The following is a 288,358-nucleotide window of genomic DNA, read 5'->3' on the forward strand; positions in this document are numbered from 1 at the left end:
TTATTTAGGAAATATTCCTGTATGAGTTTTTGTGATATGCCCACACCCTTAGATCAAGAAAAGACACTCCTGAGCACTATCCCTCCCGCCCAGCTCCAATCGAAGGGAGCTATATCACGACTGAGCACAGTGGACCTGTTGCAAACTGAAATTTCCCATACTGATTAGCTACTTACCTGACTTTGCTCTGCTTTTATTCTGAGGGTCCTGGCCCTGGACCTTTAACAGAAGAAAAAGAAGAGAGATACATTTCTGGGAACTTTGTCTATCTTGTAAAGGAATGAGCAAATATAATAAAACCAAAAGTCTTGCACATATTACACTCCTCTTGACCTCTCATTATACCGGGTAGATGCTATTTCCCTGAAAATGGTGGAGAATGTGGGCACAAACCATCCGATACAACATGGAAAATATAATGCATCAGTTGAGAAAGGGTCAAAGGAAGATGGAGTGGGCCCTTGAAAAATGCATGACCCAGGCTGAAATACATGGCATTGTTTTACCAATGCCATATGGGCCCCAGGAGAAAACATGACCAAGATGTCTGAAGGACAAATTCATTTGGTTTCAAGGAGCACAAGGAAAAGGTTTGACAGCACTGGCCCCAATGGTACCACTTCAGAAGTATGCAATAGGGGAACACCGATGGCATGTTTTCTAAATTTCGAATGTGCTACGAGATCTCGCTCATGGCCAGTTGAAAAGTGTCCCTTTTACCTTTCCCCCTTACTAACTAGCGAAGCCCAGGCCGCATATCAGATTGACAATGCAGATGGGATTGTTACATGTAACGAGAAAAAGAAAGTTATTATGGATCTTATGGGCGCTGATGAAGAGACTTACAGACTTAAGTTCACAAAAGAAAGCGGTCTACCAGGCAATACTTTGAAAAATATGTTTTATAAAATGAAGGGCGCCTCTGACAGGTGGTTTAAACCCCAATATTCAACTAGGGAAGAAATAATGGACAAGGTCTACCTTGAGCAATACCTTGAGGCATTGCCATATCACACTCAACATGGTTGAGACAACATGCAGGTCTCACCATGGAGCAGGCTATTTAGATGGGCACAACCTTTGTTCAAGCCCAATCCTGAGGAATACCATCAGAATGGGAATAGACACCTAAACCCAGTTCCATAACTGGATCTAAGAACGGAAGAAACCTTACAAAGAACCCCCTAAAAGTAGAATCACACGTTCAGACTCCAATGCCAACCAGGGGCACCAGTGTTTTTTAATGTAAGGAATGTGGCCATTTTGCCAGGAATGTGATGTATGTCAAAGTAAAAACCCATTCCAACCTCCTCAAGTTCCTTTACAATTGATGCCTATTATAGGGAAGCCTTTTGAGAGAATAGGCAAGGACATTATTGGACCTCTACCTCGCTCGACTAAAGGATTCCAATACATTTTAGTCTTAGTGGACTAACACGTTACCCTGAAGCTATGCCATTGAAAGCTACTACCACCAAATCCATTTTCCAACATTTGAGAAAGGTGTTCCCCTGCATTGGGGCTCCCTCGTGAAATCTTCGCTGACCAAGGCACTCAAACCTAATGAAGCAGGTTTGTAAACAACTGGATATCAAACACATAAGAACATCCGTATATCATCCACAGACAGACAGTCTTGTAGAACGGTATAATGGTAGTCTCACACTAACCCTTAAAAAGATGCTGTCTGGGGATGGCAAAAAACTGGGATCAACTGCTGCCTTAGCCCTCTTTGTCCTTCATAGTTAGGTACAAAGAAGTATGGGGTTTTCTCCCTTTAAATTGTTCTTTGGCAGGCAACCTCATAGTGTCTTAGAAATGACGAAGGAGGTGTGTGAAAGGATACAGAGGATGAAGCAGATTCCCTACTTGAATATACCACCTAACTTAAGTCTCGTATAGACAAGTTACTGACCCTGGCTCATGAAATCTAGGAAAGAGTCAGCAAAGACAAAATTTTAATTTCATGATAAAGGGAAGTAGTGGAGGGAATATATTGTAGGGGAGATAATCATGGAGGATGCCAGTCCCCAGATATATGGAATTGAGCCAGATAACTATGGTTTATCAATAATGACTTGGAACCTAGCTGGTTTTGTGAGGAAATTGGATGATCCAGACTGGATTGCATACATAAATACTCAAGATATCTGTCTATTTCAGGAAACTTGGGCAGAGGATAGAATTAACATAGACGGCTTCCTTTCTTTTAACATTCCTGCTCAATCATCAGAGAAGGTGACAGGCCGTGCCAAAGGGGGGCTTTTAATCCTTTTAAATAAGAAATTGCAATGCCAATATAAGATTTTAGATATTGATTGTGTTGATTTGATGGGTTTGCAAATTTTGTTCCAACAGAGTTTTAATATTATTTTTATTAATGTCTATGCTCAATCTGTTCCACGAGGATCTGAGTCTCAGATCATAACATTATTATCAGACTTTTTAGATACCTTGCAAACCTTGTCTATTTTGATTATAGCAGGGGATTTGAATTGCACCTTTGAACCATCTGCATTGCTTAGCAGTTTAACGGTTGAGGAGGATGAATCATGGGGGATTCCACAGCTAACTAGTCACCGCCATTGTTCTTATTCATGAGTGGCTTTCCAGCTGGCTTCTTTATGCTTAAAGTATGGCCTCAGGGCCTGTAATGGTCTTATGCCCTTTGATATAAATACTGCGTATACATTTAAACGAGGTAGATCGACAAGTGCCACTGACTATTTTTTTGCGGATGTGAGACTATGGCCCCTGTTGAGGGATATGAGGGTGGATTTCAGATGCGAGAGTGACCATTATCCCTTGATACTCTCCCTTTCAGGGGATGTTTTTAGGAGAACCCATAATACTCAATATACAGTGGTCCCTTCTCCAAACTTGAATAACACTTCTATGAAGGTTGGGTGGCCAAAGGTGTTGTCTAACCCTTACTTGTTATGTGGGATCTATCAAATGTTTAAAGACAACTTGGCAGCCTATGAAGAACAGGATCCTAATGATATCCCTTTTCTCAGTATACATGATACCATGATCTTAAAAATGCAAAGCATTTTCTATAAAAAAGTTGGGGCAAGATTGCGAGGTGGGAATCTGGTAAGCAATGGATGGTTTGACGAAGCATGTTCTAGGGCAAAGTCTGGGTTAAAAAAAAGCTATTACAATTGTGATTCTGGGGGAGTTACAACAAGCTAGATGTGTTTATAAGGAGACTATTTCACGAGCGAAAAAAACCTGGGAAGATTCCATCTGGCAGGAATTGGTGGATGCCTCGAAATTCAATAACAATATGCTGTTCTGGGAATTGTTGTCTAAACGACAAAGAGGGGGCAGGAATACCATAAGGAACCATATTCAACTAGAAAGCTGGGTGGACCACTTTTCTTGCCTTTACGCTATAACTGATATTCCATTGGCCCCCGATATTCATGGTGTGGGACAGGGCCTTTCATCTCCGCTGGATGTGAACCCTGCCATCGACCCTATAGGAGAGGGTCCTTATGACCCTGATGACTATATTCATTTTTCTATGGAATAAACCCTCAATGCAATTAATTCTCTTAAACCTGGTAAAGCTCCAGGACCGGATAAGATTCCAGGTGGCCTTTATAGATCTGAACCAGTTATATGGACCTGGTATATAAATTTACTTTCGAACAAAATTGCTGAAGGGGGCCAAATTCCGACCACTTGAAAGGGGGCTGAAATTGTTCCTGTTTACAAAAAGGGTAACGTAAACCTCCCAACTAATTATAGACTGATTAGTCTTATAGATAATCTACAAAAAATCTTTGCAAAACAACTCTTAGGAAGACTAACGAGTTGGGTCATTGACCATCAGATCCTTTCTCCTCTCCAGGCGGGGTTCTGACCCAGAATTAGTATGGTGGACCAGGTTTTTAGGCTGGCTGTCTTACATTGGAAATATGTAGTTCTCACTAAGCAACCCTTGTATGTTGTTTTCGTTGATTTGCGATCTGCTTTTGACTTGGTCCCAAGAGAGAAGCTATGGGAAGTGCTATATAGATTAGGGACCCCAGTCAGTATAATTCAAATATTAAAGCGATTGCATGAAGACACATACGCGCAAGTGAGATGGGGCAACAAAGGCGAACTGACTGATAAAATCCCCATCCATAGGGGAGTTCGCCAGGGCTGTGTGATGGCCCCTCTCTTGTTTTCCCTTTTTATCAATGAGGTGGTGCAGGACAACCCTATCCTACTTTTTGCTGATGATTCACTCCTCATTTCAAAGACCCCAATGGGCCTACAAATTCTTGTCGATAGATTTAACTTATTTTGTCTGAATTATGGTCTGGAGCTCAATTTTAATAAAACCAAATTGATGGTATTTCACCCTGGATTACGGAAGAAATGTACTATTACATTGGATGGAGATCCCTTGAATAAGATTAGTTCTATTGACTACTTGGGCGTGAGGCTTTCAAATAAACTACACTGGGAAGATCAGATCAGCAAAAGTGTGGGACTCCTACAGCATAGAGCAGTATCTATACTGCGCTTTTACAGGAGCACGACCACAAAAGCTGTATCCCCAGCGATTAAGATCTATGAGGCTAAGGCGCAGGGAGCTGCTGTCTATGGTGCGGAGGTATGGGGACCCTACAATAGTAATAGATTAACTGTGGGTGAGAATAACTTTGCGAGGGCTATGTTTTTGTTCCCTCCTAATACCCTACTGACTCCAATGTTTTTTTACTTGGGTCTAAATCGAATAGCTGATCTAATTACCCTAAGACCTCTATTATATTGGGTAAGGCTCTGGACTGTTCCTGAATTGGATATTTATAAGACCTCACTTCTTGAATTGTTAAGGAGTCCGAATTCGGCTACTATTCCATGGGTTAAGCATGTCTCCAATTGGTTTTGCACTTTGAACTTAGGAGATTTTTGGCAGAATCCCCATAAACTAGAGAAATCCCACATAAAAGTTCTGAAATCTGTATACTGGTCTCATGTAAGAAATTATTATATTTGTCATAAATCCCATGGACGATTAACTAACCTTTTTATTGATTTTAAGTGGTATCCACAGTTTGAACCCTACTTAGACATGATACCAGATTTACTAGGCAAAGGTCTATATGCTAGATTTTGCTTTGGGTCCTTGCCTTCGAAGTCTTTGACTTCAAACCGCCACTTCCGATATATGTCCTGCGTGTGGTGATGCCTCTAAACAGTTGAACATTTTATGTTTTTTTGTCCTGCTTTATTCATCCCGTAGGTCCAAATGGATCTGCAAAATCTGTCGGGAATTGAAGATGAGTAAATGTGCTATAGACTTGAGGATTTTAAAAAGCCACAGGTCTAATGTGCTCATTTATGGCGTTAATAAGTTTTTAGTAGCAGCATGGTATATACGTAATTCTTATGTAACTAATGAGTCTTAAAGAAAGATTGGATGGGGCTTTTAACCTGGGTAATTGGGTTTTAAAACCCACTGTTATTTATTAGTTTTAAACTAGGATTGTACTAGTTTTATATCTTTTTTCTTATGATATTTATATTTGTTTGTGTTGCTTTGATGGCCTGTTGACCGAATAAAGCTTGTGTTGATGATGATGATACTGTAGGGGGCTAGTTGGTGGTCCTATAACCTGCTTCCAGCTCCAAAATGAAAACCGAGAGGCAAGGCACTAAAGAAAATAGGAAGTCTCACCTACAAGTTACAGATCTCACCTAACAAGAGCCAGATCTACTACATAAATCTTTTAAAGAAATGGCTAAGTCCAGCACCTAAAGAAGTACAGCTAGTAGTATCGGCAGAACATACTTTTGGGGAAACCACTGTTAATGATGCTATTTCCAATGAAGAAAGAAACATCCTGTTCAGTGTCCTAAAACCTTTTTCCGACTTCTTGTCTGATTTGCCTGGTAGGACCACCCTTGCTGTCCATTCAATCCGAACCCCAGAGGCTGTGATCATAAAACAACGGCCTTATTGGGTGCCTGAAGTCCGCCAGAAGGCACTCCAAGCAGAAATCGAACATATGCTAAAAATAGGGATCATCATCTCCTCTAACAGCAATTGGTGTTCCCCTATTGTATTGGTACTGAAACCTGATGGAAGTCTGTGTTTCTGCATTGACTATAGGGCAGTCAGCAAGGTCTCCAAACTGGATGGTTATCCTCTACCAAGGGTTGAAGAACTGATTCTAAGGATAGGTAAGTCTCATTACATCACAACCATAGACTTAACAAAAGGCTACTGGCAGGTCTCCTTGAATCCCAGTGACCAAGAAAAAACAGTCTTTACCACCCCTGATGGTCTCTGTCAGTTTACTGTGTTACCTTTCTGCCTGCATGGTGCCGTGTCACCTTCCAGAGGCTCCTGAACACCCTACTACAACAACACCAGATGTCCTCCTCAGCCTGTCGGAATGACATTGTTATCTATAGTAAAACCTGCCAGGAACAATTACAACATCTCCGCCACATGTACTGTTGGGAATGCTTATGAATTTTCAAAAATAGTAAATCACACATTTATGATTTCGCGAATCAGCCCCCCGGTATTTTCAGGTCCACCTGGGTAGCAAATTCCTGGCACAATCAATAGTAACTGCATGGTGCAAGGCTACAATTACCAGCCAGGATCAGTGATTCCAGACCCTGTCATCTTAGCAGCACTACACTGTACAACTCATAATTGTTTCTAAGAGCTCAATTATTTTGGGGTGCATCTTAATGGTTAATTATGTTTAAATCCCTGCAACTTTCTTTGGTATTTTCTGTTTGTCTGATGGCTTTAGCACTGAGTCCTACATTTTTATGCTAGCTCAGAAAAGGACTTTTGATGTGCTTTTAAAGAAATTAAAGAGTAATCAAGAAACCACAAGACACATTTATTGAACAGAAAATATTTTTGAAGAGAGTAACGCAATTTAAGGAATTATAAAACAGATGTATGCTTTGATAGCGTAATGACAGCATGCATAACTGCAGTGTATATGTTCTCATGTGGTGTCCTCGTGCAATGTCTGTGTATCTGTTCTTGTGTCATGTCCAAGGCTTTTGCCCATGTATGTGTGCTCATGGAGTGTCCTTGTGCTCGGTCTGCGTGTGTATGTCCTTGTGTGGTGTCCTTGTGCTCTATCCATGTATGTGTCCTCACATGGTGCCTCATGTTGTGCCCATGTATGTGTTCTCATGTGATATCCACGTCCTCTGTCAGTGTGTGCTCTTTTATGGAGCCCTCATGCTCTGTCCGTGTAAGTGTTCTCATTTGGTGCCCTCATGGTCTGTTTGTGTATGTATTCTCATGCAGTGTCCTTGTGCTCTGTCCATGTATTTGCTCTTGTGTCATGCCTTGTGTTCTGCCATGTATGTGTTCTCGTGTGGTGTTCTCATGCTCTGTCCATGTATGTGTTCTTGTGTGGTGTCCTCATGCTCTGTCCTTGTATGTGTTTTTGTGTGGTGTCCTCATGCTCTGTCCATGTATGTGTTCTCATACGGTGCCCTCATGGTCTGTCTGTGTATGTATTCTCATGCAGTGTCCTTGTGCTCTGTCCATGTATTTGGTCTTGTGTGGTGTCCTCATGCTCTGTTTGTATATGTGTTCTCATGTGGTGTCCTCATGCTGTGTCCTTGTATGTGTTCTCGTGTGGTGTGCTCATGCTCTGTCCTTGTATGTGTTCTCATGTGGTGTGCTTATGCTCTGTCCATGTATGTGTTCTCATGTGGTGTGCTCATGCTCTGTCCATGTATGTGTTCTCATGTGGTGTCCCCATGCTCTGTCCATGTATGTGTTCTTGTGTGGTGTCCTCATGCTCTGTCCATGTATGTGTTCTCATGTGGTGTCCTCATGCTGTGTCCTTGTATGTGTTCTCATGTGGTGTGCTCATGCTCTGTCCATGTATGTGTTCTCATGTGGTGTCCTCATGCTGTGTCCTTGTATGTGTTCTCGTGTGGTGTCCGCATGCTCTGTCCATGTATGTGTTCTCATGTGGTGTCCTCGTGTTCCATCCTGGTGCCACATCCTCAGAGAAGCTCAGGCTTTGGCATTGAACCGCGGCCACTTGGTGATGAGGCTGTAGAAGCTGTTCCCAGGGCAGGTGGTGGAAACCACGTTCCGATGGCCCTTCAGGATGTAGTCTTTCCGGATGTAGCCCTTGGAGACCCCACACTTTATGAGGTCCTGCACGGCTTTCAGGGCGGCTGCGTTCGGGTTTCTCTCTAAAATGAAACAAATGAACAGGTAGGATATGCCAGTCAGGTAAGAGTCCACTGCAGCCATCTCCATGCATCAGAAGATCAAGGAGTTAAACCCTTTGTGGCGTGAAACCATGCCTGCCTGTACCTCTCTCGACATTCACAACAGAGTGACTCGTCCTGCGAGCTGGGGAATCACCAAAGCCTCGGTAGCCTGCGAGCTCTTTTAGAACCACCCTCAGTCTCCCCTGGAGTGGAGGAGCTACTTCCCTGCAGCTGCAGGAACTAAACAGCAGAGTTCATGCCGCAGATGACCAGAAGGAGGCACCCATGCTTGGAAGGACCAGGACTGCCTCCCATCAAGTGTGAAGAAACCAGGACCCACTGGACCCGTACAGCACCGATCCCCGGGGTGCCGGACGCCCTGTACCCGACCGGACAGTGAGAGTCCACCTGGGATTCCCAATGCAGCAGGACCAGGCAGCCGACGAGGGACACCAGCAAGACTGAGACCTACTTTGTGAGTGGCCCAGCTGCCCTGATTGTGCCCCTGCCAGCTGTTTGTTCCCAACAGTGAGGAGTGCCTTTGAGCTGCCCAATCTATCCTGCATCTGAGCCGCACGGTCCAGGCCCTGAAGAACTGGCGGTGCCCCTTTGCTTCAAGACCTCTTGCGACCTAAGACCCCATTTGGGAGCTCTCTGACTTGTGCCCAAATCACCCTGTGCAGCTCGTTTCTAGGTGCCCCCTTCTCTCTAGTGCCCAGCCACAGCCCCACCAGCACTCTGCTCCCAGTGGAATTCAGGGAGTTCCCGATGAACTGCTGCTAGTACTTTCGACCTTGGGCCCCTACATCTCTAAACCCAGGTGGTGAACCCCCAGAGCCACAGTATTTACCTTTATGCATTATTGATTTTCACTCCATAGGATTGCATTGTACGTAAAGGCATACAGGCTTGAAATGTTAACTTACCTGTAATTTTGTTTAAATGGAAATAGTACTTCCTCTCTTTTACGAAGTTCTTGGTTTCAAAAGATGTATACAAAGAAGTGTTATTTTTCTTAATTGATCTCATATTTTTTCTTTAAGTATGTGTGTCATTTGTTGCCTCTGTGAAAACAACAAATGCTTCGCACCGCCCTGTGAGGACCTGCTCGCCCGCACTAGCACAGGGTAGAGCGTTAGTGGTACCTGCTGTAACCTCTGTAAACCAAGCGGGGATCCACGGGGCCTTCTGCACGGAGCACCTCTTTTTACTGCCAGCTTCCTACACTGCCCGCCAAACTTCAAGTACAGTGACATGAACCGTGGTGACGGTGACAGTCATTCCTGCCAAAGTTAAGTGCTGTCCGCCGGACACCTCTAAATTTGGCAGGAGGAGGGCCCTCGGAATGGCAGGAATAAAGTTCTCTGCTACAGCGACAGATTTACCTCTGTCTGCCCAAGCCTAAATCTGGCCCTTAGCAATACAAACACTGCAGTTATGTTTAGTTATCTGGTCCCCCCATTGTGCCTTGTAGCAGCAGCGGGGAGCACTAGAAAGGGCCTCTATGCTTCTGAGTGCAGCTGCCCTGCCATGGGGGTTCTCTTATGTGGGAGGGGGGGTGCATCCAGGGGTTTGCTCAACAGTCCCAGCAGAAAGAGACACATGAACTGCAGCCAACTGACAAGCTTTGCCTCAAGCGTGGTCTACCCCATCGTGTGTATATTTATCAATAAGTTCTCATACTGTTGAGACAAGTGTCAGAGGCAGAACTATATTTGAGTTTTATGTCTCTCACTAAATAAATTAGAGGTGCTCATTCCTACTGTTTACCTCTCTGGCTCAGTGATTCTGATTGGTGGGCCAATGCTGTCTTTTATGGAGGCGTTGGTTACGTGCTCGTTCAAGCAGTGACGTAGCAGACGCTGATTGGCTCTCCATCACTCATTCTACATCTGATCAAAGAAGAGGATTATGCATGTGAAAGAGGCTGGCCTGGCTTATAGTGGGTACCTGCACCTTGTGCCAGGTCCAATTATCCCTTATTAGTAGATTAGTAGTGTTCTAGCAGCTTAGGCTGATAGAGGTAGCTATATCAGAACAGCTTATGCTGAACTAGGAGACATCCAAAGCTCCTACTATACCACTTATATCATATAGCACTATATCATAAAAATCACAATACTCAGAGTTACTAAAAATAAAGGTACTTTATTTTAGTGACAATGTGCCAAAAATATCTCAGAGGATATACTCCCTTGGGAGGTAAGTAAAATACACAAAATATACACACAAACCAAAATTAGGTATGTAAACAGTAAGAAAGTAGTGCAAACACTGAAGAATTCAATAAGATGCAATAGGCCTAGGGGCAACACAAACCATATACTAAGAAAGTGGAATGCGAACCACTTAGGGACCCCTGGCCTAGTGCAGTGTGTAGAGGGTCGCTGGGAGTGTAAGAAAATACTAAGGGTGTCCAAGATACCCCACCCCAAGACCCTGGAAAGTAGGAGTAAAGTGACCCTACTTCCCCAGAAACACACTAAAGTCGTGATAGGAGATTCTGCAAAGACCACAACTGACTGCAAAGCACTGAAGACGGATTCCAGGACCTGAGGACCTGTAAAAGAAGGGGACCGGGGGGGGCAGGAGCCCACTAAACCCCGGATGAAGGTGCAAAATGGCTGCCTCTGGATGGAAGAAGCTGAAGATTCTGCAACAACGGAAGATGCCAGGAACTTCTCCTTTGCACAGAAGATGTCCCACGGAATGCTGGAGGATGCAGAGTTGTTTCCTTGCAGAAAGACCGCACACAAGCCTTGCTAGCTGCAAAGGTCACGATTAAAGAAAATGGGTGCTGCCCGGGCCCAGGAAGGACCAGGAGGTCACCCCTTGGAGGAGGGGACAGAGGGGGCGCTCAGCAACACAGAGAGCCCATGCAGGAGCAGGCAGCACCCGCAGAAGCACCTGAACACGGGTTTAAGAAAACTGAGTACGGCGGTCATCTCAACACTACAAAAGAGGGTCCCAAGAAGCTGGTGGTCAACTCAGTGAGTTGAGCAATGCAGGACAGAGTGCTGGGGACCTGGGCTGTGCTGTGCACAAAGGATTCCTTGAAAAAGTACACAGAAGCCCTAGCAGCTGCAGTTCACAGGATTACTGTCTGGCGAGGGGAGGCAAGGACTTACCTCCACCAAATTTGGACAGATGGACCAGTGGACTGTCGAGTTCACTTGGATCCAGCTCCTGTGTTCCAGGGACCAAACTCGGCACGACGAGAGGGGACCCAGAGGACCGGTGAAGCAGAAGTTTGGTGCCTGCGTTAGCAGGGGGAAGATTCAGTCGACCCACAGGAGATTTCTTCTTGGCTTCCAGTGCAGAGCGAAGGCAGACAGCCCCCAGAGCATGCACCTCCAGGAATCAGTCGAGAAAGCCGGCAGGATTAGGCGCTACAATGTCGCTGGTAGTCTTCTTGCTACTTTGTTGCAGTTTTTCAGGCGTCCTGGAGCAGTCAGAGGTCAAGCCTTGGCAAAAGTCGAAGAGGGAGATGCAGAGGAACTCTGGTGAGCTCTTGCATTCGTTATCTGAAGAGAAGCCCACAGGAGAGACCCTAAATAGCCCTCAGAGGAGGATTGGCAACCTAGTCAGGTAAGCACCTATCAGGAGGGGTCTCTGACGTCACCTGCTGGAACTGGCCACTCATAGGCCTCCATTGTGCCCTCACACCTCTGGATTCAAGATGGTAGAGGTCTGGGACACACTGGAGGAGCTCTGGGCACCACCCCTGGGGTGGTGATGGACAGGGGAGTGGTCACTCCCCTTTCCATTGTCCAGTTTCGAGCCAGAGCAGGGGATGGGGGATCCCTGAACCGGTGTAGACCGGTTATGCAAGGAGGGCACCATCTGTGTCCTTCAAAGCATTTCCAGAGGCCAAGAGAGGCTACTCCTCTAAGGCCCTTAACACCTATTTCCAAAGGGAGAGGGTGTAACACCCTCTCTCAGAGGAAATCCTTTGTTCTGCCTTCGTGCATGAGGGCAGAAGCCTGTCTGTGGGTTGGCAGCAGCGGTAGCTGCAGTGAAAACCCCCAGATAGCTGGTTTGGCAGTACCCGGGGTCCATGCTGGAGCCCCGGGGATGCATGGGGTTGGCACCCCAATACCAGATTTGTCAAGGGGGGACAATTCAATGATCTTAGACATGTTACATGGCCATATTCGGAGTTCCCATTGTGAAGCTACATATAGGCATTACATATATGTAGTGCACGTGTGTAATGGTGTCCCCGCACTCACAAGGTCCGGGGAAATTGCCCTGAACAATGTGGGGGCACCTTGGCTAGTGCCAGGGTGCCCTTACACTTAGTAACTTTGCACCTAACCTTCACCAAGTGAGGGTTAGACATATAGATGACTTATAAGTTACTTAAGTGCAGTGTAAAATGGCTGTGAAATAACGTGGACGTTATTTCACTCAGGCTGCTGTGGCAGTCCTGTGTAAGAATTGTCTGAGCTCCCTATGGGTGGCAAAAGAAATGCTGCAGCCCATAGGGATCTCCTGGAACCCCAATACCCTGGGTACCTAGGTACCATATACTAGGGAATTATAAGGGTGTTCCAGTGTGCCAATTAGAATTGGTGAAAATGGTCACTAGCCTATAGTGACAATTTTAAAGGCATAGAGAGCATAAACACTGAGGTTCTGATTAGCAGAGCCTCAGTGACACAGTTAGGCACCACACGGGTACACACATTCAGGCCACAAACTCTGAGCACTGGGGTCCTGGCTAGCAGGATCCCAGTGAGACAGGCAAAAACAAACTTACATACATGTAAAAATGGGGGTAACATGCCAGGCAAGATGGTACTTTCCTACAGCATGTCTCTACATTTCCCAAGAACACATGGAAATTAAATTGCAACTCAACGACCATATAATCCACCACTCACGGCAAACAGTCCTGTACAATGTCCTTTGTCCACTCCTCATCTTCCTCTTTCTTAAATGCGCTGAGAAAGTTGCGTTGCCTTTTAGCCTTTCTCTTCATCGACCTATATTGTGTGGGATTTATTGTCATTTGGTATAGTCTGTTCTTATCTGAGAAGGAGACCTGAGGGTTGTGCTTAATTTGAGCTGGTGGTTTCCGGTGCTCGGCACCAGCACTTAATTGTCAATACCGGGGCTTGCACAGTCTGCCGCAAGGTGGCGCTGTCTGGTGAATTTAGAGATAACCACAACAGCAGGCAATTATTAAGTCAATATACATTAAAACTGACTATTTCCTGCCTCCCAAGTCATTCTTATATCCCTGGGGCCTGAAATAGTCCGAATTGTCACGCTTGTAGGAGTGTGACCGTCAGTCATTGTGTTGTTGCTATCATTCGCAGCACGGCAGGGCCAATGTGGGGTGTAAGCTGCAGTGGCCTCTTGACAAGAATCCTGAGGGTACAACAGACGCGTTGAGGGTGGGCGGCTGGAGGGTGTTTGGCAGATTTAGGCGAGCCCCAGTGGAGTGGGTGGGACACTTCTTCCCACCACGCCGCATGTGCAGTGAGAGGCATCTCCCCCCTGTTCCATCAGGCTCCTGGCCGTCGTCTATAAACACTCCCCTCTGCTCACATGACAGGGCCTGCATGGTAAGGCTACCCCGCGGGAAGTATTACTGCATATTACATTTAATTAATAAATCTTCCACATAATAATATCACACTAGTGAGCAGGGCAACCCACATAATTTCAAGGGTGAATTCTCAATGGTGTGGTCCACTCTCAAAATAAATACAATAAAAGATAATAAAATATGCAATCCTAATCAGGGCCACAGATATTTCTTTTTGCGTTATTACCCCCAGAACCGACTCATTTGCCTCTATGCATTATTGCCTTTTCTCTCTATAGGGTTGCATTGCACGTAAAGGCACACAGGTCTGAAAATGTAACTTACCAATGAAAATTGATAACAAAAACAGTACTTACTGTCTAGTGAAGCTCTTGGTTCCAAAACATATATTAATGAAAGTGTTTTTTTTTCTAATTTGGTCTCAGAACTATTCTTTGAGTCTGTGTTTAATTTATTGCCTCTGATGTACAACAAACGCTTAGCACTCCCCTCCGATAAGCCTAAGTGCTCGCCCACTACTACAAAATAGAGCATTAGTATTATCTACTTTAACCTCTGTAAACCAACTGCGGGTACACGGGACTCTGCATGGTGTACTTCATTTTAGAGGGTAAAGAGGGGATGGACCCTTTGGGGCAAGGCCACAGGGATAATTTGAAAAAACACTCTCTAACCACATACTGAGGCCCTTAAGTCTATCAATAACTAGCTCCTCCAACCTTTGAGGCAAGAGTGGGGGTACTGGGGTAATCCTCAGGGGCAGATCCAGGAGTAGTGACAGACTCCAGCCTTCCAAGGATACAGGGACACGTGATGCAGTGCACCTGGAAGGGTTTGAAAAATTACAAAAATCCTTCTGTAAGAGTGTGTGCATGTCGAAACATGTACCCTCCACCTGGGAGGGGTAATTTTCTAGGAAAATGGCAAAGATGTCCCCCCAGACTTCGACCCTAACACTGGGTCCCCAGTAAAAGAGGAGGGAGCAAAAGGGGAGGAAAGCAGAGAGGATGAAGAGGGTACGTCTACTGTTGGGCAGGAGGAAGCAGAGCCTGGTGGCTGAGCCCTCTTGTGGGAGGGGACAGCTGGCCAAGCAAACATATCGGACATGTTTGAATCTGAGCAGACCTATCAATCTAGATTATCCGAATGGGTTCTGCCCGCTAAAGTGGCAGACTATGTTGCTAAAAAAATTAAGACAGCCCTTGGACAATGAGGTTAGATAAAGATTAAGGGTGGAGTGTCCAAGTGCCCCCTTAATACCAGGATGTGCACTTTCTTTTCCAAGTTTATGAAGGATCGCTAAAAAGGGGATAGATCATTCATGGAGGACCCGCCTGCACTTGGTACCCTCTCACGAACATGCTGGCTTTAGCAGACAAAGCCAAAACTTTGGGCACTCCTGTGCCTGCCAAAATAGTTTCTGTCTCGGCTCAGCGGCAGTGTGTATGTTGGGCAATGCCAACTGCGCACTGCGATGGAGTGAAACAGGTCACTGCTCATTAAAATGTCAATCTGACCATGTCAGTCGCAGTTATGACACCCAAGGCTTTCTGTTAGGTCACCCTTTTATCAAGGAACAGTGAAAGTCTGTCGCAGCTTTCTGAGTCCTGGACAAAGCTCAAACCAGCAGAAAAAAGATTTTTCAGGTACAGTTCACTCAGTGGCCATAAGAGGCAGGAGTTGCTCCTCTGGCTGTCCTTCAACCAAGGCCCCTTCAAAGGACAGAACAAAACACACACCAGCTAGCACAATGCACACCATGCAGGAACCTTCTTCTCTTCAAAAGGAAACTGAAGAGGCAGGGGGCGTTGGAGGGCTATCAGGGGAGCAGCTACACCCCAGGAGGGCTCTCCAATAAGGATCCTCTATTTTTGCATTCTAGTGCTAGTGGGTGGTTGAGGTGGTTCATGAACAAATGGGAAGAATTAACAAATGACCAATGGGTTCTAGAAACAGTAAAAGGTTTCCTCGTTGAGTTTTATGGAACTGCATTTCATACCTCTTGCCCCAGCCTCTAAAGAATTTTAAATCAAGAGATGGGCCTCATAGACAAAGAGGTGATGAGATGGAGATCAAAGGTGCAACTTAAAAGGTCCCTTTTCACACCTGAGAACTTTCCAAAGCAATATTTTTCTGGTCAGGAAAACGAACACAGGGTTTTGACTGGTGATAAACCTGAAGAAATTCAATGAATGGTTGGCTCACAATTTCTAAATGGAGAGCCTCCATCTTCTGAGAGATATGACCCTTATGGGAGACTGGGTGCTCAGACGCAAACTCAAGGTTGCCTACATGACCGTCCCCATTTTTCCTCCTCACAGGAAATTTCTTCATTTCTAGTGAAGGGGCTAAGTGTACAGTTTTGAGCACTTCTAATCTGGATGTCCTCAGTCCCCAAGTGGTTTACCAAAGCAATACATCCACTACCAGGACACTTGAGGACGAGTGGTGTGGGACTGATTGTATGTCTGGACAATCTGCTGCTGGTGGGTCAATGCCAGCAACAGCTGTCTTCCAACTTGAACATGACTACTGCATTATTCCAGAATCTGCACCCCAGCCGGACAGTGTCATTTCTGTGGTTTCTCATAGATGTGGTAAAGACCAGTCTCAGCCTTCCAGAAAACCAAGGGCTGTCATTGGAAGGGAAAGAGTGTCCCTCAGACGGGTGACAGGAATAATAGTGCCACTGTTGTTGTTTATTCAGTCCACTATCCAGGACCTCAACATTACATGCTATTCAAAGGTTAACGGTCACCTCAGGAGGAGAGTGAATTTATTGGAGCTCAAACAGTTATCTATGAAAGCCAGAATCGAGAGCTAGTGGTGGCTGGACCGTATGAAAGCATGGAACGAAAGAGCCCACTCACCTGACATGATCATAGAACAGGATGAAGTTGAAGAGGCTGGGGAGCTCGATGCGAGGTGTCTCTTCGGGGAGAAATAGACGGAAGAAGAACTGATGTTCCACATAAGCTGCCTGGAGTGGCTGACAGACTTGTTCGCTATCATGTCCCTCATGAAAGACTAAGGTTACTCTCTCACAACGCTGACAGATATCCCGTCGGCTGAAATATAAATCCCATTATGTCCTATAGGATTTATAGTTTGGAGGACGGGATATCCGTTACCATTGTGATGGAGCAACCCATCCGCCAAACTCTAAATCAGGCTGTAAGTGTCTTGCTGCGATCTCCTGAAAATGGACATGTTGCCAATAAGACATATAGAATTTGGCAGAACTAGCAAATAATTTCTGCAACTTCTGCCTGGGAAAGCAGATGTCAAGATCAGTAGAGTATCTTCCAGGTAGAACGAAGTTGTGGTTGGAATTCCAGATTCAATAGACTCCGGCATTTGGAAACTGAAGCGTGAGCCTTCAAGGTTTTTATTTCCTGGTGGGGACCTTGAAGGACAGACCTCTTTAACTTCTAGACAGAACATCCATCTTCCAGAATACTTCAGCTGGTGGATGAAGGACCATGGCGTGACATCAGTAGACAGATTTGTGAGCTCAGAACTAGTCCTTTCACCCATTTGCAATGATTGCCAGGATCACAACTCAGATGACATGACTGGCAGTGGATCTGATTTTAGTGGTTCCCATGTGGCGATTGCAGGCGTGGTTCCTGAGTCTGCTGGAGCTCTCAAGGACACCTCAATAGCACTCCCGGTTACACCAAATATTCTGACCGACTGCAGAGATCAGTTCGATCCACTGGTCCTGGAGTGTCATCTCAAGTTGATGGTGTGGAGGATTCCAGGGGATCTTGGATGAACTAAGGAATTTCAGAGGTTGCTGTAAACTTAATCGAACGAGCCTGGGTTGAGAGCAGTCAAGAGGTGCCACTCAGCCGTGAGAAAATGGTACTTTCGGTGCATGAGAAATACTTGGATCCCTTGGGGCCAGGAATTGTCCACTTTCTGATTTTTTTCTCAGAAAGGGAGGCAGTAGGCTTGGCTTATTGAATGGTAAATACCTTCAGGTCGGCAGTCACTGAAGGATACTATCGAGTGATTGAGGCCCCAGTGGTTTTTCATCCTAGAAAGTGCAAATTGATGGGAAGAATCAGGTTATCCTAACCTCTAGAACCAAGATACTCCCGCCTCTTGGATGTACACATGGTTCTAAATTTGCTATTATCTTGGCAAGACAACACATTTCTATCTAAAAAGAAATTATCAGCAAAACAGGCTGTGCTGTGCTGTTTGGTGGCATGGCGCAGGGTTTCTGATGTTAGGGCGCTAGGAATTTCTGGGCCTATGTTCATGCTGGATGGGATCGCTTTCACTACAGAGAGGACAACCAAGACAAATACTGTATCCATTTTGTATCCATCTTTTGAAGTCAAGTGAAATCTGTGTGTAATTCGGAGTGTGAAAGCTCATGAGCGTGATAGTGGAGGTACCACAGTGGGAGAGAGGCAGCTCCTGATTGACCTTAGTTTAGTTTAGAGTTTCTGTAGAGTGCATGGCTACCCGGAGGCATCCCAGCACTAAGGCAGAACTGTACAGACCAACGAGGGGTTTATGCTCTAAACATCCAGGCTTTAAGCGCTTTACGGAAGGGAAGTTCTTGACTAGTTAGCTGGAGCTCTTGTGAGAGGGAGTTCCAGAGCTTGGCTCCTAAGTAGGACGAGGATCTACTGCCCCACCTAGCTCTCTTCACTGCAGGAAGCCGGACCACGGCTGATGTCGAGGAGACCTGGAAAGCGTATAAAAGGAGGCAATAGATCTTAGTAGGGACAGACCTCTATTGTGTAAGGCTCTATACATCAAGCAGAGGGTTTTAAACTGTATCCACTGTTCCACCGGAAGCCAGTGGAGAAGGGAAATAGAAGATTTAGCAGATTGATGTCTAGGGATGTTAAAGAAGAGCTGCGCAGCGGCATTCTGGACCACCTGCACTCTTTTTACTACATACTTGGGGGAGCCGAGGTAAAGAGCATTGCCATAATCCAGCTGCAAAATAATCAGGACCAAGAGCTTCCTGGCTAAGAATGAAAACTTTCTTTAAAAGTCTTAACAGGCTGAAACAGGTAGCTGCTGTTGGTTTAGATTGATGGTTCATGCTAAGCGGTGAGTCGAGCCAGACTCCTAGGCTTTTTATCTTAACTTTGGGAAGGGGCAGGGCTTTCTGAGACTCCGGAATAGCTGACTGGAGCCCTTGAGGAGGTGGTGCCCTAATAACATTACTTCCCTTTTGTCTTTGTTAAGTCTTAGTTTGCAGGCAGACATCCATCTGGTCACTGCTTGGAGACAAGGGGTCAGAGAGGAGTGATCGGTATTAGATTTAGTAGAGAAAGAGAAAACCCAGTCCTTAATTTGTGCTTGTTGTTTCTGGTGTGGGGCACCAGCACTTATTTTTGAGGGCCGGCGCTTATTCTTCTGCCTGAAGCATTTGCTGCGACCAAAAGACACATATGGGAAAGACGGAGGAAGCGAAAAACGAAAAAGCGTCACAATGGGAGAAATCAGAAAGCTGCAAGAGCGAGTTGAAGGGGCAGGAGGTGGCTGTAAATGGATTCAAGAGGCCAGAGGTGGCTTCAGGATTACGCTGCCTTAGGATTCGTGTTCGCATATTTAATCTCAGCAGTCGCGTGTTTAACAAGAGGGCTTTGGGCACCAGCACATTTTTATTTACAAATTAAACACTGAGAAAACCAATGGAGTATCGTCAGTATAGGAGACCAGCGTCAGGCCAAATGGTTTTATAACATCCGCTAACGGATACAAGTAAAGATTAAACAAAGTGGGGCTCAGGGAAGAGCCCTGAGGGACCCCACAGTTGAGTGAAACACAGTTTGAAAAATGGGAACGATCAAGAGCTTGAAAAGACATATCCTCCAGAAAGAAGGAGAGCCATTTTAACTCTTTGCCAGTAATCCTGTCATCCAACATTCTCTTTTAATCAGTGTAGAATGGTCAACCGTATCGAAGGCCACACTGAGATCAATTAGAATGATGGCTTCCACGCCACCTTGATCGAGGCGCCTCCTAGCCTCTTCCATAACTGTGAGAAGTGCAGTCTCAGTACTATGTTGAGGCCTTAAACCCAATTACGTGGGATGAAAGATATTATAATCCTCAGGAAAGTCTGTAAGATGTCTATTCAGGTGTTATGCAATTAGTTTAGACATCGCGGGCAACAAGGAGATAGAAATGTAATTATTAAGGAGAGCAGCATCACGGTGGGGCTTTTTCAATCGGGCTTAACAATGGGATGCTTCCACTGATGTGGGACGTAGCTCAAGGTAAGGGAAGAGTTGGGAAGATCAGGCTGGGGCTATGACTGCCGACCCCAAGGCCAAGATGGGGGGAGGTGCTGGGTCGAGGGGAGAGCCTGACTTTAGAGACTGAAGGAGGTTAATAACCAAATCTTCTGTGAGGGGGGAAGAATGAGATAGTGTGAAGTTGAGGTGCAGAAAAGCTGAAGGAATCATTTGACCGATGCAGTTTATCCAGAAAAGCAGAATAGATGTCAAGGATTTTCCTTTGAAAAAAGTTAGCAAAATTGTTGCTATGTTCTTGTGAAGCATCTGGAAGGTTGGAGTGCGGGGGGCGGAGGGTGACAATCTCTTTAAAGATGTGAAAGACTTCCTTAGCTTTATTTGAGGAATGTTCAATTTTAGACGCATAATAAGATGACTGAGCTGCTCTGATTTCTTAGTGAAAGTGTCTGATTGATTAGAAGGATATCATAGGTCTTTCTCCAGCACCTCTTGAGGCATTTACAATGCTTTCTTAGAAGGTAAAGGTGGGGAGGAAACCAAGGGGCGCTAATTTTATGTCGACCTTGTGTTATAGTGGCTACCAGTAGTATAGTGTCAAGAGCACCGGTGATCCATCCACTAAACTTCTCAGAGAGGAGAGTGGGGTGGTCCATGAGATTAGGTTTAAGACCTTCTAGAGTGGTAGGATTAGGTTTAAGACCTTCTAGAGTGGTAGGATTAGGTTTAAGACCTTCTAGAGTGGTGACCCAGTCATTAGGATTAAGCTTATGCCAGCAGCATTGTCATAGTTTTATTGTAGGGGGTGTTCTGTGATCCGAAGAGATGGGAAGCTCCCATATGATTAGTGATTGGTCAGACCAGGGCAAAGGGTGAGGGGGCAGGAAGGTGAAGTTGGTAATATTACTGAAGACAAGGTCAATAGTGTGACCCCTGGAGTGGGTCGGACCGCTAATTAGCTGAGCCAATCCTAGAGCACCCAGATCTAATAGAAGACTTTTGGTGACTGAATTGCATACATCGTCAACATGAATATTAAAGTCCCCAAGAAGGATAACATTTGGTTTATTGCAAACTAAGTCTGAGACCAGATCAGGAAGGGATTTAATAAAAAATGTCTGAGGGGCCGGGGGGGGGGCGTTATATCAAAGCCCCAGAAAATGAATATGAGGGGCTAAGTGTGAGGGAGAAACACATGTTTTCGCAGCCAGGGAGAGTTAGAGGATGGAATGTGCATTTTATTGTCTCCTTATATATAATGGCAACTCCGCCACCTGTGCCATTAACTCTGTCCAACCTGATATCAGGTAACCTGGGGAGGCGCGAGGACCACATCAGGAGAGGACTCCTCATGGAGCCATGTTTCAGTTAAGAATACGGCTTCAGGATGTAACTCATTGAGGAGAAAATGCATATCTAATTTGTGTGGGGCAAGAGACCGACAGTTAGTTAGAAGGACGAGACTGGAGGGCCTGTCTTGAGCACATGGGGATGTAACCGATTCAGATTGTAATGATCAGTGACAGTTGGTGCATGACCATATTAAGGGGCCTGTGAGAGACATATGCTGACAAGCTTCCATAATGGGGGTCTGAGGGCATACAGAGAATGAGAAGAGTATACGATACTCTCTGTGTTTTAAGGGACAGAGTTCCTGACCTCGGGCCCGTTCGGGCGCGGATGGGCGCAGACGGGCTTGCTTTAGGCGCGCCTTTGGCCTTATGGAACTGTTCAAGGCCATCTCATCTCCATCCATCTCCAGGTGGGTAAGGTGGATAATGCAGGAAGTAGCTATAGATGTGTCACATTTTGGACACATTCAGGGAGAGGTGCAATGGCTTCCAAAGCGGTTGCAGTAGGCGGGCAACTGGAAGACGTTATGAAGGTTGTGGACTCGTCGCCAGAATCAACCATTAAGACTTCTATTTCAAGGCCATTTCAGTTGTAGTATTTTTAGATGTAAGTAAGATTTGAACATGCATAATCCTTGCATCCAGTCCAGACAGAATTTAATATTCCCTACCTATTGCGAAGGAATTTTTCAACTCTATTAAAGATATGAAGGTGAGGATTATTCCTCAAAAAACCTTAGCAAGAAGAATCTTCTCTCCCATTAATGATGTTATTAGGAGTACATTTTTTTTCCAGATTAGCGGTTGTTGATGTGATTGCACGAGTATTATACTTGATGTATATGGTGTTATTGAGAAGTTCAGGTGATGTGTTGAATAATAAGAGAATTACTCAAAGGACTGGATAATCGGTTCAAATTGCCTTATTAGGTTTGAGAGAAAAAAAGACCAGTAAGAGAAGAAGACATCAGAGTTTCCTCGCAAAAAAAAAGAGGATGTTAAGGAGTGGACAAAGGACAATATAACAGGAGCGATTGCCGAACGTGCAATGAATGGTGGACCATCCGGTTATTATGTTGCAAATTATTTATCCCTGTTTTCTTGGGTTATTTGCTTTTTTTATATTAAAGAAATGACCTTGGAAACAGCTGCTGTTTTAATAAAGGTGAAGAAAGGCATGCAGAATCAAGCAATCAGGGATTTGTAAAGCGCACTACTCACCCGTGAGGGTCTCAAGACGCAGAGGAGAGGGGGAGAGGAGAGGGGGAGAAGGTGGGGGGGCCAGGAGGGGTGCTGCTACTGTCCGAACAGCAGGTCTTGAGAAGTTTCCTGAAGGTAAGGAGGTCTTTGGTCTGGGGCAGGTGGGTGGGAAGGGTGTTCCACGTTTTGGCGGCGAGGTGCGAGAATGATCTACCGCCCGTTGTAGTTCTGCGGACGCGTGGGACGGTTGCGAGGGCGAGGTCGGCAGAGCGGAGATGCCGGGTCAGGGTGTAGAAGGAGAGTCATCTGTTGAGGAATTCTGGTCCGCTGTTGTGCAGTGCTTTGTGAGCGTGGGTGAGGAGTCTGAAGGTGATTCTCTTGTTGACGGGGAGCCAGTGCAGGTTTTTCAGGTGGTCTGTGATGTGGCAGTGGCTGGGGATGTCCAGTATGAGGCGTGCGTAGGCGTTCTGGATGCGTTGCAGCCTCTTCTGGAGTTTGGCTGTAGTTCCCGCGTAGAGGGCGTTGCTGCTTACGAGGGCTTGGGTGACTGTTCTGGTTTCGGTGGGTATCCATTTGTAGATCTTTCGGAGCATGCAGAGGGTGTTGAAGCAGGAGGAGCAGATGGCGTTGACTTACTGGGTCATGGATAGTGAGGAGTCCATGATGAATCCCAGGTTGCGTGTGTGGTCGCTAGGAGTCGGAGCGGTTCCGAGAGTGGCAGGCCACCAGGAATCATCCCATGCGGAGGGGGTGGAGCCGAAGATGAGGACTTCCTTGTTGTCGTGCGTGTCCTTAATAGAACTGAAATTTCAGTTTCTTCTCAACAGCTCTGACAGTTTACGTTGCTGCTGCTGACCCTCATTGGCAGGTGTGGTATTTGCTCCTGTACTAATAGTACAACGGAATGTCATGCGCATGACCCTGAGTCTGTGATAATCTGACAAAGGGCTTGATTTAGATCCTAGCGGAGGGGGTTGCTCTGCCACAAACATGACGGATATCCCGTCTGCCGTATTGCGATCCCATAATATCCTAAGGAATCGTACCTTACTTCTTCAGGCTGTTTTTACAGGAGGTCAATGCTGCCTTGCTCTGAGAGCATTGATTGGCTGCTCATTCAAGCTGTGATGTGGCAGCCGCTGATTGGCTCTCCAGCATTTGTGTGCTGACAGTGCATGTAGCACGGCCTAAGGATGCTTAGTCCAAGCCTATAGCTAGTCTCCACAACATCTATGACTCTGAGGTTCTTTTCAGGAGAAAACGTTCCCGAAAATGCACTTGTATGTGAAAGATGGCAGACATCATTTGGGGATCCTTGTAGTTTAGAGCAGGCTGGTCAGTAGAGGGGATGGGCGGAGTCCAGGGCCACACCTCACACTCAGACACCCTGAGCAGTGGTAGTTACACAGCCAGGACCTGGCCGGAGCCCGCGGAAGAGGAAGGGATGCAGGTAAGCTGTGACATAACCGGCTCCATGAGCGATGAGCTGCTCCGCTCCAGGGCGGTTCTTTGAATTCTGGGACTTGTAGTTCCTCGGCAGAGGCGCAGCTCATCACTCATGGACAAGGGATACTTGTCTGGGCTCCTCTGATCAGAGGGTGGCTGGGTTCTTCTGATGGTGGGAGTGAACTGCCATCTCACCGGGCTCAAGGTGTCTTTACAGAAGTCCTTGGGCTGTACTCACAGGGCTGACAACAGGAGCGCTACAGGGGCGCCCTAGAGAGGTGCCTCTTTCTAGAGAAGAGACGTGTATCTCGATCCTACAGAATATAAAAGAATCTCTGAGGACGAGATTTCTATGAATTGTGTTCTAAGAAAGCCAGTTCCTTTTAAGTCTTGCATTAGCCAAGACCATTTGATTTTACCAAAAGTATAAGGGCCGGTTCTCTCTATCCACTGATCTGTCATTCATATATTTTCCACCTCCTCCAGCCTACAACATAGGCAGAGGGCGACCAACTTCACCCATTGGCTAGCTTCAGTGTGAGTGACGGGTTTCTGCCCTCTCACAAACAGCACATTCACTCACACAGACGTGTCCTTGAGTGTCGGCTCTAACATGGCAATGTCTGCTTTTTGAGACCAAAAAAATAGTTTTAATTTTAGCCAACATTTTGTATTGGCAGCTTCCCCAGCAATACTTTTCTGCAAAAACCACGACAAGACAAAACAAGCACAGGAAAAGCCAAAAATCTGGCAGCCACAGTCAGATTGATTGGCTTTTCCAATGCTTGTTTCAGAAAGGCAGTCGTGTGTTTATCAGTCACATGTCAACTGGATATCAGTGCACGGCCAGTTCTGCTTGACTGCAGATGCAGAGGTCAGTGCAGGATGGCTGTCGGTCAGTGCCGGATGACTGCAGAGGAAGAGATCTGTGTAGGATGACTGTAGGTCAGTGCAGGGTGACGGCAGAGGTCAGTGTGGAGTGACTGCAGAGGCAGAGGTCAGTTCGGGATGGCTGAAGGTCACTGTGGGGTGACTGCATAAGCAGAGGTCAGTGTGGGGTGACTGCAAAGGCAGAGGTCAGTGTGGGGTGACTGCAGAGGCAGAGGTCAGTGTGGGGTGACTGCAGAGGCAGAGGTCAGTGCGTGATAGCAGTAGATCAGAGGGGGTGACCCCAGAGGCAGAGGTCAGTGCGGGATGGCTGAAGGTCGGTGTGGGGTGAGTGCAGAAGCAGAGGTCAGTGTGGGTGAGTGCAAAGGGAGAGGTCAGTGTGGGGTGACTGCAGAGAGAGAGGTAAGTGTAGGATGGCTGTAGTGTGGGGTGACCGCAGAGGCCAGTGCGAGGGTCACTACATAGGCAGAGGTCAGTGTGGGGTGACTGCAGAAGCAGAGGTCAGTGTGGGGTGACTGGAAAGGGAGAGGTCAGTGTAGGATGATTGCAGAGGCAGAGCTCAGTGCAGGGTGACTGCAGATGCAGAGGTCAGTGCGGGATAGCAGTAGGTCAGAGGGGGTGACTGCAGAGGCAGAGGTCAGTGCGGGGGTCACTACAGAGGCAGAGGTCAGTGTGGGGTGACTGCAGAGGCAGAGGTCAGTGCGGGGTGACTACAGAGGCAGAGGTCAGTGTGGGGTGGCTGAAGGTCAGGGTGGGGTGACTGCAGAAGCAGAGGTCAGTGTGGGGTGAGTGCAAAGGGAGAAGTAAGTGTGGGGTGACTGCAGAAGCAGAGGTCAGTTTGGGATGGCTGTAGGTCAGTGCAGTGTGACTGCAGAGGCAGAGGTCAGTGTCGGGTGACTGGAAAGGGAGAGGTCAGTGCGGGATAGCAGTAGGTCAGAAGGGGTGACTGCAGAAGCAGAGGTCAGTGTGGGGTGACTGCAGAGGCCAGTGTAGGATGGCTGTAGGTCAGTGTAGGATGACTGCAGAGGCAGAGGTCAGTGCAGGGTTACTGCAGATGCAGAGGTCAGTGCGGGATAGCAGAAGGTTAGAGGGGGTGTCCATAGAGGCAGAGGTCAGTGCGGGGGTCACTACAGAGGCAGAGGTCAGTTTGGGATGGCTATAGGTCAGTGCAGGATGGCTGAAGGTCAGTGTGGGGTGACTGCAGAAGCAGAGGTCAGTGTGGGGTGAGTGCAAAGGGAGAGGTCAGTGTGGGGTGACTACAGAGGCAGAGGTCAGTGTGGGGTGACTGCAGAGGCAGAGGTCAGTGCGGGAGTCACTACATAGGCAGAGGTCAGTGTGGGGTGACTGCAGAGGCAGAGGTCAGTGTGGGGTGACTGCAGAGGCAGAGGTCAGTGTGGGGTCACTATAAAGGCAGAGGTCAGTATGGGGTGACTGCAGAGGTCAGAGGGGGTGACAGCAGAAGCAGAGGTCAGTGTGGGGTGACTGCAGAGGCAGAGGTCAGTGCGGGGTGACTACAGATGCAGAGGTCAGTGCGGGATAGCAGAAGGTCAGAGGGGGTGTCCATAGAGGCAGAGGTCAGTGCGGGGGTCACTACAGAGTCAGAGGTCAGTTTGGGATGGCTATAGGTCAGTGCAGGATGGCTGAAGGTCAGTGTGGGGTGACTGCAGAAGCAGAGGTCAGTGTGGGGTGAGTGCAAAGGGAGAGGTCAGTGTGGGGTGACTGCAGAGGCAGAGGTCAGTGTGGGGTGACTGCAGAGGCAGAGGTCAGTGCGGGAGTCACTACATAGGCAGAGGTCAGTGTGGGGTGACTGCAGAGGCAGAGGTCAGTGTGGGGTGACTGCAGAGGCAGAGGTCAGTGTGGGGTCCCTATAAAGGCAGAGGTCAGTATGGGGTGACTGCAGAGGTCAGAGGGGGTGACAGCAGAAGCAGAGGTCAGTGTGGGGTGACTGCAGAGGCAGAGGTCAGTGCGGGGTGACTACAGAGGCAGAGGTCAGTGTGGGATGGCTGAAGGTCAGGGTGGGGTGACTGCAGAAGCAGAGGTCAGTGTGGGGTGAGTGCAAAGGGAGAAGTAAGTGTGGGGTGATTGCAGAAGCAGAGGTCAGTGTGGGGTGACTGCAGAGGCAGAGGTCAGTGCGGGGTGACTGCAGAGGCAGAGGTCAGTGCGGGGTGACTACAGAGGCAGAGGTCAGTGTGGGATGGCTGAAGGTCAGTGTGGGGTGACTGCAAAGGGAGAGGTCAGTGTGGGGTGACCGCAGAGGCCAGTGCGAGGGTCACTACAGAGGCAGAGGTCAGTGTGGGGTGACTGCAGAGGCAGAGGGCAGCGGTCAGTGTGGGGTGACTGCAGAAGCAGAGGTCAGTGTGGGGTGACTGGAAAGGGAGAGGTCAGTGTGGGGTGATTGCAGAGGCAGAGGTCAGTGTGGGGTGACTGGAAAGGGAGAGGTCAGTGTGGGGTGACTACAGAGGCAGAGGTCAGTGCGGGGGTCACTACAGAGGCAGAGGTCAGTGTGGGGTGACTGCAGAGGCAGAGGTCAGTGTGGGGTGACTGCAGAGGCTGAGGTCAGTGCGTGATAGCAGTAGATCAGAGGGGGTGACCCCAGAGGCAGAGGTCAGTGTGGGATGGCTGAAGGTCAGTGTGGGGTGACTGCAGAAGCAGAGGTCAGTGTAGGGTGAGTGCAAAGGGAGAGGTCAGTGTGGGGTGACTGCAGAGAGAGAGGTAAGTGTAGGATGGCTGTAGGTCAGTGTAGGATGATTGCAGAGGCGGAGCTCAGTGCAGGGTGACTGCAGATGCAGAGGTCAGTGCGGGATAGCAGTAGGTCAGAGGGGGTGACTGCAGAGGCAGAGGTCAGTGCGGGGGTCACTACAGAGGCAGAGGTCAGTGTGGGATGGCTGAAGGTCAGGGTGGGGTGACTGCAGAAGCAGAGGTCAGTGTGGGGTGAGTGCAAAGGGAGAAGTAAGTGTGGGGTGACTGCAGAAGCAGAGGTCAGTGTGGGGTGACTGCAGAGGCAGAGGTCAGTGCGGGGTGACTACAGAGGCAGAGGTCAGTGTGGGATGGCTGAAGGTCAGGGTGGGGTGACTACAGAGGCAGAGGTCAGTGTGGGGTGACTGCAGAAGCAGAGGTCAGTGTGGTGTGACTGCAGAGGCAGAGGTCAGTGTGGGGTCACTATAGAGGCAGAGGTCAGTGCGGGGGTCACTGCAAAGGCAGAGGTCAGTGTCGGGTGACTGCAGAAGCAGAGGTCAGTGTGGGGTGACTGCAAAGGGAGAGGTCAGTGCGGGATAGCAGTGGGTCAGAGGGGGTGACCGCAGAAGCAGAGGTCAGTGTGGGGTGACTGCAAAGGGAGAGGTCAGTGCGGGATAGCAGTAGGTCAGAAGGGGTGACTGCAGAAGCAGAGGTCAGTGTGGGGTGACTGCAGAGGCAGAGGTCAGTGTAGGATGGCTGTAGGTCAGTGTAGGATGACTGCAGAGGCAGAGGTCAGTGCAGGGTTACTGCAGATGCAGAGGTCAGTGCGGGATAGCAGAAGGTCAGAGGGGGTGTCCATAGAGGCAGAGGTCAGTGCGGGGGTCACTACAGAGGCAGAGGTCAGTTTGGGATGGCTATAGGTCAGTGCAGGATGGCTGAAGATCAGTGTGGGGTGACTGCAGAAGCAGAGGTCAGTGTGGGGTGAGTGCAAAGGGAGAGGTCAGTGTGGGGTGACCTCAGAGGTCAGTGTGGGGTGACTGCAGAGGCAGAGGTCAGTGCGGGAGTCACTACATAGGCAGAGGTCAGTGTGGGGTGACTGCAGAGGCAGAGGTCAGTGTGGGGTGACTGCAGAGGCAGAGGTCAGTGTGGGGTCACTATAGAGGCAGAGGTCAGTGTGGGGTCACTATAAAGGCAGAGGTCAGTATGGGGTGACTGCAGAGGCAGAGGTCAGAGGGGGTGACAGCAAATGCAGAGGTCAGTGTGGGGTGACTGCAAAGGGAGAGGTCAGTGTGGGGTGACCGCAGAGGCCAGTGCGAGGGTCACTACAGAGGCAGAGGTCAGTGTGGGGTGACGGCAGAGGTCAGAGGCAGAGGTCAGTGTGGGGTGACTGCAGAAGCAGAGGTCAGTGTAGAGTGACTGCAAAGGGAGAGGTTAGTGTGGGGTGACTGCAAAGGGAGAGGTCAGTGTGGGGTGACTACAGAGGCAGAGGTCAGTGCGGGGTCACTACAGAGGCAGAGGTCAGTGTGGGGTGACTGCAGAGGCCGAGGTCAGTGTGGGGTCACTATAGAGGCAGAGGTCAGTGTGGGGTGACCGCAGAGGTAGAGGTCAGTGCGGGATAGCAGTAGGTCAGAGGGGGTGACTGCATAAGCAGAGGTCAGTGTGGGGTGACTGCAGAGGCAGAGGTCAGTGTGGGGTCACTATAGAGGCAGAGGTCAGTGTGGGGTGACCGCAGAGGTAAAGGTCAGTGCGGGATAGCAGTAGGTCAGAGGGGGTGACTGCTTAAGCAGAGGTCAGTGTGGGGTGACCCAAAGGGAGAGGTCAGTGTGGGGTGAGTGCAGAGGTCAGTGTGGGGTGACTGCAGAGGCAGAGGTCAGTGTGGAGTGACTGCAGAAGCAGAGGTCAGTGTGGGGTGAGTGCAAAGGGAGAAGTAAGTGTGGGGTGACTGCAGAGGCAGAGGTCAGTGTGGGATGACTGCAGAAGCAGAGGTCAGTGTGGGGTGACTGCAGAAGCAGAGGTCAGTGTGGGGTGACTGCAGAAACAGAGGTCAGTGTGGGGTGATTGCAGAAGCAGAGGTCAGTGTGGGGTGACTGGAAAGGGAGAGGTCAGTGTGGGGTGATTGCAGAGGCAGAGGTCAGTGTGGGGTGACTGGAAAGGGAGAGGTCAGTGTGGGGTGATTGCAGAGGCAGAGGTCAGTGTGGGGTGACTGGAAAGGGAGAGGTTAGTGTGGGGTGACTGCAAAGGGAGAGGTCAGTGTGGGGTGACTACAGAGGCAGAGGTCAGTGCGGGGGTCACTACAGAGGCAGAGGTCAGTGTGGGGTGACTGCAGAGGCAGAGATCAGTGTGGGGTGACTGCAGAAGCAGAGGTCAGGGTGGGGTCACTACAGAGGCAGAGGTCAGTGTGGGGGGACCGCAGAGGTAGAGGTCAGTGCGGGATAGCAGTTGGTCAGAGGGGTTGACTGCATAAGCAGAGGTCAGTGTGGGGTGACTGCGAAGGGAGAGGTCAGTGTGGGGTGACTGCAGAGGTCAGTGTGGAGTGACTGCAGAAGCAGAGGTCAGTGTGGGGTGAGTGCAAAGGGGGAAGTAAGTGTGGGGTGACTGCAGAGGCAGAGGTCAGTGTGGGGTGACTGCAGAGGCAGAGGTTAGTGTGGGGTGACTGCAGAAGCAGAGGTCAGTGTGGGGTGACTGCAGAGGTCAGTGTGGGGTTACTGCAGAGGTCAGTGTGGGGTGACTGCAGAAGCAGAGGTCAGTGTGGGGTGACTGCAAAGGGAGAGGTCAGTGTGGGGTGATTGCAGAAGCAGAGGTCAGTGTGGGGTGACTGGAAAGGGAGAGGTCAGTGTGGGGTGATTGCAGAGGTCAGTGTGGGGTGACTGGAAAGGTAGAGGTCAGTGTGGGGTGATTGCAGAGGCAGAGGTTAGTGTGGGGTGACTGGAAAGGGAGAGGTCAGTGTGGGGTGATTGCAGAGGCAGAGGTCAGTGTGGGGTGATTTCAGAGGCAGAGGTCAGTGTGGGGTGACTGGAAAGGGAGAGGTCAGTGTGGGGTGACTACAGTGGCAGAGGTCAGTGCGGGGGTCACTACAGAGGCAGAGGTCAGTGTGGGGTGACTGCAGAAGCAGAGGTCAGTGTGGGGTCACTATAGAGGCAGAGGTCAGTGTGGGTTGACCGCATAAGCAGAGGTCAGTTGGGGTGACTGCAAAGGCAGAGGTCAGTGTGGGGTGACTGCAGAGGCAGAGGTCAGTGTGGGGTCACTATAGAGGCAGAGGTCAGTGTGGGGTGACCGCAGTGGTAGAGGTCAGTGCGGGATAGCAGTAGGTCAGAGGGGGTGACCGCAGAGGCAGAGGTCAGTGCGGGGTCACTACAGAGGCAGAGGTCAGTGTGGGGTGACTGCAGAGAGAGAGGTAAGTATAGGATGGCTGTAGGTCAGTGTAGGATGATGGCAGAGGTCAGTGCAGGGTGACTGCAGAAGCAGAGGTCAGTGCGGGATAGCAGTAGGTCAGAGGGGGTGACTGCAGAGGCAGAGGTCAGTGCGGGGGTCACGGCAGAGGTAAGTTTGGGATGGCTATAGGTCAGTGCAGTGTGACTGCAGAGGCAGAGGTCAGTGTGGGGTCACTACAGAGGCAGAGGTCAGTGCGGGGTCACTACAGAGGCAGAGGTCAGTGTGGGGTGACTGCAGAGGCAGAGGTCAGTGTGGGGTCACTATAGAGGCAGAGGTCAGTGTGGGGTGACCGCAGAGGTAGAGGTCAGTGCGGGATAGCAGTATGTCAGAGGGGGTGACCGCAGAGGTCAGTGCGGGGTCACTACAGAGGCAGAGGTCAGTTCGGGGTGACTGTAGGTCTTAATAGAATGGGGTGCTCTTGTCTGCAAAGGTGAGGCGTTGTATAATTTGTGTGAGTCAGGGCTCACACAAGCTCCTATTCACTGCTGGTTTGATACACACCTCACACAGGCAGTGGCTGCTTCTATGGGTAGTTTGCTGTGACCCCCTCCTAAACTTTACTTCTTCTCTAGTGAGTGCAAAGGAGCCACTTACTCAAGAAGTTCCCCATCACGCTGATCCCGATGGACTTGTCGTCCATGCCCGCGGTGTGAGACCCAACTTTGTTCCAGCCGCGGCCTTCGTACACATTGCCGTCCTCGCCAACCAGGAAACTGCAAATTAAGAGCCAAATTTACAAAACTTGAGCAAAGAAAAATAGAATATTATTCCTAAGCATTGTTGCTTAGACACCATACAGCATGAGGAAGGGTGGGTGTTTCAGAGTTATATAAAACAAACAGTTTAAAGGGCCCTTGCAGGAGGCTGACTCTCTATATTGTGTAGAAATATGATGTGCACCGCGGAGAGGGTCTGAGCAACCCCACCTTGGAATCAGCCTCGGGCCGTCCTTTAGGGCGGCGGGGCCACACCTCCCCACCTTTTGCCCCTCAAGAAAAGTGTCTGTCAGGTTGAACAAAGGTCAGCCTGACAGACAGTATTCATGTTCAGGTCAGGCAGCCAGGAGCTAGACATGCGTGATTTGCGCACACTCCTGGCTGCCTGGGCTGAACTTTGCTGGGCTGAAGAGGTCACAGCTCCTATGGGCGTGACCTCCTCAGCTAAGCAAGGGTGCCTCGAGGCCCTCCCCCTCAGTGACGAGGGGAAGCGCGCAACCATTGACTCCGACCTGTGCGCTTCAGGTTTAAGCCCTGAAGCGCCCAGGGCGAGTGTCAATCAGTGACACTTCGTCACAGAGTGGGGTGGGGTCAGCAGTCTCACTGACCCCATCCCACTCTGTGACGAAGCTGTGACTGCTGCCTTTCCTCATTGGCTGACCTAAGGTCAGCCAGCGAGGGAAGGCAGCAGTTCCAACCCTCCTGGGACCTTCGAGGCAGAGATGAAGGTAAGTGTGTGTGTTTTTTTAAATGAATGTTTGGTGCGTGTATGTTTGCAATAGTTGATAATGAGTGCTGTGAATGGATGTGTGTGTGTGTGAATGAATGAGTGAGTGAGTAGTGTGAGTGTGCATGTGTGTCCTGCCTCCTCCCTCCTAAATTTACCGGCCGCCACTGCTTGGTATCCAGAGGTAAAAAGCAGACCACCTAGTGTTCTGTGTTTGTGGCAGTGTGAGCGAGCAGTTAGGCTAATCTCGAAGATGTGCTAAGCATTTGTTGTACTCACAACATCAATAAAGGAGACACACTCAAAAGAATACCTCAAGTCCAATTTAAAAAAATAACATGGACCTTTATATAATTTTTAAGACCAAGAACTTTGTTACAAGGTAAGCAGTTTTTAAATGTAAAATACTTTTCAGTTTAAAAAATTGACAGTGCAATTTTCAGAATCTTCAAGGTTATCCTATGGGAGGAAAACAAGAATGCAGTTTCGCAGGTAAGTAAATGACTTACAGGTTTAGTATTCGGGTTTTGAGGTCAACACCAGGCAAGGTTCAAATCAGCCCAAAGAGTGCACTCACAGCATCACAGGGGCGGCCGGGTGCAGAGTGCCAATACAGCGTTGGGCTCCCAGTGTTAATCAATAGAGACGGGTAACCAAAGATGCGCTGTTCCCAGGTGAGTAGAGCGAGATCAGGGAGCTGAGGTAAGTACGAGGGGTGCCACAAGGCAGCACTAATATTACACCCTCAGCGGCACCGGTGCAGCAAGGTGCAGAGTGGCAACACACCACTGGATGGCAAATGTTTTTTAATAGAGGAGATTTGTTTCAGAAACAGGCTGGGAGGCCTGGCAAAGAAAACCCACAGCTGCCCAGGTAAGTAGAGATGCCAGGGGTCATAGAGACACTGATGCTCCAGCTCCCAAAGGCCCAGGGGCTCTCGAAGCCGGGTGTCTTTTGGTGTCAGAAACAGCTTACCAGGCAGGTTGCGGTCAGGGTGAATGGTCGGATTGAGGCTGCAGGCGCTGCTGTGGAGTCCAGCCGGGATCAGCCCATGGTGGGCTCTTGCTCAGAAGCACTGGGGAACCTTCACAGGACCAGTAAGCCACTTGGACTAGGGTCATGGGCGTCAGGTGCAGAGGTGGTTCCAGAGGCAGCTTCGTGGTTGCTCAGGCAGACTTTTTATTTATTTAAAGTTGGTTTCTTTTGGACAGGTCCGCTGTCCACAGGAGCTTTTGATCTTTATCCAAGGCAGGCAGCCCTGCTTTGGAGGTCACTGAGCTGCAGGACAAGTCATCTTTTGGTGCAGGTTCTTCAAGGGCTGCAGACAGGCCAGTAGGGCTGGGGCCAAGCCAGTTGGTGTCTGCAGTCTTCTATGCCGGTGCGGCTACTGGGGTGTCCGGTACTTCTTTGGTCATCCGGGATTTAATTTTCTAGTCAGGGGTGCCACCTAAATACTGTATTTAGGGCGTGTCTGGGGGTTACCTGGTATTAGCCAATGGGTCACCTACTCTAGGGTGGCTACACCCACTATGTGACCACGTCCTTTGGGAGGGGAACACAACCCTGACCATTGCTCATGCACATATGCCCTCACATGTAATGTAGTGCACTCTGTCTTAGGGCTGAAAGGTCTGCTAGAGGGGTGACATCTATATTGCATGCAGTGTTAGGGGACATGGAACTGAGGCCGAGTACCATGTTGTCTTTGCAATTTTGGGGACACCTTGTCATGCAGCCTGGAATGGCAGTCTGCATAGGCTGGTGTGGGGCCTCTCGGGGTGGCACGATTGATGTTGCAGTTCTGGGGGGCTCTTCTCCAGTACCCATGCCCTAAGTACCAGGGGTACCTTTTACTAGGACCTACAAGGGTGACTGAAGTTGCCAATCACAATACAGTTTTGGGTAAAGAGATCTGGCCCTGGGAATCTGTTTAGTAGGGATTCAGGGCACTTACAGTTTTCAAACCACATCATGTTCCAGGCAAAAAGGGGGGAAGGAGCTGACCCTGACAAAAGAGGCACTTTTTCACTATAGGTCGGTCATTCATCGTGCTCTAGCACAGGTCGGTCAGTCATTGTGCTCTAGCATAGGTTGGTCAGTCATCGTACGCTAGCATAGTTGGTTCAATCATCGTGCTCTTGCATAGGTCAGTCAATCATCGTGCTCTAGCATGGGTCATTCAATCATCATGCTCTAACATGGTCGGTCAGTCATCGTGCTGTATCATATGTTGGTCAGTCACTGTGCTCCAGCATAGATCAGTCAATCATTGTGCTATAGCATGGCTGGTTCAATCATTGTGCACTAGCATTGGTTGGTGAGTCATTGTGCTCTAGCATTGGTCGGTCAATCATCGTGCTCTAGCATAGGTCGGTCAATCATTGTGCTCTAGCACAAGTCGGTCAATCATTGTGCTCTAGCATAGGTCGGTCAGTCATTGTGCTCTAGCATAGGTTGGTCAATCATTGTGCTCTAGCATAGGTTGATCAATCATTGTGCTCTAGCATAGGTTGGTCAATCATTGTGCTCTAGCACAGGTCGGTCAATCATTGTGCTCTAGCATAGGTTGATCAATCATCGTTCTCTAGCATAGGTTGGTCAATCATTGTGCTCTAGCATAGATCGGTCAATCATCGTGCTCTAGCATTGGTTGGTCAATCATTGTGCTCTAGCATTGGTTGGTGAGTCATTGAGCTCTAGTATGGCTGGTTCAATCATTGTGCTCTAGCATAGGTTGGTCAATCATTGTGCTCTAGCACAGGTTGGTCAATCATTGTGCTCTAGCATATGTTGGTGAGTCATTGTGCTCTAGCATTGGTTGGTCAATCATTGTGCTCTAGCATAGGTTGGTCAATCATTGTGCTCTAGCATAGGTTGGTCAATCATTGTGCTCTAGCATAGATCGGTCAATCATCGTGCTCTAGCATTGGTTGGTCAATCATTGTGTTCTAGCATAGGTTGGTCAATCATTGTGCTCTAGCATTGGTTGGTCAATCATTGTGATCTAGCATAGGTTGGTCAATCATTGTGCTCTAGCACAGGTTGGTGAGTCATCATGCTCTAGCATGGTTGGTTCAATCATCGTGCTCTAGCATAGGTTGGTCAATCATTGTGCTCTAGCACAGGTTGGTGAGTCATCATGCTCTAGCATGGTTGGTTCAATCATCGTGCTCTAGCATAGGTTGGTGAGTCATTGTGCTCTAGCATAGATCGGTCAATCTTCGTGCTCTAGCATAGGTTGGTGAGTCATTGTGCTCTAGCATAGGTCGGTCAATCATTGTGCTCTAGCATAGGTTGGTGAGTCATCGTGCTCTAGCATAGGTCAGTCAATCATCGTGCTCTAGCATAGATCGGTCAATCTTCGTGCTCTAGCATAGGTTGGTGAGTCATTGTGCTCTAGCATAGATCGGTCAATCTTCGTGCTCTAGCATTGGTTGATCAATCATTGTGCTCTAGCATAGATCGGTCAATCATCATGCTCTAGCACAGGTTGGTGAGTCATTGTGCTTTAGCATTGGTTGGTCAATCATCGTGCTCTAGCAAAGGTTGGTCAATAATCGTGGTCTAGCATAGGTCAGTCAATCATCGTGCTCTAGCACTGGTTGGTCAATCATCGTGCTCTAGCATAGGTCAGTCAATCTTCGTGCTCTAGCATTGGTTGGTCAATCATTGTGCTCTAGCATAGGTTGGTGAGTCATTGTGCTCTAGCACAGGTCGGTCAATCATTGTGCTCTAGCATAGGTTGGTGAGTCATTGTGCTCTAGCACAGGTCAGTCAATCATCGTGCTCTAGCATTGGTTGGTCAATCATTGTGCTCTAGCATAGGTTGGTGAGTCATTGTGCTCTAGCATAGGTTGGTGAGTCATTGTGCTCTAGCACAGGTCGGTCAATCATTGTGCTCTAGCATAGGTTGGTCAATCATCGTGCTCTAGCATAGGTTGGTCAATCATTGTGCGCTAGCACAGGTTGGTCAGTCATTGTGCTCTAGCATAGGTTGGTCAATCATTGTGCTCTAGCATAGGTTGGTCAATCATTGTGCTCTAGCATAGGTTGGTCAATCATTGTGCTCTAGCATAGGTTGGTGAGTCATTGTGCTCTAGCATAGGTTGGTGAGTCATTGTGCTCTAGCATTGGTTGGTGAGTCATTGAGCTCTAGTATGGCTGGTTCAATCATTGTGCTCTAGCACAGGTTGGTCAATAATCGTGCTCTAGCACGGTCAGTCAGTCATTGTACACTAGCATAGGTTGGCCAATCATTGTGATCTAGAATAGGTCAGTCAGTCATCGTGCTCTAGCATTGGTTGGTCAATCATCGTGCTCTAGCATTGGTTGGTCAATCATCGTGCTCTAGCATAGGTTGGTCAATCATCGTGCTCTAGCATAGATCGGTCAATCATCGTGCTCTAGCATTGGTTGGTCAATCATTGTGCTCTAGCATAGGTTGGTGAGTCATTGTGCTCTAGCATAGGTCAGTCAATCATCGTGCTCTAGCATTGGTTGGTCAATCATTGTGCTCTAGCATAGGTTGGTGAGTCATTGTGCTCTAGCATAGGTCGGTCAATCATCGTGCTCTAGCATTGGTTGGTCAATCATTGTGCTCTAGCATAGGTTGGTGAGTCATTGTGCTCTAGCATAGGTTGGTCAATCATCGTGCTCTAGCATTGGTTGGTCAATCATTGTGCTCTAGCATAGGTTGGTCAATCATTGTGCTCTAGCACAGGTTGGTCAATAATCGTGCTCTAGCACGGTCAGTCAGTCATTGTGCACTAGCATAGGTTGGTCAATCATTGTGCTCTAGCATAGGTTGGTCAATCATTGTGCTCTAGCATAGGTCGGTCAATCATCGTGCTCTAGCATTGGTTGGTCAATCATTGTGTTCTAGCATAGGTTGGTCAATCATTGTGCTCTAGCATAGGTTGGTCAATCATTGTGCTCTAGCATAGGTTGGTGAGTCATTGTGCTCTAGCATAGATCGGTCAATCTTCGTGCTCTAGCATTGGTTGATCAATCATTGTGCTCTAGCATTGGTTGGTCAATCATCGTGCTCTAGCATTGGTTGGTGAGTCATTGTGCTCTAGCATAGGTCGGTCAATCATCGTGCTCTAGCATTGGTTGGTGAGTCATTGTGCTCTAGCATAGGTCAGTCAATCATCATGCTCTAGCATTGGTTGGTCAATCATCGTGCTCTAGCATTGGTTGGTCAATCCTCGTGCTCTAGAATTGGTTGGTGAGTCATTGTGCTCTAGCATAGGTCGGTCAATCATCGTGCTCTAGCATTGGTTGGTGAGTCATTGTGCTCTAGCATAGGTCAGTCAATCATCATGCTCTAGCATTGGTTGGTCAATCATCGTGCTCTAGCATTGGTTGGTCAATCATCGTGCTCTAGCATTGGTTGGTGAGTCATTGTGCTCTAGCATAGGTTGGTCAATCATTGTGCTCTAGCATTGGTTGGTGAGTCATTGTGCTCTAGCATAGATCGGTCAATCATCGTGCTCTAGCATAGGTTGGTCAATCATTGTGCTCTAGCATAGGTTGGTCAATCATTGTGCTCTAGCATAGGTTGGTGAGTCATTGTGCTCTAGCATTGGTTGGTCAATCATTGTGCTCTAGCATAGGTTGGTGAGTCATTGTGCTCTAGCATTGGTTGGTCAATCATCGTGCTCTAGCATTGGTTGGTCAATCATTGTGCTCTAGCATAGGTTGGTGAGTCATTGTGCTCTAGCATAGGTCAGTCAATCATCGTGCTCTAGCATTGGTTGGTCAATCATTGTGCTCTAGCATTGGTTGGTCAATCATTGTGCTCTAGCATAGGTTGGTGAGTCATTGTGCTCTAGCATTGGTTGGTCAATCATCGTGCTCTAGCATTGGTTGGTCAATCATTGTGCTCTAGCATAGGTTGGTGAGTCATTGTGCTCTAGCATAGGTTGGTCAATCATCGTGCTCTAGCATTGGTTGGTCAATCATTGTGCTCTAGCATAGGTTGGTGAGTCATTGTGCTCTAGCATAGGTTGGTCAATCATCGTGCTCTAGCATTGGTTGGTCAATCATTGTGCTCTAGCATAGGTTGGTGAGTCATTGTGCTCTAGCATTGGTTGGTGAGTCATCATGCTCTAGCATAGATCGGTCAATCTTCGTGCTCTAGCACTGGTTGGTCAATCATTGTGCTCTAGCATAGGTTGGTCAATCATTGTGCTCTAGCATAGGTTGGTGAGTCATTGTGCTCTAGCATAGGTTGGTCAATCATTGTGCTCTAGCATAGGTTGGTCAATCATTGTGCTCTAGCATAGGTTGGTCAATCATTGTGCTCTAGCATAGGTTGGTCAATCATTGTGCTCTAGCATAGGTTGGTCAATCATTGTGCTCTAGCATAGATCGGTCAATCATCGTGCTCTAGCATAGGTTGGTCAATCATCGTGCTCTAGCATAGGTTGATCAATCATTGTGCTCTAGCATAGGTTGGTCAATCATCGTGCTCTAGCATAGGTTGGTGAGTCATTGTGCTCTAGCATTGGTTGGTCAATCTTTGTGCTCTAGCATAGGTTGGTGAGTCATTGTGCTCTAGCATAGGTTGGTCAATCATCGTGCTCTAGCATTGGTTAGTGAGTCATTGTGCTCTAGCATAGGTTGGTCAATCATTGTGTTCTAGCATAGATCGGTCAATCTTCGTGCTCTAGCATAGGTTGGTCAATCATTGTGCTCTAGCACAGGTCGGTCAATCATTGTGCTCTAGCATAGGTTGGTGAGTCATTGTGCTCTAGCATTGGTTGATCAATCATTGTGCTCTAGCATTGGTTGGTGAGTCATTGAGCTCTAGTATGGCTGGTTCAATCATTGTGCTCTAGCACAGGTTGGTCAATAATCGTGCTCTAGCACGGTCAGTCAGTCATTGTACACTAGCATAGGTTGGTCAATCATTGTGATCTAGGATAGGTCAGACAGTCATCGCGCTCTAGCATAGGTCGGTCAATCATTGTGCTGTAGAATAGGTTAGTCAGTCATTGGACTCTAGGATAGGTCGGTCAGTCATCGTGCTCTAGCATATTGGTTCAATCATCATGCTCTAGCATAGGTCAGTCAGTGATCGTACTCTAGCATAGTTGGTTCAATCATCATGCTCTAGCATAGGTCAGTCAGTGATCGTACTCTAGCATAGTTGGTTCAATCATCATGCTCTAGCATAGGTCAGTCAGTGATCGTACTCTAGCATAGTTGGTTCAATCATCATGCTCTAGCATAGGTCAGTCAGTGATCGTACTCTAGCATAGTTGGTTCAATCATCATGCTCTAGCATAGGTTGGTCAATCATTGTGCTCTAGCATAGGTTGGTCAATCATCGTGCTCTAGCATTGGTTGGTCAATAATCGTGGTCTAGCATAGGTCAGTCAATCATCGTGCTCTAGCATTGGTTGGTCAATCATTGTGCTCTAGCATAGGTTGGTGAGTCATTGTGCTCTAGTATGGCTGGTTCAATCATTGTGCTCTAGCACAGGTTGGTCAATAATCGTGCTCTAGCATAGGTTGGTGAGTCATCATGCTCTAGCATAGATCGGTCAATCTTCGTGCTCTAGCACTGGTTGGTCAATCATTGTGCTGTAGAATAGGTTGGTCAATCATCGTGCTCTAGCACTGGTTGTTCAATCATTGTGCTCTAGCATAGGTTGGTGAGTCATTGTGCTCTAGCATAGATCGGTCAATCTTCGTGCTCTAGCATAGGTTGGTGAGTCATTGTGCTCTAGCATAGGTTGGTGAGTCATTGTGCTCTAGCATAGATCGGTCAATCTTCGTGCTCTAGCATAGGTTGGTGAGTCATTGTGCTCTAGCATAGGTTGGTCAATCATTGTGCTCTAGCATTGGTTGGTGAGTCATTGTGCTCTAGCATAGATCGGTCAATCTTCGTGCTCTAGCATAGGTTGGTGAGTCATTGTGCTCTAGCATAGGTTGGTCAATCATTGTGCTCTAGCATAGGTTGGTGAGTCATTGTGCTCTAGCATAGGTTGGTCAATCATTGTGCTCTAGCATAGGTTGGTCAATCATTGTGCTCTAGCATAGGTTGGTCAATCATCGTGCTCTAGCATAGGTTGGTGAGTCATCATGCTCTAGCATGGTTGGTTCAATCATCGTGGTCTACCATGGTCAGTGAATCATAATACTCTAGCAAAGGTTGGTCAATGATCGTGGTCTAGCATAGGTTGGTCAATCATCGTGCTCTAGCACTGGTTGGTCAATCATTGTGCTCTAGCATAGGTTGGTCAATCATCGTGCTCTAGCATTGGTTGGTCAATCATTGTGCTCTAGCATTGGTTGGTGAGTCATTGTGCTCTAGCACAGGTTGGTCAATCATCGTGCTCTAGCATTGGTTGGTCAATCATTGTGCTCTAGCATTGGTTGGTGAGTCATTGTGCTCTAGCATAGGTTGGTCAATCATCGTGCTCTAGCATAGGTTGGTCAATCATTGTGCTCTAGCATTGGTTGGTCAATCATTGTGCTCTAGCATAGGTTGGTGAGTCATTGTGCTCTAGCATAGATCGGTCAATCATTGTGCTCTAGCATAGGTTGGTGAGTCATTGTGCTCTAGCATTGGTTGATCAATCATCGTGCTCTAGCATAGGTTGGTCAATGATCATGCTCTAGCATAGGTTGGTCAATCATCGTGCTCTAGCATAGGTTGGTCAATCATTGTGCTCTAGCATAGGTTGGTGAGTCATTGTGCTCTAGCATAGATCGGTCAATCTTCGTGCTCTAGCATAGGTTGGTGAGTCATTGTGCTCTAGCATTGGTTGATCAATCATTGTGCTCTAGCATTGGTTGGTGAGTCATTGTGCTCTAGCATAGGTTGGTCAATGATCATGCTCTAGCATAGGTTGGTGAGTCATTGTGCTCTAGCACAGGTCGGTCAATCATTGTGCTCTAGCATAGGTTGGTGAGTCATTGTGCTCTAGCATAGGTCAGTCAATCATTGTGCTCTAGCATAGATCGGTCAATCTTCGTGCTCTAGCACTGGTTGGTCAATCATTGTGCTCTAGCATAGGTTGGTCAATCATTGTGCTCTAGCATAGGTTGGTGAGTCATTGTGCTCTAGCATAGGTCAGTCAATCATTGTGCTCTAGCATTGGTTGGTCAATCATCGTGCTCTATCATAGGTCGGTCAATCATTGTGCTCTAGAATAGGTTGGTCAGTCATTGGGCTCTGGGATAGGTCAGTCAGTCATTGTGCTCTAGCATAGTTGGTTCAGTCATCGTGTTCTAGCATAGGTTGGTGAGTCATCGTGCTCTGGCATAGGTTGGTCAATCATCGTGCCCTAGCCCAGGTCGGTCAGTCATCGTGTTCTAACATAGGTCAGCCAAGTAATCTGTAATTTGTGAAACTTTCATGATGTTATGTATGTTGTCTCCCAGAATATGATTCAGACCTTCCATTCAAAGCACAGAGACTTTGGGTCCCACCCCATGTACCTGGCGTTAACTGTCTTCACGACTAGAAACGGGGTGCTCCATGCATGGTCTTTTCCTTCAGTCAAGGCCGAATATTCGTCATTTGGTTCATAAACGGTGTTAAAATAGCTGGCTAGAACTAAGGTGGGCTTTGTGTGATTACCAAGAGTTATGTTGCCTGGTGTCCAGGGAGGCTAAGATGGGGGAATTAGCAACTTTCTTACCCCCTTGTGGTAACAACCCTGTAGTTTGTGAAACTGCTGTAACTCACTGTCATGCTTGTCCCCTCTGTCCTGGAATAGGACCTGGCAGGTCTGACCCGTGTAGCCGACACCTAACAACATGTCTGAAGCTGGGTTCTAAGCTGCGAGCATTGACTTGTGACTGCTTCCTGTTCCCTCGTCATCTCACCTGAAGATGATGTCACACCATTTCTTGCTGTGGGTGTTCTGAAACGCCTTCATTTGCTCCACGCACTTGGATTTGACGACACAGTGTGGTCTGGCCGTGTGATGAATGATAACATAACGCACCGGGGTCTTCATCGGTTTGAGGCAGGTCACCTTGCGGGCCCCCCACTCTGAGCGACTGATGATCTTGGGGCACCATGTTCAAGAGAGAGAAGAAGAGGTTACATGGAAAGTCTGCTCCACCCTGAGACTCCTTTTGCTCATTTTACATTTTGTTCTACAAAACTGATCATCAGCAGGTGGATTTCAGATGTTTCTAAAAACGACAAAGTATTCACTCCGTGTAGGGTCGCCGGTTAGGAAAACATCTCATCTGAGAAGACTTTGTGAGAAGCTGGCTCAGTATATGGTGTACCTCTATTTGTGAGGCACCCTGTGCTGACTCCAGACAACCCCTAGAAGTAGTTAGAGGCTTCCCATAACCTAAGCTCTTGGAAGTGGTGGCTGTGGAGAGCAGCTAAGGCTTATCAGAGAGGAGCATAAAGCACTTGCAATAGTCAGCAAGTCAGTCACTATGTTATACACCAGAAAGAACACCAAGTGTTAGAAAAATAAGGATTATTTATTCACACACAAGTACTAAACTAACCTTGGCAAGAACATTCAAAAGAATACTTCCATCGAACAGGAAGGTACAGCATAAAATTCAGGAGCCCCTATAGGGGAGCCAAACTATGTACTAAAAAATTGAATGTGAAAACCACACTGGACCCGTATGGAGTTATAAGGTTTGGGGGGCTGGGGAAGTACTAGTCGAGGCTAGAGTTTTGTGGGTTCAGGACCCCTCCCACTGGACCCCGAGGAAACCCACTCTAACCAGGGAGTTGGGAGAGCACCCCTACCCATGGATACCCAGAGAAGAGAAGCCTTGGCAAATTCAGGATTTGTAGTTGCAGATAGAGCTGCAGTGGTGAGGACCAGCATGGTCCAAGGGACTCAATCTTTGCAGGTGAGTTGGGGCCAGCCCTCAGCAGAGAGGAGAGCCAGCAGAAATCACAGGAGCCCCACGAGGACCCACTGGCAGCAGGCACAGAGAGTCGTAGGGAGGCCTCAGCAGCACAGCAAAGTTGGATGCCCATGTCGTCAAGATGGCAGGGAGGACATCATTTTTGGAACTGTGTGATGCTGGAGACTGGAGATTCTTGGAGGTAGAAGGTCTTTCAGCTGAAAAGCCAACAAGCCTTGGCAACAGCAACAGATGCGGTGAACAGAGGTTCTGTCCCAGTAGCTGCAGCGATGACCCACCGTCTTCCCAGTTGACCAGAAGACAAGATGGCCATGGTGAGAGCTGCAGGACTGTTTTGCCGGATCCACAAGCCAGTCATTGTCATCAAGGTGCCTGCGGATGCAGGGGTGTGACTGCTTCACTCCAAGGGAGATTCCTTCTCGATGTCCTTGGTGCAGGCAGAGTTCTTGCAACTCTGGAGGATGAATGGCCACAGAAGTTGCAGAAGTCTTGCAGAACTTGGATACAAAGTTTCAGGAGGAGCCCTCCTACTGGATACAGTCTTGTTTTCGGTTCCAAGCAAAGACCAGCAGCCAAATCCAGTGTCCAGGTTTGCAGAAGAGACTTCGGTCGATGCTCAAGATGCTTAAGGGCCCTTAAGTAACCCAGGAAGGGGGTTGTACTGCTTCTATGATGACCCACCTACGGGGAGTCAGGGATAATACTTAGCAGGACTGACCAGTCAGCGACTCCCAGGGGCCCTTGCTCCTTCTGTTTCCTGTTTCCAAGATGGCAGAAGCAAGTGACCACCTGGAAGAGCTCTGGGCAACCCCCTAGGGGAGGGGCTCGACAGGGGGGTGGACACTCCCCTGTCCTTTATGCGGTTTCATGCCAGAGCAGGAGCTTGGTGCTCAAGGAGGCCATGAAATGTGCCCTTCAAAGGAGTCTGCTGGTGCTCAGAGCACCCCCACTCTAGCCCAGTAACATTTATTTCTAAAGGAAGAGGGGGGGTCATACCTCTCTTCCAAAGGAAATGCATTGTTCTGCTTTCCCCTGCTCGAGATAGGCTCAGCAGCAGGAGGGCAGACCCTGCAAGGCTGGATAGGCAGATATGTGGGATCCTCTAAGGAACCCCCAAAGTGCACGGTATCATGCAACTAGCACTGAAATCGGTGTAGTTGCATGATTGCAACAATTGTTTGAATCTAAACATGCCTATGTTCGGGGAAACCATTATGTAGCTGGACATCTCGTAATGACCAGTGTCCGCTATATACCTTAAAATGGCTTCCCCGCACTTACAAAGCTGAGGAAATGGAGTCCGGGGCTTGTAGGGGTACCTCTGCTCGTGCAGGGGTACCATCACACTCAGAACCATGCATCTTGCCTTTGGGCTGGAGGGCCTACCTTAGTGGTGACTTACAGGTTATAAGTGCAGTGACCAGTGAAGTAAAAGGTACATGCACCTTTTCACGCAGACTGCAATGACAGGCCTGCAGACACAGGTTGCATGGGCTCCCACGGGCAGCATAATCCATGCTGCAGCCCATGGGGAACCCCTGGGGACTAATGCCATGGGCACCTAAGTACCATATACTAGGGACTTACATGGGTGGTACTGGTTAACAGAATCCCAGTGTACTACAGTCAAAACACACTGACACCAGACAAAAGTGGGGGTAACTATGCCAGAAAGGTGCTACGTTCCTACAACTTTGCCATTAAGGGGATGTTTAATTTCGTTTTGGGACTTCAGACAAACAGCTGCTTTGAGTATAGGAAACCAGCCACGCAGACTTCACTCTTTTTTTGCAAAGTAGATGGGTTCTCCCTGAGACATGAATTTTTAAAGACTTTGCAAAATATCTAAACCCAGGAAAGAATTAACTTAATTTTGTCAGTGGAGTCAAAGAGGTGCAGGTGCATTCAACAAGGATCGTTTGTTTGGAGTGTTTAGCACTGAGGGGGTCATTCTGACCAAGGCGGTAAAAGGCCCTTACCGCCGGTCAGAAGTCCGCCATTCTACCGCCGCGGCCGCGGTAAACCGCCACGGTCATTCTGACCCACAACGGCGGAACCGCCAAAATCCCGACATCCAAGGAAGGCCGCCACATCAGCGGGCCGCGGAAAACTGGAGATGACCAAACCTCCACCGTCACGCCAACACAAACACGCCCATGCCATTCTGACCCACGAATCCACGCGGCGGTCTTTCAACCGCGGTATTCCATTGGCGGGACACACCGCCGCGGTCAAAATACACACACAGCTCCAAAACCCAGCCACATTGGACAATTTGAAATACACACACCTGACACACATACAAACAACACTCCCACACATCCAACCAACTATAAAACACACACCCACATCACCCACAAACCCCTACGACCGAAGATCATAGACGAAGGAGAGAGAGACACATCACAGAATAGAGAGCTACATCACACAGGGGCACACTACACCATCACACACACCACATAGAAGCACAAAGCACCACACACCAACACACTCTTCACCATATACACCACCCCACACCTCATCCACACCACCCCATGGCACCCCAAAGGCACCCACGCTTTTCGGACCAAGAACTCCGGGTCATGGTGGAGGAGATCATAAGAGTCGAACCCCAGCTCTTCGGCTCACAGGTGCAGCACACCACTATAGCCAGGAAGGCGGAGCTATGGCAGCGGATCGTGGACAGGGTAAACGTGGTGGGACAGCATCCCAGAAATCGAGAGGACATCCGCAAACGTTGGAACGACTTACGGGGAAAGGTGCGCTCGATGGTCTCGCGACACAACATTGCAGTGCAGAAGACTGGCGGGGGACCCCCACCCACACCACCCGAATTCACAGCATGGGAGCAAGAGGTACTAAACATCCTGCATCCTGATGGCCTCGCTGGAGTACACGGAGGAATGGACTCTGGTAAGTACAATCTCAACTACTTCACCCCCCCCCCAGCATGCCAACCCCCACCACCACCCTCACCCCCAACCCCCCATCACACATCCTCCCTGAGAATGTCTCCCCAGCACAACCCACCCAACACCAACCCCTGCATGCCACCATAAACTATGGACACCCATCACCTAAGCATGACCACTGCACATACCCCCCCCCCCAACACCCCCACAACACCTCCCCCAAGGGAATGACAGCACTGGGGGACAAGGGCACCCATAAATCGCACACAATAGCACACACAGAAACAATAACCATACTCTCTTACCTCATGCAGGACCCGAACGCCAACACACCGGCCAGGAGGGTCCAGAAATGTCCATCCCCCCCCCCGGAAGAGGCACCCAGTGATGACAGCAGCTCTGTCGACCTGGAACCTGACGACCAGCCCGGACCATCGGGGACCTCTGGACAGTCGGTTCCCCACACACAGGCCACAGCAGACCCAACCCCCTCTGGGAACAACAGCACAGCTCCCACCCAGCGGGCCCATGGCTCTGTCTCTAGGACAGGTCAATCAGCGGTGTGTCTGCCACTACAGGGCCCCCAGGCTAACCCACCACCCCAACAACAACAGGGACCTGGGGGCAGTGGTAGTGGGCACACCGTCCAGGGGACAGAGTCCGGGGGAAACAGGGCAACTCGGAGGGCTGCTGTGCGACAGGGGGGGGAGGAGAGGCCCAGGGAACCGACTCTCCAAGAGGCCCTCACCACCATCATGGCAGCCTACCACCGCTCACAAGAGACGATGGCGACGGTACTGGCCAGGTTCCAGGAGATCCAGGCACAGCAGGAGGAACGCTACATGGGGTTCAACAATCATCTCATCAACATCTCTACCGCCATGGGGAGCCTAGTCCAGGCCCTCCACCGGATAGAAGACACGTTGCGGGACCATGTGGCACCACACAGGGCCCCTGTCACTAGCCCGGACCAGGAACAGCCTACCACCTCCGCCGGCGCTAGTGGACAGGAGGCCCCACCACAACGACAGGCCACCAGAACCCCACCTCCTGCTGAAGAACAACCACCCCGCAAGAGGAGCCTGAGATCAAAAAAATCGACAGCATGAGATACCCCCTGAAGTCATCCCACTGTCCCACATTGCCACCCTGTCCAACCTTGAACTGCCCCTGCTCCATCCTTCCACAGGCATATGGACAATGCACCTGTGAGACTGAGAACTGGACTCTGCCATGGCCATTACTCCACCCCCACCCATCACCGTGTTTATATCATGTACCATTATCTAGCACCAAAAATAAATCACTCAATGCACTGAAATCATGCTGGAGTCAGGCTGTATTATTTACAAATGCAAAACACATTACCGATCAATTATGTTCTGTAAACTTTGTGCTGAACACATACCGAGATCAATAAGCATTAGTCCATGGGCTAACCAAGCAGAAGTCACGCAGTGGGTCATACAGCACTGAAAAGGGAAGGGAGAATCAAACATCAGTTTCAAATAACTGGGGGGTCATAGACAAAGTTGAGAAAAACGAGGCAGTCAGGAAAATTAAAATGGCGTGTGTGATTCTTACCTGTGTGCTACTGAAAATACTGTTGGATAACTCTGTCCCTGTTGTCTGGGTCGTCCTCTGAGTCTTCCTCCTCTTCACTCTCCACGGGCTCTACAGCTGCTTCAACACCACCATCTGGACCATCCTCCTGCAGGAAAGGCACCTGACGTCGCAATGCCAGATTGTGAAGCATACAGCAGGCCACGATGATCTGGCACACCTTCTTTGGTGAGTACATCAGGGATCCCCCTGTCATATGCAGACACCTAAACCTGGCCTTCAGAACCCCAAAGGTCCTTTCTATGATCTTCCTAGTTCGCCCATGGGCCTCATTGTACCGTTCCTCAGCCCTGGTCCGGGGATTCCTCACTGGGGTCAATAGCCAAGGCAGGTTGGGGTAACCAGAGTCACCTATTAGCCACACACGTTGTCTCTGTAGCTGTTCCATCACAAAAGGGATGCTGCTATTACGCATCACATACGCGTCATGCACTGACCCAGGGAACTTGGCATTCACATGGGAGATGTACTGGTCAGCCAAACAGACCACCTGGACGTTCATAGAATGGTAACTCTTCCTGTTTCTGTACACCTGCTCATCGTCTTTTGGGGGGACTAAGGCTACATGGGTCCCATCAATGGCACCAATTATGTTGGGAATATGTCCAAGGGCATAAAAATCACCCTTCACAGTGGGCAAATCAACCTCCTCTGGGAATATAATGTAACTCCGCATGTGTTTCGTCAGGGCAGACAACACTCTAGACAAAACCTTAGAAAACATTGGCTGAGACATTCCAGATGACATGGCCACTGTTGTCTGGAATGAGCCACTTGCAAGAAAATGGAGGACTGACAGCACCTGCACCAGAGGGGGAATTCCTGTGGGTTGGCGGATGGGGGACATCAGGGCTGGCTCCAGCTGGGCACACAGTTCATGGATGGTGGCACGGTCAAGTCGGTATCGTAGTATGATGTGGCGTTCTTCCATTGTCGACAGGTCCACCAGCGGTCGGTACACGCGAGGATTCATCCTTCTCCTCGCAAATCCCAGCGGACGGTGCCTAGGAAGGACAACATGGAGCACAGAGTCAAGATAATCACTGGTACGTTCACCACTGCTTGCATGGCACACGGTTATCTAGGTATTGAAAGGCGTGTATGTGTGGCAATGCCAGGCCTAGGCCTGTGTGTCGCAGTAGAGATTATGCCATGTGGGCCCTTGAAATGGCGGCTGCCTGACCTGTGAAGTGGGACAATGGGATGTGAGGTCACTGCGCTGGCAGAGCACACCGTGGCGGTAGGCGGTCGAAGACCGCTATACGGAGCCGCATTGGATAACATTGAAGCCTATGGGTTTCAGGAGCCAAAGACGATGTGCGCCGGCGGTCGCGGTACGCACCGCCGCGGTACGCACCGCCGCGGGCGTGACCGCCATTTTCTATCTGCTTAATCACTCGAGACCTGATCATCCACAGGAGAGGACCTATACTGCAAGTGCTGCTGTGAACTCGGTCTGGAAGTGACAATGGCTGCTGCGACTGGGGAAAGGGCCCCTGCCTTCACGTCTGAAGAGTTGGAGAAGCTCGTGGATGGGGTCCTCCCCCAGTATGCGTTACTCTACGGTCCTCCAGACCAACAGGTGAGTACACCGGGTGCACATGGAATGGGCGATGCCTGTGTGGAGTGGGGTGGATGTAAGTTGGTGGGGTGGGGGGCGAATGAGGAGTGCAACGCACGACAGATGAGAGCATGTGCTATATTGTAAGGTTGGGGAGGGGGGGCCAATCACATCTAACATGCAGTAAGTTGATGATTGTTTCCTTCCCACCCTGTACATGTCACATAGGTCAGCGCCCATCAGAAAGTCGGGATTTGGCATGCCATCGCCAAGGAAGTCCGGGCCCTGGGGGTCCACGTCAGACGGGGCACCCACTGCCGCAAGAGGTGGGAGGACATCCGCCGCGGAACCAGGAAGACCGCCGAGTCACTGCTGGGGATGGCTTCCCAACCTAGGAGGGGTGCCAGTCGTACCCTGACCCCCTGATGTCCCGGATCCTGGCGGTGGCCTACCCTGATTTGGATGGGCGCTTGAGAGTATCACAGCAGACACAAGGGGGTGAGTATCAGCACATTCAGCTATCTTTCTGCGCAGTGGAGGCGTCTAGGTGGGGGAGGAGGGTTGGGGGTGACATTAGGCCAGGGCGCTTTCTGTAGTGTAGTCCTCTCCCTTAGGCATGGCCCTGTGCTCCCGGCCCCCACCTCCGTAGGGTGACAAGTCCAGCTATTGATGGTCCAGCCTCACACATGTGCGCGCTTGTCGTCTCCTGACCTGTTGTCCGAGTCAGAAGTACTGAGTAGTGTGCCCCGAATGCGCGGCTTAGTGCATGCGGCTCCTGTGTCTGTCCTCTCCGCCAACGGTGTTGACATTGCATGCACTCAACCAGGTCTTCTCTTTCTCCCCCCACCCTTCTTCTTCATCTTCTTGTGCATGTGTGCATTAGCATCATCAGGCAGAGGAGATTTGGCATCGGAGCACGAGGGAGCTGCAAGCCACAAGGCCCCGGTGGGCACAGGAACAGACACTGAGGGCCCAAGTGAGCCGGAGGGCGAGGGGAGCACCACGACGGGGACCGCTGGTGAGAGCAGCGACAGCGACACGTCCTCGGATGGGAGCTCCCTAGCGGTGGCGGCAACATCCGGGCCCCCTGCCTCTACAGGTACAGCCGCCACCCAGCGCACCAGCCCCGCCCTCCCAGCAGCCCCTCAGCCTACGCTCCGTGCCCGCTCACCCAGGAAGGCGGGCGTCTCCTTCGCCCCAGGCACCTCAGCCCCTGCCCCTGTTACCCCTGCTGCCCTCAGTGAGGAGGTCATTGATCTCCTCAGGACACTCATTGTTGGGCAGACTACCCTTTTGAATGCCATCCAGGGGGTAGAAAGGGAGGTGCATCGGAGCAATGCCTACCTGGAGGGCATTCATTCGGGTCAGGCTGCCCATCAACGATCGTTCAATGCTCTGGCCTCAGCACTGACGGCAGCCATTGTCCCTGTTTCCAGCCTCCCTCTTCTGACTGCCTCCACCCTGTCTCTGTCTCCTGTTCCTCAGCCTATCCCATCCACACCATCTGACCAGCCTGCACACACCTCAACACCCAAGGGCAGCTCATCCAGACACAAGCACCACAGATCCCACAAACACTCACCCAAGCAACACACAGATGCAGACATCCCAACAGTCACTACCACCCCTGTGTCCCCCTCCTCCTCGTCTCCCTCCTCCCTCCCTGTGACGTCTCCACTCACACCTGCATGCACACCAACATCAGCCAGTGCTTCCATCACCACCACACCCTCCTGTACAGTCCGCACGCGTGCAGTCACCACCCCCACTGCCATTTACACGTCCCCTGTGTCCTCTCCCTCTGTGTCTGTCACCACCCCTTCCAAGACACACAAACGCAGGCAGACACCCACCCAACAGACATCCACCTCACAACAGCCTACAGCACCTGCACCTTCACCCAATGACAGCACACCTGACTCTCCTACAACCACATCCTCTTCCTCCACTTCCATCTCCACTTCTCCTACCTTTTACCTTGGCCCTAAAAAACTTTTCCTGGCTAATCTTGACCTCTTCCCCTCCGATGACCTACCCCCTCCATCTGCAAAGAGTCCCAAGAGCACCACAGCCACCACCAGCCCAACTTCGGGTGTCACTGTTGTGCATGGGTTCTGGAGCCCACCCTTTGCCAGCAGTGACACCTCCATCAGCAGCAAGGACACATCCAGCCCCCCCCCCGGCAAGAGGACCAGGAGACACAAGGGCCGCCGTGCGAAGACTGACACGGCTGCCCCCAAGGAGCAGAGTTCGCCCACTTCACCAGCCACAACGTCTAGGGGAGGCAAGGGCCCGAGAGCCCCATCTAAGGAGCGTAAGGGCAGCAGGGCGGAGACGTCAGCCAGCAGGAGCGCGGAGCAGGTGGGCCCCACATGCCACATCCCAGCTGTAAAGGAGGACACCAAAGGGCCCAGGACTCCGTCACCGAAGGGCCCAGGAACATCACGGCCGGAGGGCGTCTGAGCACGGAGTCCAGGCCAGGTCTGGCTCCCTTGAACCTACTGGATGTGCACCGCTGAACAGGGCCCGCCGTGCAGAAGAGCACCGCTGAACAGGGCCCGCCGTGAAGATGGGCACCGCTGAACAGGGCCCGCCGTGCAGAAGAGCACCGCTGAACAGGGCCCGCCGTGAAGATAGGCACCGCTGAACAGGGCCCGCCGTGCAGAAGAGCACCGCTGAACAGGGCCCGCCGTGAAGATAGGCACCGCTGAACAGGGCCCGCCGTGCAGAAGAGCACCGCTGAACAGGGCCCGCCGTGAAGATAGGCACCGCTGAACAGGGCCCGTCGTGCAGAAGAGCACCGCTGGACAGGGCCCACCGTGCAGAAGAGCACCGCTGAACAAGGCCCGCCGTGCAGAAGAGCACCGCTGAACAGGGCCCGCCGTGCAGAAGAGCACCGCTGAACAGGGCCCGCCGTGCAGAAGAGCACCGCTGAACAGGGCCCGCCGTGCAGAAGAGGACCGCTCCGCTGGGCCCTTCCTGTCAAGCACAGCTCCGCTGGGCCCTTCCTGTCAAGCACCGCTCCGCTGGGCCCCGCCGTCTCCAGCACCGCTCCGCTGGGCCCCGCCGTCTCAAGCACCGCTCCACTGGGCCCCTTCATCTCAAGCACCGCTCCGCTGGGCCCCGCCGGCTCCAGCACCGCTCCGCTGGGCCCCTTCATCTCAAGCACCGCTCCGCTGGGCCCCGCCGGCTCCAGCACCGCTCCGCTGGGCCCCTTCATCTCAAGCACCGCTCCGCTGGGCCCCTTCATCTCAAGCACCGCTCCGCTGGGCCCCGCCGGCTCCAGCACCGCTCCGCTGGGCCCCTTCATCTCAAGCACCGCTCCGCTGGGCCCCTTCATCTCAAGCACCGCTCCGCTGGGCCCCTTCATCTCAAGCACCGCTCCGCTGGGCCCCTTCATCACAAGCACCGCTCCGCTGGGCCCCGCCGGCTCCAGCACCGCTCCGCTGGGCCCCGCCGTCTCAAGCACCGCTCCGCTGGGCCCCTTCATCACAAGCACCGCTCCGCTGGGCCCCGCCGGCTCCAGCACCGCTCCGCTGGGCCCCGCCGTCTCAAACACCGCTCCGCTGGGCCCCGCCTTCTCAAGCACCGCTCCGCTGTGCCCTTCCTGTCAAGCACCGCTCCGCTGGGCCCCTTCATCTCAAGCACTGTTTATGGTTCACTGTGCCCACCATGCCTCCTCCTTGACCAGTGGAGACTGTTATCCACTTGAGAGACTGTGGCTTTGCACTCCCCAGGATGGCAGAGTGGGCAACCCACCCACTGTAGAGACTTGAGAGACTGTGGTTTTGCACTCCCCAGGATGGCAGAGTGGGCAACCCACCCACTGTAGAGACTTGAGAGACTGTGGCTTTGCACTCCCCAGGATGGTACAGTGGGCAAGCCACCCACTGTAGAGACTTGAGAGACTGTGGCTTTGCACTCCCCAGGATGGTACAGTGGGCAACCCACCCACTGTAGAGACTTGAGAGACTGTGGCTTTGCACTCCCCAGGATGGCACAGTGGGCATGGTGGCCCCTTCGTGGATCTTGCGTCGTGGACTCATGTGGCTGTGGTGCCCCCCCCTTCCCTTCCCCCTGAGGTGCCTGTAGTATTTTCATCAGATGCCCCTGCAGTGTTCTCTCCAAAGGACTCAGGTCTCCTGTGTGGGCTTTGCCCTTGTGTCGCTACACTGTAGCCCACGGACTGTTCCATTTGACTTGGATGTAGCGGACTAATTGCCTCGGTTCGCCATGGCAGTGTGTATAGTATTATTTTGTTATGGATATTTTGCATAGTTGCCGATACGTCTCAGAGTCTATTTTTTATATAAAAATTTGGTTCACAATTTAATTATGTCTTTGCATTTTTCAGGGGGGTTTGGGTGGTGTCACTGTGCATTGTTGCTCTGCATTGGTGTGTACATAGTTTGGGAGGGTGGGGGTCGCATATGTGTGTGCCCGTAACCTTTCCTCCTCCCCCCTCCCGTGTGTCGTAGGTGCAGTACTCACCGTTGTCTTCTGCGCCGGAGTTCGTACTCGTGGTAGATGAGCAGGTAGACGAGTGCAGGTAGGATGTTTAATTCGGGTTCCATGCTGTCCTCCGTACTCGTGGAGTGTGTTTTGGTGAGCGTTTTCCCGTCCGTAGTCTGTTTCCGCCGTGTTTTTATCGGCGGGGCTCCCGCCCCGGAAAAGGTGGCGGATTGGTGAGTTGTGATACTGTGGGCGGTACATTGTCTGCCGCCTGCCTGTTGGCGGTGACCGCCGCGCTGTTTGTCTGTACCGCGGTGGCGGTCGGAGTGTTAATGCGGCGGGCTGTGTTGGCGGTTCCCGCCAGGGTCAGAATTCCATTTTTTGGACCGCCGGCCTGTTGGCTGGTTGGCCGCCGCTTTATCACCGACCGCCAGGGTTAGAATCACCCCCTGAGTGAGATGATGCAAACATAAGAAGCTGATGGAGTTGCTATGAAGTGATTTGGGTAAGTCCCCCAGTATGGCGTTAGCCTGCTCCTCAGGGCCCAGGATCCACACTCACTGTTCTGCAGCAGTAAAGGCATCTGACAGTGTAGAGCTGGTGAGGTGGTGGCCAGGTATCTGAAACAGAAATTCAATGATCACCTTCAGAAGTGGAGCAAGAATCCCACAGGTTTAGGAGGAGAGATCACAGAGCACACATTCCACAGGTTTAGACAGGGATTGAAGGATCACCTTTAGTGGTGGAGTATGAATCCTATAGATTCAGGCAGAGATCTAGGGGTCACGTTCAGGGGTGGAGTATTAATCCCACAGGATTAGGTAGAGATCGAGGGGTCACCTTCAGCGGTAGAGTATGAACCCCAGACATTTAGGCAGAGATTGAAGGGTCACCTTCATCAATGGAGTAAGAATCCCAGATGTTTAGGCAGAGATCGAAGGGTCACCTTCAGTGGTGAAGTAGGAATCACACAAGTTCATGCAGGGATCTAAAAGTCACCTTCAGTGGTAGAGTATGAATCCTAAGATTCAGGCAGAGATCGAAGCATCACCTTCAGCGGTGGAGTGTGAATCCCACAGGTTCAGGCAGAGATCGAAGTATCACCTTCAGTGGTGAAGTATGAATCTCACTGGGTAAGGTTGAGATCAAGGGGTCGCCTTCAGTGGTGGAGTATGAATCCCACAGGTTTAGGTAGAGATCAAGGGTCACCTTCAGCAGTGGAGTATGAATCTCACAGGTTTAGGCAGAGATTGAAGGGTCACCTTCAGCAGTTGAGTTTGAATCCTACAGATTCAGCTACAGATCGAGGGGTCACCTTCAGCGGTGGAGTATGAATCCCAACGGTTCAGGCAGGGATCAAGGGGTCACCTTCAGTGGTGCAGTATGAATCCCATAGGTTTAGGCAGAGATTGAAGGGTCACCTTCAGCAGTGGAGTATTGTAGGATGCTGGCTCTCAATATGGTGCACTAAAAAGAGGTACACCGTGCAGAGTCCAGTGGACCCCCAATTGGTTGTCACAGGCAAAAGTAGATAATACTAATGCTCTAATTGTGGTATTGTGGGTGAGCAGTTAGGGTTTTCAGAGGGTAGTGCTAAGCATTTGTTGTACTCACAGAGACAATAAATGAGACACACACTCAAAGAATAAATCAGAGACCAATTTAGAAAAATAAATAACAAGTCTTTTATATGTATTGTGAAACCAATAACTTCGCAAAAGATTAAATACTGTTTTTGTTTTTAAAAGTTACAGGTAAGTAAGTAGTTCAAACCTGCGCGCCTTTACACACAATCCAATCCTATAGAAAAAAAGGCAATTATGCATAGAGGTGAGTACAGTTGGTTTCAGGGGTTCACCTTCTGGGTTTAGGAAGTAGGGTCCCAAGGTCCAAAGTACCACCGGCCGTTCGTTGGAAGCTCCTCAAATTCCAAAAGGGGGGAGGAGGCATGTTGGGTTATAGCTGGGTGCGCTAAGGTGAAGGGGTGCCACCTTGAAACAGGCTGCAAAGGGGGGATTGGGGAAACGTCTGATGGCTCCCAAAAGGGGGCTTAGATTTCAGGGCGTCTTAGAGCAAGGGGGTACAGCCGGTTCTTCAGGATCCGGGCCGGGCGGCTTGGATGCAGGGTAGATAGGGCGGCTGGACTCTGTGCCCAAGGCACTCCTCGCAGTCAGTGGCAAACAGCTGGCAGGTGCAAAATCAGGGCAACTGGGCCACTCACAAAGGGGGTCTCAAAGATGCTGATGTCCCTCGATGGCTGCTTGGTCCTGGTCCAGTGAAAATCCCGACTGGACACTCACTGTTGATGCTTGCTGCAGGGCGTCCGGTACCCCGGGGATTGGTGCTGCACGGCTCCGGTGGATCCTCCTGTCGTCACACTTGGTACCAGCACGGGTACCTTCTCCTGGTAGTCTGTGGCGTTGGTCGAGGCCGGGAGCTTCAAGGCAGTGGACTGGCCTCTGCTGTTTGCTGCCTGTGGCTGCAGGGAAGTAGTTCCTCTACTCTAAGGGAGACTGGTGGTGGTTCTTGAAGTGCTGGTAGGCTACCGGAGGCTTGGACAGTTCTCTAGCTGACGGGATGAGTCACTCTGTCATGATTGTCGAGAGAGGTGCGGGCAGGCAGAGTTTCATGCCACAAAGTCCACAGCTTCTGCTTTTCTCAACAGGTAGTGCCTCCTCTTTGTCCTACTTCTCTTGATCCGTCAAGTCTGAGTTCTTGGGTTCAGGAGTGCCACCTAAATACTCAATTTAGGGGCATTACAGGGAGTGCCAGGTAGCAGCAAACAGGTCTCTTACCTTTAAGGTGACTACACCCTCTATATGACCACTTCTGTTGGAAAGTGAGCATAACTGGCCCTAGAATACTAATTCTGTCCAAAACAAGATGGAGGAATTTGAAGGTTAGTGTCCACATCAGCTGGTCCATCTAAGGGGTGGGACTAGCATGATGTGAACACACCTCCTAATCTTACTAATTTTCCCGCCTGTTTGCCACCATAAAGTGGGGTCAGGATAGGGGGTTGGTCTACTCTGCCATCTGGAGCGACCTGGGTTGCATTACAAAGGCGGTTAGCTCTTTGAAGCTTCCCACCCTGGAATGTCCATCCTGCCTGGAAGAGGTGATAACACCTCCGCCCAGAGCAGGCTTTGTTCCTGGCCTCAAAGAGTACTGGCTCTCACCTCAGGAGGTCAGAAATCCATCTAGGGTGGCTGTATTAGTTAACCATACCAAAAGGGTGCTTTCCTACAGGACCCCCAAACAAAAGAGAATGAAACTAACCTCTCACAAGAGAGTCTTTATCTTCTAAGTGGAAGAACCTGGAAAGGCCACTGGTGTGGTCAGTTCCTGGTCTGTGTTCCCCTGTGAAGTCCATTCCCGGTAGGGAGATGGAGCACCTCAACTGTTTGGGATTTTCACCTTTCATCTGCATGAGCCATCTGAGAGGCCCGTGGTCGGTTTGCACGAGGAAGTGAAAGCCAAACAAGCATGGCCTTAGCTTCTTCAGGGACCAGACCACAGCAAAGGCTTCCCTCCAAATGGCACTCCAATGCTGTTCTCTGGGGAGTAACCTCCTGCTAATGAAACAACAGGTTGGTCATGACCATCATTGCTGATTTGGGACAGGACCACTCCTATCCCATGTTCAGAGGCATCTGACTGCACAATGAACTGCTTTGTCTGTTCTGGCACTTTTAGAATGGGTGCTGAGCTTATTGCTTCTTTTAGGGTGACAAAGGCCTTTTGAAAGCTCACTGTCCAGATGACTTTTATGGGCATCATTTTGGAGGTAAGTTCTGTGAGGGTGCCACAATGGTGCCATAGCCATTCACAAACCTCCGGTAGTACCCAGTCAAGCCAAGGAATGCCTTGAATTGAGTCTGAGTAGTTGAAGCTTCCCAGTCCAGAATGGTCTGGACCGTGGATTTTAGTGATGAACTTGGCCTCCACCTACAAGGTTTTCCAAGTATACAACCGTGCCCTGCCCTATCTGGCACTTGCTTGCTTTGATAGTTAGGCCTGCACTTTTCAGAGCCTCCAGAACCTTCCCCAGGTGTATCAGGTGATCTTGCCAGGGGGAGCTAAAGAAAGCAATGTCATAAAGATATGCTGCACTTAAGTCTTCCAATCCAGTCAGGACTTTGTTCACCAACCTGTGGAAGGTGGCAAGGTCATTCTTTAATCCTAAAGGCATAACAGTAAACTGATAATGTCTATCTGGAGTCGAGAATGCTGATTTCTCTTTTGCTCCAGGGATCCCTATTGTCCACACAGAACCTCATTTCTCTCTTTCCACCCTGGGAATGAGGCTTGAGACTAAGACAACAGGGCTGACCCAGGGGTTCTCAGAGTTCCCAATGACTCCCAATTCCAGCATTTTGTTACTTCAGCTTTGATGCTCTTTTTTTATATGATCAGACTGTCTGTAGATTATATTTTTGACAGGCAAATTCTCCCCAGTGTCCACATCATGTGTACACCAGGTAGTCCGACCAGGGGTCAAAGAGAAGAGCTCAGCATAGTGATGCAAGTCTTGCCTGAGGCCGCCTGCTGTTGGTCAGTGAGAGTATCTGAAAAGATCAATACTTCAAATGAGCCATTTTGGGGGTTGCTGGAGAGGAGATCAGGGAGAGGTTCACTCTCAGGTTCCTGTCCCTCATCAGTGACCATGGTCCTCTCTGCTCTGTCATGATAGGGGTTGAGGCGGTTAACATGGATGATCCTTTTGGGGTGCCTTCAAGAGCCAAGGTCCACCAGATAGGTGGCTTCTCCTTTTCTTTCTAGGATAGGGTAGAGTCCACTCCATTTGTTCTGGAGGGCCCTAGGAGCCACAGGCTCCAACACCACACATTCTGCCATGGTTGGAATTCCACCAGTGCAACCTTTAGGTCATACCAGAGCTTCTGGAGCTCGTGGCCGGCCTCAAGGTTTTTGGATGGTTTTTCCATGCACTCAGCTATTCGAGAGTGACAGCCAAGCACATAGTCCACAATATCTTGTTTAGGTTCTCTGAGATGTCTCTCTCATCATCTCTTGACAAGAGAGAGTGGACCCCTCACAGGATGCTCAAACAGAGGTTCAAAGGGCGAAAACTACTCCCTTCTGTGGCACTTCCTGTAAGCGAAAAGCAGGCATGGAAGTAAGACATCCCATCTCCTGAGTTTTTCAGGGAGTCCACCAATCAGACCTTTCAATGTCTTGTTGAATCTTTCAATATGACCATTGGTCTGTGGGTGGTATGGGGTAGTGAATTTGTAGGTCCCACCACATTCACCCCCACATGTGCTTCAGTTAGCCAGACATGAAGTTGGTCCCTCTGTCTGACACCCCCTCCTTTGAAAAGCCCATTCTGGTAAAAATACCAATGAGGACCCTAGCTACAGCAGGGGCAGTAGTAGTCCTCGGGGGACTTGCCTCAGGATACCTGGTTGCATGATCCACTGCAACCAGTATTAATCCGTTTCCTGATGCTTTTGGGGGGTCTAGGGGACCAACAATGTCAATCCCTACCTCTCAAACTGAACCACAACCGCTAGTAGTAGAATTAAGGCGGGCTTTAGGTGGCCACCTGTCTTGCCACTACCTTGACAGGTGGCTCAGGAGTTACAAAACTCGTTCACCTTCTGGAACATACCTGGCCAGTAGAAGTGGTTGACCAATCTACTCCAAGTTTTTGCCTCGCCACGATGCCCAGCTAGGGGGATGTCATGGGCTAATGTGAGGAAAAACTCTCTAAACTGCTGAGGCACTACTACTGTCCTAATGGCACCAGGTGTGGGGTCTCTGGCCTCAGTGCAAATGAGTCCCTCCTCCCAATAGGTCAATCAACTCCCATTTCCTGATCAGCAGCTTGCTGCTGTACCAGAGGTACAGATATATCCCTTTTCCTGATCAGCAGCTTGCTGTCTTAGGTCCTCTGACCCTGGCAAAGATCTTCCCTAAAGAGTACCCCGGGCCCAACAGCTCTGCTGTGTAAGGCCCAAGTTCCTGGGGCTCAGTTCCATCGGAGCTGACAGGTCTTCTCCCTAAGGAGAGGGGTTGTGGTCTGGTATCTGTTTGGAAACTGGCTTCACAGACTTCTTGCCATTTCTCTTGGTAAGTTGGGCCATTATTCCAGGCTCCAGTTCTACTTTTTCACCCTGGGTTCTGCATTGTACTTGTGTTTTCACACACCCCCATTCAGGTATACCCAGCATAACTGCATAAGTCTTTCTTTCGACCTCAGCCTATGCTGAGGACTCCAGATCATTGCTTAGCAGACATTGTACAGGTATTGCAGGGGATACCACAACCTTCTTTTGGCCATTAACCCCTCCCCATTCTAAGGAAACCATCTCCATGGGATGTACCTTAGCCTGATTATCAGCATTGATGACCGTATATGTCTCACCAGTTAAGGACTGGTCTGAGGACACCAGTGGCCAGTCCCCATGGTGACACTGGCACCTGTGTATCTCAGTGCTTCAACTCTAACCCCATTGATATGTAGCTGTTGTCTGTATCTTTCCAGGTTACTGGGCCAGACAGCCAGGGCAGATACATCTACCCCACCCTCTGAAACTAGAGTTGCATCAGTAGGCTCACTGACATGGTCAAGACCCGCTTTGAATCCCATCTGGAGAGTTACCACTTCATTTACTGCAAGTGCACTAGAGGCATTCTTTTTGTTGGGACAGGTAAGGTCTCCAGTTCATTGTCTATGAGCTTTACAGTCATGACACCAATCCTCTTTGGATTCCAATTTTTACCTTTGTACATACCCTTAGATTGGGAAGTGCCTCAGGCCCACCATCCTGAGCAGGTTTTTGAGGGCCTTTAGAAGACTCTTTGGGGCTCACTTAAGAGCACCTAGCGCCAACCTAACAACACATTAGCGTCATTTTTTTACGCTAATGTGGCATTAGATGGCCAAACACGCCTCGCCATATTTACAAAGTGGTGCAATGCATGCATTGGGCCACTTTGTAACCCTTTGCGCTACATTACGCCTGTGCCAGGCATAATGTGTGCAAAGAGGGTGTTCCCCTTTAGGGGGGCTGAAAAAATGGTGCACGGAAACCTAAGAGATTTCCTTGCACCATTTGTTTCTGCACTTTTAACACCTGCTCTGAGCAGGCATTAAAAAGGGGCAAGCCATTGAATACAATGAGCCCCTATGTACTCTCCAGGAGTAGCAGTAGCGCCAAAATGTTGGTGCTACTCCTGCAGAGTACATCAATAGCATAAAAAAAAATGACGCTATTGCCCCCTACCCTGCATGATGGTGCACCGTATTTTAAATACGGCGCACACATGGTGACAGTAGGGGGGGCGCTAAGGGGTGCAAGGAAAGTGGCGCTGCACTGGATGCAGGGCCACTTTCCTTAAATCAGCCCCTTTATTTTTGTTCTTGTCCTGGTTACCATCTTTCCCGGGGGGTCTTTTTGGCCTCCTTTTTGTGGTCTCTCCCACTGTAGGAGGCTGGTCCTCTATGTAGTGTGCAAAACTAGGCTCACTGTGCAGGGGGTTCAGGCAACCACACATTGGTTTACAGAAGTAAACACTAGGCCACCTAATGCTCTAATTTTTATGGTAGGTTGGTCGAGCAGTTAGGCAAATTTTGGAGAAGTGCAAAGCATTTGTTGTGCACACAGTATCAATAAATGAGACCACACATTCAAAAGAATAACTTGAGACTGATGTCTAAAAATACTTCAGAGGTTTATATAAATGTTAAGACCAAGATCATCAAGATCGGGTGAGTACTTTTTATGTTATGACGTTTTGAAGTTTTATTAAAAATAGTCTATCTGTGCGTACTTACGCACCATAGAAATCAATGGAAAAATAATTTGAAAATTCACAGTAAATCAGGCAATGCAGTGTCTTCTTGTGTAGGTACTTTGAGGTCATCAATGGGTACCTGGGACCAGCTGGAGAAGTTCAGGTGACTCCCAGTTCCGGCGGGAGCAGCTGCAGAAAGTTGTTGGAGCTGGTGCCAGCCCACTGCGGGGGACTACTTGGAAAAGCTCTGCACTGGTGGACTAAGAGGTACGTCCGGTGGATCCCCTTGGAGTGTCAAGGTCACAAGAGGTTGGGGACCCTTTGGGCACAGCTGGTTCTTCCGTGCAGGGCACAGAGTGGCCGGGTGCAGAGCGAATCGGTGAGCCAGGAGCTGTGCGCAAAGGTGCCCTTGGAAGCAAGAGGTAGGGAGCAGGTCAGCAGGGTCACTCTGGTGGGAGGTCCAGTTGGTTCCTGAATTCCCTCGACTCTGGCTTCCTCCTGGTCCTTTTCCAGTCTGAAATGGATGGTTCTTCTGGGTGTCCGACGTGAGGTGAACAGAACTTGGGGCTATTGCACTGTCTGGCCACTGGAGGGCGCAGGGCCACCAAACTTAGCACACTGACAGGGTTTTTCCTCATAGTCTGACGGGTGAAGTTTGATCTGGCTGCATTGTCCGGTTCCTTGGTCAGCAGCTGCTCAGTGAAGTGGTCTTCACTTGGTCTTTGGTTCCTTGGTGTTGCAGAGTGATGCCTTCACTCTGGAGAGATATATTTGGCGATTGTGATGGTGGAGGTCCTCTAGGGGGTTGTAAGTCTGTCCAATGCCCAAGCAACCCCTCAGCAGAGATTGTCGGGGCCTGGGTGCAGCAGGCAGGGTTTGTTGCCTTTTCTTGGTGCAGCAGGACTTCAGTTCTCGAGCCGTGGGTCTTCTTTGTTTCTGGTCTTCCTTTGTCCATGGAATCTGATTGCTTGGTCTAGAGATGCCCACTAAATACTCTATTTAGTGGGTGTTTTAGGGGATACCAGGTTGTGACCAATGGGACCAACTAGGGACCACGTCCTGTGGGCAGAGGTCACTTCCCTACACCTGATTGGCTATTTTCCTTCCATCCAAGATGGAGGAAAATGAAATGGAGAGGTCACCTTGCATGCAACACCTTAGGGGTGGTGCAAGCCGGGGGTGACTACTCCTCCTACCCTGTGTCTGTTTTCCCACTGTTGAGGAGCATTTGCAACTGGGAAAGCCATCTGCTGCTAGCAGCAGGCCTGGGGGCCGAGTTTCAAGGGATTCATGCCCTTTGAAGTTCACCAACAGGGCAGTGCACATTCCTGAGGGAGGGGGGTGTTAGCATCTCCACCCAGGAATGGCTTTGTTCTGAATCCCAGAGAGCAGGATCTCTCACCCCAAGGATTCAGAATCATGTATGGCAGTGGCAGGCTGGTTGTGACCAGCCAGCAACCATGCCAGGGTAGTTAGCTTTTTCAGGGGGCACCTCTAAGGTGACCCCTGGGTACATTTTGTAATACATCCAGTACTGGTACCAGTTTGAATTTATCATTCTGAGTTGTTTGATACCAAACAACCCAGGGTTCAGAGTAGCCATCATGTAGCTGTGAAACCCATACTGACCAGTGTGCAGCACATGTATTAAAATGGCTGCTCTGTTCACTTACTATGTCACAGGTTTGGCAAGGACACAGTAGGGGCATATTGTTCATGCAGTTATGCCCTCACATACCATACAGTGAACCCTGCCTTAGGACTGGAAGGCCTGCCAGAGGGGTGACTTATCTATGGGGCATGGAGTGTATAGTGGACAGGGCACACAGACTGTGTGCCATGTTGAGTTTGTCTTTTAGGATTGCCCAGAACACACAGCATTCAATGGCAGTGCTCCTGGATGCAAGGAACTAGAGGGTGGCACAATCTGTGCTGCTGCCTTCAGCGGCCCCATGCTCTGCGTACCTGAGTACCATTTACTAGGGACTTATAGTGACAGCTAAAGGTGTTGCCAATTGTGCCAATGCGTCACAGCAGTTTTAGGGAAAGAGATCTGGTCCTGGGAATCTAGTTAGCAAGGGCCATAGGCACTAACAATTTTGAAGCTACATCACATACCAGGCAAAAAGTGGTAGTTCTGGTCGCCCTTGTCTTGCCAGTGGTCTGCCTTCATACTCAACTCTTGAAGAGAAAGTGGGCCTAAGTCTACCACGTACTGATGTATCTTCTCTTGAACACAATTACCCGGCAGATGCTCTTTCATAATTAAATTATAAAGTCCATCAGAAGCATGCACGTTGTTACCTTTCAACCAGCCACCTAGTCTTTTTACTGAAAAGTTCACAAAATCGACCCAGGATTGACTCTGGGATTTCAAGTCTCCATGTGAGAAAGTAGCCTCTTTCTAGCAAGGTTACCCCCATTTTTGGCCTGTTTGCCAGTGTGTTTTTACTGTCTCGCTGGGATCCTGCTAGCCAGGACCCCAGTGTTTATAGTTTGTGGCCTAATGTGTGATGTCAGTATGCTTGACTGTGTCACTGGAATTCTGTTAACCAGAACCTCAGTGCTCATGCTCTCTCTGTTTACCAAATTTGTCACTATAGTTTAGTGACTCCATACACCCATTCTAATTGGCACAGTGGACCCCCTTATAAGTCTCCAGTATATGGCACCTAGGTACCCAGGGCATTGGGGTTCCAGGAGATTTGTATGGGCTGCAGCATTTCTTTTGCAACCCATAAGGAGCTCATACACACCTTTCTTCAGGACTGCCACTGCAGCCTGAGTGAAATAGTGCACACACAATTTCACATGCATTTTTCACTGCACCAGGTAACTTATAAGTCACCTATATGTCTAACCCTCAGTTATTGAAGGCTAGGTGCAAAGTTACTGTATGTGAGGGCACCCTTGCACTAGCAAAGGTGCCCCCACATTGTCCAAGGCCAATTCCCTGGACTTCTTGAGTGCAGGGACAGCATTATAAGCGTGCACTACATATATGTCAATACATATATGTAGCTTCACAATGGTAACTCCGAATATGGCCATGTGAGGTGTCTAAGATTGTGAAATTGAACCCCCAATCCAAATCTGGTATTGGGGGGCGAATTCCATGCACCCTGGGGGCTCCGCCATGGACCCCCAGTACTGCCAAACCAGCTCTCTGAGGTTTCCACTGCAGCCCCAGCTGCAGCCACCTCACAGACAGGTTTCTGCCCTCCTGGGGTTTGCCAGGAAGGAAGAACAATGCAGTGTTAAACCCTCTCCCATTGGAAATAGGTGTTACAGGCATGGGAGGGGTATCATCCCAGAGCCTCTGGAAATGCTTTGAAGGGCCCAAACGGTGCCATCCTTCCATAATCCAGTCTACACCGGTTCAGGGACCCCCAGTCCCTGCTCTGGCAAGTAACTGGACAAAGGAAAGGGGAGTGACCACTCCCCTGTCCATCACCACTCCAAGTGGTGCCCAGAGCTCCTCCAGAGTATCCCTGGCGTTAGCCATCTTGGATTCCAAGGTGTGGGGACCCTCTGGGAGCATCTGAGTGGCCAGTGCCAGCAGGTGACGTCAGAGACCCCTCCTGATAGGTGCATAACTGGCTAGGTAGCCAATCCCGCTCTCAGGGCTATTTAGGGTCTCTCCTCTGGGTGTTTCCTCAGATTCGGTTTGCAAGACTCCTCCAAGTCTCCATCCTCTAGTTCAGCTTCTGACCGTCGGATCAACTGCAGATTGCTCCAGGATCCGCTGTAACTGCAACAAAGTATCCTCCCTGTGCCAGACAGTACCCCTGTGCATCGCGTCCTCTGCAGCTCCTTTGGCTTCTGTGCACTTCTTCCAAAAGTCCTTCATGCACAGCACAGCCCAGGTCCCCAGCACTCTATCCTGCGATGCTCAGCTCCCTGAGTTGTTCTCCGGCGGCGTGGGATCCCTTTGTGTAGTGCTGCGATGACCGCACTTTGCAACTGCTTTGTCCCCATGTCCTGGGACTCCAGTGGGTGCTGCCTGGTCTTCTGAGGGCTCTCTGAAGTGCTGAGAGCCCCCTCTGTCTCCTCAGTCCGAGTTGAGACTCCCAGGTCCCTCCTGGGTCCGGGCGGCCCCCCTCTGACGCAAAACGCATTCTTGCATGAACTAAAGCTTGTTGGTGGATCCAGCTACGCAAACAGCCTGTATCCAACGACTTGACGTGGGACATCTCCATCACCAAGCAGGAACCCGCAGCTATCTTCTTTGGTGCATTTCTGTACTTTTCTTCCAATCAGAGAATCTTTTCCTTCTTCCAGGTGGGCAGGGGCTCCTGTTCTTCCTGGACTCTTCATCGACTTCTGGACGTGGTCTCCTCTCTCCACAGGTCTTCAGGTCCAGGAATCCATAGATGGTTGCTTGCAGGCTTGCTTGGTTCTTGCATAATCCTTCACCACGACTTGTAGTGTGTTCTGAGGAAACATGCTGTACTTTACTCCTGCTCTCCTGGGCTCTGAGGTGGGGTACTTTACTTACCTTTGGTGTTTTCTTACACTCCCAGTGCCCCTCTACACACTACACTTGCCTAGGGGGGAAACCGACATTCGCATTCCACTATTTCAGTATATGCTTTGTGTTGCCCCTAGGCCTATTGCAACCTACTGAGTTTTTCACTGTTTGCACTATTTTCTTACTGTGTACTTACCTGATTTCGGTTACTAGTGTATATATTGTGTATAATACTTACCTCCAGAAGGAGTATTGCCTCTAAGAAATGTTTTGGCCTTATGTCACTAAAATAAAGTACCTTTATTTTTGGTGACACTGAGTATTGTCTTTGCTTGTGTATAAGTACTGTGTAACTATAGTGGTATTGCATGAGCTTTGCATGTCTCCTAGTTACACCTTGGCTGCTCTGCTACAGCTACCCGTAGACAGCCTAAGCTGCTAGACACTGCCTACATTTCACTAATAAGGGATAACTGGACCTGGTATAAGGTGTAAGTACCTTAGGTACCCACTACAAACCAGGCCAGTCTCCTACACTCCATGAACTTGATTCTGTACTCTTTAGTGGTGAGCCCAAATCCCTCAATCAGGGTACCCTTCTTGAAATCATAGGACCCGGTATCTGCCTCATTCAGTGTCAGGAGTCTATCCCTGCACTATCCTGAGAACAGTTCCCAAAGAAGAGAGCCCCAGTACTTTTTGTTAACTTCTCTGGTGGTACAGGCCCTCTCCAATGCTGTGAACCACTTGTTGATATCATCACCATCCTCATATTTGGGGACAATCTCCTTGTGGATTTTAGGATCAGAAGTTCTTACTCTGTCTCTATGTATTAAGTTGCTGCCACCATTCATGGGTGCTAGACCCATTTCTGGTCTTTCCCTTTCTATGGCCAATATCCTGTCTTCCAGGGCTAGTCTACGGGCCAATCTTTCTAACTGACCCTCTTCCTCAGAGGCTTCATCTCTGTAACTTGAGCGATCTGAGCCATCCTCACTAGAGACAGGTGCCCTTGACACATGGGGGCATATTTATACTCCATTTGTGCCAAATTTGCATCTTTTCTAATGCAAATTTGGCGCAAACCTAACTCCATATTTATATTTTTATGTTAGACACATCTAACGTCAAAATATTTGAGTTTGCACCATTTTTTGGATGCGTGAACCTACCTTGTGTCAATGAGATGCAAGGTAGGCATTCCCATCTAAAACATGGTGCTATCCCTATAGCCCCATACTTATCCCTCTGTGCTAAAATGACGCACAGGTGGGAGGAGGGCCCAAATAATGGTGCAAAGCTTGCCTTACACCATTATTTAATGCCTGGATCAGACCAGGTGTTAGGGGACCTGTGGAGCCGTTTCCACGGTTAAACACCACGGAACAGGTCCACAGGTGCCCTCTCCAAGCCCCAGGAACAGCCCCACGAGAGGGACACCGGAGGATGGGGGACCCCATGCCAGGTAAGTAGGGTAAGTATTGGTGAATATTTTTTACAATTATTTTAAAGTGCCATCGGGGGCCCTAACTTGTGGCCACATTCATGGCACAGGGTGCAATGGCCATGCCCAGGGGACACTTGTACCCTGTGCCGGCCATTGCTGTGGTGGGCATGAGTCCTGTCTTTCCTAAGACAGGAGTCATGTTTTTGGTGGTAGTGCGCCAGAAAATGGTGCTAGTCTGGTTAGAGGCATTATTTTTGCCTCAAACCAGGATAGTGCCATTTCCTGGCGCACAACTCCCTCCTTCCCTACCGCCAGCCCCACCCGGCTAGCGTCTTTTTTGAAGACACTAGCCCAAGTTTACCGCTGGCTTGCGCCATTCAATAAATATGATGCCCGGCTGGCGCTGTGGAATGGTGCAAGCCGGTGCTATACTTTTTGCCGCAAAACTGTGTTTGTGCAGTTTTGCGGCAATAAGAATAAATCTGGGGCCTGGTCTGGTCTGCTGGGTGCAGGGGCAACAACCTCTTTTTCGAGTGGGGGCCCGTCTGGATCATCCTCCTCACTCAATAGAGGGTACTCGGCTCCATCTGCAGGATGGGCCAGCTCTTTCTTTGCCAACAGCTTCTGGACCAGCTTTTATCTCGTACCCTTTACAGAGAGTCCTTAACTGCTTGTAAGAAAGTTGCAGATAAGGGCTAAGGTCGAGCTCCTTGGCCACATTCTCTAAGATACTCAATATTGCACTATTGTTAGGACCTTTTCAGGGCTAGAAAAAATCCTAACAGGAGTTTTGCAGTCCTAACTAGAGTACGTGTTTAAATTCTACAACTACAGGGACTTAACTAAGGCCCTAACAGTTACTTTTCAAGAATTTAGAAACATGACCCATTGGAAAAAATGCCCTTTTAACTTAAGGCAATTTTGGAATTACTTGTGTAGTCACTTATTGACCAAAGTGATATCTGCAAATGCAAAGTCGCAGATCCCACCACTGCCACCAATGTAGGGCGCTGGCTCTGTACATGCTGCAATAAAAATAAGTACACTGTGCAGAGTCCAGTGGATCCCCAGTTGGCTGACAGAGGCAAAAGTAGACAATACTAACGCTTTATTTGTGGTAGTGTGGGCGAAGTGATGCGTATCAAAGGATAGTGCTAAGCATTTGATGTACTCAGAGAGGAAATAAACAAGAAACTCACACAAGTCTTTTCTATATATATTTTGAAACCAAGAACCTCGCAAAAGAGTAAGTACTGTCTTTGAATTAAAAAGGTACAGGTAAGTAAGCAGTTCAAACCTGTTTACCTTTACACACATTGCAGTCCTATGGAAAGAAAAGGTAATGATGCATAGAGATAAGTACAGTCAGTTTCAGGGTCCACCTCTGGGTTCAGTGAAGAAGGGGCCCAAGGTCTAAAGTACCACCTTCAATTTGTCAGGAACTCCCCAAATTCCACTGGGGGCAGGGTGCAGGTTAGGTTGTAGCTGGGCATGCTACGAAGAAGGTGGGGCCACCTAAAAACAGGCTGCACAGGGGGACTTGGGGACAAGCCTAAGGGCTCCCAAATGCGGAATTAGGTAGGAATGGTTTTTGGAGCAAGAGGGTACAACCGGTTTTTCAGGATCCGGGCCGAGTGGCTTGGATGTAGTATGTATAGGGTGGCTGGACTCTGTGTGCAAAGGTGCTCCTTGCGGTCAGGGGCCAACAGTTGGCAGGGGCAAAAGCAGGGCAGCTGGGCAACTCACAAAATTGGTGTCAGAGATGCTAATGCCCCTCAATGGCTGCTTGGTCCTGGGGCAGTGAGAATCCTGAGTGGACTCTCACTGTTGATGCTTGGTGCATGACATCTGGTACCCCGGGGAATGGTGCTGCACGACTCCGGTGGAGCTTGCTGTTGTCACACTTGGTGGGGGGACAGGCCTGGTCCTCCAGAGCATGGGTACCTCCTCCTGGTTATCTGAAGAGTTGGTTGAGCTCGGGAGCTGCAAGGCAGTGTACCAGACTCTGTTGTTTGGTGCCTGTGGCTGCAGGGAAGTAGCTCCTCGACTCCAAGGGAGATGGGCGGTGGTCTTGAAGTGCTGGCAAACTACCTGAGGCTTGGGTAGTTCTCCAGCTCGCAGGACAAGTCACTCTGTCATGATTGTCGAGAGAGGTGCAGGCAGGCAGTTTTTTGCGCCACAAAGTCCACAGCTCTTCTGCTGTTCTCACCAGGCAGTGACTCCTCTTCATCCGTCTTCTCTTGATCCACCGAATCTGAGTTCTTGGGTTCAGGGGTACCACCTAAATCCTCAATTTCAGGGTGTTTCAGGGAGTGCCAGGGAGCTGCCACTGGGCTGCTTACCTTTAGAATGATTATACCCTCTATATGACCACTTCGGTTGGGAAGTGGGCACAACCATGACCCTAGAATACTAATTCTGTCCAAAACAAGGTAAAGGAATTTAAAAAGTGGTATCCACATCAGCTGGTCCACCTAAGGGGAGGGGCTGGCATGATGTGAGCACACTTCCTAATCTTACTAGTTTTCCCACCTGTCTTGCCACCAAAACGTGGGGTCAGGACACAGGGTTGGTCTGCGCTGCCATCTGGAGTTACCTGGGTTGCATTACAAAGGCAGCTAGGCCTTTGAAGCTTCCCGCCCTGGAATGTCCATCCTGCCTGGAAGAGCTGATAACACCTCTGCGCAGAGCAGGCTTTGTTCCTGGCCTCCAAGAGTGCTGGGTCTCCCCCCCAGGAGGTGAGAAATCCATCTATGGTGGCTGTACTGGTGTTGACCAGTCAGTTAACACACTAGCAGTTGGGTAGGTTCTCAGGGGGTACCTCTAAGGTGCCCTCTGAGGGCATGTATTAATATGAGGGTTTATTAATACTAGATGTTTGAATCCAAACAACCCTAGTTCAGTGAAGCCATCCTGTAGCTGGGGAACCCGTAATGACCAGTGTCCAGCACATGTATTGAAAATGGCTTCCCTGGTCACTTACTATGTCTAATAATTGACAGAGACATAGCAGGGACATATATTCTAGTGCAGATATGTCCTCACACTTGATGTAATGCACCCTGCCTTAGGGCTGTAAGGCCTTCTGTAGGGGTGACTTACAAATGCCACATGCAGTGGCGGGGAGACCTGGCACACAGGGATGTGTGACAGGTCGTGTTTTCATTTTAGTCTGCACCAAGAAACGGGGCCTGCAATGGCAGCACTGTGTGTGTTTGGTGAGGGGTCCCTGAGGTGGCACACTTCGTGCTGCAGCCCTTGGGGACCTTCTTTAGTACCTCCCGGTCCAAGGCACCTAGGGTACCATTTACTAGGGACTTACAGAGGGTGCTAATTGTAGGGTCAATTGAGAGAAACAACTCTACCATTTAGGGAAAGAGATCTGGCGCTGGAGACCTAGATAGCAGGAACCCAGTGCACTTTCAGTCAAAATCACATCAGATACCAAGCAAAAAGTGGGAGCTAACCTTGCCAAAAATGGTGCTTTCCTACAAGTATGGATCCCACAGGTTCTGACAGAGATCGAAGGGGCACCTTCAGCGATGGAGTATGAATCCCACAAGTTCAGGCAGAGATCGAGGTGTCACCTTCAGCGGTTAAGTATGAATCCCACAAGTTCAGGCAGAGATCGAAGGGGCACCTTCAGCGGTGGGGTATGAATTCCACAGGTTTAGGCAGAGATTGAAGGGTCACCTTCATCGCTGGAGTATGAATCCTACAGGTTTAGGAAGAGAGAACACAGGGTCACCTTGAGCAGTGGAGTGTGAATCCCACAGGTTGAGGAGGAGAGATCTCAGGGTCACCTTCAGTGGTGGAGAATGAATCCCACAGGTTCAGGCAGAGATTGAGGTATTACCTTCATCGGTGGAGTATGAATCCCACAGGTTTAGGCAGAGATCGAAGGGTCACCTTCAGAGGTGAAGCAAGAATCCCACAGGTTTAGGAAGAGAGAACACAGGGTCACCTTGAGAAGTGGATTATGAATCCCACAGGTTTAGGAGGAGAGATCACAGGCTCACCTGGACCAGTGAAGTGTGACTCCCACAGGTTGAGAAAGGGAAATCTCAGAGTCACCTTCGCCTCCTCGTGCAGTTTCTTTCCATCAGTCCATTCTCTCTTTCTCTCCTCCTCGATTTCTCTTTGCTCCCCCTCTGACCACCTTCACTCGACCCCTGCGGACACTTGGGGTCTGTGAAGAGGCTTCCCTGGGCACAGGGTGGATGACCTGCTTCTCTCCAGAAGAGTTCTGGCCCTTTCCTGCTGTTTCATGTCTGATGGTTGTAATAACACCAAACATACAAGGTCATCCTGACCTCTGTGTCTAATAATGACATATACACATTTCATTTAGACCAGGAGATGCTGGTTCTGTTCTGGTTTATGTTATGTTATGAAGATTTATATAGCGCATGGCTACCCGAAGGACTCCCAGCGCTGAAAGCTAGGACACTTAGGAGTCGACCTATGGAAAGAAGAGGATTATGCTTTGAACAGCCAGGTTTTCAGGCCTTCCGGAAAGTTAATTTGTGGCTGTTTATACATAAGCTCATAGGTAAGGAGTTCCATAACATTGCCCCCTGATAGGCCAGGGATTTTCCTCCCCATCTGGCCTTCTTCACTTTGGGGATCACCGCTAAAAGAGCTGTGGAGGACCTAAGTGACCTGCTCGGAGAGTAGAAGGAAGCCACTGTCCTCAGTAATGACGGACCTCTATTGTGCAGTGCTCTATGAATGTGACACAACATCTTGAATTCTGTCCGTTTGGCCACAGGCAGCCAGTGGAGAGAGGAAATTCCTGCTTTTGCTGATTCACGTCTAGGTATATTTAGAAGCAGACGGGCTGATGCATTCTGAATTACCTGCAACTTTTTGATCACATATCCAGGTGCTCCAATATACAGCGCATTTCCATAATCCAAATGTGAACCAATCAAGGCCTGTATAATGACCTTTTCGGCTACTAAAGGTAGGATTGTAAAAATCTTCCTTAAAAGCCTAAGGAGGCCAAAAGAGGTGGCAATGACTTTATTAGCTTGATACATCATAGATAGTTGCGGGTTGAGTCATATCCCCCAGACTCTTAATAAGTGCTTTGGGGGGTGGCAGGTCTCCCAGACTCTCCATAATAGATGGATTAGAAATGGGTTGTGTGTGATTTCCAAATAACATCACTTCAGTCTTATTGTCATGAAGTTTTAGCTTGCTTAGGGACATCCATGCCGCCACCGCTTGGAGGCATGGACCCAGTGCTGGACCATTAGCACTAGGGTCATTGGTGATACTACTAGCTGTGTGTCGTCTGCATATGATACCAACGCCAGCCCACAAGGCTTAACTATTTCTGTGAGAGGTAACATGTAAATATTAAATAGAGTGGGGCTAAGAGAGGACCCCTGCGGCACTCCACAGCTGTTCTTAACATGCTTTGAAAAGTATGACCTATCTAGGACTTGATACGATCTACCCTTAGTAAAGGAGGTGATCCACTCTAAGGCATGCCCTAATATTCCAGTCCCTTGTATCCTGTCAAGTAGTATATCAAGGTCCACCGTATCAAAAGTGGTGCTAAGGTCCAGAAGAATGATAGCTGTCTCCGAACCCTGGTCTAGATGCCTCTAGCCTCTTCTGTGACGGCAATTAAAGCTGCCTCGGTTCCAGGGAGCGGTCTGAAACCCATCTGAGTGGTGTGTAAAATATTATTGTCCTCCAAGAAACAGGAAAGTTGAGTGTTGACATGCTTTTCAACCATTTTGGCGAGAACAGGTAGCAACGAAATAGGTCTATAGTTGCTAAGCTGTGTGGTGTCAAGGTTGGGTGTTTTCAGAAGTGGTTTGACAATGGCATGTTTCCATTGTTCTGGTACTGTCCTCGAGGACAGTGAAGAATTCAGAAGGTTCGTAATAACAGGTACCGTCACTGGAGTACCCAATGTCAGCACCTGAGGAGGGGCAGGATCAAGCGGGGATCCTGATTTGATGGATGTAAGGTATTTAGTCACAGCTTCTTCGGATAGCAGTAAAAAATCTAAAAGAGTTGAGGAGCCCAGAGACCTCTGTTCCATCACCTCTTGGGCCTGGGCCGCGGCTGTAGGGAGGGTGGAATAGATGTCTTGTACCTTTTGTTGGAAGTACATTGCAAGATTATTGACATGCTCCTGGGAAGCATCCAAGAGTGCCAATTCCTGCTGAGGCTGGGTAATTTCATTGACTATCCGAAAAATCTCCTTAAGAGAATTTGACGCTATCTCAATTTTTGCCGAATAATACGCAGTTTGGGCAATTTTGATTTCAGTATGATAGGACCGGATGGCTTTCTTGTAGCTTAATTTTAATATATCGTCATAGGATTTTTGCCATCTCCTTTCCAATTTTCTACATTCTCTTTTGAGATGAAGAAGGTGCAGGGAGAACCAAGGGGGGCTCTAACTACGGCGTCCTTTCATTTTAGTGGAAGAGGGCAGAAGAACGTCTAGGCTGCCAGTAATCCAGCTATTAAAAGACTCCGACATGTCTCTAATATTATCATTGTTAGATGGTTTTAGCCTCTCCAGGGTATTAATCCAGTTACTGGCTTTAAGATTACGCCAGCGTCTGATAAGTAAGGGTATATTATGAATATGTTTTCTGGGACTGAGAATGCCTATACAACGTGGTGCATTCTTGACATTATCAAAACCACACTCTGCCTCGCTTTGAGTCCTTAAAGTATATATTAATGCATTTATTGTGTTCTGCTCAAAGAAATGATTGAATTAACACAATCCCCCTTTGAGTATCATGTAGACTGAGGCTGGCCCCAGTTATTCCATCACTAATCCATCAATACTGCATCACCAACCCATCACCAAGGCATCACTAATGCATCACTAATCCATCAATACTGCTTCACCAACCCATCACCAAGGCATCACTAATCCATCACTAATGCATCACTAATCCATCACTAATCCATCACTAATCAATCCCTAATGCATCACTAACCCATCACCAAGGTATCACTAATCTGTCACTAATGTATCACTAATCCTTCACTAATGCATGACTAACCTATCACTAATCCATCACTAATGCATCACTAATCCATCACCAAGGTATCACTAATATGTCACTAATGTATCACTAATCCGTCACTAATGCATCACTAACCCATTACCAAGGCATCACTAATCCATCACTAATCCATCAATACTGCATCACTAATCCATCACTAATGCATCACTAATGCATCACTCATCCATCAATAATGCATCACTAATCCATCACTAATGCATCACCAAGGCATCACTAATGCATCACTAATCCCTCACTAACCCATCAGTAATCCATCACTAACCCATCACTAATCCAGTGTGCAAAGAATCACACATTTAAAAAGAGTTACCTATGAGATGCTTTAACAATCCTTGGCTTAACCAGTAGGTCTCGCCTTTGGGACATAATGAGTGGTTGCTACAACATTTACTGTCACTTCACGTGCCACTGGTGAATGGCCACACACAGCCAAGTCGGACTTTAGTGCTATTTAATGAAAACTGGAAGTGCAGCTCATGCCAGATAAAGGTGCTCTTTTCAAGGTATAGTGTGCTCTATGGAAGAGTATTTAATGAATTAATCACACTACCCAATGCCTTACAAATCCTAAAATAAATAAATGAAAAAAGCTTGGAGACAGTGCTTAATTTGTAAACAAAAACGTGCTGATGCCCAGAGCTCTCCTCTGAAACATGCGGCTGCTGCAATTAAATGTGCAAGCACCAAATACGGAGGCAAAGTAATCCTGAAGCCATCTCGGGCCTCTTTAATCCATTTACACCCACTCCCTGCCCCTTTAACTCAAATTCGAATTCAAATTAGCTTTATTCGTTTTTTTTCGGAGTAATAAAAGCACAAAAAAAGACAGTAATAAAATATTTAAAAAACAACAGGTAACTACAGCTATAAGTATAAAATCTACCTCTCAGTAATTGATAAAATGTATTAATTTCCTGTGTCTAAAAATAGCCCATAAAAATTTAGACATGATATTACAGATACATATGCTTGGCAGAGACTGTAAAAACATATAAGCTGGTCGACATTGTACCAAGTCCATACATCTCAATAATGGCAGTAAAAATGTCTTTCTTGGCAAATTATATGGTGTACAGAATAAAACTGTATGAAAACTACTTTGCTCAGTAACCTTGTCGCACGGGCATTTAGCCATAGCCCTTGACCAATCATTTGTGGTTGGAAAGCTCACCAAATGGTAAAAGAGGTCTAGCCTAAACCTGGTTAAAACAAATCTATGCTGTTCATTGTTCACCTCCTTTAGATACAGATGCATGCCGAATGAGGTTAGGATCAACTGATTTTTAACAACACTTGGCTTAAGCAGTTCAACAGATAGGCTTAGTTCTTCTAAGTGTGACAGACACTCTTTTTTCAGGTGTTTTCTTGTAACAGCTTGTAGAGTTTCTGGTTTGTAGTAATACTCTTGATGCCCCAGATAACTCATAAATATCTTAACCATTGTACTCCTCCTGCATGGGAGGACCTAATACAGTCCCCTATAATCTCTTGGTTCAGCTTGGTGTACTCGGAAGCCCATCTCTTATGCCATAGCAGGATCAGTTGTATTTTAGGTTTGAAATGAGCGGGACCCCTTGTTCCGAGTGGCACGTGTGATGGGCTGCTCTGTGGGAGAGAAAGAAGATACTTCAAGAAGGCCTTCTCTGTGAGCTGTAGGGAGTCATGGTTTACGTGCCCCCAAAGGACTGCCCCATACAGGGCCGTTGACATTCATTTGGCCTTGTACACTGTTAATATCTCCCTAGGGGGTTTCTTTCCAACCCTGCACGCAAAGTTGCACAAGGCTGTAACAGTTTTCTGAAAGTGTAGCCCTCTAGTTCTAGTTGCCATCCTCAATGTCCCCTTAGAATAGACATGATCCCCAGGTAGGAGAAGGATGTGACGTAGTCAATTACAGTGTCCTTTATCACGAGGCTGGGGGGTTTCGGTTTTCACTCTCCCACACCTCATGGCAAATGTCTTACTTTTATTAACTAATAGCCCCAGTTCCCCCATATAGGATACAAAGCGCAGTAGTAACTGTTGCAGTGCAAGGGAGGTTTGTGCCATAAGAACAGCATCAACAGCATACACTAGAGCAGGAATGGGCCGGGACCCTATTTGGGGCAGGTTGTTACAGTCAGCAGACAGTACATTACCCGAGTTATTAATGTATAAGGAACAAAGGAAGGGTGCCAGAAGACAACCCTGCCTTACTCCCCTCGCTATGCTGAAACGCTAGGTACAGTCGCCCATTAAACCATGTTGCACTCTGGCCCTGCACCCATAATATGTTTGCCTGAGAAACTGTACGATCCGTGGGTCCACCCCCATGTTCCCCACAATTCCACAATTTACTATGGATTACGCAATCAAATGCAGCAGTTAAATCAACAAAGGCCAAGTACAGTCTCCCTTGTTTGACAGTGGAATATTTCTCTATCAACATGCTTAAATTCAGGGACTGCTCCACGGTCCCTACTCCCTCCCGGAACCCATACTGTAAGTCTGATAGCACATTCTTCTCCTGGGCCCATTCTTGCAATCTGTTCAAGACAACATGACCTGCCACTTTCAGCATCAAATCTAGGAGAGAGATAGGACGGTAACAGGTAGGGCTGTGTCTATCTCCCTTTTTAAAAATTGGCAAAATAATTGATTCCCTCCAAGACCTCAATAGGCCAACTTGACAACATGCATTCAGGACCTGAGTAAGCAATGGCCCCCAAAGGGTCGTGTTGGCTTTAAACAGATCTACGGGGATGAAATCTGGGCCCGGCGCCTTGCTGGCTTGCATTTAGGGCAGTAATGACCACTTCCAGGGTAAATGCAAGCTTGATTGGGAAATTAACGGGGGCAGAAAAGTTGCTGTCAGGTGCATCATCTTCTGTCAGACTTAACCTATCAGTTGGATTAGAATAAATGGCTGAGAAGTGAGAGATCCAGTCTCCCTCGCTAATGGCCATTTCAAGGCGTGGTCCAGTGTATGACTGAAAATAGGGCAAATTGATTACCTGCCAGAGAGCTGCAGAATCCTTACTATTGCTGGCTTCTTGCAAATTGTCCCATAATTCCTTTTTCAATACTGATTACCTCTGTATTAAAACATACTTATAGTTTTTCCTAGCAGCCCTGACTTCATTTACACAGCGTGGGCGTTCTTGTAGGGCTCGTTTCAACGTGCTATGGGCCTTGGAACAAGATTTATCAAACCATCCCAACATCCTGTTATTGCCACTGCCCCTACCTGTAATAACCGGACCCTCACCAGACCCTCCTTAATGTCCCCAGAAATCCTTTGAAAACTCTTGATGATATCCTCGGGATTAGTACCCAAGTCTAAACATTTTTCAAAAGTATGCGTACATCCACAGATCAACTTTTTTAGGAACTTTTGGGGCTCCATCTTTGACCAACGCAAGGTATACCCGTTAAGCCTATTAATGTCCATATCACCCACGGTGCAATAGTTAGGAGGTGGTGTTTGGGATAAAAAAATCCCTTGACGCCACATCCAAATCTATACCCAGTGGGTAGTGGTCACTGCATGCAACTGTATGGGTGATAAAGTTTCCAACCCTTGAGGCGTGTCTGTTTGTGACCAATACGTAGTCTATGACAGAGTTTTTTCCTTGACCATTAAATGTGGCTACAAATGGGATTGGTGGGCAGCAGATCTTGTTGCAGAATCAAGGCCATTCCTAAATATGAGCTCATTCAATTGCTCCCCATGGATGGAGTGTGTATAGTGTGAGGGCCCAGCATTCTCCTTTCACTTAGACCACAGATCTTCTCTGAACCCCTAGTACATAGTTCGGAATTGAAGTCTCCCCCACATAGGAATACCAAATCCTGATATTTCCCATTCCTGAGAGCTTTGACATCCCTTTTTAATAAGGTCAAGGCTGTTTTATCTCAGCTTTCGGGATGCTATTATACAAGCTGATTAATGCCAGCACGCACGTGGCAGAGATTTCAACAATGGCAATCTGACGGTAGGGTTGCGGTGCCAGCATAGTTTACACTAGATGCCCCCAAGATGTTTGATACGTGGGTACAGATTCCCCCCTTTGCTCTCCCTGAGTTAGATGGTACCGCCAGGGTATGATAGGTTCTAAAACCATTCAGGTGGATTGGGTTTACTGCCCATGTCTCTTGAACACAGACTACAGTAGAGCTATTAACAAAATCACACCAGTCTGCTATTGCCACTTTAGACACTCGGCCTGTCACGATCCAGAATGCTATCCTTATCTTCCCCTCAGGAACAATATTTTCACAATTGGCCAGTTGGTCCTGAGTGGGCTGGTGGAGTCTATCCAAAAGGGGGGAGAGTGTATCTTTAGAGTCAGCAGTAGAAGAAACAACCAAACCAGGGATAGTTATATCGTGTGGGTGGAAAGGTAGATCAACAGGAGTTTCAGATAATACTCTGAGCCACTCGTTCTTGTTTAATGTAGAAGGGTTGCCTACTGAATAGTTGGTAAACCTGGCCCCATGACACAGGGAAAGCCTGGGATACTTAAACTGAATATGGGAGTACCCAGAGGTGCTTGTCCTTGTGTCTAAGGCCACCAAATATTAACCATGCTCCTGTCCCCGAGTGTCAGCTCACTCGTATCCTAGCATGTGTCCGGATCTGGCCTTCTAACTACCTCAATTATGTCCTCGCGTATTATGGAATAACAGCCCCTCACGTGGCAAATCCAATGGATTGCTGTGTTTCTAACAGATTCTCCCTCTTCCCTTTGGGCCGACAGATGTAATTTAGGGACATGAACCATTAAGACAGTGTTGTTAGAATTGGACCCATTGGCAACAGACTGTCCAGCACGATCTGGGACATTATTATGTTTATCATTATAGAAAGTTGGCAGCGAAGCCTTGGTTTGGCGCCCAGGTTTAGACTATTGTGTGTGGGAGCCTGAAGAGTTCTCAGTCCTACTGCCTACGGGAAGGTAGCCAGTACAGGGCACCAGACTGGCAGCAGCAGGGCAAGGAGTGCAATTTCAGTTCTTATTACCGGTGTTCAGGGGAAATTTGGGCAACAGCGTTGGGGGACCTGAGGGATTAAGCGTGGACCTACAGTTGTGGTCCATAATGGACATCGCTTCTACAGATGTTAACTGTTTAACCACTGCAATTAAAGAATTGACCATGGATTTAAGCTCAAACACCGGATTCTTTAGATCTTGTATTCATGAGGTGTACTGAGCATTAGGCAGGTCTGGGTTTACGTTTGTGTCTACTGTGTCTACTATCCGACCCATCAGGGCACTTAGGTCAGGGTCATCGTGTAGGTCTCATATATATCGTTTAGAGGGCGGAAGCGATTGGCGCATCACTATCAGCAGGTGGTAGCTCATTCACTGATGCTAAGGGAGTGTGGACGACTGCATTTCTTGCTTCTCCCTGCCCTGTAGGAATTAGAACCTGTGTCACGCATTTTTTTAACATGTCTGGGATTTTCTTATGGCCCTCCTTTTGCCTAACTGAGGAGTGCTCGCTCCGGTTACCTTTAGAGACTCTATCCAGGGAGGAAGTTAAAATGTCCTCACAATCAACCAAAAGATTGTCAATCCTTTCCATTGCACAGTTGCTTGCTGCATGCTTCTATCTTTTGTGTTTTTTCCTGTGTGTTCGCACCGATCCGAGGACCACCCTCAGAGGATCCCTCATCTACCGTCCTCCCGGGCCACACGCCCCTTTCAGCGACGCCATCGCCGACTTCATCTCCCCGCACGCCCTCGCCTCGCCGGACTACATCCTCCTAGGTGACCTCAACTTCCATCTGGAACAAAACAACAACCCCAACACCACCACCCTGCTCGACAACCTCGCCAACCTCGGCCTCAAACAACTGGTGAACACCGCCACCCACATCGCCGGACACACACTTGACCCCATCTTCTCCGCCAGCAAACACGTCTTCTTCAGCCACGCCTCCGCCCTACACTGGACCGACCACAGCTGCGTCCACTTCACATTCCGATGCGAGACCCGCCACCTCCGCACCCAACCCATCCCTCGTCGACAGTGGAACAAGATCCCCGAAGAGCAACTCTTCTCCGCACTCGCCGCCAACCAACCCACCCTCACCACCGACCCCAACGACGCAGCCCTCAACCTCACAAACTGGATCTCCAACTGCGCAGACATCCTTGCTCCCCTCAAACGCACGCATCGACAGACCAACACCAAAAAACCTCTCTGGTTCTCTGACACCCTCAAAGAATCAAAGAAAACTTGTCGCGCCCTTGAGAAAGCCTGGCGCAAGGACCGCACCGCTGACAACATGACCGCCCTCAAGAACGCTACCCGCGAACACCACCACCTGATCCGCGCCGCCAAAAGGAACTTTTTCACCGACAGACTGGACAAAAACAGACACAACAGCAGAGAACTCTTCAGCATCGTCAAGGAGTTCTCCAACCCCAGCGCCAACGCCGTCACACCCTCACAGGATCTGTGCGAATCCCTCGCCACTTTCTTCCATCGCAAGATTAGCGACCTCCACGACAGCTTCGGACACCAGACCCAACCAAACACCACCGAACCGGCATCCACGGCCATCACCCTCAACAACTGGTCCCACATCAACACGGAAGAAACCAAATCCATCATGAACTCTATCCACTCCGGCGCCCCTTCGGACCCCTGCCCGCACTTCATCTTTAACAAAGCCGACGACATCATCGCCCCGCACCTCCAGACCGTCATCAACTCTTCTTTTTCTTCTGCTACCTTCCCCGAATGCTGGAAACATGCCGAAGTCAACGCCCTACTAAAGAAACCTACGGCTGACCCGAGCGACCTGAAAAACTTCCGCCCCATCTCTCTTCTGCCTTTCCCAGCCAAAGTAATAGAGAAGACCGTCAACAAACAGCTGACCACCTTCCTGGAAGACAACAACCTGCTCGACCCCTCACAAACCGGATTCCGAACCAACCACAGCACGGAAACCACCCTCATCTCAGTCACTGACGACATCAGAACCCTGATGGACAACGGTGAAACAGTCGCCCTCATTCTGCTCGACCTCTCGGCTGCCTTTGACACCGTCTGTCACCGCACCCTAATCACCCGCCTCCGCTCCACCGGAATCCAAGGCCAGGCCCTGGACTGGATCGCCTCCTTCCTCTCAAACCGTTCCCAAAGAGTTTACCTCCCTCCGTTTCGCTCAGAACCCACCGAGATCATCTACGGCGTACCCCAAGGCTCATCACTCAGCCCGACACTCTTCAATGTCTACATGAGCCCCCTCGCCAACATCGTACGCAAGCACGACATCATCATCACCTCCTACGCCGACGACACGCAACTTATACTCTCCCTCACCAAGGACCCCGCCAGCGCCATGACCAACCTACAAGAGGGTATGAAGGACGTCGCAGATTGGATGAGGCTCAGCCGCCTAAAGCTGAACTCTGAAAAAACGGAAGTCCTCATCCTCGGCAACACCCCGTCCGCCTGGGACGACTCCTGGTGGCCCACAGCCCTCGGCACCGCACCGACCCCCACAGACCACGCCCGCAACCTCGGCTTCATCTTGGACCCTCTTCTCACCATGACCAAGCAAGTCAACGCCGTGTCCTCCGCCTGCTTCCTCACCCTCCGCATGCTCCGCAAGATCTTCCGCTGGATCCCCGCCGACACCAGAAAAACCGTGACCCACGCCCTCGTCACGAGCCGCCTGGACTACGGCAACACCCTCTACGCCGGGACCACAGCCAAACTCCAAAATCGCCTGCAACGCATTCAAAACGCCTCAGCCCGCCTCATCCTCGACATACCCCGCAGCAGCCACATCTCCGCACACCTGAGACACCTGCACTGGCTCCCAGTCAGCAAAAGGATCACCTTCCGACTTCTCACCCACGCACACAAAGCCCTCCACGACAAGGGACCGGAATACCTCAACAGACGCCTCAGCTTCTACGTCCCCACCCGCCTCCTCCGCTCCTCTGGCCTCGCACTCGCTGCTGTCCCTCGCATCCGCCGCTCCACGGCGGGTGGGAGATCTTTCTCCTTCCTGGCGGCCAAGACCTGGAACTCCCTCCCCACCAGCCTCAGGACCACCCAGGACCACTCCGCTTTCCGGAGACTCCTAAAGACCTGGCTGTTCGAGCAGCGATAACCCCCCCTTTTTTCCCCTAGCGCCTTGAGACCCGCACGGGTGAGTAGCGCGCTTTATAAATGTTAATGATTTGATTTGATTTGTGTCACCCCAGACCCACTCTATGTCACTTTCCTTTTACCCATCAAAAACGTTTTAACCAAAAAGATGGGCCCTTAAAGATAAGATAGATCAATGGAGCAACCCACAGAAGCTGCATCAATACAGGCGCACCAACAAAGCCTACTTGATAATAGATGTTAGGGGGGTGGCCCAGCCCAGCCTCCTTTGGCTCCAATGGGCGTGGACGGGCCCACCCCGCGTGCATCCTGCGCTGCTGTGTGCTCCTTAGCGCAATATAGCACTCACTGGTGTGGCAAGTGGGAGCAGGTGATGCAGAAAATGGCTGCCTCCTGGGGCCACAAAGCAGTCTGGGATATGTAGTACCTCTTGGAAGAGTTAGCACGTCCCACGCTACGGTGTGCTTCCTATCGCTTTATAGCCTTATTGGTGTGGCAAGTGGGAGCAGGTGTTGCAGTAAATGGCTGCCTCTTGGGGCCACAAAGCAGTCTGGGATATGTAGTCCCTCTTGGAAGCGTTAGCAGGTCCGGTGCTGCAGTGTGCTCGCTAGCGCTTTATAGCGCTCGTTGGTTTGGCAAGTGGGAGCAGGTGTTGCTGAAAATGGCTGCCTCTAGGGGCCACAAAGCAGTCTGGGATATGTAGTCCCTCTTGGAAGAGTTAGCAGGTCCCGTGCTGCGGTGTGCTCGCTAGCGCTTTATAGCGCTCGTTGGTTTGGCAAGTGGGACCAAGTGTTGCAGAAAATGGCTGCCTCCTGCTGCCACAAAGCAGTCTGGGATATGCAGTCCCTCTTGGAAGAGTTAGCGAGTCTCCAACTCACTCTTGCAAGTTTCTGCTTTTTTCCTTTATGATGTTTTTCCGTCCTTTTCTTCCTCCCTCTCTCCCATATGTGCTTTTTACTCGCAGTAAATGTTTGAGGCAGAAAAATAAGTGCTGGTCCCCAAACATAAGTGCCAGTGCCCCCACCGGAAACCACCGGCTCAAATTAAGCATTGCCGGGAGCATGTAAGAAGCTTGTGGCACACTCAAAAAATATGAGCCACAGTCACGGTAACTCCCCGGCATCCTCAATACTGTGATGGGAAAAACAGACATCGGCTGCGCACAGTGAGAGGCTCCTGTAGTGAGTTTCAGTGACTCAGGACAAAGGCTCTAAATAATGCCATGCCACATTAACCGGTTCTGTGCCTTGGACGAGATGATCTCGTCCAAGGCTACAGTTCCCCTGTGCACCCTCCCCCCCCCCCAGGCGGGGATGGAAGGGGAAGACCTTCCCCTTCCACCCCCCCTCCCCCCACGGCAATCCGATGACGTCAGCGCGCGCACAGCACGCTGACGTCATCTAGTGTTGCCGGGCGCGCTGGAAGCCATTTGCTTCCAGTGCGTCTTAGGAGAAGGACGCATAAGGTGAGTCCTCTCCGTTTTTGGGGGGCGGGGGTGGTGAAAACAGACAGAAAGGGTTTTTCCTTTCCCCCTGTGTCTGTTTTCACAAGATTCCTGCTCCACGATCGCGGGCAGGGCCACTAGCCACCAGGGATTTTCTTGTTTGTTTATTTTGGGGGCGACCCCTTGGGCAAGGGTCGCCCCCCCCGGGGGCAATTATTTTTAGTATTTCGCCCCCCCCCTGGGGGCAGATCCGCAGATTTTTCGGCGGATCTGCCCCCAGGGGGGGGGGCAAAAACCACTAGACACCAGGGATATTGTTTTTTAGGTGTATTTTGGGGGCGACCCCTTTGGGCAAGGGCCGCCCCCCCCCGGGGGCAATTATTTTTAGTATTTCAGTGGATCTGCCCCCACGGGGGGGCGAAAACCACTAGACACCAGGGATTTATTTTTATTGTAAAGTTTTTTTGGGGTGCGACCCCTTGGGCAAGGGGTGCCCCACTGGGGGGCTATTTTTTTAGTATTTCGCCCCCCCCCTGGGGGCAGATTGCCAATTTTTGGGCTGATCTGCCGCCGGGGGTGGGGGCGAAATCCACTAGACACCAGGGATTTTGTTTTTATTGTTTATTTTGGGGGCAACCCCTTGGGCAAGGGTCGCACCCCTGGGGAGCTATTTTTTTTTTCTGTTTCGGCCCCCGAAATGGCAGACCAGCCATTTTTTGGACGATCTGGCCCGGGGGGGTGGAAGCACACTAGGCGCCAGGGATTGTGTGGTATGTGTGTGTGTGGTGTGTGTTTGGGGGCACCCCTTGGGCAACGGTCGCCCCCCTAAGGTGGGGAAAATTCGTATTGGCCATCTCTGCCCCTAATTTTGTAGGCCCATCTGCCCCCAAGGAGGGCAGAAACCACCAATATGGCAGGGATTTTTTTGTTTTGTTTTGTGTTGTGCTGGGGGTGCCCCCTTTGGGAAGGGTCGCCCCCTAAAAGGGGGCACAGAGGTGTTGCCCATTTCTGCCCCCCTTGGGGGCAGATTGGCCAATTGTTTTATGCCCATCTACCCCCGAGGGGGACAGGATCCACTTAGGTACCAGGGACAACTTCTAAGTTCTTGGTGGTGGGGTGTTTGTCAACTGGCAAAGTATTTGTATTTGCGATTATAACAATTTATTTCTTCTTTTTCTTCTAGTTCAACGCTTTTGCTTCCTTTGCTGTGGATCTTTGCGGTTTTGGCAGTAGTTGTCCTGTGGTTTGCATGGTTGCATATTTTAGGTAAGTGAAAGCAATTTACTCCAAAGGAGTATTGTTGACATGCATGAATGACATGTTTGTAGGTGGTGTACTTAATGCAGTATTGTGTGTTTGACATTGTCCTTAGATTTGAGCACAGTGATGTTTGTGTTGTCATATGTATAATTTGCTTTTTTCTTTTTTCTTTTTAGTGGGATATCATTGGTGATTGCTGTGTCTGTGCAGAGTAGTTGCTTGGTGAGTAGCTATTTCAGGCAACTGAGTGGTATAGTTTTTTGTAGTACATAACTCTTTGTGATAAAGCTACACTTTGTTTATTACTTATTTTAGTGCTAGTTGTTGTTGGCAATCCATTTGTTGTTAGGATCATGGCTAGCCGCAAAGTGACCGCTCAGCAGGTTGTTGGCATGCTCTTTGAGTCGTGTTCAGACCATGATTACGACACTGACTCTGCATCTGAGGCAGAGGAGGAAGCAGGAGATTCTGGAAGTGAGTTTTCTGTCCGAGAGTATTCTTCTGATCAGGAAGCTACTCTCAGTGCAGATGAAGGGCCTGTGTTAGAGGAGGACATTGATGTGCCAAGAGTGCAGCAGCCTGGGGCTGAAGGGTTTCCCATTGGAAGACCTGACACCTGGATTGCCCCAAACATGGAGCAGCCACAGTTACCTGCATTTACTGGTCTCCCAGGGTGTAGAGTTAATACAGAAAACTTTCTGCCTGTCCATTTCTTTCACTTGTTTATGGACGATGTATTTTTGGAAGAGATTGTGGAGCAGACAAATGTGTATGCAGAGCAATATTTGCGGGACAACGCTGCCACACTTAAGCCTCAGTCTAGAGCTACTCATTGGGTTCCCATATATCTGGAAGAGATGAAAAGGTTTTTAGGTTTGTCTTGTTTGATGGGGTTGATCAGGAAGCCGTCACTGGCTTCTTATTGGTCTACTAGTCCCTTGATGGCAACTGCTATATTTCCTGCAACTATGACACGTAATCGGTATTTGCTTCTTCTTCGTATGCTGCATTTTGTAGACAATGCTTTAGCCTTGCCACGAGATCACCCTGATTGTGACCGCCTTTTTAAGATTAGGCCTGTCCTTGATCATTTTGTGGATCGGTTTTCAGAGGTCTATGTTCCAGGCAAAGAGATAAGTGTGGACGAGTCTTTGGTCCTTTTCAAGGGGCGTTTAGTTTTTAAGCAGTACATTCCTAGTAAGAGGGCACGGTATGGGATTAAATTGTATCTGCTGTCAGAAAGCAGTACAGGATATGTGTATGATTTCCGGGTCTACACTGGTAGGGATTCCAGTATTGACCCTCCTGGTTGTCCGGCCACTTTTGGAGTTAGCGAAAAAATTGTGTGGGAACTTGCTAGACGGCTGTTTAACAAAGGTCACCATTTGTACGTAGATAATTTCTACACTGGAGTGCAGTTGTTCAAGGAGTTGTTTAGGGTGGACACTGTTGCTTGTGGCAGAATCCGTTCTAACCAGAAAGGCTATCCAAGGGAGCTTGCCTGTAAAAAACTTGAGAGGGGACAGTGCAGTGCCTTGCGGAATAATGAGCTGCTAGCTCTGAAATTTTCAGACAGGAGGGATGTGTACATGCTATCGACCATCCAGTGGCGTAGCGTGGGTTGTCAGCACCCGGGGCAAGGCAAGTAATTTGCGCCCCCTAAACCGTGGATTTTAGCACTCGAGTCTCGTCCAAGATGTTGCGCCCGGTGCGGCCGCCCCCTTCTGCATCCCCCACGCTACGCCACTGCGACCATCCATGATGAGAGTACTTCCCCTGTGGCTGTTTGGGGTCAGGTTGCGGAAGTACGCAAACCTGCATGCATTTTGGACTACAATAGGCACATGGGTGGTGTTGATAGAGTAGATCAGAGGTTGGAACCTTACACTGCTCTTCGTAAGTCTTATGTGTGGTATAAAAAGTTGGCCCTACATTTATTTCATTTGGCAACTTTTAATGCCTTTATTGTATACAAGGATTGTTCACCTGAGTCAAGGATGACATTTGTTAAATTTCAGGAGTCGGTGATAGAAAGCCTTATTGTGGTTGAACCGGCAAGAGTTCCTAGAGTAGAAGTGGTGGAGGATGTGGCTAGATTGAAAGATCGGTACTTTCCAGATCACATTCCTCCCACTCCCAAAAAAGACATGCCCACAAAGAAATGTAGAGTATGTGCCCGGAGATTAATCCGGAGGGAGAGCCGGATGTACTGCCCTGAATGCCCTTCAAAGCCTGGGCTGTGTGTGCCCGGCTGTTACAGAAGTTACCATACCCCAAAAAAATTCTGGGAAATACCTTGAGCGTAAGCTGTCTGTTTTATATTTTCATATGTTTCACGGTTGGCATCTCTGTCATGTATTTAGTTAGAGCTTTTGTGTTTTTAGTTTTGTGCTTATTTTATAATTAGTGGTTTCTTTGTTGTTTATAAACAAAAAAAGTGATGGTGGTGTGCTTGGGGTGGCGCTTGGCTGGCAGTGTGTGTGGGGTGGCGCTTGGCTGGCGGTGTGCTTGGGGTGGCGCTTGGCTGGTGGTGTGTTTGGGGTGGCGCTTGGCTGGCGGTGTGCGTGGGGTGGCGCTTGGCTGGCGGTGTGCTTGGGGTGGCGCTTGGCTGGCGGTGTGCGTGGGGTGGCGCTTGGTTGGCGGTGTGTTTGGGGTGGCGAGCGTGGGGTGGCGCTTGGCTGGCGGTGCCAGCCAAACGCCAGTCCACACTCCCATCAGCTGGTGTGATTCTTGTATCAGGCATGTGGGCGTATGTAAGTGATGGGCCCTTGAGTGGCGCGGTCTGTCGATGTGAGTGTTGTAATGTGCTGGGCCCGTGGCTGGCGGTGTGAATGGTCTGGTGCGTGTCATGTATGAAAGGTGTGTGAATGGACTGTAAAGCGGTTGGTGCCTTGTCGCGGCTTTACAGCTCACGAGCTGTGAGTCATTGGTTCAGTTTTTTGCCTTTCAGTTATTAGCAGTGCATTTCATTTTTGTGAAATCTCTTGTTAATAAAATTTGATCCACTGAACCATCACTCACCCTCGTGCCAAATCCAACCAGTATGTGTGGTAAAAATGACAAAACCTGCTCCGCTGTAATCAGGCGTCGCAGCACACCTGTGACACGCTAGGTGCCTCGGGTGGGACCCCGATGATGAAGCATGCCACCAACTTGGTTGGTGGGTGAGGGGTCTTCATCACATAACCTAAGTGTGTTTCTTTTCACAATTTTAGTGTTCGGCACATCACGGACGTATGTGCACACATCAATATGATATATTACAAAAATACCTGTTTTTGGGGGGGAGGGCCCACCTATGTTTTTGGTCCTGGGTGCGGCCTTCATCTAGGGAAACCTAGAAAACCCAGACATTTTTTAAAACTAGACACCCCAAGGAGTCCAGGGAGGTGTGGCTTGCGTGGCTCCTCCAACATTTTCTTACCCAGACTCCTCTGTAAACCTCAAAATTTGCATAAAAAAAGCATATTTCCCTGACTTTTCTTAGTAGGATCACCGCTCCAGCAGAAAATTCCTACTCCCCAGTTTTCCCCTCAGTCTCCCAAGTAAAATGACACCTCACTTATGTGGGTCCCCAAAGCAGAGTCCGTCTAAAGATGTATAAAAGAATATGCCCTTATAAACTCGCTGTGCTATCCCTTCTATCTCTTCATGTTTTGGGCCTTATTCTGTTGCAGGCACCTGGCCCACCCACACAAGTGAGGTATCATTTTTATCGGGAGACTTGGGGGAATGCTGGGTAGAAGGAAATTTGTGGCTCCTCTCAGATTCCAGAACTTTCTGCCACAGAAAAGTGAGGAAAATTTGTTTTTTTAAGCCAAAGTTTGAGGTTTGCAAAGGATTCTGGGTAACAGAACCTGGTCCGAGCCCCACAAGTCACCCCATCCTGGATTCCCCAAGGTCTTTAGTTTTCAAAAATGCACAGGGTTGGTAGGTTTCATGTTAAGTTCCACTCCACAGACAACTTCTTCTTTTTTCAAGTTCTCTTTATTCTCGTAAAAAGTCACAACACCTTCAGCAGATACAGAGCTAGCCACTCTTTCTCTTCCTTCAGATCCTCCTCTCTTCCCATCATTCCATTTCACACCTCATCCTACTACCTCATCACATTCTAAGTTCCATAAAGGAGATACTACAATGAATGGTGAAATCTCCACACACCTCCCCCCTTTCACTATAGGAACAAATAAATCAAAAAGAGAATAATAGAATAATATAATAAACTATGTACAACAATGTAGAGCATCTAAGAAATTTTTAACGATCAAGTTTGCAAACATTCCCCAAGTTCCATGTAGATCCATTCTCTAAAACCACCACATTTTTCCTTACATTCAATACACGTTGAGGAGGATAAAATTTGCTTTCTCCTTTAAGAACAATACCTTTCTTCTTTACTGCCACCCAATCTCCCCTTCGTATAATGCTAGATTTCACACACATCCTCCTGTTGTAGTATGTAGCACCCTTTTCCTGCATTTTTTCAACCCTTGCTCTTATTGACTCTCTATCAACCACCACCTTCTTATTTGTCTTCAACCACACAGGACACTCTAGCACACCCGGTTCTCTTCCTTTCAATGATACAAAAGGTGACACTCCTGTTATAGAATGGGGAGTCGTTCGATAGGTCCACATCATTTTTCTCAACTCTTTTTTCCACGGAAGTTGATTCGCCAAAGATAGCTGTATGTTCTCCATAATCAATCGATTTACCCTCTCCACTAGACCATTGGCTTGCGGATGGAAAAGCGCTACCCTCTCATGTGTGATTCCAACTCTTCGTAAATAATCAGTCATTTCTGATGATATAAATTGCACCCCGTTATCGGACACAATGTATTTTGGTATGCCCTCTTCCATGAATACCTCCTCAAAGAACTCTATTACTACGGAAGTTCTCACATCCCCAACCACCTTAGTAATGAACCATTTAGAGTGATAATCCACTAACACCAGAATATATTTACACCCCATGCCCAGACAGGATATAGGTCCAATAAAATCCACAGCCAGTTTCTCCCATGGACCATTAGGAAATTTTATAGGAGCCAAAGGTACATGCCTTACCACCTTGGTCTTGTCACTGTTGGTACATGCAACACAATTCCTCACAGCCTCTTCCACCTGTTTGTCCATCTCAGGCCACCAAAATGTTTGCCTTACCTTCCTTTTCATTATTCCCCTACCCAGATGTCCTTGATGGGTAATCTCAATAATGTGTTTACGTACACTAACAGGTGGAACCAATTGGTCCCTCCTTAATAACCTCCCACTGACTATACTTAGTTGATCCCTAATTCTAAAATACTTTACTAAGTCACAATCCTGCTCATCACCATTCCTCCAACCATTAACTACTCTTTCCTTCACAACCTGCAAAGTTGGGTCACTTACCTCTGCCTGTTCCCATTCTTGCGCCGTTATAGCCACGTCTCCTAAAATAGTGTTCACTACATCTTTTGACTCCTCTTCTTCATCTTCATCCTCCTCTTCATCTTGGAAACATAACACACGACCCATGTCCCCAAAAATTCGCTCCATTATCCTTTGGAACACCGCAGACGCAGAGGCAAGTCCGAAAGGCATCCTCTTATATCTGAAGGCCCCTAGCGGTGTCACGAAGGATGTTAAATGCCGTGAATCCTCATGCAAATTTATTTGGTGATACGCAGAAGACATGTCCAACACACTAAATGTATTGCCCATCGCCTTCACTGATAGCATCTCTGTGATATTTGGAAGGGGTTGTCGGTCAACCCATATGCACTTGTTGAGATCTCTGAGGTCAATACATAAGCGAATCTTCCCATCTTCCTTCGGCGCGACGACGACCGGAGCCAACCATTCAGAAGATTCAATTGGTTCGATAATATCTTCCTTCAATAATTTCTCTAATTCTTGTTTCAATGGCTCCCTCATTAAGTTTGGGACATTTCTTACTTTATGCACCATAGGTGTAGCATTCTTTTTCAGTATAATTTTATGCACAAACCCCTTTAAAAGTCCTAATTTAGAAGAGAAAACCTCAGGATATTTCTCAACTAAACCATGTTCCATAGATTCCGTCACAGCACCAGTATTAACATCCTCCGTGAGTGACACAGGTTCTTTTGCGTTAGGATTCAGAATTATACCAAGATCTTTCTGATGGCGCCAACCAAGAAGATTTGTACCAGAATCTGTGATATATACCTTCCCCTGAATGATCCTTCCTTTGAAGGAAATCATCATGCAGCACATTCCTATAATCTCTATTCTCCTTCCTGCATATCCCACTGCTTTTATAACAGGCGTTGATAGATTTTTGCACAAGGAATTAGCCCATCCAGACTCAAACACTTCTTTTGAAATAAGAGTGAATAAGCTTCCTGAGTCAACTAATAACCTAACTGGAACATCATCTAACATAGCTTGGATATGCGGTTTATCAAGTGCCTCAGTGCTCTCCTTTTTGATTCTTTGAAGTGAAATCTCTTCACAATTGTGGGAAATCAACTCTCCATGGACCGTCAAGATTATATCTTCCATGGTTTCGCATATATCTTGTACCTCCTGAACCATCTTGTTATCGGTACCCACTTTGGATTTGCAAACTTTGGCAAAATGCCCTCTTTTTCCACAATTGCGACAAATAGCATTCCTGGCAGCGCACATTTTACTGGAAGCTATATGCCCTGGAGCATCACATCGATAACATTTTATTACTCTCCATTCCTGTATTTTCCGTTTCTCAATTTTATTCACTCTAACAACATCATCATCCTTATCGGACTTATTCCATCGTAGTGCACCGCGAGGTTCTTCTTTCTTCTTTATTTCTGCTACAATCCCCTGTTCAGCTTTGTCGCCAATGTTAAGTTCCACTCCACAGACAACTTCTTCTTTTTTCAAGTTCTCTTTATTCTCGTAAAAAGTCACAACACCTTCAGCAGATACAGAGCTAGCCACTCTTTCTCTTCCTTCAGATCCTCCTCTCTTCCCATCATTCCATTTCACACCTCATCCTACTACCTCATCACATTCTAAGTTCCATAAAGGAGATACTACAATGAATGGTGAAATCTCCACATTTCCCTAGGTGCCGGCTGAGCTACAGGCCAAAATCCACAGGTAGGCACTGTTTTCTTTCAAAAAATGGGATGTGTCCACGTTGCGTTTTGGGGCATTTCCTGTCGCGGGGGCTAGGCCTACCCACACAAGTGAGGTATCATTTTTATCGGGAGACTTGGGGGGACGCTGGGTGGAAGGAAATTTGTGGCTCCTCTCAGATTCCAGAACTTTCTGCCACAGAAATGTGAGGAACATGTGTTTTTTTAGCCAAATTTTGTGGTTTGCAAAGGATTCTGGGTAACAGAACCTGGTCCGACCCCCGCAAGTTACCCCTCCTTGGATTCCCCTAGGTCTCTAGTTTTCAGAAATGCACAGGTTTGGTAGGTTTCCCTAGGTGCCGGCTGAGCTAGAGGCCAAAATCTACAGGTAGGCACTTCGCAAAAAACACCTCTGTTTTCTTCAAAAATTTTGGATGTGTCCACGTTGCGCTTTGGGGAGTTTCCTGTCGTGGGCGCTAGGCCTACCCACACAAGTGAGGTATCATTTTTATCGGGAGACTTGGGGGAACGCTGGCTGGAAGGAAATTTGTGGCTCCTCTCAGATTCCAGAACTTTCTGCCACAGAAATGTGAGGAACATGTGTTTTTTTAGCCAAATTTTGAGGTTTGTAAATGATTCTGGGTAACAGAACCTGGTCCGAGCCCCGCAAGTCACCCCATCTTGGATTCCCCTAGGTCTCTAGTTTTCAGAAATGCACAGGTTTGGTAGGTTTCCTTAGGTGCCGGCTGAGCTAGAGGCCAAAATCTACAGGTAGGCACTTCGCAAAAAACACCTCTGTTTTCTTCCAAAAATTTGGATGTGTCCACGTTGCGCTTTGGGGCGTTTCCTGTCGCGGGCGCTAGGCCTACCCACACAATTGAGGTATCATTTTTATCGGGAGACTTTGGGGGACGCTGGGTGGAAGGAAATTTGTGGCTCCTCTCAGATTCCAGAACTTTCTGCCACAGGAATGTGAGGAACATGTGTTTTTTTAGCCAAATTTTGAGGTTTGCAAAGGATTCTGGGTAACAGAACCTGGTCCGAGCCCCGCAAGTCACCCCATCTTGGATTCCCCTAGGTCTCTAGTTTTCAGAAATGCACAGGTTTGATAGGTTTCCCTAGGTGCCGGCTGAGCTAGAGGCCAAAATCTACAGGTAGGCACTTCGCAAAAAACACCTCTGTTTTCTTCCAAAATTTTGGATGTGTCCACGTTGCGCTTTGGGGCGTTTCCTGTCGCGGGCGCTAGGCCTACCCACACAAGTGAGGTATCATTTTTATCGGGAGACTTGGGGGAACGCTGGGTGAAAGGAAATTTGTGGCTCCTCTCAGATTCCAGAACTTTCTGCCACAGAAATGTGAGGAACATGTGTTTTTTTAGCCAAATTTTGAGGTTTGCAAAGGATTCTGGGTAACAGAACCTGGTCCGAGCCCCGCAAGTCACCCCATCTTGGATTCCCCTAAGTCTCTAGTTTTCAGAAATGCACAGGTTTGGTAGGTTTCCCTAGGTGCCGGCTGAGCTAGAGGCCAAAATCTGCAGGTAGGCACTTCGCAAAAAACACCTCTGTTTTCTTTCAAAAAAATGGGATGTGTCCACGTTGCGTTTTGGGGCGTTTCCTGTCGCGGGCGCTAGGCCTACCCACACAAGTGAGGTATCATTTTTATCGGGAGACTTGGGGGAACATAGATTAGCAAAACAAGTGCTATTGCCCCTTGTCTTTCTCTACATTTTTTCCTTCCAAATATAGGAGAGTGTGTAAAAAAGACATCTATTTGAGAAATTCCCTGTAATTCACATGCTAGTATGGTCACCCCGGAATTCAGAGATGTGCAAATAACCACTGCTCCTCAACACCTTATCTTGTGCCCTTTTTGGAAATGCAAAGGTTTTCTTGATAGCAATTTTTTACTCTTTATATTTCAGCAAATGAATTGCTGTATACCCGGTATAGAATGAAAACGCACTGCAGGGTGCAGCTCATTTATTGGCTCTGGGTTCCTCGGGTTCTTGATGAACCTACAAGCCCTATATATCCCCACAACCAGAGGAGTCCAGCAGACGTAACGGTATATTGCTTTCGATAATCTGACATTGCAGGGAAAAGTTACAGAGTAAAACGTAGAGAAAAATTGATGTTTTTTTCACCTCAATTTCAATATTTTTCTTTTTCAGCTGTTATTTTCTGTAGGAAACCCTTGTAGGAGCTACACAAATGACCCCTTGCTGAATTCAGAATTATGTCTACTTTTCAGAAATGTTTAGGTTTCTGGGATCCAGCATTGGTTTCATGCCCATTCCTGTCACTGACTGGAAGGAGGCTGAAAGCACAAAAAATTGCAAAAATGGGGTATGCCCTGGTAAAGTGCCAAGATTGTGTTGAAAAATTGGGTTTTCTGATTCAAGTCTGCCTGTTCCTGAAAGCTGGGAAGCTGCTGAGTTTAGCACTGCAAACCCTTTGTTGATGCCATTTTCAGGGGGAAATCCACAAGCCTTCTTCTGCAGCCACTTTTTCCAATTTTTTTGAAAAAAACGAAATTTTCACTGTATTTTGGCCAATTTCTTGGCCTCCTTCTGGGGAACCCACAAAGTCTGGGTACCTCTAGGATCCCTAGGATGTTGGAAAAAAAGGACGCAAATTTTGCTTGGTTAGCTTATGTGGACAAAAAGTTATGAGGGCCTAAACGCGAACTGCCCCAAATAGGCAAAAAAAGGCCTGGCACAGGAGGGGGAAAAGGCCTGGCAGCGAAGGGGTTAAAAGGTGCACAGCAATTTCACATTTAGGGGCAGATTTAATAAACGTAGCGCTGCGCCTAGTGCACCACCACTCTCCTTGCACTCCTTAGCGCCCCCTACCGCTACCATGTGTGCGCTGCAGCTAAACTACGGCACACCATGGCGCAGGGTTTTGACACTATTGATGTACTGTTCAGGGTTAGTGCAAACATTTTGGTGCTAACCCTGAACAGTAAATAGTGTCCCATTGTAACCAATGGTGTTCCCCCTTTTAAAGCCTGCTCTGACCAGGCTTTACAAATGCTAAATCTTTTAGATTTCTTGGCATCATTTGTTCAGCCCCCCAACAGGGGAACGCCCCCTTTGCATACATTATGCCTGACGCAGGCAAAATGTGGCACAAAGGGTTCCAAAGTGGCGTAATGCATGCATTGCGCCACCTTGTAAATATGGGGCATATTCAAGAGCCCCTAACGCCACAGGAGGATCACTTTTCGTGACGCTCCTGTGGCGCTGAGCACTGCGCCGTATTTACAAGATGGCGTTAGGCCACTCTTCCCTTGGCAGTCTAACCCCCACTGCCCCAGGGATTCAAATCACAACCTTCTTTTTCGCAGCTTGGAACATGAGCGCTCCTTAATGTGAATGTTCCAAGTATGACACATCTTCCTCCCTTACATATCAAAACAAGCACATTTAAATACAGTGAACAACCACCTATACTGGAATGTAAATAACTTGGAAACATGAATAAGAAAAAGACAATAAAATGCAAAAAACAAAATAAAATAATAAAATAGGATTCAATGGAGGAAAAATATAAACCTAGATACTTTATGTTAAACACTTGTTATAGTAGAAATATTAAGGGAAAATAAACTGGTTGGAACTATATCACTCTGAAATACTCAAGCTAATTTTCTTATGAAATACTCATGTTGGTTCTCTTACGTAAACCTTTGAATATGTAGGCGGTCTACTTTCTCTCATTATCCTGCCTTCCCGTGTACCACCGCTGTCTCCTGATATATCCTCATCAATCTCACATCTTCTTACATCACTCTCAAGAGGTGACAAACTTTGTGAGCTATCTATAGGTTCTCCTACATTATTCCCAGTCAACATGAAACCACTACACCCCTCTTCAACATTAGCATCCTTTCTAGACTCATCACATGCACCTCCCTTCTAATACAATGCTACTCTGCGTTTATTCCATTTGGTTCCATTGTTCAACACCACATATAGATCACATACTTGTTTGACCTCAAAAAGACCACAGAACTTAAACCATCCACAACCTACACGTCCATCCTTGACTTTTACCTAATTGGTAATTTGTATTTTAGAACGTTTGTGCTCCTGTGAAATCTTCCCATAACTACCGTCCTTTATCAGATCATCCGTCAACCAGCTTAGAACTAGTTTTGTTCTAGCTTTACGTCCTCTCATGATCTTGAAAGGTGTTTTTTCTTTATCCCTAAGCATAGTGGTACGATGAGCCCAAACAGCTTCTTGCACTGATACATTTATATCCTTATTCCACCTTATAGCCAATTGGATAGTTCCTTTAATCATGTGATTCATTCTCTCTGCAACGCCATTGGCTCATGCAATACCACTGTAGTCACACAGCACTCACACAGATGAAAGAAAATACTCAGTGTTACAAAAATAAAGCTACTTTATTTTGGTGACACAACTGCCAAAAATACAATAGAGACTATACTCCCTTAGGAGGTAAGTAATACACAAATTACGTACTCTAGTATGCAGAAATAGCTGTAAAAACAGAAAACAGTGCAAATAGTGAAAATCACAATAGTCAGAAATGGGCCTAGGGGGAACACAAACCATATACTAAGAAAGTGAAATGCGAATGTCGGTTTCCCACCTAGGCAAGTGTAGTGTGTAAAGGGGCGCTGGGAGTATTAGAAAACATCAAAGGTAAGTAATAGAACCCACCCCAGAGCCCAGGAAAGCAGGAGTAAATCACAGTAAGTTTCCTAGAACACACAAGAACAAGAGAAAGAAGATTATGCAAGAACCAGAAGAGACTGCAAGACACCAACAATGGATTCCTGGACCGGAAGACCTGTGGAAGAAGAGGACCAAGTCCAAGAAGCACAGAGTCCAGGGAGAACAGGAGCCCCAGCTAACCCAGATGAAGGTGCAAAAGAAGAACCACCAGTGAAGATCAACATTCCGTACTGCACCCAAGAAGATGGATATGGGTTCCTGGTTGGTGCAGATGATGTCCCACGCCGGATGTATGGTTGCAGTCTGAATTGCGTCGCTGGATTCCACCAACAAGCCTTGGCAGATGCAAAACTCGCGGTTAGCAGAAAATGGTGCTGCCCGGGACCAGGAGGGACCTGGTGGACTCTACCCAGGAGAGGGAGTCAGAGAGGGCTCTCAGCAACTCAGAGAGCCCTCAGAAGACCAGGCAGCACCCACAGCAGTTCCACAGCACCGGCAAAAAAGGTGCAAGAAGAGGCCGACGCAGCACTACAACAAAGGGTCCCACTCTGCTGGAGAACCAAGCAGGAAGCTGTGCGTCGCAGGAAGGAGTGCTGGGGGCCAGAGCTGCACGGTGCACTAAGAACTTTGTGGAAGGATGCCAAAAAGCCTTGGCAACTGCAAAACACACGGTCCACGAGGGTACTGTCTTGCGTGGGGAGGCAAGCTCTGACCTCCACCAAAGTTGGACAGTAGGACGTCAGGACCACTTCAGTCCACCACGTGACGCTGAATCCATGCACTTTGTCAGGAGAGGGGACCCACGCCACCGGTCATCGCTGCAGAGAAGTGCCTGCTGAAGCAGGGAAGTGACTCCGCCACTCCGCAGGAGATTCCTTCGGTTCTTCTGGTGCAGACTGAAGACAGGCTGTCCTTAAAGAATGCACAACCTTGAAACAGTTGCTGTTGCTGGCAGGAGCTGAAGATACAATGTTGCAGACGTCGTCTTTGCTTCTTTGTTGCAGTTTGTAGAGTTCCTGGCGGCTCCAGATGCAGTTTCTTCAGTAAAGGATGCAGGAGGATTCCTACTGGAGTCTTGCAGTCCGAATCTGAAGACCCACTCAAGAGAAAGACCCTAAAGAGCCCTGAAAGAGGGATTGGTCAGCTACACAGGTAAGCACCTATCAGGGGAAGGCTCTGACATCACCTGCTGGCACTGGCCACTCAGGTTCTCCCAGAATACTCTGCCAACTTGAAATCCAAGATGGCAGAACCCAAGGACCCTCTGGGGGAGCTCTGAGCACCACCGCTGGGGTGGTGATGGACAGTGGGGGTGGTCACTCCCTTTTCCTTTGTGCAGTTTCACGCCAGAGCAGGGACTGGGGGTTCCTAAACTAGTGTAGACTGGATTATCCAAGAAGGGCACCAAATGTGCCCTTCAAAGCATTTCTAGAAGCTTGCGGAGGCTACCCCTTCCAAGCCTGTAACACCTATTTCCAAAGGCAGAGGGTGTAACACCCCTCTCTCAAAGTAAATGCTTTGTTCTGCCTTCCTGGGCTTGAGCTGATCAAGCAACAGGAGGGCAGAAACCTCTCTGAGAGGTGGGAGCAGCTGTGTCTTCCTGGAAACCTCAGAAGCCTGGAATGGCATCCTTGCACTCACGAAGTCCAGGAAAATGGTCCTGGAAATCATGGGGGGCACCTCTGCTAGTACAGAGGTGCCCTCACACACAAGTACTCTGCACCCTGCCCTGAGGGCTGAAGGGCCTGCTATAGAGGTGACTTATAAGTGACCTGGTGCACTGTAAATGGCAGTAAAAGGGTGCATGCGCCTTTTCAACACAGGGTGCAATGGCAGTCCTGTAGAAGTCTTTACATGGGCTCCCTATGGGTGGCAAAACAAATGCTGCAGCCCATCGGGATCCCCTGTGTAGGAAAGTACCATCTTGCCTGGCATGTTACCTCCATTTTTACATGTATGCCAGTTTGTTTTTGCCTGTCTCACTGGGATCCTGCTAGCCAGGATCCCAGTGCTCATGGTTTGTGGCCTGAATGTGTGTACCTGTGTAGTGACTAACTGTGTCGCTGAGGCTCTGCTAATCAGAACCTCAGTGCTTATGCTCTCTCTGCCTTTAAAATTGTCACTATAGGCTAGAGACCACTTTTACCAATTTCAATTGGCATACTGGAACCCCCTTATAATTCCCTGGTATATGGTACCTAGGTACCCAGGGTATTGGGGTTCCAGGAGATCCCGATGGGGGGTGCAGCATTTCTTTTACCACCCATAGGGAGCTCAGACAAACCTTTACACAGGACTGCCACTGCAGCCTGAGTGAAATAACGCACATGTTATTTCACAGCCATTTTCACTGCACTTAAGTAACTTATAAGTCACCTATATGTCTAACCTTCTCTTGCTGAAGGTTAGGTGCAAAGTTACTAAGTGTAAGGGCACCCTTGCACTAGCAAAGGTGCCCCCACATAGTTCAGGGCCATTTCCCCAGACTTTGTGAGTGCGGGGACACCATTGCATGCGTTCACTACATATAGGTCAATACCTATGTGTAGCTTCACAATGGTAACTCCGAATATGGCCATGTAACATGTCTAAGATCATGGAATTGTCCCCCCATGCCAAATCTGGTATTGGGGTGCCAACCCCATGCATCCCCGGAGCACCACTATGGACCCCGGGTACTGCCAAACCAGCTATCTGGGGGTTTCTCTGCAGCTACAGCTGCTGCCACCCCACAGACAGGGTTCTGCCCTCCTGGAGACTGGGCAGCCCAGTCCCAGGACGGCAGAACAAAGGATTTCCTCTAAGAGAAGGGTGTTACACCCTCTCTCTTTAGAAATAGGTGTGAAGGGCTGGGGAGGAGTAGCCTCTCCCAGCGCTGGAAATGCTTTGAAGGGCACAGATGGTACCCTCCTTGCATAAGCCAGTCTACACCGGTTTAGGGAACCCCCAGTCCCTGCTCTGGCGCGAATCTGGACAAAGGAAAGGGGAGTGGCCACTCCCCTGTCCATCACCACCCCAGGGGTGGTGCCCAGAGCTCCTCCAGTGTGTCTCAGACCTCTGCTATCTTGTTTCCAGAGGTGTGGGGCACTCTGGAGGCCTCTGAGTGGCCAGTGCCAGCAGGTGACGTCAGAGACCCCTCCTGATAGGTGTTTACCTGACTCGGTGGCCAATCCTCCTCTGAGGGCTATTTAGGGTCTCTCCATTGGGCTTTTCCTCAGATAACGACTTGCAAGAATTCATCAGAGTTCCTCTGCACCTCTCTCTTTGACTTCTGCAAAGGATCGACCGCTGACTGCTCCCGGACGCCTGCAAAACTGCAACAAAGTAGCCAGAAAACTACCAGCGACATTGTAGCACCTAATCCTGCCGACTTCCTCGACTGTTTCCTGGTGGTGCATGCTCTGGGGGCTGCCTGCCTCCACCCTGCACCTGAAGCCACAAAGAAATCTCCTGTGGGTTGACGGAATCTTCCCCCTGCTTCATCAGACACCAAACTACAGCTTCACCAGTACTCTGGGACCCCTCTCATCCTGACGAGCGTGGCCCCTGGAACACAGGTGGTGGTCCCAAGTGACCCAGACTGTCCAGTGGTCCAACTGTCCAAATTTGCAGCAGGTAAGTCCTTGCGTCCCCTCTCCAGACAGTAATCCTGTGCACCCAGTGATCTGCAGCTACAATGGCTTCTGTGCACATTTCCAAGAAATCCTGCATGCACAGCCGAGCCTAAGTCCCCAGCACTCTGTCCTGCGATGCTCAGCTCCCTGAGTTGATTTCCGGTGTTGTGGGAACTCCTTTTGCAGTGTTGAGACGACCGCCCTGTTCAGTCTTCTTGAACCTGTGTTCAAGGACTTCTGCGGGTGCCTCCTTCTTGTGGATTGGCTCTCTACTTTGCTGAGGGCCCCCTCTGTCTCCTCTCCCAAGTGGAGACATCCTGGTCCTGGGCAGCACCCTTTTTTTCCAACTGCGACTCTTGCAGCTAGCAAGGCTTGTTTGCGGTATTTTGCCAAGGAAACAACTCTGCATCCTCCAACACGCCGTGGGACATCTTCTGCATGAAGAAGAACTTCCTACCTCCTTTCGTTGTTGCAGAATCTTCAGCTTCTTCCAACCGGAGGCAGCCATTTTGCACCTTCATCCAGTGTTTAGTGGGCTCCTGCCCCCCTGGACACGTTAGCGACTCTTGGACTTGGTCCCCTTCCTTTGCAGGTCCTCAGGTCCAGAAATCCGTCTTCACTGCTTTGAAGTCTGTTGTGGTCTTTCCAAAATTCTTTATCACGACTTTAGTGTGTTTCTGGGGAAATAGTAGTATTTTACTCCTACTTTCCAGGGTCCTGGGGTGGGGTATCTTGGACACCCTTAGTGTTTTCTTACACTCCCAGCGACCCTCTACACACTACACTAGGCCAGGGGTCCATTTGTGGTTCGCATTCCACTTTCTTAGTATATGGTTTGTGTTGCCCCTAGGCTTACTGCATCCTATTGTGTTCTGTAGTGTTTGCACTATTTTCTGTTTTACTTAACTGATTTGGTTTGTTGTGTATATTTTGTGTATTTTACTTACCTCCTAAGGGAGTATATCCTCTGAGATATCTTTGTCACATTGTTACTGTAGGAGGCTGGCCTGGCTTGTAGTGGGTAACAAAGGTACTTACACCTTGTGCCAGGTCCAGTTATCCCTTATTGGTAGAATAGAGGTGTTTCTAGCAGCTTAGGCTGAACTAGGAGACATGCAAAGCTCCTACTATACCACTTATATCATATGCACAATACAAAGAGTTACTAAAAATAAAGGTACTTTATTTTTATGACAATATGCCAAAAGTATCTCAGTGAGTACTCTCAGTAAGAAGGTACGTAATATACACAAGTTATATGTACACAAACCAAAATCAGGTAAGTAAGAGTCAGAAAAGTAATGCAAACAGTGTAGAATTACAATAGGTTACAATAGGAGAACATAGGTCTTAGGGGCAACACAAACCATATACTCCAAAAGTGGAATGCAAATCACAAATGGACCCCAGACCTATGGGAGCTTGTAGAGGGTCGCTGGGACTGTAAGAAAACAGTCAGGTTGTCCAAGATACCCCACCCCAAAGACCCTGGAAAGTAGGAGTAAAGTACACCCACTACCCCAAAAGAGCAAAATAGTTGTGATAGAGGGATTCTGTAACAACAAACACCAGCAGTGCACTGACAACAGATTTCTGGACCTGAGGACCTGCAAGGCAAGGGGACCAAGTCCAATAGTTGTGACAGTGTCCAGGGGGCAGGAGCCAATGAAACCCCAGATGAAGGTGCAAGGAAGCTGCCTCCGGATGGAAGAAGCTTGGAGTTCTGCAAGAACGAAGAGGACTAGGAACTTCTCCTTTGGAAGACAGATGTCCCACGTCGCAATGAAGCTTGCAGAGGTGTTCCCATGCAGAAATACCGCAAACAAGCCTTGCTAGCTGCAAGGGTCGTGGTAGAGGTTTTTGGGTGCTGCTGTGGCCCAGGAGGGACCAGGATGTCGCCACATGGAGGAGGAGACAGAGGGGGCGCTCAGCAACTCAGAGAGCCCTCACAGAAGCAGGCAGCACCCGCAGAAGGACCCCAACAGGCACTTAGAAGAATAGTGAGCCGGAGTCCACGCGAAGTTGCAAAAGAGGGTCCCACGATGTCGGAGGCCAACTCAGAGGGTTGTGCACTGCAGGACGGAGTGATGGGGATCCAGGCTAGGCTGTGCACGAAGGAAATCCTGGAAGAGTGCACAGGAGCCAGAGCAGTTGCAAATCACGCTGTACACAGCTTTGCAGTCTAGCGTGGGGAGGCAAGGACTTACCTCCACCAAACTTGGACTGAAGAGTCACTGGATAGAGTTGCTGTGTTCCAGGGACCACGCTCGTCAGGATGAGAGGGGACCCAGAGGACCAGTGATGCAGTCTTTTGGTGCTGCGTTAGCAGGGGGAAGATTCCGTCGACCCACGGGAGATTTCTTCGGAGCTTCTGGTGCCGGGTGAAGGCAGGCTACCCCCAGAGCATGCACCACCTGGAAACAGCTAAGTTGCTTAAAAGAGAAGCACAGGGGTCCAGACGGAGAACTTCCTGTAAAAAATGCTGTTTTATAAGGCTGTGGGTACTTGTCACCGGAGGGCCTGGGCCCCAGCCCTCCTCAAGCAAAAATACTGTACTATAGACTGGTGAGATCCCACTTAGAGAGTACCATGAGTCAAGTTCAACACGTTATTTATTGTGAAGTAAAGGAATTTGAAGTGAGTTCGAGAGTAACAGTTCCTTCTTTAACACATATTAGTTCAGAATTTGGAGTAAGTTCGAGAGTAACAGTTTCTTCTTTAACACATATTAATTCAGCCAATGTTCATCGAAGTGTCAGCCAACACATGTTTCGCACCTTATTGCAAGTAAGCCAGGGCTTTCTCAAGGCTGTGAAAAATATATGTAAGAAAATATAATGAGACACAAAGTTGAACAATTACTAACTGAGGGTGCTACCAAAAATGTGAATGGTATAGAAACAGAATGAGAAACAGACCAGCCTTGCCTGTTGTGCTCCCCAAATAGTGGGAAGAAGATGCTAATTAAGGGAAAAACTCTTAATAAAGTTCAGAGGCAAATAAGTATTACAAAAGCCCTCGTTATTGGGATTATTAGTCTGAGAATGGTGAGAAAAGAGTGCATATTTACTATTAAAAAGGAAGATGAAATAGTGGGTTAGGCTGAAAGTAACCCCTTTTGGAAAGAGTTATGTAAGTAGAAGAATACTTAAAGGAGTAACACCATAAATTGATATGTAACTGGCAAGCAAGTGAGAGCATGCTGGCACACTCATGATTTATGTAAAAAATAGAAATAGTTGAAGGGTGACTAGATGTAGTATAGAGGAATATAAATATATGTGACCACCTGGAAACAGTCGAGAAAGCCGGCATGATTAGGTGCTACAATGTTGCTGGTAGTCGTCTTGCTAATTTGCTGTGGTTTTGCAGGCGTCCTGGAGCAGTCAGCGGTCGATCCTTGGTAGAAGGCGAAGAGGGAGATGCAGAGGAACGCTGGTGAGCTCTTGCATTCGTTATCTGAAGAATTCCCCAAAGCAGAAACCCTAAATAGCCAGAAAAGGAGGTTTGGCTACTAAGATAGGAGGATTGGCTACCAAGAGAGGTAAGAGCCTATCAGAAGGAGCCTCTGACGTCACCTGCTGGCACTGGCCACTCAGAGCAGTCCAGTGTGCACCCAACACCTCTGTTTCCAAGATGGCAGAGGTCTTGGACACACTGGAGGAGCTCTGGGCACCTCCCCTGGGAGGTACTGGTCAGGGGAGTGGTCACTCCCCTATCCTTTGTCCAGTTTCGCACCAGAGAAGGGCTGGGGGAATCCCTGAACCGGTGTAGACTGGCTTATGCAGAGATGGGCACATATCTGTGCCCATCAAAGCATTTCCAGAGGCTGGGGGAGGCTACTCCTCCCCAGCCCTTCACACCTATTTCCAAAGGGAGAGGGTGTAACGCCCTCTCTCAGAGGAAATGCTTTGTTCTGCCTTCCTGGGCCAGGGCTGCCTGGACCCCAGGGGGGCAGAAACCAGTCTGAGGGGTTGGCAGCAGCTGCAGTGGAAACCCCAAAAAGACAGTTTGGCAGTCCCCAGGTTCTGTGCTAGAGACCCGGGGGATCATGGAATTGTCCCCCCAATACCAGAATGATATTGGGGTGACAATTCCATGATCTTAGACATGTTACATGGCCATGTTCGGAGTTACCATTGTGACGCTATACATAGGTAGTGACCTTTGTATAGTGCACGCGTGTAATGGTGTCCCCGCACTCACAAATTCCAGGGAATTTGCCGTGAACGATGTGAGGGCACCTTGGCTAGTGCCAGGGTGCCCACACACTAAGTAACTTGCCACCCAACCTTCACTAAGTGAAGGTTAGACATATAGGTGACTTATAAGTAACTTATGTGCAGTGGTAAATGGCTGTGAAATAAAAGTGGACGTTATTTCACTCAGGCTGCAGTGGCTGGCCTGTGTAAGAATTGTCAGAGCTCCCTATGGGTGGCAAAAGAAATGCTGCAGCCCATAGGGATCTCCTGGAACCCCAATACCCTGGGTACCTCAGTACCATATACAAGGGAATTATATGGGTGTACCGGTATGCCACTGTGAATTGGTAAATGTAGTCACTAGCCTGCAGTGACCAATTTGGAAAGCAGAGAGAGCATAAACACTGAGGCTCTGGTTAGCAGAGCCTCAGTGATACAGTTAGGCACCACACAGGTGCACATACAGGGCACATACTATGAGCACTGGGGCCCTGGCTGGCAGGGTCCCAGTGACACAAGGACTAAAACAACATACATACAGTGAAATATGGGGGTAACACGCCAGGCAAGATGGTACTTTCCTACAGTTACTAAAATAAAGTAACTTTATTTTTAGTAACACTGAGTATTGACTTTCTTATGATATAGTACCTATATGATATAAGTGGTATTGCATGAGCTTTGCATGTCTCCTAGTTCAGCCTTGCCTGCTCTGCTATAGCTACCTCTATCAGCCTAAGCTGCTAGAACACTACTACTCTACTGATAAGGGATAACTGGACCTGGCACAAGGTGTAAGTACCATTGGTACCCGCTATAAGCCAGGTCAGCCTCCTACACCCTGGAACCCCCAATGCTCTGGGTACCGAGGTACCATATTCTAGGGACTTATAAGGGGGCACCAGTATGCCAATTTTGGGTGAAATACTGAAATTTAGAAGAGAGAGTGTAATCACTGGGGTCCTGGTTAGCAGGATCCCAGTTAACAGAGTCCAACACACTCACATCAGGCAGAAAATGGGGGTAACTATGGCAAAAGATGGTACTTTCCCACACAATCCCCCCCCTTTCCCCAAATGAGGGACAAGGGGACAATAAGGCTAAACGTGCCGCTCAAAGGTAGGATTATGGGACTCTCTGAAAAACTCAGAAGGAGATGGGATGTCCTGTTACCTTACCTCATTTTTGCTTACAAGGAGGTACCCCAAAAAGGAGTGGGCTTCAGCCCCTTTGAACTTCTCTTTTGGCACCCTGTAAGAGGTCCACTTGGTCTTGTGAAAGAGGGTTGGGAACAACCTTTAAAAGCTCCTAAACAGGACATAGTAGACTATGTACTTGACCTAAGATCAAGAATGGCTGAGTGCATGAAAAAGGCCAGTAAAAACCTTCAAGCCAGCCAGGAGTTATAAAAACAATGGTATGACCAGAAGGCTGTCCTGACTCAGTACCCACCAGGACAGAAGGTGTGGGTACTGGAGCCTGTGGCACCCAGGGCACTCCGGGTCAAATGGAGTGGATCACACATCATAGTGGCAAAGAATGGTGAGGTCACATATTTAGTTGACCTAGGCACTCCTGTGAGTGAGTGGCCAGTTTCTTATCAGTCTGCCCCTCCCTCTGGATCACAGCGCAGGACACTGCCTGCCTTTCAATCCACCAGGGGAAAATGAATTGTTCTCATTGCATTTGTTATGTAGCTGAAAGGCTAAAATTACAGACAAATGCTGTCCATTAAACGTGTGGAAATTGCATCACCTTGTTACGACTCTGTCGTCCCATCTCTAGGGGGCGCTGTAAACGGACTATCTGCAGCCTGGGATGCACCATTAATACTCATTCAGAGTCCCTTTTTGACCCCTGTTTGCTTCCCTTTTCGATATAGTATGCTATTGTAGAACTACATTTGCTTCCATGGACTTCAGGTCCCATAATGCACTGCCTGGTAGTCAGTAAGACCTGGATTCTGCTAGCCATTGTTTCCTATGGGAACAGTCTGGCTGTTCCTTTGTACTGGATTCTCTCCTCCAGGACTTGTGAGAGGCTGGAACTGCACACACCTGTGATCACTCTTGAGCAGCCCAGCCAAGTGACTCCGCCCTGGGCTTGCTGCTGCCTGGAACTGCTTATAAGCTGCCATTTTCTGAAGCTCCTGGTTGTGCATTGGAGTTTGTTTCCTTTGCTGGATTGTGTTCCAGTCCTGCTCCTGTTTCTCTTCAGTATGGACCTGCTCTCAGTTTCCCAGTCCTGTTCTTGCTTGCTTCAGTCAGAGCCTGCTCTCTGTCTCCCTGTCCTGTTGCTACTTGTACCAGCCAGAGCCTGCTTTCTGTTTCTCAGTCCTGTTCCTGCTTGCTTCAGTCAGAGCCTGCTCCCTGTTTTCCAGTCCTGTTTCTGCTTTGTTTCAGCCTATGCCTATTCCATGTTCCTGCTTTTGCCTCCTAGTTTGTTCCTTCTGTTTCTGTTTCTTCTTGGGTTATTGTGTCTGGTAAGTGTACTCCTGTGTATAAGTGTTTTCCTTTGTACTGGGGTTGGCTCCTACTTTACAGGAGGCAACTCCTGCCCCATCCTTTGTCTAGAGTTGTATGTAGTCTTAAGTGCCTAACTGTGACAGTGTGCCATTGCTGTTTTTCCAGGAATAGCCGCTGTGTTTCCAGCTGAACCCACAAGGGCCTGTCTTGTGTATGTAAGTACCATCCTCGTTTGTGCCCTGAAGGTCCAGAGACAGATTCGCTTTTGCTGCCCTTTCTATGGGGCTTGCGGGGTGACTATCTGTAAGAGTAATCTGCACAGAGGCATTGACGTTCCCTGTTGCTGTGGGACGTTCTGATCCCTACCTGTGTACAACCTTAGTGGTAACTCCAGTGTGGTTGTCCATTACTGATGTGTTCCCTGTTTGTTCACACTGAGGTGGCTCTGCCTTCTATCCTGTTTCTGTGCCTTACCATAGCTGTCCCTTCCCAGTGTATCCCTTTAGCTGCCCTTCTGCTTCGGTACACTACATCGATAGGGAGATATTCTTTGACCTCAAGGGGTGCCCCAACCAGAGTCCATACAGAACTGCCCGGAACCGTGACACACCTAGGGTAATGATTGCTTTAATCAGCACTGTTCAGAATTAACAAAAATGTGCTTCATTTGTGTTCCTAATTCAGATATATTCTGAAATCCTTGCAGTTTCACAATGTTGTCGTGTGCTAGAAAAAACTCTTTCTTACCACCATTATCCAGCAAGATTGTTGCATAAATCCTCTCACTTTGAAGTCAGAGAAAGAAAAGTAAACACCAAGCTCCCACCGAAGACAGAGCCTGACATTTGGCCTTGTTCTTTGAATGCATGTTCTTTAAAACGCACAGCAAATGTGAAGAGATAAGAAGAAGATTTACAGGCCTGTTTACAGAAAGGAGCCCTCGGAAGGATACTGGTTTGGGCAAGGGAAGAGACAAGCTCAAGTGTGACAGCATAAAACAAATGGAGCCAGCAAATTGAAAGCAACGCAATGTGAGTTACAAACGACAAAGCCATTGGCAAGCAACGGGCGGATGCATTCCCAGGGACGTTCTATGACTGTACTTAAAGCGGCAGCCACAGGATACTTTGTGGCGAAAGTCCAGTATTTTACCCGAGTCTGTATTGTGCAGAGGTGTTGCCGCATCACTCTCTGAGGTAGTACGACAAGAAGCCCATGAGTGGTCTCCACGTTGCACGAAAGGTCTGTACACCCATCGTATCAGTTTGCCACCAGTACCTGTGGTGTAGAGCTTCTGGCACACCTCATGTAGGGTTAGTGCTAGGTGGCAGACATGAAATAGGGCACTTAATGTGGTTGCAAGGAAGGAGTTGGCCGGGGTGAAGATGGTAGTCTGTCACAAGGGTTTAGAAGTCTAGTAGCTCGCCATACAGAAATACTTCCCCCAATTTTAAGACACCTGCAGCATGCCACTGCTGGAGTTGCACTGAGCACACCCATCTTGTGTGAGTGGGAAAGCTTAGCAAAGGTAGTGCTGGAGCACAGGGTTTCTTTGTGTCAGTGAGTTTACAGGTTCTAGCAAGGCAAGAGAAAGCCGTGCATGATAACCCCGGACGGTGATCCGTAGAATGGTCAGTAGTAAACAATGAGCTGTGCATTAAGCCCTCCTTAAAAGTCTTTACAGATAAACGCCATTTAATGCAGGGGGTGGGCACAAAGCCAGCGCGCCACCCATTGGACCTGCGCAGCTGCATCATAGCATTGTAAGTCCAGAAGACCTAATCCACCGGCAGTCACGGGTAGCTTTACAGTGTAAAGAGCTCCCGACGGCTCCGCAGCGACCAAATCTGATGTGTGCCCTGTCTGAAGAAGGAATGAAGGACGAGCAGGGGAAGGTTTGCATAATAATACTATCGTTGGGGTAGCACACCATCTTCACTAGTGCCACGTGGCCCACTGCAGAAAGCAGAAGAGAAGACCAAAAAGCAAACTGGGCTCGGAGGGACCGTGACGCCCTGCAGAGATTTCCATCCTGCAAATCAGTGGGGAAGTGGTGGATAGTAATCCACAGGTATCGAAGGGTAACTGGCCCCAGTTCAGCCTAATTGAATATAAAGGGGAAAACAATACCATACGTTAAAGAAACACAAATTATATTTTAAAATCGTTCTCATGTTCTTATCTTTTGTTTGTGCAATTTACACCGTAAATATTTTGAAGATTCTATGTGTACTTGACGCTTAGGGATAAGCCAGATAATTGGTTTGGCTTTTGCTTAATTGTAAAACCATTTTAAGACATGGACAGAGTGGGTAATTGCCTTGCACAACCTTGCAGGGGGTCTGGCCCCTGCTCACCCGTCACAAGCACGAACAGTGGACCATTGCACCAGAAGAGTTTGCCAAGGTGGATGGGTGTTGCTTGTTCTATCACTGGACAGTGACGCTTCTGTTTCTCTCCTGTCTGCAGAGACAACTCCACAGGTACACAATACCTTTCGATAGTCTTGGGGGACCCATCTTGTCTGAAATTAGAAACTGACCCACTTTGTTCTCTCTTCTTTATTTCTCCAGTTTTAGCAACAACCCTTTGAATCACATGCCATGGATCTCCCATCTAATCTCCATTTCATCCTCCTCTTTTATTATCTTTATTGGTAGTCCGGGCTCCATTTCAGAGATAAATGTAGAGCCCCAGACATACACTCTAGTGCCGTGAGACTACAGACAAGTTGTGGGTACCTCACATCCTAACATTAGGGGCCTCATTATGATCCTGGCGGCCGGAGGTAAGCTGGCGGTGACACCGCCAACAGGCTGGCAATGTTCCGCCAGCTATTATGACCGTAGCATATTAGCCACGGCCATACCGCCGGCCCCTCCACTATACCGCCAGTCTTCCGCCTGGGAAGCCTGGGGATTATGAGTCCCCGACTGCCAGCCTGGCCACGGTGGTAAACACCACCATGGAAAGGCTGGGGGTAAGGGGAACTTGGGGTGCCCCTGGGGGCCCATGCACTCAGAATGGGCACTGCAGGGGCCCCCAGGCACAGCCCCATCGCGCATTTCACTGCCCGAATTTCGGGCAGTGAAATGTGCAACCGGTGCTATTGCACCTGCTGCACATCAGCATTGCCGCGGGCTCTATTACGAGCTGGTTGCAAAGTTGATGTGACTTTTCCTCTGGGCTCGTGGACGGTAACAGTGTTACCGTCCGCTGGCCCAGCAGAGAAGTCGAAATAGGGAGCCAGAAATACCGCCAGCATTGGCGGTATATTGACACATGCAGCTTCGACGGTCTTTACTAAAGACCGCCGAAGTTGTAATGAGGGCCTGGGAGTGAGACTGTCGCCCACACCATCTGTTCTGCCTCATTAATTTTTTTTTTTCAGTTGAAAGTCCATTGGAGGTTGAGGTGAGGCAGATTTTGATTTGTTTTTTTCAACTTGTTTAAACTAGCATACGGTTAGTTACCTTAATGTTTCCCTAATTGTTTGCCATGGGTTTTAATATGTTTAGAAACATAATCAAAATGTTGCTGTTGCTTTCCCTCGAAGAAAGATTGGGTATATTTGGGTACAGGTGATGGCCTTGACGCAGTGCTGAAGGGCATTAATTTACTACTGAACAAGGACGTAATGTGACACCTGAATGTAACACACCAGGAGGCAATCACAAAAAGACCACAGTGAATAAATAGTGCTATGTAATAAAAAAGCAAATAAATGCACTGATAATGTAATGGGATTTGCCTCTTTTTGATGTGTCCGTACAACTGGCATTTGTTGTTGAATTTTCTATATGTGTAAATCACAGTGCGAACATATCAATAAAATAGAACGATGACGGGGAGGCGGTGGGAGGACGGCGCCGCACAGGGAGATGAACTGGATTGCGATGGGCGCCGACACAAACATGAAACGCAGCAAAGGGCCTTGAAGTGGTGGAGGGACGGCACTGCAAGCCTAGTCAAACCAGTCTAACAAAAAAGTAGTGCTGCCGAAACAAACTAAATGACAAGAAGTGAACTGACACATGTAACAGGTTCAGTCTCCAGGGCAGGAAGGCGGGATGAGGCAGGACAAATGTAAAGCATTGTAGGAGGCTGGACTGGCTTGTAGCGAGTACCAAGGGGTGCCTACACCTTGCACCAGGCCCAGGTATCCCTTATTAGTATATAGGGTGTCTAGCACCTTAGGCTGATAGATAATGGTAGCTTAGCAGAGCAGCTTAGGCTGAACTAGGAGACGAGTGAAGCTCCTACAGTACCACTAGTGTCACTTGCACAATATCATAAGAAAACACAATACACAGATATACTAAAAATAAAGGTACTTTATTTTTATGACAATATGCCAAAGTATCTCAGTGAGTACCCTCAGTATGAGGATAGCAAATATACACAAGATATATGTACACAATACCAAAAATATGCAGTATAGTCTTAGAAAACAGTGCAAACAATGTATAGTTACACAAAAAAAGGGAGCACACTGCCTCACACTCCAGCATAAAATAGCCCCTATGCATCATGGTAAATGCAGTCATTTGATTTAAAGATAGAGAAATTTTTCAAAAAGTCTTTCACCTTAAGTAGGTGCAGCAAGTGCCGTATCTCTGGACACGTGTTTCTGGCTTTCGGCCGTCATCAGCAGAGAGAAAATATATCTGAAGGGGTTGCTTGAAGTGCCGCCGAACGTCTTCACAGGTTTTTGTACCACTCAGTAGGCGAACAGGTGCATCACCAGAGCTCGTCAGCTCGTAGGCTCACGGGAGCCGTCAATTAGACACACAAAAAAAGGGAGCACACTGCCTCACACTCCAGCATAAAATAGCCCCTATGCATCATGGTAAATGCAGTCATTTGATTTAAAGATAGAGAAATTTTTCAAAAAGTCTTTCACCTTAAGTAGGTGCAGCAAGTGCCGTATCTCTGGACACGTGTTTCTGGCTTTCGGCCGTCATCAGCAGAGAGAAAATATATCTGAAGGGGTTGCTTGAAGTGCCGCCGAACGTCTTCACAGGTTTTTGTACCACTCAGTAGGCGAACAGGTGCATCACCAGAGCTCGTCAGCTCGTAGGCTCACGGGAGCCGTCAATTAGACACACAAAAAAAGGGAGCACACTGCCTCACACTCCAGCATAAAATAGCCCCTATGCATCATGGTAAATGCAGTCATTTGATTTAAAGATAGAGAAATTTTTCAAAAAGTCTTTCACCTTAAGTAGGTGCAGCAAGTGCCGTATCTCTGGACACGTGTTTCTGGCTTTCGGCCGTCATCAGCAGAGAGAAAATATATCTGAAGGGGTTGCTTGAAGTGCCGCCGAACGTCTTCACAGGTTTTTGTACCACTCAGTAGGCGAACAGGTGCATCACCAGAGCTCGTCAGCTCGTAGGCTCACGGGAGCCGTCAATTAGACACACAAAAAAAGGGAGCACACTGCCTCACACTCCAGCATAAAATAGCCCCTATGCATCATGGTAAATGCAGTCATTTGATTTAAAGATAGAGAAATTTTTCAAAAAGTCTTTCACCTTAAGTAGGTGCAGCAAGTGCCGTATCTCTGGACACGTGTTTCTGGCTTTCGGCCGTCATCAGCAGAGAGAAAATATATCTGAAGGGGTTGCTTGAAGTGCCGCCGAACGTCTTCACAGGTTTTTGTACCACTCAGTAGGCGAACAGGTGCATCACCAGAGCTCGTCAGCTCGTAGGCTCACGGGAGCCGTCAATTAGACACACAAACAAGCAACCCCACAGACTTGGCTGCTCTCTGCTGATGACGGGCTAAACCTAGAAACACGTGTCCAGAGATACACAGCACTTGCTGCACCTACTTAGGTGAAAGACTTTTGATTACTTTTTCAGCACAAAACGAAGTGACTGCATTTACCATGATGCATTGGGGCTAACTTTTTGCTTGAGTGTGAGGCAGTGTGCTCCCTTTTTTCTTTTTGTCCAATGACTGCTCCCTTGAGCTAACGAGCTGACGAGCTCTGGAGAGGCACCTGTGCGCCAGTGAGTGGTACATAAACCTGAGAAGACTTTTGGCGGCATTTCAAGCAACCCCACAGACTTGGCTGCTCTCTGCTGATGACGGGCTAAACCTAGAAACACGTGTCCAGAGATACACAGCACTTGCTGCACCTACTTAGGTGAAAGACTTTTGATTACTTTTTCAGCACAAAACGAAGTGACTGCATTTACCATGATGCATTGGGGCTAACTTTTTGCTTGAGTGTGAGGCAGTGTGCTCCCTTTTTTCTTTTTGTCCAATGACTGCTCCCTTGAGCTAACGAGCTGACGAGCTCTGGAGAGGCACCTGTGCGCCAGTGAGTGGTACATAAACCTGAGAAGACTTTTGGCGGCATTTCAAGCAACCCCACAGACTTGGCTGCTCTCTGCTGATGACGGGCTAAACCTAGAAACACGTGTCCAGAGATACACAGCACTTGCTGCACCTACTTAGGTGAAAGACTTTTGATTACTTTTTCAGCACAAAACGAAGTGACTGCATATACCATGATGCATTGGGGCTAACTTTTTGCTTGAGTGTGAGGCAGTGTGCTTCCTTTTTTCTTTTTGTCCAATGACTGCTCCCTTGAGCTAACGAGCTGACGAGCTCTGGAGAGGCACCTGTGCGCCAGTGAGTGGTACATAAACCTGAGAAGACTTTTGGCGGCATTTCAAGCAACCCCACAGACTTGGCTGCTCTCTGCTGATGACGGGCTAAACCTAGAAACACGTGTCCAGAGATACACAGCACTTGCTGCACCTACTTAGGTGAAAGACTTTTGATTACTTTTTCAGCACAAAACGAAGTGACTGCATTTACCATGATGCATTGGGGCTAACTTTTTGCTTGAGTGTGAGGCAGTGTGCTCCCTTTTTTCTTTTTGTCCAATGACTGCTCCCTTGAGCTAACGAGCTGACGAGCTCTGGAGAGGCACCTGTGCGCCAGTGAGTGGTACATAAACCTGAGAAGACTTTTGGCGGCATTTCAAGCAACCCCACAGACTTGGCTGCTCTCTGCTGATGACGGGCTAAACCTAGAAACACGTGTCCAGAGATACACAGCACTTGCTGCACCTACTTAGGTGAAAGACTTTTGATTACTTTTTCAGCACAAAACGAAGTGACTGCATTTACCATGATGCATTGGGGCTAACTTTTTGCTTGAGTGTGAGGCAGTGTGCTCCCTTTTTTCTTTTTGTCCAATGACTGCTCCCTTGAGCTAACGAGCTGACGAGCTCTGGAGAGGCACCTGTGCGCCAGTGAGTGGTACATAAACCTGAGAAGACTTTTGGCGGCATTTCAAGCAAGCCCACAGACTTGGCTGCTCTCTGCTGATGACGGGCTAAACCTAGAAACACGTGTCCAGAGATACACAGCACTTGCTGCACCTACTTAGGTGAAAGACTTTTGATTACTTTTTCAGCACAAAACGAAGTGACTGCATTTACCATGATGCATTGGGGCTAACTTTTTGCTTGAGTGTGAGGCAGTGTGCTCCCTTTTTTCTTTTTGTCCAATGACTGCTCCCTTGAGCTAACGAGCTCTGAAGAGGCACCTGTGCGCCAGTGAGTGGTACATAAACCTGAGAAGACTTTTGGCGGCATTTCAAGCAACCCCACAGACTTGGCTGCTCTCTGCTGATGACGGGCTAAACCTAGAAACACGTGTCCAGAGATACACAGCACTTGCTGCACCTACTTAGGTGAAAGACTTTTGATTACTTTTTCAGCACAAAACGAAGTGACTGCATTTACCATGATGCATTGGGGCTAACTTTTTGCTTGAGTGTGAGGCAGTGTGCTCCCTTTTTTCTTTTTGTCCAATGACTGCTCCCTTGAGCTAACGAGCTGACGAGCTCTGGAGAGGCACCTGTGCGCCAGTGAGTGGTACATAAACCTGAGAAGACTTTTGGCGGCATTTCAAGCAACCCCACAGACTTGGCTGCTCTCTGCTGAAGACGGGCTAAACCTAGAAACACGTGTCCAGAGATACACAGCACTTGCTGCACCTACTTAGGTGAAAGACTTTTGATTACTTTTTCAGCACAAAACGAAGTGACTGCATTTACCATGATGCATTGGGGCTAACTTTTTGCTTGAGTGTGAGGCAGTGTGCTCCCTTTTTTCTTTTTGTCCAATGACTGCTCCCTTGAGCTAACGAGCTGACGAGCTCTGGAGAGGCACCTGTGCGCCAGTGAGTGGTACATAAACCTGAGAAGACTTTTGGCGGCATTTCAAGCACCCCCACAGACTTGGCTGCTCTCTGCTGATGACGGGCTAAACCTAGAAACACGTGTCCAGAGAAACACAGCACTTGCTGCACCTACTTAGGTGAAAGACTTTTGATTACTTTTTCAGCACAAAAACGAAGTGACTGCATTTACCATGATGCATTGGGGCTAACTTTTTGCTTGAGTGTGAGGCAGTGTGCTCCCTTTTTTCTTTTTGTCCAATGACTGCTCCCTTGAGCTAACGAGCTGACGAGCTCTGGAGAGGCACCTGTGCGCCAGTGAGTGGTACATAAACCTGAGAAGACTTTTGGCGGCATTTCAAGCACCCCCACAGACTTGGCTGCTCTCTGCTGATGACGGGCTAAACCTAGAAACACGTGTCCAGAGATACACAGCACTTGCTGCACCTACTTAGGTGAAAGACTTTTGATTACTTTTTCAGCACAAAACGAAGTGACTGCATTTACCATGATGCATTGGGGCTAACTTTTTGCTTGAGTGTGAGGCAGTGTGCTCCCTTTTTTCTTTTTGTCCAATGACTGCTCCCTTGAGCTAACGAGCTGACGAGCTCTGGAGAGGCACCTGTGCGCCAGTGAGTGGTACATAAACCTGAGAAGACTTTTGGCGGCATTTCAAGCAACCCCACAGACTTGGCTGCTCTCTGCTGATGACGGGCTAAACCTAGAAACACGTGTCCAGAGATACACAGCACTTGCTGCACCTACTTAGGTGAAAGACTTTTGATTACTTTTTCAGCACAAAACGAAGTGACTGCATTTACCATGATGCATTGGGGCTAACTTTTTGCTTGAGTGTGAGGCAGTGTGCTCCCTTTTTTCTTTTTGTCCAATGACTGCTCCCTTGAGCTAACGAGCTGACGAGCTCTGGAGAGGCACCTGTGCGCCAGTGAGTGGTACATAAACCTGAGAAGACTTTTGGCGGCATTTCAAGCAACCCCACAGACTTGGCTGCTCTCTGCTGATGACGGGCTAAACCTAGAAACACGTGTCCAGAGATACACAGCACTTGCTGCACCTACTTAGGTGAAAGACTTTTGATTACTTTTTCAGCACAAAACGAAGTGACTGCATTTACCATGATGCATTGGGGCTAACTTTTTGCTTGAGTGTGAGGCAGTGTGCTCCCTTTTTTCTTTTTGTCCAATGACTGCTCCCTTGAGCTAACGAGCTGACGAGCTCTGGAGAGGCACCTGTGCGCCAGTGAGTGGTACATAAACCTGAGAAGACTTTTGGCGGCATTTCAAGCAACCCCACAGACTTGGCTGCTCTCTGCTGATGACGGGCTAAACCTAGAAACACGTGTCCAGAGATACACAGCACTTGCTGCACCTACTTAGGTGAAAGACTTTTGATTACTTTTTCAGCACAAAACGAAGTGACTGCATTTACCATGATGCATTGGGGCTAACTTTTTGCTTGAGTGTGAGGCAGTGTGCTTCCTTTTTTCTTTTTGTCCAATGACTGCTCCCTTGAGCTAACGAGCTGACGAGCTCTGGAGAGGCACCTGTGCGCCAGTGAGTGGTACATAAACCTGAGAAGACTTTTGGCGGCATTTCAAGCAACCCCACAGACTTGGCTGCTCTCTGCTGATGACGGGCTAAACCTAGAAACACGTGTCCAGAGATACACAGCACTTGCTGCACCTACTTAGGTGAAAGACTTTTGATTACTTTTTCAGCACAAAACGAAGTGACTGCATTTACCATGATGCATTGGGGCTAACTTTTTGCTTGAGTGTGAGGCAGTGTGCTCCCTTTTTTCTTTTTGTCCAATGACTGCTCCCTTGAGCTAACGAGCTGACGAGCTCTGGAGAGGCACCTGTGCGCCAGTGAGTGGTACATAAACCTGAGAAGACTTTTGGCGGCATTTCAAGCAACCCCACAGACTTGGCTGCTCTCTGCTGATGACGGGCTAAACCTAGAAACACGTGTCCAGAGATACACAGCACTTGCTGCACCTACTTAGGTGAAAGACTTTTGATTACTTTTTCAGCACAAAACGAAGTGACTGCATTTACCATGATGCATTGGGGCTAACTTTTTGCTTGAGTGTGAGGCAGTGTGCTCCCTTTTTTCTTTTTGTCCAATGACTGCTCCCTTGAGCTAACGAGCTGACGAGCTCTGGAGAGGCACCTGTGCGCCAGTGAGTGGTACATAAACCTGAGAAGACTTTTGGCGGCATTTCAAGCAACCCCACAGACTTGGCTGCTCTCTGCTGATGACGGGCTAAACCTAGAAACACGTGTCCAGAGATACACAGCACTTGCTGCACCTACTTAGGTGAAAGACTTTTGATTACTTTTTCAGCACAAAACGAAGTGACTGCATTTACCATGATGCATTGGGGCTAACTTTTTGCTTGAGTGTGAGGCAGTGTGCTCCCTTTTTTCTTTTTGTCCAATGACTGCTCCCTTGAGCTAACGAGCTGACGAGCTCTGGAGAGGCACCTGTGCGCCAGTGAGTGGTACATAAACCTGAGAAGACTTTTGGCGGCATTTCAAGCAAGCCCACAGACTTGGCTGCTCTCTGCTGATGACGGGCTAAACCTAGAAACACGTGTCCAGAGATACACAGCACTTGCTGCACCTACTTAGGTGAAAGACTTTTGATTACTTTTTCAGCACAAAACGAAGTGACTGCATTTACCATGATGCATTGGGGCTAACTTTTTGCTTGAGTGTGAGGCAGTGTGCTCCCTTTTTTCTTTTTGTCCAATGACTGCTCCCTTGAGCTAACGAGCTGACGAGCTCTGAAGAGGCACCTGTGCGCCAGTGAGTGGTACATAAACCTGAGAAGACTTTTGGCGGCATTTCAAGCAACCCCACAGACTTGGCTGCTCTCTGCTGATGACGGGCTAAACCTAGAAACACGTGTCCAGAGATACACAGCACTTGCTGCACCTACTTAGGTGAAAGACTTTTGATTACTTTTTCAGCACAAAACGAAGTGACTGCATTTACCATGATGCATTGGGGCTAACTTTTTGCTTGAGTGTGAGGCAGTGTGCTCCCTTTTTTCTTTTTGTCCAATGACTGCTCCCTTGAGCTAACGAGCTGACGAGCTCTGGAGAGGCACCTGTGCGCCAGTGAGTGGTACATAAACCTGAGAAGACTTTTGGCGGCATTTCAAGCAACCCCACAGACTTGGCTGCTCTCTGCTGAAGACGGGCTAAACCTAGAAACACGTGTCCAGAGATACACAGCACTTGCTGCACCTACTTAGGTGAAAGACTTTTGATTACTTTTTCAGCACAAAACGAAGTGACTGCATTTACCATGATGCATTGGGGCTAACTTTTTGCTTGAGTGTGAGGCAGTGTGCTCCCTTTTTTCTTTTTGTCCAATGACTGCTCCCTTGAGCTAACGAGCTGACGAGCTCTGGAGAGGCACCTGTGCGCCAGTGAGTGGTACATAAACCTGAGAAGACTTTTGGCGGCATTTCAAGCACCCCCACAGACTTGGCTGCTCTCTGCTGATGACGGGCTAAACCTAGAAACACGTGTCCAGAGAAACACAGCACTTGCTGCACCTACTTAGGTGAAAGACTTTTGATTACTTTTTCAGCACAAAAACGAAGTGACTGCATTTACCATGATGCATTGGGGCTAACTTTTTGCTTGAGTGTGAGGCAGTGTGCTCCCTTTTTTCTTTTTGTCCAATGACTGCTCCCTTGAGCTAACGAGCTGACGAGCTCTGGAGAGGCACCTGTGCGCCAGTGAGTGGTACATAAACCTGAGAAGACTTTTGGCGGCATTTCAAGCAAGCCCACAGACTTGGCTGCTCTCTGCTGATGACGGGCTAAACCTAGAAACACGTGTCCAGAGATACACAGCACTTGCTGCACCTACTTAGGTGAAAGACTTTTGATTACTTTTTCAGCACAAAACGAAGTGACTGCATTTACCATGATGCATTGGGGCTAACTTTTTGCTTGAGTGTGAGGCAGTGTGCTCCCTTTTTTCTTTTTGTCCAATGACTGCTCCCTTGAGCTAACGAGCTGACGAGCTCTGGAGAGGCACCTGTGCGCCAGTGAGTGGTACATAAACCTGAGAAGACTTTTGGCGGCATTTCAAGCAACCCCACAGACTTGGCTGCTCTCTGCTGATGACGGGCTAAACCTAGAAACACGTGTCCAGAGATACACAGCACTTGCTGCACCTACTTAGGTGAAAGACTTTTGATTACTTTTTCAGCACAAAACGAAGTGACTGCATTTACCATGATGCATTGGGGCTAACTTTTTGCTTGAGTGTGAGGCAGTGTGCTCCCTTTTTTCTTTTTGTCCAATGACTGCTCCCTTGAGCTAACGAGCTGACGAGCTCTGGAGAGGCACCTGTGCGCCAGTGAGTGGTACATAAACCTGAGAAGACTTTTGGCGGCATTTCAAGCACCCCCACAGACTTGGCTGCTCTCTGCTGATGACGGGCTAAACCTAGAAACACGTGTCCAGAGATACACAGCACTTGCTGCACCTACTTAGGTGAAAGACTTTTGATTACTTTTTCAGCACAAAACGAAGTGACTGCATTTACCATGATGCATTGGGGCTAACTTTTTGCTTGAGTGTGAGGCAGTGTGCTCCCTTTTTTCTTTTTGTCCAATGACTGCTCCCTTGAGCTAATGAGCTGACGAGCTCTGGAGAGGCACCTGTGCGCCAGTGAGTGGTACATAAACCTGAGAAGACTTTTGGCGGCATTTCAAGCACCCCCACAGACTTGGCTGCTCTCTGCTGATGACGGGCTAAACCTAGAAACACGTGTCCAGAGATACACAGCACTTGCTGCACCTACTTAGGTGAAAGACTTTTGATTACTTTTTCAGCACAAAACGAAGTGACTGCATTTACCATGATGCATTGGGGCTAACTTTTTGCTTGAGTGTGAGGCAGTGTGCTCCCTTTTTTCTTTTTGTCCAATGACTGCTCCCTTGAGCTAACGAGCTGAGGAGCTCTGGAGAGGCACCTGTGCGCCAGTGAGTGGTACATAAACCTGAGAAGACTTTTGGCGGCATTTCAAGCAACCCCACAGACTTGGCTGCTCTCTGCTGATGACGGGCTAAACCTAGAAACACGTGTCCAGAGATACACAGCACTTGCTGCACCTACTTAGGTGAAAGACTTTTGATTACTTTTTCAGCACAAAACGAAGTGACTGCATTTACCATGATGCATTGGGGCTAACTTTTTGCTTGAGTGTGAGGCAGTGTGCTCCCTTTTTTCTTTTTCTCCAATGACTGCTCCCTTGAGCTAACGAGCTGACGAGCTCTGGAGAGGCACATGTGCGCCAGTGAGTGGTACATAAACCTGAGAAGACTTTTGGCAGCATTTCAAGCAACCCCACAGACTTGGCTGCTCTCTGCTGATGACGGGCTAAACCTAGAAACACGTGTCCAGAGATACACAGCACTTGCTGCACCTACTTAGGTGAAAGACTTTTGATTACTTTTTCAGCACAAAACGAAGTGACTGCATTTACCATGATGCATTGGGGCTAACTTTTTGCTTGAGTGTGAGGCAGTGTGCTCCCTTTTTTCTTTTTGTCCAATGACTGCTCCCTTGAGCTAACGAGCTGACAAGCTCTGGAGAGGCACCTGTGCGCCAGTGAGTGGTACATAAACCTGAGAAGACTTTTGGCGGCATTTCAAGCAACCCCACAGACTTGGCTGCTCTCTGCTGATGACGGGCTAAACCTAGAAACACGTGTCCAGAGATACACAGCACTTGCTGCACCTACTTAGGTGAAAGACTTTTGATTACTTTTTCAGCACAAAACGAAGTGACTGCATTTACCATGATGCATTGGGGCTAACTTTTTGCTTGAGTGTGAGGCAGTGTGCTCCCTTTTTTCTTTTTGTCCAATGACTGCTCCCTTGAGCTAACGAGCTGACGAGCTCTGGAGAGGCACCTGTGCGCCAGTGAGTGGTACATAAACCTGAGAAGACTTTTGGCGGCATTTCAAGCAACCCCACAGACTTGGCTGCTCTCTGCTGATGACGGGCTAAACCTAGAAACACGTGTCCAGAGATACACAGCACTTGCTGCACCTACTTAGGTGAAAGACTTTTGATTACTTTTTCAGCACAAAACGAAGTGACTGCATTTACCATGATGCATTGGGGCTAACTTTTTGCTTGAGTGTGAGGCAGTGAGCTCCCTTTTTTCTTTTTGTCCAATGACTGCTCCCTTGAGCTAACGAGCTGACGAGCTCTGGAGAGGCACCTGTGCGCCAGTGAGTGGTACATAAACCTGAGAAGACTTTTGGCGGCATTTCAAGCAACCCCACAGACTTGGCTGCTCTCTGCTGATGACGGGCTAAACCTAGAAACACGTGTCCAGAGATACACAGCACTTGCTGCACCTACTTAGGTGAAAGACTTTTGATTACTTTTTCAGCACAAAACGAAGTGACTGCATTTACCATGATGCATTGGGGCTAACTTTTTGCTTGAGTGTGAGGCAGTGTGCTCCCTTTTTTCTTTTTGTCCAATGACTGCTCCCTTGAGCTAACGAGCTGACGAGCTCTGGAGAGGCCCCTGTGCGCCAGTGAGTTGTACATAAACCTGAGAAGACTTTTGGCGGCATTTCAAGCAACCCCACAGACTTGGCTGCTCTCTGCTGATGACGGGCTAAACCTAGAAACACGTGTCCAGAGATACACAGCACTTGCTGCACCTACTTAGGTGAAAGACTTTTGATTACTTTTTCAGCACAAAACGAAGTGACTGCATTTACCATGATGCATTGGGGCTAACTTTTTGCTTGAGTGTGAGGCAGTGTGCTCCCTTTTTTCTTTTTCTCCAATGACTGCTCCCTTGAGCTAACGAGCTGACGAGCTCTGGAGAGGCACCTGTGCGCCAGTGAGTGGTACATAAACCTGAGAAGACTTTTGGCGGCATTTCAAGCAACCCCACAGACTTGGCTGCTCTCTGCTGATGACGGGCTAAACCTAGAAACACGTGTCCAGAGATACACAGCACTTGCTGCACCTACTTAGGTGAAAGACTTTTGATTACTTTTTCAGCACAAAACGAAGTGACTGCATTTACCATGATGCATTGGGGCTAACTTTTTGCTTGAGTGTGAGGCAGTGTGCTCCCTTTTTTCTTTTTGTCCAATGACTGCTCCCTTGAGCTAACGAGCTGACGAGCTCTGGAGAGGCACCTGTGCGCCAGTGAGTGGTACATAAACCTGAGAAGACTTTTGGCGGCATTTCAAGCAACCCCACAGACTTGGCTGCTCTCTGCTGATGACGGGCTAAACCTAGAAACACGTGTCCAGAGATACACAGCACTTGCTGCACCTACTTAGGTGAAAGACTTTTGATTACTTTTTCAGCACAAAACGAAGTGACTGCATTTACCATGATGCATTGGGGCTAACTTTTTGCTTGAGTGTGAGGCAGTGTGCTCCCTTTTTTCTTTTTGTCCAATGACTGCTCCCTTGAGCTAACGAGCTGACGAGCTCTGGAGAGGCACCTGTGCGCCAGTGAGTGGTACATAAACCTGAGAAGACTTTTGGCTGCATTTCAAGCAACCCCACAGACTTGGCTGCTCTCTGCTGATGACGGGCTAAACCTAGAAACACGTGTCCAGAGATACACAGCACTTGCTGCACCTACTTAGGTGAAAGACTTTTGATTACTTTTTCAGCACAAAACGAAGTGACTGCATTTACCATGATGCATTGGGGCTAACTTTTTGCTTGAGTGTGAGGCAGTGTGCTCCCTTTTTTCTTTTTGTCCAGTGACTGCTCCCTTGAGCTAACGAGCTCTGGAGAGGCACCTGTGCGCCAGTGAGTGGTACATAAACCTGAGAAGACTTTTGGCGGCATTTCAAGCAAGCCCACAGACTTGGCTGCTCTCTGCTGATGACGGGCTAAACCTAGAAACACGTGTCCAGAGATACACAGCACTTGCTGCACCTACTTAGGTGAAAGACTTTTGATTACTTTTTCAGCACAAAACGAAGTGACTGCATTTACCATGATGCATTGGGGCTAACTTTTTGCTTGAGTGTGAGGCAGTGTGCTCCCTTTTTTCTTTTTGTCCAATGACTGCTCCCTTGAGCTAACGAGCTGACGAGCTCTGGAGAGGCACCTGTGCGCCAGTGAGTGGTACATAAACCTGAGAAGACTTTTGGCGGCATTTCAAGCACCCCCACAGACTTGGCTGCTCTCTGCTGATGACGGGCTAAACCTAGAAACACGTGTCCAGAGATACACAGCACTTGCTGCACCTACTTAGGTGAAAGACTTTTGATTACTTTTTCAGCACAAAACGAAGTGACTGCATTTACCATGATGCATTGGGGCTAACTTTTTGCTTGAGTGTGAGGCAGTGTGCTCCCTTTTTTCTTTTTGTCCAATGACTGCTCCCTTGAGCTAATGAGCTGACGAGCTCTGGAGAGGCACCTGTGCGCCAGTGAGTGGTACATAAACCTGAGAAGACTTTTGGCGGCATTTCAAGCACCCCCACAGACTTGGCTGCTCTCTGCTGATGACGGGCTAAACCTAGAAACACGTGTCCAGAGATACACAGCACTTGCTGCACCTACTTAGGTGAAAGACTTTTGATTACTTTTTCAGCACAAAACGAAGTGACTGCATTTACCATGATGCATTGGGGCTAACTTTTTGCTTGAGTGTGAGGCAGTGTGCTCCCTTTTTTCTTTTTGTCCAATGACTGCTCCCTTGAGCTAACGAGCTGAGGAGCTCTGGAGAGGCACCTGTGCGCCAGTGAGTGGTACATAAACCTGAGAAGACTTTTGGCGGCATTTCAAGCAACCCCACAGACTTGGCTGCTCTCTGCTGATGACGGGCTAAACCTAGAAACACGTGTCCAGAGATACACAGCACTTGCTGCACCTACTTAGGTGAAAGACTTTTGATTACTTTTTCAGCACAAAACGAAGTGACTGCATTTACCATGATGCATTGGGGCTAACTTTTTGCTTGAGTGTGAGGCAGTGTGCTCCCTTTTTTCTTTTTGTCCAATGACTGCTCCCTTGAGCTAACGAGCTGACGAGCTCTGGAGAGGCACATGTGCGCCAGTGAGTGGTACATAAACCTGAGAAGACTTTTGGCAGCATTTCAAGCAACCCCACAGACTTGGCTGCTCTCTGCTGATGACGGGCTAAACCTAGAAACACGTGTCCAGAGATACACAGCACTTGCTGCACCTACTTAGGTGAAAGACTTTTGATTACTTTTTCAGCACAAAACGAAGTGACTGCATTTACCATGATGCATTGGGGCTAACTTTTTGCTTGAGTGTGAGGCAGTGTGCTCCCTTTTTTCTTTTTGTCCAATGACTGCTCCCTTGAGCTAACGAGCTGACAAGCTCTGGAGAGGCACCTGTGCGCGAGTGAGTGGTACATAAACCTGAGAAGACTTTTGGCGGCATTTCAAGCAACCCCACAGACTTGGCTGCTCTCTGCTGATGACGGGCTAAACCTAGAAACACGTGTCCAGAGATACACAGCACTTGCTGCACCTACTTAGGTGAAAGACTTTTGATTACTTTTTCAGCACAAAACGAAGTGACTGCATTTACCATGATGCATTGGGGCTAACTTTTTGCTTGAGTGTGAGGCAGTGTGCTCCCTTTTTTCTTTTTGTCCAATGACTGCTCCCTTGAGCTAACGAGCTGACGAGCTCTGGAGAGGCACCTGTGCGCCAGTGAGTGGTACATAAACCTGAGAAGACTTTTGGCGGCATTTCAAGCAACCCCACAGACTTGGCTGCTCTCTGCTGATGACGGGCTAAACCTAGAAACACGTGTCCAGAGATACACAGCACTTGCTGCACCTACTTAGGTGAAAGACTTTTGATTACTTTTTCAGCACAAAACGAAGTGACTGCATTTACCATGATGCATTGGGGCTAACTTTTTGCTTGAGTGTGAGGCAGTGAGCTCCCTTTTTTCTTTTTGTCCAATGACTGCTCCCTTGAGCTAACGAGCTGACGAGCTCTGGAGAGGCACCTGTGCGTCAGTGAGTGGTACATAAACCTGAGAAGACTTTTGGCGGCATTTCAAGCAACCCCACAGACTTGGCTGCTCTCTGCTGATGACGGGCTAAACCTAGAAACACGTGTCCAGAGATACACAGCACTTGCTGCACCTACTTAGGTGAAAGACTTTTGATTACTTTTTCAGCACAAAACGAAGTGACTGCATTTACCATGATGCATTGGGGCTAACTTTTTGCTTGAGTGTGAGGCAGTGTGCTCCCTTTTTTCTTTTTGTCCAATGACTGCTCCCTTGAGCTAACGAGCTGACGAGCTCTGGAGAGGCCCCTGTGCGCCAGTGAGTGGTACATAAACCTGAGAAGACTTTTGGCGGCATTTCAAGCAACCCCACAGACTTGGCTGCTCTCTGCTGATGACGGGCTAAACCTAGAAACACGTGTCCAGAGATACACAGCACTTGCTGCACCTACTTAGGTGAAAGACTTTTGATTACTTTTTCAGCACAAAACGAAGTGACTGCATTTACCATGATGCATTGGGGCTAACTTTTTGCTTGAGTGTGAGGCAGTGTGCTCCCTTTTTTCTTTTTCTCCAATGACTGCTCCCTTGAGCTAACGAGCTGACGAGCTCTGGAGAGGCACCTGTGCGCCAGTGAGTGGTACATAAACCTGAGAAGACTTTTGGCGGCATTTCAAGCAACCCCACAGACTTGGCTGCTCTCTGCTGATGACGGGCTAAACCTAGAAACACGTGTCCAGAGATACACAGCACTTGCTGCACCTACTTAGGTGAAAGACTTTTGATTACTTTTTCAGCACAAAACGAAGTGACTGCATTTACCATGATGCATTGGGGCTAACTTTTTGCTTGAGTGTGAGGCAGTGTGCTCCCTTTTTTCTTTTTGTCCAATGACTGCTCCCTTGAGCTAACGAGCTGACGAGCTCTGGAGAGGCACCTGTGCGCCAGTGAGTGGTACATAAACCTGAGAAGACTTTTGGCGGCATTTCAAGCAACCCCACAGACTTGGCTGCTCTCTGCTGATGACGGGCTAAACCTAGAAACACGTGTCCAGAGATACACAGCACTTGCTGCACCTACTTAGGTGAAAGACTTTTGATTACTTTTTCAGCACAAAACGAAGTGACTGCATTTACCATGATGCATTGGGGCTAACTTTTTGCTTGAGTGTGAGGCAGTGTGCTCCCTTTTTTCTTTTTGTCCAATGACTGCTCCCTTGAGCTAACGAGCTGACGAGCTCTGGAGAGGCACCTGTGCGCCAGTGAGTGGTACATAAACCTGAGAAGACTTTTGGCTGCATTTCAAGCAACCCCACAGACTTGGCTGCTCTCTGCTGATGACGGGCTAAACCTAGAAACACGTGTCCAGAGATACACAGCACTTGCTGCACCTACTTAGGTGAAAGACTTTTGATTACTTTTTCAGCACAAAACGAAGTGACTGCATTTACCATGATGCATTGGGGCTAACTTTTTGCTTGAGTGTGAGGCAGTGTGCTCCCTTTTTTCTTTTTGTCCAGTGACTGCTCCCTTGAGCTAACGAGCTCTGGAGAGGCACCTGTGCGCCAGTGAGTGGTACATAAACCTGAGAAGACTTTTGGCGGCATTTCAAGCAACCCCACAGACTTGGCTGCTCTCTGCTGATGACGGGCTAAACCTAGAAACACGTGTCCAGAGATACACAGCACTTGCTGCACCTACTTAGGTGAAAGACTTTTGATTACTTTTTCAGCACAAAACGAAGTGACTGCATTTACCATGATGCATTGGGGTTAACTTTTTGCTTGAGTGTGAGGCAGTGTGCTCCCTTTTTTCTTTTTGTCCAATGACCGCTCCCTTGAGCTAACGAGCTGACGAGCTCTGGAGAGGCACCTGTGCGCCAGTGAGTGGTACATAAACCTGAGAAGACTTTTGGCGGCATTTCAAGCAACCCCACAGACTTGGCTGCTCTCTGCTGATGACGGGCTAAACCTAGAAACACGTGTCCAGAGATACACAGCACTTGCTGCACCTACTTAGGTGAAAGACTTTTGATTACTTTTTCAGCACAAAACGAAGTGACTGCATTTACCATGATGCATTGGGGCTAACTTTTTGCTTGAGTGTGAGGCAGTGTGCTCCCTTTTTTCTTTTTGTCCAATGACTGCTCCCTTGAGCTAACGAGCTGACGAGCTCTGGAGAGGCACCTGTGCGCCAGTGAGTGGTACATAAACCTGAGAAGACTTTTGGCGGCATTTCAAGCAACCCCACAGACTTGGCTGCTCTCTGCTGATGACGGGCTAAACCTAGAAACACGTGTCCAGAGATACACAGCACTTGCTGCACCTACTTAGGTGAAAGACTTTTGATTACTTTTTCAGCACAAAACGAAGTGACTGCATTTACCATGATGCATTGGGGCTAACTTTTTGCTTGAGTGTGAGGCAGTGTGCTCCCTTTTTTCTTTTTGTCCAATGACTGCTCCCTTGAGCTAACGAGCTCTGGAGAGGCACCTGTGCGCCAGTGAGTGGTACTTAAACCTGAGAAGACTTTTGGCGGCATTTCAAGCAACCCCACAGACTTGGCTGCTCTCTGCTGATGACGGGCTAAACCTAGAAACACGTGTCCAGAGATACACAGCACTTGCTGCACCTACTTAGGTGAAAGACTTTTGATTACTTTTTCAGCACAAAACGAAGTGACTGCATTTACCATGATGCATTGGGGCTAACTTTTTGCTTGAGTGTGAGGCAGTGTGCTCCCTTTTTTCTTTTTGTCCAATGACTGCTCCCTTGAGCTAACGAGCTGACGAGCTCTGGAGAGGCACCTGTGCGCCAGTGAGTGGTACATAAACCTGAGAAGACTTTTGGCGGCATTTCAAGCAACCCCACAGACTTGGCTGCTCTCTGCTGATGACGGGCTAAACCTAGAAACACGTGTCCAGAGATACACAGCACTTGCTGCACCTACTTAGGTGAAAGACTTTTGATTACTTTTTCAGCACAAAACGAAGTGACTGCATTTACCATGATGCATTGGGGCTAACTTTTTGCTTGAGTGTGAGGCAGTGTGCTCCCTTTTTTCTTTTTGTCCAATGTATAGTTACAATAGGATGCAATGGGGACACATAGGGATAGGGGCAACACAAACCATATACTCCAAAAGTGGAATGCGAACCACGAATGGACCCCAGACCTATGTGACCTTGTAGAGGGTCGCTGGGACTATTAGAAAATAGTTAGGGTTAGAAAAATAGCCCACCCCAAGACCTTGAAAAGTGAGTGCACTAAAGTTCCCCAAAGAGCACAGAAGTCGTGATAGGGGAATTCTGCAGGAAAGACACAAACCAGCAATGCAACAACGATGGATTTCCAGTCGAGGGTACCTGTGGAACAAGGGGACCAAGTCCAAAAGTCACAAGCAAGTCGGAGATGGGCAGATGCCGAGGAAATGCCAGCTGTGGGTGCAAAGAAGCTGCTACTGGACAGTAGAAGCTGAGGATTCTGCAGGAACGACAAGGGCTAGAGACTTCCCCTTTGGAGGATGGATCCCCCACGCCGTGGAGAGTCGTGCAGAAGTGTTTTCCTGAAAAAAGACCGCGAACAAGCCTTGCTAGCTGCAAATCGTGCGGTTAGGGTTTTTGGATGCTGCTGTGGCCCAGGAGGGACCAGGATGTCGCCAATTGCGTCTGGGGACAGAGGGGGCGTCGAGCAAGACAAGGAGCACTCTCAGAAGCAGGCAGCACCCGGAGAAGTGCCGGAACAGGCACTACGAAGAGGAGTGAAACGGTGCTCACCCAAAGTTGCACAAAGGAGCCCCACGCCGCCGGAGGACAACTTAGAAAGTCGTGCAATGCAGGTTAGAGTGCCGTGGACCCAGGCTTGGCTGTGCACAAAGGATTTCCGCCGGAAGTGCACAGAGGCCGGAGTAGCTGCAAAAGACACGGTTCCCAGCAATGCAGTCTGGCGTGGGGAGGCAAGGACTTACCTCCACCAAACTTGGACTGAAGAGTCACTGGACTGTGGGAGTCACTTGGACAGAGTTGCTGGATTCAAGGGACCTCGCTCGTCGTGCTGAGAGGAGACCCAGGGGACTGGTGATGCAGTTCTTTGGTGCCTGCTGTAGCAGGGGGAAGATTCCATCGACCCACGGGAGATTTCTTCGGAGCTTCTAGTGCAGAGAGGAGGCAGACTACCCCCACAGCATGCACCACAAGGAAAACAGTCGAGAAGGCGGCAGGATTAGCGTTACAGAGTTGCAGTAGTCGTCTTTGCTACTTTGTTGCAGTTTTGCAGGCTTCCAGCTCGGTCAGCAGTCGATTCCTTGGCAGAAGGTGAAGAGAGAGATGCAGAAGAACTCTGATGAGCTCTTGCATTCGTTATCTAAGGAATTCCCCAAAGCAGAGACCCTAAATAGCCAGAAAAGAGGGTTTGGCTACTTAGGAGAGAGGATAGGCTAGCAACACCTGAAGGAGCCCATCAGAAGGAGTCTCTGACGTCACCTGCTGGCACTGGCCACTCAGAGCAGTCCAGTGTGCCAGCAGCACCTCTGTTTCCAAGATGGCAGAGGTCTGGAACACACTGGAGGAGCTCTGGGCACCTCCCAGGGGAGGTGCAGGTCAGGGGAGTGGTCACTCCCCTTTCCTTTGTCCAGTTTCGCGCCAGAGCAGGGCTAAGGGGTCCCTGAACCGGTGTAGACTGGCTTATGCAGAAATGGGCACCATCTGTGCCCATGAAAGCATTTCCAGAGGCTGGGGGAGGCTACTCCTCCCCTGCCTTCACACCATTTTCCATAGGGAGAGGGTGTAACACCCTCTCTCTCAGGAAGTCCTTTGTTCTGCCTTCCTGGGCCAAGCCTGTCTGGACCCCAGGAGGGCAGAAACCTGTCTGAGGGGTTGGCAGCAGCAGCAGCTGCAGTGAAACCCCTGAAAAGGCAGTTTGGCAGTACCCGGGTCTGAGCTACAGACCCGTGGGATCATGGGATTGTACCAACAATGCCAGGATGGCATAGAGGGGGCAATTCCATGATTTTAGACATGTTACATGGCCATATTCGGAGTTACCATTGTGAAGCATTGTAAAGTGCACATGTGTAATGGTGTCCCCGCACTCACAAAGTCCGGGGAATTTGCCCTGAACTATGTGGGAGCACCTTGGCTAGTGCCAGGGTGCCCACACACTAAGTAACTTTGCACCTAACCTTTACTAAGTAAAGGTTAGACATACAGGTGACTTATAAGTTACTTAAGTGCAGTGAAAATGGCTGTGAAATAATGTGTGCATTATTTCACTCAGGCTGCAGTGGCAGGCCTGTGTAAGAATTGTCAGAGCTCCCTATGGGTGGCAAAAGAAATGCTGCAGCCCATAGGGATCTCCTGGAACCCCAATACCCTGGGTACCTCAGTACCATATACTAGGGAATTATAAGGGTGTTCCAGTATGCCAATGTGAATTGGTGAAATTGGTCACTAGCCTGTTAGTGACAATTTGGAAAGAAATGAGAGAGCATAACCACTGAGGTTCTGGATAGCAGAGCCTCAGTGAGACAGTTAGTCATAACACAGGTAACACATTCAGGCACACTTATGAGCACTGGGGCCCTGGCTGGCAGAGTCCCAGTGACACATACAACTAAAACAACATATATACAGTGAAAAATGGGGGTAACATTCCAGGCAAGGTGGTATTTTCCGACAAGCATTTACCTAAGAAAGTAAAGGAATTTTGAAAGGCAGACCAAGCAACAAATTAAAATGTTGGGCATGGCTAAAAGCCCACAGAAGTAGATACAACATTTTGAGCGATAGAGCATGCGCGCTCCCTAGGCTCGACCTAAAAAGGACATAATCTGTGTGGTGGTTCCTTTCCAGGACTGTGCTTGGTCTGACCCTAACCATAGGGGGTAGCAGCCGCCCTCCTTCCCTCCCCAGTGTCCCTAGCACCCAGAACTCACCATACGTGAGTGCACACAACGCCGAGAGAAGCACCGCAACCCGGAGCATCCTTGCCTCTTCAGGAGTAGTCTTTCAGCAGCAAACAGCACAGCAGCACCCTGGGAGGCAGGAACAGAGAGGTACAGCGAGAGGAGAGGAACCACCAGCGTCAAAGTTCATTATAGTGAGAAGGATGGGAGCTCTGAGCCTAAAAGTCAGAGCGTGAGGGGCGGAGTCAGTGAGTACAGGACGGGTCTGTGAGTGTGAGGGCAGGACCAGAGGCGTGGCTCAAAAGAAAAATTAACCTTTTTGTAGTTGGTGTTTCACTTACAGGTACCTGCATATAATATAATGGAAAACCAAATGCAAATCAAACCCTTCAGTGGGAAATGCAGTATTTTACTTATTGAATCCCTTGTTGATTAATGTGATCACGTCAGATGTCAATGACCAGGGAGCTACAGAATTAAATCCTGGTTGGCGCAGTGCGGAATAGTGATGTGTATATTTAGTGCTACGAGCTCCCAGGCTGTCACAGAAAGCACTGTGAATATGCAAGTCATTATTTTTAAATTACATTACACACCGCACAAGTTAGGCAGCCACAAAAATGTGCAAACAGATTGAGCGTTTAGGATAAGCAAGTGCTTTCAAAATACATATTTTAGAAATAAAACATCAGACTGCGCCTAGTGCAGATTTTTTAATAAGCGTCCTCTAGCAGGACTGTAGGGAGCTGGCTCTGTATATACTATTTCAAAATGAGATATAGTGTGCACAGGGTCCACGGGTTCCCCAGAGGCTTTACAGAAGCTAAAGTAGATAATACTAATGCTCTCCTTTGTGGTAGTGTGGTCGAGAAGTAGGCTTAGCAGAGGGTAGTGCAAAGCATTTGTTGTACACACACAGGCAATAAATGAAGCACACACTCAGTGACTAACTCCAGGCCAATGATTTTTATATAGCAAAAATATATTTTTGTTGCTTTATTTCTAGAACCACAAGATTCAAGTTGCAGATAGTACATTTGAAAGTAATTATCCAGTATCAATACCACTTTGATTAGAAATGGCAAGTTATACGTTTTTCAAATAAACAGCAATCTGTTTTAAAACTTGACAGTGCAATTTTCAGAAACTGTTCCTGGGGAGAAGAAAAGATATCACAGTTTTGAGGTAAGTACGCGACTTACAGTTCCAGTCTCTGGGGATTAGGAAGTCCACTGCTTGGAGTTCAAGTTAACCCCAAGCACCCAGCAACACAGGCCAGCCTAGTCCAGTGGTCAAGGAGGAGGCAAATTTAACATGGGTTCCTATGGAGACTGGGGGTTCTCGGTTGCAGGCCTGCTTGCAAGTAAGTACCAGCGTGTTTGGAAGGCAGACCTGAGGGATTTGGAGGAGCACCCGGGGGGGAGGCTACAGGTCAGCACCAAACACACACCCTCAGCAGCACCGGGGCAGCCGGGTACAGGGTGCAAACACAGCGTTGGGCTCCCAATGCTCTCCTATAGGGGAGGCAGCATTTCTTTTGCCACCCATAGGGAGCTCACACAAACCCTTGCACAGGCCTGCCACTGCAGCCTGCGTGAAATAACACACACGTTATTTCACAGCCATTTTCACTGCACTTATATGTTTAACCTTCACTTGCTGAAGGTTAGGTGCAAAGTTACTAACTGTGAGGGCACCCTTGCACTACCAAAGGTGCCCCCACATAGTTGAGGGCCATTTCCCCAGGCTTTGTGAGTGCGGGAACACCATTACACGCGTGCACTACATATAGGTCAATACCTATATGTAGCTTCACAATGGTAACTCCGAATATGGCCATGTAACATGTCTAAGATCATGGAATTGCCCCCCCCCATTCCAAATATGGTGTTGGGGAGCCAATTCCATGCATCCTGGAGGCTCCAATGTAGGAAGGTAGCCTCTTTCTAGCCTTGTTACCCCCCACTTTTGGCCTGTTTGTGAGTGTATGTCAGGGTGTTTTTACTGTCTCACTGTGATACTGCTAGCCAGGGCCCAGTGCTCATAGTGAAAACCCTATGTTGTCAGTGTGGTTGTTATGTGTCACTGGGACCCTGCTAGCCAGGACCCCAGTGCTCATAAGTTTGTGGCCTATATGTATGTGTTCCCTGTGTGGTGCCTAACTGTATCACTGAGACTCTGCTAACCAGAACCTCAGTGTTTATGCTCCCTCTGCTTTTAAAATTGTCACTGCAGGCTAGTGACTAATTTGACCAATTCTGATTGGCCCACTGGAACACCCTTAGAATTCTCTTGTATATGGTACCTAGGGACCCAGGGTATTGGGGTTCCAGGAGATCCCTATGGGCTGCAGCATTTCTTTTGCCACCCATAGGGAGCTCAGACAATTCTTACACAGGACTGCCACTGCAGCCTGAGTGAAATAACGTCCATGTTATTTCACAGCCATTTTACACTGCACTTAAGTAACTTATAAGTCACCTATATGTCTAACCCTCACTTAGTGAAGGTTAGGTGCAAAGTTACTTAGTGTGAGGGAACCCTGGCAATAGCCAAGGTGCCCCCACATTGTTCAGGGCAAGTTCCCCGGACTTTGTGGGTGCGGGGACACCATTACACGCGTGCACTACATATCGGTCAATACCTATATGTAGCGTCACCATGGTAACTCCAAACATGGCCATGTAACATGTCTAGGATCATGGAATTGTCACCCCAATACCATTCTGGTATTGGGAGGACAATTCCATGCATCCCCGGGGCTCCAGAATAGAGCCCGGGTACTGCCAAACTAACTCTCCTGGGTTTTCTCTGCAGCTACCGCTGCTGCCAACCCTCAGACAGGTTTCTGCCCCCCTGGAACCTGGGCAGCCCAGTCTCAGGAAGGAAGAATGTAAGGAAATGCCTCCTTGGCATGGTTGCCCCCTGACTTTTTGCCTTTGCTGATGCTATGTTTACAATTGAAAGTGTGCTGAGGCCTGCTAACCAGGCCCCAGCACCAGTGTTCTTTCCCTAACCTGTACTTTTGTATCCACAATTGGCAGACCCTGGCATCCAGATAAGTCCCTTGTAACTGGTACTTCTTGTACCAAGGGCCCTGATGCCAAGGAAGGTCTCTAAGGGCTGCAGCATGTCTTATGCCACCCTGGAGACCTCTCACTCAGCACAAACACACTGCTTGCCAGCTTGTGTGTGCTAGTGAGAACAAAACGAGTAAGTCGACATGGCACTCCCCTCAGGGTGCCATGCCAGCCTCTCACTGCCTATGCAAGTATAGGTCAGTCACCCCTCTAGCAGGCCTTACAGCCCTAAGGCAGGGTGCACTATACCATAGGTGAGGGTACCAGTGCATGAGCATGGTACCCCTACAGTGTCTAAACAAAACCTTAGACATTGTAAGTGCAGGGTAGCCATAAGAGTATATGGTCTGGGAGTCTGTCAAACACGAACTCCACAGCACCATAATGGCTACACTGAAAACTGGGAAGTTTGGTATCAAACTTCTCAGCACAATAAATGCACACTGATGCCAGTGTACATTTTATTGCAAAATACACCCCAGAGGGCACCTTAGAGGTGCCCCCTGAAACTTAACCGACTGTCTGTGTAGGCTGACTAGTTCCAGCAGCCTGCCACACTAGAGACATGTTGCTGGCCCCATGGGGAGAGTGCCTTTGTCACTCTGAGGCCAGTAACAAAGCCTGCACTGGGTGGAGATGCTAACACCTCCCCCAGGGAGGAGCTGTAACACCTGGCGGTGAGCCTCAAAGGCTCACCCCTTTGTCACAGCCCAGCAGGGCACTCCAGCTTAGTGGAGTTGCCCGCCCCCTCCGGCCACGGCCCCCACTTTTGGCGGCAAGGCTGGAGGGAACAAAGAAAGCAACAAGGAGGAGTCACTGGCCAGTCAGGACAGCCCCTAAGGTGTCCTGAGCTGAGGTGACTCTAACTTTTAGAAATCCTCCATCTTGCAGATGGAGGATTCCCCCAATAGGGTTAGGATTGTGACCCCCTCCCCTTGGGAGGAGGCACAAAGAGGGTGTACCCACCCTCAGGGCTAGTAGCCATTGGCTACTAACCCCCCAGACCTAAACACGCCCTTAAATTTAGTATTTAAGGGCTACCCTGAACCCTAGAAAATTAGATTCCTGCAACTACAAGAAGAAGGACTGCCTAGCTGAAAACCCCTGCAGAGGAAGACCAGAAGACGACAACTGCCTTGGCTCCAGAAACTCACCGGCCTGTCTCCTGCCTTCCAAAGATCCTGCTCCAGCGACGCCTTCCAAAGGGACCAGCGACCTCGACATCCTCTGAGGACTGCCCCTGCTTCGAAAAGACAAGAAACTCCCGAGGACAGCGGACCTGCTCCAAGGAAGGCTGCAACTTTGTTTCCAGCAGCCTTGAAAGAACCCTGCAAGCTCCCCGCAAGAAGCGTGAGACTTGCAACACTGCACCCGGCGACCCCGACTCGGCTGGTGGAGATCCAACACCTCAGGAGGGACCCCAGGACTACTCTGATACTGTGAGTACCAAAACCTGTCCCCCCTGAGCCCCCACAGCGCCGCCTGCAGAGGGAATCCCGAGGCTTCCCCTGACCGCGACTCTTTGAATCCAAAGTCCCGACGCCTGGGAGAGACCCTGCACCCGCAGCCCCCAGGACCTGAAGGACCGGACTTTCACTGGAGAAGTGACCCCCAGGAGTCCCTCTCCCTTGCCCAAGTGGAGGTTTCCCCGAGGAACCCCCCCCTTGCCTGCCTGCAGCGCTGAAGAGATCCCGAGGTCTCTCATAGACTAACATTGCGAACCCGACGCTTGTTTCTACACTGCACCCGGCCGCCCCCGTGCTGCTGAGGGTGAAATTTCTGTGTGGGCTTGTGTCCCCCCCGGTGCCCTACAAAACCCCCCTGGTCTGCCCTCCGAAGACGTGGGTACTTACCTGCAAGCAGACCGGAACCGGGGCACCCCCTTCTCTCCATTCTAGCCTATGTGTTTTGGGCACCACTTTGAACTCTGCACCTGACCGGCCCTGAGCTGCTGGTGTGGTGACTTTGGGGTTGCTCTGAACCCCCAACGGTGGGCTACCTTGGACCAAGAACTGAACCCTGTAAGTGTCCTACTTACCTGGTAAAACTAACAAAAACTTACCTCCCCCAGGAACTGTGAAAATTGCACTAAGTGTCCACTTTTAAAACAGCTATTTGTCAATAACTTGAAAAGTATACATGCAATTTCTATGATTTAAAGTTCCTAATGTACTTACCTGCAATACCTTTCAAACAAGATATTACATGTTAGATTTGAACCTGTGGTTCTTAAAATAAACTAAGAAAAGATATTTTTCTATACAAAAACCTATTGGCTGGATTTGTCTCTGAGTGTGTGTACCTCATTTATTGTCTATGTGTAGGTACAACAAATGCTTAACACTACTCCTTGGATAAGCCTACTGCTCGACCACACTACCACAAAATAGAGCATTAGTATTATCTATTTTTACCACTATTTTACCTCTAAGGGGAACCCTTGGACTCTGTGCATGCTATTCCTTACTTTGAAATAGCACATACAGAGCCAACTTCCTACATTGGTGGATCAGCGGTGGGGTACAAGACTTTGCATTTGCTGGACTACTCAGCCAATACCTGATCACACGACAAATTCCAAAATTGTCATTAGAAATTGATTTTTGCAATTTGAAAAGTTTTCTAAATTCTTAAAAGACCTGCTAGGGCCTTGTGTTAGATCCTGTTTATCATTTTGTTTAGAGTTTAAAAGTTTGTAAAAGTTTGAATTAGATTCTAGAACCAGTTGTAGATTCTTAAAAAGTATTCCAACTTTTAGAAGCAAAATGTCTAGCACAGATGTGACTGTGGTGGAACTCGACACCACACCTTACCTCCATCTTAAGATGAGGGAGCTAAGGTCACTCTGTAAAATAAAGAAAATAACAATGGGCCCCAAACCTACCAAAATACAGCTCCAGGAGCTTTTGGCAGAGTTTGAAAAGGCCAACCCCTCTGAGGGTGGCAACTCAGAGGAAGAGGATAGTGACTTGGAGGACAATTCCCCCCTACCAGTCCTATCTAGGGAGAACAGGGTCCCTCAAACCCTGACTCCAAAAATAATAGTCAGAGATGCTGGTTCCCTCACAGGAGAGACCAACACCTCTGAAATCACTGAGGATAACCCCAGTGAAGAGGACATCCAGTTAGCCAGGATGGCCAAAAGATTGGCTTTGGAAAGACAGATCCTAGCCATAGAGAGGGAAAGACAAGAGATGGGCCTAGGACCCATCAATGGTGGCAGCAACATAAATAGGGTCAGAGATTCTCCTGACATGTTGAAAATCCCTAAAGGGATTGTAACTAAATATGAAGATGGTGATGACATCACCAAATGGTTCACAGCTTTTGAGAGGGCTTGTGTAACCAGAAAAGTGAACAGATCTCACTGGGGTGCTCTCCTTAGGGAAATGTTCACAGGAAAGTGTAGGGATAGACTCCTCACACTCTCTGGACAAGATGCAGAATCTTATGACCTCATGAAGGGTACCCTGATTGAGGGCTTTGGATTCTCCACTGAGGAGTATAGGATTAGATTCAGGGGGGCTCAAAAATCCTCGAGCCAGACCTGGGTTGACTTTGTAGACTACTCAGTGAAAACACTAGATGGTTGGATTCAAGGCAGTGGTGTAAGTAATTATGATGGGCTGTACAATTTATTTGTGAAAGAACACCTGTTAAGTAATTATTTCAATGATAAACTGCATCAGCATCTGGTAGACCTAGGACCAATTTCTCCCCAAGAATTGGGAAAGAAGGCGGACCATTGGGTCAAGACAAGGCTGTCCAAGACTTCAACAGGGGGTGACCAAAAGAAAGGGGTCACAAAGACTCCCCAGGGGAAGGGTGATGAGACAACCAAAACTAAAAATAGTAAAGAGTCTTCTACAGGCCCCCAAAAACCTGCACAGGAGGGTGGGCCCAGAGCCTCTTCACAAAACAATGGGTACAAGGGTAAAAACTTTGATCCCAAAAAGGCCTGGTGTCATAGCTGTAAACAGCATGGACACCAAACTGGAGACAAGGCCTGTCCCAAGAAAGGTTCCACTCCAAACTCCCATCCAGGTAACACTGGTATGGCTAGTCTCCAAGTGGGATCAACAGTGTGCCCAGAGCAAATCAGGGTCCACACTGAAGCTACTCTAGTTTCTGAGGGTGGGGTGGATTTAGCCACACTAGCTGTCTGGCCGCCTAACATGCAAAAATACAGACAGCAACTCTTAATTAATGGGACTAGAATAGAGGGCCTGAGGGATACAGGTGCCAGTGTCACCATGGTGACAGAGAAACTGGTTTCCCCTGGCCAATACCTGACTGGAAAAACTTACACAGTCACCAACGCTGACAATCAGAGAAAAGTACATCCCATGGCAATGGTTACTTTAGAATGGGGAGGGGTCAATGGCCTGAAACAGGTGGTGGTCTCCTCAAATATCCCAGTGGACTGTCTGCTTGGGAATGACCTGGAGTCCTCAGCATGGGCTGAGGTAGAACTAAAAACCCATGCAGCAATGCTGGGTATCCCTGAACTGGTGTGTGTGAAAACAAGAGCACAATGCAAGGCACAGGGTGAACAAGTAGAGCTGGAGTCTGGAAGAATGGCCCAGCCTACCAAGAGAACAGGAAAGTCAGTTGGGAAACCAACTGCAACACAGCAAAAGAAAGGGAACCTCTCTTCTCAGGAAGAAGTTCTGCCCTCTGAGGGAACTGAGCCTTTGGGGCTTGAACCTTATCAGGTTGAGCTCTTAGGCCCAGGGGGACCCTCAAGGGAGGAGCTGTGTAAGGGACAAGAAACCTGTCCCTCTCTTGAAGGCCTTAGGCAGCAAGCTGCTGAAGAGTCCAAGGGCAAGAAAAATGGAACACATAGGGTCTATTGGGAAGATGGACTCCTGTACACTGAGGCCAGAGACCCCAAATCTGGTGCCACTAGGAGAGTGGTAGTGCCTCAGCTGTTCAGAGAGTTCATCCTAACATTGGCCCATGACATTCCCCTTGCTGGACATTTGGGACAAACCAAGACGTGGGAGAGGTTGGTCAACCACTTCTACTGGCCCAATATGTCCAACATGGTTAAGGAGTTTTGCCTCTCCTGCCCCACCTGTCAAGCCAGTGGTAAGACAGGTGGGCACCCAAAGGCCCCCCTCATTCCACTTCCAGTGGTGGGGGTCCCCTTTGAAAGAGTGGGTGTGGACATAGTTGGTCCACTGGAACCTCCCACAGCCTCAGGAAATATGTATATCCTGGTAGTAGTGGATCATGCTACCAGGTATCCTGAAGCTATTCCCCTTAGGTCGACTACTGCCCCTGCAGTAGCCAAGGCCCTCATTGGTATCTTTACCAGAGTGGGTTTCCCTAAGGAGGTGGTGTCTGACAGAGGTACCAACTTCATGTCAGCATACCTGAAACATATGTGGAATGAGTGTGGAGTGACTTATAAATTCACTACACCTTACCATCCACAAACTAATGGCTTAGTTGAGAGATTCAACAAGACATTAAAGGGCATGATCATGGGGCTCCCAGAAAAACTCAAAAGGAGATGGGATGTCCTCTTGCCATGTCTGCTTTTCGCTTACAGAGAGGTGCCACAGAAGGGAGTAGGATTCTCACCCTTTGAACTTCTGTTTGGTCATCCTGTAAGAGGACCACTTGCTCTTGTTAAAGAAGGCTGGGAGAGACCTCTCCATGAGCCTAAACAAGACATAGTGGACTATGTACTTGGCCTTCGCTCTAGAATGGCAGAGTACATGGAAAAGGCAACCAAAAACCTTGAGGCCAGCCAACAGCTCCAGAAGTTTTGGTATGACCAAAAGGCTGCACTGGTTGAGTTCCAACCAGGGCAGAAAGTCTGGGTTCTGGAGCCTGTGGCTCCCAGGGCACTCCAGGACAAATGGAGTGGCCCTTACCCAGTACTAGAAAGGAAGAGTCAGGTCACCTACCTGGTGGACCTGGGCACAAGCAGGAGCCCCAAGAGGGTGATCCATGTGAACCGCCTTAAGCTCTTCCATGACAGGGCTGATGTGAATCTGTTGATGGTAACAGATGAGGATCAGGAGGCAGAGAGTGAACCTCTCCCTGATCTTCTGTCATCAGACCCAAAAGATGGCACAGTAGATGGAGTGATCTACTCAGACACCCTCTCTGGCCAACAGCAAGCTGATTGTAGGAGAGTCCTACAACAGTTTCCTGAACTCTTCTCCTTAACCCCTGGTCAGACACACCTGTGTACCCATGATGTGGACACAGGAGACAGCATGCCTGTCAAGAACAAAATCTTTAGACAATCTGACCATGTTAAGGAAAGCATCAAGGTGGAAGTCCACAAGATGCTGGAATTGGGAGTAATTGAGCGCTCTGACAGCCCCTGGGCTAGCCCAGTGGTCTTAGTCCCCAAACCTCACACCAAAGATGGAAAGAAAGAGATGAGGTTTTGTGTGGACTACAGAGGGCTCAATTCTGTCACCAAGACAGATGCTCATCCAATTCCAAGAGCTGATGAGCTCATAGATAAATTAGGTGCTGCCAAATTCTTAAGTACCTTTGACTTGACAGCAGGGTACTGGCAAATAAAAATGGCACCTGGAGCAAAAGAGAAAACAGCATTCTCCACACCTGATGGGCATTATCAGTTTACTGTTATGCCCTTTGGTTTAAAGAATGCCCCTGCCACCTTCCAAAGGTTGGTGAATCAAGTCCTTGCTGGCTTGGAGTCCTTTAGCACAGCTTATCTTGATGATATTGCTGTCTTTAGCTCCACCTGGCAGGATCACCTGGTCCACCTGAAGAAGGTTTTGAAGGCTCTGCAATCTGCAGGCCTCTCTATCAAGGCATCCAAATGCCAGATAGGGCAGGGAACTGTGGTTTACTTGGGACACCTTGTAGGTGGAGGCCAAGTGCAGCCACTCCAACCCAAGATCCAGACTATTCTGGACTGGGTAGCTCCAAAAACCCAGACTCAAGTCAGGGCATTCCTTGGCTTGACTGGGTATTACAGGAGGTTTGTGAAGGGATATGGATCCATTGTGACAGCCCTCACTGAACTCACCTCCAAGAAAATGCCCAAGAAAGTGAACTGGACTGTGGAATGCCAACAGGCCTTTGACACCCTGAAACAGGCAATGTGCTCAGCACCAGTTCTAAAAGCTCCAGATTATTCTAAGCAGTTCATTGTGCAGACTGATGCCTCTGAACATGGGATAGGGGCAGTTTTGTCCCAAACAAATGATGATGGCCTTGACCAGCCTGTTGCTTTCATTAGCAGGAGGTTACTCCCCAGGGAGCAGCGTTGGAGTGCCATTGAGAGGGAGGCCTTTGCTGTGGTTTGGTCCCTGAAGAAGCTGAGACTATACCTCTTTGGGACTCACTTCCTAGTTCAAACTGACCACAGACCTCTCAAATGGCTGATGCAAATGAAAGGTGAAAATCCTAAACTGTTGAGGTGGTCCATCTCCCTACAGGGAATGGACTTTATAGTGGAACACAGACCTGGGACTGCCCATGCCAATGCAGATGGCCTTTCCAGGTTCTTCCACTTAGAAAATGAAGACTCTCTTGGGAAAGGTTAGTCTCATCCTCTTTCGTTTGGGGGGGGGTTGTGTAAGGAAATGCCTCCTTGGCATGGTTGCCCCCTGACTTTTTGCCTTTGCTGATGCTATGTTTACAATTGAAAGTGTGCTGAGGCCTGCTAACCAGGCCCCAGCACCAGTGTTCTTTCCCTAACCTGTACTTTTGTATCCACAATTGGCAGACCCTGGCATCCAGATAAGTCCCTTGTAACTGGTACTTCTTGTACCAAGGGCACTGATGCCAAGGAAGGTCTCTAAGGGCTGCAGCATGTCTTATGCCACCCTGGAGACCTCTCACTCAGCACAGACACACTGCTTGCCAGCTTGTGTGTGCTAGTGAGAACAAAACGAGTAAGTCGACATGGCACTCCCCTCAGGGTGCCATGCCAGCCTCTCACTGCCTATGCAAGTATAGGTCAGTCACCCCTCTAGCAGGCCTTACAGCCCTAAGGCAGGGTGCACTATACCATAGGTGAGGGTACCAGTGCATGAGCATGGTACCCCTACAGTGTCTAAACAAAACCTTAGACATTGTAAGTGCAGGGTAGCCATAAGAGTATATGGTCTGGGAGTCTGTCAAACACGAACTCCACAGCACCATAATGGCTACACTGAAAACTGGGAAGTTTGGTATCAAACTTCTCAGCACAATAAATGCACACTGATGCCAGTGTACATTTTATTGCAAAATACACCCCAGAGGGCACCTTAGAGGTGCCCCCTGAAACTTAACCGACTGTCTGTGTAGGCTGACTAGTTCCAGCAGCCTGCCACACTAGAGACATGTTGCTGGCCCCATGGGGAGAGTGCCTTTGTCACTCTGAGGCCAGTAACAAAGCCTGCACTGGGTGGAGATGCTAACACCTCCCCCAGGCAGGAGCTGTAACACCTGGCGGTGAGCCTCAAAGGCTCACCCCTTTGTCACAGCCCAGCAGGGCCCTCCAGCTTAGTGGAGTTGCCCGCCCCCTCCGGCCACGTCCCCCACTTTTGGCGGCAAGGCTGGAGGGAACAAAGAAAGCAACAAGGAGGAGTCACTGGCCAGTCAGGACAGCCCCTAAGGTGTCCTGAGCTGAGGTGACTCTAACTTTTAGAAATCCTCCATCTTGCAGATGGAGGATTCCCCCAATAGGGTTAGGATTGTGACCCCCTCCCCTTGGGAGGAGGCACAAAGAGGGTGTACCCACCCTCAGGGCTAGTAGCCATTGGCTACTAACCCCCCAGACCTAAACACGCCCTTAGATTTAGTATTTAAGGGCTACCCTGAACCCTAGAAAATTAGATTCCTGCAACTACAAGAAGAAGGACTGCCTAGCTGAAAACCCCTGCAGAGGAAGACCAGAAGACGACAACTGCCTTGGCTCCAGAAACTCACCGGCCTGTCTCCTGCCTTCCAAAGATCCTGCTCCAGCGACGCCTTCCAAAGGGACCAGCGACCTCGACATCCTCTGAGGACTGCCCCTGCTTCGAAAAGACAAGAAACTCCCGAGGACAGCGGACCTGCTCCAAGGAAGGCTGCAACTTTGTTTCCAGCAGCCTTGAAAGAACCCTGCAAGCTCCCCGCAAGAAGCGTGAGACTTGCAACACTGCACCCGGCGACCCCGACTCGGCTGGTGGAGATCCAACACCTCAGGAGGGACCCCAGGACTACTCTGATACTGTGAGTACCAAAACCTGTCCCCCCTGAGCCCCCACAGCGCCGCCTGCAGAGGGAATCCCGAGGCTTCCCCTGACCGCGACTCTTTGAATCCAAAGTCCCGACGCCTGGGAGAGACCCTGCACCCGCAGCCCCCAGGACCTGAAGGACCGGACTTTCACTGGAGAAGTGACCCCCAGGAGTCCCTCTCCCTTGCCCAAGTGGAGGTTTCCCCGAGGAACCCCCCCCTTGCCTGCCTGCAGCGCTGAAGAGATCCCGAGGTCTCTCATAGACTAACATTGCGAACCCGACGCTTGTTTCTACACTGCACCCGGCCGCCCCCGTGCTGCTGAGGGTGAAATTTCTGTGTGGGCTTGTGTCCCCCCCGGTGCCCTACAAAACCCCCCTGGTCTGCCCTCCGAAGACGTGGGTACTTACCTGCAAGCAGACCGGAACCGGGGCACCCCCTTCTCTCCATTCTAGCCTATGTGTTTTGGGCACCACTTTGAACTCTGCACCTGACCGGCCCTGAGCTGCTGGTGTGGTGACTTTGGGGTTGCTCTGAACCCCCAACGGTGGGCTACCTTGGACCAAGAACTGAACCCTGTAAGTGTCCTACTTACCTGGTAAAACTAACAAAAACTTACCTCCCCCAGGAACTGTGAAAATTGCACTAAGTGTCCACTTTTAAAACAGCTATTTGTCAATAACTTGAAAAGTATACATGCAATTTCTATGATTTAAAGTTCCTAATGTACTTACCTGCAATACCTTTCAAACAAGATATTACATGTTAGATTTGAACCTGTGGTTCTTAAAATAAACTAAGAAAAGATATTTTTCTATACAAAAACCTATTGGCTGGATTTGTCTCTGAGTGTGTGTACCTCATTTATTGTCTATGTGTAGGTACAACAAATGCTTAACACTACTCCTTGGATAAGCCTACTGCTCGACCACACTACCACAAAATAGAGCATTAGTATTATCTATTTTTACCACTATTTTACCTCTAAGGGGAACCCTTGGACTCTGTGCATGCTATTCCTTACTTTGAAATAGCACATACAGAGCCAACTTCCTACAAAGAACAAAGGATTTTCTCTGAGAGAGGGTGTTACACCCTCTCCCCTTGGAAATCGGTGTTAAGGGCCTGAGAGGAGTAGCCTCTCCTGGCCTCTGGAAATGCTTTGAAGAGCACAGATGGTGCCCTCCTTGCATAAGCCAGTCTACACTGGTTCAGGGATCCCCCCAGCCCTGCTCTGGCACGAAACTGGACAAAGGAAAGGGAAGTGACCACTCCCCTGACCAGCACCTCCCAAGGGGAGGTGCCCAGAGCTCCTCCAGTGTGTCTCAGACCTCTGCCATCTTGGATGCAGAGGTGTGAGGGCACAATGGACACCTCTGAGTGGCCAGTGCCAGCAGGTGACGTCAGAGACCCCTCCTGATAGGTACTTACCTTTCTCTGTAGCCGATCCTCCTCTGAGGGCTATTTAGGGTCTCTCCTGTGGGTTTCTCATCAGATAACGAATGCAAGAGCTCACCAGAGTTCCTCTGCACTTCTCTTTGACTTCTGCCAAGAATCGACCGCTGACTGCTCTAGGACGCCTGCAAAACCACAACAAAGTAGCAAGAAGACTACCAACAACATTGTAGCGCCTAGTCCTGCCGGCCTTCTCAACTGTTTCCTGGCGGTGCATGCTCTGAGGGCTGTCTGCCTTCACCCTGCACTGGAAGCCAAGAAGAAATTTCCCGTGGGTCGACGGAATCTTCCCCCTGCCAACACAGGCACCAAACTTCTGCATCACCGGTCCTCTGGGTCCCCTCTCATCTTGACGAGCGTGGTCCCTGGAACACAGGAGCTGGATCCAAATGCCCCAGACAGTCCAGTGGCCCTTCTGTCCAAATTTGGTGGACGTAAATCCTTGCCTCCCCACGCCAGACAGTAATCCTGTGTAATGCGTGAACTGCAGCTGGTAGGGCTTCTGTGCACTTTTGCAAGACTTCCTTTGTGCACAGCCTAGCCCAGGTCCCCAGCACTCCGTCCTGCATTGCCCAACTCGCTGAGTTGGACTCCGACTTTGTGGGACCCTCTTTTGTTGAGCTGAGTCGACTGTCATGCTCAGATCTTCTGAACACCTGTTCAGGTGCTTCGGTGGGTGCTGCCTCCTTCTGCGTGGGCTCTCTGTGTTGCTGAGCGCCCCATCTGTCTTCTCCTCCAAGGGGCGACCTCCTGGTCCTTCCTGGGCCCTGGCAGCACCCAAAACCTTCAACCACGACTCTTCCAGCTAGCAAGGCTTGTTTGCAGTCTTTCTGCGTGCAAACAACTCTGCATCTTCCAGCAGACCGTGGGACCTCTTCTGACATTTCCGTTGTTGCAGAATCTTTGGCTTCTTCCACCTGGAGGCAGCTCTTTTGCACCTTCATCCGGGGTTTAGTGGGCTCCTACCCCCCCCGGACATTCGTGGTTCACATTCCACTTTTAGGGTATATGGTTTGTGTTGCCCCTAGGCCTATTGTCTCCTATTGCATTCTATTGTGTTCTACAGAGTTTGCACTACTTTTCTAACTGTTTTCTTACCTGATTTTGGTTTGTGTGTAAATGTTGTGTATTTTACTTACCTCCTAAGGGAGTATATCCTCTGAGATATTTTTGGCACATTGTCACTAAAATAAAGTACCTTTATTTTTAGTAACTCTGAGTATTGTGTTTCTTATGATATAGTGCTATATGATATAAGTGGTATAGTAGGAGCTTTGCATGTCTCCTAGTTCAGCCTAAGCTGCTCTGCTGTATCTACCTCTATCAGCCTAAACTGCTAGAACACTTCTAATCTACTAATAAGGGATAATTGGATCTGGCACAAGGTGTAAGTACCACAAGGTACCCACTATAAGCCAGGCCAGCCTCCTACATCCACCATGGACCTCCAGTACTACCAAAGCAGCTCTCTAGGGTTTTCACTGCAGCTACCGCTGCTGCCAACCCACAGACTGGCTTCTGCCCCCCTGCGCTCTGGGTAGCCCAGTCCCAGGAAGGCAGAGCAAAGAATTTCCTCTGAGAGCAGGGTGTTACACCCTCTCCCTTTGGAAATAGGTGTTACAGGCTGGGGAGGGGTAGCCTCCCCCAGCCTCTTGAAATGCTTTGAAGGGCACAGATGGTGCCCTCCTTGCATAATCCAGTCAGGGACCCCTTCTACCGTGCTCTGGCGGGAAACTGGACAAAGGAAAGGGAAGTGACCACTCCCCTGTCCATCACCACCCCAGGAGTGGTTCCCAGAGCTCTTCCAGTATGTCCCATACTTCAGCCATCTTGCTTTGCAAGGTGTGGGGACACTCTGAAGGCCTCTGAGTAGCCAGTGCCAGCAGGTAAAGTCAGAGACCCCTCCTGATAGGTCCTTAGCTGATAAGGTAGCCAATCCCCCTCTCAGGGCTATATAGGGTCTCTCCTGTGGGTTCTCTTCGGATTCTGCTTGCAAGTTTCCTTCAGGAATCCTCTGCAACAACTTCAGACTCTTCTGACCTTGGATCAACCGCAGCCTGCTCCAGGAAACGCTGTAACTGCAACAAAGTGTCTACAAGAGACACTTTTCTTCAGCAACCTCAGCTCCAAGTCAGCAACTGCAACAGTTTCCACGGTGTGCACGCTCTGGGGACTCCCTGTCTTCATCCTGCACCAGAAGGACCGGAATCACTCCCCTGCTCCAAGCAGGCACCATCCAAGATGACGACCAGTACCCTGTGACTCCTCTCACAGTGACGAGCAAGCTCCTAAGGACACAGAGGGTGGACTTCGTCGATATAGACTGTCCTGAGGTCCTGCTGACGCAAATGGAGGAGGTAAGACCTTGTCTTCCCTGAGAGCGATGGTACACCTGTGTACTGCGTCTTCTTCACCTCCTGAGGCCTCTGTGCACTCTTTGCAAAGTTCATTCGTGCACAGCCTGGCCCAGGTCCCCAGCACTCCATCCTGTGATGCTCAACTCGCTAACTTGTTCTCGGGCGGCGTGGGCCCTTCCTTTGTTGTGCTGCATCAACCGCGTTTTACATCTCCTTTGTCCCCATGTCCTGGTATCTCTGGGGGTGCCGACTGGCATCCTGAGGGCTCACTACAGTGTTGAGAGCCCCCTCTTCCTCCTCACATAGAGTTGAGGCCCTCAGGTCCCTCCTGGGTCCATCCAGAGCAATTTTGACGCAAAATACACTTTTGTCATAGCCAAGGCTTCTTGGTGACTTCCAACACGACATCACGTCTGCAACGATCTTCACGCCGTGTGACATCTTTTGCATCATGCAGGAACCCACTGGCATCTTCCTAGGGTGCATTTCTGCAGTCTTCGACTAACCGTGGACTCTTCTTTTGCACCCTCTTCTGGGTTGGCAGGGACTCCTGTCCTTCCTGGAACTTCTTTCGACTTCTGGACTTGGTCCCCTTCCTTTGCAGGTCTTCAGGTCCAGGAATCCAGCAGTTGTTCTTTGCAGATTTGGTTGGCTGCTGCAAAATCACAATCATGAGGTGTAGTGTGTCCTAAGGAAACTTGCAGTACTTTACTCCTGCTTTTCTGGGCTCTGGGGTGGGGTAATTTACTTACCTTTACTGTATTCTTACTCTCCCAGCGATTCTGCACACACTAAACTTGTCTAGGGGAGAATTTGTGATTCACATTCCACTTTCTTAGTATATGGTTTGTGTTGCCTCTAGACCTATATTCTCCCATTGCAATCTATAGCATTTCCTATTGCTTGCATTGTTCTATGACTATTTACTTGTCTAATTTTAGTGTATATATTGTGTATAATACTTACCTCCAGAAGGAGTATTGTCTCTAAGATATTTTTGGTTCTGTGTCACTCAAATAAATACCATTGTTTTTGGTAACACTGAGTATTGTCTTTACTTGTGTATAAGTACTGTGTAACTATACGTGGTATTGCAGGAGCTTTGCATGTCTCCTAGTTCAGCCTAAGCTGCTCTGCTAGAGCTACATCTATCAGCCTAAGCTGCTAGAAAACTACTACATTTCACTAATAAGGAATAACTGGACCTGGTATAAGGTGTAAGTACCTAAGGTACCCACTACAAACCAGGTCAGCCTCCTACAGAGGATCAACCCAGGGTGGGCGCTTGCTCATAATCGCCTGGGGACCAGCTCTAGTTGGTTGGGCCACCTGGACTCAAGCTGTGGGTGTCGGGTGCAGAGTGGGCAGGATTTGCAGATCTGGGATGGTTCTGGAGTCCTTAGATGGAGTTTCCTCTTGGACAGGGCTGCTGTCCACAGGAGTTCTTCATCCTCTAGGGTTCAGGCAGTCCTCTGGAGGCTTTGCAGAGGTCGCTGGTCCTGCACGATGTGTCACTTTCTTGTGCATGGCTTTTGAAGGTGGGGAAAAGCCAGTAGGGCTGGGGCCAAGTCAGTTTGCGTCGTCGGTCTTCTCTGCTGGGGTTTCAGCATAGCAGACCTCCTTTCCTCTTGTGAGGTCACCAAGGATCTGACAAGCTAGGTTCAGGGGAGCCCTTAAATCCTGGATTTAGGGGCGTTAAAGGCGTCAGAGGGCAGTAGCCAATGGCTACTGACCCTGAGGGTGGCTACACCCTTCTTGTGTCCACTCCCTTTGGGGAGGGGGACACAGACCTAACCCTATTGGTACCTGTCCTCGAAACTAAGATGGAGGATTTAGCAAGGAGAGGGTCACTTTAGCTCTGGACACCTTAAGGGTGGTCCCAGCTGATGCGGCCACTCCTCCCTGCTTTCCCTAATTTTCCCGCCAGACTTGCCACAAAAAGAGGGGCTTTGTCCGGGGGGACGAGCATCTCCACTAGCTAGACTGCCCTGGGGCACTGTAACAAGAGGCCTGAGCCTTTGAGGCTCACCGCCAGGTGTTACAGTTCCTGCAGGGGGAGGTGTGAACCACCTCTACCCAGGACAGGCTTTGTTTCTGGCCACCGAGAGCACAAAGGCTCTCACCCCACGTGGTCAGAAACTCGTCTGGAAGTGGCAGGATGGCACAGACTGGTCAGTCCTGCAATAGCAGTTTGGCTAAAATACAAGGGGCATCTTTAAGATGCCCTCCGGGTGTATTTCTCAATAAATCCAACACCGGCATCAGTGTGGGTTTATTGTGCTGAGAGGATTGATACCAAACTTCACAGTATTCAGTGAAGCCATTATGGTGCTGTAGGAAAGTAGCCTGTTGCTAGCATGGTTAGCCGTACTTTTTGCCTGTTTGTCAGTGTGTTTGACTGCTAACCGGGACCACAGTGATTATGCTCTCTCCTTGTAAACTTGGTTGCTGGAATCTTGTTCACCCCACATGTGGCATACTGGTGCCCCCAGTGTAACTTCCTAGTATATGGTACCCAGGGCATTGGGGTACCTGGGGATCCCTATGGGCTGCAGAATGTATTATGCCACCCATAGGGATCCTAGGCAAAGGGTTCTGCAGGCCTGCCATTGCAGCCTGCGTGAAAGGGTGCATGTACCAGGTCACTGCACCAGGGCACCGTAAGTCACCCCTATGGCAGGCTCTTCTAGCCCAGAGGGCAAGGTGCAAGTACCTATGTGTGAGGGCACCCCTGCACTAGTAGAGGTGTCCCCGTGAACTCCAGCCCCATTTTCCTGGACTTCATGAGTGTGGGGATCCCATTTTACGCATGTACTGGACATAGGTCACTATCTATGTCCAGCTACATAATAGTAACTCTGAACCTGGGCATGTTTGGTATCAAACATGTTAGAATCATACCCCAATACTGCTGCAAGTATTGGAAGTATGATTCCATGCACTCTGGGGGCTCCTTAGAGGACCCCCAGCATTGCTACCACCAGTCTTACAGGGTTTTTCCCAGACAGCCCAGCTGCTGCCACCCCTCAGACAGGTTTCTGCCCTCCTGCTGCTTGATCCGCTCAAGCTCAGGAAGGCAGAACAAAGGACTTCCTTTGGGAGAGGGAGGTAACACCCTCTCCCTTTCGAAATAGGTTTGACTTACTTGGGAGGGGTAGCGTCCCTAAGCCACTGGTGTGCTTTGAAGGGCACATTTGGTTCCCTCCATGCATAAACCAGTCCACACCGGTAAAAGGGCCCCCAGTCTCTGCTCTGGCATGAAACTGGACAATGGAAAGGGGAGTGACCACTCCCCTGTCCATCACCACCTCAGGGTGTCCCTGGGTTCTGCCATCTTGTTTCCAAGGTTGCCAGGGAACTCTGGGAGCATTTGAGTAGCCATGCCAGGCAGGTGACATCAGAGCCCCCTCCTGATAGGTGACCAGTTCCCCTTTCAAGGCTATTTAGGGTCTCTCTCTTGGGTGGGTCCTCAGATTTGGCTTGCAAGATTCCAGCAGGACTCCTCTGCAATCTCCACCTCGACTTCTGGCCACTGGAACCGCGACTGGACCCTCCAGGAACTGACAACGCTGCAATCCACGAGGAAGGCTCTTCTGCAACTTTGTTTCCACAGCTCCTGCCAGCTTTGCAACATTTCCCCGGCTGTGCAACCTCAGAAGACAGCAACTCTTAAGCCTACACAAGAAGAAGGAATCTCCCTTGGAATGAAGGAGACACTCCCCTGCATCCGCAGGCACCTACGTGGAGGAGTGGATCTCCTCTCATCCTGAGCTCCATGGATCCTACATCACAGGTGGTGATCTGGAGTAGTCCTCTCTGCCAGCTGTCCAACTTTGGTGGAGGTAAGCCCTTGCCTACCCACACAGGACAGTACCACCATGTACCACAACTCTTGCAGCTGCCAAGGCTTGTTTGCATCTCCTCCAAGGAATCTTCAGGTGACCTGTAGCTCCAGACCCCAGCACTCCTTCCTATGACGCACAGCCCTCTGGGTGGTTCTCCTGCAGCGTTGGATCCCTTCCTGTAGTGCTGAGTGGGCTCCTTCTCAGACTTCTGTGTCCCCGTCCTGTGGGTGCTGCCTCTGCTTCTGTGGACTCTCTGTGATGCTGAGGGTTCCCTGTGACTCCCACTCCTGGGTTGAGTCCCCCTGGGCCTTGCTGGTCCCTGGCAGCACCACTTTTCCACTAACCGCAAGTTTGCTTTTGCCAAGGCTTGTTGGTGGAATTCCTCAGCGACACTGATCTGCAATCTTCACTCTAGCGCAGGACTCCATCTGCATCCAACAGGAACTCTTCTCCGGCTTCAGGGCTGCAGTGATGACCTGTTTTTCATCACCATAGACCAACTCCTGCAAAAACAGCTGGGTGGGTAGTCGCCTCTACTCCTCCTGGACTCTACTGTGACTCTTGGACTTGGTCACCTCTCTCCACAGGTCTTCTTCTCCAGAAATCCACCACTGTTTTTTTGCAGTCTTGTCTGGGTGTCTTCTTTTCCTTCCTTTTCAGTGGTTTGGGGAAATTCCAGTGATTCACCCCGCTTTTCTGGTCGCTGGGGGGTACTGTGTTACTTACCTCTGTGGTTTTCTAGTACTCCCAGCTCCCCTCTACACATTCCACTTACCTAGGTGCGGGTCCTGTGTTCGCATTACATTTTTTAGTGTATGGTTTGGGCTCCCACTAGAGTCACTATTGGTTATTCCTATTTGCTCTGTTTTCTAACCTTTTCTATGCCTATTTCTGATTACAAGTGTATATATTTAGTGTATTACTTACCTCCTTTTGGAGGGTTGCCCTTCTAGTATTTTGTGATATTGTGTTCCAAACATAAAGTACCTTTATTTTTGTACAACTGAGTATTTTCTTTAATGTTTGTAAGTGCTGTGTGACTACAGTGGTTTTGCATGAGCTTTGCATGTCTCCTAGATAAGCCTTGGCTGCTCATCCACAGCTACCTCTAGAGACCCAGGCTTGTAGACACCAACTACATTTCACTAAGAGGGGTTACCTGGACCTGGTATAATGTGTAAGTACCTTAGGTACCCACCACACACCAGGCCAGCTTCCTACAGGAGCTGTGGAGTTCGTAATGGCAAACTCCCAAAACATATACTTAATATGGCGACACTGCACTTATAATGTCTAAGAAGGGACTTAGACACTGTAAGGGCATATTGCTCATATAGCTATGCCCTCACCTGTGGTATAGTGAAGGCTGGTATAGTGTAGGCTGTAAGACCTGCTAAAGGGGTAAGACCTGCTAGAGGGGTGACTTACCTATGCCACAGGCAGTGGTTTGTGGGTATGGCACCCTGAAAGGGGTGTCATGTCGACTTTGCCTTTTTCTCCCCCCCCCCCCCCCCCCCCCAGCATATACAAGATGCAAAGGCATGATCTTGGTGGTGGTAAGGGGGGGGGGGGGGCAGGGTATCATATTACATGCTGCAGCACTTGGGGATCTTCCCTGGCCACAGGATCCTTGGCACCTTTTACAAGGGACTTAACTGTGTGCCGGGGGTGTGCCAATTGTGGAAACAATGGTACAGATTTGGGAAAGGACACTGGTGCTGGGGCTTGGTTAGCAGGATGCCAGTCAAGTTGGCATCAATATCAGGCCAAAGATGGGGGGTGCCCATGTCACCAAGGACACTTTCCTACAAGGATGCCCTGCAGAACTCAGCTGGAAACCTGTTGCCGGCGAGTTGCCTGTGGGGCTGCATCCTCGACTACTGGCACTCCTCATTGCTAGGGGTCGCCTGGGACTTCCCTCCTTGGGTTGAGTTCCCTCGGACCTTCCTGATCCCCAGCAACACTGCAAACTTCTCTTCTGCAACTCTTGCCTTTAACAGGCTTGTTGGTAGTTTTTCCACACCACTAATGGACTGCAACTCTTCTTCCGACGTGGGATATCGACTGTATCACGTCTGGAACTCTTCCCCTGCTCCTGTGCTGCATAGCCGACTCCTAGTCTTCGCCGTCGACCTGGTCCTGAATCTCCAGAAGGGTGGGTAGTGGGTCCTGCCCCAACCGGACACTCAAACTGGAACTGGACTTGGTCCTCTTCTGTCTGGATCCATCTTCTGTTTCTTTCAGTCTTGCTTTGGTCTTGCATAGTTCTTTTACAAAGTTTCTCTGTGGGTTTGGGGAAACACCAGGTACTTACCGCTTCTCTCCTGGTCCCTGGGGGGCACTCTGGTACTTACCTTATGGGGTTCGTAGTTCCTCCAGCTCCCCTCTACAGATTCCACTTACCTGGGTGAGGGTCGGACTTTCGCATTGCACTTTTTTCGTATATGGTTTGGTCTCCTCCTAGGGTCTCTATTGTTTATAGTTATTTCACTGTTTTCTATTGCTTTCTATGCCCATTCCTGATTACTAAGGTGTAAATAATACTGTGTTTACTCACCTTCTAGTAAAGTATTGCCTGTATAGTATTTTAGTATTTGTGTCAGTAAAATAAAGTACCTTTATTTTTGTAATACTATGTGGTTCTTTCGTGTGTGAGTGCCGTGTGACTAGTGGTATTGCATGAGCTTTGCATGTCTCTTAGATAGGTCTAGGCTGCTCATCCACAGCTACATCTAGGGAGCCCTGGCTTCCTAGGCACTGCCTACACATCAGTGAGAGGGGGGGGGGGGGATACCTGGACCTGGTATAAGGTGGTAACACCATAGGTACTCACCACACACCAGGTCAGCTTCCTACACACAGTACGCAAGATAGGCAGCCAAGAAATGTGCACAGGATTACACGTTTCAGACAAAACAAGTGCTTTCACAATAAATATTTTAGTAATAAATCATCAGGCTGCGCCTAGGGCAGATTTTTAATAAGCGTCCTCTAAGAGGATGCACTGCAGAGCTCAGCTGGTAACGCTTGGCATTGAGCATTGCGTCTCAAAAAGAACAAATATTTGTCACAACGAAGCCTCAAATGACTGTGAATTCAAGTCATCTGCTGGCTCCTGAGAAGCTTCACATTTGGTGATTAAACATTTGGACACATTTACATTTCTTACAGGCAGCAGCACCCTGGAGAGAAGTCCAGTTTCTTGTTTATCTGTCTGTCCCTCCCTTGGCTTCACAGCACAGCAGACACCTTCCCTTCCATTTGAGACCAGGCCTCTCATCTGACTGGGATGGTTGATTTGAACCAAAAAAAATAGAGAAACTGTTTTTCTGAAATTAAAACAGTATGGGGATGTGGTTCCCCACAGACCCCCCCGACTTCAACCTCTGTGCTGCAGAAAGAGTGAGGGGAAAAGTTGGTGAACACAAGACGATGAAGACAAAAGGTGAGAATAAAACTCAAGAACGCAAGCCATGGATAAGACACAAGGATACAAGGATGCAAGACATATGGAAGCAAGGCTGGGATAGGACACAAAGACAGAAGGATACAGGATGGGAGTAATACACATGGACACAAAGAAGCAAAGCACAAGCAGACAAGACACAAGGTGGCGATACAACGCAAGGCACAAGCACACAAGACACAAGGACACGTGGTGGAGATAGGACACATGTACACCAGGACGCAAGACACAAATACGCAAGGTGGGTATAGGACACATGGACACAAGGGTGCAAGGCACAAGACACAAGGTGGAGATATGACACATGGACACAAGGATGCAAGACACAGGGTGGGGATAGGACACATGGACGCCAATCACAAGCACATAAGACAAGGTGGGGATAGGAAGCAAGGCACAAGCACACAAGGCCACATGGTGCAGATAGGACACAAGGACACAGTGTGGGGATAGGACACATGGACAAAATGACTCAAGACACAATGACACAGGGTGGGGATAGGACACATGGACAAAAGGACGCAAGACACAGGCCATCATTATGACTTTGGCGATCTTTCTTCAAGACCGCCAAAGCCTCGGGTGCCAGGTGACCACCTGTGCTGTCAGTCTCCCGTCTGCCATATCAAAGGTACTTCGGGATTTCCGCCACACTTTGGGCGGAAATCTGTGTAGGAGGCTGGCCCGGTTTGTAGTGGGTACCTTGGGTACTTACACCTTACACCAGGTCCAATTATCCATTATTAGTGAAATGTAGTAGTGTTCTAGCAGCTTAGGCTGTCTAGAGGTAGCTATAGCAGAGCAGCTTAGGCTGCACTAGGAGACATGCAAATCTCCTGCGATAACACTGTTAGTTACACAGCACTTATACACAAGTAAGGACAATACTCAGTGTAACCATAAATAAAGGTAATTTATTTGGGTGACACAAGGCCAAAAATATCTTAGAGGCAATACTCCTTCTGGAGGTAAGTATTATACACAATATATACACTAGACACCTGTAGGAAGTTGGCTCTGTATATACTATCTCAAAGTGAGAGGTAGTGTGCAAAGAGTCCAAGGGTTTCCCTTAGAGGTTGATAGTGACAAAATTAGATAATACCAATGCTCTATTTTGTGGTAGTGTGGTTGAGCAGTAGGCTTATCAGAGGGTAGTGTTAGGCATGTGCTGTACACACACATGCAATAAATGAGGAACACACACTCAAAGACTTAACTCCAGGCCAATAGTTTTTATATAGAAAATTAAGAAAATATATTTTATTTTAGAACCACAAGATTCAAGATTTGAGATAAGTACATAAAATGCAAGGTACTTGACACAGGTAAGTATGGAACTGACTTAAAACAGTAGTACACACAGTTTAGTTTAAAATGGCAATAAGCTATTTTAAAAGTGGACAGTGCAAAAATCAACAGTTCCTGGGGGGAGGTAAGTTTGGTTAGGTTTCTCAGGTAAGTAAAGCACTTACACAGTCAGTCTCCTGGGCATAAGCAGCCCACCGTTGGGGGTTCAAGGCAACCCCAAAGTCACTGCACCAGCAACACAGGGCCGGTCAGGTGCAGAGGTCAAAGGAGGTCCCAAAACACATAGGCCCATATGAAGAACAGGGGTGCTCCAGTCCTAGTCTGCTTACAGGTAAGTACCTGCGTCTTCGGGGAGCAGACCAGGGGGGGTTTGTAGAGCACTGGGTGGGGGGGGACACACACAAGCCCACAAAACACACCCTCAGCGGCACAGGGGCGGCGGGTGCAGTGTGCAAAGTAGGCGCCGGGTTTGCTATTGAAAGCAATAGAGGGACCTGGGGGTCACTTAGGCGATGCATGTAGGGCACAGGGGCGCTTCTCAGGCCAGCCACCGACTGGGCTAGGAAGAGGGCCGCCTGCTGGTCACTCCTGCACTGGCAGGTGATTCTTCTTGGTCCTGGGAGCTGCTGGTGCAGTGCTTGGTCCAGGCGTCGGGTTCCTTGTTATCAGGTAGTCGCGGTCAGGGGGAGCCTCAGGATCTTCTCCGCAGACGTCGCTGTGGGATTGCAGGGGGGTCGACTCAGGGTACCCATGTCATGGTAGTCACCTGGGAGTCCTCTCTGCGGTGTTGGTTCTCTGGAGCTCGAACTCGGGGCGTCTGGAGCCGAGTGTGAAGTGCCACGTTTCCGACGGGAAGAGAGAGTTCTTTGAAAGTTGCTTGCAAGTTGTAAAGTTGTTGCAGTTTTTGAACAGTGCCACTGTTCTCAGGAGTTTCTTGGCCCTTGGGGTTCAGGGCAGTCCTCTGAGTCCTCAGAGGCCGCTAGTCCCTGTCGAATGCGCCGCTGTGCAGGTTCTTTGAGTCTGAAGAGAGGCCGGTAGGGTTGGGGCCAAGTCAGTTGTCTCAGTCGTCTCTGCAGGGCTTTCAGGTCAGCAGTCCTTCTTGTAGGATGCAGGACTCTCCTTTCCTGGGTTCAGGGTCACCCCTAAATACTAAATGGCTACTGTCCTGGAGGGTGGCTACACCATCTTTGTGCCTCCTCCCTGAGGGGCGGGGGTCACATCCCTATTCCTATTGGAGGAATCCTCCAATCTCAAGATGGAGGATTTCTAAAGGCAGGGGTCACCTCAGCTCAGGGCACCTTAGTGGCTATCCTGACTGGTGGGTTACTCCTCCTTGTTTTCCTCATTATCTCCTCCAGCCTTGCCGCCAAAAGTGGGGGCAGTGGCCGGAGGGGTGGGCATCTCCACTAGCTGGGATGCCCTGGGGTGCTGTAACAAAAGGCATGAGCGTTTGAGGCTCACCGCCAGGTGTTACAGTTCCTGCAGGGGGAGGTGAGAAGCACTTCCACCCAGTACAGGCTTTGTTCCTGGCCACAGAGTGATAAAGGCACTCCCCCATGGGGCCAGAAATTTGTCTGGTTGTGTCAGGCTGGCAGAAACTGGTCAGACTAACACTAGGAGTCATACTGTTATTCAGGGGGCATCTCTAAGATGCCCCCTGGGTGTATTGTACAATAAATCCCACACTGGCATCAGTGTGCATTTATTGTGCTGAGAGGTTTGCTACCAAACTTCACAGATTTCAGTGTAGCCATTATGGATCTGTGGAGTTTGTATTTGACAAACTCCCAGACCATATACTCTTTATGGCTACCCTGCACTTACAATGTCTAAGGTTTTGCTTAGACACTGTAGGTGCACAGTGCTCATGCACTTATGCCCTCACCTGTGGTATAGTGCACCCTGCCTTAGGGCTGTAAGGCCTGCTAGAGGGGTGACTTGCCCATGCCACAGGCAGTGAGAGGTAGGCATGGCACCCTGAGGGGAGTACCATGTCGACTTAGTCATTTTCGTCGCACCAGCATACACAAGCTGTGAGGCAGTGTGCATGGGCTGAGTGAGGGGTCCCCAGGGTGGCATAAGACATGCTGCAGCCCTTAGAGACCTTCCCTGGCAACAGGGCCCTTGGTACCAGGGTACCATTTACAAGGGAAGTATCTGTGGCCAGGGCTGTGCCAATTGTGGGGAAAAAAGGTCTGGTTTAGGGAAAGAACACAACCCCCCCCCCTCCCCCCCCCCCCCCCCCCAAACGAAAGAGGATGAGACTAACCTTTCCCAAGAGAGTCTTCATTTTCTAAGTGGAAGAACCTGGAAAAGCCATCTGCATTGGTATGGGCAGTCCCAGGTCTGTGTTCCGCTATAAAGTCCATTCCCTGTAGGGAGATGGACCACCTCAACAGTTTTGGATTTTCACCTTTCATTTGCATCAGCCATCTGAGAGGTCTGTGGTCAGTCTGAACTACAAAGTGAGTACCAAAGAGGTATGGTCTCAGCTTCTTCTGGGACCAAACCCTAGCAAAGGCCTCCCTCTCAATGGCACTCCAACGCTGCTCCCTGGGGAGCAACCTCCTGCTAATGAAAGCAACAGGCTGGTCAAGGCCATCATCATTTGTTTGGGACAAAACTGCCCCTATCCCATTTTCAGAGGCATCAGTCTGCACAATGAACTGCTTGGAGTAATCTGGAGCTTTGAGAACTGGTGCTGTGCACATTGCTTGCTTCAGGGTGTCAAAGGCCTGTTGGCATTCTACAGTCCAGTTTACCTTCTTGGGCATTTTCTTGGCGGTAAGTTCTGTGAGGGGTGTCACTATAGATCCATAACCCTTCACAAACCTCCTGTAGTACCCAGTCAAGCCAAGGAATGCCCTGACTTGAGTCTGGGTTTTTGGAGTTGCCCTGTCCAGAATAGTCTGGATCTTGGGCTGGAGTGGCTGAACTTGGCCTCCACCTACAGGGTGTCCCAAGTAAACCACAGTTCCCTGCCCTATCTGACATTTGGATGCCTTGATAGAGAGGCCTGCTGCTTGCAGGGCATTCAAAACCTTCTTCAGGTGGACCAGGTGATCCTGCTAGCTGGAGCTAAAAACAGCAATATCGTCAAGATAAGCTGCACTAAAGGACTCCAAGCCAGCAAGGACTTGATTCACCAACCTTTGGAAGGTGGCAGGGGCCTTCTTTAAACCAAAGGGCATAACAGTGAACTGATAGTGCCCATCAGGTCTGGAGAATGCTGTCTTTTATTTTGCTCCTGGTGCCATTTTGATTTGCCAGTACCCTGCTGTCAAGTCAAAGGTTCTTAAGTATCTGGCAGCACCTAACTTATCAATTAATTCATCTGCGCTTGGAATGGGATGGGCATCTGTCTTGGTGACAGAATTAAGTCCTCTGTAGTCCACACAAAACCTCATCTCTCTCTTTCCATCTTTGGTGTGAGTTTTGGGGTCTAAGACCACTGGGCTAGCCCAGGGGCTGTCAGAGTGCACAAGGACTCCCAATTCCAGCATCTTGTGGACTTCCACCTTGATGCTTTCCTTAACTTGGTCAGACTGTCTGAAAATTTTGTTTTTGACAGGCAGGCTGTCTCCTGTGTCCACATCATGGGTACACAGGTGTGTCTGACAAGGGGTTAGGGAAAAGAGCTCAGCAAATTGTTGCAGGACATTCCTGCAGTCAGATTGATGTTGGCCAGAGAGGGTGTCTGAATACATCACTCCATCTACTGAACCATCCTTAGGGTCTGTGGAGAGGAGATCAGGGAGAGGTTCACTCTCAGCTTCCTGGTCCTCATCTGTTACCATCAACAGATTCACATCTGCCCGGTCATGGAAGAGTTTGAGGCGGTTCACATGGATCACCCTTTTGGGGGTCCTGCTAGTGCCTAGGTCTACCTGACTCTTCCTCTCTAGCACTGGGTAAGGGCCACTCCATCTGTCCTGAAGTGCCCTGGGAGCCACAGGCTCCAGAACCCAGACTTTCTGCCCTGGCTGAAACTCAACCATAGCAGCCTTTTGGTCATACCACATCTTCTGGAGTTGTTGGCTGGCCTCAAGGTTTTTACTTGCCTTTTCTATATACTCTGCCATCCTTGAACGTAGGCCTAGTACATAGTCGACTATATCTTGTTTAGGCTCATGAAGAGGTCTCTCCCAGCCTTCTTTTACAAGAGCTAGTGGTCCCCTTACAGGATGGCCAAACAGAAGTTCAAAGGGGGAAAACCCTACTCCCTTCTGAGACACCTCTCTGTAGGCGAAAAGCAGACATGGCAAGAGGACATCCCATCTCCTTTTGAGTTTTTCAGGGAGCCCCATGATCATGCCTTTCAATGTCTTGTTAAATCTTTCTACAAGACCATTGGTTTGTGGATGGTATGGTGTGGTGAATTTGTAAGTCACCGCACACTCATTCCACATATGTTTCAGGTATGCTGACATGAAGTTGGTACCTCTGTCAGACACCACCTCCTTAGGAAATCCCACTCTGGTAAAAATACAAATGAGTGCTTTGGCTACTGCAGGGGCAGTAGTCAACCTAAGGGGAATTGCTTCAGGGTATCTAGTAGCATGATCCACTACTACTAGTATGTATTGGTTACCTGAGGCTGTGGGAGGTTCAAGTGGACCCACTATGTCCACACCCACTCTTTCAAAGGGGACCCCCCACCACTGGAAGTGGAATGAGGGGGGCCTTTGGGTGTCCACCTGTCTTACCACTGGCTTGACAGGTGGCACAGGAGACACAATACTCCTTGACCTTCTGGGACATGTTGGGCCAATAGAAGTGGTTGACTAATCTCTCCCACGTCTTGGTCTGTCCCAAATGCCCAGCAAGAGGAATATCATGAGCTAAGGTCAGAATGAACTCCCTAAACTCCTGAGGCACTACCACTCTCCTAGTGGCACCAGGTTTGGGATCTCTTGCCTCAGTGTAAAGGAGTCCATCTTCCCAATAGACTCTATGTGTTCCTGTTATTTTTCCTTTGGACTCTTCAGCAGCTTGCTGCCTAAGGCCTTCAAGAGAGGAACATGTTTCTTGCCACTTACACAACTGTTCCCTTGAGGGTCCCCCTGGGCCTAGGAGCTCAACCTGATAAGGTTCTAACTCCATGGGCTCAGTTCCCACAGAGGGCAGAACTTCTTCCTGAGAAGAGAGGTTCTCTTTCTCTTGTTGTGTGGAAGCTGGTTCCCCAGTCTTCTTTCCTTTTCTCTTGGAGGGTTGGGCCCTTTTTCCAGGCTCCAACACCACTTTTTCACCCTGAGCCTTGCACTGTGCCCTTGTCTTGACACACACCAGTTCAGGGATACCCAGCATGGCTGCATGGGTTTTGAGATCTACCTCAGTCCATGCTGAGGACTCCAGGTAATTTCCAAGCAAACAGTCTACAGGGATATTTGAGGAGACCACCACCTGTTTCAGGCCATTGACCCCTCCCCACTCTAAAGTTACCATAGCCATGGGATGTACTTTAGTCTGATTGTCAGCGTTGGTGACTGGATAAGTTTGTCCAGCCAGGTATTGACCAGGGGAAAACAGTTTCTCTGTCACCATGGTGACACTGGCACCTGTATCCCTCAGGCCTTCTACACTTGTCCCATTAATTAAGAGTTGCTGCCTGTATTTTTGCATATTAGGGGGCCAGGCAGCCAGTGTGGCTAAATCCACCCCACCCTTAGAGACTAATGTAGCTTCAGTGTGAACCCTGATTAGCTCTGGGCACACTGTTGATTCCACCCGGAGACTGGCCATTCCAGTGTTAGTTGGAGTAGAGTTAGAAGTGGAACCTTTCTTGGGACAGGCCTTGTCTCCAGTTTGGTGTCCTTGCTGATTACAGCTACGACACCAGTCCTTTTTGGGATCAAGGTTTTTACCCTTGTACCCAACATTGGATTGTGAAGAGGCTCTGGACCCTCCCTTCTGAGCAGGTTTTTGGGGCCCTATAGAAGACTCTTTACTTTTTCCCTTGGATGTCTCAACACTCTTTCCCTGGGGAGTCTTTGTGACCCCTTTCTTTTGGTCACCCCATGTGGAAGTCTTTGTCACCCTAGTCTTGACCCAATGGTCCGCCTTCTTTCCCAATTCTTGGGAAGAAATTGGTCCTAGGTCTACCAGATGCTGATGCAGTTTATCATTTGAACAATTACTTAACAGGTGTTCTTTCACAAATAAATTGTACAGCCCATCATAATCATTTACACCACTGCCTTGTATCCAACCATCCAGTGTTTTTACTGAGTAGTCAACAAAATCAACCCAGGTCTGGCTCGAGGATTTTTTTAGCCCCCCCTGGACCTAATTCTATACTCCTCAGTTGAGAATCCAAAGCCCTCAATCAGGGTAGCCTTCATGAGGTCATAGGATTCTGCATCTTTTCCAGAGTGTGTGAACATTTCCCAAAGGAGAGCACCCCAGTGAGATCGGTTTACTTTTCTGGTTGCACAAGCCCTCTCAAAAGCTGTGAACCATTTGGTGATGTAATCACCATCTTCATATTTAGTTACAACCCCTTTTGGGATTTTCAACATGTCGGGAGAATCTCTGACCCTATTTATGTTGCTGCCACCATTGATGGGACCTAGGCCCATCTCTTGTCTTTCCCCTTCTATGGCTAGGATCTGTCTTTCCAAAGCCAATCTTTTGACCATCCTGGCTAACTGGAGGTCATCTTCATTGAGGCTGCCCTCAATGCTTCCAGAGTCGCTGGACTCTCTGGTGAGAGAAGCAGCATCTTTATCACTTGTGGAGACAGGGTTTGAGGGACCCTGTTCTCCCTAACTAGGAGTGGGGGTGGGAAATCCTCCACATCACTAGCTTCCCCCTCTGGGAAGGTATCCTCAGAGGGGTTGTTCTTAGCAAACTCTGCCAAAAGTTCCTGGAGCTGTACTTTGGTAGGGTTTGAACCAGTTTTAATCTTTTTGATTTTGCAGAGAGACCTTCACTCTGACATCCTAAGATGCAGGTAAGGGGTGAGGTTGAGTTCCATCACAATCTCTTCTGCAGCAGACTTTAGGTTTCTAAAAGTTGGAATACTTTTTAAGAATCTAAAACTATCTCTAGAACTTAATTGAAACGTTTATAAAACGTTTAAACTCTAAAAGAAATGCTAACAGGGACTTACACAAGGCCCTAGCAGGACTTTTAAAAATTTAGAAAAATAGCTCAAATTTCAAAAATCAGTTTCTAATGACAATTTTTCGAATTTAGTCGTGTGATCAGGTATTGGCTGAGTAGTCCAGCAAATGCAAAGTCTTGTACCCCACCGCTGATCTACCAATGTAGGAAGTTGGCTCTGTATGCACTATTTCAAAGTAAGAAATAGCATGCACAGAGTCCAAGGGTTCCCCTTAGAGGTAAGATAGTGGCAAAAAGAGATAATTCCAATGCTCTATTTTGTGGTAGTGTGGTCGAGCAGTAGGCTTATCACAGGGTAGTGTTAAGCATTTGTTGTACACACACAGGCAATACATGGGGAACACACACTCAGACAATTCCAGGCCAATAGGTTTTTATATAGAACAATATCTTTTCTTAGTTTATTTTAAGAACCACGGGTTCAAAATGTACAAACAATACTTTAAATGAAAGGTATTTCACTTAGGAACTTTGAATTAGCAAAATAGCATATACAGTTTTCACACAAATGGCAATAAGCTATTTTAAAACTGGACACAGTGCAATTTTCAAAAGTTCCTGGGGGAGGTAAGTGTTTGTTAGTTTTGCAGGTAAGTAAACCACCTACAGGGTTCAAAGTTGGGTCCAAGGTAGCCCACCGTTGGGGGTTCAGAGCAACCCCAAAGTTACCACACCAGCAGCTCAGGGCCGGTCAGGTGCAGAGTTCAAAGTGGTGCCCAAAATACATAGGCTTCAATGGAGAAGGGGGTGCCCTGGTTCCAGTCTGCCAGCAGGTAAGTACCTGTGTCTTTGGAGGGCAGACCAGGGGGGTTTTGTAGGGCACCGGGGGGACACAAGTCAGCACAAAAAGTACACCCTCAGCGGCACGGGAGCGGCCGGGTGCTGAGTGCAAACAGGCATCAGGTTTGCAATAGGATTCAATGGGAGACCCAGGGGTCTCTTCAGCGAAGCAGGCAGGCAAGGGGGGGGGGGCTCCTCGGGGAAGCCACACCTGGGCAAGGGAGAGGGACACCTGGGGGTCGCTTCTACACTGGAGGTCGGATCCTTCAGGTCCTGGGGGCTGCGGGTGCAGTGTCTTTACCAGGCGTCGGGTTCTTTGAAGCAGGCAGTCGCGGTCAGGGGGAGCCTCTGGGTTCCCTCTGCAGACGTCGCTGTGGGGGCTCAGGGGGGGTCAACTCTGGCTACTCACGGGCTCGCAGTTGCCGGGGAGTCCTCCCTGTAGCGTTGTTTCTCCACAAGTCGAGCCGGGGCCTTCGGGTGCAGAGTGCAAAGCCTCACGCTTCCGGCGGGAAACGCGTGTTCTTTAAAAGTTGCAAAGATGTTTCTTCTTTGGAGCAGAGCCGCTGTCCTCTGGAGTTCTTGGTCCTTTTAGATGCAGGGTAGTCCTCTGAGGCATCAGAGGTCGCTGGACCCTGTGGAGCACGTCGCTGTTGCAGTTTTTCTTGAAGTGGGGAGACAGGCCGGTAGAGCTGGGGCCAAAGCAGTTGGTGTCTCAGTCTTCTCTGCAGGGCTTTCAGGTCAGCAGTCCTTCTTCGTCTTAGGTTGCAGGAATCTAGTTACCTAGGTTCTGGGAGCCCCTAAATACTCGATTTAGGGGTGTGTTTAGGTGTGGGGGGGTTAGTAGCCAATGGCTTCTAGCCCTGAGGGTGGCTACACCCTCTTTGTGCCTCCTCCCTGAGGGGAGAGGGGCACATCCCTAATCCTATTGGGGGAATCCTCCATCTGCAAGATGGAGGATTTCTAAAAGTCCGAGTCACCTCAGCTCAGGACACCTTAGGGGCTGTCCTGACTGGCCAGTGACTCCTCCTTGTTTTTCTCATTATCTCCTACGGCCTTGCCGCCAAAAGTGGGGCCGTGGCCGGAGGGGGCGGGCAACTCCACTAGCTGGGGTGCCCTGGGGTGCTGTAACAAAGGGGGTGAGCCTTTGAGGCTCACCGCCAGGTGTTATAGTTCCTGCAGGGGGAGGTGAGAGGCACCTCCACCCAGTACAGGCTTTGTTACTAGCCACAGAGTGACAAAGGCACTCACCCCATGGGGCCAGCAACATGTCTGGTGTGTGGCAGGCTGCTAAAACTAGTCAGCCCACACTGGAAGTCGGGTATGGTTTCAGGGGGCATCTCTAAGATGCCCTCTGGGGCGTATTTTACAATAAAATGTACACTGGCATCAGTGTGCATTTATTGTGCTGAGAAGTTTGATACAAAACTTCCCAGTTTTCAGTGTAGCCATTATGGTGCTGTGGAGTTCGTTTATGACAGACTCCCAAACCATATACTCTTATGGCTACCCTGCACTTACAATGTCTAAGGTTTTGCTTAGACACTGTAGGGGCATAGTGCTCATGCACTTATGCCCTCACCTATGGTATAGTGCACCCTGCCTTAGGGCTGTAAGGCCTGCTAGAGGGGTGACTTATCTATGCCGTAGGCAGTGTGAGGTTGGCATGGCACCCTGAGGGGAGTGCCATGTCAACTTAGTAATTTTCTCCCCACCAGCACACACAAGCTGTGAGGCAGGGTGCACATGCTGAGTGAGGGGTCCCTAGGGTGGCATAAGACATGCTGCAGCCCTTAGAGACCATCCCTGGCATCAGGGCCCTTTGTACCAGGGGTACCAGTTACAAGGGACTTACCTGAGTGCCAGGGTTGTGCCAACTGTAGAGACAAAAGTACAGTTTAGGGAAAGAACACTTGTGCTGGGGCCTGGTTAGCAGGGTCCCAGCACACTTTCAAATCATAACTTAGCATCAGCAAAGGCAAAAGGTTAGGGGGTAACCATGCCAAGGAGGCATTTCCTTACATACTCACAAACCATCCTTTCCTGCAAGTCTTCATTACAGAGTCCCTCGTCATTAGCTATGACAAAAACACAGTTAAGAGCTGTTAGACAAACCTTTAAAACAACACAGAATGCAAAAATAACTTCCTTTACACTGGAAAATAAACTTAAACATCATAAATGTTATTTAAAAAAAAGAGCTCATTACCAGCTAAAACCTCTTAAATCTATCAGAAATAAAATGCCCAAGTTCTAATTATTTTAAAGGTGTGATGTGGACTACTCATGCTGATAGACCTCCCTGATATTTGAACAGCCCCAATAAAAGCAATCATTAATGATCCAGTGCTCCAGGTCCCACGCCGCTGGCAAACAACTCAGCGAGTTGAGCGTCGCAGGGTGGAGTGCTGGGGACCTGGGACAGGCTGTGCACAAAGGTATTTTGCAAAGAGTGCACAGAGGCCTCAGGAAGCGAAGAAGACACAGCACACAGGGGTACTGTCGTTCTTGGGGAAGGCAAGGTCTTACCTCCTCCAAATTGTGTCAGCAGGACCTCAGGACAGTCTATGTCAATGATGTCCACCCTCTGTGTCCCTAGCACGCTTGTTGCCGTGAGGAGTCCCATGGTACTGCTTATCGCCTTGGAAGGTACCTGCTTGGAGCAGGGGAGTGGCTCCTTAACTCCACTGGAGATTTCTTCGGTCCTTCTGGTGCAGGATGAAGACAGGGAGTCCCCAGAGCATGCACACCATGGAAACTGTTGCAGTTGCTGACTTGGAGCTGAGGTTGCTGAAGAAAAGGGTCTCTTGTAGACACTTTGTTGCAGTTACAGAGTTTCTTGGAGCAGGCTGCGGTTGATCCGAGGTCAGAGGATGCTGATGTTGTTGCAGAGGATTCCTGAAGGAAACTTGCAAGCAGAATCTGAAGAGAACCCACAGGAGAGACCCTAAATAGCCCTGAGAAGGGGGATTGACTATCTTATCAGGTACATCGCCATATTCAGAGTTACCATTGTGAAGCTACATATAGGTATTGACCTATATGTAGTGCACGCGTGTAATGGTGTCCCCGCATTCACAAAGTCCGGGGAAATAGCCCTGAACTATGTGGGGGCACCTTTGCTAGTGCAAGGGTGCCCTCACACTTAGTAACTTTGCACCTAACCTTCAGCAGGTGAAGGTTAGACATATAGGTGACTTATAAGTTACTTAAGTGCAGTGAAAATGGCTGTGAAATAGAGTGTGCACTATTTCACGCAGGCTGCAATGGCAGTCCTGTGTAAGTGTTTGTTTGAGCTCCCTATGGGTGGCAAAAGCAATGCTGCAGCCCATATGGATCTCCTGGAACCCCAATGCCCTGGGTACCTAGGTACCATATACTAGGGACTTAAAAGGGGGGTCCAGTATGCCAATTGCAATTGGTAAATGAAGTCACTGGCCTACAGTGACAAATTTAAAAGCAGAAAGAGCATAAGCACTGAGGTTCTGGTTAGCAGAGCCTCAGTGGCACAGTTAGGCACTACACAGGCATACACACTATGAGCACTGGGGTCCTGGCTAGCAGGATCCCAGTGAGACAGGCAAAACACACTGACATATAGGTTTTTATCTATGAGCACTGGGGTCTTGGCTAGCAGGATCCTAGTGACACAGTAAAAACACACTGACACACACTCACAAACAGGCCAAAAGTGGAGGTAACCATGCTAGAAAGAGGGTACTTTCTCACATCCTCCCACTGAGCACTCTGAAGTGACCAAAAGGCAACTTGTAGCTCACCATGGAAACCACAAGTAAATTAATGTTTACGTATTTTTACTGTAATACCCACCTCATGTATACCTTCTCATAGAGGGTGGAAAATGCACAGAACCACACCCTAAAAGCAGTGACAAGCACAGAACTAAAGCAGTTAACAAGTAGGGATCTTTTCCAACGTACAGTAAAAAGCATGAACCCCCAACCCCAGCACGTCCAGAGCATGATACCTTCACAGGTGTGGATGTGGAGCCCAGGGTACCTCCACAGAATTGGAGTTAAGGGTACCTCCACAAGTGTGGATGTGGAGTTCTTGGCCTCCACAGGTGTGGATGAGGAGTAAATGCTACCTTCGCAGGTGTGGATGTTGAGGCCAGGGTACCTCTACAGGTGTGAGTGTGGGTCCCAGGGTACCTCCACAGGTGTGGATGTGGAGTTTTTGGCCTCCACAGGTGTGGATGTGGAGTCCATGCTACCTTCGCAGATGTGGAGCCCAGGGTATCTCCACAGGTGTGTGTGTGGGTCCAGGGTACCTCTAGAGGTGTGGGTCCCAGGGTACCTCTAGAGGTTTGGAGCCCAGGGTACTTCTACAGCTATGGGTGTGGTGGCCAGGGTATCACCACAGCTGTGTGAAGCCCAGGGTACCTCCACACATGTGGATGTGGAGTTCATGGTCTCCACAGATGTGGAAGGTGATGCCAGGTGCCAGTCTCATCCTGCAGCAGGCTATGCTGACGTAGCTCCATGTGCTTAAGGCAGAAGTTCTTGATATGTTGATAGAGCAGCCACAAGCAGTGGGTCCACCAACGTCAGGCTCTAGCTATGCCTTTTGGGAGGGTGAGGAGGCCCTGCCTGAGGTTGAACTTGCTGCGACCAAGCTTCACAGTTTGCGTGCCTCAGTAAGAACTTCCAGGCTGTAGTACTAAGCATGCAGTGCAGGTGTCACCTTATCACCCCGGAAAAGTCAAAACACATGAAGTTTCCCATGTGGAAATAAAGCTGCTAACTTTCAACAAAGGTGAGAAAATAAAACTAAGCAATAACATCGAAACTTGTGGCCTCGCAAACTTTGCGGTGGAGGAGACCGGTGTTTGTGCCGGGGGAGCAAAATGGTAGCATCATGGTTTTTGGGGTTTTACTCTATGCCCGAATACCCTGGGGAAATATTACAAATCAACGTAAAAAAATTTTTTTTAAAAAATTCACTAAAGATAGGCTAAAAAGCAATTATCAAAAACGCGCTTGCATTTTCCCACAGTCTATCGGTGATCAAATTCTAAATACCATCTTCTTTCACATCTATATTCCACTTCTGTCCGCTTGTCCGTCCGGCATTTTCCTAGTCACACGTTAAGTACACAATCTACTAGGAATGGACATAGCTCACAATATCAGAGTCAAGACAGCAGAGATGGACTTTCAAAGTCATACCGCAGAGCTACCACTAGAAAAAACTCTGGCCAAGGAGTCCAACAGCAGAATCTATATCACCACCAAACGCCTCACCAATGTCCTTGAGGAAAAGCCCCAGCAATCAAGAAATAAAGGGGGACAGCGTCTAAGAGGGCACAAGTTTCCAGAGCCCATCATGAACCGCAAGACCAGATTCTTGAAAAACACTGCTATAAAGTGCATGGCTTTAACTGGGATAAATGAACTAAAATGTCCCAAACAGAAGAAAGCCACTTTCCTAAATTAAAAAAAAAAAAAAAAAAAAAAAAACAGCCCCCCACCTAACACTATTTTAGTAAATAAAGGTTTGCACCATATATCAGTGCATCACACATGGTTGGATTCTGCCTCAGATGTATGTATGTTCTAGGAAGCTGGCTCTGTATATATTATATAAAAATAAGAGTGTGTACAGAGTCCAGTGGTTTCCCCAAGAGGCTTGCCTGAGGAAATAATACTAATGCTCTATTTGTGGTAGTGTGGTCGAGCAGTTGGGCTTATCAGGGGGTAGTGCAAAACATTTGTCGTACACACACAACTCCAGGACAATGTTTTTATATAGCAAAAATATATTTTTTTACTTTCTTTCTAGAACCACGAGAGTCAGTTTCCAGGGAAGTAACATTTGCAAGTCAGTAGTAAGCAAATATATCAACACCACTTTGTTTCAATTTGGCAAGTTAAGCGGTTTTCAAGTAAATTGCAATAATCTGTTTTAAAAGTTGACAGTGCAATTTTCAAACAGATCTAGAGGGGATGAAAAGTTAGTATGGTTCTGAGGTAAGTATCAGACTTACAGTTTCAGTCTCCGGAGGGTAGGATGTCCACAGGTTGGGGTTCAAGTTAGCCACAAACACCCACCAAAGTCAAAGGCTACTGTCACTGAGGGTGGCTACACCCTTCCTGTGACCAGTCCCTGTGGGGGAGGGGCAGCACATTCCTAACCTTATTGGTCCCTGTCCTCCAAACCAAGATGGAGAATTCTGCAGGAAAGAGGGGGGGGGGGGGGGGGAGAAATAGTTACTTCAGCTCTGGGCACCTTGTAAATGTGCATGAGGTGGACGTGAAGTGACCCAGATGGGGAAAAAACCCTACGCAAAATGGTGGCAAAATGACATGAAATTCTACAACAATTTTCACATAAGATACTGGCAGTGTGACAGGGATGGTGCAAAGTGTGACAAGAATGAGGGGGCGACAGACCGGGTGTGTAACTGGGTGCAGCCTCGTACGAAGTGACAGATGTACAGGGTCATGGGGTCCAGGGGGGCGACAGGGTTTAAAAGTGACAAATGGGGTGATAGGGAATGGAAGGTTGACAGCGATGGAGAGATTGGATGTTGGACAGGGACAGTTGGTGTGAAAGGGACTGGAAGTGGACCACAGATGGCTGAGGAACCAAGAGACCGATGTTTTTGGGAAGGAGGAAAGACTTGAGTACAGCAGGGGTAAGGATCAGAGATTTGCGCAGGCAGGACTGTGGCATACAGGGGTCTGAGTGCAACAGGGACTGGAAAGATGGGGGACAAGGGAGTGCAATAGGGTCGGTGAGTCCGAGAGTGACAGATGGGAGGGAGAGACAGGGACTGGTAAGGTAGGAACAGAGGTGACAGGCGGGAGGGTGGGAGAGGGGGTGGGGGGGAAGAGGGGGTATAGTCTGGAGCTATGCCGGAAACTGGGACAGTGAAATGGATTTAAGTGAACAGTTACATGGACTAAGCTAGTGACAACGTCTGAGAGTTTGACACAGAGGTGAAGCATGACCGGTTACAGTTCGGGAGGGGGGCTAGGACAGTGACAGTAACCAGCGCATTGTACCCTCACTATCCAGCCCACGCTCAGATTAACAATCCTTGTGTTCTCCAGACAGGCCACCGGTGTAGAAGCAGCCAGGTTCCTACCAATGCCAACTCCCAATCCACACTACTTCCCATACCTCTAGTCACTGTCCACTCAGACTTGTCCGCTCCCTTCCTAATTCTTAACCTGCCCCCTAGTGCACCCCACACCTTCGCCACTAAACCTGCTCACACATGCACTGCCTTGATGTCCCTGCCCACAGAAACACCATCCCTCCTACACCTGACCCACTTCAGTAACCTGTCTGACAGCGGCACACCCCTGCTGATGTAAAGATGCGCTCTAGAGCACACCATAGTATAAAGTTATAAACAAATTTAAAAAAAAAAAAAAATTGCATTTGCTAGCTCTCTTCACGTTTTGCAGCATCCAATCTTGAGCGGTTTGTAATATAATTTTACAATTATGATTTGTATCCACAGTTCCTTCAGTTTGCCTGGCTGGGAGTTTGTGACTATTTCCCACCAACTAGGGTTGAGTGCTGGCTTTGGTTACACACAGCCCGCCTGCAGTCTTCGCCCGAACCAACTGAACACTAATTATGTAAGTGCACCAATCCATTACTTCAATTTACAGTTATTTTTCAAAAAAATTACCCGCCTCAACAACACTGGCAAACTTGAAGGTGGGTGGTGGTCGCATGACTCTGCCGCTTCCTTCTAGTGACCCTTGACATCTAGACCCTCTACTAAACGACTGTGCCACAGTGTCCCCTGATCACCCTTGCCAGAACAGCACCTGTTGAATTCGGGATTTCCCTCGCCCCAACAGACCACGCCCGCAACCTTGGCATCATCTTGGACAGCAAGTTATCTATCCAGAAACAGGTAAACGCAGCCTCATCCGCCTGCTTCCATACCCTCTGCAAGCTGTAAGAATTTCAGGTAGCTCGCAACCGACACCAGAAGGACCATCACCAAAGCCCTAGTCACCAGCAGGATGAACTATGGGAACACTTTACGTAGGACTCACTGCCCATCTCCTGAAGAGACTAGACAATACAAAACTCAGGGGCAAGACTTACCCTTGTCCCGCCCAGACGGAGTCACATAACCCTACACCTCAAGAAGCTACACTGGCTCCCGACCCAGAAGAGATGCCAGTTCACGATGCCGACCCACACCTAAAAAGTCCTGCAGGACTAAAGACCAGCATACATCAACAAACAAATGACGTTCCCCCCAACCGGACAAGATACCTGCGACACCACCCAACCCCTGCTGATCACAGCAGAGGACGCTCCTTCCTTCACCTGGCAGGCAAAACCTGGAACAAACTTCCCCTGCACCTCAGGAACACTGCATCACTCCGGTAACTCAGGAAAGGACTTAAGACATGGCTGTTTGAATGAACACAGCACCACTTAGCAACGCCAGCACCTCGAGTCCCTCAGAGGTGATTTGCTGCGCTTTATAAATCTTGATTGGATTGCCGCTCACTCCTCATCCCCGTTCCCCCTCAGATCTCTGGACACTCGTGACAGCTTCCACGAAGCAGCTCGGTACACAGTACACTGAAGGGAAGTATAACTGCTGCGACTCCTGCCCTGTAGAGCTCTTCTCTCCCAGCATGAGCCCCGTCCCAGAGGCTGTATCCAAGCCTTCTCCCCGAATCTGCAGTCCCAACCCCGCCTAAATCATACCACAGACCAAGCTATGCAGGGGGCGAGGATGGGTGAAACAGTATGAACTACAACACTTACATTTAAATACATGCCATTTCCTGTGGGTTAAATTGTCACCTGCACACCAGCCCAGGGGCGGGGAGCACCCCGGGAAATGAACAATTCAAAAAAGAAACTGATGGCCAATTCAATTTCATCCCTTATTAGATCAGCCGCTGCCCCCGAGAGAGCCTTTTGGTGAATACACAACTCCCTGGAAGGGGCGGGGGTGCAACTCACTCAGAAGCAGTCCAGACTGACATTTCCTTCTTGTTCATAATCAAGAGGACCACGGTTCTTCTCCCGCAAAACAGATTTTATTATACAAAATGCTGGATAGTTATTGGTGCTGACAATGAACATCAGTCCGTGGATCTATTTTTTGGACTGCAGGGCGGCGTTCGCTTGCATTTTCTTGAATCCCTTTTTGTTGTGCTTCTTGGCAAAACGCATGTTCCGCATAAATTTAGGATCCACCTAGGAAAACAGAAGTGAAATGTTCAGGATAATCATCTACATTACCATCTGAAATGCAGGACTGTTTGTGAACATGCTTTGGTTGCAAGAACTGAAGTCACGATAATGAAACAGACAGCTGTTAACAGACTACCTGCATCACTTTAACGATCTTTAACCACAGGCTTCCTCGGCTCACTACTGCTCTCGTCCGCAGCCGGGCTTTGAGACGACTGAGGACCAGCCTATAAAAGGCATGCAAGCCACGAAACAGACTTTTACAATCGTCCCCACAAAGTGCTACTGAAACAAATACAGAAAACAATACCAAACACCAAACATAAATTGTCCAAAAATTACGAGGTCTGATGGAAATACAGTTACCCCAACAAACACGGGAAAGATTTTTGGGTTGCTCTCCCTGCAGTATCAATGATCCAGCAATGATAAATGCTGTAATCACTTTCGAATGCAGGAAATTCTTATTATGTATACCAACATAAGATTTAGAAGAACGGACCGTGCGTAACAATATGAAGCAGTGATGTTTCACGGTATGGATGACTCCTGGTATTCAAACTTAGACCAGATCGTGGCATGCGGTCACTACAGCAAAATATACAAGCATTGGTAAAGCCAATTAATTTTTGATGTAAAACTTACCGAATTTGATATTTGTTCCTACATGACCACATTCGCTTGCGCACTTTCTACTGTTTTGGTGCTTTAACGAGAGCATTACAAGATGACCACCAATGCAGTGTGGAAGTAATATAGTGGAATGATTTCCCTTAATTCAAAAGAAACTAACTGAAGATTGGGAGACTTTTTAAAAAAATGTTTTAGCCAAGATACAGTCTGAAGCCAATGGCGGGCGATTGAAGAGCGCAATGGCCGAAGAAGAAATTAAAAAAGAAAAAAAAGGGGGGGGGGGGAGATACCAGTCTAAAAAGGCTAAATAAATACTTACTCCTTTGAGAGACTCATATCGCTGAGATCTTGGCTTCTTGATGCCATTTCTGTGCCATTTGCGAGCTGTCGCGAGAAAGAAAAGATGTATGAGAGAAAGGTCATCCTAAAATACACAGTTTAAATAAGTGTACATAGGAGTAACTTACATTGGTTGTGAGTTGTATGGTTCTTCGACTTGGCCATGATTAGACCTGTAGAAAGATAGTTGAACTAATTAATTCCAATTTACAAGTCATAACAAATTACGCTCCTCCGCCCTTTATCACGATTCCCAGCTTCCCCCTCGGGTCACTGGCAGTGCCCGGCATGACACTTACGGTGGGGAGCCTTACCACGGGAACTAAATCAAAAACAGGCCACAGGAAACTAGGATGAAAGATCAAGTCTGGAAAAAACCACTGAACTGCTGGATGCTGTTATTATTCCACTTTCATTAACGCCAGGTTCTGGGCACAGGGATCACTGGTCCCCCTAGCTGCAGAACATTGGCAACGATGGGCACAAAACAGGCAGCTCCTCGGGCAGCACACGCGCGGAGCCTCGAGGTCTGTCCCCCCAGGCAGCTGCAGCCGGACTGACTGATGCAGCAGTAGACGGAGTGACAGGCTCGGCGTGTTCGGGGCTCAGTGACGGCAGCGGATGAGAGCTGCAGGTTCGGGGTCTGAAGTCTCTCCAGGCCGGTCTTGCCGAGGTCTATGGAACCAGTGGACTCGTACAGGACACCCATGGAGGACCCCCTCAGACCACGGCCTGCAGGGCCCGGGAAGGTCAGTCACCTGCACCCGCTGCCTGGAGGCCGGAGGGGCCCCGCTGCCTGGAGGCCGGTCCCCGCAGCCGACGCTCACCCCCTTGAGACCCGGCCCTACACACCCTCAGATCCGGGCCTGGCCCCGCTGCGGCCTGCCCTTCCCCCAGGTGGCAGCCTGGCCCCCCTCAGCCCCACCGACCCCCGGGGCTGCTATGTACCCCCGCTCCCTCAGAACTCTCCCACCCAATACCCCCCACCACCCCGGGGGTGTCTGATCCACAGCACGACCCCCGCCCCAGCGGCCGCCCCCGGGAGGATTACACCGGATGGAGGCCCCACTCACCGGCGCTCTGATTCAAAGCTGCAGCGGAGCTCGGAAACCGGAAGAGAAAGGGCCGCGCTCAGCACTCTGGGTAAAGGTCACAGCGCCGACACCGGAAGTGAGCCTCGCTCTGGGTGAAGATGGCAGAGCCGTCACCGGAAGCGGAAGCGAGTCACGCTCTGGGTGAAGGTAAAGACCGAGCTCGCTTGAGGAGCGTGCTGCTGCGACGCTGCCGCGCGGGGGCTCCTGGGACTTGTAGTCTGTAGCGTCCGCACCGAAACGACCGTCGCATCATCGCACTAACGGGCTCTCTCGTTGTATTTCTATTTCAAAAACAGCAGTAAGTGTCCTCCGTCACTCCGGCGGCCACAGTTGTGCTTTCATCTGAGAAGAGCGCACAAATAAATAGCAGAGATGCAGGTAGGCGTGCTTAGGAAGCTTCACCGCCTCACTAGTGTAATGGCCGCGTGACCCCGCAAAGAGCATGCGGTGCTGAGGGGCCGGGGATGCAACTCACTCCCTGGGGAGATCACTCTCCGGCAACCTCTACTGAGCCTCAGGATGCAACTCACTCCCTGGGGAGATCAGTCTCCGGCAACCTCTACTGAACCTCAGGATGCAACTCACTCCCTGGGGAGATCACTCTCCGGCAACCTCTACTGAGCCTCAGGATGCAGCTCACTCCCTGGGGAGATCACTCTCCGGCAACCTCTACTGAGCCTCAGGATGCAGCTCACTCCCTGGGGAGATCACTCTCCGGCAACCTCTACTGAGCCTCAGGATGCAGCTCACTCCCTGGGGAGATCACTCTCCGGCAACCTCTACTGAACCTCAGGATGTAACTCACTCACTGGAGAGGCGCGTGACCTGGGGTACAGGTTTAAGTAACAATCATGGAATATCTCAGGGGGTTCAGGCACCTGCTGCGGAGATCAGTGTCTCTCCAGCAACCTCTACTGAACCTCAGGATGCAACTCACTCACTGGGGAGACGCGCGTGACCTGGGGTACAGGTTTAAGGAATAATCATAGAATATCTCAGGAGGTTCAAGCACCTGCTGCGGAGACCCCTCTCTCTCCAGCAACCTCTACTGAACCTCAGGATGTAACTCACTCACTGGAGAGGCGCGTGACCTGGGGTACAGGTTTAAGTAACAATCATAGAATATCTCAGGGGGTTCAGGCACCTGCTGCGGAGATCAGTCTCTCCAGCAACCTCTACTGAACCTCAGGATGTAACTCACTCACTGGGGAGACGCGCGTGACCTGGGGTACAGGTTTAAGTAATAATCATAGAATATCTCAGGGGGTTCAAGCACCTGCTGCGGAGATCAGTCTCTCCAGCAACCTCTACTGAACCTCGGGATGTAACTCACTCGGGAGACGCGCGTGACCTGGGGTACAGGTTTAAGTAATAATCATAGAATATCTCAGGGGGTTCAAGCACCTGCTGCGGAGATCAGTCTGTCTCCAGCAACCTCTACTGAACCTCAGCATGTAACTCACTCCCTGGGGAGACGCGCAGGACCTGGGGTACAGGTTTAAGTAATAATCATAGAATATCTCAGGGGGTTCAAGCACCTGCTGCGGAGATCAGTCTGTCTCCAGCAACCTCTACTGAGCCTCAGTATGTAACTCACTCACTGGGGAGACCCGCGGGACCTGGGGTACAGGTTTAAGTAATAATCATAGAATATCTCAGGGGGTTCAGGCACCTGCTGCGGAGATCTCTCCGTCTCCAGCAACCTCTACTGAACCTCAGGATGTAACTCACTCACTGGAGAGGCGCGTGACCTGGGCTACAGGTTTAAGTAATAATCATAGAATATCTCCGGGGTTTCAAGCACCTGCTGCGGAGATTAGTGTCTCTCCAGCAACCTCTACTGAACCTCAGGATGTAACTCACTCACTGGGGAGACGCGCGTGACCTGGGCTACAGGTTTAAGTAACACTCATAGAATATCTCAGGGGGTTCAAGCACCTGCTGCGGAGATCAGTGTCTCTCCAGCAACCTCTACTGAGCCTCAGGTTGTAACTCACTCACTGGAGAGGCGCGTGACCTGGGGTACAGGTTTAAGTAACACTCATAGAATATCTCAGGGGGTTCAAGCACCTGCTGCGGAGATCAGTCTGTCTCCAGCAACCTCTACTGAACCTCAGGATGTAACTCACTCACTGGAGAGGCCCGCGTGACCTGGGCTATAGGTTTAAGTAATAATCATAGAATAATCTCAGGGGGGTTCAAGCACCTGCTGCGGAGATCAGTGTCTCTCCAGCAACCTCTACTGAGCCTCAGGATGTAACTCACTCACTGGGGAGACCCGCGGGACCTGGGGTACAGGTTTAAGTAACAATCATGGAATATCTCAGGGGTTTCAAGCACCTGCTGCGGTGCGGAGATCAGTCTCTCCAGCAACCTCTACTGAACCTCAGGATGTCACTCACTCACTGGGGAGACGCGCGTGACCTGGGCTACAGGTTTAAGTAATAATCATAGAATATCTCAGGAGGTTCAAGCACCTGCTGCGGAGACCCCTCTCTCTCTCCAGCAACCTCTACTGAACCTCAGGATGTAACTCACTCACTGGGGAGACGCGCGTGACCTGGGGTACAGGTTTAAGTAACAATCATAGAATATCTCAGGGGGTTCAAGCACCTGCTGCGGAGATCAGTGTCTCTCCAGCAACCTCTACTGAACCTCAGGATGTAACTCACTCACTGGGGAGACGCGCGTGACCTGGGGTACAGGTTTAAGGAATAATTTATAGAATATCTCAGGGGGGTTCAGGCACCTGCTGCGGAGATCAGTGTCTCTCCAGCAACCTCTACTGAACCTCAGGATGTAACTCACTCACTGGGGAGACGCGCGTGACCTGGGGTACAGGTTTAAGTAACAATCATAGAATATCTCAGGGGGTTCAAGCACCTGCTGCGGAGATCAGTCTCTCCAGCAACCTCTACTGAGCCTCAGGATGTAACTCACTCACTGGGGAGACCCGCGTGACCTTGGCTACAGGTTTAAGTAATAATCATAGAATATCTCAGGAGGTTCAAGCACCTGCTGCGGAGACCCCTCTCTCTCTCCAGCAACCTCTACTGAACCTCAGGATGTAACTCACTCACTGGGGAGACGCGCGTGACCTGGGGTACAGGTTTAAGTAACAATCATAGAATATCTCAGGGGGTTCAAGCACCTGCTGCGGAGATCAGTGTCTCTCCAGCAACCTCTACTGAACCTCAGGATGTAACTCACTCACTGGGGAGACGCGCGTGACCTGGGGTACAGGTTTAAGGAATAATCATAGAATATCTCAGGGGGTTCAGGCACCTGCTGCGGAGATCAGTGTCTCTCCAGCAACCTCTACTGAACCTCAGGATGTAACTCACTCACTGGGGAGACGCGCGTGACCTGGGGTACAGGTTTAAGTAACAATCATAGAATATCTCAGGGGGTTCAAGCACCTGCTGCGGAGATCAGTCTCTCCAGCAACCTCTACTGAGCCTCAGGATGTAACTCACTCACTGGGGAGACGCGCGTGACCTGGGGTACAGGTTTAAGTAATAATCATAGAATATCTCAGGAGGTTCAAGCACCTGCTGCAGAGACCCCTCTCTCTCTCTCTCCAGCAACCTCTACTGAACCTCAGGATGTAACTCACTCACTGGGGAGACGCGCGTGACCTGGGGTACAGGTTTAAGTAACAATCATAGAATATCTCAGGGGGTTCAAGCACCTGCTGCGGAGATCAGTGTCTCTCCAGCAACCTCTACTGAACCTCAGGATGTAACTCACTCTCTGGGGAGGCGCGTGACCTGGGCTACAGGTTTAAGGAATAATCATAGAATATCTCAGGGGGTTCAGGCACCTGCTGCGGAGATCAGTGTCTCTCCAGCAACCTCTACTGAACCTCAGGATGTAACTCACTCACTGGGGAGACGCGCGGGACCTGGGGTACAGGTTTAAGTAACAATCATAGAATATCTCAGGGGGTGCAGGCACCTGCTGCGGAGATCAGTGTCTCTCCAGCAACCTCTACTGAACCTCCGGATGTAACTCACTCACTGGGGAGACGCGCGTGACCTGGGCTACAGGTTTAAGTAACAATCATAGAATATCTCAGGAGGTTCAAGCACCTGCTGCGGAGATCAGTCTCTCCAGCAACCTCTACTGAGCCTCAGAATGTAACTCACTCACTGGGGAGACGCGCGTGACCTGGGCTACAGGTTTAAGTAACAATCATAGAATATCTCAGGGGGTGCAAGCACCTGCAGGAGAGATCTCTCCGTCTCCAGCAACCTCTACTGAACCTCAGGATGTAACTCACTCACTGGGGAGACCCGCGGGACCTGGGGTACAGGTTTAAGTAACAATCATAGAATATCTCAGGGGGTGCAAGCACCTGCTGCAGATATCAGTCTGTCTCCAGCAACCTCTACTGAACCTCAGGATGTAACTCACTCACTGGGGAGACCCGCGTGACCTGGGGTACAGGTTTAAGTAATAATCATAGAATATCTCAGGAGGTTCAAGCACCTGCTGCGGAGACCCCTCTCTCTCCAGCAACCTTTACTGAACCTCAGGATGTCACTCACTCACTGGGGAGACGCGCGTGACCTGGGGTACAGGTTTAAGTAACAATCATAGAATATCTCAGGGGGTGCAAGCACCTGCTGCAGATATCAGTCTGTCTCCAGCAACCTCTACTGAACCTCAGGATGTAACTCACTCACTGGGGAGACCCGCGTGACCTGGGGTACAGGTTTAAGTAATAATCATAGAATATCTCAGGAGGTTCAAGCACCTGCTGCGGAGACCCCTCTCTCTCCAGCAACCTTTACTGAACCTCAGGATGTCACTCACTCACTGGGGAGACGCGCGTGACCTGGGGTACAGGTTTAAGTAACAATCATAGAATATCTCAGGGGGTGCAAGCACCTGCTGCAGATATCAGTCTGTCTCCAGCAACCTCTACTGAACCTCAGGATGTAACTCACTCACTGGGGAGACCCGCGTGACCTGGGGTACAGGTTTAAGTAATAATCATAGAATATCTCAGGAGGTTCAAGCACCTGCTGCGGAGACCCCTCTCTCTCCAGCAACCTTTACTGAACCTCAGGATGTCACTCACTCACTGGTGGAGACGCGCGTGACCTGGGGTACAGGTTTAAGTAACAATCACAGAATATCTCAGGGGGTGCAAGCACCTGCTGCAGATATCAGTCTGTCTCCAGCAACCTCTACTGAACCTCAGGATGTAACTCACTCACTGGGGAGACCCGCGTGACCTGGGGTACAGGTTTAAGTAATAATCATAGAATATCTCAGGAGTTTCAAGCACCTACTGCAGAGACCCCTCTCTCTCCAGCAACCTCTACTGAACCTCAGGATGTAACTCACTCACTGGGGAGACCCGCGTGACCTGGGGTACAGGTTTAAGTAATAATCATAGAATATCTCAGGGGGTTCAAGCACCTGCTGCGGTGATCAGTCTCTCCATCAACCTTTACTGAACCTCAGGATGTAACTCACTCACTGGGGAGACGCTCTTGACCTGGGGCTACGGGTTAAAGTAATAATCATAGAACATCTCAGGGGGTTAATGTGCCTACTATAAAGCACTGCATGGAGCATGTAGAGCAGCTGTTTGAGTCCTAACAGCAACATTCATCCTTGTTAACAGATTATTGTGCATCTGCTAAGCACCAGTTCCTGGAGTGGGTTATGTGCCTGCTGCAAACATCTGCCTGTAACCAGCATCTCATTCTTTGGAATCCTTCAAGACCTCAATGAAACGTTCATTCTACTGAGGTCGATAAGTATTGTTGGGCTGAGAGTAACTTACGCCTAATGTTACGTGCCAAAGTAATTACATTCGTTTTAATAACATAGCACTTCAGACCACAGGGCAGCCATTTCTAAGCACTATAAATACTAGGTGATATTACCATCCAGACTAATAATGAACAATTTAGTATCCTCTTGTGGAAGGATGGCTAACTTGCCCTTTCCAGGACTCATACTTGTAACCAGTCCTTAATTTGAGCCCGTGGTTGCCGTTGGGTGAGACCAGCACTTATTTTTGGGGACCAGCGCTTAGTTCTCCGCATCAGACATTTGCCGAGACAAACAGAGGGAAACGCAAACAAAACGAAAAGACGGAGGAAAAAAATGCAGAAAATCCATCACTAGGGGAGAAAGGAGAAACATGTAGGAGTAAGATAACGGCAGTGAATTAAAGAGAACTGAAGTGGATTTGGGACTGCTCCCTCGCTATGAGCTCTCCGACACTTTACAGCACCAGACACAGCTGCCTGAGCACCGGGACTCAGTGCTTTACAAATAAAGCACTGCCTGTAGCCTATGTAGCATCACTGAACCATCTTACTGGCTATGTTCTATGCTATGGAAATGGACGTTATTAGTACAAGTATGCACACAGATGCAACTTCACATTAACCAGGACCCCAGATTATGCTCTCTCCCACAAAACTCTATATTTCATCCCACAATTGGCATACTGGTGCCCCCGTGTAAGCACCTAGTATATGGTACCTAGGTACCCAGGGCACTGGGATTCCAGGGGATCCATATGGGCTGCAGCAGTTATTCTGTCACCCATAGGGAGCCCAAGCAAAGGGTGCTGAAGGCCTGCCAGTGCGTGAACCGGGTGCATGCATCCGTTTTCACTATAGGTCACTACACCAGGTCACTATAAGTCACCCCTATGGTACGCCCTCTCAGCCCAGAGGGAAAGGTGCAGGTAACTGTGTGTCAGGGCACCCCTACACTATTAGAGGTGCCCCCTCAAACTCCAGACTCACCTTTCTAGACTTTGTGAGTGGTGGGATGCAATTGTACGTGTGTAATGGACATAGGTCACTACATATGTCCAGCTACATAGTGGTAACTCCGAACCTAGGCATGTTTGGTATCAAAGATATTGGAATCGTATCCCAATACTTTTGCAAGTATTGGTTGTATGAGTCCATGCACTCTGGGGGCTCCTTAGAGGACCCCCTGCATTGCTCCTACAGCCTCCTGAGGTTTGCCAGGCAGCCCCAGCTACTGCCACCTCAGAGACATGTTTCTGCCCTCCTGTTGCTTGAGCAGCTCAAGCCAAGGAAGGCAGAACAAAGAATTTCCTTTGGGAGAAGGGTGTTACACCCTCTCCCTTTGGAAATAGGTGTTATAGGGCTTGGGAGGAGTAGCCTCCCCAAGTCATTGGTATGCTTTGAAGGGCACATTTGGTGTCCTCCATGCATAAATCAGTCTACACCGGTTCAGGTACCTCCAGTCCTTGCACTGGCACAAACTGGACAATGGAAAGGGGAGTAACCACTCCCCTGTCCATCACCACCCCAGGGGTGGTGCCCAGAGCTCCTCCAGAGGGTGCCTGGGTTCTGCCATCTTGAATCCAAGGTTGGCAGGGAACTCTGGGAGTATCTGAGTGGCCAGACCAGGCAGGTGACGTCAGATCCCCTCCTGAAAGGTGCTCACCCTGCTAGGTGACCAATCCCCCTTTCAGGGCCATTTAGGGTCTCTCTTTTGGGTGGTTCCTCATATTTTGGCTTGCAAGATTCCAGCAGGATCTTCTGCATCCCTTACTTCGACGTCTGACCAAAGAAACTGCATCTGGACTCCCCAGGACCCAAAACTCTGCAACAAAGACAAAGACTTCACCTGCAACATTGTTTCTCTGGCTACTTCCAGTTTATACAACATTTCCCCGGTCATGTAGCCTCTGAGGACAGCCCATCTTCAGTCCTCAGAGGAAAGAAGAAGGAATCTCCCTTGGAGTGAAGGAGTCACTCCCCTGCATCTGCAGGCACCGACAACCTTAACCACTGACTGCGTGGGTCCCCTCTGCTGCTGAGCTGCATGAATCCTGCAACAAGGGTGGTGGTCGGAAGTGGTCCAGACAGTCCTCTGTACCAGCTGTCCAACTTGGGTGGAGGTAAGCCCTTGCCTGCCGACGCAGAACAGTATCCCCATGCACCGTGCCCTTTGCAGCTGCCATTGCTGGCACAAGGTGCCCACCAACTACTTCGACCAACCTGCAAAAGAAGAGACTGGTAACTCAACTGTACATTATTTAATGCATTTTTAAAAGTGACTGCCTATTGATTCCTATGGTGCGTAATTACGCACAGAAAAACTAACTTCATTAAAACTTTGAAAAGTCATATCTCAAAAGTACCTAACATATCTTAAAGATCATGGTCTTAAAATGTATATAAAAGTCTGAAGTATTTTTATAAATTCTGGCCTTGCGTTATTCATTGAGTGTGTGTGGTGCATGATTGGATTTGTGAGTACAGCAAATGTGTTGTGTTCCGGTTTGTTTGGCACGCGGCAACATTACCGCGTGCCGAACCTATGTAGTGTGCGGCCGGCTGTCGCGTTCTCCCGTGCTCTTGAGCGCGAGAGAAACGGTTGGGGGAAGCTGCGAGGCCGGAGGACGTGACAGCGGCGGTCTTTGATTTTAAGGAAATAAAAATATGTGAAATCTTCACATCGTCTCCTACCTTCATTACAACAAATGCTTTGCATATCTCCTGGATTAGCCTAACTGCCAGACCAGCTACCTTAAAAATTGGAGCATTAGGTTTTCTAATTTATACCTCTGGACACCAACGTGTGGTTGCCTGGACACCTTGCACAGTGTGCCTAGTTTTGAACACTACATAGAGGGCCAGCCTCCTCCAAGGCCTACTAGCCTAAGGACAGATCCTCCTCTGTCAATTCCCATGTCACCTCAGTGTCTGAGGGGACCAACTGTTCCAACCCAGAGGGAGACTTAATAGACAGAGAGCTCAGGGAACTGAAGTTGGAAGAGGCCAGGCTGAGGTTGCAGCAGCAACAGCTAGCTCTAGCAGTTGAGAGGGAAAGACAGACATTGGGGGTAACGCCCCATGGTGCAGCAGCTTAGGTTGTAGAGTGCACAGGGTCAGGGAGGACTCTTGATTCTGGAAACCTGCACACAATTGTTTCCTCCTACAAGGTTGGGAATGATATTTATAAGTGTTTTGCTGCACTTGAGAGGGCCTGTAAAGTTCAGAGGTTCCCTCAAAGTGGGCTGCTATCCACTGGTTGTCCTTCTCTGATAAGGGGAGGGATAGACTTCTCACTGTCAGAGAAGAGGAGGCAGACAATTACAACATTCTTAAGTCAGCACTCTTAGGTGGGTTTAGTCTCACCACTGAGCAATACAGACTAAAGTTCAGGGAGAGCAGAAAAGAGTCCTAACAAGATTGGATATACTTTGTGGACTGTTCTGTTAAAGCTTTGGTTACATGGCAGCAAAGTGTCTGATTATGAGGGCTTGTACAGCTTAATTCTGAGAGAGCATATACTTAACCCCTTCGCTGCCAGGCCTTTTCCCCTCCTGTGCCAAGCCTTTTTTGGCTATTTGAGGCAGTTCGCGCTTAGGCCCTCATAACATTTTGTCCACATAAGCTAGCCACTCCAAATGTGCGTCCTTTTTTCCCAACATTCTAGGGATTCTAGAGGTACCCAGAGTTTGTGGGTTCCCTTGGAGGAGACCAAGATATTAGCCAAAATACTGTACAGCGAAACTTTCATTTAAAAAAAATGGGGAAAAAGGGCTGCAGAAGAAGGCTTGTGTTTTTTTCCCCTGAAAATTGCATCAACAAAGGGTTTGTGGTGCTAAAATCACCATCTTCCCAGCTTTCAGGAACAGGCAGACTTGAATCAGAAAACACATTTTTCAACCCAATCTTGCCATTTTACTGGGACATACCCTATTTTTACCATTTTTTGTGCTTTCAGCCTCCTTCCATTTAGTGACAGAAATGGGTATGAAACCAATGCTGGATCCCAGAAAGCTAAACATTTCTGAAAAGTAGACAAAATTCTGAATTCAGCAAGGGGTAATTTGTGTAGATCCTACAAGTGTTTCCTACAGAAAATAACAGCTGAAATAAAACAATATTGAAATTGAGGTGAAAAAAATAGCCATTTTTCTCCACTTTTTACTCTGTAACTTTTTCCTGCAATGTCATATTTTCAAAAGCAATATACCGTTACGTCTGCTAGACCCTTCTGGTTGTGCGGATATATAGGGCTTGTAGATTCACCAAGAACCCTAGGTGCCCAGAGCCAATAAAGAAATGCACCTTGCAACGGGTTTTCATTGTATACCGGGCATACAGCAATTAATTTGGTGAAATATAAAAAGTGAGAAATAGGTATCAAGAAAACCTTTGTATTTCCAAAATGGGCACAAGATAAGGTGTTGAGAAGCAGTGGTTATTTGCTCATCTCTGAATTGTGGGGTGCCCATACTAGCATGTGAATTACAGGGCATTTCTCAAATAGACGTCTTTTTAAAACACTGTCTTACATTTGGAAGGACAAAATGTAGAGAAAGAGAAGGGGCAAAAACACTTGTTTTGCTATTCTGTATTCCCCCAAGTCTCCCGATAAAAATGGTACCTCACTTGCGTGGGTAGGCCTAATGCTCACGACAGGAAACACAACATGGACACATCACATTTTTACAATGAAATCTGACATGTTTTTTGCAAAGTGCCTAGCTGTAGATTTAGGCCTCTAGCTCAGCCGGCACTTAGGGAAACTTACCAAACCTGCACCTTTTGTGAAAACAAGACACCTAGGGGAATCCAAGATGGGGTGACTTGTGGGGCTCTCACTAGGTTCTGTTACCCAGAATCCTTTGCAAACCTCAACATTTGGCTAAAAACACTTTTTCCTCACATTTTGGTGACAGAAAGTTCTGGAATCTGAGAGGAGCCACAAAATTCCTTCCATCCAGCATTCCCCCACGTCTTCCGATAAAAATGGTACCTCGCTTGTGTGGGTAGGCCTAGCGCCCGCGACAGGAAATGCCCCAAAACACTATCTGGACACATCAAAATTATCAAATACAAAACTACCTGTTTTTGCGGGGGGCACCTGCGTTTTTGGTTCTGGGCTCAGCAGCCATCTAGGGAAACCTACCAAACCCTGACATTTCTAAAAACTAGACACCCAAGGGAGTCCAGGGAGGTGTGACTTGTATGGATCCCCGAATGTTTTCTTACCCAGAATCCTCAGCAAACCTAAAACTTAGCTAAACGAATCAAATTTTTCCCACATTTCTGTGTGGGATCACCGCACCAGGACAAATTTCATACCACCCATCGTTCCCCTCAGTCTCCCGGTAAAAATTATACCTCACTTGTGTAGGTGGGCCAAGTGCTTGCAACAGGGAAGAGCCAAAAACATGTTGAAATTGAGGGGGAACCAAAGTAAGTCTAAAAGGGCAGTTTGGTAAAAAAACCTTTTTAGGCTGACAAGTGCAGCAGACTTTCTATCGGTATAGATGAGACAATGCGGGTGGTAGGAATTTTGTGGATTCCTGCAGATTCCGGAAGGTTCCATCACAAAAATGTGATTTCCAGCAAAGTTAGAGGTTTGCAGGGCATTGTGGGTAAGAAAATGGTGCAGGGTGCATGTGAAACACACCACCATGGAATCATCCAGATGTTTAGTTTTCAGATGTGTCTAGGTCTTGTGGATTTTTCTACATGGCAGCGTCCCAAAGTCCATAAAGTGCAGCCCTCACCATTCCAAGTGGGACGATTTTGAGAGTTACCAAGCTCTCATGGCCCAAATGTAAAACCAAAACCCAAAATAATCAAATGTCCTCTTGCTTGCCGTGGGATAAGATGTTTTAGTGTGCGGGGGAGAGATGAAAGACTGTTATCCCCTTCAGTTGGGGTGGGGGCATAACCAGCCCATACTGGTTGGTAGCTACCACCCCACTATTTTTTTTTTTTTTTTAATTCCCTGGAATCTAGTAGACTTTCTGCCCTCTGGGTTGTGGATCAGGGGTAATTGCCCCATCTGCCCACTGGTGGGCAGAACAACTTTGGCCCCATTTATTTGGGGTGGGGGTATGGCCATACCCTACCCTCTTATTTTGAAAAACAAATCTTCCCTTGTCTCTGGTGGGCTTTCTGCCCCCCTTGGGAGCAGATGGGCCTTCCAAAAATAGGCCAATCTGCCCCTATGGGGGGCAGATATGCCCAACAGTAATGTGCACCCATGGGGAGCGACCCTTACCCAAGGGGCTGCCCCCCAAAGAAAACACACACATACACACACACCAATATCTGCTGCCTAAGTGGCTTCTTCCCCCCCGGGGGCAGATCGGCCTAATAGAAATAGGCCAATCTGCCCCCAAGGGGAGCAGAAATGGCGTAAAATAAATTTGCCCCTCCAGGGGAGCGACCTTTGCCTAAGGGGTCGCTCCCCTTGCATGAAATTGGAGAGAAAAAAAAATCCCCGGTGCCTAGTGGGTTCTGCCCTCCTCGGGGGAAGATCGGCCTAATAAAAATAGGGCAGAAATGGCCTAAAATAAATTGCCCCCCCCCAGGGGAACGACCCTTGCATAAGGAGTCGCTCACCTTGCGTTAAATTGACATAAAAAAATAAAGATCCCTGGTGTCTAGTGGTTTCTGCCCCCCTTGGGGGCTGATTGGCCTAACAATAATCGGCCGATCTACCCCCAAGGGGGGCAGCAATCGTCTAAATACAATTTGGCCCCCCAGGGGAGCAACCCTTACCTAAGGGGTCACTCCCCATATATAAAAAACAAAAGGAAACCTAAACAAAAATATATCCCTGGTGTCTAGGGGTTTCTGCCTGCCCTGGGGGCAAATCGGCCTAATTATAATGGGCCGATCTGCCCCCAGGGAGGGCAGAAAAGGCCTAAAAATATTTTGGCCCCCTGGGGAGTGGCCCTTGCCCAAGGGGCTGCTCCCCTTATGCGTAAGTATATAAAAAAAAATCCCTGGTGTCTAGTGGTTTCTGCCCCCCTTAGGGGCAGATTGGCCTAATAAAAATAGGCCAATCTGCCTCCATGGGGGGGGGGCAGAAATGGCCTAAATACAATTTGCCTCTCAGGGGAGCGACCCTTGCCTAAGGAGGTCACTCTCCGCCTCTAAAAAACAAAAAAAACACAAAAAGAATCCCTGGCGCCTAGAGATGGGGGCAGATCAGCCTAATAATAATAGGGGACAGAAATTGCCCCCAAAAAAATTGCCCCCCCCCACCCGGGAGCTACCCTTGCCCAAGGGGTCACTCCCCCAAGGGGTCGCTCCCCTTATGCCAATTTCCTTATTTGAAAAAATCCCTAGTGTCTTGTGGGCATTTCAGCAGCCAGATTACTTCACGATCTGGCTGCAAAAATGCTCTGAGAGACTTCAAAGGAAAGAAAATTCCTTTCCTTCCCTTTGAAGCCTCTCAGGCCCCCATCACATGATCGATGGGGAGGTGGCCTCTGATGAGGTCAGACGTCACTGGGAGGGTCGGGAGGGAGTCGGAGTGGAAGGCAGAACAAAGGATTTCCTCTGAGAGAGGGTGTTACACCCTCTCCCTTTGGAAATAGGTGTTAAGGCAGGGGAGGAGTAGCCTCCCCCAGCCTCTGGAAATGCTTTGAAGGGCACAGATGGTGCCCTCATTGCATAAGCCAGTCTACACCGGTTCAGGGATCCCCCAGCCCATGCCTCTGGTGCGAAACTGGACAAAGGAAAGGGGAGTGACCACTCCCCTGTTCATCACCACCCAGCTCCTCCAGTGTGTCCCAGACCTCTGCCATCTTGAATGCAGAGGTGTGAGGGCACAGTGGAGGCCTCTGAGTGGCCAGTGCCAGCAGGTGACGTCAGAGACCCCTCCTGATAGGTGCTTACCTGGTTAGGTGGCCAATCCTCCTCTGAGGGCTATTTAGGGCCTCTCCTGTGGGTTTCTCTTCAGATAACGAATGCAAGAGCTCACCGGAGTTCCTCTGCATCTCCCTCTTCGACTTCTGCCAAGGATCGACCACTGACTGCTCCAGGACGCCTGCAAAACTGCAACAAAGTAGCCGGAAGACTACCAGCAACATTGCAGCGCCTAATCCTGCCAGCTTTCTCGACTGTTTCCTGGTGGTGCATGCTCTGAGGGCTGTCTGCCTTCACCCTGCACTGGAAGCCAAGAAGAAATCTCCAGTGGGTCGACCGAATCTTCCCCCTGCCAACGCAGGCAGCAAACTTCTGCATCACCGGTCCTCTGGGTCCTCTCTCATCTTGACGAGCGTGGTTCCTGGAACACAGAAGCTGGATCCAAGTGACCCCGACAGTCCAGTGTTCCATCTGTCCAAATTTGGTGGAGGTAAGTCCTTGCCTCCCCATGCCAGACAGTAATCCTGTGTACTGCATGAACTTCAGCTGCTAGGGCCTCTGTGCACTTTTGCAAGGAATCCTTCGTGCACTGCATAGCCCAGGTCCCCAGCACTCCGTCCTGCATTGCTCAACTCGCTGAGATGACCACCGGCTTCATGGGACCCTCCTTTGTAGTGTTGAGACGACCGACATGCTTAGATTTCTTGAACCCCTGTTCAAGTGCTTCTGCGGGTGCTGCCTCCTTCTGCGTGGGCTCTCTGTGATTCTGAGTGCCCCCCCCCCGTCTCCTCCTCCAAGGGGCGACCTCCTGGTCCTTCCTGGGCCCTGGGCAGCACCCATTTTCTTCAACCACAACCTTTGCAGCTAGCAAGGCTTGTTTGCGGTCTTTCTGCATGGAAACAACTCTGCATCCTCCAGCACACCGTGCAAAGGAGAAGTTCCTGGCATCTTCCGTTGTTCCAGAATCTTCAGCTTCTTCCACCCAGAGGCAGCCATTTTGCACCTTCATCCGTGGTTTAGTGGGCTCCTGTCCCCCCGGACACTTTCGTGACTCTTGGACTTGGTCCCCTTCCTTTGCAGGTCTTCAGGTCCAGGAATCTGTCTTCAGTGCTTTACAGTCTGCTGTGGTCCTTGCAAAATCATTTATCACGAATTTAGTGTGTTTTGGGGGAAATAGTAGTACAATTAGGAATCCATTCCCTGAACAGAAACTACACCTGAAGAACTCAAAGCTGACACAGCTGAGCTCTTCGGTGCGGGGGCCTGCCAGGGAGGAGTTAAGTTAAGTGTGGCTTGTAGGAGGCTGGCCTTGTGTGTAGTGGGTACCTTTGGTACTTACACCTTATACCAGGTCCAGTTATTCCTTATTAGTGAAGTAGTAGTGTTCTAGCAGCTTAGGCAGATAGAGGTAGCTATAGCAGAGCAGCTTAGGCAGAACTAGGAGACATGCAAAGCTCATGCAATACCACTTATAGTTACACAGTACTTATACACAAGTAAAGACAATATTCAATGTTACCAAAAATAAAGGTATTTATTTGGGTGACACAGTACCAAAAATATCTTAGAGACAATACTCCTTCTGGATGTAAGTATTATACACAATGTATGCACTAGACACCAAAATTAGACAAGTAAGTAGTCATAGAATAATGCAAACAATAGGAAATGCTATAGAATGCAATGGGAGAAAATAGGTCTAGGGGCAACACAAATCATATTCTAAGAAAGTGGAATGCAAATCACGAATTCCCCTCTAGATAAGTGTAGTGTGTGCAGAATCGCTGGGAGATAAGAATACAGTACAGGTAAGTACATTACCCCAGAACCCAGAAAAGCAGGAGTACAGTACTGCAAGTTTCCTTATGACACACTACACCTTGTCATTGGGATTTTTGCAGTAACCAACCAAGTCTTCAAACAACAACTGCTGGATTCCTAGACCTGAAGACCTGCAAAGGAAGGGGACCAAGTCCAGAAGTCGAAAGAAGTTCCAGGGAGGGCAGGAGCCACTGCCAACCCATAAGACTGTGCAAAAGAAGAGTCCCCAGTTAGTCGAAGACTGCAGGAATGCACCCTAGGAAGATGCCAGCGGGTTCCTGCATGATGCAAAGGATGTTCCACGACGTGAAGATGGATGCAGACGTGATTTAGTGTTGGAAGTTGCCAACAAGCCTTGGTTACGACAAAAGTGTGTTTTGCATCAAAATGTATTGATGTATAATGTATTAATGTATAGCCCCAGGAGGGACCTGGGGGCCTCAACTCAGTGTGAGGAGTAAGAGGGTGCTCTCAGCACTTTAGAGAGCCCTCAGAATGCCAGACAACACCCACGGGAGTTCCCAGACACGGGAACGAAGGAGGTGCAAAACATGGTTGGTGCAGCACAACAAAGGAAGGTCCCACGCCACAGGAGAAGAACTCAGCGAGTTGAGCGTCACAGGATGGAGTGCTGGGGACGTGGGCCAGGCTGTGCATGAAGGAATTTTGTAAATAGTACACAGAGGCCTCAGGAGGTGAAGAAGACGCAGTACACAGGGATACTGTCGCTCTCTGGGAAGGCAAGGTCTTACCTCCTCCAAATTGTGTCAGCAGGACCTCAGGACAGTCTTTGTCGATGGAGTCCACCTCTGTGTCCCTAGGAGCACGCTCGTCGCTGTGAGAGGAGTCCAAGGGTACCGGTCGTCATCTTGGAAGGTGCCTCACCCCAAAGGAGATTTCTTCAGTCCTTCTGGTGCAGGATGAAGACAGGGATTCCCCAGAGCGTGCACACCGTGAAAACTGCTGCAGTTGCTGACTTGGAGCTGAAGTTGCAGAAGAAACGTATCCCTTGTGGATACTTTGTTGCTGTTACAGCAGTTCCTGGAGCAGGCTGCGGTTGATCCGAGGTCAGAGGATGAAGTAGTAGTTGCAGAGGATTCCTGAAGGAAACTTGCAAGCAGAATCTAAAGAGAACCCACAGGAGAGACCCTAAATAGCCCTGAGAGGGGGATTGGCTACCTTATCAGGTAAGGACCTATCAGGAGGGGTCTCTGACATTACCTGCTGGCACTGGCCACTCAGAGCCCTCCAGAGTGCCCCCACACCTTGCAAAGGAAGATGGCTGAAGTCTGGGACACACTGGAGGAGCTCTGGGCACCACCCCTGGGGTGGTGATGGACAGGGGAGTGGTCACTCCCCTTTCCTTTGTCCAGTTTCGCACCAGAGCAGGGGACAAGGGTTCCCCGAACTGGTGTAGACTGGCTTATGCAAGAAGGGCACCATCTGTGCCCTTCAAAGCATTTCCAAAGGCTGGGGGAGGCTACCCCTCCCCAGCCGGTAACACCTATTTCCAAAGGGAGAGGGTGTAACACCCTGCTCTCAGAGGAAATGCTTTGTTCTGCCTTCCTGGGACTGAGCTGCTCAGACCCCAGAGGGCAGAACCCTGTCTGTGAGGTGGCAGCAGCTGTAGCTGCAGTGCAAGCCTCAGAGAGCTGGTTTGGCAGTACTGGGGGTCCATGGTGGAGCCCCCAGGATGCATGCAATTGGCTCCCCAATAGCAGATTTGGAATGGGGGGACAGTTCCATGATCTTAGACATTTTACATGGCCATATTCGGAGTTACCATTGTGAAGCTACATATAGGTATTGACCTATATGTTGTGCACATGTGTAATGGTGCTAGTCCAAGGGTGCCCTCACACTTAGTAACGTTGCACCTAACCTTGAGCAAGTGAAGGTTAGAGATATAGGTGACTTAAAAGTTACTTAAGTGCAGTGAAAATTGCTGTGAAATAACTTGTGCGTTATTTCACGCAGGCTGCCATGGCAGGCCTGTGCAAGGGTTTGTCTGAGCTTCCTATGGGTATCAAAAGAAATGCTGCTGCCCATATGGATATCCTGGAGCGCCAATGCCCTGGGTACCTAGGTACCATATACTAGAGGCTTATAAGGGGGGTCCAGTTTGCCAATTGAAATTGGTAAATTAAGTCACTAGCCTACATTGACAAATTTAAAAGCAGAGAGAGCATTAGCACTGAGGTTCTGGTTAGCAGAGCCTCAGTGACACAGTCAAGCACTATACAGACACACACATTAGGCCATAAACTATGAGCACTGGGGTCCTGACCAGCAGGATCCCAGTGAGACAGGCAAAAACATACTGACATAGAGGTAAAAATGGGGGTAACATGCCAAGGAAGATGGTACTTTCCTACACAACACCACCTTCCCCCCAAACAAGGGACAATAAGGCTAACCTTGCCCAGATGAGTCTTCATTGTCTAAGTGGAAATAGCTGGAGAGTCCATCTGCATTGGAGTGGGTACTCCCAGGTCTATGTTCCACTGTATAGTCCATCCCGTGTAGGGATATGGACCACCTCAACAATTTAGGGTTTTCACCTTTCATTTGTTTAAGCCATAATAGAGGTTTGTGGTCTGTCTAAACCATGAAGTGAGTCCCAAACAAGTAGGGTCTCAGCTTCTTCAGTGCACAGACCACAGCAAAGGCCTCCCTCTGTTTGGCAGACCAACGCTTTTCTCTAGGGGTCAACCTCCTGCTAATGCAAGCAACAGGTTGATCCTAGCCCTCTGAGTGGATTTGTGATAGTACAGCCCCTATCCCTAATTCAGAAGCATCTGTTTGAACAATGAATTTTTTGGAGTAGTTGGGCTCTTCAAGACAGGTGCAGAGTACTGTAGCCGGTTATCAATAAACCTGGCTCAGGACGCCTCCGAATGGCGCTTGCCGCGCGGCGTCCACAGAGATGAAGAAGGCTTGCCCGGTTCCCTAGACGACGACGACGCTGGAACCGCCCTCGAGAACCCGGATATCCGGGTTCCCTCGGGAACAAAAAGAGAGGACGGACTCAAAATGACGAACGAGGAGGAGGAGGAGGACGCGGAGGAACCAGGAAGGGAGGAGAACGGCAAAAACAGCGAAGATAAGGAAAAGAAGGTGGACGACGACAGGAGGAACGGGAACAGCGTGGTTCCCACAAAAGCAGCCGACCAGGGAAGGAAGAGAAGGAACGGAGATACGCTTACAGACCGCCACGCCCCAGGAGGGACATGGCTAACGAAGGTACGGTCCTTTTTAAAGGACAGCATTCGTACAAATCTGGAGAGTTACAGCAGTAGGGGAGGGACGGTGCAGGAGGAGGGAGGGGAGCGGCTTGGAGGGAACAGGGAGGTGATGAGGAGGAGCAAGGAAAGAGGCTGTAAAACATACGACTTCATTTATACAAAATTACCCTAAAGAGCGCGTGAACCAAAATTCATATTCACAGGTGAAGCACAAAGAGGTGGCTTTACACACTCTCGTTCATATCATACCACATACGCACCCGGGAGCTATCTTTCTCTCTCTCTCTCTATCTCTCTCTATCTCTCTCTTTCTCTCTCTCTCTCTCTCTCCTATCTACTCCTGCTATGATGTGTTACCCTATATAACCCTGACTTACCTTCAATTTCGTTCTTTTTCCGGTGCGTCTGGGAGAACGGCAGAACATCTTCGCCGGTCAAGAGGGAACCTGGGAAGAAAAGAAAGGAGAGACACTTTATGGGACGAAGGACACCACCCCTACACTGTTGACAAAGTAAAAGACTATAACGAAGTATAAATAAATTCACGATATCACCCCACTCGAGTCTCAGAGTCCTTATTATCACCTGGCCCACTGTTACAATGGTGTCAGAAGTGGGATTGTGAAAAGTGATAAGAGGATAAACGTAACCATAGGCATGGGGGAAAAACCTACACTGGAGGACATGATCCAGCAACTAGCTGAAGGACAAAGACACCTTCAGCTAGTATGGGAGGTACATCAGAGAGAGGCGAAGGAAGACCGGGAAGCCTTACAGAGTGCACTAAAGAGCCAAGCCACCATCATGGCCAATAACCAATTAGTGCACGAGACGGCCCTCCAAAAGCTGACGGATACCATAGCAGCTAGTAAGGTCCACCCCAATGTACCTAGCTCTGTGCTACAGAAATTCCAAGACGGTGAGGATCCTGATGCTTTCTTCACTAACTTTGAACGAGTGGCCTCCTCTGCCCAATGGCCAGAAGAACGTTGGGGTCAGTATATCACACCGCTTTTAACTGGTATCCTCCAAACTGCATATCAAGCCGCCAACCCGGGTGGCACCACACCCTACAAAGAGATCAAACAAAGTATATTGGAGCGAGTAGGCCATGACTCTTTATCGCCTACGCTTTCGGAAGGTCAAGTGGGGGCAGACCGAGGATCCTCGGACCTTTTATTTTAAAGTCAAAGACCTCGGATTTAAGTGGTTGGAACCTCTAGGGACTGAGAGGGAGGATATCATAAAGGCAGTAATATTGGAACAATATTTGGAGTCTCTACCCTCATCCACTTGGAGTTGGATAAGACAGCACCCAAATGTTAACACAGATATGACTGTGGACTTAGCTTGTGGCTACCATCCATCGGTCGACTTCAAGAACCCTAGCCCTAAGATATCACCAAAACCGACTGTTGTCCGTTTCAGGACCTTTTCTCGAAAACCCCCAGAAGAGACGGGGCCTCCCCGAATTGGAGAAAACCCTCCTATGCAGCAACCACAGTGTTACAGCTGTGGTGAGTGGGGCCACATAGCAAGATTGTGCCCTAGAAAAGGGGAAAGAGCGGAACCCATGGAAATCGGGGTCACTAGAGGGAGGGTCTTGTGTACTGGTGGGGGTAATCCCAAATACAAACAAACAATTAAAATAAATGGAAAGGTACTCCTAGCTCTCATAGATTCAGGATGTAGCCAATCTGTGGTGCGAGCAGATATGCTAAACCCTTCAGACCAAAATACCAATCAATGGGTATCAATCTGTGGCATACACGGGGACAAAAACAACTACCCCTTGGCACTTGTACACATAGAATGGGAAGAGAACCAGGATTTACTACCGGTTGGGGTTATGGACCGATTAGTGGAGGAGTGTATTCTGGGAACGGACTATATACGGTTCCCTGAGCTTTTAGACAGGGTAAAATCCTGGACCCTGCCGAAGACTGGTGGACAGAAGTGCCATTTCATGATAGTCACATCAAAAATAACCCATGTCGCACCAGACTTACTAGACGAGAAAAGAGACAAGCAAAACAGAAATATCAGGCCACTGGAAAAGGAAGGGTCATAGAGAGAGTGGTGGCCAATACTACAGTCCCTTCCCCGTCGTTTCGAGCCAGTCAGCGAGAAGACCCGACATTATGTCATGCTTGGAGGACAGCAAAATCTGAGTCCACTAATGAGGTGGGTCCCTACTTCCTTATCCAAAATAATCTTCTTTATAGGGTCGTAAAGTCTAACAACATTGAAAAAAAACAACTAGTGGTACCAGAACCATATCGCTTACAGGTCCTTTTTTTGGCACACAGCCAACCAGGCAGGGGTCATTATGGTAGGGAAAAGACCGAGGAATACCTATTGAGGAGATTTTATTGGCCCGGGGTCTATGCTCAAATCAGACAATACTGTGCGCAATGCCCTCGGTGTCAACTGATAGATCCGGGACCCCACAGGAAAGCGCCACTTCAACCCCTTCCTATCATTGAAGTTCCCTTCTCCTGGATCGGTATGGACCTGGTAGGTCCCCTTTTGCCCTCCACAAAGGGATACACATATATATTAGTGTTAGTTGATTATGCTACGAGGTATCCCGAAGCAATACCCCTTTCTAGCATGACCTCTAAAACAGTGGCCCAAGCTATGATCACTTTCATTCTAGGGTTGGATTTCCCCAGGAAATCCTGACTGATCAGGGAACGCCCTTTATGTCCTCATTGATGAATAATATCTGTAAGATCCTTGGGATCAAGCAACTAAAAACCTCGGTTTATCACCCCCGGATGGACGGATTAGTTGAACGCTATAACCGTACTATAAAGACACTACTACGGAAAACAGTCTCTGAATCGGGACGGGATTGGGATCAAAAGCTCCCTTTAGTCCTATATGCCATAAGGACACACAAGCAGGCTTCAGCAGGACACAGCCCCTTTGAATTGGTCTTCGGGAGACAACCCCGCAGTCTATTAGACATGGCAGCGGAATTATGGGAAGAAGAGGGCGGGGAGGAAAGACCTCTGTTAGAATATATACACAAATTGAAAACTCACCTGCAGTCCGTCTAGGAAGACGTCCGTAAACACTTCGAGATTTCCCAAATTAACCAAAAGAGATATTATGATCAAGGAACGAAAACCCGGTCTTTTCAACCAAATGATAGAGTCCTGATATTAAAACCCTGCTCCAATAACAAACTCTTAGCCAGGTGGCAGGGTCCGTACACCATCTTAAAGGTCATATCCCCGGTTACTTACCTGATAGAACTGTCCCAACACCCCAAAAGAACACAGATTTACCACGTCAACCTGTTAAAAAAATGGGAAGAACCTACTGGGACCCCAACACCATCGGCTACAGGTTTCTTAGTAACCCCTGAAAAACCCCTAGGCATAGAATTATATCCTACAAAACCTGAGGAAATAGTGGAAACTCCCCATATCAATATCGATCTTAAAGAGGGTCAGAAGATCCAGCTTGAGGGCTTATTAAAAACTCATCAACAGTTCTTCTCAGGAAGTCCAGGAAAAAACAATTTAATCCAGCATCACATTAGAACTCCTGAGGGAAAAGTAATAAGATTATGACCCTACCATATTCTCGAAGGCCCGTAGACACTTAATTGAAGAAGACGTACAAAAGATGCTGAAACTAAATGTTATAGAACCTTCAACGAGCCCGTGGTGCTCCCCAGTGGTCATAGTGCCAAAACCTGACGGGTCCATCCGTTTTTGTATTGACTTCCGCCGACTGAATGAAATATCCCTATTTGACACCTATCCCATACCCCGAGTTGATGACTTACTAGAGAAATTGGGAAAAGCTTGTTATATGTCAACCCTAGACCTAACAAAGGGATATTGGCAAATACCACTCGCGCCAGCTGACAAAGAAAAAACAGCTTTTTCAACACAGTCAGGGCTGTACCACTTTACAGTTCTCCCTTTCGGTCTACATGGGGCCCCAGCCACATTCCAAAGATTAATGGACCACCTATTAAAACCATTCCAATCTTTCGCTGCCGCATATTTAGACGATATTGTAGTATTCAGCAATACATGGGATGACCATCTAAAGCACCTCCATGAAATATTCCACACCTTGCACCAGGCCGGTCTCACAGCCAATCCGGACAAATGCAATCTGGGGAACGATCACATTGCATACCTGGGATATTTCATAGGGAAAGGCCAGCTACGTCCACAGAAAAGCAAGGTTGAGGCCATCCAACAGGTCCCCATACCCACTACCAAAAAAGGGCTTCGCTACAAAAAAGGGCTTAGCTCCTTCTTGGGGTTAGTGGGGTATTATTGTCGCTTTATACCACAATATTCTACTTTAGCCGCCCCCCTCACTGATCTCCTCAAGAAACACTTCCCGTCAAAATTGTCACCCCTATTAGATACACAATTATCTAGTTTCCACCACTTGAAGACTTGACTCACTACAGAGCCAGTTTTACAGTGTCCTGACTTTTCCAAGACTTTCCATCTCCACACGGATGCGTTGGATGTAGGGTTAGGGGCTGTACTCTCACAACCCGACGAGGAGGGACGAGACCACCCTATTGTTTACATAAGTAGAAAATTGCTTCCCAGGGAATGTAATTACCCGATTATTGAACGAGAATGCTTAGCTATTAAGTGGGCAGTGGACAACTTGAAATATTATTTACTGGGCCGCCCTTTCGTGCTGTTTACAGACCATGCCCCCTTGACTTGGTTAGCTTCTCATAAGGATTCCAACTCCCGAATACTTTGTTGGTTTATGGAACTTCAACCCTTTTCCTTTCAGATCCGACATATTCCGGGTACTCTACAAGGTCCCGCGGACTTTCTGTCTCGTTTTCCGGATCCTTCGGTACTATATCAGTCCCGATCTTTGGATGGGGTGTGTAGCCGGTTGTCAATAAACCAAAGGCTCAGGACGCCTCCGAATGGCGCTTGCCGCACGGCGTCCACGGAGAAGAAGACGGCTTGCCCTGTTCCCTAGACAACGACGACGCCGGAACCGCCCTCGAGAACCCGGATATACGGGTTCCCTCTGGAACAAAAAGAGAGGACGGACTCGAAAGGACGAACGAGGAGGAGGAGGAGGACGTGGAGGAACCAGGAAGGGAGGAAAACGGCAAAAACAGCGAAGACAAGGAAAAGAAGGCGGACGACAACAGGAGGAACGGGAACAGCGTGGTTCCCACAAAAGCAGCCGACCAGGGAAGGAAGAGAAGGAACGGAGATACGCTTACTGACCGCCACGCCCCAGGAGGGACGTGGCTAACGAAAGCACAAAGAGGTGGCTTTACACACTCTCGCTCATATCATACCACATACGGACTCAGGAGCTATCTTTCCCTCTCTCTATCTCTCTCTCTCTCTCTCTCTCTCTCTCTCTCTCTCTCTCTCTCTCTCCTTTTCAGTCTCTCTCTCTCTCTCTCCCTCCTATCTACTCCTGTTATGATCTGTTACCCTATATAACCCTGACTTACCTTCAATTTTGTTCCTTTTCCGGTGCGTCTGGGAGAACGGCAGAACATCTTTGCCGGTCAAGAGGGAACCTGGGAAGAAAAGAAAGGAGAGACACTTTATGGGACGAAGTACACCACCCCTACACTGTTGACAAAGTAAAAGACTATAACGAAGTATAAATAAATTCACAATATCACCCCACTCGAGTCACCTGGCCCACTGTTACAAGCACATTGCCTGGTTAAGCTCCTCAAAAGATTTTTGACAGCTAGCTGTCCACAGTACCTTTTTAGGCATTTTCTTGCTGGTGAGGCCATTAAGAGGTGCTGCAATGGAGCCATAGTTCTTAATGAACCTCATGTAATACCCAGTGAGACCTAAGAAGGCTCTGGCCTGGGTCTGAGTAGTAGGGGGAGCCCAGTCCATAATGGTCGTACTCTTCCCCTGAAGTGGTTCAATCTGTTCTCCACCTACCAGGTGGCCCAGATAAACCACATTCCCCTGCCCTATCTGGCACTTTGAAGCCTTGATAGTTAGGCCTGTCTTTTGCAGGGCCTCTAAAACTTTCCAGAGGTGGACCAGGTGATCATCCCAGGTGGAGCTAAAGACAGTAATATCATCCAAATATGCTGCACTAAAAGCTTCCAAGCCTTGGACGACTGTATTCACCAGACTCTGAAAGGTGGCAGGTGCAGTTTTCAAACCAAAGGGCATCACTGTGAAGTGATAATGCCCTCCTATGGTTAAAAATGCAGTTTTTGCTTTAGCATCTTCTGACATTTTGATCTGTGAATACCCTGCAGTCAAATCAAAAGTGCTTAGACACTTGGCAGGTGCCAGTGTATCTATCAGCTCATCTGCCCTGGGTATAGGGTGAACATTTGTTTTGGTTACTGTATTGAGACCCCTATAGTCCACACAAAACCGCATTTCTCACTTTCCTTCTTTGCTATGCAGTTTGGGGACAAGCACCACTGGGCTGGCCCAAGAGCTATCACAAGGCTCAATATCTCCAAGGTCTAACATTTTCTGAACTTCAGCTTGTATGCAATCTCTGACATGGTCAGATTGCCTGTAAATTTTATGTTTGACAGTTAAACTCTCCAGTGTCAATTGTTTGTTCACACCAAGTAGTTGTACCAGGTGTGAGCGAGAAGAGTTCAGAAAACTGATCAAGGAGATTTTTACAGTCTTCCTTCTGCTCAGCAGTAAGGCAGTCTGCCAGAACCACTCCTTCCAATAAGCCATCAGTTTCAGTGTTGGAGAAGAGATCAGGGAGAGGGTCACTCTCTTTTTCCTGTCCCTCATCTGTAGCCATGAGCAGGATTAAGTCAGCCTGTCATAGTAAGGCTTTAGGCGGTATACATGAAACACCCTAAGGGGGCTTCTGGCAGTGCCCAGGTCTACCAGGTAGGTGGCCTCACCTTTCTTTTCTACAATTTGATGGAGTCCACTCCATTTGTCCAAGAGTGCTCTTGGGGCCACAAGCTCCAATACCCACACCTTCTGTCCTGGGTGGTACTCTGTCAGGACAGCCTTCTGGTCAAACCATTGGTTTTGGAGCTCTTGGCTGGCCTGAGGGGTTTTGCTGGCCTTGTTCATGTACTCAGCCATTCTGGATCCTAGGCCAAGTAGAAAGTCCACAATGTCTTGTTTGGGAGCTTTTAAAGGTTGTTCCCAACCCTCCTTTACAAGGGGACCTCTTACATGGTGCCCAAAAAGAAGTTCAAAGGGGCTAAAGCCCACTTCTTTTTGGGGTACCTCCCTATAAACAAAAAGGAGGCATGGCAACAGGACATCCCATCTCCTCCTGAGTTTTTCAGGGAGTCCCATGATCATACCTTTGAGAGTTTTATTAAACCTCTCAACCAGACCATTTGTCTGTGGATGATAAGGAGTAGTGAACTTGAAAGTTACACCACACTCCTTCCACATAGCTTTGTGGTTTGCAGAAATGAAGTTACTATCTCTGTCTGACACCACTTCCTTAGGGAAACCCACTATGGAAAATATTCCCAGGAGGGCTTTTGACACTGCAGGAGCTGTAGTGGTCCTTAACGGTATAGCTTCAGGATACCTAGTGGCATGGTCCTCTACCACAAGGATAAACCTATTGCCTGAAGCTGTTGGAGGGTCAAGGAGGCCAACAATGTCAACCCCTACCCTTTCAAAGGGCACCCCAACCACTGGAAGTAGAATTAAGGGGGCCTTAGGTGTGCCACCAGTCTTGCCACTGGCTTGGCAGGTCACACAGGAGCGACAAAACTCCTTAGTGTCCTCTGACATGTGAGGCCAGTGAAACAGTGGAACAAGTATGTCTCAAGTTTTACTGTGGCCCAAATGCCCAGCCAAAGGAATATCATGAGCCAAAGTCAGAAGAAACTCCCTATACTGCAAAGGGATGACCAATCTCCTGGCTGCTCCAGGTTTAGAGTCCCTTGACTCAGTGTAGAGAAGGTTATCTTCCCAATAGACTTTATGGCTACCAGTGATATCCACATTCTTCTGTTTGACAGCTTGCTGTCTTAAACCCTCTAGTGTGGGACAGGTCTGCTGTGCCACACTCAGCTCTTCCCTAGCAGGCCCCGTAGCACCCAAACGCTCAGCAGTGTCTGCTGCCAGCTCATCTGGTGTAGGTTCTGCACAGGGAGAGGATTCCTCTTCCTCAAAAGGGGAATCTTCTGGAGAGGGAGGGATAGTGGGCAAGGATTTAGCCTTTCTACCCCTAGCTTTTGGGAGCACTTGGTCCATTGTTCCAGGATCCAAGCTTCCCTGTCCCCTTTGCTTCTGGGCCTGAGCCCTTGTGAGAACAAATATATGCCCTGGAATGTGCAGCATTTCTGCACAAGCCTCCAACTCCACTTCAGCCCAAGCTGATGTCTCCAAATCATTGCCTAGTGAGCAGTCTACAGGTAAATTAATGGCTACCACAACTTTCTTTGGACCAGTAACTCCTCCCCCCCAGTTGAGATTCACAACAGACATGGGGTGGCTAAGAGTGTTGTTATGAGCATCAGTCACTTGGTACTGCTGACTAAGTAGGTGTTGATCAGTGTGAACCAGTTTTTCAATCACCTTAGTGACACTGGCTCCTGTATCCCTGTAGGCCTAAACCTCAACACCATTTATTAGGGGAAGTTGTTTGTACTTACCCATATTAAGGGGATAAGCAACCAAGGTGGCAAAGTCAATACCACCATCTGAGACTAAAACAGCGTCTGTGGTCTCCCTAACAAGACCAACCTTAACTACATTACCAATGGTGAGCCCATCTACATCCTTTGATTGGCTATTTGTAGTAGACTTCCCACCACCACTGCTATTACTAGGGGCACTAGAGGACGCAGTTGGGGTTGTGGTAGTGGGAGCCTTGGTGTTTTTCTTTGGACAAGTGGAATCACTTGCCCAATGGCCTTTACTTTTACATACATAACACCATGGCCTCTTTTGATTGTTAGTAGAGGATTTGGACCTACCTCCCCCAGAGGATGTTTGTGGGCCTGATGAAGACTCCGAATGATTTTTATCCTTGTCCCCACCCTTGTCAGAAGACTTACCATCCTTCTTTTTGCCATCCTTGTCACCACCTGTATGAGCTTTTCTGCTCACTCTTGTTCTGACCAATTTTTAGGTCGAGAATTCGAGGCCTCTTGTATATACTTTAGTATATACTTCTATACTTCTTTGTGGGGTCTCTGCTTTTTCACTGGTTTGTTTCAGTGTCCTTAAAAAATCCTTGCTTGCTAGTGGTCAATCCTTGCTCTTTGTCCCACCTTTTCTACAGTTGTACACTCCCCTGGAGCATGGCCCTAGTACTTGTACCCTTCCACTTGTGCCTATGAAGCATGTGCTTAGGGATTACTTTGTTCAAAGGCTAATAGCATTTGGCCAGAGTGCTGGATGCTTCAGTGGCCCCAGTCTGTTTCTGTTAACAGGGCTCTAGTCTATTACTTACTTTTCATCTGCAGTTATGTGTGACTTTGTTTATTCCATTCATTACTCTCCCTCGCACATTTTCTGTTCTTGCATTACAAATGCTTGTTCCTTTTGTCTGTCTCTGCGAGCTCTCAGCAGCGCTTTGAACCGGCTGCTTATGTCAACTGTTTTACTTTTTATTTTCAGTTTGTGGCAAGAAAATGCTAATAGCTGAAACTTGAGCAAACACGAGAGCTATTGCAGTTCAAATGCTTGTTTTTCTTTGCTTCCTGCTTGTTTACATCTGAAAGAGCCTGTTCCCTGAGTGGTCGTGTTTCTACTAGCTACAAGCTTTTCTGTAGCAGAGATGGAAATTGCAGTCTTATCTCGGATTTCAAAGTGAGAGGATTTCCCGTCCCTCAACCCCCCTCCCTGCATCAGCCATTTCCATTTGCACACCCTTTGAGGTCCTTTTTTCGACCCTCCATTGTGTTTGTTTGTAAACTGCGAGATGCAGCCTGGTCACGAGGGAATATGCAGCGTGTGTTGTGGAAAGCTCCAATTATTTTGCAGGAATGTAATCCCAAAGCAGGCATTAGGCTAACCGTTATTTCACAGCAGGCCACATTTCACCCTTTGCCAGAGCTTCCTGTGACTGAGATGCTGTGAAGAGACGTAGTCACAGTGTTTTATAATCTTGTCAGAGGCCCGCTCTTCTCGGCTGCGAGCCAAGAGTTTTGCAACCCACCGGTCCGTTATTGAAAATACCCGGCTTTAGATTCACCTTCGTGGTGACGTGACAGCGTGGCCTGGGTCAGTTGGAACTGTCAGTCTCCAAAAAACGCTGAAATTATATCGCCCCAATTACGATAATGCCCCAAAGATTGCTAGTGCAGTGCTGCAGGCTAATAGCGGGAGGCCACCATGTGTCTCTTCAAATACATCTTTTATGAACTTTCTTTTTTGTATCTCCCCTGGCTGACGGAGAGAGTTTTCATGCCACAATAAATCAACATTTCTAATATGAAAGGGATTCGAAACAATTAGAAGCTTTTTTAAATGTGCATTACAGTCTGTCTGACATAACCTCAGTAGGGCCAAATCCATGCCAGATTCTCAGGATAATCATCCACTACATAAAAATCACTATATGACCATGTTTTCTTTGTAGATATCATGAAATGTGTCCCATATGCAGCCATGTTTGAACTTCTTTGAAAATATTTTAACTAGGGTGAATATAGTGCTAGTATGGTTTCATAGAGCCTTCCTAGTCTGGTGCCCTTTTTGTACGTTTCTGACTCGTTGTGGTCTGTTTGGTTGAGGATGGTTAGGTTTGTTAGTTGTCTAATTTAGTGACATTATGTTTTTGCTGTCAAATGTGAAAGTGAAATGGATTGGTTCTTACACTAGCTTTTTATTATGCTTTATGTGTGTGGTTGGATGTGGCAAATAACTTCAACATTTTTTGTTGAGCTGTGTGGTCAGTTGTCCATAGACCAGCCTATCCCAGACTTTGTTTTCTAGGCAGCACCGTTATTGGAGTAATAGTTATAATGTGATAATGTGTGCATGAGGTTGTGATATGCTTAAGGCTATGTGTACCTGTATATGGCGAACTGCATTATAGGTGCCCTCCATATTTGAAAGGTTTCAACACATGCTATTCAGTCAACAGAGTCTGAAGTTTCCCTTTTATTAATTGCTGGGGAGAGCGCAGCAGTAGGCAAATCTGCTTCATTTGGCATGGAGTCTTTCAGTGGTGTGCGCTCCTAGGTGGTAAATAAAGAGAATATTTTTATGTTTTGCTGCAGATAGAGGAAGAAGGTAAATGGAAATGCTTTAGTTATATGTAGAGCCACTTGAATTATGTGGCAGAGAGGACCAAATTATGCGGCTGTGTTGAAAAGTCCAGTTATGCATTTACAAGGCCAATAGCTCTAACTCAAACAAATGCGAGACCTACTGCATTGCAAATGCTTGGTCTGCCTTCTTTCCCAATTCTTGGGGAGAGGTCAGATCTGAGTCTACCAAGTACTGATGCAACAAGTCAGACACACAATTATTCAAAATATGCTCTCTCAAAATAAGAATATATAGGCTTTCATAGTCAGTCACCTTACTGCCATGTAACCATCCCTCCAAGGCCTTCACTGAACAGTCTACAAAGTCTGTCCAGTCTTGAGAGGACTCTTTTCTGGTATCTCTGAACTTTATCCTGTATTGTTCAGTGGTTAAGCCAAATCCATCTAAGAGTGCATCTTTCAAAACTTTGTAGTTGTTGGCATCACTGTCTCTGACATTAAGGAGCCTATCCCTACCCTTGCCAGTGAAAGATAGCCACAAGATAGCAGTCCACTGCCTTTGAGGGGCCAACTGTACTATACAGGCCCTCTCAAGTGCAGCAAACCACTTGTTTATGTCATCCCCCTCCTTGTAAGGGGGGACAATTTTGTGCAGGTTTCTTGAATCTCTTTCTCTTACAGGATGACTATCAAGAACACTGCTGCAGCGACCGTGGGGAACTAACCCCAACTTCTGTCTTTCCCTCTCTACATCTAGAGATTCCCTGTCTAAGGCCGACTGCTGCTGTCTCAGCTTCAGTCTGGCCTCTTCCAACCTCAGTTTTCTGAGTTCCCTGTCTAGGGTGTTATCCTCAGGGTGGGAGGCTTGGGAATGCTGTGACACAGAGGTGATGTGGGAATTGCAGAAGTGGACCTGTCTCTAACTGCCTGAACCCTAGTTACCTGGCCTTTTGGAGTGAAAGGTGCCCTACTGATGTGTGACCCCCTCTCACTACCAGTTTCACTAGGTGGCCTGTTAGCTGACAGGTCTTTGGAGGAACCCTCCCCAGAGTCCTCAGGGCCCTCCCCTGATTCTTCCTGGGTACCCTCCTCCTCTACCTCCGGATCCTGGGATGGGTCAGACTGGTTCTGCTCACTTTCTAGGAGAAGGCTAAGGAGAAGATCTTTGGTAGGGTTCTTACCAATGCTTAAACTTCTTTCTACGCAGAGACCCCTCAAACTTTCAAAGTTTAAACTGCCATAAGTTGCCTGGACAACTTTGGGAGTGGCCTCTACTACAGACATAGTTGCAAGAAAGAGTTTAGGATAGAGAAAATAAAGTTTAGAAACTTTTAAAGAAAAAAGAAAAACTTTTTCAAACTTTTCAAAATGTTTTAGAAACTTTGTAGAAAGTTTTTAGAAAGAGAGTTAGACTGTTTAGGTTAACTGTGTATATTTTTAAGTATTTGGAATATGTTTTTCTTACGAAAAGCACCAATGACAAAGTGGTAAAGCCGTTACAAGTACTTATCCCACCGCTGCCGCCAATGTAGGAGGCTGGCCTGGCTTATAGTGGGTACCTGATGGTATTTACACCTTGCACCAGGTCCAGTTATCCCTTATTAGTAGATTAGTAGTGTTTTAGCAGCTTAGGCTGATAGAGGTAGCTATAGCAGAGCAGCGTAGGCTGAACTAGGAGACATGCAAAGCTCCTACTATACCACTTATATCATATAGGTACTATATCATAAGAAACACAATACTCAGGGTTACCAAAAATAAAGGTACTTTTTTTTAGTGACACTGTGACAAAAATATCTCAGAGGATATACTCCCTTAGGAGGTAAGTAAAATACACAAAATATACACACAAACCAAAATCAGGGACATAAAACAGTCAGAAAGTAGTGCAAACACTGTAGAATACAATAGGATACAATAGGCCTAGGGGCAACACAAGCCATATACTCTGAAAGTGGAATGTGAACCACGAATGGACCCCTAGGCTAGTGTAGTGTGTAGAGGGTTGCTGGGAGTGTAAGAAAACACTAAGGGTGTTCAAGATACCCACCCCAAGACCCTGAAAAGTAGGAGTAAACTGATACTACTTCCCCAGAAACACACTAAACTTGTGATAGAGGATTCTGCAAAGACCACAACAGACTGCAAAGCACTGAAGACTGATTCCTGGACCTTAGGACCTGCAAAGGAAGGGGACCAAGTCCAAGAGTCGTGAAAGTGTCCGGGGGGCAGGAGCCCACTAAACCCCAGATGAAGGTGCAAAATGGCTGCCTCCGGATGGAAGAAGCTGAAGATTTTGCAACAACGAAAGGTGCTAGGAACTTTTCCTTTGTGCAAAAAAATGTCCCACGGAGTGCTGGAGGATGCAGAGTATTTTATTTGGTGAAAGACCGCAAACAAGCCTTGCTAGCTGCAAAGGTTGCAGTTGAAGAAAAAGGGTGCTGCCTGGGCCCAGGAAGGACCAGGATGTCACCACTTGGGAGAAGAGACAGAGGGGTCCCTCAGCAACACACAAGAAGGCAGCACCCGCAGAAGTACTTGAACACGGGTTCAAGAAAACTGAGCCCGGCGGTCATCTCAACACAACAAAAGAGGGTCCCACGAAGCCGGAGGTCAACTCAGCGAGTTGAGCAATGCAGGACGGAGTGCGGGAGACCTGCGCTAGGCCGTGCATGAAGGATTCCTTGCAAAAGTGCACAGAAGCCCTAGCAGCTGCAGTTCACGCAGTGCAGAGGATTACTGCCTGGAGAGGGGAGGCAAGAACTTACCTCCTCCAAATTTGGACAGTTGGACCACTGGACAGTCTGGGTCACTTGGGTCCACCACCTGTGTTCCAGGGGCCACGCTCGTCAGGATGAGAGAGGTCCCAGAGTACCGGTGACGCTGAAGTTTGGTGCCTGCTGGAGCAGGGGGAAGATTCCGTCGGCCCACAGGATATTTCTTTGTGGCTTCCAGTGCAGGATGTTGGCAGGCAGCCCCCAAAACATGCACCACCAGGAAACACTCGAGAAAGCCAGCAGGATTAGGCGCTACAATGTCGCTGGTAGTCTTCTTGCTACTTTGTTGCAGTTTTGCAGGCGTCCTGGAGCAGTCAGCTGTTGATCCTTGGCAGAAGTTGAAGACAGAGGTGCAGAGGAACTCTGGTGAATTCTTGTAAGTCGTTATCTGAGGAAAAGCCCACAGGAGAGACCCTAAATAGCCCTCAGAGGAGGACTGGCCACCTAGCCAGGTAAGCACCTATCAGGAGGGGTCTCTGACGTCACCTGCTGGCACTGGCCACTCAGAGGCCTCCATTGTGCCCTCACACCTCTGGATTCAAGATGGCAGAGGTCTGGGACACACTGGAGGAGCTCTGGGCACCACCCCTGGCGTGGTGATGGACAGGGGAGTGGTCACTCCCCTTTCCTTTGTCCAATTTCGCGCCAGAGCTGGGTCTGGAGGTTCCCTGAACCGGTGTAGACTGGCTTATGCAAGGAGGGCACCATCTGTGCCCTTCAAAGCATTTCCAGAGGCTGGGGGAGGCTACTCCTCCCCAGCCCTTGACACCTATTTCCAAAGGGAGAGGGTGTATCACCCTCTCTCAGAGGAAATTCTTTGTTCTGCCTTCCTGGGACTGGGCTGCCCAGACCCCAGGAGGGCAGAACCCTGTCTGTGGGTTGGCAGCAGCGGTAGCTGCAGAGAAAACCCCAGAGAGCTGGTTTGGCAGTACCCGGGGTCTATGGTGGAGCCCCGGGGATGCATGAGATTAGCACTCTAATACCAGATTTGGCATGGGGGGGCAATCACATGACAGAACCCTGGGTATCAATCATACGGAAGGGTGGAAATGCGTACCCTCTGCGGGGAGACCAGTCCTGCAAAAACGCGTTCATTGCCAGAGCGTCTGACTCCAGACGCCAACTGAAGAAGGCCGGAATCTGACGATTGGTTCTGGAGGCAAACAGGTCCACTGAAAAAGGACCCCACATGCAATTGATCTGTTTGAAAATCTTTGGATGTAACCTCCAATCGCTGAAATCCCGGGGATGTCGGGAATACCAGTCCGCCACCGAGTTATTCGTACCCGGAAGATATTCTGCAATGCCCAAGACCAGATGTTGCCGACAAAAGTGCCAAAAGTCCTTAGAAATCTCTGCTAGCGTGCAAGACCTCATGCCACCAGTCTGTTGACATAACATACTGACAAGACGTTGTCCATTCTCAACAGAATGCAACAATCCGACTTGATTGGGTAAGCGCTCCTGATCGCAAAGGATCCCGCTAACAACTCCAGACAATTGATGTGAAGTTGAAGATCGTTCTCCTTCCAATGACCTCCCATGGAGAGGGGTCCACACCTTGCCCCCAACCCCATCTGCTGGCACTCGATTCCAGAATAACATCTGGAGTCCTGACGAAAATTGCTCTGCCATTCCAGGCTTCCATGTGGTTCAGCCACCAATTCATTTCCAGCCTCGCCTCTGCAGAGAGATGAATCTCATCAGAATACGATAGACCTTTCTGCAGGTGTTGAATCTTTAGGGGTTGGAGAGCCCTGTAATGAAGGAGTCCTGGGAAAATCCCTTGAATAGACAAAGCTAGGAAACCCACGGTCCGAGCTATGGATCTCAACGATATTGTCTGGGCTTGCAGTGCAGATCTCAACTCCTTCTTTATATTCCAAATCTTTTGAGGAGGAAGAATTAACTGGGATGACACCGAATCGATCTGAAATCCCCAAAATTCCATCTGTTGAGAAAGGATTAGGAAAGACTTTGGTTGGTTGATGACAAATCCCAGTTCCTGCAACAACTGGACTGTCCATGATAAGTGAAGGAGCACAGTCTGAGGGTCCTGCGCCATCGGGATTAAATCGTCAAGGTAAATGATTAACCTGACACTCCTGCTGCGGAGGGCTTCCACCACTGGTCTCATCAGTTTGGTGAAACACCATGGGGCTGATAAAAGACTGAATGGAAGGACCTTGTACTCATAACATTGCCCTTGCCAAAAGAACTGAAGAAAACACCTGTGAGGAGGGAAGATGGGAACTGAGAGGTAAGAGTCTTTCAAATCTAGTCTCACCATCCAATCGCCCTCCTGGAGCAAATCCCTTAGAAGATGGATATCCTCCATATTGAAATGCCGGTATACTGGCCACGAATTTAAGCTTTTCAAGTTGAGAACTAAACGGGGTCCCCCCTCTTTTTTGCTGACTAGAAAGACATTGCTGATGAAACCCCTAGGATAAGAAGAAGAATGACAAATGGCACCTTTTCGCAACAGGGACATAATTTCCTCTGACATGAGCTCCTGATCTCGTAGGGAAAAATATATTTCCCGTGGTCGTGAATCCTGTATCGGGTAAGTGTAAAATTCCAGTTTGGAACCCTGAACTGATTCTAGAACCCAGGAGTCCTGAGTAATGTTTGACCAATTGTGTAGGAACAACTGAATCCTTCCCCCCAAAATCACCTCTGAAGAGGGTATTATCCTCACCTGAATATCCTGTGTCTTGGTTGTGTTTTTGATAGCCTCTGCCTCGACGGAATCGCTGGCAACCTCCACGAGATCTGGAAGGGTAGAAGGTTTGGTCTGAGGCTTGGTCCTGCCAGGAATTGCGATATATGTTGAAGGCCTCGTGCTGTGAGCCCTGGTAAAATCCGCGGCCTGACGAGTGGGGGTCTATAACGTCCAGCCCTTCCAAAAAGGGTATTGCGGAAAACCTTTTTTAAAGACAGGTGTGTCTTATCTAGGGTGTTGTAGGTCGCCACAAACTTTGCCAGGTCCTTCACAAAGGGAGCCCCAAATAACAATCATTGGGCAATGGGTCCAGATTCAGAGGGAGCGAGATCATTTAATTTAGGATCTATACGCATGAGAATTGAACGTCGTCGTTCGGTGGACATGGCGATGTTGGCATTACCTAACTGACATACTGCTCGCTGAGCCCAGCCAATTAAAACGTCTGGATCCACAGGGACACCAGACTCTTTGGCTAGGAAACCCAACTCCAAAATTTTAGTAATGGGACCTGAAATATTCAACAACGTACCCTGACAAGATCGCCAGGCTCTATCCAGTCCTTTTTTGGGGTCCCAGGCCCACTTTTTCATAAAATGGACCATGGTCGGGTCAACCTCAGGAGTGTCCGCTACCTTGCCTTCCAGATCTGCCCTGAGACATTCTGATTTGAGCCTCGCCCTGACTTCTTTGTCTAAACCTTGTCCTAATGCAATTGTACATAGCTGGCAACCTCCGGAAGAGGGGACCAATTAGTGGAACGGGGATGGATAATCTCTGAAGGATCGAAGGTAAGTACCTTAGGAGGGTTAGATGCTGTGTCCACCCCCTGCGCCAGACGTCATTTCTTGCTAGGACCAGGAGCGTCGTCCTGATCGCTGTTGGAATATCCTTTGGATGAATCTGACCCGGAAGCGTCCAAATCTTTTGAGGGGTCATCCGCTGAGGATGTTTGCGTAAGAGCATGCCTGAAACCATGCTTTTCCAAGATTGTCGTAAACAACTTCTTAAAAGCCTCAGAATGCCACTTTTTTGCTTTACTTTTACCCTTGCCTTGACCCTCTGACAACGAGGTAGATGTGGAATTAGGGTCAGTAGACACAGTCAGCGGAGGTAACCAGCCCTGTTGGTGAGCAAAACCTTTTAGATGAGAGGTCAGGGGGCCTAGGGCTCTGGCCAGAGCTTTGTTCACTGACAATTGTTACATTAGAGTCTAAAGCCTTCACCAGGCTTTCCTCAAAAGAAGGGGGAAACTCTTGGTATTCCCCTCTGTCTTCCTCATAAGGATCATACTGGGCCATGATATATAATGTATATATATGAACCTTAGCACTAAACAGGGGGAGTGTAAACCCCAACAGGCGCAAATATTAGTAAATTAAAATGTGGAGTGAGGCGCCAGAACACTCTAGACAAAGCCTATGCACAGTTTTACAACCCTGGGTACACTCTGATACCACAGGGCATTGGGAGCAATCCAAAGGCACTAAGAACAATCAAAAACGATTTCTGGGTAGGTAAATCTGGCTGAGAATGGTGACGCGCACCACTAACGCTGCCCCAGCATGTCTGAAAAACTTTGATCGGACTCACGGACCAATGCGCGCATGCACGCATGTGCTAGTAGGTCTTAAAGAGCCCCGGAGGACTAGACCGAGGAGACGCGACCAATCCAAGATGGCAGCCGCATCTCTGCTCCCTCTCCCACCCCACCAAAGGGGAGTGCAAAAGACTTTGCGTCCCGGGAGGCTGAAGCGCTCCCAAATAATGAAACTGCAATGCACTGAAAACAGTAGCGCTTGCAAAGTGATGCGCTAAAACAGTCATGAATGCAATTACCAAAGTACATAAATAATGACAAGTGTGTACTTAACTGGCTGCAGAGCAGCAAAGAAAGAGGAAGTCTGATGATGTCAGGAGTTTATATATGTGGGCTATCTCTGTGGTTGGTCACATGATTATGGTAGGTTATGGGAAGTGTAGTTTTTAAAAAAGATCTCTTTTAATTGGCTGCTGAAAAAATAAAGCATAGAAAGAGAAGCATAATCTGAGCCTCCGGTCCTGACATAGAATTGAACCACAACTTTCCTCTGCAAAGAATCATCCCAGGAAGCATTTCTGTGGGACTCAGGACATAAAATCTTTATCGCACCACCTTGGAGTCAGACAAACTCCCAATAGAAATCAATGGTATCTGCCATCTTGAGGTGAGGCAAATGAGAAAATCCATAGGAAGCAATGGTAAGGTCAGGCAAAACATATCTCCCATGGAAATGAATAGTGATGGACATTTTAAAGGCAGGCAACTGACAAAAAAGTGATCCTCTAAACACCTGGACAGTTTAGCGATGTTTAAAGATGCAAAAGTCTTCATCACCTACGGCGAATCGACTATCGCTGTAATTGCCAAACAAACAAATGCATGAAAGGGTTGAAGAAGCCATGTCCAGCTCAATATTTTGATGTTCCCTATCATTTGACCCCCAGACCAAAGGAGCCTGGTGGGAAAACTGGATTAGGCATTTTGAACACAATGTGCGAGCCACATGCAAGAACCACAGTGACAAACAAGCCAGGGACTTTTTCCTCATTCTGGTCGGAGACGATGTAGAGGACCTACTCGTGACATTCCCACCTGGGGCCATAGCCAAATACAATGTTCTGATCAAATGTCTTACGGAGAGTTTTGACCCACAGCGCAACGTTGACTATGAATGATACATGTTCAACACAGCACGTCAAAGGGCTGATGAATCACTAGATAACTTCACCATCAAGCTGCGGAAACTGGTGATTTACTGCTAATTTGAAAGATTCAACAACGAGGAAGCAATACCACTGCAAATTATAGAAGTATGTTACTCAACAACTTTTCACACCAAGATAATAAAATAGACAAACATGGTGGAAAAAATACTGGCTAGATCAAGGACTGATTCCAGAGCCCTGACTCCCGCAATAAACAAGGAAAATGGGCAAACAAGAACTCTAGAACAAGTACATCAAAAGTCAGCAGCAAGGACATAGACAAACAAGCTCTGCCACCAAACAAGAGTGACAGAGCATGCTTGTGATGTGGACTTGCATACCTGCATGCTGGTGTCTGCCCCACTATAGGACTGAATTGTAGGGAATTCAACAACGACAACCATTTTGCAAATGTCCGCAAGATGGGGCAGTCAAAAGCAGAAAGAGGACAACCCAAGAATTCAAGTACAAAGTCAAACCACTATGCAAGATGTTACGCCCAGTTTCCTGGGCACTCAGGGGCTACCCCGCACCAATTGCATCAACTGGCATGTCCCCCACTGGTGTCCCGGGCCCCAGTACCAGTGGACCCAGACCTGGATAACCAAATACTCCTGTCCAGCACTTGACTCTCTCAGGTTAGTGAGGCAGAGCAGTCCAAGGCTTACTCAAGGAGGTGACGTGGGTTTAGACATTCAGAATACAGGGACATTGTACTACCAGATAATAAGATCAATGTCCAGTCCGTGCTTTACTTTTTAAAAAGAAAAGTACTTTGATATACATAAGAGAAATATACTGCACATAAAACTAGGATAAACAGCGAAAAACAGTCATCTCTACAACCCTCTGGGCCAGAGTTCTGACCCCAAAAATTATTATAGCACCTAAACACTAAGCACTATACAAACACAGTTAGCATGTAGACACACAATTAGCATTGCATATTATAGACCACGTTGCACAGGGTTACTCTCATTCAATAGAGCCATGATACCAATCCTTGTATGGCAATGGTGTAGTTTCAGCATATGATGTGAAGTCAAACGTTCCAGATCAGCCCCAGAACCCACCACCCAAAGAACAGAAGTGCCCTCCTGTCCTTAGCAAGGACACTGCTCTGGTGACATCAGGGATCTGTTCACAGGTACCTGATGTCTTGGCACATTTTACTGGAGTCCCACTAGACCAGTAGCCACTGACTAGCTGTAGGAGGGTATTAGCTGGCCAGAGTGCCAGTACACCCTGATACCCCCATGTATCACAAAGAGAAAGGTAGGCGGCCTGTACCACAGAACACTCTTCCCCAGCTACAGACTGTAACTGTAAGTATCCCAGAATCCGACAGCACAGGTGAGGGGTCTGGGCAGAAGTGACCTCACATTCAAAGGCTTGGTTGAATCAAGCTTCCCCGTCTCCCTCTGTTGATGTGCTGCAAGTTTCCTTATCTTGAGCAGCTGTTTGCAATTTCCTTGTCATCCAAGCCTATGCTGCTCCCCTCCGACAAAACCCACAAACAGTTGGCCCTCTGCATCTGCAATCAGGTTGCTGATTGATCATTTTGCTCTTTCACACCTGGCACATTCCTTCTCAGCAGAATCCATCCGTCACAGAGAAAACTCTCAAGTTCAGACGCGGTGAGCAAGCTTCCTTGCCTTTATACCGTGGGCCCACAGCTGGCTTCTGTAGATGCTTGTTAGAACTGAAGACCAGTCTTGAACAACCACTGACCAATGATGCCAGACGTTTATCACCTCCGAATGATAGGCTGATCCAATCAGAGGGTTTGCTACTTTTGAACCCTGGGCGTCCCTCCAATCATCAGGCCTATCAGTGTTTCCTGCTCACTGCATATACAAGGCATGCAAGGTTGAGTTATTATCCTTCAGGACAGGCTCTTGGTATCATCCCGGGCTGTTCTCCAGAGAGGAATTTGAATTACCTCCAGACCAGGAGGCACTGACCATCATCCCTCCTAGCAGAGTTAGGGCAGCTAAACACAGGTAAGAGCAAGTGTCTACCCCAGCCCACCAAGCTTCTACAAGGAACAGGGAGGGGCACGGAGGAGCTGGAATGTCAAGCAGAATAGCTCAGCTCACAGTAAACACAATGGCTCACCTCGCGGTTCTCTCCTAGGGAACCTACAGGCTCTCAAACAAACATCCCAGGTAGACAAAGGGAACAGGACCACCGGCAAAGAAGACTGCACAGGTATGATCAGGAGGGTGGCTCGTAGCAAGATGCCCCATGTCTAACCTAGGTAAATCCTCTGAAACGCTAATGTACGGAAAAACATCATTACAAGATGAGGTGCATGTCCTAAAGGGTGAAGTTCCAGGCCCATGTGTTCTCAGCAAACATGACTGCGCAACTTATGGGACTCATTGCCATGACGTACAATGTGTCTGCTCACCATTGCATCATGAAGGAGCAGCCAGTGCTATTTCAAGGGCTTCGGAAACTGAAGGGGATGCAAGTCACACTCCACATCAATGAAACAGTCCAACCAGTAGCTCAAAATCACAGATGTGTACCAGTACATCTACAGCCCTAAGTGGAAGAATACGTTCAAAGTCTACTAGAGCAAGACATTATTGAACCAATAAATAGACCAATGCCATGGCTGTCCTCCATTGTAGCTGTACCAAACCAAAATACTCAGAAAATATGCATCTGGGTAGACATGTGCAGCCAAACACAGCAATAGAAATGGAGAGACACCCAGGTCCACACCTAAAAGACATGATCAGCTGCCTTAATGGAGCTTGCATATTCTTTAAGCTAGACCCGTTCAAAGGCTACCACTGACTAGAACCGGGCCCTCAGTCATGCTATATCACAACATTCTCCACGCACCTAGGGTTATTTAGATACAAACACCTGAGCTTCGGCGTGTCGTCTGCTGACAAGATATTTCAGGATATAATAAGAACAGTCAGAAGTGTTTGGTCGTACAAAAGAGGAGTACGACAAAGCACTAAAAGACGTGTGAAGCTGTGAGAAAGTAGCCTCTTTCTGGCATGGTTACGCCCACTTTTGGCCTGTTTGTGAGTGTGTGAGTGTGTTTTTACTGTGTCACTGGGATCCTGCTAGCCAGGACCCCAGTGCTCATAGTGAAACCCCTATATGTCAGTGTGTTTTGTCTGTCTCACTGAGATACTGCTAGCCAGGACCCCAGTGCTCATAGTTTGTGGCCTAATGTGTGTGTTGTCAGCAGTGCTTAACCGTGTCACTGAGGCTCTGCTAACCAGGCCCTCAGTGCTTATGCTCTCTCTGCTTTTAAATTTGTCACTATAGTCTAGTGACTTCATTTAGCAATTTCAGTTGGCACACTGGACCCCCTTACAAGTCCCTAGTATATGGTACCTAGGTACCCAGGGCATTGGGGTTCCAGGAGATCCTTAAGGGCTGCAGCATTTCCTTTGCCACCCATAAGGAGCTCAGACAAACCCTTGCACAGCCCTGCCATTGCAGCCTGCGTGAAATAGTGCACACACTATTTCACAGCCATTTTCACTGCACTTAAGTAACTTATAAGTCACCTATATGTCTCACCTTCATTTAATGAAGGCTAGGTGCAAAGTTACTAACTGTGAGGGCACCCTTGCACTAGCAAAGGTGCCCCCACGCAGTCCAGGGCCAATTCCCCGGACTTTGTGAGTGCGGGGACGCCATTAAACACGTGCACCACATATAGGTCAATACCTACATATAGCTTCACAATGGTAACCCCGAATATGGCCATGTAAGGTGTCTAAGAGCATGGAATTGGCCCCCCATTCCAAATCTGGTATTGGGGAGCTAATTCTATGCATCTTGGGGGCTCCACCATGGACCCTCAGTACTGCCAAACCAGCTCTCTGAGGTTTGCACTGCAGCTACAGCTAATGCCACCTCACAGACAGGGTTCTGCCCTCCTGGGATCTGATCAGCTCAGTCCCAGGAAGGCAGAACAAAGCATTTCCTTTGGGAGCAGGGTGTTACACCCTCTCCCTTTAGAAATAGGTGTTACAGGCTGGGGAGGGGTAGATTTCCCCAGCCTCTGGAAATGCTTTGAAGGGCACAGATGGTGCCCTACTTGCATAAGCCAGTCTACACCGGTTCAGGGACCCCCAGTCCCTGCTCTGGCATGAAACTGGACAAACGAAAGGGGAGTGACCACTCACCTGTCCATCACCACCCCAGGGGTGGTGCCCAGAGCTCCTCCAGTGTGTCCCAGACCTGTGCCATCTGGGATTCAGAGGTGTTGGGGCACAATGGACTGCTCTGAGTGGCCAGTGCCAGCAGGTGATGTCAGAGACCCCTGCTGATAGGTGCTTACCTCTTTCAGTAGCCAAGCCTCCTTTCTTCCCCAGCCCTTCACACCTATTTCCAAAGGGAGAGGGTGTAACACCTTCTCTCAGAGGAACTCCTTTGTTCTACCTTCCTGGGACTGGGCTGCCCAGGCCCCAGGGGGGCAGAAACCTGTCTAAGGGGTTGGCAGCAGCTGCAGTTGAAAACCCGGAAAGGCAGTTTGGCAGTACCCGGGTTCTGTGCTAGAGACCCGGGATGCATGGAATTGTCCCCCCAATACCAAAATGGTATTGGGGTGACAATTCCATGATCCTAGACATGTTACAACGCCATGTTCGGAGTTACCATGGTGACGCTACATATAGGTATTAACCTCTATGTAGTGCACGCGTGTAATGGTGTCCCCGCACTCACAAAGTCCGGGGAATTTGCCCTGAACGATGTGGGGGCACCTTGGCTAGTGCCAGGGTGCCCACCCACTAAGTAACTTTGCACCTAACCTTCACCAAGTGAGGGTTAGACATATAGGTGACTTATAAGTTACTTATGTGCAGTGAAAATGGCTGTGAAATAACGTGGACGTTATTTCACTCAGGCTGCAGTGGCAGTCCTGTGTAAGAATTGTCTGAGCTCCCTATGGGTGGCAAAAGAAATGCTGAAGCCCATAGGGATCTCCTGGAACCCCAATACCCTGGGTACCTAGGTACCATATACTGGGGAATTATAAGGGTGTTCCAGTGTGCCAATGAGAATTGGTAAAATTAGTCACTAGCCTGCAGTGACAATTTTAAACACAGAGAGAGCATAAACACTGAGGTTCTGGTTAGCAGAGACTCAGTGATACAGTTAGGCACCACACAGGGAACACATATAGGCCACAAACTTATGAGCCCTGGGGTCCTGGCTAGCAGGGTCCCAGTGACACATATCAAACACACTGACAACATAGTGTTTTCACTATGAGCACTGGGCCCTGGCTAGCAGGATCCCAGTGAGACAGTAAAAACTCCCTGACATATACTCACAAACAGGCCAAAAGTGGGGGTAACAAGGCTAGAAAGAGGCTACCTTCCTACATGTAGCAGATGTAAGATCATTCTTGGGCCTAGCAAGCACCAGTTCCTGCAACATAAAGGGCTTTATAATGAGAATAACCTGCACTCCCAGCTAATAAAACTTGTTTTTGAATTGTTTAAATACTGTTGTGGAAATATTGTGTGCTGTAAAGGGACGTGTTTTGCCAGAAGCGTGTTGCAATAAAACTGACTGAATACCGGACCACTAGCATGGTTAGGACCCAATGCGCACAGCAGGAAAGAAAAAATCTCAAGTTTAACGCAATTTATCCAAATATCAGGAAGTAACCCAATGGTTTAATTCCAGCACAAATTGCACAATACACTTGAGATTGTATTGGTAATTGTTTCATCTGTAGTACAACATAACATATGCTTGGGTGTCCAAAATTGCAAACTACCTCAAAACAGCGAGATCCATGATGATCTATAGTACCTAATGCATTCTGGGACTGAGTGTCCCTTCTTCAAGGGTAATGCTACTTCACAAAAAGAAAACATGAGAGAAAGGAAAAGTATAAAGGAAGAAAAACAGGGGACGAAGAGAGAAATGAGTCACATGTCAGCCAAGCAACACCAAACCTTCACCCGCCCCCAGCTCTGCACTGTGTGTAGCAGATCACTCCTGGTGCCAGTTCACACCGCTGGGCGGCTCCCCGGTGTTAGCCAGCAACCAGTCATATGATGCAAGACGATGAGAGCCTCTGACATGAACCAACCTGTGTGACTACAAAACTAACCAGTGAGGCCGGAGCGCCCAACCCCTCACATGCAAAACTGCTCACTGCCAAACATGCATGGAAACCGTCATATACTTGCTGCCTGTTTCCCTGTTAATCCAAACATGCCAAACATGCATGGAAACCGTCATATACGTGTTCCCTGTTAATCCAAGCATGCCAAACATGCGTGGAAACCGTCATATACGTGTTCCCTGTTAATCCAAACATGCCAAACATGCGTGGAAACCATCATATACTTGCTGCCTGTTAATTCAAACATGCCAAACATGCATGGAAACCGTCATATACGTGTTCCCTGTTAATCCAAACATGCCAAACATGCGTGGAAACCGTCATATACTTGCTCCCTATTAATCCAAACATGCCAAACATGCATGGAAACCGTCATATACGTGTTCCCTGTTAATCCAAACATGCCAAACATGCATGGAAACCATCATATACTTGCTGCCTGTTAATTCAAACATGCCAAACATGCATGGAAACCGTCATATACTTGCTGCCTGTTTCCCTGTTAATCCAAACATGCATGGAATCCGTCATATACGTGTTCCCTGTTAATCCAAACATGCCAAACATGCATGGAAACCATCATATACTTGCTGCCTGTTAATTCAAACATGCCAAACATGCATGGAAACCATCATATACTTGTTCCCTGTTAATCCAAACATGCATGGAATCCGTCATATACTTGCTCCCTGTTAATCCAAACATGCCAAACATGCATGGAAACCGTCATATACGTGTTCCCTGTTAATCCAAGCATGCCAAACATGCGTGGAAACCGTCATATACGTGTTCCCTGTTAATCCAAACATGCCAAACATGCGTGGAAACCATCATATACTTGCTGCCTGTTAATTCAAACATGCCAAACATGCATGGAAACCGTCATATACGTGTTCCCTGTTAATCCAAACATGCCAAACATGCGTGGAAACCGTCATATACTTGCTCCCTATTAATCCAAACATGCCAAACATGCATGGAAACCGTCATATACGTGTTCCCTGTTAATCCAAACATGCCAAACATGCATGGAAACCATCATATACTTGCTGCCTGTTAATTCAAACATGCCAAACATGCATGGAAACCATCATATACTTGTTCCCTGTTAATCCAAACATGCATGGAATCCGTCATATACTTGCTCCCTGTTAATCCAAACATGCCAAACATGCATGGAAACCGTCATATACGTGTTCCCTGTTAATCCAAACATGCCAAACATGCATGGAAACCATCATATACTTGCTGCCTGTTAATCCAAACATGCCAAACATGCCAAACAGGCATGGAAACCATCATATACTTGTTCCCTGTTAATCCAAACATGCATGGAATCCGTCATATACTTGCTCCCTGTTAATCCAAACATGCCAAACATGCATGGAAACCGTCATATACTTGCTCCCTGTTAATCCAAACATGCCAAACATGCATGGAAACCGTCAATGCATGTTCCCTGTTAATCCATGTCCACACAGGCTCGATAGTCTCCGAGCCGTATTATCATCAAACCGGCCTAAAAAATGGCTCACAAAAGCAGTCATCGTGGAATAACGTGCAGCTCCTGTCACCTTAGAGACAACGGTGAACAATATACCTGAGGAGTGATCTGGATCCGAACTTCTTCACCCAGAACAACAGGCCAACGATGGGGCGAACCCTGCCCGGGCCAAAGAGAAACTGAATGAGATCCACCCAGACCTCTGGGGCACATACACAAACCCATCCATGTCCACTGACCACCCAAAGGGACACAACCCCCCTCAGACCTAGACTACCAACCCATAGCAGTCACCTTCCGCCATAGCCTGCGTTGTTCCGTCTGAAGCCCCCGCCCAACGTGGGACCCCGACATCAAGGACACGGGTGCCCAGATAACAACTAGACCATGTAGCCTGCTTCATAAACCAAAGCCAAGAGTACACACAACCGGTACCAAAAACAATGCGAACCTGCAATGGAAACCTAATGTGAAAATTCCTTGAACCAATGTAAAAAAGTAAAAAAAAAAAAAAGATAAACAGAACAAACACAGAATAGAAACGAAAAACAACACAGTGACGGTATCACGTGGCAGCTGGAAGGAGTTTTGAGCCACGGTGAAACAATAGTGCTCCTCTGTGCTTGGTCACATGGTATTGTATTGAAAAACGTGTTCACCAAGATTTCATAAAGAGATGAGAAGAAGAACTAAAGGACCAGACAGGACAAGAAGGAAGCCGTGGTGAAGAACTGTACAATAGCGCCAGAGAGTAAAACAAAATTACAGCGAAAAAGAAGCCATAACAGTGATTTTAAATAACCGTGTGATACGGCACGCATCGAATAATCCACCACAATTTCTATGAAATGGTGCTTTCAAACCATGTCTTTGAAACCACCTTGCCTGCCTAAGAGGCAGGTGAAAAGAGTATCCTGTCATGCATGAACTAAGAGTGTTGGATCAACCAAGGAGAACAGGAGATATCCCTGTTATCTGCTGTGTCAGAGAAAACGCGATAGTTCTAAGTCATCATTGAGACCTCTTGGAGTCCCAGTTTCAAAGTATCGTATTCTAAATGATTCTCGTAATCACAATTTCATGGTGTCCATTTCCAAACTAGGACTTACCACTCCAACCACTTGAAGACGTAACGAGCGATGTTATGCTTGAACTCCAGCCAATGGGCTGCTGAGTTGGAAGTTATATTTGTTTTACGTATTATTCTTTTGTGTCCCATGATATGGATTTTGATCTTCCTCGCTCCCTGGCTACCGTCTGCCAGACCACAAGGACACTTGATGCAGCAGATGAGACAGGAGGAGCTGCATGTTTCACACATGTACCTGCTCTGGGGTGACTGATAGTCGTCCCGTGTCACGTTGTTGCAGTGGGTACAATTGTGGCACTTCTGAGTCCCTCGCCACGCAGTGCTGGAAGGGTTGGGAACAGAGGATGACGACTCTTCTAAGTTTTTGCATCCGGGAGATCCAAACTCTGACTTTTGTTTGAAAATGCCTTTGAAGTCCGGTTCATTTGTAAAACTTCCCATTGTCTACAGATCATCTTTTCAAACATTAGCGATTTGTGCAACATTTGGACATAAAACTATTGCACTCTGTGTTCGAGGATTGCTCCTTTTGCAATAGGCATGGACGTTCGTGGGAATTCGCTTCAATGGCCATATCATCCAAAGGCCCGGTCAAGGAACCTCGCTCTCGGAAAGCTGATTTCTATGCTGCTAATGTTTAATGTATGTGTTCGGACCAGACATGACTCCTTTGATTCAGAGAAATTGTGAATATGACAAATAAGTCTTCAAAGAAGCTGGATCAAAACTGTCAAATCACAGGGCACTATTGCGATCAGTAGGTTTCCACTTTCATCCAGATTGAGCCAAACATCCACAAATGAAATACACCTGACGCTAATGGTCTGGGTCAGTGTGATCCTAGGATTTCTAGTGTTCAACTGTGCTATTAGGTTCTCAGGATTATCTCTTGTGCTGCGCCAAATCAGAAAAATATTTTCAATGTACCGAGCATACATCAAATTCTCACTCCAAATTGTGTTATTAAGGATGATTCCTCCTCCAGTTTGACCATGAACATATTTGCATATGAAGGACCTCCTGAAAACCCCATGGAGGTCCCCGTCCTTTCCAAATAAAATTGAATATCCTACTTAAAATAGCCGTAGGAAAGACAAAAATGCAGGATCTCTAATAAGAACACTTTGTTGGCCTGGACCTCAGGTGATTGAAGTAAAGCCCATTTGATCACTTCTAAACCTTCTTGCAGGGGAATAGGAGTGTACAAAGCAGTGACATCAGTCGTACACAAAAACAAGCATTTGCAATGCAATAGCTCTCACATTGTTTTGAGTTAGAGCTATTGGCACTGTAAATTCATTACTGGACTTTTCTTGCCACATAAATTGGTCACCCTGCCTCATAATTTCGTCTTTTCCTGCCATATAATTCCTTTGGCCCAGCATTTAACTAAAGCACTTCCATTTGCCTTCTTCTTCTACCTTAAAACATATATAATTATCACATAAACCTTTATCAGAAATAGACTTTTGGCATCAGAGTGTAATGCTCAAAACACCATTAAAAAAAATATCATTTGGACGGATTGGAGGGTGAAAGGAAAGAGGGAGTCGGGAGTAAAGATGGAGCGGACATGTGGCGTAGTAACGGTGTCACGGGCCCTGGAGTAAGAAAGGAGAAAGATTGACTGCAATTTCAGTAGGAAAATACAGCAGTAATTAGAGTTGAGCAGTGGCGGCCGTCCTTTAGGGCGGAGGGGCCACGCTACCCCCACCCCATGAAGAGTGTCTGTCAGGCTGAACAAAGGTCAGCCTGACAGACACTCTTCATGCTCAGGTCAGGCAGCCAGGAGTAGACATGCGCGATTTGCGCAGACTCCTGGCTGCCTGAGCTGAACTTGGCTGGGCTGAGGAGTTCACAGCTCCTATGGGCGTGACCTCCTCAGCTCAGCAAAGGTGCCTCGAGGCCCTCCCCTGGGTGACGAGGAAAGCGTCACCCATTGACACTCTCCCTGGGCGCTTCAGTTTAAGCCCTGAAGTGCCCAGGGTGAGTGTCAATCAGTGACACTTCGTCACAGAGTGGGGTGGGGTGGGATCAGCAGTCTCACTGACCCCATCCCACTCTGTGACGAGGCTGGGACTGCTGCCTTCCCTCATTGGCTGACCTCAGGTCAGCCAATGAGGGAAGGCAGCAGTTCCAACCCTCCTGGGACCTGGAGGCTAAAGGTAAGTGTGTGTGTGTGTGTGTATATGTATGTGTGTTATGTTTTACATTGAATGTTTGGTGCGCGCGTGCATGTTTGAGTGTTATGAGTGTTGTTAATGGATGTGCGTGCATGTGTGTGTGAAAGAATGAATATGTGTGATCTTGTAAAATGAATGTTTGGTGCGTGCGTGCATGTTTGAATGGAATGAGTGTTGTTAATGGATGAGCGTGCGTGTCTGTGTATGAAAGAATGAGTCTGTGTGTGTGTGTGTGTTTGTGTGTGTGTGTGTGTGCCCCGCCCGCCCCCCTCCCTCCCAAAGCTGCCGGCCGCCTGAGGCCCATAGGTCTCTGGGCCCCGGTGCCACTGCACCTGTTGCTCCATTGATAACTCGGCCTCAGGAGAGAAAGTGGATGAGCAGAAAAAGAGAAGCAAAAAAATACAACAGACAAAAGGAAGAAAGAGAAGGGGTCGCAAAGAAATAAAAGAACAAGAAAATGAAAACACAACAAAGAGAAGAAATAGAGCAAACGTGTGAGACAAAAGAAAAAAGGGAAGAAGCGAGCGAGCGAAAGATAAAGAGGAACAAATAATGCAAGAAGTGTGAAAAGAAAGAGAAAAATTAACTTTAGAGAGAAAAAGAGAGATGGTGAGAGAAACAAGTAGGGAACGAACCGGGGCATGTGTGTAGTGACACATTTCCCACAGACACAGAGTGGGAAAACCACTTTGACACTTCGGGTCCCAACAAGTACCTTGTGGCTTCTGCACACAGATGGGAAAAAAGGGATTTATTGTAAAGCGTGAATTGACAGATAAAGATGAAAAAAACACCAGAGAAAGGAAGAAAGAAAGATCTGAAAAAAGTGAAAGAACGCACACTGAGTCAAAGGAAAGAGAAATAAAATAGACAAAGAAAGAATGAATCGAATATAATGAAAGAATGAACACCTGATGAAGAAAAAAGAGAGTAACAAAACAAGGAAAGAAATAACCACGTTTTTGTGAGTTTGAAAGATGAGGTAGCAAGAGGAAGAGGGAAATAAAAAAGGGAGGGAGAGAAGTAGAAATAACTAGCTAAGCAAAACTGTTAACGTGTGGATTTTAAGAGCTGGAAAGAGAAAAGTGTGTGAGAAAGAAAACATTGAGAGTAAACAGAGTAAAGGAAAGGACGGAGTGAGATAGGTGAAACAGACCCTCCCAAATAAAGATGTCAGGTAAGAATAGATCCCCAGGTCCTCAAACAGAAGTCAGAGAGTGGGACAGCAGGGGGCACTGCAGACCAGCAGGAGGTGAATTAGCAGAGGTGTATGTGAACCCCAATACAGCAATATTGGGGCACTTCAGATCAGGATTGGGGGTATAAACAGAACTGTGTCCAGGCCTAGTGCTGGGATAAGAGAAAGGCACTGGATGAGGACTGAGAAACGGAGCGCCATGTGATTATTGGTATTTGAATAAAGGGGTGCTGCAGGTTAGGGTTGAGGTGCAGAGCTGTATGTGGGCTGCAGTACTGGAATAGTAACGAGCACACAAGGTCAGAAGTGAGGTATGTTAATGGAGCTATGTGTGGAACCTAGTATTGGAGTGCCTGTTGGATGCAGAGTGTTAGCCAGGAGGTGCCCCAGTGAAGCAGCGAGTGGGGCCCAGCATGGGAAAGGCATTGCCTCTGAACCACAGAAGCGAGGAGTCCTGAAGGGTGTGTGTGTGTGTGTGTGTGTGTGTGTGAGCCTTAGTACTGAGAAGAAATGTTCACTGAATGTTGGAATTGATGGATTCTGTGGAGCTGTGGTGGTTCCCATCAACAGTGGCGTTGGATGTTAGACTTGAGGTGAACTGGCTGAGCTGTGTTTTGCTCTTTTGGGTCCAGTATTGGCTTGGCAGTGGGACTGAATGTAAGAATTGAGCTGCTGTGATGGAACTGTATGTGAGCGGGGTCCCAGTATAGAAAAGGAAGTGACCTCGCAGGGGTAGAACTGAGGCGCACTGATAGAGCTGCATCCGAGGGCCTAGAACTAGAACAGCAGAGTGTCCTGACTGTAAGAACTGCGGTGCTCTGGCAGACAGCGTGTGTGGGGTTGTGACACAGCTGAGGGGCTTGGAGTGTGTGAACTGAGGTGCACTGATGGAGGTGCGCCTGCAGTCCCAGTACTGGAGCAGCAGAGTGTACTGACTGCGAGAACTGCGGTGCTCTGGCAGACAGTGTGTGTGGGGTTCGTAGCACTGGCACGGCTGAGGGCTTGGAGTGTATGAACTTAAGTTCACTGGTGGAGCTGAGCCTGAGGTCCTAGTACTGGAACAGCAGAGTGTACTGACTGTAAGAACTGCAGTGCACTAATGGAGCTGTGCCGAGGTCCCAGTACTGGAGCAGCAGAGTGTACTGAGTGCAAGAACTGAGGTGCTCTGGCAGACCGTGTGTGGGGCTCCTGGCACTGGCTGAGGGCTTGGAGTGTGTGAACTGAGGTGCACTGGTGGAGCTGAGCCTGAGGTCCTAGTACTGGAACAGCAGAGTGTAGTGACTGTAAGAACTGAGGTGCTCTGGCAGACAGAGTGTGTGGGGTCCTGGCATGGCTGAGGGGCTTGGAGGCTGTGAACTGAGGTACCCTGATGGAGCTGTCCCTGAGGTTCTAGTAGTGGAACAGCAGTGTTTACTAGCTGTAAGAACTGCGGTGCTCTGGCAGATGGCGTGTGTGGGGTTCTGGCACGTCTGAGGGGCTTGGAGGCTGTGAACTGAGGTGCACTGATGGAGCTGTCCCCGAGGTTCCAGTACTGGAACAGCAGTGTTTACTAGCTGTAAGAACTGAGGTGCTCTGGCAGACTGCGTGTGTGGGCTTCCTGGAACTGGCACTGCTGAGGGCATGGAGTGTTTGAACTGAGGTGGCCTGAAGGAGCTGCACCCGAGGTCCCAGTACTGGAGTAGCTGAGTGTATTGACTGCAAGAAAGGCGGTGCTCTGGCAGGGAGCGTGTGTGGGGTTCTGGCACGGGCACGGCTGAGGGGCTTGGAGTGTGTGAACTGAGGTGCACTGATGGAGCTGTGCCCGAGGTCCCAGTACTGGAACAGCAGTGTGTACTGGCTGTAAGAACTGAGGTGGTCTGGCAGACAGGGTGTGTGGGGTTACTGCCACTGGCACGGCTGAGGGCTTGGAGTGTATGAACTGAGTTGCACTGATGGAGCTGAGAGTGGGATCCCAGTATGAAGCAGAAGTGGGCACTGTGTCTAAGGACTGCGGAGCCGTGGTAGAGCTGGGTGCCTAGACCATAAGCAATTACAAGCGATCCTCCGCCCTTACTCTCAGCACACAGGAAGGCACACTTGGTAAAGAAAATCCAAACCAAGGAAGGGCGGGAGCCAGGCAGGTGAGGGAGGGTGTAGAGAGCCCACAAAGACCAAATGTGGCCAAGAAACACACCTGATTTATAGCCTTGGTTACAGCTAGGCTCAGAGCAAGAGTGCTTTGCAAATGAAAAGGGAGGCTTTCCTGGACAGGAGCAGGAAACAAAGTAAAAAAAAGTCCCCTACAGACCAGATGAACAGGAGAAAGCGTAATTATACAGTAGTTGGTCCCTGCTCCCACACAGAAGAAGGAGGGACAAAGAGGCTCCTAGCACAGTACGGGCCCGGCCCTCACTGTCCCAGGCAAGTCATTGCATATACAAGAAGGAGCCAAACAGAGGTGGATAAAGCATATTCCCAACCTTAAAAGCAGAGCCTGGCTGTTGTTGGGCGTGTGACCACTAGCAAACAAGGATTTTTCAATGACACTGAAACTAACAAATGAAATAGCTGGAAGCCCACAGAAGAGATATACTTAAAAGTATACAAGAGGTCGTATGCTTCCGATTGACCTAAAAGGGGGGCATTGTCCATCACCACCATGTGAGAGAATTAGAGACAGCTTTCAAGAACAGCAAAGAGGCAGTTGCATGAATGGATGAACAGGCCTACTTCGTCGCAACCCAATGCACAGAACTAACAGTAGATGCCAGCCCTGTAGGACGAGGAGTCATCCTAGCACAGCACGAGCCCGGCCCTCACAGTCCCAGGCAAGTCATTGCATATGCAAGAAGGAGGCAAACAGAGGTGGAGAAAGCACATTCACAACCGTAAAAGCAGAGTCTGGCTCTTGTGTTGGCGTGTGAAGACAACCACATGTTCTTGTATGGAAAGCCCGTCACACCGTCACAGACCATCAAGGCAGAGATCCCACCATGCATAGAAATGTGAGGATTACGCCTAATGAACCGTGACTTTAAAATAGTGCACAAGCCAGGGAGAGAACATCACCTGGCAGACACAGGGCCTGATTTACTCCATCACAAACCTGATGTATAAGTCGTCCGCCTTATTACGATTTCTATAGGATATCATAGGACGGGATGTCAGTCATGTTTGTGACGGAATATTCCCCTCTGACAAGACCTGCATCAGGCCCAGACACCCACTTCCAAGCACTCGCCTTGCACGCTTGCTGGCGGAGAAGTACATCAACTTCATACTGCAGCAGAACACCCCTGCTCAGATCACACCCCAAGAATCATGCAATCATGTCACACTGGACAAGGTGAGGAACATCATGAGACGAGTGGAGGAGTTAATAAGATGAGATACTCGCACTCAAAAATGTGCAGGAGGAACTGCCTGAAAGAGAGCAAAGCATCCCCCTTCGGGGCACTAGGATAGTCATACCACAGGCACTACATCCACGAACCGTTGACCTCACACACGAGAGTCACTGAGAGATAATAGCAGCTAAGGAGACCAAGAGGCAGGCAGGTGAGCATGGCTTCCTTTTTAGGTCGAGCATAGCAGCGTGCATGCGCTGCTTTTCTGATGTGTTGTTATCTATCTGGGCTTTTAACCACGCCCACCGCACGCCCATCACTATCACTCGTTCATGGGCTTGCCCTTCCAAAATCCTTTACTTTTGTTGGTAAATGCTTTACGTTTGTCCCTCCTTGGGGCGGTTTAGTTACCGCCTTGGACATCGCCCCTGTTACATGTATAATTGCACGTTTGCTGATACGTTTCACTGCGAGCGAACTTCTTTTTTCTTTTGTGTGCTGCTTCACGCTGATGCTGCGGCGCTTTGAATCGTCTCGCTTATGGGAACTGTTTTACTTTTCATTTTTAATTTATGTGTCAAGAACATTCCAGTTAGGAGTTTACAAAGCTAATAGCTCTAACTCGAGCAAATGCGAAACCCATTGCATTCCAACTGCTTGTTTAAGATGTGGATGTCATTATTGGTGGAATGGACACATCCCCTTTCTTCCCGCCTCGCTCCCTTGCTGTGTGTGTCTCTGTGTGTGAGAGTCTGTGTCTGTGTGAGTGCATGTGTGTGCGTAAGTCTGTGTGGGTATGTCTGTGTGCGTGCAAGTGTGTGAGACTCTGTGTGTGTGAGTCTGTGCAGGGTGTCTATGTGCGTGCATGTGTGTGTGTGTGTATGCATGTGTGAGTGGATGTGTGTGCATGCATGTGTGTGTGTACGTGCATGTGAGTGCATGTGTGTGCATGCATGTGTGAGTGCATGTGTGTGCGTTCATGTGTGTGTGGGCAATGGTGTGTGCATGTGTGTGTGCGTGAGTTTGAGTGCATGTTTGTGTGCGTGTGCATGTGTGTGTATGCGTGCGCATGTGTGTGAACGTGCATGTGTGTGTACATGTGTATGCATGCATGTATGTGTGTGTGTGCATGTGTGTGTGCATGCATGTGTATGTGTGTGCATGTGTGAACGTGTGTGCATGTATGTGTGTAAGCGTGTGTGCGCATGCATGTGTGTGTATGTGTGTGAGCATGTGTGTGCATGTGTATGCACGTGTATGTGTGCATGTGTGTGGGCATGTGTGTGTGTGAGTTTGAGTGCGTGTTTGTGTGCATGTGTGTGTGCGCAGGTGTGTGTGCGCGTGTGTGTGTGCATCTGTGTGTGTGCATGAGTGTGTACGTGTGTATGCGTGCATGTATGTGCTTGTGCGTGTGCATGTGTGTGTGCGTGCATGTGTGTGCATGTGTGAGCGTGTGTGTGCATGCATGTGTGTGTGCATGTATGTGCGTGTACGTGAGCATGTGTATGCACGTGTGTGTATGCGCGTATGTTCCCCACACCACCCCTTGCTGTTTCCTCCCCCCACTTCCGTGCCCTCCCTTGCAGCCTTTCGAAGAAGGCGCATTTCAACCTGAGGCCGAAGCGTGTCTGTGAGAAGTGGGAGCTCGAGGGCCTCTCAGTAGAACTGAAAGATGCCAACAGGCCCGAGTCAGACGGGAGACTCCCGATTTTTCAAGGCACAAATGTCTTTATTTTAGCATCTCCCGCCTCAGATAGCCTCTGCCTCATTAAAAGTCAATGGGGAAAATACATTCCCCCGATTTTACTTCAGAATCTCCCACTTTACAGGCTCACAGTGCTGACATGTATGTAATTTCCAGGGGCCCCATCATTTCTCGTGTGGCCCCTGTGCCTGCCCTTCCCAGGTTACTGTCAGGTGTCGCTGAGACGTGAGGTCTGGGGACGAACACTTGGCGGTGGTTGTGGTCTGGCGGCATCTAGCGCCTGGCAGCCTCTGGAAGTGGCGAGGAGCTGTGATGCTGATGAGGTCGGGTCATGGTCCTCCTGTGGCACTAGCAGGGAGCGGGCAGGGAGCTGGACAGGCCCTCTGTGCCCGGGACACTGGGAGCTGGACAGGCCCTCTGTGCCCGTGACACTGGGAGCTGGACAGGCCCTCTGTGCCCGTGACACTGGGAGCTGGACAGGCCCTCTGTACCCGGGACACTGGGAGCTGGACAGGCCCTCTGTGCCCGTGACACTGGGAGCTGGACAGGCCCTCTGTGCCCGGGACACTGGGAGCTGGACAGGCCCTCTGTGCCCGTGACACTGGGAGCTGGACAGGCCCTCTGTACCCGGGACACTGGGAGCTGGACAGGCCCTCTGTGCCCGGGACACTGGGAGCTGGACAGGCCCTCTGTACCCATGACACTGGGAGCTGGACAGGCCCTCTGTGCCCGTGACACTGGGAGCTGGACAGGCCCTCTCTGCCCGTGACACTGGGAGCTGGACAGGCCCTCTGTACCCATGACACTGGGAGCTGGACAAGCCCTCTGTGCCCGTGACACTGGGAGCTGGACAGGCCCTCTGTGCCCGGGACACTGGGAGCTGGACAGGCCCTCTATGCCCGTGACACTGGGAGCTGGACAGGCCCTCTGTGCCTGTGACACTGGGAGCTGGACAGGCCCTCTGTGCCCGGGACACTGGGAGCTGGACAGGCCCTCTCTTCCCATGACACTGGGAGCTGGACAGGCCCTCTGTACCCGGGACACTGAGAGCTGGACAGGCCCTCTATGCCCACACACCGGGAGCTGGACAGGCCCTCTGTGCCCGTGACACTGGGAGCTGGACAGGCCCTCTGTACCCGGGACACTGGGAGCTGGACAGGCCCTCTGTGCCCGTGACACTGGGAGCTGGACAGGCCCTCTGTGCCCGGGACACTGGGAGCTGGACAGGCCCTCTGTGCCCGTGACACTGGGAGCTGGACAGGCCCTCTGTACCCGGGACACTGGGAGCTGGACAGGCCCTCTGTGCCCGGGACACTGGGAGCTGGACAGGCCCTCTGTACCCATGACACTGGGAGCTGGACAGGCCCTCTGTGCCCGTGACACTGGGAGCTGGACAGGCCCTCTCTGCCCGTGACACTGGGAGCTGGACAGGCCCTCTGTACCCATGACACTGGGAGCTGGACAAGCCCTCTGTGCCCGTGACACTGGGAGCTGGACAGGCCCTCTGTGCCCGGGACACTGGGAGCTGGACAGGCCCTCTATGCCCGTGACACTGGGAGCTGGACAGGCCCTCTGTGCCTGTGACACTGGGAGCTGGACAGGCCCTCTGTGCCCGGGACACTGGGAGCTGGACAGGCCCTCTCTTCCCATGACACTGGGAGCTGGACAGGCCCTCTGTACCCGGGACACTGGGAGCTGGACAGGCCCTCTATGCCCACACACCGGGAGCTGGACAGGCCCTCTGTGCCTGTGACACTGGGAGCTGGACAGGCCCTCTGTACCCGGGACACTGGGAGCTGGACAGGCCCTCTCTGCCCGTGACACTGGGAGCTGGACAGGCCCTCTGTACCCATGACACTGGGAGCTGGACAGGCCCTCTGTACCCGGGACACTGGGAGCTGGACAGGCCCTCTGTGCCCACGACACCGGGAGCTGGACAGGCCCTCTGTGCCCGTGACACTGGAGCTGGACAGGCCCTCTGTACCCGGGACACAGGGAGCTGGACAGGCCCTCTGTGCCCGGGACACTGGGAGCTGGACAGGCCCTCTGTGCCCGGGACACTGGGAGCTGGACAGGCCCTCTGTACCCGGGACACTGGGAGCTGGACAAGCCCTCTGTGCCCGTGACACTGGGAGCTGGACAGGCCCTCTGTGCCCGGGACACTGGGAGCTGGACAGGCCCTCTGTGCCCGGGACACTGGGAGCTGGACAGGCCCTCTGTGCCCGGGACACTGGGAGCTGGACAGGCCCTCTGTGCCCGGGACACTGGGAGCTGGACAGGCCCTCTGTGCCCGTGACACAGGGAGCTGGACAGGCCCTCTGTACCCATGACACTGGGAGCTGGACAGGCCCTTTCTGCCCGTGACACTGGGAGCTGGACAGGCCCTCTGTACCCATGACACTGGGAGCTGGACAGGCCCTTTCTGCCCGTGACACTGGGAGCTGGACAGGCCCTCTGTGCCCGGGACACTGGGAGCTGGACAGGCCCTCTGTACCCAGGACACTGGGAGCTGGACAGGCCCTCTGTACCCGGGACACTGGGAGTTGGACAGGCCCTCTCTGCCCGTGACACTGGGAGTTGGACAGGCCCTCTCTGCCCGTGACACTGGGAGCTGGACAGGCCCTCTATGCCCGTGACACTGGAGCTGGACAGGCCCTCTGTACCCGGGACACTGGGAGCTGGACAAGCCCTTTCTACCCGTGACACTGGGAGCTGGACAGGCCCTCTGTACCCGGGACACTGGGAGCTGGACAGGCCCTCTGTGCCCACGACACCGGGAGCTGGACAGGCCCTCTGTGCCCGTGACACTGGGAGCTGGACAGGCCCTCTGTACCCGGGACACTGGGAGCTGGACAGGCCCTCTGTGCCCACGACACCGGGAGCTGGACAGGCCCTCTGTGCCCGTGACACTGGGAGCTGGACAGGCCCTCTGTACCCGGGACACTGGGAGCTGGACAAGCCCTTTCTGCCCGTGACACAGGGAGCTGGACAGGCCCTCTGTGCCCGTGACACTGGGAGCTGGACAGGCCCTCTGTGCCCGTGACACTGGGAGCTGGACAAGCCCTCTCTGCCCGTGACACTGGGAGCTGGACAGGCCCTCTCTGTCCATGAAACTGGGAGCTGGACAGGCACTCTGTGCCCGGGACACTGGGAGCTGGACAGGCCCTCTGTACCCGGGACACTGGGAGCTAGACAGGCCCTCTGTACCCGGGACACTGGGAGCTAGACAGGCCCTCTCTGCCCGTGACGCAGGGAGCTGGACAGGCCCTCTGTGCCGGGACACTGGGAGCTGGACAGGCCCTCTGTACCCGGGACACTGGGAGCTGGACAGGCCCTCTGTACCCGGGACACTGGGAGTTGGACACGCCCTCTATGCCCGTGACACTGGGAGTTGGACACGCCCTCTATGCCCGTGACACTGGGAGCTGGACAGGCCCTCTCTGTCCATGAAACTGGGAGCTGGACAGGCCCTCTCTGCCTGTGCCACAGGGAGCTGGGCAGGCCCTCTCTTCCCATGACACTGGGAGTTGGACAAGCCCTCTCTGCCCGTGTCACTGGGAGCTGGACAGGCCCTCTCTTCCCATGACACTGGGAGCTGGACAGGCCCTCTGTGCCCGGGACACTGGGAGCTGGACAGGCCCTCTGTGCCCGGGACACTGGGAGCTGGATAGGCTCTCTGTGCCCGTGACACTGGGAGCTGGACAGGCCCTCTTTATCCATGAAACTGGGAGTTGGACAGGCCCTCTGTGCCCGTGACACTGGGAGCTGGACAGGCCCTCTCTGTCCATGAAACTGGGAGCTGGGCAGGCCCTCTGTGCCCGGGACACTGGGAGCTGGACAGGCCCTCTGTGCCCGTGACACTGGGAGCTGGACAGGCCCTCTCTGTCCATGAAACTGGGAGCTGGATAGTCCCTCTCTGTCCATGACACTCGGACGCCTCCACCTGGGAGCATGGGGTGGGTCCCTCCTACAAAGAGTGAGTTGTAGGCATCAGTGACTAATGAAACTTGGGGGGCCTCTCCTCTTAGTCCCTGGAGGGTCCCCCTCCCCCTGGACCCAGTGAGGGGCCTGCTGCCCGTGCACAGTGTACTGTGCTGAGGGGGCTCCCTGAGGCTCGGTGCTGCGGGGGTCCTTGTTATGCCATTGGCAGCCATGCCTCTCTTCTTCCTTGTCTGGTGGTTGCTGCAGGACCCCCCACAGGGTGATGTGTTCCCCATTAACAAGGTCACCGCACTGGAGGCCGGTGGGTGTCGCGCCCTCTGGGTCGGACTTACCTCTGCTTTGCTTTACGCCCGTGACAGGCCCAGTTTAAGGGATGATTTCCTGTTAAACAACACAATGATGACAACCTCACGAGTGTACCAACCTCTTAGAAGAGGTAAGTGGGAGAGTAGACAGTGACGGGGAGAGTGTTTCTCCCATGGACTCCCTTCGGCACAGCGGGAGCTTCAGGCGGGAGCAGCCAAAGCCAGGTCACTTATGGCCCAAAACACCGGGAGTGTCCCGCCGGAGTCGGGCCCGCAGGCCTCTATGGACCGGTTTACATCAGTCAGATAGTCACCCCTCCCTCAGTCCAGGTGTCTGTGGAGCTGCTGGTCACCTCCCTCACACCCGGTCCGGGCAGAGATGAAACTCCACAGCATCAAACCACACGTCATGTCTCCAGTTCATGCACAGTCCGTACACAATGTGCCCCCTCCCTGGGGTTTACCCCCTCGGGTTCGGCTGTTACCCCTTACCCCCCCACCCCCACCATCATGCAGGATTGAGGGTTGAATTCACTCCTCACTGATGAAGTTGGCTCAGGGTGGACAGGGGTGGCCCAGTGGTGCAGCCAGAGTGTCGCGGGCGCTGCTGCAAGGAAGGCAATGGGCCCCACAGCAAAAACCAGGGTCAAGGACCCCTGAAGCCTCTGGGCCCCGGTGCCACTGCACCTGCTGCACCACGCCCCTCGACTGGCCCAGTGGTGCAGCCAGTGTGTCGCGGGCCCTGCCGCAGGGAAGGCAATGGGCCCCACAGCAAAAACCAGGGTCAAGGACCCCTGAAGCCTCTGGGCCCCGGTGCCACTGCACCTGCTGCGCCACGCCCCTCGACTGGCCCAGTGGTGTAGCTAGTGTCGTGGGCCCTGCTGCAAGGAAGGCAATGGGCCCCACAGCAAAAACCAGGGTCAAGGACCCCTGAAGCCTCTGGGCCCCGGTGCCACTGCACCTGCTGCGCCACGCCCCTCGACTGGCCCAGTGGTGTAGCTAGTGTCGTGGGCCCTGCTGCAAGGAAGGCAATGGGCCCCACAGCAAAAACCAGGGTCAAGGACCCCTGAAGCCTCTGGGCCCCGGTGCCACTGCACCTGCTGCACCACGCCCCTCGACTGGCCCAGTGGTGCAGCCAGTGTGTCGCGGGCCCTGCCGCAGGGAAGGCAATGGGCCCCACAGCAAAAACCAGGGTCAAGGACCCCTGAAGCCTCTGGGCCCCGGTGCCACTGCACCTGCTGCGCCACGCCCCTCGACTGGCCCAGTGGTGTAGCTAGTGTCGTGGGCCCTGCTGCAAGGAAGGCAATGGGCCCCACAGCAAAAACCAGGGTCAAGGACCCCTGAAGCCTCTGGGCCCCGGTGCCACTGCACCTGCTGCGCCACGCCCCTCGACTGGCCCAGTGGTGTAGCTAGTGTCATGGGCCCTGCTGCAAGGAAGGCAATGGGCCCCACAGCAAAAACCAGGGTCAAGGACCCCTGAAGCCTCTGGGCCCCGGTGCCACTGCACCTGCTGCGCCACGCCCCTTGACTGCCCAGTGGTGCAGCCAGTGTGTCGTGGGCTCTGCTGCAAGGAAAGCAATGGGCCCCACAGCAAAAACCAGGGTCTAGGACCCCTGAAGCCTCTGGGCCCCGGTGCCACTGCACCTGCTGCGCCACGACCCTCGACTGGCCCAGTAGTGCAGCCAGTGTGTCGTGGGCTCTGCTGCAAGGAAAGCAATGGGCCCCACAGCAAAAACCAGGGTCAAGGACCCCTGAAGCCTCTGGGCCCCGGTGCCACTGCACCTGCTGCGCCACGCCCCTCGACTGGCCCAGTAGTGCAGCCAGTGTGTCGTGGGCTCTGCTGCAAGGAAAGCAATGGGCCCCACAGCAAAAACCAGGGTCTAGGACCCCTGAAGCCTCTGGGCCCCGGTGCCGCTGCACCTGCTGCGCCACGCCCCTCGACTGGCCCAGTGGTGTAGCTAGTGTCATGGGCCCTGCTGCAAGGAAGGCAATGGGCCCCACAGCAAAAACCAGGGTCAAGGACCCCTGAAGCCTCTGGGCCCCGGTGCCACTGCACCTGCTGCGCCACGCCCCTTGACTGGCCCAGTAGTGCAGCCAGTGTGTCGTGGGCTCTGCTGCAAGGAAAGCAATGGGCCCCACAGCAAAAACCAGGGTCTAGGACCCCTGAAGCCTCTGGGCCCCGGTGCCGCTGCACCTGCTGCGCCACGCCCCTCAACTGGCCAAGTGGTGTAGCTAGTGTCGTGGGCCCTGCTGCAAGGAAGGCAATGGGCCCCACAGCAAAAACCAGGGTCAAGGACCCCTGAAGCCTCTGGGCCCCGGTGCCACTGCACCTGCTGCGCCACGCCCCTCGACTGGCCCAGTGGTGCAGCCAGTGTGTCGCGGGCGCTGCTGCAAGGAAGGCAATGGGCCCCACAGCAAAAACCAGGGTCAAGGACCCCTGAACCCTCCGGGCCCCGGTGCCGTTGCACCTGCTGCGCCACGCCCCTCGACTGGCCCAGTGGTGTAGCTAGTGTCGTGGGCCCTGCTGCAAGGAAGGCAATGGGCCCCACAGCAAAAACCAGGGTCAAGGACCCCTGAAGCCTCTGGGCCCCGGTGCCACTGCACCTGCTGCACCACGCCCCTCGACTGGCCCAGTGGTGCAGCCAGTGTGTCGTGGGCGCTGCTACAAGGAAGGCAATAGGCCCCACAGCAAAAACCAGGGTCAAGGACCCCTGAAGCCTCTGGGCCCCGGTGCCACTGCACCTGCTGCACCACGCCCCTCGACTGGCCCAGTGGTGCAGCCAGTGTGTCGTGGGCGCTGCTGCAAGGAAGGCAATGGGCCCCACAGCAAAAACCAGGGTCAAGGACCCCTAAAGACTCTGGGCCCCGGTGCCACTGCACCTGCTGCACCACGCCCCTCGACTGGCCCAGTGGTGCAGCCAGTGTGTCGTGGGCGCTGCTGCAAGGAAGGCAATGGGCCCCACAGCAAAAACCAGGGTCAAGGACCCCTAAAGACTCTGGGCCCCGGTGCCACTGCACCTGCTGCACCACGCCCCTCGACTGGCCTAGTGGTGTAGCTAGTGTCATGGGCTCTGCTGCAAGGAAGGCAATGGGCCCCACAGCAAAAACCAGGGTCAAGGACCCCTGAAGCCTCTGGGCCCCGGTGCCACTGCACCTGCTGCTCCACGCCCCTCGACTGGCCCAGTGGTGCAGCCCGTGTGTCGCGGGCTCTGCTACAAGGAAGGCAATGGGCCCCACAGCAAAAACCAGGGTCAAGGACCCCTGAAGCCTTTGGGCCCCGGTGCCACTGCACCTGCTGCACCACGCCCCTCGACTGGCCCAGTGGTGCAGCCAGTGTGTCGTGGGCGCTGCTACAAGGAAGGCAATGGGGCCCACAGCAAAAACCAGGGTCAAGGACCCCTGAAGCCTCTGGGCCCCGGTGCCACTGCACCTGCTGCACCACGCCCCTCGACTGGCCCAGTGGTGCAGCCAGAGTGTCGCGGGCTCTGCTACAAGGAAGGCAATGGGGCCCACAGCAAAAACCAGGATCAAGGACCCCTAAAGACTCTGGGCCCCGGTGCCACTGCACCTGCTGCACCACGCCCCTCGACTGGCCCAGTGGTGCAGCCAGTGTGACGCGGGCCCGGCTGCAAGGAAGGCAATGGGCCCCACAGCAAAAACCAGGGTCAAGGACCCCTGAAGCCTCTGGGCCCCGGTGCCACTGCACCTGCTGCGCCACGCCCCTCGACTGGCCCCACTTGAATCAATCACCGGATCTGCAGATTGTGAGACAGAATCATCGGTTGCCTCCTCTTCCTCTCATGGGAAGGTCAAACGCCACTGTCAGGAGAAGCCTTCAAATTCCTTCCTGGGCAAGTTATTTACACTTCTGGGCGCGTGACCGGCGGCGGACACTCTGCCACCATAGAAGGGAGTCTTGTGGGACATGGCATGGGTGACCATCGGACCTCTGAGTGTGGGGCAGTGTGGGGAGAGGCAGCCATTGGACCTCTGAGTGTGGGGCAGAGTGGAGGGCTGTGAGTGTGGGGCAGTGTGGGGAGAGGCAGCCATTGGACCTCTGAGTGTGGGGCAGTGTGGGGAGAGGCAGCCATCGGACCTCTGAGTGTGGGGCAGTGAGAGAAAGAGGCAGTCATTGGACCTCTGAGTGTGGGGCAGTGAGAGAGAGAGGCAGCCATCGGACCTCTGAGTGTGGGGCAGAGTGGAGGGCTGTGAGTGTGGGGCAGTGTGGAGAGAGACAGCCATTGGACCTCTGACTGTGGGGCAGTGTGGGGAGTGGCAGCCATTGGACCTCTGACTGTGGGGCAGTGAGAGAGAGAGGTTGTCATTGGACCTCTGACTGTGGGGCAGTGTGGGGAGAGGCAGCCATTGGACCTCTGAGTGTGGGGCAGTGTGGGGAGAGGCAGCCATTGGACCTCTGAGTGTGGGGCAGAGTGGAGGGCTGTGAGTGTGGGGCAGTGTGGGGAGAGGCAGCCATTGGACCTCTGAGTGTGGGGCAGAGTGGAGGGCTGTGAGTGTGGGGCAGTGTGGGGAGAGGCAGTCATCGGACCTCTGAGTGTGGGGCAGTGAGAGAAAGAGGTTGCCATTGGACCTCTGAGTGTGGAGCAGTGAGAGAAAGAGGCAGTCATTGGACCTCTGAGTGTGGGGCAGTGAGAGAAAGAGGTTGCCATTGGACCTCTGAGTGTGGGGCAGTGAGAGAAAGAGGTTGTCATTGGACCTCTGAGTGTGGGGCAGTGAGAGAAAGAGGTTGCCATTGGACCTCTGAGTGTGGGGCAGTGAGAGAAAGAGGTTGTCATTGGACCTCTGAGTGTGGGTCAGTGAGAGAAAGAGGTTGTCATTGGACCTCTGAGTGTGGGGCAGTGTGGAGAGAGAGGTTGTCATTGGACCTCTGAGTGTGGGGCAGTGAGAGAGAGAGGTTGTCATTGGACCTCTGAGTGTGGGGCAGTGTGGGGAGAGGCAGCCATTGGACCTCTGAGTGTGGGGCAGAGTGGAGAGAGGCAGCCATTGGACCTCTGAGTGTGGGGCAGAGTGGAGAGAGGCAGCCATTGGACCTCTGAGTGTGGGGCAGTGTGCGGAGAGGCAGCCATTGGACCTCTGAGTGTGGGGCAGTGTGGAGAGAGACAGCCATTGGACCTCTGAGTGTGGGGCAGTGTGCGGAGAGGCAGTCATTGGACCTCTGAGTGTGGGGCAGTGTGCGGAGAGGTTGTCATTGGACCTCTGAGTGTGGGGCAGTGTGGAGGGAGGCAACCATTGGACCTCTGAGTGTGGGGCAATGAGAGAGAGAGGTTGTCATTGGACCTCTGAGTGTGGGACAGTGAGAGAGAGAGGTTGTCATTTGACCTCTGAGTGTGGGGCAGTGAGAGAGAGAGGCAGCCATTGGACCTCTTAGTGTGGGGCAGTGAGAGAAAGAGGTTGTCATTGGACCTCTGAGTGTGGGGCAGTGTGGGGAGAGGCAACCATTGGACCTCTGAGTGTGGGGCAGTGTGGGGGGAGGCAGCCATTGGACCTCTGAGTGTGGGGCAGTGTGGGGAGAGGCAGCCATTGGACCTCTGAGTGTGGGGCAGTGAGAGAAAGAGGTTGTCATTGGACCTCTGAGTGTGGGGCAGTGTGGGGGGAGGCAGCCATTGGACCTCTTAGTGTGGGGCAGTGAGAGAAAGAGGTTGTCATTGGACCTCTGAGTGTGGGGCAGTGTGGGGAGAGGCAACCATTGGACCTCTGAGTGTGGGGCAGTGAGAGAGAGAGGTTGTCATTGGACCTCTGAGTGTGGGGCAGTGTGGGGAGAGGCAACCATTGGACCTCTGACTGTGGGGCAGTGAGAGAGAGAGGTTGTCATTGGACCTCTGAGTGTGGGGCAGTGTGGGGAGAGGCAACCATTGGACCTCTGAGTGTGGGGCAGTGTGGGGGGAGGCAGCCATTGGACCTCTGAGTGTGGGGCAGTGTGGGGAGAGGCAGCCATTGGACCTCTGAGTGTGGGGCAGTGAGAGAAAGAGGTTGTCATTGGACCTCTGAGTGTGGGGCAGTGTGGGGGGAGGCAGCCATTGGACCTCTGAGTGTGGGGCAGTGTGGGGAGAGGCAGCCATTGGACCTCTGAGTGTGGGGCAGTGAGAGAAAGAGGTTGTCATTGGACCTCTGAGTGTGGGGCAGTGTGCGGAGAGGTAGTATTACGACTCCCACTCTCTGCATCCTCGGGGGTGGAGAGGGAGGGCTGTCCCCACTCTTCAGTCTTTTGTTTTTTGTGAGCAGCTTTCAGCACAGCAGGGAGTCAGCCCCCCTGAGTACTTCCTAATGTAGTGAAAGGCTCTTGAGAAGTTTTAAGCTCCATGATTTCTTTGTTACTGGTTCCCATGTGTCGGGGAGATGTCTCTATCCCGGTGCTGGCCTTGGCAGAGTGTAGAGTCTGTTTGTTTGTCTATTAGACTGTGGCCTGCTTCATGTTACATGTTTCTTGATGTGGCACATGTTTAATCCATTTTTGTTGTTGTTACCGGTTCCCATGTATCGGGGGAGCTGCGCAAAGGTGTGTCTATCCCTGTGTTGGTCTTGGCATGATGTAGAGTATGTTTCATTCTCTATGAGACTGTGGCCTGGTTCATGTTACATGTTTCTTGATGTGGCACATGTTTAATCCATGATTTTTTTGTTATCGGTTCTCATGTATCGGGGAAGCTGCACAGAGACGTGTCTATACTGGTGTTGGCCTTGGCATGATGTATGGTCTGTTTCATTCTCTATGAGACTGTGGAGTGGTTCATGTCACATGTTTCTTGATGTGGCACATGTTGAATCCATGATGTCTTTGTTACTGGTTCCCATGTGTCGGGGAGATGTCTCTATCCCGGTGCTGGCCTTGGCAGGGTGTAGAGTCTCTTTGTTTGTCTATGAGACTGCGGCCTGGTTCATGTTACATGTTTGTTGATGTGGCAGATGTTTAATCCGTGATTTTTGTGTTACTGGTACCCATGTATCGGGGTAGCTGCGCAAAGGTGTGTCTATACCTGTTTTGGCCTTGGCATGATGTAGGGTCTGTTTCATTCTCTATGAGACTGTGGCCTGGTTCATGTTACATGTTTCTTGATGTGGTACACGTTGAATCCATGATTTCTTTGTTACTGGTTCCCATGTGTCGGGGAGATGTCTCTATCCCGGTGCTGGCCTTGGCATGGTGTAGAGTCTGTTTGTTTTTCAATGAGACTGTGGCCTGGTTCATGTTACATGTTTCTTGATGTAGCACATGTTGAATCCATGATTTCTTTTTACTGGTTCCCATGTATCAGGGGGAGCTGCACAGAGATGTGTCTAGCCCAGTGTTTTCCTTGGCATGATGTAAGGTCTGTTTCATTCTGTATGAGAATATGGACTGGTTCATGTCACATGTTTCTTGATGTGGCACATGTTGAATCCATGATTTCTTTGTTACTGGTTTCCATGTGTCGGGGAGATGTCTCTATCACGGCGCTAGCTTTGGCATAGTGCAGAGTCTCTTTGTTTGTCTATGAGATTGTGGCCTGGTTCGTGTTACATGTTTCTTGATGTGGCACATTTTTAATCCATTATTTTTTTGTTACCGGTTCCCATGTATCGGGGGAGCTGCGCAAAGGTGGGTCTATCCCTGTGTTGGCCTTGGCATGATGTAGGGTTTGTTTCATTCTCTATGAGACTGTGGACTGGTTCATGTCACATGTTTGTTGATGTGGCACACGTTGAATCCATGATTTCTTTGTTACTGGTTCCCATGCATCAGGGGGAGCTGCACAGAGATGTGTCTAGCCCAGTGTTTTCCTTGGCATGATGTAGGGTCTGTTTCATTCTCTATGAGACTGTGGACTGGTTCATGTCACATGTTTGTTGATGTGGCACACGTTGAATCCATGATTTCATTTTACTGGTTCCCATGTATCAGGGGGAGCTGCACAGAGATGTGTCTAGCCCAGTGTTTTCCTTGGCATGATGTAAGGTCTGTTTCATTCTCTATGAGACTGTGGACTGGTTTATGTCACATGTTTCTTGATGTGGCACACGTTGAATCCATGATTGTTTTGTTACTGGTTCCCATGTATCAGGGGGAGCTGCACAGAGATGTGTCTAGCCCAGTGTTTTCCTTGGCATGATGTAGGGTCTGTTTCATTCTCTATGAGACTGTGGACTGGTTCATGTCACATGTTTCTTGATGTGGCACACGTTGAATCCATGATTTCTTTTGTTACTGGTTCCCATGTATCAGGGGAGCTGCACAGAGATGTGTCTAGCCCAGTGTTTTCCTTGGCATGATGTAGGGTCTGTTTCATTCTCTATGAGACTGTGGACTGGTTCATGTCACATGTTTCTTGATGTGGCACACGTTGAATCCATGATTTCTTTTTACTGGTTCCCATGTATCAGGGGGAGCTGCACAGAGATGTGTCTAGCCCAGTGTTTTCCTTGGCATGATGTAAGGTCTGTTTCATTCTGTATGAGACTGTGGACTGGTTCATGTCACATGTTTCTTGATGTGGCACACGTTGAATCCATGATTTTTTTGTTACTGGTTCCCATGTATCAGGGGGAGCTGCACAGAGATGTGTCTAGCCCAGTGTTTTCCTTGGCATGATGTAGGGTCTGTTTCATTCTCTATGAGACTGTGGACTGGTTCATGTCACATGTTTCTTGATGTGGCACACGTTGAATCCATGATTTTTTTGTTACTGGTTCCCATGTATCAGGGGAGCTGCACAGAGATGTGTCTAGCCCAGTGTTTTCCTTGGCATGATGTAGGGTCTGTTTCATTCTCTATGAGACTGTGGACTGGTTCATGTCACATGTTTCTTGATGTGGCACACGTTGAATCCATGATTTCTTTGTTACTGGTTCCCATGTATCGGGGGGAGCTGCACAGAGATATGTCTAGCTCAGTGTTTTCCCTGGCATGATGTAGGGTCTGTTTCATTCTGTATGAGACTGTGGACTGGTTCATGTCACATGTTTCTTGATGTGGCACACGTTGAATCCATGATTTCTTTGTTACTGGTTCCCATGTATCGGGGGGAGCTGCACAGAGATATGTCTAGCTCAGTGTTTTCCTTGGCATGATGTAGGGTCTGTTTCATTCTGTATGAGACTGTGGACTGGTTCATGTCACATGTTTCTTGATGTGGCACACGTTGAATCCATGATTTCTTTGTTACTGGTTCCCATGTGTCGGGGAGATGTCTCTATCCTGGTGATGGCCTTGGCATGGTGTAGAGTCTGTTTGTCAACGAGACTGTGGCCTGGTTCATGTCACATGTTTCTTGATGTGGCACATGTTTCATGCACACAGCACCCGTGCAGCCACGTTGTCTCGTATTCTTAGCCGGCTAACTGGCCATGTAAGTGCCTCGATGACCCCCCAGAGTTACAAGGCGCGGTGTGAGTGCTGCAATACAATGATTCCTTCCTACTCCATGGCGGACGCCCTAAGGCTGTTGCCTCACCTTGCCTTATGTAGATGCCGGCCCTGATTGGAGGGCTTGAAGGGGGGTCTCGTGGGACAAGAGGGGGTTAATATGTCCTACGTGTATCCAGCGCTTAGTGGACCTGCCAGACTCAGCCCCCGAAGGCGCCTCACTGATGTTTGCGCACGTGCACATGCCCTGGCGCTTGAGCTCCCCGCCCCTCATTCCTTTTTGCATCAGTTGATGCTCCCATCACCGTGGACCAGTGAATGTGGCGAGCTGTAGTTCACACTTCGGCCAGTAGGGGGCGCTGTTTAACAAGGGTTCTCAGTCCCTCCCCAAGACGAGCGGTGAATTAAGAAACAATTCTCCGAGGAGCCAGTTTTGATGGAAGCGCACGGGTGGAGCTGATTACCGCAGATCTCGGTCCTCTGATCCTTCACTTCTGTGAGATTTGGAGGTGTTACTCTTCTGGAGGGGAAGAGACAGTTGTGCTACTGAGGGAAACGGGGTGTTTTTCTTGTGTGGCGTCCAGGGAGGTAGATCAGTCAGTGGGAAGTGGGGGATGTCAATCTGAAGTTTCCTAACTAGACAAGCAGTGGGTGTGGGATGCACCGTCCGGCCCCCCTGAGGGTCAGGGGTTAGTAGTGGTTGGCATTAGATGGGCCTCTGGACTGGCCCAGTGGGCTGCAGGCTGATGGTGAGATGACCAAGGTGTGGGATGCACTGTCCCCCTGAGGGTCACGGGTCAGTAGTGGTTGGCATTAGATGGGCCTCTGGACTGGCCCAGTGGGCTGCAGGCCGAGTGTGAGGTGGCCAGGTTGTAGGATGGAGCGTCCGGCTCCCTCAGGATCACAGGTCAGTACTGGTTGGCATTAGATGGGCCTATGGACTGGCCCAGCGGGCTGCAGGCTGAGTGTGAGGTGGCCAGGTTGTAGGATGGAGCGTCCGGCTCCCTCAGGATCACAGGTCAGTACTGGTTGGCATTAGATGGGCCTCTGGACTGGCCCAGCGGGCTGCAGGCTGAGTGTGAGATGACCAAGGTGTGGGATGCACTGTCCCCCTGAGGGTCAGGGGTCAGTACTGGTTGGCATTAGATGGGCCTCTGGACTGGCCCAGTGGGCTGCAGGCTGAGTGTGAGGTGGCCAGGTTGTAGGATGGAGCGTCCGGCTCCCTCAGGATCACAGGTCAGTACTGGTTGGCATTAGATGGGCCTATGGACTGGCCCAGCGGGCTGCAGGCTGAGTGTGAGATGACCAAGGTGTGGGATGCACTGTCCCCCTGAGGGTCAGGGGTCAGTACTGGTTGGCATTAGATGGGCCTCTGGACTGGCCCAGTGGGCTGCAGGCTGAGTGTGAGGTGGCCAGGTTGTAGGATGGAGCGTCCGGCTCCCTCAGGATCACAGGTCAGTACTGGTTGGCATTAGATGGGCCTCTGGACTGGCCCAGCGGGCTGCAGGCTGAGTGTGAGATGACCAAGGTGTGGGATGCACTGTCCCCCTGAGGGTCAGGGGTCAGTACTGGTTGGCATTAGATGGGCCTCTGGACTGGCCCAGTGGGCTGCAGGCTGAGTGTGAGGTGGCCAGGTTGTAGGATGGAGCGTCCGGCTCCCTCAGGATCACAGGTCAGTACTGGTTGGCATTAGATGGGCCTCTGGACTGGCCCAGCGGGCTGCAGGCTGAGTGTGAGATGACCAAGGTGTGGGATGCACTGTCCCCCTGAGGGTCAGGGGTCAGTACTGGTTGGCATTAGATGGGCCTCTGGACTGGCCCAGTGGGCTGCAGGCTGAGTGTGAGGTGGCCAGGTTGTAGGATGGAGCGTCCGGCTCCCTCAGGATCACAGGTCAGTACTGGTTGGCATTAGATGGGCCTCTGGACTGGCCCAGTGGGCTGCAGGCTGAGTGTGAGATGACCAAGGTGTGGGATGCACTGTCCCCCTGAGGGTCAGGGGTCAGTAGTGGTTGGCATTAGATGGGCCTCTGGACTGGCCCAGTGGGCTGCAGGCTGAGAGTGAGGTGGCCAGGTTGTGGGATGGAGCGTCCGGCCCCCCTGAGGGTCAGGGGTCAGTACTGGTTGGAATTAGATGGGCCTCTGGACTGGCCCAGTGGGCTGCAGGCTGAGTGTGAGATGACCAAGGTGTGGGATGCACTGTCCCCCTGAGGATCAGGGGTCAGTAGTGGTTGGCATTAGATGGGCCTTTGGACTGGCCCAGTGGGCTGCAGGCTGAGTGTGAGATGACCAAGGTGTGGGATGCACTGTCCCCCTGAGGATCAGGGGTCAGTACTGGTTGGCATTAGATGGGCCTCTGGACTGGCCCAGTGGGCTGCAGGCTGAGTGTGAGGTGGCCAAGGTGTGGGATGCACTGTCCCTCTGAGGGTCAGGGGTCAGTACTGGTTGGCATTAGATGGGCCTCTGGACTGGCCCAGTGGGCTGCAGGCTGAGTGTGAGATGACCAAGGTGTGGGATGCACTGCCCCCCTGAGGATCAGGGGTCAGTAGTGGTTGGCATTAGATGGGCCTCTGGACTGGCCCAGTGGGCTGCAGGCTGAGTGTGAGATGACCAAGGTGTGGGATGCACTGTCCCCCTGAGGGTCAAGGGTCAGTACTGGTTGGCATTAGATGGGCCTCTGGACTGGCCCAGTGGGCTGCATGCTGAGTGTGAGGTGGCCAGGTTGTAGGATGGAGCGTCCGGCTCCCTCAGGATCACAGGTCAGTACTGGTTGGCATTAGATGGGCCTCTGGACTGGCCCAGCGGGCTGCAGGCTGAGTGTGAGATGACCAAGGTGTGGGATGCACTGTACCCCTGAGGGTCAGGGGTCAGTAGTGGTTGGCATTAGATGGGCCTCTGGACTGGCCCAGTGGGCTGCAGGCTGAGTGTGAGGTGGCCAGGTTGTGGGATGGAGCGTCCGGCCCCCCTGAGGGTCAGGGGTCAGTACTGGTTGGAATTAGATGGGCCTATGGACTGGCCCAGTGGGCTGCAGGCTGAGTGTGAGATGACCAAGGTGTGGGATGCACTGTCCCCCTGAGGATCAGGGGTCAGTAGTGGTTGCATTAGATGGGCCTTTGGACTGGCCCAGTGGGCTGCAGGCTGAGTGTGAGATGACCAAGGTGTGGGATGCACTGTCCCCCTGAGGATCAGGGGTCAGTAGTGGTTGGCATTAGATGGGCCTCTGGACTGGCCCAGTGGGGTGCAGGCTGAGTGTGAGGTGGCCAAGGTGTGGGATGCACTGTCCCCCTGAGGGTCACGGGTCAGTACTGGTTGGCATTAGATGGGCCTCTGGAGTGGCCCAGTGGGCTGCAGGCTGAGTGTGAGGTGGCCAGGTTGTAGGATGGAGCGTCCGGCTCCCTCAGGATCACAGGTCAGTACTGGTTGGCATTAGATGGGCCTCTGGACTGGCCCAGTGGGCTGCAGGCTGAGTGTGAGATGACCAAGGTGTGGGATGCACTGTCCCCTTGAGGGTCAGGGGTCAGGACTGGTTGGCATTAGATGGGCCTCTGGACTGGCCCAGTGGGCTGCAGGCTGAGTGTGAGATGACAAAGGTGTGGGATGCACTGTCCCCTGAGGGTCAGGGGTCAGTACTGGTTGGCATTATATGGGCCTCTGGACTGACCCAGTGGGCTGCAGGCTGAGTGTGAGATGACCAAGGTGTGGGATGCACTGTCCCCCTGAGGGTCAGGGGTCAGTAGTGGTTGGCATTAGATGGGCCTCTGGACTGGCCCAGTGGGCTGCAGGCTGAGTGTGAGGTGGCCAAAGTGTGGGATGCACTGTCCCCCTGAGGGTCAGGGGTCAGTACTGGTTGGCATTAGATGGGCCTCTGGACTGGCCCAGTGGGCTGCAGGCTGAGTGTGAGGTGGCCAAGGTGTGGGATGCACTGTCCCCCTGAGGGTCAGGGGTCAGTACTGGTTGGCATTAGATGGGCCTCTGGACTGGCCCAGTGGGCTGCAGGCTGAGTGTGAGGAGACCAAGGTGTGGGGTGCACGGTCCCCCTGAGGGTCAGGGGTCAGTACTGGTTGGCATTAGATGGGCCTCTGGACTGGCCCAGTGGGCTGCAGGCTGAGTGTGAGATGACCAAGGTGTGGGATGCACTGTCCCCCTGAGGGTCAGGGGTCAGTACTGGTTGGCATTAGATGGGCCTCTGGACTGGCCCAGTGGGCTTCAGGCTGAGTGTGAGGAGACCAAGGTGTGGGGTGCACTGTCCCCCTGAGGATCAGGGGTCAGTACTGGTTGGCATTAGATGGGCCTCTGGACTGGCCCAGTGGGCTGCAGGCTGAGTGTGAGGTGGCCAGGTTGTGGGATGGAGCGTCCGGCCCCCCTGAAGGTCACGGGTCAGTACTGGTTGGCATTAGATGGGCCTCTGGAGTGTCCCAGTGGGCTGCAGGCTGAGTGTGAGATGACCAAGGTGTGGGGTGCACTGTCCCCCTGAGGATCAGGGGTCAGTAGTGGTTGGCATTAGATGGGCCTCTGGACTGGCCCAGTGGGCTTCAGGCTGAGTGTGAGGAGACCAAGGTGTGGGGTGCACTGTCCCCCTGAGGATCAGGGGTCAGTACTGGTTGGCATTAGATGGGCCTCTGGACTGGCCCAGTGGGCTGCAGGCTGAGTGTGAGGTGGCCAGGTTGTGGGATGGAGCGTCCGGCTCCCTCAGGATCACAGGTCAGTACTGGTTGGCATTAGATGGGCCTCTGGACTGGCCCAGTGGGCTGCAGGCTGAGTGTGAGATGACCAAGGTGTGGGATGCACTGTCCCCCTGAGGATCAGGGGTCAGTAGTGGTTGGCATTATATGGGCCTCTGCACTGGCCCAGTGGGCTGCAGGCTGAGTGTGAGGTGGCCAGGTTGTGGGATGGAGAGTCCGGCCCCCCTGAGGGTCACGGGTCAGTACTGGTTGGCATTAGATGGGCCTCTGGACTGGCCCAGTGGGCTGCAGGCTGAGTGTGAGGTGGCCAAGGTGTGGGATGCACTGTCCCTCTGAGGGTCAGGGGTCAGTAGTGGTTGGCATTAGATGGGAGTGTGAGATGACCAAGGTGTGGGATGCACTGCCCCCCTGAGGATCAGGGGTCAGTAGTGGTTGGCATTAGATGGGCCTCTGGACTGGCCCAGTGGGCTGCAGGCTGAGTGTGAGGAGACCAAGGTGTGGGGTGCACTGTCCCTCTGAGGGTCAGGGGTCAGTAGTGGTTGGCATTAGATGGGCCTCTGGACTGGCCCAGTGGGCTGCAGGCTGAGTGTGAGGAGACCAAGGTGTGGGGTGCACTGTCCCTCTGAGGGTCAGGGGTCAGTAGTGGTTGGCATTAGATGGGCCTCTGGACTGGCCCAGTGTGCTGCAGGCTGAGTGTGAGATGACCAAGGTGTGGGATGCACTGCCCCCCTGAGGGTCAGGGGTCAGTAGTGGTTGGCATTAGATGGGAGTGTGAGATGACCAAGGTGTGGGATGCACTGTCCCCCTGAGGATCAGGGGTCAGTACTGGTTGGCATTAGATGGGAGTGTGAGATGACCAAGGTGTGGGATGCACTGTCCCCCTGAGGGTCAGGGGTCAGTAGTGGTTGGCATTAGATGGGCCTCTGCACTGGCCCAGTGGGCTGCAGGCTGAGTGTGAGGTGGCCAAGGTGTGGGATGGAGCGTCCGGCCCCCCTGAGGGTCAGGGGTCAGTAGTGGTTGGCATTAGATGGGCCTCTGTCTTGAGTGGCCCTGTGGGTGAAAGCCATGACTGAGGATTGTATGTTACTCCGAGAGAGTGTCAGTGATTACACTGCAGACAGACACCCATCCCGTCCCCTCCTGGGTGTCTGATCCCCAGCAGTGCGCCTGGGACCTGAGACTCAGCAGCTGTACAAGCCTCCTCCTCCTCCTGCTGCTGCCACTGTTTCTGAAATCCACAAACTGCCACATTTTCTACCTGTCAAAGAGCAGCTCTGTGGCTGCGGATTTACTCCCCATTTGGTAAGAGTAACTATGTGTATTTAAGTTAATGTCCCAACAAGTGAGCAGTTTATAAGCTCCTAGTAAATGAAAACAGCAAGAAACCCCCAGCAGCAGCCTGGACTCGGGGCGCAGAGACTCAGCGACCAAACGAAGAATGCGTATGGGGGAGTCACCCCTCAGAACCCCCCCCCTGAAGCTGCACCCCTGCACGTCCCACCGGGCCCTCGGGACGTAGGACCCAGCAGGGCGTCTGTCCTGGGATCTTTCGTTTAAAATGTGCTTTTGATGCGCGCACTGCTCTTCAAGAGGCTTTCGGGGTACAGGGGCCTTCGGGGTACAGTTGTCCCATCGGGGCTCGTGTCTCCATCCGCGCTTCTTACGAATCATTTCATCAGGTGACCGAGAGCCCCTTGTACCGAGCCCGAGTTACAAACAGAGATGGACGCGCTACCACCTTATTAGGGCGAGCCAAGCCAGAGCCGAGCCAAGGGCCTGGCTCCGAGCCCAATCACGAGCCAAGCCAGAGCCGAGCCAAGGGCCTGGCTCCGAGCCCAGTCACGAGCCAAGGGCCTGGCTCCGAGCCCAATCACGAGCCAAGCCAGAGCCGAGCCATGGGCCTGGCTCCGAGCCCAATCACGAGCCAAGCCAGAGCCGAGCCAAGGGCCTGGCTCCGAGCCCAGTCACGAGCCAAGCCAGAGCCGATCCAAGGGCCTGGCTCCGAGCCCAGTCACGAGCCAACCCAGAGCCGATCCAAGGGCCTGGCTCCGAGCCCAATCACGAGCCAAGCCAGAGCCGAGCCAAAGGCCTGGCTCCGAGCCCAATCACGAGCCAAGCCAGAGCCGAGCCAAGGGCCTGGCTCCGAGACCAATCACGAGCCAACCCAGAGCTGAGCCAATGGCCTGGCTCCGAGCCCAGTCACGAGCCAAGGGCCTGGCTCCGAGCCCAGTCACGAGCCAACCCAGAGCCGATCCAAGGGCCTGGCTCCGAGCCCAATCACGAGCCAAGCCAGAGCCGAGCCAAGGGCCTGGCTCCGAGACCAATCACGAGCCAAGCCAGAGCCGAGCCAAGGGCCTGGCTCCGAGCCCAGTCACGAGCCAAGGGCCTGGCTCCGAGCCCAATCACGAGCCAAGCCAGAGCCGAGCCAAGGGCCTGGCTCCGAGCCCAATCACGAGCCAAGCCAGAGCCGATCCAAGGGCCTGGCTCCGAGCCCAGTCACGAGCCAACCCAGAGCCGATCCAAGGGCCTGGCTCCGAGCCCAATCACGAGCCAAGCCAGAGCCGAGCCAAAGGCCTGGCTCCGAGCCCAATCACGAGCCAAGCCAGAGCCGAGCCAAGGGCCTGGCTCCGAGCCCAATCACGAGCCAAGCCAGAGCCGAGCCAAGGGCCTGGCTCCGAGCCCAGTCACGAGCCAAGGGCCTGGCTCCGAGCCCAATCACGAGCCAAGCCAGAGCCGAGCCATGGGCCTGGCTCCGAGCCCAATCACGAGCCAAGCCAGAGCCGAGCCAAGGGCCTGGCTCCGAGACCAATCACGAGCCAACCCAGAGCCGAGCCAAGGGCCTGGCTCCGAGCCCAGTCACGAGCCAAGGGCCTGGCTCCGAGCCCAATCACGAGCCAAGCCAGAGCCGAGCCAAGGGCCTGGCTCCGAGCCCAATCACGAGCCAAGCCAAAGGCCTGGCTCCGAGCCCAATCACGAGCCAAGGGCCTGGCTCCGAGCCCAATCACGAGCCAAGCCAGAGCCGAGCCAAAGGCCTGGCTCCAGCCCAATCACGAGCCAAGCCAGAGCCGAGCCAAGGGCCTGGCTCCGAGCCCAATCACGAGCCAAGCCAGAGCCGAGCCAAGGGCCTGGCTCCGAGCCCAATCACGAGCCAAGCCAAAGGCCTGGCTCCGAGCCCAATCACGAGCCAAGGGCCTGGCTCCGAGCCCAATCACGAGCCAAGCCAGAGCCGAGCCAGAGGCCTGGCTCCAGCCCAATCACGAGCCAAGCCAGAGCCGAGCCAAGGGCCTGGCTCCGAGCCCAATCACGAGCCAAGCCAGAGCCGAGCCAAGGGCCTGGCTCCGAGCCCAATCACGAGCCAAGCCAAAGGCCTGGCTCCGAGCCCAATCACGAGCCAAGCCAGAGCCGAGCCAAGGGCCTGGCTCCGAGCCCAATCACGAGCCAAGCCAAAGGCCTGGCTCCGAGCCCAATCACGAGCCAAGGGCCTGGCTCCGAGCCCAATCACGAGCCAAGCCAGAGCCGAGCCAAAGGCCTGGCTCCCAGCCCAATCACGAGCCAAGCCAGAGCCGAGCCAAGGGCCTGGCTCCGAGCCCAATCACGAGCCCAGCCAGAGCCGAGCCATGGGCCTGTCTCCGAGCCCAATCACGAGCCAACCCAGAGCCGAGCCAAGGGCCTGGCTCCGAGCCCAATCACGAGCCAAGCCAGAGCCGAGCCAAGGGCCTGGCTCCGAGCCCAATTACGAGCCAAGCCAAGGGCCTGGCTCCGAGCCCAATCACGAGCCAAGCCAGAGCCGAGCCAAAGGCCTGGCTCCCAGCCCAATCACGAGCCAAGCCAGAGCCGAGCCAAGGGCCTGGCTCCGAGCCCAATCACGAGCCAAGCCAGAGCCGAGCCATGGGCCTGTCTCCGAGCCCAATCACGAGCCAAGCCAGAGCCGAGCCAAGGGCCTGGCTCCGAGCCCAATCACGAGCCAAGCCAAGGGCCTGGCTCCGAGCCCAATCACGAGCCAAGCCAGAGCCGAGCCAAGGGCCTTGCTCCGAGCCCAATCACGAGCCAAGCCAAGGGCCTGGCTCCGAGCCCAATCACGAGCCAAGCCAGAGCCGAGCCTTGGGCCTGGCTCCGAGCCCAATCACGAGCCAAGCCAGAGCCGAGCCAAAGGCCTGGCTCCGAGCCCAATCACGAGCCAAGCCAAGGGCCTGGCTCCGAGCCCAATCACGAGCCAAGCCAGAGCCGAGCCAAGGGCCTGGCTCCGAGCCCAATCACGAGCCAAGCCAAAGGCCTGGCTCCGAGCCCAATCATGAGCCAAGCCAGAGCCGAGCCAAGGGCCTGGCTCCGAGCCCAATCACGAGCCAAGCCAGAGCCGAGCCAAGGGCCTGGCTCCGAGCCCAATCACGAGCCAAGCCAAGGGCCTGGCTCCGAGCCCAATCACGAGCCAAGCCAGAGCCCAAGGGCCTGGCTCCGAGCCCTATCACGAGCCAAGCCAGAGCCGAGCCAAGGGCCTGGCCCCAATCACGAGCCAACCCAGAGCCGAGCCAAGGGCCTGGCTCCGAGCCCAATCACGAACCAACCCAGAGCCGAGCCAAGGGCCTGGCTCCGAGCCCAATCACGAACCAACCCAGAGCCGAGCCAAGGGCCTGGCTCCGAGACCAATCACGAGCCAAGCCAGAGCCGAGCCAAGGGCCTGGCTCCGAGCCCAATCACGAGCCGAGCCAAGGGCCTGGCTCCGAGCCCAATCACGAGCCAAGCCAGAGCCGAGCCAAGGGCCTGGCTCCGAGCCCAATCACGAGCCAAGCCAGAGCCGAGCCATGGGCCTGTCTCCGAGCCCAATCACGAGCCAAGCCAGAGCCGAGCCAAGGGCCTGGCTCCGAGCCCAATCACGAGCCAACCCAGAGCCGAGCCAAGGGCCTGGCTCCGAGCCCAATCACAAGCAAAGCCATGAATGAATGTATTTGGGGGATGTCACACCCTCCAACAGGAAATCCCTTCCACAGTTCGTGGGGGAAAGTCAGGGCTTTTAAACATGCACACGTTTGAACTATGACAAACAGAGCTCTCTTTAATCAATAACCTTAATAGTGTGAAAATATGTATTTCCAGAACTTCAATGATGTCACTAAATTATCCATGGCTGAATGAAGTGCAATGTTACTACGTGCGTGACCTGTGCTCCTCAGTAAAGTGATATCTGCACTTTCCACTGGGTTCCCAGAAGCACAGGGCACGTATGTGAACGGAGAGCCCCTGAGCAGCTCAGTGTGGCCCCACATCAGACTCTACACGTGAGAGAAGTTCAGTCTCTCGTGCACTGCCCCATTGCATTCTGGTACTTGTAGATTTGACATTTTCTCTACAAACGCAAAACTACAGGTTGCTGATTAAAACAAATATGGCAGCACGTTTGTGCGTGAATGTAGGGGCACTCGAAATGTCACGCATGACGCGTGAAAAGGACATTGCCCACTGCACTGCAAAATGTCAAACTCTCACACAAGCGCACTGAAGCCTCGAGCGCTTGTCTTGACTTCGGCCCCATCCACCCCCGACGAGGAGAAACAAGTCTCACCCCATGAGTGCAGCCTCCGGGCGCAGCACTTTAAGGACACAGCACCCCCCACCCCGGGGACCTTTGCTCCACATATGACCTGGCCGTTTTCCGGTGAGTCAGGCTCGGGGGGCTCTGTGGGCTCCAGACAGCCCCACTCAGTGTGTGTGATTGTGCTGCACTGTAAACACCCGCTCGTGTTCCCAGCACGTTGTGGTGGGAGGCCGGAAGGGGAGGCTCGGAGGCTGAGGGAGGCCAGAGCCAGTGTGGATGCTAATCACAGGGTGACGGGCATGAGAGAGCTGAATAGGCAGGTCCCGGATGTAGGCACCCTTCAGTTGTGGTGTGTGGGCCACCCTTGGGTACAAGAAGCATTTCCTTGTGTGATGACACCTCACATCCTCATAAACACCTGACCCTTGAGTGGGGCAGACCTCAGTGTGTGGGTCACCCTAGGGCACCTCACGTGATGACACCTCACACCCTTCTATACACCTGACCCTTGAGTGGGGTAGAGAAGGTTGTGTGTGGGTCACCCTAGGGCACCTCACGTGATGACACCTCACACCCTTCTATACACCTGACCCTTGAGTGGGGTAGAGAAGGCTGTGTGTGGGCCACCCTAGGGCACCTCATGTGATGACACCTCACATCCTTGTAAACACCTGACCCTTGAGTGGGGCAGAGTCCGCTGTGTGTGGGCCACCCTAGGGCACCTCACGTGATGACACCTTACACCCTTGTAAACACCTGACCCTTGAGTGGGGCAGAGTCCGCTGTGTGTGGGCCACCCTAGGGCACCTCACGTGATGACACCTCACACCCTTCTATACACCTGACCCTTGAGTGGGACAGAGTCCGCTGTGTGTGGGCCACCCTAGGGCACCTCACGTGATGACACCTTACACCCTTCTAAACACCTGACCCTTGAGTGGGGCAGAGACCTCAGTGTGTGGGTCACCCTAGGGCACCTCATGTGATGACACCTCACATCCTTGTAAACACCTGACCCTTGAGTGGGGCAGAGTCCGCTGTGTGTGGGCCACCCTAGGGCACCTCACGTGATGACATCGTACATCCTTCTATACACCTGACCCTTGAGTGGGGTAGAGAAGGCTGTGTGTGGGTCACCCTAGGGCACCTCATGTGACGACACCTCACACCCTTCTATACACCTGACCCTTGAGTGGGGCAGAGTCCGCTGTGTGTGGGCCACCCTAGGGCACCTCACGTGATGACATCGTACATCCTTCTATACACCTGACCCTTGAGTGGGGTAGAGAAGGCTGTGTGTGGGTCACCCTAGGGCACCTCATGTAACGACACCTCACGTCCTCATAAACACCTGACCCTTGAGTGGGGCAGAGACCTCAGTGTGTGGGTCACCCTAGGGCACCTCATGTGATGACACCTCACACCCTTCTATACACCTGACCCTTGAGTGGGGCGGAGTACGCTGTGTGTGGGTCACCCTAGGGCACCTCATGTGATGACACCTCACATCCTTGTAAACACCTGACCCTTGAGTGGGGCAGAGTCCGCTGTGTGTGGGCCACCCTAGGGCACCTCACGTGATGACATCGTACATCCTTCTATACACCTGACCCTTGAGTGGGGTAGAGAAGGCTGTGTGTGGGTCACCCTAGGGCACCTCATGTGACGACACCTCACACCCTTCTATACACCTGACCCTTGAGTGGGGCAGAGTCCGCTGTGTGTGGGCCACCCTAGGGCACCTCACGTGATGACATCGTACATCCTTCTATACACCTGACCCTTGAGTGGGGTAGAGAAGGCTGTGTGTGGGTCACCCTAGGGCACCTCATGTGACGACACCTCACACCCTTCTATACACCTGACCCTTGAGTGGGGCAGAGTCCTCTGTGTGTGGGCCACCCTAGGGCACCTCACGTGATGACACCTTACACCCTTCTAAACACCTGACCCTTGAGTGGGGCAGACCTCAGTGTGTGGGCCACCCTAGGGCACCTCACGTGATGACATCGTACATCCTTCTATACACCTGACCCTTGAGTGGGGCGGAGTACGCTGTGTGTGGGTCACCCTAGGGCACCTCACGTGATGACACCTCACATCCTCATAAACACCTGACCCTTGAGTGGGGTAGAGAAGGCTGTGTGTGGGTCACCCTAGGGCACCTCATGTGACGACACCTCACACCCTTCTATACACCTGACCCTTGAGTGGGGCAGAGTCCGCTGTGTGTGGGCCACCCTAGGGCACCTCACGTGATGACATCGTACATCCTTCTATACACCTGACCCTTGAGTGGGGTAGAGAAGGCTGTGTGTGGGTCACCCTAGGGCACCTCATGTGACGACACCTCACGTCCTCATAAACACCTGACCCTTGAGTGGGGCAGAGACCTCAGTGTGTGGGTCACCCTAGGGCACCTCATGTGATGACACCTCACACCCTTCTATACACCTGACCCTTGAGTGGGGCAGAGTCCGCTGTGTGTGGGTCACCCTAGGGCACCTCAAGTGATGACACCTCACATCCTCATAAACACCTGACCCTTGAGTGGGGCAGAGACCTCAGTGTGTGGGTCACCCTAGGGCACCTCATGTGATGACACCTCACACCCTTCTAAACACCTGACCCTTGAGTGGGGCAGAGACCTCAGTGTGTGGGTCACCCTAGGGCACCTCACGTGATGACATTGTACATCCTTCTATACACCTGACCCTTGAGTGGGACAGAGTCCTCAGTGTGTGGGCCACCCTAGGGCACCTCACATGATGACACCTCACATCCTCATAAACACCTGACCGTTGAGTGGGGTAGAGAAGGCTGTGTGTGGGTCACCCTAGGGCACCTCATGTGACGACACCTCACGTCCTCATAAACACCTGACCCTTGAGTGGGACAGAGTCCTCAGTGTGTGGGTCACCCTATGGCACCTCATGTGATGACACCTCACACCCTTCTAAACACCTGACCCTTGAGTGGGGGGGAGTCCGCGGTGTGTGGGCCACCCTAGGGCACCTCATGTGATGACACCTCACATCCTCATAAACACCTGACCCTTGAGTGGGGCAGAGTCCGCTGTGTGTGGGCCACCCTAGGGCACCTCACGTGATGACACCTCACATCCTTGTAAACACCTGACCCTTGAGTGGGGCAGAGACCTCAGTGTGTGGGCCACCCTAGGGCACCTCATGTGATGACTCCTCACATCCTCATAAACACCTCACCCTTGAGTGGGGGGGAGTCCGCTGTGTGTGAGTCACCGAAGGGCACCTCACATGATGACACCTCACACCCTTCTAAACACCTGACCCTTGAGCGGGGCAGAGTCCGCTGTGTGTGGGCCACACTAGGGCACCTCATGTGATGACACCTCACATCCTCATAAACACCTGACCCTTGAGTGGGGCAGAGAAGGCTGTGTGTGGGTCACCCTAGGGCACCTCATGTGATGACACCTCACATCCTCATAAACACCTGACCCTAGAGTGGGGTAGAGACCTCAGTGTGTGGGTCACCCTAGGGCACCTCACATGATGACACCTCACATCCTCATAAACACCTGACCCTTGAGTGGGGTAGAGAAGGCTGTGTGTGGGTCACCCTAGGGCACCTCATGTGATGACACCTCACATCCTTCTAAACACCTGACCCTTGAGTGGGGCAGAGTCCGCTGTGTGTGGGTCACCCTAGGGCACCTCACGTTTACACCTCACATCCTCATAAACACCTGACCCTTGAGTGGGGCAGAGTCCTCAGTGTGTGGGTCACCCTAGGGCACCTCACGTGATGACACCTTACACCCTCATAAACACCTGACCCTTGAGTGGGGCAGAGTCCGCTGTGTGTTGGTCACCCTAGGGCACCTCATGTGATGACACCTCACATCCTTCTAAACACCTGACCCTAGAGTGGGGCGGAGTCCTCTGTGTGTGGGTCACCCTAGGGCACCTCATGTGATGACACCTCACACCCTTCCAAACACCTGACCCTTGAGTGGGGCAGAGACCTCAGTGTGTGGGTCACCCTAGGGCACCTCATGTGATGACACCTTACACCCTTCTAAACACCTGACCCTTGAGTGGGGCAGAGTCCGCTGTGTGTGGGCCACCCTAGGGCACCTCATGTGATGACACCTCACATCCTTCTAAACACCTGACCCTTGAGCGGGGCAGAGTCCGCTTTGTGTGGGCCACCCTAGGGCACCTCACATGATGACACCTCACATCCTTCTATACACCTGACCCTTGAGTGGGGCGGAGTCCGCTGTGTGTGGGTCACCCTAGGGCACCTCACGTGATGACACCTCACACCCTTCTAAACACCTGACCCTTGAGTGGGGGGGAGTCAGTCCGCTGTGTGTGGGCCACCCTAGGGCACCTCATGTGATGACACCTCACATCCTTCTAAACACCTGACCCTTGAGTGGGGCAGAGTCCGCTGTGTGTGGGCCACCCTAGGGCACCTCAAGTGATGACACCTCACATCCTCATAAACACCTGACCCTTGAGTGGGGCAGAGACCTCAGTGTGTGGGCCACCCTAGGGCACCTCATGTGATGACACCTCACATCCTTGTAAACACCTGACCCTTGAGTGGGGCAGAGTCCGCTGTGTGTGGGCCACCCTTGGGCACCTCATGTGATGACACCTCACATCCTTCTAAACACCTGACCCTTGAGTGGGGCAGAGTCCGCTGTGTGTGGGTCACCCTAGGGCACCTCACGTGATGACACCTCACATCCTCATAAACACCTGACCCTTGAGTGGGGCAGAGTCCGCTGTGTGTGGGTCACCCTAGGGCACCTCACATGATGACACCTCACATCCTTCTATACACCTGACCCTTGAGTGGGGCGGAGTACGCTGTGTGTGGGTCACCCTAGGGCACCTCACGTGATGACACCTCACACCCTTCTAAACACCTGGGGGGGAGTCAGTCCGCTGTGTGTGGGCCACCCTAGGGCACCTCATGTGATGACACCTCACATCCTTCTAAACACCTGACCCTTGAGTGGGGCAGAGTCCGCTGTGTGTGGGCCACCCTAGGGCACCTCAAGTGATGACACCTCACATCCTCATAAACACCTGACCCTTGAGTGGGGCAGAGACCTCAGTGTGTGGGCCACCCTAGGGCACCTCATGTGATGACACCTCACATCCTTGTAAACACCTGACCCTTGAGTGGGGCAGAGTCCGCTGTGTGTGGGCCACCCTTGGGCACCTCACGTGATGACACCTCACATCCTTCTATACACCTGACCCTTGAGTGGGGCGGAGTACGCTGTGTGTGGGTCACCCTAGGGCACCTCACGTGATGACACCTCACATCCTCATAAACACCTGACCCTTGAGTGGGGCAGAGTCCGCTGTGTGTGGGTCACCCTAGGGCACCTCACATGATGACACCTCACATCCTTCTATACACCTGACCCTTGAGTGGGGCGGAGTACGCTGTGTGTGGGTCACCCTAGGGCACCTCACGTGATGACACCTCACACCCTTCTAAACACCTGGGGGGGAGTCAGTCCGCTGTGTGTGGGCCACCCTAGGGCACCTCATGTGATGACACCTCACATCCTTCTAAACACCTGACCCTTGAGTGGGGCAGAGTCCGCTGTGTGTGGGCCACCCTAGGGCACCTCAAGTGATGACACCTCACATCCTCATAAACACCTGACCCTTGAGTGGGGCAGAGACCTCAGTGTGTGGGCCACCCTAGGGCACCTCATGTGATGATACCTCACATCCTTCTAAACACCTGACCCTTGAGTGGGGCAGAGTCCGCTGTGTGTGGGTCACCCTAGGGCACCTCACGTGATGACACCTCACATCCTCATAAACACCTGACCCTAGAGTGGCCAGGGGCAGCGTCCGCTGTGTGTGTCCATCTCACGTTCTACTCTTGCCAGATAACTATGTGACTTATACTACAACACATGAAGGTCCGGAAGAGCAGGTGAAGGCACAGGTTTAGTTACACTTGTCGTCGGTGCACTGTCACCCAGAGTGATGCAAACTGAAGCAAAGGGTCGGTTTTTAATTTCCTTCCAGCACTAGTTTTGCACTAGAAAGTAGCTGTAAGGCAATGCAAGGTACCTTCAAGCGGCATCCCATGGGTGGTACATGGGTGCTCCCATGCAACCACCCAAGGGGTTTGGCACACACTGCTACGTCCTCAGATTGGTAGAAAGGGATTTCCACAAACAAATGACCCATCCTTGAGGCAACAGTAAATAGGCCACTGGTTGAATGTCTCCAGACTTTGAGAGTGTGCTGCATTGTTCAGCACACAAACAAAGGGGGAAGAGTCGTGGAGTCTGTGTAGGCATGGCAGTTTGTACCGGGAGGGCCTCCTTCAAGTGCACAACCTGTGCTAGCTGTGTGTGTCCATGGCCCAAGGCAGCCTGAAGAGCCCCAGCTCTAAAGGAGAGAGCAACATGGCCACATCTATGCGGCGCGCCTCGCTCTGTCCCTTTCACGCAGCGCAGGGCAACATCTGTGGCTGCTGTGCTGCCTTGAGTGACTTCTCATAGACTTGCCCTGAAATCTCGCCGGTCGTCCCTCCCGTTCCCTGGAAGGAGTGGGGTTCGGGGCTGCGCTCTGCAGAGGACGCTTGCTGCACACGGGGCGGGGGAGTGTTTAATTTGAGCAGGTGGTTTCCGGTGCCTGGCACAGGACATAATTGACAACTCCGGTGCTTGTGACAGCCTAGCACATGGTGGCGCTGTTTGTTTAATTTATATAACAGCACAGTAACAGGTGCCCCTTAACTCCGGGCACATTAAACATGCCGAATATCTGCCACTGAAGCCCTTCTAGCTCTGGGGCCCTGGAATGGCCTGACTGTCAGTCTTGTAGGGTGTGATGGTCAGTAGCTGTGCTGGTGTCGGTGGCAGCGCTGGAGGGGGCAGTGGGTGGTACAAGGCGCAGTGGCCTCCAGGTGAGGACTCGGGGGTCCTATTACAAATTAAGCACTGGGTGGGAGGTAGCTATAGATGGAACACCTTAGATTCCGAAGGCCCAGAGCTCACCAGCGCCGCCCTCCACACATCTCAGTGCCTCCCTCAGACAGGTCGGCTGGTCTCCAGCTTATTGGAATCCAGCTGGCCTCAGTTTACAAAGATCCTGGGGACTCCGACCTCAGGCCGCAGAGCTATCTCTCAGGTTACACAGAGGATAGGGGCCACATGTCAGAGGGTAGATCCAGGCTCGGTCCTCTCGCCTGTGCCCTTGTGTACGCGGGTGAGAACCAGCTCCTGTTCCACTGAACCTGATATTAAGACACAGGACGTGTGACTACCTGAGAAGGATACAGCAATGAATGAACAGCAATCAGCTGAAGCCCAAGGGTACGAAAACTGAGATCCGGGCACCACTGATTCATCAGTCTGGGGGCCATCTCTGGGCTTCATACCTGGCAGCGGCTCCTGTGCGTGATATCATGTGTGGACCGCAGCGTACGTGTCTCTAGGACCTGTGTACCTCAAGCTTATCTCTACCGCCTGAGATCTCAGTCTAAGATATGTCCCTCCCAGACCTGCTCCAGGCTCTGACGTCAGTAACTTGAGGGCACATGCCACAGTTTCTCACAGACCTGCCCAGGACAGTGACATCAGTCACATGAGGGCACATACAGCCGTCTCTCCGAGACCTGCTCCAGGCCCTGACATCAGTCACATGAGGGAACATACAGCTGTCTCTCCGAGACCTGCTCAGGGCCCTGTCACATGAGGGCCCATACAGCTGTCTCTCCGAGACTTACTCCGGGCCTTCCCTCTGACACCTGTCACATGAGGGCACATACAGCCGTCTCTCACAGACCTGTCCCAGGCACTGACTTCAGTTAATGAGGGCACATACAGCTGTCTCTCCGAGACCTGCTTTAGGCTGTCCCTCTCACATCAGTCGCACGAGGGCACATACAGCTGTTTCTCACAGACCTGCTCCAGGAACTGAGATCAGTCACATGAGTGTACTTATAGCAGTCTCTCATAGACCTGCTCCAGGCCCTCCCTTTGACATCAGTCACCCAAGGGCACATACAGCTGTCTCTCAAATACCTGCTCCAGGCCCTGACATCAGTCACATGAGGGCACATGCAGCTGTCTCTCACAGACTTGCTCCAGGCCATGACATCAGTCACATGAGGGCACATACAGCAGTCTATCACAGAACTGCTCCAATGCTCCAGGCCCTGACATCAGTCACAGTAGGACACATAAAACTGTCTCTCCCAGATCTGCTCCACGCCCTGACATCGGTCACATGAGGTCACATACAGCTGTCTCTCACAGACCTACTGCGGGCCCTCCTTCTCACATCAGTCATATGAGGGACATACAGCTCTCTCTCGCAGACGTGCTCCAGGCCTGACATCAGTCACATGAGGGCGTATACAGCTGTCTCTCCAAAACCTGCTCTAGGCCCTCCCTCTGAAATCAGTCACATGAGCGCACATACATCTGTCTCTTAAATACCTGCACCAGGCTGTCCCTCTGACATCAGTCACATGAAGGCACATACAGCCGTCTCTCACAGACCAGCGCCAGCCCCTGACATCAGTCACACGAGGGCACATACAGCTGTCTCTCAAGGACCTGCTCCAGGAACTGACATCAGTTACATGAGGGCACATACATCTGTCTCTCACAGACCTGCTCCAGTACCCGACATCAGTCAGATGAGGGCACATACAGCTGTCTATCACATACCTGCTCCAGGCCATGACAAACGTCAGATGAGGGCACATACAGCTGTCTCTCCAAACCTGCTCCAGGCTCTGACATCAGTCACATGAGGGCACATACACCTGTCTCTCCAAACCTGCTCTAGTACCCGACATCAGTCAGATGAGGGCACATATAGATGTCTCTTACAGACCTGCTCCAGGCCATGACATCAGTCACATGTGGGTAAATGAAGCTGGTTCTCCCAGACCTGACCGAGGCACTGACATCAGTGACATGAGGGCACACAGTGCTGTCTCTCCCAGACCTGTTCCATTTCCTGACATCAGTTACATGAGGGCACATACAGATGTCTCTCCCAGACCTGCTTCAGGCCTTGACGTCAGTCACATGACGGTACATACAGCTGTCTCTCCCAGACGTGGCCCATGCCCTAACATCAGTCACATGAGGGCCCATACACCCGTCTCTCTAGACCTTCTCCGTGCCCTGATATCAGTCACATGAGGGCACAGACTTGCTGCAGGCCCTCCTTCGGACATCAGTCACAAAAGGACACAAACCACTGTCGCTCACAGAGCAGCTCTAATCCCTCCCTCTGAGATCAGTCACACGAGGGCACATACAGCCGTCTCTCACAGACCTGCTCTAGGCACTGACTTCAGTCACATGAGGGCACATACAGCTGTCTCTCCGAGACCTGCTCGAGGCCCTGACATCAGTCACATGAGGGCACATACAGCTGTCTCTCCGAGACCTGCTTTAGGCTGTCCCTCTCACATCAGTCGCACGAGGGCACACACAGTTGTCTCCCACAGACCTGCTCAAGGCCCTGACATCAGTCACACGAGGGCACATACAGCCGTCTCTCACAGGCCTGCTCCAGGCACTGACTTCAGTCCCATGAGGGCACATATAGCTGTCTCTCAAGACATACTCCAGGACGTGACATCAGTCACATGAGCACACAAACACAAATGATGGACGGAATGCGGAACCAATCAAACATTCACCCCCAGTCACAGATCTGGGTTTAATCCATCACTTCTTTTGCTCACCATGCCACCCCAGTTTGGACCAAGTCAAATGTAAATCAGTCTTGACCCGGGCCGTCCCACTGACATCAGTCCCTTTAGGGCACATACATCTGTCTCTCCAAGACCTACTCCGGGCCCTCCCTCTGACACTTGTCACATGAGGGACATACAGCTGTTTCTCCCTGACCTGCTCCAGGCCCTGACATCAGTCACTTGAGGGAACATACAGCTGTCTCTACAACCCTGCTCCAGGCCCTCCCTCTGACATCAGTCATTTGAGGGCACATACAGCTGTCTCTCATAAACCAGGTCCAGGCTGTCCCTCTGACATCAGTCACATGAGGGCACATACAACTGTCTTTCACAGACCAGCTCCAGTATGTTACATCAATCACATGAGGGCACATACAACTGTTTCCCTCAGTCCTGCCCTCCTGTCTGGCCCTCAGTTCCTTCAGACAGAAAGGCTTCAGTACTCACTCTATGTGATCAGTGCGCCCTGCTGCGCCCCCGCCACCCCCCTTCATGTATATGCAGAGTGTGAAGGCAGCTGTGAACAGCCCCCAATCCTCCCCCCCCCCGGGGCAGTGGCCGTGGACAGAGGGGCTCATGCGGGCTGAAGGATGGGCAGTGACCGGTCTCTTCCCGGAGGGCCCCCACAGGCCCGGAACAGCCCCCTCCAGCCTGGTGGGTCGCAGGACGCCCTGTGCCCTATAATCTGAGCCCGGCCGCCTCCACGTGGGCTCCTAATTGTAGGGTCGGGCCCTCAGCTTCCGCCACGTGTGATGAGCGGGCTGACGTCTGCAGACTCCGCGCTATTTACAGCTCCGCGAAGCCCGCAGGAGGTGCTTTGGGCGCGGATGTGGTGGTGTACAACCAGTCTGGACCAGAAGGTAACACGGTGGAGGCGGCCGTGCCAGGGGCAGCAGGTGCCCAGCTGGGTCTGTTCATCGTGTCCTGGGGCTACACGAGTGGTACCCAACCCTTCATGGGATGCTGGGACCGGCCCAGCCAATCAGAAGGCAGGGACTCACTTTTGCATCTTCCTTGCACTGAAGGGTCTGTGGCAGGGGGTTAAGCGTGCAGCGAGGAGGACACAGTCTTGTCCACATGGAAAACTACAGCAGCCAAAAGAGACACAAAGCAGTAGTAAATGTTTCCAGCTCAGACCGGGAGTAAATCTAGCACCACACACGGCCAACCGCTGGCGTAAAATGGAATCTGAGAGGAAAAGATGCTAAAATATCTATCTATCTATCTATCTATCTATCTATCTATCTATCTATCTATCTATCTATCTATCTATCTATCTATCTATCTATCTATCTATCTATCTATCTATATGGTTAATAAATAGTTAAAGGTAATCATAATACTCTCACAGGTATGAATAGATAATGTTAGTATAAAATATGTTAATAACCTTTATGTGTTTAAAAAATAAACATAACTTTTTTTTGTAATTTTTTTTTTTTAATGTAAATAATTTTTAATTAATCCTATACATAACTTTTAGTGATTTGTAATATATAAGAGTTACATCTGAGCAGGTGATGAGTGCCATCTCTCTGACCTCTGATCCCGGAAGCTCTATCTAGCTCAGTATATCATTGCTGTGGGACGCTGTGGGACGCTGTGGGATTAGTCTAGCTCTGCTGTCCATGAGTGACGAGTTTCAGATTTGTATATCTTTAGATTTTGTTCAACTTTTCTCCGGGTTTTCACGGAAAGTGTACCCCAGTATCCCATGGAGGGTCAGGTTTGCATTGAAAAGCAAAATATTTATGGATATTTTATTGCTGCCCCTTAAAAAACTGCATTCTCTATTATATTATATCTTAAAATTCTCCTCCCCAGCACCAAACGCCCCCAAAAGAAATGAAGCGATGGGGTGCGTGTGCTTCTCTCCCTCAGTCCAGTTTAAATGCATTATTTATGGACTCTCTAAGTTTACCTCCTGTAACTGACTATCGCTCTGGGTCTTAGCACTGATCGATTTGCAGATTCAAGCCCTCTTGGCTGCACTCAAACTTTCATCCTTGCCAGGTCGATAAAATGTGTGCCAGTGATGTGTGTATCAATACACATCTATTATTCAGCACCAGTGTCGCGGGGTGAATGTATGTAGTACAAATAAACTAGTCACGCAGCGCAGCAGCAAACAATGTAGCGCTGCGCTTTGTGTGGAGTGAGCAGGAGAGCGCTATATTTACAGAAATGTGGTTCCCTCCTTCCCTCTCCCTAGCGCCCGCCCTGATTTCAGCCGATGTGCGTCACGCACACACCTTAACGCCATAGTACTAGGGATGTGCGTGAGTCTAGCCTAGGTTTAGTCCTGAAGGGCTCCCTTTACTACAAAAAACTACGCGTAGACACACTTTAAAACTTTACCTACCTTGTACGTCTGCTACACAGTGCAGCTCCCGTGCAGCTCCCGTGCAGCTCCCATGCAGCTCCCGTGCAGCTCCCGTGCAGCTCCAGTGCAGCTCCAGTGCAGCTCCTATGCAGCTCCAGTGCAGCTCCTGTGCAGCTCCCGTGCAGCTCCCATGCAGCTCCTGTGCAGCTCCCGTGCAGCTCCAGTGCAGCTCCTGTGCAGCTCCCGTGCAGCTCCCATGCAGCTCCCGTGCAGCTCCCGTGCAGCTCCCGTGCAGCTCCCGTGCAGCTCCTGTGCAGCTCCTGTGCAGCTCCAGTGCAGCTCCCGTGCAGCTCCCGTGCAGCTCCTGTGCAGCTCCAGTGCAGCTCCAGTGCAGCTCCTGTGCAGCTCCTGTACAGCTCCTATGCAGCTCCAGTGCAGCTCCTGTGCAGCTCCTATGCAGCTCCCGTTCAGCTCCCGTGCAGCTCCCGTGCAGCTCTCGTGCAGCTCCCGTGCAGCTCTCGTGCAGCTCTCGTGCAGCTCTCGTGCAGCTCCAGTGCGGCTCCTATGCAGCTCCAGTGCAGCTCCTGTGCAGCTCCAGTGCAGCTCCCGTGCAGCTCCCGTGCTAAGTCAGAAAAGAAAGGAGGACTGAAAACATTTCTCCTTTTAACGCCTGCTTTAAAAAGGTGTTACTGTGGGCGCTAAGCCCTGGCTTCTATTGTTCATAGATAGGGTTTTGCATCAACAGACATGGGTGGTTGCGTGGGAGCCCCCATGCACCACCCAGGTAACGCCCCCTTGGCGCTAAGTAATGGAAAGCAGTGGGTCCCACTGCTGTGTGTTACTTTTAAGCGGTTTTCCAGGGAGAAAAAAGGTTTTGCATCGATTTGCGCCAGTCTTGTGAGGCCAACAAGGGGTAAAATCTTAGTAAATCTACCCCAATGTTCTGTTGTTTTACCTCTTAAATCACAACTTCATTGTTTAGCCGGTGACATCATTGTCATGTAAACCCTTGCTCTTGTGCGTCACTTTATATTATCGGGCGTTTCCCACAATGCACCGGGCACACAAACTCCATGGTGGAGGTTCTCAGCGGCATATTTATAGTGCCCTAGCGCCACCTTGTGCCACTTTACCCTCACCGTTTTTTACGTTAATGTGGCCCAATGAGGCTGAAATCCCCGCACCTTATTTACAGGGTGGTTCAATGCATGCATTGTGCCACCCTGTAAACCTTTGCGCTACATTATGCCTACTCCAGGCATAATGTATGCACAGGGGGCGTTTCCCCTTAGGGGAGCTGGTAAAATGGTGTAAGGAAATCTATGGGATTTGCGCCATTTTTCACGGCACTTTTAACGCCTGCTCAAGAGCAGACATAAAAAGGGGCTTCCATTCTTTAGAATGGGCCCTATGTACTCTGCAGGAGTAGCGCCAACATTTTGGTGCTACTCCTGCAGAGCGCATCGCTATTGCCCCCTACCCTGCGCCATGGTGTGCTGCATTTTAAATACGGCGCACACATGGAGGTGGTGGGGAGTATTGTCTCCCAGAGCCTCTGGAAATGCTTTGAAGGGCACAAACGGTGCCCTCCTTGCATAATCCAGTCTACACCGGTTCAGGGACCCACAGTCCCTGCTCTGGCGCGAAACTGGACAAAGGAAGGGGGAGTGACCACTCCCCTGTCCATCACCACCCCAGGGGTGGTGCCAAGAGCTCCTCTAGAGTGTCCCTGGCATTAGCCATCTTGGATTCCAAGGTGTGGGGACCCTCTGGAGACCTCTGAGTGGCCAGTGCCAGCAGGTGACATCAGAGACCCCTCCTGATAGGTGCATACCTGGGTAGGTAGCCAATCCCCCTCAGGGCTATCTAGGGTCTCTCCTCTGGGTGTTTCCTCAGATCCGGTTTGCAAGATTCCTCCAGGACTCCTCTGCATTCTCTGCTTCAGCTTCTGACCATCGAATCAACCGCAGACTGCTCGGGGAACCGCTGTAACTGCAACAAAGTATCCAGGACGACTCCTGCGACCTGCAACTTCGGCTCCAGCCAGACTCTGCAACAGTTTCCATGGTGTGTAGGCTCTCACGACCGCCTGTCTTCACCCTGCACCAGAACAACCCGAGGAATCTCCTGTGGAGTGACGGAGTCATTTCCCTGCTTCTGCAGGTACCCTTCTGCGACGACAACAGGTACCCTGGGTCCCCCCTCCTGATGACGAGCGTGGATCCTGGAACACAGGTGGTGGACCGAAGTGACCCCGTCTGTTCAAAGGACCAGCTGTACAAATTTGGTGGAGGTAAGAGCTTGCCTCCCCGTGCTGCGACAGTACCCCCATGCACTGCGTCTTCTGCAGCTCCTTGGGCGTCTGTGTGCTTCTGCCAAGAATCCAGGCTAGCCCAGGTCCCCAGCATTCCATCCTGTGATGCTCAGCTCCCTGAGTTGTTCTCCGGCGGTGTAGGACCTTCCACTGTGATGCTGCAACAACCGCACTTTGCATCTCCTTTGTCCCCCGTGTTCTGGGACTCCCGTGGGTGATGCCTGGTGTTCCGTGGACTCTCTGAAGTACTGAGAGCCTCCTCTGTCTCCTCAGTCTGAGTTGAGACCCCCAGGTCCCTCCTGGGGCCAGGCAGCTCCTCTTTGATGCAAACCATGTATTTGCTTGAACCAAGGCTTGTTGGCGGAATCCAGTGACGCAAACAGACTGCCTCCAACAACTCGATGTGGGACATCTCCTGCACCAAGCAGGAACCCATAGCTATCTTCTGTGGTGCAATTCTGCACTTTTCTTCCAACTGGAGAATCCACTTTTGCACCTTCTTCCAGGTGGGCAGGGGCTCCTGTTCTTCCTGGACTCTTCATCGATTTCTGGACTTGGTCTCCTCTCTCCACAGGTCTTCAGGTCCAGGAATCCATTGCTTGTTGCTGGCAGTCTTGCTTGGTTCTTGCATAATCCTTTACTACGACTTCTAGTGTGTTCTGAGGAAACTTGCTGAACTTTACTCCTGCTTTCCTGGGCTCTGGGGTGGGGTATTTTACTTACCTTTGGTGTTTTCTTACACTCCCAGCGTCCTTCTACACAGTACTCTTGCCTAGGTGGGAAACCAACATTTGCATTCCACTATTTTAGTATATGGTTGTGTTGACCCAGGCCCATTGTAATCTATTGTATTTTCTACTGTTTGCACTATTGTGTGACTTTACTTACCTGATTGTGATTACTAGTGTATTGTGTATAATACTTACCTCCTGAATGAGTATTGCCTCTGATATATTTTTGGTACTGTCACCCAAATAAATACCTTTATTTTTGGTAACACTGACTATTGTCTTTACTTGTGCATAAGTACTGTGTAACTATAAGTGGTATTGCAGGAGCTTTGCATGTCTCCCCATTCAGCCTAAGCTGCTAGAACACCACTAATCTACTAACAAGGATAACTGGACCTGGTGTAAGGTGGAAGTACCCAGGTACCCACTACAAACCAGGCCAGCCTCCTACACTGAGCTCACACCGTACTACAGAGACTGAAATCACACCCTACTACAGTGACTGAGCTCACACCCATACTACAGAGACACTACAGTGACTGAGCTTGCACCCTACCACAGTGACTGAGCTCATACCCCTTCTACAGTGACACTACAGTGACTGAGCACACACCCCTACTACAGTGACTGAGGTCACAGCCCTATTACAGTGACACTGCAGAGAATGAGCTCATACCCCTACTACCGTGACACTATAGTGACTGAGCCCACCCTCCTTCACTGACTGAGCTCACACCGCTGCTACAGTGATTGACCTCATACCCCTCCTTTAGTGACACTATAGAGACTGTGCTCACACCCATCCTACAATGACACTTCAATGACTGAGCTCAGCCCTCTTACAAGGAAACTACAGAGCTTGAGCTCATACCCCTACTAGAGTAACGCTATAGTGTCTGAGCTCACACCCCTCTTACAATGAAACTGCAGTCACTGAGCTCACCCTACTACAGTGACTGAGCTCATACCCTCCTACAGTGGCGTTGTGGTAAGTGAGCTCACCCCCCTTCTACAGGGACTGAGCTCACACCCTACAACAGTGACTGAGCTCACACCCCTACTTCAGTGACACTACAGTGACTGAGCTCGTACCCCTCCTAGAGTGACACTACAGTGACTGAGCTCACTTTCCTTCAGTGACTGAGCTCACACCCCTACTACAGTGACTGAGTTCGTACCCCTCCTACAGTGATACTGTGGAGACTGAGATCACACCCTTACTACACTGACTGAGCTCGTACCCCTCCTACAGTGACACTGTGGAGACTGAGCTCACGCCCCTTCTACAGTGACTGAGCTCACACCCTACAACAGTGACTGAGCTCAAACCCCTACTACAGTGACACTGTGGAGACTAAACTCATACCCTTTCATCAGGGACTGAGCTCACACCCTACAACAGTGACTGAGCTCACACCACGAATACAGTGACACTACAGTGATTTAGCTCACCCTCCAGTGACTGAGCTTACATCTCTACTACAGTGAATGAGCTTGTGCTCCTCCTATAGTGACACTGTAGAGACTCAGCTTACACCCCTTCTACAGTGACTAAACTCGTACCCCTCCTACAGTGAAACTACAGTGATTGAGCACACACCCCTCCTTCAGTGACTGAGCTCACCCTCCTGCAGTGACTGAGCTCGTACCCCTCCTACAGTGACACTGTGGTGACTGAGCTCCCCCTACCACAGTGACACCATGGTGACTGAGCTCACACCCTTACTCCAGCAACACTACAGTGACTGAGCTCACCCACTACTACATTGACACTACAGTGACTGCTCTTATACCCCTAGTACAGTGACTGAGCTCAAACCCTACTACAGTGCCTGAGCTCAAACCCTACTAGTGTGACTGAGCTCACACCCTACTGCAGTGACTGAGCTCACCCCCCAACTACAGTGACATGAGTGACTGAACTCACACCCCTACTACAGTGAAACTACTGTGACTGAGCTCAGTGACTGAGCTCACACCCTACGACAGTGACTGATCTCGTACCCCTTCTAAAGTGACACTACATTGACTGAGCTTACACCCCTGCTACAGTGACTGAACTCACACCCCTATTACAATGACACTATAGTGACTGAGCTCACACACCTCCTACAGTGACACTGTGGACACTGAGCTCACATCCCTTCGTCAGTGACTCAGCTCAGGCCCTACCACAGTAACTGAGCTCACACCCCTACTACAGTGACACTATAGTGACTGAGCTCACGTCCCTACTACAGTGACTGAGCTCTTACTCCTCCTACAGTAACAATATAGTGGCTGCACTCACATCCCTCCGACAGTGACAGTACATTGACTGAGCTCAGTCCTCCTACAATGACACCGCAGAGACAAAGCTCATACCCCTACTACAGTGACACTATAGTGACTGAGCTCACACCCCTCCTACAGTGAAACTACAGTGACTGAGCTCACCGCACTACAGTGACACTACAGTGACTGAGCCCACACCCCTTCTACAGTGACTGAGCTCACACCTCTACTACAGTTACACTATAGTGGCTGAACTCACACCTCTCCTACAGCGACACTGCAGTGACTGAGCTCACCCCTCCTATGGTGACACTGCAGAGACTGACCTCATACTCCTACTACAGTGACACTATAGCAACTGAACTCACACCCCTCCTACAGTGAAACTGCAGTCACTGAGCTCACCCTACTACAGTGACTGAGCTCATGCCCCCCCCCCCACAGTGACATTGTGGTATCTGAGCTCACACCCCTTCTACTGTGACTGAGCTCACACCCTACAACAGTGACTGAGCTCACACCCCTACTACAGTGACTGAGCTGACCTCCTTCAGTGACTGAGCTCACATCCCTACTACAGTGACTGAGCTCGAAACCCTCCTATAGTAACACTGTGGAGACTGTGCTCACACCCCTTCTACAGTGACTGAGCTTGTACCCCTCCTACAGTGAAACTACAGTGACTGAGCTCACGCCCCTTCTACAGTGACACTACAGTGACTGAGCTGACCTCCTTCAGTGACTGAGCTCACATCCCTACTACAGTGACTGAGCTTGAAACCCTCCTACATTGAAACTACAGTGACTGAGCTCACATCCCTACTACAGTGACTGAGCTCGAAACCCTCCTATAGTAAAACTGTGGAGACTGAGCTCACACCCCTTCTACAGTGACTGAGCTTGTACCCCCCCTACGGTGAAACTACAGTGACTGAGCTCACACCCCTTCTACAGTGACACTACAGTGACTGAGCTGACCTCCTTCAGTGACTGAGCTCACATCCCTACTACAGTGACTGAGCTTGAAACCCTACTACAGTGAAACTACAGTGACTGAGCTCACATCCCTACTACAGTGACTGAGCTCGAAACCCTCCTATAGTAACACTGTGGAGACTGTGCTCACACCCATTCTACAGTGACTGAGCTTGTACCCCTCCTACAGTGAAACTACAGTGACTGAGTTCACACCCCTTCTACAGTGACTGAGCTTGTACCCCTCCTACAGTGAAACTACAGTGACTGAGCTCACCCTACTACAATGACTGAGCTTGTACCCCTCCTAAAGTGACACCACAGTAACTGAGCCCACACCTCTGCTACAGTGACTGAGCTCTGTAGGAAAGTACCCTCTGTTCGGCATGGTTATCCCCATTACACTGCTTGATGTCAGTGTGCTTGACTGTGTTCAATGGGATCCTGCTAACCAGGGCCCCAGTGATTATGCTCTCTCTCCTCTAAATTTGGTTGTTGCATACTGGTAACCCAGTATTTCATCCACAATTGGCATACTGGTGCCTCCTTATAAGTCCCTAGTATATGGTACCTAGGTTCCCAGGGCATTGGGGTTCCAGGGGATCCCTATGGGCTGCAGCATTTCTTTTGCCACCCATACGGAGCCCATGCAAAGGCTTCTGCAGGACTGCCATTGCAGCCTGCATGAAATGGCGCATGCACCCTTTCACTGCCATTTACACTGCACCAGGTCACTTATAAGTCACCGCTATTGCAGGCCTTACAGCACTGAGTGCAGGGTGCAAAGCACCTGTGTGTGATGGCACCCCTGCACTAGCAGAGGTGCTCCCACGAACTCCAGTCCCATTTTCTGGGACTTTGTGAGTGCGGGGACACAATTTTACGCGTGTACTGGACATAGGTCATTACCTATGTCCAGCTATATAATGGAAACTCCGAACATAGGCATGTCTGGTATCAAATGTGTTGGAATCATACCCCAATGCTTTTACAAGCAGTGGTTGTATGATTCCATGCACTCAAGGGGCTCCTTAGAGGACCCCCAGTATTGCAATTGCAGCCTTGTGAGATTTCCCAGGCAGCCCCAGCTGCTGCCACCTCTCAGACAGGTTCTGCCCTCCTGTTGCTTGAGCAGCTCAAGCCTAGGGAGGCAGAACAAAGCATTTCCTTTAGGAGAGGGTGTAACACCCTCTCCCTTTGGAAATAGGTGGTACAGGCTTGGTAGGTGTATCCTCCCATAGCCTCTGGAAATGCATTGAAGGGCACAGATTGTGCCCTCCTTGCATAATTCAGTCTACACCGGTTCAGGGACCCCAGTCTGTGCTCTGGCGCGAAACTGGACAAAGGAAAGGGGAGTGACCACTCCCCTGTCAATCACCACCCCAGGGGTGGTGCTCAGAGCTCCTCCAGAGGGTCCCTGGGTTTTGCCATCTTGGGTTCCAAGTTGGCAGGGAACTCTGGGAGCATCTGAGTGGCCAGTGCCAGCAGGTGACATCAGAGCCCTCCCCTGATAGGTGCTTACCTGGTTAGGTGACCAATCCCCCTTTCAGGGCTATTTAGGGTCTCTCCTCTGGGTAGTTCTTCAGATTCGGATTGCAAGACTCCACCAGGAATCTTCTACATCCTCCACTTCAACTTCTCACTGAGAAACTGCATCTGGACCCTCCAGGAACTCTACAAACTGCAACAAAGAAGCAAAGACGACTTCTGCAACATTGTATCTTTAGCGCCTGCCAGCAACTGCAACTGTTTCCAGGTCGTGCATCCTCAGAGGACAGACAGTCTTCAGCCTGCACCAGAAGAGTGAAGGAGTCACTCCCCTGCTTCAGCAGGCACCTACCGCAATCATGATCGGCTGCGTGGATCCCCTCTCCTGCTGAGCTGCGTGGATCCTTCATCACGGGTGGTGGACTGAAGTGGTCCCAACAGTCCTGACGTCCTACTGTCCAACTTTGGTGGAGGTAAGAGCTTGCCTCCCCACACAACACAGCACCCCGTGCACCTCGTGTTTTGCAGTTGCCAAGGCTTGTTGGCATCTTTCCATGAAGTTCTTTGATGACTGAGCTTCTCCGGCCTCCAGCACTCTATCCTGCGATGCACATCTTCCTGAGTGGATCTCCGGCAGCATGGGATCCCTTTGTTTAGTGCTGCGTGGGCCTTCATGTGCACCTCTGTCCCCGTGCTGTGGGACTCCTGTGCATGCTGCCTGGTCTTCTGAGGGCTCTCTGAGTTGCTGAGTTACCCTCCTGGGTAGAGTCCACCAGGTCCCTCTGGTCCCAGGCAGCGCCATTTTCCGCTAACCGCGAGCTTTGCACATGCCAAGGTTTGGTGGACTCCAGTGACGCAAACCAGACCGCAGTTCTTCATCCGGCGTGGAACGTCACTTACATCCTCCAGGAACCCAACTTCGTCTTCTTGGGTGCAGTACTGACTGTTCCTCTTCACCTGTGGTTCTTCTTTTGCACCTTCATCTGGGGCTCCTGTTCTCCCTGGACTATTCAGTGCTTCTTGGACTTGGTCCCCTTCTTCCAGAGGTCTTCAGGTCCAGGAATCCACTGTTGGTGTCTTGCAGTCTCTTCTGGTTCTTGCATTACCTTTTTTCTTGTGTTTCTGTGTGTTCTAAGAAAGTTACTGTGATTTACTCCTGCTTTCCTGGGCTCTGGGGTGGGTTCTAGTACTTACCTTTGGTGTTTTCTAATACTCCCAGCGCCCCTCTACACACTGCACTTGCCTAGGTGGGAAACAGACATTTACATTCCACTTTCTTAATATATGGTTTGTGCTCCCCCCCAGGCCCATTTCTAACTATTGTGATTTTCAATGATTGCACTGTTTTCTAACTGTTTTTATGCACATTTCTGCATACTAGTGTATAGAATTTGTGTATTACATACCTCCCAAGGGAGTATAGTCTCTAAGGTATTTTTGGCATTGTGTTACTGAAATAAAGTACCTTTATTTTTGTACAACAAGTGTTTTCTTTCTTGTCTGTGAGTGCTGTGTGACTGTAGTGGTATTGCATGAGCTTTGCATGTCTCCTAGATCAGCCTTGGCTGCTCATCCACAGCTGCTTCTAGACACTGACTACACTTCACTGATAAGGGATACCTGGACCTGGTATTAGGTGTAAGTACCACAGGTACCCACCATACACCAGGCCAGCCTCCTACAAGCTCACACCCATACTACAGTTACACTATAGTGACTGAGCTCACCCCTCCTACAGTGACACTGCAGTGATTGAGCTCACCCCTCCTACACCTCGTGAGTATAGTAGGGCGGCACCTCCTGAGTGTAGAAGAGAGGCACCTTGTGAGTGTAGAAGGGGGCACCTCATGTCTCGTATGTATAGAAGGGCACCTCCTGACTATAGAAGGGCGGCACCTTTTGAGTGTAGATGGGGGCACCTCATGGCTCCTGTGTACAAAAGGGTGGCACCTCGTGAGTATAGAAGGGTGGCACCTCATGAGTATAGAAAGGGGCACCTCATCGCTCATGAGAATAGAAAGGCAGCACCTCGTGAGTACAGAAGGGCAGCACCTCGTGAGTATAGGAGGGCAGCAGCTCATGTGTATGGAAGGGCGTCACCTCATGAGTATAGACGTGCGGCACCTCGTGAGTACAGAAGTGCGGCACCTCGTGAGTATAGAGAGGGGCACCTCATGGCTCGTGTGTATAGAAGGGCGGCACCTCGTGAGTATAGAAGGGGGGCACCTCGTGAGTATAGAAGGGTGGCACCTCGTGTGTATAGAAGGGGGGTACCTCGTGAGTATAGAAGGCGGCACCTCGTGAGTATAGAAGGTGGCACCTCGTGAGTATAGAAGGCGGCACCTCGTGAGTATAGAAGGGCGGTACCTCCTTAGTATAGAAGGGGGCACCTCGTGAGTATAGAAGGGCGGTACCTCCTTAGTATAGAAGGGTGGCACCTCGTGAGTATAGAAGGCAGCACCTCGTGAGTATAGAAGGCGGCACCTCGTGAGTATAGAAGGCGGCACCTCGTGAGTATAGAAGGGTGGCACCTCGTGTGTATAGAAGGCGGCACCTTGTGAGTATAGAAGGGGGGCACCTCGTGAGTATAGAAGGGTGGCACCTCGTGTGTATAGAAGGGGGGTACCTCGTGAGTATAGAAGGCGGCACCTCGTGAGTATAGAAGGGTGGCACCTCGTGTGTATAGAAGGCGGCACCTCGTGAGTATAAAAGGGGGGCACCTCGTGAGTATAGAAGGGTGGCACCTCGTGTGTATAGAAGGGGGGTACCTCGTGAGTATAGAAGGCGGCACCTCGTGAGTATAGAAGGGTGGCACCTTGTGAGTATAGAAGGTGGCACCTCGTGAGTATAGAAGGCGGCACCTCGTGAGTATAGAAGGGCGGTACCTCCTTAGTATAGAATGGGGCACCTCGTGAGTATAGAAGGGCGGTACCTCCTTAGTATAGAAGGGTGGCACCTCGTGAGTATAGAAGGCGGCACCTCGTGAGTATAGAAGGGCGGTACCTCCTTAGTATAGAATGGGGCACCTCGTGAGTATAGGAGGGCGGTACCTCCTTAGTATAGAAGGGTGGCACCTCATGAGTATAGAAGGCGGCACCTCGTGAGTATAGAAGGGGGCACCTCGTGAGTATAGAAGGGGGGCACCTCGTGAGTATAGAAGGGTGGCACCTCGTGTGTATAGAAGGGGGGTACCTCGTGAGTATAGAAGGGGGCACCTCGTGAGTATAGAAGGCGGCACCTCGTGAGTATAGAAGGGGGCACCTCATGGGTATAGACGCGGGGCACCTCGTGAGTATAGAAGGGGGCACCTCGTGAGTATAGAAGGGAGGCACCTCGTTTGTATAGAAGGGAGGGCACCTCGTGAGTATAGAAGGCGGCACCTCGTGAGTATAGAAGGCGGCACCTCGTGAGTATAGAAGGGTGGCACCTCGTGAGTATAGAAGGTAGGCACCTCGTGAGTATCGAAGGTGCACCTCGTGAGTATAGAAGGGTGGCACCTCGTGAGTATAGAAGGGTGGCACCTCGTGTGTATAGAAGGCGGCACCTCGTGAGTATAGAAGGGGGGCACCTCGTGAGTATAGAAGGTGGCACCTCGTGAGTATAGAAGGCGGCACCTCGTGAGTATAGAAGGGTGGCACCTCGTGTGTATAGAAGGCGGCACCTCGTGAGTATAGAAGGGGGGCACCTCGTGAGTATAGAAGGGTGGCACCTCGTGTGTATAGAAGGGGGGTACCTCGTGAGTATAGAAGGCGGCACCTCGTGAGTATAGAAGGGTGGCACCTCGTGAGTATAGAAGGCGGCACCTCGTGAGTATAGAAGGCGGCACCTCGTGAGTATAGAAGGGCGGTACCTCCTTAGTATAGAATGGGGCACCTCGTGAGTATAGGAGGGCGGTACCTCCTTAGTATAGAAGGGTGGCACCTCGTGAGTATAGAAGGCGGCACCTCGTGAGTATAGAAGGGGGCACCTCGTGAGTATAGAAGGGGGGCACCTCGTGAGTATAGAAGGGTGGCACCTCGTGTGTATAGAAGGGGGGTACCTCGTGAGTATAGAAGGGGGCACCTCGTGAGTATAGAAGGCGGCACCTCGTGAGTATAGAAGGCGGCACCTCGTGAGTAAGAGTATAGAAGGCGGCACCTCGTGAGTATAGAAGGCGGCACCTCGTGAGTATAGAAGGGGGGCACTTTGTGAGTATAGAAGGGGGGCACCTCGTGGGTATAGACGCGCGGCACCTCGTGAGTATAGAAGGGGGCACCTCGTGAGTATAGAAGGGAGGCACCTCGTTTGTATAGAAGGGAGGGCCCCTCGTGAGTATAGAAGGCGGCACCTCGTGTGTATAGAAGGCGGCACCTCGTGAGTATAGAAGGCGGCACCTCGTGAGTATAGAAGGTGGCACCTCGTGAGTATAGAAGGCGGCACCTCGTGAGTATAGAAGGGCGGTACCTCCTTAGTATAGAAGGGGGCACCTCGTGAGTATAGAAGGGCGGTACCTCCTTAGTATAGAAGGGTGGCACCTCGTGAGTATAGAAGGCGGCACCTCGTGAGTATAGAAGGGTGGCACCTCGTGTGTATAGAAGGCGGCACCTCGTGAGTATAGAAGGGGGGCACCTCGTGAGTATAGAAGGGTGGCACCTCGTGTGTATAGAAGGGGGGTACCTCGTGAGTATAGAAGGGGGCACCTCGTGAGTATAGAAGGGGGGCACCTCGTGAGTATAGAAGGGTGGCACCTCGTGTGTATAAAAGGGGGGTACCTCGTGAGTATAGAAGGGGGCACCTCGTGAGTATAGAAGGCGGCACCTCGTGAGTATAGAAGGCGGCACCTTGTGAGTATAGAAGGGGGGCACCTTGTGAGTATAGAAGGGGGGCACCTCGTGGGTATAGACGCGCGGCACCTCGTGAGTATAGAAGGCGGCACCTCGTGAGTATAGAAGGGCGGTACCTCCTTAGTATAGAATGGGGCACCTCGTGAGTATAGGAGGGCGGTACCTCCTTAGTATAGAAGGGTGGCACCTCGTGAGTATAGAAGGCGGCACCTCGTGAGTATAGAAGGGGGCACCTCGTGAGTATAGAAGGGTGGCACCTCGTGTGTATAGAAGGGGGGTACCTCGTGAGTATAGAAGGGGGCACCTCGTGAGTATAGAAGGCGGCACCTCGTGAGTATAGAAGGGGGCACCTCGTGAGTATAGAAGGGGGCACCTTGTGAGTATAGAAGGGGGCACCTCGTGGGTATAGACGCGCGGCACCTCGTGAGTATAGAAGGGGGCACCTCGTGAGTATAGAAGGGAGGCACCTCGTTTGTATAGAAGGGAGGGCACCTCGTGAGTATAGAAGGGTGGGCACCTCGTGAGTATAGAAGGGTGGCACCTCGTGAGTATAGAAGGTAGGCACCTCGTGAGTATCGAAGGTGCACCTCGTGAGTATAGAAGGGTGGCACCTCGTGAGTATAGAAGGGTGGCACCTCGTGAGTATAGAAGGGTGGCACCTCGTGAGTATCGAAGGTGCACCTCGTGAGTATAGAAGGGTGGCACGTCGTGAGTATCGAAGGTGCACCTCGTGAGTATAGGAGGGCGGCACCTCGTGAACACGGAAGGGTGGCACCTTATGGATATAAAGGGTGCCAGGTTGAAGGCGGCTGTCTGTAGTATCCACAGAATGTATCTCTCACAGCACACCACGATCCCAGATGAGCAGACATAAGGCCACACTGACTGGCGAGGCTCGACCCTGCCTCCGTTGTGCCCATCCCGTCAGACTGGCACATTGGTCTCTTACTATCCCTGCACAGACCTGCTGCTGAGGCCTGCTGGACAAGATTCAGGAAGCGCCGGGAAGAGCCCTGGACGGTCCCACATGGACTGGCCCCCCTCCCCCTGGTGAGGGTCCACTGAGACATTTAGACCCCCAGGGTCCCCTGAGACATTTAGACCCTGCCTCCGTTGTTCCCTATGCCATCAGACTGGCACACTGGCACTCTCTCGCGAGCATCAACTTGGCAGTGAGACCCTCTGCTCATGCATACGTCACCACAATTTGGGGTCACTGCGCGCTCCCTGGAGGCGCTATGCTTTCTGCATCACTTGGGGCGCCACCCCCTCGCTTCCACTAATCTATGCCCCTTGGAGGACAGGGAGGGGGCGCGTTTCAGCACCTAGAAGCCCACAAGTCCTTGTGGCACGTTATGTGTGAACAGAGCATCTGAGAAAGAGAGAGGAGCGAATAAACGAATGAGTGACCCAAGAGTGAGTTACATTAACAAGAGCCCGTCATCCTGGGTGAGGGATGCGTCGTTCACCGAGATCCGGGCTTTTCCGGGAAACCTGTGAAACTGTACAGAAGTGAAGTGAACATGGAGTCCTCGTCATGCCTGAGTGGGGTGACTCACTCTCACTGGATAACAAGGAGCAGAGGGGTTGAGGGGAGGGCAGGGGAGAAGAGGAGGGGGTGAAGGGAGAGAGGGAGGCCTGAGCAGAGGAGGAGGACAGAGGAGGAGAGGAGAGACGGCAGGGGCAGAGAGGAGGGAGTGAAGAGAGAGAGGGAGGCCTGAGCAGGTGAGGAGGACAGAGGAGGAGAGGAGAGAGGAGAGAGGAGAAGAGGAGGAGAGGAGGGAGTGAAGAGAGAGAGAGAGGCCTGAGCAGAGGAGGAGGACAGAGGAGAAGCGGAGAGGAGGAGAAGAGAGACGGCAGGGGCAGAGAGGAGGGAGTGAAGAGAGAGAGGGAGGCCTGAGCAGGTGAGGAGGACAGAGCAGGAGAGACGGCAGGGACGGAGAAGAGGGAGTGAAGAGAGAGAGGAAGGCCTGAGCAGAGGAGGACAGAGGAGGAGAGAGAAGAAGAGGAGGGAGTGAAGAGAGAGAGAGAGGGGGGGCTTGAGCAGATGAGGAGGACAGAGGAGGTGAGGAGAGGAGAGAGGAGGAGAGGAGGGGGTGAAGAGAGAGAGGGAGGCCTGAACAGAGGAGGAGGACAGAGGAGAAGCGGAGAGGAGGAGAAGAGAGACGGCAGGGGCAGAGAGGAGGGAGTGAAGAGAGAGAGGGAGGCCTGAGCAGGTGAGGAGGACAGAGGAGGAGAGGAGAGAGGAGAAGAGGAGGAGAGGAGGGGGTGAAGAGAGAGAGAGAGGCCTGAGCAGAGGAGGAGGACAGAGGAGAAGCGGAGAGGAGGAGAAGAGAGACGGCAGGGGCAGAGAGGAGGGAGTGAAGAGAGAGAGGGAGGCCTGAGCAGGTGAGGAGGACAGAGGAGGAGAGGAGAGAGGAGAAGAGGAGGAGAGGAGGGAGTGAAGAGAGAGAGAGAGGCCTGAGCAGAGGAGGAGGACAGAGGAGAAGCGGAGAGGAGGAGAAGAGAGACGGCAGGGGCAGAGAGGAGGGAGTGAAGAGAGAGAGGGAGGCCTGAGCAGGTGAGGAGGACAGAGGAGGAGAGACGGCAGGGACGGAGAGGAGGGAGTGAAGAGAGAGAGGGAGGCCTGAGCAGAGGACGAGATCGGAGGAGGAGAGGAGGGGGTGAAGAGAGAGACAGAGGCCTGAGCAGGTGAGGAGGACAGAGGAGGAGAGGAGAGAGGAGGAGAGAGGGCAGAGAAGGAGAGGAGGGGGTGAAGAGAAAGAGAGAGGCCTGTGCAGATGAGGAGGACAGAGGAGGAGAGGAGAAAGGAGGAGAGGAGGAAGTGAAGAGAGAGAAGGAGTGAAGAGAGAGAGAGGCCTGAGCAGGTGAGGGGGACAGAGGAGGAGGGGAGAGAGAGAGAGGAAGAGAGGAGGGGGGAAGAGAGAGAGAGGCCTGAGCAGAGGAGGGGGGGGGGCAGAGGAGAGGAAGTGGTGAATAGAGAGAGACCTGAGCAGAGGGGGGGGGTGGGAGGGCAGAGGAGAGGAGGGATTGAAGAGTGAGAGAAAGAGGCCTGAGCAGGTGAGGAGGACAGAGGATGAGAGGAGAGAGGAGGAGAGGAGGAGAGGGCAGAGGAGGGAGTGAAGAGAGAGAGAGGCCTGAGCAGATGAGGGGAGGACAGAGGAGGAGAGGAGGGGTGAAGAGCGAGAGCCAGAGGAGAGGAAGTGAGGGGAGGAGAGAGGAGGAGCGGAGGGAGTGAAGAGAGAATGAGAGAGAGGCCTGGCCCCCGGACTCAGTCACACTCATTAGCAGACATCCAAGCCTGGCGCCGAGAAGCCCCCGGTGGAAGCGGCTCCCTCGGAGCTGTAATGTGAAAGCTGTAATTGGGCCCTTCAGGCTCCCTCGCGTTGTATTAATTATTGCGCATTCACTCGCTTTTCACCCTTTCTGTGCGCCGGGCTGCACGTGCGTGTAGTATTAAGTCACACGTGGATGGATTAGTGCCCTCTGTGTTGGGGGGGGACAAAGGTTTGCTGGTGCGTGAAAAGCTGCGGGCATTGGTTTAGCGCAGCTGTCGTTTAATGTTCTTAACACCAATATGGTAACAAACGCGTTGTGGAGCTTGAAAGCATCACAGACCTTCCGGGTCCTGCCTGGTAATGCTGGAAGGTGTCTGCTGACACAGCATTCCTCCTGTCAATGGTACTAAATGTTTGGAAGCCTCTCCCTACCAGAGGAGACCTGAGGTAATGACCGGCCAGGAATCTTCACAGATCTGTCAGACATTGTGAAAATGGCCCCCAGTGGGACAGTCGCACCAGGGTAGAGCCACCCGGGCGCCTCTGGTACCTCCCGACCCATCCCTGCCTGTGGCTCCCTGGGGCAGTAGCCCCCCCCCCCCTGCCCTGCATCCTACAGGGATCAGAGCACTGAAGACACCAGACTGAACTTCCGATGACGTCGCCACCTCTGGTGAACCTCCTCCAGCCTTTTGGCCCAGCACGTGCTGGAGCCTGGGTCACTTCTCTCCATGCACCTCATCCTATCCAAGTGGTAGAACTGTGAGCACTAGGACCCCGTGGCGATGGGCGGACTCAATGAAAGAAATATGTAATTATTTTGGGAGGGGTTAAGGTGTGGTTATTAACCGTTATGAGATAATGATTGTAGTAGGCTGAGGAATAAAGAGGTTAGCCAAGCTCCTTGTGTGGCGTGTTCTTGTGCCTGCTTCCGAGCTAGGGAGGACGTGACAACCGGCGACGAGTAGGGGATACATGCCCGAAGTAACAAGACTACTCTCCCTGAGAATTTGCAAAGATACAGTAAACTGTTTCTGCATGCCATGTGTACCCCTAACCAGTGCAAAGAAGCCTACAGTTGGCATATGTGAACTCTAGCCTGTCCAAGGCCTTGTGGAGAGGTTGAAGGCCTAGCAGAGGAGCACAATTGGAGCCCTCGAAGACTCACCGGCCTGGCTGAGAGAATACTGTGCTGCGCTCCAACACTGAACCATCATTCATACAAAGCTAAAGGCAGCGACAACCAGGTATGTGAAATAGAAATATACCCACCAGAGAAGTAAAACACTTTATGATTGCAACATCTGACATGACAGCCAAAACCTGCTGGAAAGGCCAATCCATGCAAAGTAGCAAGTGGCATACATTGCGTACCGAATCTCGCCATGAGCAAAGCGACTCGAACACACGGCCCACCATTATCAAAGTCACCGGTTAAATCGACAGTGGTGAAGACTGTCGAAACAACATGAAGAAATGACTCAAATAAAACAGAAAGTCACAAGCAAAGACCAGAGCATGCAAGAAACAGAAAACGCATTTACTGTCAGAAATGAAGAAGGCACCACATCGCCATTAAACTAGTCAGATGAACTGAGCTCAAATATGAAGCTGGCACTTCTAGAAGGTGCAGATTCACGTGCACGACAGACACTATCTGAACAGCACACACTCAATGGCAGTAGGAAGAGCCGTGAAGTACACATCAGTCACTTTTCTAAAACCTCAGTTGCCATTCGATATCGAAAAAAGAAGAATATTGGCGCCAAATGGATCACATGGATTGAGAATTACAATTACTTCATAGATAGAAGAAGTAAATTATAAGAAAATCATTAAGTACTGAAAGAATCTTGCTGGTGATGGACTAAAAGAAGCAGCAAAGAACGTCTCAGACTCAGACAATGTTGTATGTTCATATCAAAGAAGTATTAGGAGCCAAGTTCAGTCGAATGCCAAACGTTAAATGAAAGGTACATTTTCTATCAAGCGAGACAACAAGTTGGTGAAACGATGGATGAGTTTGTTGAGAGACTTGATCTGCTTATCAAACACTGTAAGTTCAGTGAATCCAATGATGAAGAAGCCATGCACCTCAGAGTCATTGATGGTTGCTTGTTGGACTCTTCAGAAGATGCATGTTGAGAGAGACACTCAGTTTGGAGAGAGTACGAATGGCTGCCAGAGTAGATGAACAAGCAGTTCAGCAAGCCGCCAACATGGAACAGCAAAAAATGAATCGACATTGATCATGAAGAGTAAACATAAGCATCAAGTAGATGCCTATAAGTCAACACACTAGAAGAAAGAAAAACATTGTTTTCTATGTGGATTCTCATTTCCACATGAAAGCAGATGTCTAGCCATCGAACAGATGTGCGAACGATGCAGAAAGGAGAACTACTTCATAACGGTTTGCAGAGCAAAAGAAAAAGTCAGTTGTGTCACAGTGAGATGAGAAAATGGGTGCCAGCATTCTCACCATGCCCATAAAGGCAAAAAGCAAGCTCCACTGTGAGAGTCAGAAGCTTAACCAAGTCGCTCATCATCAAGTTCATCCTGCAAGTATTCCCCAATGTCATCATTGAGCGACAGTGAAGATCATATCTAAAAAAAGCGTCAAATACAAAAGTGTACATGTGGGCTGCTTCCAAACTATTGCAGAGTCAAGGATCATTCACAGCCACCTTGCAGCATGCAAAGATGGCTGTGCAGGCCCCAATCCCTGTGTTTCCAGATACTTTATCCGCTATATGCCTACTTAGTTTTGCAGCTACTGCTGACATGGGAGTGATATTTATCAATTACATTAATATGCAATCTGAAATCGTGAGTTAGTTCCTATCGCTATTTCATGGCCTAGGGAGCTCAAGACAATGAAGGTGCAACTTCACATTAATGAAGACATGCGGCCTCTTGCCCAGTGGCACCACAAAATAGCATTTTACTTACAAGAAGCAGTCGAGAATAAACTAAAACCTCCGTTAAAACACAACATTATTGAGCTTTACTAGTCCCACGCCATGGTTGTCACCCATAGTGGTAGTGCCAAAAAAGGACAAGGAAAGTGCAGTGCGCGTCTGCATGGATATGCACCAGCCAACAAATCAATTGAGAGACAAAGACATCCTGGTCTGCACATTGCAGATATGATCATGCAGCTGAATGGAGCCAAAGTATTCTCCCATCTTGACTTGAACAACACGAACTGGGAAAAAACTGTAGGTACATTACCACTTTAACGGCTCATGTTGGTCTGTTCAGATACAAAAGGTTGAGCTTTGATTTGTCATCTGCTTCAGAAATATTCCAAGATGTTATATGTAGACTAAATCAACCTGTTACACATGCTTTCAACTACAGTGACGAGATACTAGTATTTGGAACAACAGGAAAGGTGGATGAGAAAACTCTCAGACAAGTGTGTCAGTTACTTACAAATGCAGGTCTCATGTTAAATGCAGAAAACTGTGAATTTCATAAGACTAAACTCAAATTCTTTGGACATATATTTTCTGATGGAGGGATGACTAATGATCATGACAAAGTACGAGCACTGTCACTCACCAGTCCTTCACAAGATGTTACCATGGCACGGTCCTTCTTGGGCATGGCCAGCTATAGTTCAAGATCCATTTGAGACTTTGCTACACTGAGTGCCCGTATGTGAGACCTGACCAAATGAAATGTTCAGCTGTGATGGTCCACTGAATGTGACAAAAGCTTCAAAAGCATAAAGCATGCGACTGATATGGCCTACTTTGATCCTAAACTACACACTGAGATTACTGTTGATGCAAGTCTGGTGGGGCTCAGCATAATGGACATCCAAATGCTCAGAGACACCTTGTGGCATATGCCAGCAGAGGTTTTTGTGACAGAATGTGGTTATTACCAGCCGGAAAAAGAGAGTCTAGCTGTGGTGGGGGCCTGTGAACATTTTTATGTGTTCCTGTATGGAAAGCATTTCACAATTGTCATAGACCACCAAGCGCTGTTCACCATATTCGGAAACCCAAAGGCCAAGGTGTGCCCTCCCATTGAAAGGTAGAGGTTGCATTTACAAGAGTACAACTGTTGGAAATGGGGTCTCTAGTTGGCAGTCGGTTTGCACCCTGTCCAAGTAAGGACCCTCACTCTAGTCAGGATAAGGGAGATACCCGCTCAGATAACCCCTGCTCAGCCCCTTGGTAGCTTGGCACGAGCAGTCAGGCTTATCTCAGAAGCAATGTATAAAACAAGACCAAATCCGATAAAAATCCGACATACAGTAAGAAAAATATGAATTCTGCATGATTTACTCAAAACTACAGTTCCTTGAAGTCTGTGAGAAAGTAGCCTCTTTCTAGCCTTGTTACCCCCACTTTGGGCCTGTTTGTGAGTGTATGTCAGGGTGTTTTCACTGGTATCCTGCTTGCCAGGGCCCAGTGCTCATAGTGAAAACCCTATGTTTTCAGTATGTTTGTTATGTGTCACTGGGACCCTGCAAGTCAGGACCCCAGTGCTCATAAGTTTGTGGCCTATATGTATGTCTTCCCTGTGTGGGCCTAACTGTCTCACTGAGGCTCTGCTAACCAGAACCTCAGTGGTTATGCTCTCTCTTTACAAATTGTCACTAACAGGCTAGTGACCAATTTTACCAATTTACATTGGCTTACTGGAACACCCTTATAATTCCCTAGTATATGGTACTGAGGTACCCAGGGTATTGGGGTTCCAGGAGATCCCTATGGGCTGCAGCATTTCTTTTGCCACCCATAGGGAGCTCTGACAATTCTTACACAGGCCTGCCACTGCAGCCTGAGTGAAATAACGTCCACGTTATTTCACAGCCATTTTACACTGCACTTAAGTAACTTATAAGTCACCTATATGTCTAACCTTTACCTGGTAAAGGTTAGGTGCAAAGTTACTTAGTGTGAGGGCACCCTGGCACTAGCCAAGGTGCCCCCACATTGTTCAGGGCCAATTCCCAGAACTTTGTGAGTGCGGGGACACCATTACACGCGTGCACTACATATAGGTCACTACCTATATGTAGCTTCACAATGGTAACTCCGAATATGGCCATGTAACATGTCTATGATCATGGAATTGCCCCCTCTATGCCATCCTGGCATAGTTGGCACAATCCCATGATCCCAGTGGTCTGTAGCACAGACTTAGGTACTGCCAAACTGCCTTTCCCGGGGTTTCACTGCAGCTGCTGCTGCTGCCAACCCCTCAGACAGGCATCTGCCCTCCTGGGGTCCAGCCAGGCCTGGCCCAGGATGGCAGAACAAAGGACTTCCTCTGAGAGAGGGTGTTACACCCTCTCCCTTTGGAAAATTGTGTGAAGGCAGGGGAGGAGTAGCCTCCCCCAGCCTCTGGAAATGCTTTCTTGGGCACAGATGTGCCCAATTCTGCATAAGACAGTCTACACCGGTTCAGGGGACCCCTTAGCCCTGCTCTGGCGCGAAACTGGACAAAGGAAAGGGGAGTGACCACTCCCCTGACCTGCACCTCTCCTGGGAGGTGTCCAGAGCTCCTCCAGTGTGCTCCAGACCTCTGCCATCTTGGAAACAGAGGTGCTGCTGGCACACTGGACTGCTCTGAGTGGCCAGTGCCACCAGGTGACGTCAGAGACTCCTTGTGATAGGCTCCTTCAGGTGTTGCTAGCCTATCCTCTCTCCTAGGTAGCCAAACCCTCTTTTCTGGCTATTTAGGGTCTCTGTCTCTTGGGATTCCTTAGATAACGAATGCAAGAGCTCATCCGAGTTCCTCTGC

At 50.1% G+C, this 288,358-nt stretch overlaps 1 protein-coding gene and 1 non-coding gene across 2 annotated transcripts; both read right to left on the reverse strand.

Annotated features, from left to right (window-relative positions):
- Positions 1–6,845: 6,845 nt before the first annotated feature.
- LOC138258826 (peptidoglycan recognition protein 1-like) lies at positions 6,846–131,841 on the reverse strand. The gene is made up of 4 exons (XM_069206097.1): positions 131,682–131,841; positions 42,285–42,479; positions 31,593–31,711; positions 6,846–8,196 (listed from the first exon to the last, which is right to left on the reverse strand). The coding sequence occupies exons 1-4, from the start codon at positions 131,729–131,731 to the stop codon at positions 8,012–8,014; spliced, it is 549 nt and encodes a 182-aa protein (XP_069062198.1). The 5' UTR covers positions 131,732–131,841; the 3' UTR covers positions 6,846–8,011.
- Positions 131,842–173,808: 41,967 nt separating this feature from the next.
- LOC138260570 (small nucleolar RNA SNORA71) lies at positions 173,809–173,939 on the reverse strand. Its single transcript, XR_011198880.1, has one exon. It is a non-coding gene; the product is annotated as a small nucleolar RNA SNORA71 (small nucleolar RNA).
- Between the last annotated feature and the right edge of the window lie 114,419 nt (positions 173,940–288,358).

The sequence above is a fragment of the Pleurodeles waltl genome, chromosome 9, assembly GCF_031143425.1.
Source record: "Pleurodeles waltl isolate 20211129_DDA chromosome 9, aPleWal1.hap1.20221129, whole genome shotgun sequence".
Lineage (NCBI taxonomy): Eukaryota > Metazoa > Chordata > Amphibia > Caudata > Salamandridae > Pleurodeles > Pleurodeles waltl.

What these genes read in the sequence shown, in the direction of transcription:
- LOC138258826 (XM_069206097.1), bottom strand. Translation starts at nt 131,731, where the DNA reads ATGCTCCGGGTTGCGGTGCTTCTCTCGGCGTTGTGTGCACTCACGTAT. An exon ending in TTGTGTGCACTCACGTATGG is followed by an intron (nt 42,480 to 131,681) that starts TGAGTTCTGGGT and finishes CTCTTGAACATG; the next exon opens with GTGCCCCAAGATCATCAGTC. An exon ending in TGGTGTGACATCATCTTCAG is followed by an intron (nt 31,712 to 42,284) that starts GTGAGATGACGA and finishes CTTAATTTGCAG; the next exon opens with TTTCCTGGTTGGCGAGGACG.